At 39.7% G+C, this 288,358-nt stretch overlaps 6 protein-coding genes across 6 annotated transcripts; 2 read left to right on the forward strand and 4 right to left on the reverse strand.

Moving 5' to 3' along the window:
* Positions 1-27,552: 27,552 nt before the first annotated feature.
* PIGU (phosphatidylinositol glycan anchor biosynthesis class U) lies at positions 27,553-50,499 on the forward strand. Its single transcript, XM_063297213.1, has 12 exons — positions 27,553-27,738; positions 29,403-29,467; positions 30,590-30,649; positions 31,979-32,041; positions 33,419-33,528; positions 35,323-35,423; positions 36,850-36,947; positions 38,295-38,449; positions 39,990-40,133; positions 44,545-44,669; positions 45,628-45,770; positions 48,365-50,499. The coding sequence occupies exons 1-12, from the start codon at positions 27,609-27,611 to the stop codon at positions 48,476-48,478; spliced, it is 1,308 nt and encodes a 435-aa protein (XP_063153283.1). The 5' UTR covers positions 27,553-27,608; the 3' UTR covers positions 48,479-50,499.
* An 11,032-nt stretch (positions 50,500-61,531) lies between these two features.
* On the reverse strand, positions 61,532-88,488 carry MAP1LC3A (microtubule associated protein 1 light chain 3 alpha). The gene is made up of 4 exons (XM_063297215.1): positions 88,137-88,488; positions 74,088-74,143; positions 63,968-64,074; positions 61,532-62,687 (listed from the first exon to the last, which is right to left on the reverse strand). Exons 1-4 carry the CDS (start codon positions 88,174-88,176, stop codon positions 62,525-62,527), a joined length of 366 nt encoding a protein of 121 aa, XP_063153285.1. The 5' UTR covers positions 88,177-88,488; the 3' UTR covers positions 61,532-62,524.
* Positions 88,489-91,371: 2,883 nt separating this feature from the next.
* Positions 91,372-102,638, reverse strand: DYNLRB1 (dynein light chain roadblock-type 1). The gene is made up of 4 exons (XM_063297214.1): positions 102,549-102,638; positions 97,264-97,339; positions 92,462-92,629; positions 91,372-91,816 (listed from the first exon to the last, which is right to left on the reverse strand). The coding sequence occupies exons 1-4, from the start codon at positions 102,549-102,551 to the stop codon at positions 91,773-91,775; spliced, it is 291 nt and encodes a 96-aa protein (XP_063153284.1). The 5' UTR covers positions 102,552-102,638; the 3' UTR covers positions 91,372-91,772.
* A 6,720-nt stretch (positions 102,639-109,358) lies between these two features.
* Positions 109,359-160,229, reverse strand: ITCH (itchy E3 ubiquitin protein ligase). The gene is made up of 23 exons (XM_063297216.1): positions 160,139-160,229; positions 152,021-152,162; positions 150,004-150,128; positions 147,753-147,890; positions 142,915-142,957; positions 139,660-139,823; positions 138,813-139,038; positions 137,172-137,267; positions 135,929-136,103; positions 134,617-134,677; positions 133,692-133,776; positions 132,763-132,891; positions 131,371-131,443; positions 129,821-129,892; positions 129,557-129,645; positions 125,912-126,071; positions 124,604-124,737; positions 123,473-123,613; positions 122,243-122,363; positions 121,135-121,239; positions 120,149-120,245; positions 113,397-113,469; positions 109,359-111,945 (listed from the first exon to the last, which is right to left on the reverse strand). Exons 1-23 carry the CDS (start codon positions 160,206-160,208, stop codon positions 111,846-111,848), a joined length of 2,619 nt encoding a protein of 872 aa, XP_063153286.1. The 5' UTR covers positions 160,209-160,229; the 3' UTR covers positions 109,359-111,845.
* Positions 160,230-206,620: 46,391 nt separating this feature from the next.
* AHCY (adenosylhomocysteinase) lies at positions 206,621-251,173 on the forward strand. The gene is made up of 10 exons (XM_063297217.1): positions 206,621-206,760; positions 212,814-213,004; positions 214,246-214,321; positions 216,453-216,605; positions 224,628-224,740; positions 226,246-226,453; positions 231,714-231,801; positions 233,796-233,913; positions 245,473-245,667; positions 248,929-251,173. Exons 1-10 carry the CDS (start codon positions 206,733-206,735, stop codon positions 249,058-249,060), a joined length of 1,302 nt encoding a protein of 433 aa, XP_063153287.1. The 5' UTR covers positions 206,621-206,732; the 3' UTR covers positions 249,061-251,173.
* Positions 251,174-271,127: 19,954 nt separating this feature from the next.
* On the reverse strand, positions 271,128-277,838 carry ASIP (agouti signaling protein). The gene is made up of 3 exons (XM_063300060.1): positions 277,673-277,838; positions 271,843-271,904; positions 271,128-271,304 (listed from the first exon to the last, which is right to left on the reverse strand). Exons 1-3 carry the CDS (start codon positions 277,830-277,832, stop codon positions 271,128-271,130), a joined length of 399 nt encoding a protein of 132 aa, XP_063156130.1. The 5' UTR covers positions 277,833-277,838.
* Positions 277,839-288,358: the final 10,520 nt, after the last annotated feature.

The raw sequence follows: 288,358 nt of genomic DNA on the forward strand, positions 1-288,358 counted from the left end.
TGTCTGCTGGAAGTGTAAAAAAGAAACAGGAACATTTTATCATATGTGGTGGACTTGTAAGAAGGCGAAAAAATTTTGGACATCTATACACAATATAATTTGTAAAATGTTGACTCAAGAAATTAATAGAACACCGGAACTCTATTTATTGGGCATCATAGACAAGGATTTGGAACATGAACATGGAAAACTTTTACGATATTTGATCACTGCAGCTAGAATTACGTATGCATCAAAGTGGAAGGAAGAACTGACCCCCTCAATGGAAGAATAGACATTTAAATCCCTGGATCTGGCGCAGATGGCAAAACTTATGGACCAGCTAAATGATAAAAATGTGGAAGATTTTCAAAATGGCTGGACCCCCTTCTTTAACTATGTAGAATCAACCCCAAAATTAATGTAAATGTGTTAAAACATATGAATATAATACAAGATGTAAATATTATGTATTTGACTTATATAATCTCAATAGAACTGTAGAATTATTGTAACCAAATTAGTGAATTGTGAAAAGAAATTATTTAGTTAAGGTTTAAAATTGTATTACTTAGGGAGTTGGAAATCCATTTCCTTTCTTTTAAACCTCTTCTTCTCTTTCTTCTTTCTCCTTTCTTTTTTTTCTTTCTCTTGTTTTTGCATTTTATGTTTATTGTTGATTTGTCATTTTATGTTTGTATTATTTGTGTAAATAATTTATTAAAGACTATTTTAAATAATAATAATAATAAAAAAAACATGCTAAGACATAATCCATGCTTTACAAATCATAATATTCAGTTCATACAGCACATTAAATCAAACACATGATTTCATGTATTAAATGAACTGGGCCAGTGACACAGTTGCAAAGAGATTTGAGCCTGAGACTCCCTCTCCAATTTTGATGTGAACTTCACTCTGTGCCACATAGACATATTATGCCTTGGCATTATTCATTATGACTGTCCATTAATTGATTTTAAAGTATGTTATATAAACTCTATAGAATGAGACTGTGGTTATGGGGGTGGTCTTCAGGATGGGGCTGCACTCTTAAGAATCACAGTTGCAGTCCGGATGACCTGCTGGATTCAGTGTAAATGCTGGACAGCCTTGTAACATTAGTGGCAAGGAAAGCCTTTTATCAGTTTTGACTGGTAAACCAACTGCTGAAAGAGGACTGGCCTGTGGGGATTCATATGCAGATAATTGTAATGTGCTCTTTGTGGGCTTTTGTGGATAGCCGGCTCAGGTCAACTCAGCCTTCCACCCTTCCAAGGTCAGTAAAATGAGTACCCAGCTTGTTAGGGAAGGTGACGACTCAGAAAGGCAATGGCAAACCACCCCACTATACTCTGACAAGAAAACATTGCGAAAGCGGCATCCCTCCAGAGGGTCACACAAGACTCGGTGCTTGCACAGGGGACCTTTCACCTTTCACTTTGTGGGCAGCCTTTGAAGATGTTCTAGAAATTGCTGCTGGCTCAGAATGCAGCAGCAGGGAGGTGAGCAGACCCTCTGGAATGTCTTACTTAACCCACTACGTTGATCCAGCTTCACTAATCACTGGTTGCCTATATTGTAGGACAGTAGTAACATCTCATCTGCCATGTGAGGACTCTTCAGGAATTTAGGTGGGGATTTTTTGTATGTAAAGAATGGGCTCTATACTAAGCCATGAGCTTTCTTCTCTGAGCACAACCTTGCAGGGGGGTCCAGAGGATATGGTCAAAAAAGTCAAGATGGTAGCCATGATGGTGAGATTGAAGTTCCAACAGGCAGAGGTTTGATCATACCATTGTGGCCATCCTCTTGACTTTTTTTTAACCATATTCTGTGGATACCCCTGCAGTCTTGTGCTGGTGGTGCTTACACTTGACTATTCTGATGCTACCTAAGCACACTGCAAGTGTTGAAAGCTGAAAACTATTGAAACCAATCAGCACATTCCATAGATGCAAAAATAAAAATCTGTTGATTTACAACACATGCCCATTCTCTTGAGATTAACAGCAAGCCTATTTTTCAGCTGTTTTTAGCTGTTTCTGGGACATGGTTTTCATTCTTACTATTATTTTAAATAAACACCTTGAGTAAAACATATGTGAATAACTTAAATGTGTTTGCTGATCTGGAAATATTATAAACTGCTATTTGTTGTGACAAATTAACTGGATTTGTATGAGGCTGTGAGACTTTTGTATAATTGGAAGAAGCGGTAAAGGGAAAAAAGCTTTTCATGTTTTTATTGTTAAACAACAGCTTTTCTGCTGTTGTGTGGACAGCAACATTGCCCCCTTGGAAGCACCTTTGCAGTGACAATAATATGTCCCAAGGCTACTCAAAGGCATGCAAGTACTGTGTTCCATGAAGCACAACACTTCCAGATTTTTATCTTGGTGTCATGCTCCCAGATCAAATGTTCCCAGAACATTTGATTGGACTTGCATGCATGGTTTAGTTAACACGTGTATTACTCTTGGAAGTCGAAGGCACGGGAGGGGGAACATCATTGGAGTGTGAAATCATCTTGTTTGGACTATCTTACAATGCCAAGGTCGTTTGCGAGGAGCCGTTGAAGACAGCTGCAGATTCTTACACTAACTGGCATGAGAGGGAGGGGTGCGTACCTGAGATGGGTAGTGGGTGGGAATTTGAATTCACTGAAGATGTTTAATGGGGGAAAAGCGCGGGCTTTTTCATTCGCAACTTTTTCTTTTTACTGAATGCTACACACCATTAAAGAGAATTCTAAATAAATACTTATGAGTCGGAATTAATGGGAAGTTGAGTATTCCAGTCATTACACTTGGTTTGGTCACAAGCGAGCACAATATTTGTTCTAGATTAAAGTTCAGTTCACATATCGTGCTAAGCTATAAAGTGTTTTGTTTGGTGTTAATTTACCATGTTGTAAACTTGGCCATAGCAGCTTGCAAACTCTGGTTTATAGTTTAGATTGTCATACAAAGCCAACCAAATGAGTTTATTCAATAAACCATTTTAAATCAATCATATTTTAACACACTATCTACTAGGTCTAAATTACACTTGGGGTAGACATATTAAAACAGTGAGTTTTGTTTTATTGATTTAATTGGGCTTTAAAACTTGATTAACCAGTGAGTCCAGCTGTATTTCTCTTATCTCATGAAGTAGAACTGAGTAAAAAGATCCATACTATTTGGAGTCATGCTTTAGTGTGACTGAACTCCCTGGGTTTGTATAACTAGAGGGCTAATGCTGACATCTGGTTATTCTACAACACCAATAATGCTTGCGTATTTCATTATCACGGAACCACAGAGTTGGGAGCAACTTCAGAGGTCATCTAGCTGAAGTTCCTGTTCAGTGCAGGATCTGCTAAAGCATTTTAGACAGATGGCTATCTAGCCTCTATTTAAAAAATTCCAGTGAATGAATGATTCCTTTTTATTTATGTTATCTACTTATTAGATTTATATTCTGCCTTTCTGTTTATACAAGTCAAGGTGGTTTCTACTTCCTCCTCAATCGCAATGTTTAAACAGCCGTGTCCCTCAGAACCAGACTTTTAATACAAATCCATAGAACATGGGGTCAAAGATGGCATTTGATCTTTGCTCTGTGAAGGCTGGGCCTTTTCTCCATTGTGTAACAGAATCTAAACGTAACACTGGCATGGGAAGCAAACCAGATTCCTTTACTTAGCCAGACAGCAAAAGAAACCAACACTTCTGCAATTTCCCAGTTCTAAAGCCCAAATCATCAGCATGCCCATTGTTGGCTGGGCTAAACCTGAGGGAAGAAAGAATATGTGTAGCAGGAGTGCGGAGAGGTGGGTGATCTGACTTGCAATCAGCCTTCACAAAAAGAGGAATTTAGCTCTTCTTTCCAAGGGAAAATTCCAACTGTAGAGAATACTATTCACTCTGGAAGAAAAGCTGGCTTGGAAACGTCTCCCTATTCTATAGGAAGTCAATTCCAAACAGACTTTCATAATGTTCTTAAACAACTGAGGATTGATTTATTTCAATGTTTCTCAACCTTGGTGTAATGAATGCCTATTCTAAAACACTGTCAGACTCATGAGCAGGAATGCAAAGATATCAGATTTATTAAAGAATAGTATGCAGGATCACAAAGAAAGCTGAGAATGATAAAAGCGTGTCAAATGCAAACTAAAAACCCTCGGTACAAATGAGATCCCTCCCCCCGTAGAATCTTCCCAAGCTCACAATCCCAGGTGCTCCCAAGGGCTTCTGATGGTGCGGTGGAAAAGTCCTTGAGCAGAGCACATAACCCAAACACATTCCATTGAAATGAACATAGATACAGAGCTTGGCACAAGGTTTCACAGCAGCTCCCTCTCAAACAAACGCACGTCAGCGCCATGGCATGTGAAACGTTACGATGTACAGTGCACATTCAAACAGTGAACATGACATACTGCCTCCCCAAAAGAAAGAAAACACTAAGCAGCAGGCTTTAAAGGGTACGCCAAGTGGAAATGGCGAATTAAATCAGGGGCATTAACGTGGCGAGCAGATACCCGTTCAGGATGAGGAAAGAGTTTCCAGCAGATCAGATACTGGAGGGTGCCGTGAAGCTTGTGAGAATCAACGACCTCCTTGACCTCAAAGTGCTGTTGGCCGTCAATCATGATCGGAGCAGGAGGATGAGGTTGGGGATGCCAGCGGGAAGAGTGGTGGACAGGCTTGAGCAAGCTGCAATGGAAAACAGGGTGCAAGCGTTTCAAATTGTGAGGCAGATCCAACTTAACAGTAACTGGATTGATAAGACCAACAATAGGGAAAGGACCAATGAACTTGGGAGCAAGTTTTTTAGAGGGTTGTGGGGACTTGATGAATTTGGTAGATAGATACACTTGATCCCCAATCTTGAAATCGTGTTGCAAAGAACGATACTTGTCGGCTTGAAACTTGTAAGCAGCCTGGGCAACAGCCAAAGCCTGTTGAATCACTGGCCAGGAATCAGCAAGCTTAACAGCCCAGTCAGAGGCAGAACATGTTTGGGGAGGGGGTTGTGGCAGTTCAGGGATGGGAACAAAGTTGTGACCAGGAACCACATGAAAAGGGGTTTGCTTGGTACTCTGATGGACAGCATTGTAAGCCACTTCAGCAAAAGGCAGCAAGTCCACCCAATTGTCCTGATGGTAGTTAATGTATGCTCTAAGAAATTGTTCAAGGTGGAGTTCAAAATCTCAGTAGATCCGTCAGTCTCAGGATGGGACGAGGTGGACAGTGCCTGTTTGGTGCCAATCAATTTTAAGAATGATTTCCAAAACTGGGAAGTAAACGGTGTCCCGCGGTCGCTGACCAAACGGGAGGGGCTACCATGGAGACGGTAGATGTGGATGAGAAATAGGCACGCCAATTGCCGGGCCAACGGGATGGACGCACATGGAATAAAATGGGCTTGTTTGGAAAAAAAATATTTTACAATCCAAATGACAGTTTTCTTCTGACTGGGAGGAAGATCCACAATAAAATCCATAGAAATCTCATCCCAGGGACAGGACAGGCTGGCCACAGGCTGCAGAAGCCCCTGCGGTTTCCCCCCTTTTCGCTTTGACATTGCACAAACAGGACAGGAAGCTACATAGTCTTTTACATCACGTCTCCAGGTGGGCCACCAGAATTGACGATGAACGAATGCAATGTTTTAACAAAACCAAAATGCCCAGCAAGTTTATCATCATGGGAACGCTGTAAAACATCAGGTCATAAAGTTTCAGGTACATAAAGGTGGTGTTGCACCCATACCAGACCATTTTCAAAAGAAACAGTGTCTTTATTAGCTAGCAACCAAGTGTCAGATTTCAGCACCTGGAGAAAGTCTTTCTGTAATTGGCAAGGAACTTGCACTTTCTGCTTCCCAGACTGGGCTTGGGGCGGGGATGCCTGTGCACGGGTCTGGCTCTGGGTGACAGCAACTAAGACCAGTTGTAGTTCAGTGAGAACAGTCCCAACCACATCTGCCACGTGGTCAAGGTCCTGAGGTAAACGTGACAAAGCATCGGCCAGGAAGTTTTTCTTTCCTGGAATAAATTTTAACTGGAAGTTAAAGCGACTGAAAAATTGAGCCCAGCGAATTTGTTTAGGACTGAGACGCCGGGGAGTGAGGAGGACTTCCAAATTCCTGTGATCGGTCCAAACTTCAAAAGGGCATTTAGCGCCTTCCAGGAGGTGACGCCAGGCTTCCAAAGTGGCTTTTACAGCAAAAGCCTCCTTTTCCCAAACATGCCACCGGCGTTTGGTTTCAGAAAATTTTCTGGACAAATAAGCGCAGGGTTTTAAGTGATTTTCAGAATCTCTCTGTAACAATATAGCCCCAACTGAGGAGTCAGAAGCATCAACTTGGACCACAAAGGGGCGTTCAGGATTGGGGTGCTGTAGAATAGGCTCAGCAGTGAAGAGGGTTTTTAACTTCTCAAATGCTGCCTGGCATTCAGGCGTCCAATTCAGCACTGCCCCAGGGTTTTTTACTTTGCGTGTCTCCCCCAAGCCCTTGGTATGGAGTAAATCAGTGAGGGGCAAAGCAATCTCAGCGAACCTCTGGATAAATTGGCAATAGTAATTACTGAACCCGACGAAACTTTGCAATTGCCTCCGGGTGCGGGGACGTTCCCAACTTAAAATCGCCTGAATTCTTGCAGGGGCCATTTCAATGCCCTTGTCAGACACCCTATAGTCCAGATAGTCAAGTTCGGTCTTGTGAAACTCACATTTGGAACTTGGCATAAAGCTTGGCATCTCTAAGCTTGCTTAACACCTGTTTGAGGAGGCGTTCGTGTTCCTCCTTGGTTTCAGTGTAAATGAGAACATCGTCTAAATAAACCAGGACCCCTTTAAACAAATGATCATGTAATACTTCATTAATCAAATGCATGAAGACTCCAGGCACCCCTGCCAACCCAAAAGGGAGGACTTTGTACTGAAATGAACGCAGTGGACAATTAAAAGCGGTTTTCTGCTCATCTCCAGCTCGTATGCGGATGCGGAAATAGGCTTCACGAAGATCAAGCTTGGAGAAAATCTTGCCCTTAGACAAGTGAGCTAACATGTCCTTCATGAGCGGCAGAGGGTAGTTGATGCAAATTGAAATGGAATTTAACCCCCGATAGTCCGTACAGAGTCGAAGCGTGCCATCTTTCTTTTCCTGGAATAGCACAGGGGCCCCAACTGGGGAATTTGCAGGTTCAATAAACCCCCTTGACAGATTTTTGTCAATAAAGTCCTGTAATGCCTCAAGCTCCTTCTGAGTCTTGGATAAATTTTTGGCTTGGGCAATTGAGCATTGGGAACCAACTCTATTGCACAGTCAGTTTTCCGATGGGCGGGTAGCTGATCTGCTTCCATTTCCCCAAAGATGTCTGCAAAGTGTTGGTATCGATCAGGCAAGCCTTCTAAATGTGCCAAACTAGGGCGCGGCGTGGCAATTGCAGCCCTTCCAACCCCCGCACATGAAGCTCTCTCTGCTGTAGGAGCTTGGTAAAACCCACCCTTAAAAGTCAGAGTTCTGTGTTCCCAGTTTATATATGGGCTTCGATAGGTCAACCAGGGGATCCCCAGAATTACCAAGGGATTGCCAACAGGTGCCACTACAAATTTTAAAGTCTCACGGTGGCTGCCCATTTGCATTGCGACAGTTCCAGTGAAATGGGTTACCGCCCCCCCCCCACCTTTGAACCATCCAACTGTGTAAAGATCAAAGACTGCTGGAGGGGGAAGCTAGGCAGGTCCAAAGCAGCAACCAGATCAGGGTGAATTAGACACCTGGAACACCCAGAGTCAACTAAAGCCCAGACCTCTGTAGTCTTTGTGTGGGAGCCCAATTTCACTTTTACTGCTAAAGTGGGACAGTCAGCACTCACCATAGCATCCTTGCGCCCATCCTCCTCCACCTGCCCGCAGGTGCTCTTCATGGCAGGTGGCTGGCGTTTCCCGCCGGCTCCTTAGAGTCATCTTCAGCCTCTCCTGAGAAGTAGAATACTTCCTCAGCATCGGCTGCCCCCTTGGCTGCTGTCATCCACCACGACGGGGGTGCGATTTGGCCAGCAGCTTGCCCGCTCGATCTCCAGCCTTGGCTTTTGGGCAATCAACTGCTCGATGCCCTTCCTTTCCGCATCGGAGACACTGACATCTCACATAGTGCCGATCTCTCTCCTCTTCCCAGGCTCACCCTTACTCCTGTTGGAGCGGAACTGGCGGCTGCTTGAGTGTTTGGGCCCCAGGTTACGGTAGTTGTTGCTCTGCGGGGTGGAGATTCATCCCGGAGCTGTCTCCGGCCCCGCTCCACCGGCGGTCCGGGTGGGAGGATGGGGGATGGTTGCGTGAAGCTGGGACCTCCGTTGTGCCTCCCCTATCCACCCCAATGATAGAGATAGGTTTCTTAACATGTACTCCATCGATTCTATTTTGGCCTCCACCACTCTTAGCCTTTCAGGGGTTTGAGATTCCTCCCTCCTTCACGTGTTAGGCTGTCTCTCCGTTGATACCATGGTAGATTCTACGTCTGGGGTCAGTGGGAACCGATGCTTCCAGGATGCCTGGGATGTCCCTGGCTGGGGTTCTCCCATTGCATCCCAGGTGCTCAACTCTGCGGGCGATTCGCTGGGTGCCGGTTGCTCTGGTTCTCCCCCATCATTAGATTCCTCCACCTCAGGGCTGGAGCTCGAATCCTGCTGGAAATCTGAAGGTTCTGGGGTGAGGCTCAGTTCTCCGCTCTTGACCGTTGACTCAGGCATCAAGCTAGCCAGCTCCTCAAGTCCCCCGGTCGTGAGCTTGGACTCGGCCATCGTTAACTATCTTCCCTCACAAGAAACTGATCTTAGTAGGAGCTAATGGTACAACTTTGGTGATTCTCAGCTTTATGTAATGAATGCCTATTCTAAAACACTCTCAGACTCATGAGCAGGAATTCAAAGATATCTGATTTATTAAAGAATAGTATGCAGGATCACAAAGAAAGCTGAGAATGATAAAAGCACGCCGAATGCAAACTAAAAACCCTTGGTGCAAATGAAATCCCTCCCCCCGTAGAATCTTCCCAAGCTCACAATCCCAGGTGCTCCTAATGGCTTCTGATGGTCTGCGGGAAAAGTCCTTGAATAGAGCACATAACCCAAACACATTCCATTGAAATGAACATAGATACAGAGCTTGGTACAAGGTTTCACAGCAGCAACCTCCCAAAGAGAAACGCACGTCAGCGCCATGGCATGTGAAACGTTATGATGTACAGTGCACATTGAAACAGTGAACATGACACTTCGCAACTTTAAGATGGCCTTCAACTCCCAGAACTCCCCAGCCAGCATTCCCTGGTTGTCAAGGTTGAGAAACGCTGATTTATTCCATTGGGTTTTACAGTGTAAGCCATTTTTTGTCCTGTAATTTTTCACTATTTCATTTCTCTCTCTTTTTTTTTTGTCTTGTAGATTTTTATTTTGCATTCTTCCTGTTCACTTATTTATTTTTCCAATTTATATGTTGCCTTCCATCCATAGGCAGAATCAAAGTATTCCAAATTGCTACTTCAGGAGTTTTATTGGACTGATTTTCAACACCAGCAAAACAGTAAAGCAAAAAATAATAAATGGTTTAATCATACTGTAACATCCTGGAGGGTGACTCAGATCATTTTGTTCTTTCCCTTGCACCCCACCAAATGAATACCTGCTGAGAGAAACAGCCAGTCAAGTGTTTAAATGCCCTCCCCCAGAGAACCTTACCTGCATCGTCTTTGTCATATTTTCAGTGCCAAGGAAAGAGTTTCAGTTGCCAGTTTTTGAACCTGCTGAATCTTTTGTACACTTCTGAGAAACTAGATATTTTTTGAAATATTTCTATTACATTTCTGCTGGAATTTCTTTCCTGTCTTTATTCTGTGGCCCTTAAGGAAAGATTTCCTCAAGGCTTATTCCTTGGCAATAACAGCAATGCAGTTTGCTGAATTACTATTATTAAGACAAAAAACAAGACCCTTCATGTCTTCTAAAACTCATGTGCCTTCATAATATAAGAATTAAAATACAGTTAAAACAGCAAAGTCTCAATTATGGTTAGGCAGAGAAAATCTGTGCTGACCTAGACAGCATTGTAAAAAAAAAAAAAAAGGATTCATTGAACACATACTGTACTTCTTCATTGTCCCTTTTATATGACCTGGTGTGAAGATTTAATAACACCCCTATTAATCAATGAGAGGAAAATTATTATTTAGTTGTTTTAGCTAACAAGTCAATTGCAATTTCCAGAAGGAGCACAACATTCTCTTTAATCACTATTGTCATCTATCATATACCATTATACTTCTTACTGTTCAGAATACTATGTGTTAACTTTATTCAGATAAAGGGGCATACTGTTAACACATGGAATATAATGCCATTAAAAAGAAATATGACCTGTCTGTTTTCACTATTGTGGTCTCTTTTATTTCCAAAAGAAATGAAATCTCTCTGGCTAGTATTATGTTTCTCTCTGCCCCAAAAGAAAAAGCTTCCTATTAAGTTAACTGACAAAATTTGCTACAATCAGTAGACGATCTTCATTTAATCATCTTCCTATAAACATGTAAAACTCATTCTGGTTATGAAACAAATTTTTCCCAAAAGGCAGGCAGTCTATGCTGGCTTTCTGACAATGCTGATGGAGATTGTGCCAGACTGAATAAACAGGCTATGCAGAAAGGGATGCTAATGTCTGTGGAAGGAAAGTGTTGACTAGCAATAGTCAGGGGTGAAAACAATCTTCACACAGATTTGCTTCAGCCTGTAAAACAGAGATTGATCCGAGAATCAGATCAGAGAAGAGAACCTGATTTTTTAAAATTTATTGACTCTCAATTTTAAAAATGGTTTAGAAGGAAAACTGATTTTTATTGTGTTGGAAGGAAATCTTACCAGGTCCATTCCGAGCTGGGAATGAAAGTTCTTAGGCAATTGCTTTTGTTGAAATGCCAGATAATGACCATATTGTCAAGCTGAAGAAATTAAAGGGACAGATCAAATCGCAAACCATAAGTGAAATCATTTTTCTGATGGAATATTATAGGAAGGAAGGGGTCATTATCTATGGGAGGTTTTCTGCTGAGAAGTCAGAGTTTTTAAGGGGGCAGTTGGGCTGCTTGATTTCTTTATGAAAAATGTTTTGTGTGTATTGTGGAGATATGTGAATGCTTTGGTCTATTTTGAAGTAGGATAAGGGTTTAAGAAGATTCATCTGGATTGCTTTTAGGGCTTGTTTGACTTCACTCTTTTTAATTATTTGGATTAAGATTAATAAGGTATAATAATAAATGCTTGGTTTTAGGTTTAATATGATGAAGTTTGTTATAATTGTAGTATTATTAATTATAAGAACAGACAATTTATATGTGTTTTAGTTTGATCTTTATTATAGTGCACAGAAATGTACAGAATAGTAGTAGGAAGGGAATAATTAAATAAATGCTGTCTTTGCAGGGGGGCGTTGATTAGGAGGTTTATATATTTCCTTTTCTTTTAATAAAAGGGGAGGGAGCAATTGTATTTAATGATTTTTCTAATGTGCTAATGGAATGATTTATAGAAATAATGTGATTTTGGTTTGACATAGAGTAAGGGATTGATTATGGAAATTGCTGTATATTCTTGCTGTTAAAAGTCAGAAGTCATCTCTTTATGTAAGTCTTAAAAAAATTTCTTCTTGTGTTTTCACACTTTTTAGTTTTTTTTCTTTTTGTACTTTTTTCTTTTTTGTACTTTTTATCTTTCCTTTAAATCTAATAAAATTCTTATAAAAGAAAAAGAAAAGTTCCCTGGCCAAATATTACCAAATATTTTTTAAAGCCATCAATTAGAAAGCCCAATTTGCTAATTTCAAAGTCTCAGTTCAGAGTCCTAGGAAGCCTTTCAAGCTTCACTGGTCAGCCTCTGGACCCTTCACGAGTTTGATCTGTGGTAGCCAGGGGGCGGGGGCAGCAACTTGACACTGTGGTCCACCACTGCAGACTTCATCTGGTTCAAAGGGATGCTGGGCTTCCTCCAGGGGAAAAATCTGGGTCAGGGTATTCTGTTGGAGGAGGCGGCGCCTGTGTAGGGAAGAGGGAAAGGAAAACAAAACGGTGTCCCCCCTCTTCTGAGTTCGGTGAGTGCAGGTCTGGTTTTTCCTCTTGGCACAAGGTCACGTTGCACTAGAAGCACAAGTCCAGATACTGAAGTGGTCAAGCATGATGAGCAGTTTGTTGAAGCAGGTCTGGAGCTAAAAGGTCTCTCTTTTGGGGGAGAGGCTTAGAAGAGTTGGTCCTTAACTTGCATTTTCCAGTCCACACTTTGGCTAAAAAGGGCGATTAAAAGATTAAGTCCATGCCTCAAAGTCCCACTGAAGTGATGCTTCAGATGATTCCAGCAACCAGCATGATCTCCCATAGATGTCAAAGGGTTCACTCCATGGCTTCTTGAAGCTTTGGGGTCTTGTAGGTGCAGAACGGATCTTTTCTTTGTCGCTCAGGTGTAAAGGTACAGCGTTCTGTCCTGGTTACTGCACAAACACCACCTTAGGCTACAATATCTGGTCTAGAACTAACCTATTCTAAAACACTGGACACAAAGTTATGATGGTAATATTGCAGGCTGAGCTCCTCATATAAAATTCCATGCCATTTTATGGGAGGCAATTTGACTTAGAGCCATGGCCCAGCAGTTAGATGCATTTATGTAGTCTGCAGGAGGATGTTACCACAAGCCTGCACTAAAGCGCCAGTTGGGGCAAAAGGAGAACCCACACCCTTCCTTTCCTCCCAGCTTCCAGTGCGTTCCCTCTTAGGCTTGTGTGCCAACCCAGTGAATGAGCAGCAAGCATTTGCCCAGTCTAACACCCTGGCTGGGAAAAAGGGAATGTCTCCATAACGTTTAAAGACTCCTTTCTTGGTGTTGCAATTGTTTGACTAAGGCAACTTGAACACTTGAGACACTGATTACAACAAAAAAGTGGGGGGGGGGGAGCTCTTGCCTTCAATGGGAAAGGAAAAAGGAAACCAAATGTGGCAGAGAGAGAGACAGACAGAGACAAAAAAGCCTAATCTCACTTATAATTCAGCCTCTAATGCTTCCTTCTTTGAGTCTTACCAATGTTTGGGTGGGAGTGTGCAGAAGGGGACATCAGCTTTCCCCATGCACCCAAAGCCTTTGGGTAATATTTGCAGAGCTCTTTCCCACTTTGACTGAAGGATGTTCTTCTATTTGAAGACTTGATGTAGATCTGGTCTTAGACTTGAGATAGCTGCAAGGCTGGTCTGGGGTCAAGTAGCCAGTTCATGGAGATGCCATGGGGTGGGAATGCAGGAATTTTAATCTGCCCATCAGGAGTTTGTGGTGGAATCTTGGTCTGCTCATCCTGGGATGAAATATAAGCTTCCATCCCCCCTGTTTGCTCCTTATAGCCAGGTTTGTGAAGAAAGGGGCAAACTGTAGAACACAAAGATGGGGAAAGAGGGAAAGAAATAAAGCTGCTATCTAGGAGGCCTCTGCTAAAGAGGTATTCTTAGCAGATGACCCGGAAGAGATGAGAAAAGTCGAAGTCCATAAACTTGCAAGAGAAGAGAAAATTAAGGGAAAAGCATGGATGTCCCATAAAAAGCAATGAGTGACTCAGAAATGAGAAGATAAAGAAACCTTTTGAGTAGCTTAAAGTGCTAGCAGACATTGGTATTTAGGAAAGAAAGGACAGTTCACTTAACAAAGGGTTCAGAGGTGGAAAGGTGATATAAAAGCTGAGATGCTGTTATTTTCAGCAACATTATTGTGTTTAAACACATCCTCATTTGTAAGTTTAAATATAATAACCATGATCCAGCAGCTGCAGTACAAGATAGTTGTTTTGGGAAACATTGGTTAAAGATCATTCAGATTTGTTGTCTGTTGCTATACTTGGTGGTGCCTTTTCCTTTTCGCTAGCTTAGTTCAATTTATTGTTCCAGCATGCGTACCTACTGCTTTGGCTGGCATCCTTTTATAAGTTTTACATGGAAGGAGAAAAAACAAAGTCTAAGTCATTCAGAAGGGACGCGGTGGCGCTGCGGGTTAAACCGCTGAGCTGTCGATCGGAAGGTCAGCGGTTCGAAACCGTGCGGCGGGGTGAGCTCCCGTTGTTAATCCCAGCTCCTGCTCACCTAGCAGTTCGAAAACATGCAAATGTGAGTAGATCAATAGGTACCGCTTCGGCGGGAAGGTAACGGTGTTCCGAGTCGTCATGCTGGCCACATGACCCGGAAGTGCCTATGACAACGCCGGCTCCAAGGCTTAGAAACGGAGATGAGCACCGCCCCCTAGAGTCGGATTCGACTGGACTTTACGTCAAGGGAAACCTTTACCTTTACTAAGTCATTCAGAACAGCTCAACTGTGTGTCACATTTAAGCACTGTGAGATTGAAGTTGTTAGTAGCTGGTAAAGCAAAGCACTCTTGGGGCAGGAAGAGTGAAAAATGGGTATTGCTTGAGGGCTTTTGTTTTCAGGGGACTAAAGCCTCAAAACAATAAGAAGAATAGGAAACTTTTGATGACACCTTTTTCTCTGAAAAACATTGGGCTGAGGGTTTCTCCCCTGACCTTTCTTATGCTTTTGACTCCAAATGCCTGGATGAGTCCCTGTAGGCAATGATTTCAGAAGTGGCTTGCCAGTGCCTCCTTCCTAGGGCTGAGAGAAAATGACTGGCCCAAGATCACCCAGCGGGCTGCTTTGCAACAAAGGTAGGACTAGGACTCAATTTTCCCAGTTTCTACCCTGGTGCCTACAGCAAACTGGCTCTCTTCAAAAAATTGATTGCCTTCCCTTCCTCAGCTTCAAGAAAAAGGAAGAAAAATTGGTACACACATTTAGCAATGACTTGTCACCTCCTTTGCAGTGGCAAGGAGTTCCAAAGGCACATGATTCATTAGATTTTAAACTTCATTAAACAAAAGCATGTTAAACTTCATACCTTTTTCTTTTCCTTCTTTTTTTTTTCTTTGCTCGAATGCCTTCACATGCATTACCAAAGATAAATTCAGACCCAAGTGCAACAATCAGATCCAGACACACACAACACATGCTGATTTCAAGCTCGCTTTCACATTTCTTAAATGGTCAGAGGACCATTAAGGTCGACAGCTCGGCAGTTCGAAACCCGAGAGCATGAGCCGTGTGGTGGAGTGAGCTCCCGTCAACTTGTCCCAGCTCCTGCTAACCTGGCAGTTCGAAAGCATGCAAATGCAAATAGATAAATAGGTACCACTTTGGTGGGAAAATAACAGGGACATGAAATGAGCCCCCTCGGGTGTCCCCTCGGGCATCCCCCCAGCAACGGTGACATCACTGGCAAATCCTTTCAATACAGAAGCTCCTTGGTAGGTGCTTCTGACACAAAAAGAAGAATTACTGACCATATAAAGCACAAACTTCCCTCTTGTTTCCTTCCTAACCAGACCATCTTTCTGATCCCTTCTAGAGCTTGGCACTTTCTCAAACCTCCCATCTACATACAGTTACCAATCATCAACTTTCTTACAAACAAGGCATACACAGGTATAGCAATCAGGCATAGTTGCAAGCATGGCATCTGTCCTTACATGTGCTCCACTCACCTCCTGCAATAGTTTTTTTCTTTCCTACAAATAAAGGGTTCTAACAGTAACCTTAATATTTCTTAATGCTTCTCAAGCTGCTGTCCTTGGCTGTTTCTCCAACAGAGGAGCAAACTGTGGAAGCAGGGCCTTAGGGGCCAAGGGGTAGCCCAGAGAGAACTTCCTGAGAGAACCCAACCAAGGGTTCAGACACACAAGCAGAAGAAAACACATGTGCATGCACAGACACACTTAGAAAACAAAACAGAGCAAAACTACTGGTAATTCTTGGTTTTCACAAGCCTGGGGTGCAAAATGTTCCAGCTGGAGGAAGAGATGACACAAACTGCAGAGGCTCCAAGAAGCATGCACAGAGTGCCATGGGGCCTTTTTAAATGACCTTCTCTTCCCCACCAATAGTCTTAGCTGAAACGTTCCTTCCTCAGGGGGCTGATGAACACTTGGACTGCCTGTTTCTCCATAGTCCCACTTCCTGGGGGAGAGAAAGAGAGCTGCCCCATGCCCTGCCTGGGAGGGCTTTTTTTTTTTTCATTTCAGTAAAGGCACCATTAATTTCTGCCCAACAATACCAATAAAGCAGGTGAGAAGGCTTTAGGTTTTTTTCCCTTAAGATCCTAATATAGCACAGTTGTAAGTACCCATTTCAGACCAAATCAAGCTACCAGCTGCATCTGTGAGCTTAGTCTATGCCAGACAACCACCATGCACGTCTTTCCCCTCATCCTTGCCCGGACGGGCAGTAACCCCTTCTTCCAGGCAATGAGTAATCTTTCCAACGGGAAGCCAGGGAGACTTTCCACTTGTTGTTCCCCATTCTGCCCATAGGTTTTAAGGTGTTCCTACACCCCGGAGACTTCCTAGCAAAGTAATGGCCCTCCTCTATCCTAAACCCTGGTCCCAGACTAACTTAGGAGCAGAAGGCAGACTGGTATTCACCCAGATAAATTCACACATTCAGCTTTTTGCTACCTGCTAGGGCACGTGTGTCTAATTGATCTCACTGGCTATCCAAGCTTCCTGGTTTTTATCCAACAAGGGCTCACAGGAACCTAGGGACATCTTAGACCGATTTTGACTCACAGCCCTGGTCAGCAGTCGGCGTAAAACACAAAGGAAATCTCACACTCAAACACTCACTGGGCACAAGACACAAAATTTGCAGGGTACTTACCGACCATGAAGCCTCAAGTTCAAGCAATCATTCTGGCCCAAAACCAAAAAACTCCCTTTACTACCAATGTTGATGCAGGCAGAGTCTGGGGCAGCACCCTTCAGACAAATGGACTGGTACCGGCTGGGTGAAGTTGCCCAGGCCCTGTCCATCAACCTGGTTAGTCTTGGAGTCCTTTTGCGGTCCCCAAATTGCTGGAAGGAAATCTTACTGGGTCCGTTCCAACAATAGCAAGCATGAAGAGCTTGTTTAAAAACACACAGTGTTCCTGTTATACTAATCTGTGTTACTTTTGCTGTCTAATTACGGAGTGGAAGTGGATAGCTTATAAATTATGATTTTTTTTCTGAAATGAAGCCACTCCTAAGCTGTAATGTGCCACATCCATGTTACTTAAAAGAAGAAACCACTCCTTGTTTCTTAATTTGACTTGTATAGAGACCAGTAAAGCTGTTTGGTGGTGAAGGAGACATATGGTATACAAATTCAAATATACTTTATTTTATTATACAATAAGATTATGTGGTGCTTGAAATTAGGGAGTAGAAAGGACCTTTGGAAAGCATTAGGCACCAGAAGAGCACCAGCCAGCAACTTCTTAAAACAGCCTCACCATTTCCTGATATTGCATACGTATAGTTCAGAATTGCAGACAAGCACAACATTCACACACCCTCTTATTTACTCTAAAGCAGCCTTTCCCAACTTTTTCACCCTCTCCATAAACATTATTATATCTACAGCTCATGGTATGTTAGAATGATCAGTAAGTTGTAGATATAATAATCGAATGATAATCGTCAATGCTCTTTTGAAGAGATAATGATACTTTTCTGTGGATCCTTTTATTTTGGCCAGCTTATTAGCCTACTCTTTTTGTTTGGTTCCTCCTCCTCCATAAAGCATCTTACAAAAACAGCAAAGCAGCAGGCTGGCAGTTGAGTTGTGGTGCATAAGAATTTCCACCACCGTGAGTGCTAGCATTGCATGGTGCATAAAGTTCAAAGAACGATGTCTATTTTTTTTCAGTCATGACTGAGAAGGCTGCTCTAAAGCATCTTTTTGCCTTCAGCCATGAAACGGTACACAGCCCTGTTGTCATAAGGGATTCTCCTCAGGTGACAATTCCTGGCCAACCATACATCACTACTGGTGCCAAAAAACCTACATAGAGATGCCCACTGAGACTTCACTGTTTTGTCATAAGAGCAAGGCTGCAGATATGAGAAAGTGCTTTTAAAAGATCTCCTTCTTAAAGTGCCTTGAAGCACATTTATGTAGGGGTCCATTGGGTTTAAAGGGGGTTCATCCCTAATAAATCTGTCTAGTCTTATAAACGATCACGCAACAATGCTACCTGCAAGAGATCATTCCCTCCTCTTCCTCCTCCCTTGCCTTCCAAGTGAAAGTAAGGTAATAGCATTGTCAAGGATGCACTTTACTTTTTATTTTATAGAAATAAATCAGAATATGGACAACAATTATACGTTCACTTTGGTTGGTAATCCCTCTTTATCTTGATATCAAGCCTAATACAATTTATTAGATTTTACCTGATCAAAAATAGTATTTTTCATTATGTAGGAGGCAGCTATAATAACTAATCCCCAATCAGTTTCATGATATTTAAAAGCTCTGATCCTATGTTTATATATTATACAATACAAATAATGACATCTCATTTCTCATTCAAATTGTTCACCTTGCTGAGAGATCTGCAGTATATGTGTCAAAAACTGCACGGGGAAAATTACAATTCTGCTTTTCTTTGTTTAAAAGATTATAAAAAATGACAGTGGGGAAAAACTGTGAGATCTGAAGGAACTGGGAAATTGAAAGAATGTTTTAATCTAAAGTTATAATTGTATTATTCAAATCCTTTTAAAATCTTGTCAGGGTAAGACCAAGGAAATTGTAACAAGGTGAAAAACATGTGCCCTGCATTTTCTGTTAGTAGTTCTTGGTTTATTTGTTTGATTTGGCAGGATGTTGTTGTTACATATCTGTCATTATGCATTTTCTGAAACCAGAACCATAATGGTGGAAGCAGAAGGGGGAGTCCATGTGAAAAACGAATGCTGTACTGTATGTGAGAGGAGAAAAAGACACATAATTGGCTGAGTGTATTAGTACTGTGTCCCTGGCCAAGCAGTTGCCAGAAGTCCACACTGACTTGAAGGCACCAAAAAAAAAAAAAGAAGGCTTAAATAAGAAACATTGTGTTTTTGTGTATTATCTTAATCCCTTACAGTAATATAAGAAGGTAAATTAGTTTTATTTCAGATACAGGATTTTAAGCTGCAGCTCAAAGGTAATTGCTACCTTTGCCTTGGATATATATTTCTCTCTTTTAGCATCAGGGTTTTTTTTTTCATTTCAATTCTTCTTAAATAAGAAGAACAGTGGTTACCATTGGCCTCATGTGTTAAATGTCTTACATGTAAAAAAGAGAAAGGGAGAAAGAAGAGCATATTGGCATGAATCTGTAACTGAGAAATACTAGATCTATGTATGCATACAGTATATGTTTAGCCAATTAAGACATTATCACTTTTTCTTGTAATCCCTTCCGAAAGTTCAGAAATCCCCATCATGACTGAAAAGCACAATCACTAATTTTATTTGTGGCCAACTCTAGATAAATTATCAAAAGTGGATCTGCTTCAGTTTATTTCTTACTTTAAATTAGCTATACAGATGTAAACGTTGGGTTTAAGTGATGAGCTTTCTAGGATTTTGACCTCTCCTTTAAGCCTAAAGTGGCCAGTACCATACTGGATTGATCAGATCAGAGAGATCACTGAAACATTCTTGGAAGAGCTATGGACACCATGAGAACAGGTTGAGTTGATGGGCATTTGTCCATGAAGTCACTAGGGGTTAGACCTAAGTCAATGGCAGCTAAAGAACTGTTTCTACTATTGACACATACTTTAGGTAATGCAAATTTAATTCACTTCTGATTATATTCACCTGCAGAATGCTAATGCCTCACTGGACTCCACTGATTAAACAATCCGTTACTGAATAAGTTCTGCTCAGCAACCTAATTTGCACCATTTTTACATAAGAATCCCTCATGGATTTTTACAGATGGTAATCACAGTTTAATGTATTTGCTTTACTATTTCTACATTGCCCAAAGTTGCTGAAGTTTCTATAATAGCCATAACAGGAATGTAATGTAATCAAAATAAAATAAGTTGAGTGTTATAAATAGAAAATCTTTTTTTTTAAAAAGTTGTCCAGCTGCTGTTCCAAATCTTTCAAAGGCTTTGGAAACTTTGGTTGGATGTAATGCACTACATAAATATTTGTTTTAGAATTACACTCCAGAGGTGCACTGGGCTTGGAGTCCTGCCTCCTCTGTTTTGCTGCAGATGTTTCAGAATTAAATAAAATTTAGCTTGCAATTGACACTTGCTGGTTGACCTTGATTTCTTACACCAAATCTTATACCAAATCTTATACCAAACCAAAGACATATACCAATATGATGCACTGTATTTTTTATTCTTACATAAATATTCTGCCTTCCCTTTAGAATAAAATGCAGAGAATGTGCAGTTTGGGACAAGATGCATCCCACCAGCATTCCTTCTGCAGCTCTTGAGGGATGGGCTTAAACCCTCAAACCCTTTTTGTACTGGGGGTTCAGGTGTAAAATAGATGCTTTCAGCCTTGCAAATGCTTACAGTATCCATTGCACCCTTTAAAACTCTTGAATTCCCCCTCCCATTGCCTAAGTGAGGCTCTTGGGCCAAAGGAGGTTGTACATCCTTGTTTTAAGGGCTCAGCGTCTTTGTACAGAGAAGCCTCCTGTAATTTATCCTTGCAAAAACAGCTCTGTAAAGTGTGAGTTAAGAGACAATGATGGGTGCAGAGCCACACTATCAATTCTCTGATCAAGTAGGAACTTGAACCTGGATTTTGCTAATTGTGGTCTTAACCAGTATGTCATGTTGGCACTGATTGTATTATGCTCAAAGAAAAACAAAGTCTTAATAAAGACTTCATTGAAATTATGTCTGCTTGGCACTTGCCTCATTAAAAGAACATCTGGGGAAGTCAGTCCATCTTATTGTGAATGCCATTTGTGATTAACGTTTACAAAGATGACACAGCAAAGGCTGTCAAAAACAGCATGCTTCACTCTAGATATCTTTAGCACATAAAAAAGCAGGATACAAAAGAAATCTTATTGCAGATTTCTTTTCAATTCTAGCATATTTTGTGCTAACCCAAAACATGGATATATACTAGCTTCTCTGGAGAGCTCCATTCTCTAAAGCTCAGAGTGTAAGAGTGAATATAATTCAACATGCAGAGTACTTAAAGTCGGAGGACCTGACAATAGCTCAGCAATAACATCTAATGTTCTAGTCTACGTATCCAGAATACTTCCTCTGATGATAAAAATGAAAAGAAATCATGTGTGCAGGCCTAAACACCTATATATATCTTATATTGGCAAGAATGGTTTTTAGGAATAGAAAATTATGGAGAAGTACACTGAATGGTGTTGGTGTAAACTAGTTTTAGCGATATTTCCTTTTCTTTTTATTATCTCATGCCTTAATTCAGTGTTTCTCAACCTTGGCAACTTTAAGACATACAGGCTGGGGAATTCTGGGGAATTCTGGGAGTTGAAGTCCACATGTCTTAAAGTTGCCAAGGTTGAGAAACACTGCCTTACTTTCTGTGATTTACCATTTCTTACCTCTTTACTTTGCATAAACATTGCTACATGCAAAATGGAATTGTGCAACATGTATACAGTTGACAGAAATGCAGGAAAGTATGGAGAGATATAAGCATCTCTACTTCTCCAGGCCAATCAGAAATGGTAAGGAACTGCCAGGTATGCATTCCTATGCATAACTATTTGGAAATAGTGATGTTTTGAGTACATAAGATTCTAAAGCAACTCACTGAAGTTATATCCACATCCAGAAGATAAACTGTAGAAATCAATGTTGATCAGGAAGGAGCTTCACATTACTGAACCATTGAAACTGGTATTTCAGTGCTAATTGGCAGCAGCTTGCCAGAATTTTCAGGGAATAATTTTTCTAATACGATCTGGAGATGCTGGAAAATATTTCTTTATAGAATCACTTTGCTAGATCACTAAATCTTCATCTAGCAAAGAAAGCAGATAAGTAAACTACTGGCATTTTAATTTAATATCAGAGAGATTGTGATTTATGTATTCAATAAATATATATTGAATTTTAGGAAATTTCTGCAAATTGAATTGCATTTTTTAAAAAGCTACAAAAATATGTTTTATATTTTCCAGATGGACTCCACTTCTGTAATTAGATCTGCAGAAAGAGGATATATGATGCCACCTTCAGTGAAAGAAGAACACTACATGAGAGTTCAGTTTATGATTTTCACAGTAATTGAATACATTTTGGTTTGTTTAGGTATACATCCCATCCTTGCTACATGAAACTCAGTGTCAGTTTCAGCCCATACTTCCTTCCCTTGGGCTACTGTGGGCAGGGTGGGAAGTAAGGGTGGCCAAATTCAGCCTCTCAGTAGACTCTAAAATTGCGTTTGAAGTGTCCAACCTAGAACAAAGATGCAATATGAAGCTTCTCAGGCTCCTTTTCTTTAATGATCAATTCTCTAACCTATGAGCTTACTTTGGGGTGCTTATTGCAGTGTATGTTTGTATATATAACACATATATACTCAGACGGATTGTCCCATTACCGTTTTTTAAATCACTGCCTGCATTTTGTTTTTCAAGTCTCTCTGATCACTGTTGATAAACTTCCCCTCCCAGAGGTTTTCAAGTGACTGAAGTGGACTGCAGTCTAAAAGGTTTATACCATAAGACATGTATTATTCTTTAAATTGCCTCCAACACTATTGCATTAAGTGCGAGGGACACTCTTTATAATTATATATGAGCAGGCATTTATTTTTAAGTCATCTTCCATCCTGGCATTGACCAGAGCTGATTAGCTTCAGCGATATGGCTGCTATTTAAATAAAAATATATATAGTGTGTGTGTGTATACAGTACATAGATGTATCTTCATCAGTCTTAAAATAATGCATGCAATGTTTCTTCTAGAATGTCCATGCTCTGCCTTATAGACTGTGAATCTAGCCGGCTCTTAGGACAGATTCTTTGACCTGCAGGATCTGGACTGCAGGTAAGCACTGTTTCCAAGTACCAACTTCAGAGCCACTGAATAGGTAAACTTGAGAAATATTATAGTACATCAGTGCTAAGGTTTCATTTTCTTTTATCTGTAACGCACAAACAGAATTTGCAAATTTTCCTTGTTAAAGGATTCACGTCTTTTGTGATTTGTCCTTTAACAAGTCCCAATTTAAGTAAATTTCTTAAGGGAGTGTGTGTGTGTGTGTCAGTATGTTGGACTTCCGGTGGGGACATGGCCGACCTGAACAGCTGTGTCCACAGGCTCCTCAGACAGAACTAAAAACATCAGTCAGGCTTTTTCCTGAAGCCCAGAAGCATCTTCATGAATAAAGAAAACACTCGGAATCATCCTATCTGTCCTCCAGAATGGCAACTTGCAGCCAGAGAATCACAAAGAGCATCTGCGCCAATTTGGTAAGAGCTGCCGGGAGGCCGGGATGTCACCATTTCCAAGCTGTGCTGTAGCCTTAAAGAGACAATAAGTTGAGCCACCCCATTTCTAAATCACCCAATTTATATATATATATTTAAGTTTATGTATCCTAAGGGAGGCTTTTTACAGCAAGGAGAAGCGTTCTCTCTTGGTGCTTATCGTTATTTTTGGGATTAATTTTTTAAAAATCTTTTAAAGTTTTGGCTTGTTTCCCATTTAAATACTAAGGAGGATTGAGAATAAATAATTACCTCCCTGCTATTATTTTGTATTGAATTTGAAGAATGTTAAACTTTTTCCTACACATTGCATCTGCTGTTTTGAATATTCAGCTTTCTGCTGCCACTTAGCATACTTTCACATGTGTCAACATATTTGGAAATTTTCCATTAACTCATTAACTCCTACTTTCTCCAGTCAAGTATCTAGGGGGTGCCATAATCTACTGCCTGAAACATGAAGGATTTCAAGGAGACTTTCTCAGAGTTCTGTTTTGAGTTTAAACAGTCCTTCAAACAGATCTTTTTTGATTCCTGTCAAGCTATTTTGCAAGATATTCAGGACATTGTAGAAAAAAATCAGCTTTAAAATGTGTCATCTTGCTGGGGAAGTTGTGGAAGAAGTTGAGGAACTCAACAACAATGATAGAAATGTTTCTACTGACAGTGAGATTGAGGCTTTTGCTGATGATGACCAGATTGTGGAACTGAAGGAATTAAATGGACAGATTGAATTGCAAATCATAAATGGAATTGTTTTTCTGATGGAAAATTATGGGGAAAAAGAGGTTTTTTTTTCTATGGGAGGCTTTTTGCTGAGAAATTGGATTTTTTAAGGAGGGGCAGTTGGGCTCTGATCTCTCTGTGAAAAATGCCTTGTGGTTATTGTGGAGATATGTGAATGCTTTGGTCTATTTTGCAGTGGGGTAAGGATTTGAGAATGTTTATCTGAATTGCTTTTAAGGTTTGTTTGACTTCATACTCTTTTTCAATGATTTGGATTAAGATTAATAAGGTATAAACAATAAATGCTGGTTTTAGGTTTAATTGAATTAAGATTGTTATAATTGCAGTTTATTAATTATAAGAGTAGACAATTTCTATGTTTTTTTAGTTTGATTTTTATTATAGTGGACAGAAATGTATAGAATAGTGGTAGGAAGGAAACAATTAAATAAATGTTTTTTGGGGGAAAGTTGATTTGGAGGTTTATATGTTTCTTTTTCTTTTAATATAGGGGGAAGGAGCAATTGTATTTAGTGATTTTTATAATGTGCTAATGGAATGATTTATAGAAATAATGTGACTTTGGTCTGATATAGAGTAAGGGATTGATTATGGAAATTGCTGTATATTCTTGTTAAAAGTCAGAAGTCACCTCTTTATGTAATCTTTAAATTCTTTTTTTTTTCTTGTGTTTTCACACCTTTTTAGTTTTTTCTTTTTGTAGTTTTTTGTTTGCTTTTTGTAGTTTTTATCTTTGCTTTAAATCTAATAAAACTCTTATACAAAGAGAGAGAGTCAGTATGTCTGTGTAACAGTCTAAAATCTGTATCGGGGCAGTATCACTGAGTCAAAGTCACATTTTATGATCTTGAGTTGCCATAATAACAGTATTGCTGTGTTTAGTTTTTCACAGTAAGTAACTTACACATATTTACTCAGCATTAAGTTCCATTGAAGCATGGGTTGGATGGCATGACAATGGAGTAGATACATAACTGGGTCTAAAAGTGTTCTCAGACAATGTGTATCAATGGATCCTTAGCTAGCTGGGGTGAAGTATTGAGTAGAATGCCAAAAGGTTATTCCAGGACTTTGTATTCTTCAATGTTTTTATTAATGACTTCCATGGAGAGGTAGAGGGAATGTCTAAGAAATATGCAGATGATACAAATTTGGGTGGGATAGCTAATATGCTAGAATATAGAATAAACTTCAAAATAGTCTTGATAGGTTAGAGCAGTATTTCTTAAACTTGTTTTCTCTCAGGCCCCTTTCCCAGTTTTAAAAATTATGGAGGATCTCAAAAGAGCTTTTGTTTGTATGGGTTGTATTTATTGATATTTATCATATTAAAATTAAAATGCATTTGCTGCTGCTACTGCTTCTCATGATTGTTTGATGGGATTTTAATATTGTATTATTTTTCAACATAGGGTGACAAATAATTTTGACTTCAAGGACCCCTGAGAGGGTCTTGGGGGACCCTCAGGAGTACTAGGACCACACTTTAAGAAACACTGGGTTAGAGAAATGAGCTGGAAATAACAGAATGAAATTAACAGGAAAAAGTCAAGTTCTTCACTTTGGAAACTGAAATCAAATGTACAGGTACAAAATGGGGAATATCTGAAAAAGCTCTTAATCTAATAGGTGATTATAAACTACTGTTGCCTTTTTCCAGATTGAATTTTGGAATTTTTTTCCCTTAAGCAAGTTGAATTCCTTCCAGTCTGCAGAGCCCTTTTACCCTCACTCCAGCAATGGATTACTACCTTTGGCTTCACCTCTCTCTTTTCCCCTTACTGGCAAGGATGACACTACTGTTGGATATGAAAATCACAAGAACTGGACCAGAGAGTTCTGAAAAGGAACTTACTTTATTGAGCGGTTTGCAAAGCGCGGTGGGCACCTCGACCAGGCTACGCAGAGTCTGATCGAAGGAAGAGATGCCACACCCAAAATTACAAATACACACTTTCTTATACCTTTCCCTGTCCAGCCTCCCCCTCCCCTTTCTGGCCTGTTTACCCATTGGCTGGGCACTCAGACGCACAATCTTCCAACCGCCTCATCCCTCTTACCCTTATTTTCACCAAACCTTATCTCCTTGTTCCCAGTGGAGGCCCCTGCCTGCTATTTCCTCCCTTGCATTCTTTTGGCACATCCTACCCTAATTCATGGAGAGGTCATCCTGATGTTGATTGCATAGTGCTAATGGCATAGGGTCTCACGTCTCTCTCTTTCTGTTAAGCTACTCACAAAGAGGCCCATCTTTTCCCTTTGTTCTCTCTTGAAAGCCTGCCAGTTTTCACCTCATTATCCCAAGGCTTTTACACATTTAAATCTTTACCTGTGTTAACTGTCTCTTTCTGTCTTCGTGTTAGTTTAATTATTTAACATTGTGTTACTAGCTTAAACTTTGCTATTAACTATTATTAGTATTTACACCTTAAAATCTCCTCCAACCAAGATCTATATGATACTGCCTTATATGTTTATATGGATCTTGCTTATTTACAAATTGTATTTTTCTATACCTTACACTACCAAGGAGCTTCCCAGTATTTTTCTCAGTGTCACTGAGGCTCTTGAACTCTCATCAAGTCAAAGTGTTAATCCATAACAATCAGGGCAGCTCAACAATGATACCAATTACCTAGAGGTGTGGTGAATTCCCCTTCCCCATAGTTACTCAAAGGCTAGATGGCTGTTATTTACAATGCAGTGTGAAGAAGGGATTGGATTTAATGACCTAAATGGCTCCTTACAATCCTCTTTGATTCTATGAATTCAATGGAATTTACTCCCAAGTGTAGAGAGAATTGCAGGAGAGCCAGCTGGTCTAGTGGTTAAGACTCCAGGCTAGAAACCAGGAGACTCTAGTCCCACCTTAGGCTTGAAAGCCGGCTGGGTGGCTTTGGGCCAATTGCTGTCTCTCAGCCCAGGTCAGGTTCAGGTGACAAGCCAGTCAGTCATGCAACCAACAGATCAACATTCAGTTGATCTGAAAAAGGTGGATCCTGCACATGCTGGACAAACGCTAGGAAGAAGAAAAAAAAATGTAGACAGAATTGCAATCCTGCTTATTAGGATTCTTGAACACAACTGTCCCAAATTGGTGCACATTTTTAAAAAGTGAATTCAAAATAGCACGTGGTATGTCTTGCTATGCAACAATTATAAAATGTTTTCTGGTTCTAGGGAGATGGTCCGTTCGGAAACCGTCTAATCAATAATCATTCCTATAATAAAGAGTTGTTTGGTAACATTTCAGAAACACGGTAAGAACAACTTCCCAAAACAGCCAGAAGAGGAGCGTATCTCGCTAAGCATATTCATCCTTATTTTGTCCCAACCCCTTCGCCATCGTCATCAGGAAGTAAAAACTGCCGCAATAGATGCTGGGAGTTGTAGTGTTCTTCCTGTAACCTGCCCTGTAGATACCCAGTGCAACAGACTAGTGTGGGAACTACTGTTAACCGTAGGCCTGTGTTTTGCCGCTAAGATGGCGGCTCCCTTAGTGTTGGTGGTTTTGGTGGCCGTGACAGTCCGGGCCGCTTTATTCCGCTCCAGCCTGGCTGGACTCATCTCTGAGAGGGTGGAAGTGGCGTCTCCTTTAAATGCCTGGAAACGAGGTGAGGCCTACGGATGGGGACTGGGGTAGGAGGTCCACTAAGGGCATGTCCAGGAGCCGGACGCCTGGGAAAGCTGAGCCTCGTCGTCCTTCGTGGGGCGTCGCGCTTTTCCCCCGCGAGCCCTGGGGTGATCGTGACCGAGTGGGCTTTTAGCTTAGGAATTATATTTGGTGTCAAGGGCGCTTTGGCTGCGTTGGCACGATGTATTCTAACCTAGAGGGTTGGGTGAGCTCCGCCTGGCTATTGAGTTCATCGTTTTGTGGGGTGAGAATATCAGGTTTTCTCAGGACTACGCGGAAGCCCGTCCTGCGATCGCAGGCAGGAAAGAAGTACAAATTTTAGGACTGCGAGGTGTTCTTTGGAGGGAGCTCTGTTTTTTTAACGGCTTTGCAGCTTGCCCAAAAAATAATCTTGCCTTTGGAATTTTTCGTTTGAGATGTAAAAAGGCTCCAGAGTTTTGCCAGATAAATGTAAACCTTAATTCCTAGGTGAATCGCTTGCTATCTGCAGAAAAAGGCCCATGCAGGAAAAGAACTTGCAGGAAGAGGACTCATTGGCAGCAGAATCTGTCCGGCTTCAGTTTTTACTGTACCGTTAACAATTAAGGCGGTTTAAACTGCTTTATACTTTATTTTTGTCCTTCCATCCTAATACCAAATTCCATTTAAACTGTTAAGCTATATTTGTACTTTTGCTATTATTCCTAAAATGACTTTGTTGCAGTAGTTTTATGCTGTAGCAGAATAGATAGATTCTTGAAACCATTTCTCTTAATTTTTAGTATAATATTTGGTACTCGAGATTGAAGGGAAAAAAAATGACATATGCAAATAAAATGGAAGCATACATTTTCCAAGTGTAAATAATGAAAGGTACGGCAGTCAGACTCTCTCCTTAGAGTGTACTAAGCCATGGTTTGCTTAACAAAGGTTTATTGGATGAATTACAGTTAGGTTCACATAACATCAAACCATACATTACAAACCACAAGGGCTGGGTGCTAATCTGCAAGTAAATCACACTGTATTGTGGGCACCTAGACAATATTGTGAATTTGTTGTCTTCTGGATGCTTTTTTTGTAACTTCTACAGATCAAAGTGCATACACACTCTTTCACAGTTGAGACATCCCAGGTCTGTGTGATGCAAAAAGAATATATAAGTGGTGTTTTTTGTGGTAAAACTGAGATCTAGTTATCTAGCATTTTTTTGCAAGACACTTAATGAGCAGAATATACAGAATGCTAGAAAATGGCCAGTGAAGAAGCTTATGTGCTGTTCACCCTTGGTCATACTACTTTGTTCCTGATGATAATGCCCAGAACTTTGTGCAGTTCAGAGTGATGCAGTTTAAGAAGGTTTAAGAAGGATGTAGATAAAAAAAATGTGTTCGAAGGAGGGTGGAGAAGCTGGCCACTTCATTCTGCCACAGTTGTTGGCAGTTCGCTATTTCTTCCCCGGAAGTCATTTATACAGTACTTGTCTATGATTTTTAATGCTTTCTACTGGGATAGGTACAAAGGGAAATTTTAAAAAGGTATTTTATGACAACTAGTGTCTTTAGAAATTTTTGATTTTGGTGCAGTAAGTGGAAGAAAATATAAGATCGATTTAAGTGATTTTTCTGTTTGAAATACTGAGCTTGACAGTTTTCTATTTTTCAGTGGTTGAGGGACTAGCCTTACTTGATTTGGGTGTATCTCCATATTCTGGAGATGTCTTTCATGAAGTAAGTATACAGTTTTTGTTGTGAACTGTTTTGATATCTTTACTCCTCTATAAAATGCCTTTCATATTAAAGACTAGAGTATAATTCTTTGCCATGCAAGAACACAAGGTGGCATGTGAAGGAATCTATAGGGCTCAACAGAATTATAGTGCCTTCTCACTTGAGCTGCTGCATGTACATAAGTGCACTTTCCACAATGGAAAAAACTCAAACTTGGGATCTCAAGTTACTTGTTAAAGTCTATTCTTTCCTACTTTAGTAATGTTTTTACAAAATGAAAAGATATAAAATATTGATTAAATTGAATAAATAGAATTCCACAGTACAGATAGTGAGTCAACTGATACAGGAAGTGATACAGAAAGTACAAATATTCTTGTACATGTTCTTGGCATAAGGAAAAAAGGAATAGGTCTTTTTCCCAGGGACTGGCTTCCCTGTTGTATAATTAATATAGTTTTTAAAAATACAAAATCCTGTCTATGCAGTGTCAACTCAGTAACCAAAAGGTTCATAGATATTTGTCAGAATATTGCAGAAAACCTAAATGGTGGATTATTGGTTATGCATAAAGGAAAACTGAAATTCACATGACATCTAAAGTGGAATGTTATGCTTGGGAAGGAATAGTTGCCCTCTAGTTCAGCTCCATTTATCACAAAAACCTACTAGTAGAGTTTCTTACTATGAGTCATTGTAACTGCAACTTTAATGCTGTAATTTAAACTTTAATAGCTGTAATAGCATAGCTATTAAAATAAGAATATTGTTCAAAATGAGATTTCCTCCTCATGTGACTGAAATTATCAAAACTAAAAATGTAAGCAATCTTTTTTTGCAGGCACAGTTTTTGTGTCACATGGTACAAACTAAACTCACTCCCCTAAATATCAAATTCTGGGTTGTGACTATTGCCTTTTCCTGCTCCAGTACTTTTTCTACTACATCAGTCTTAGACCTGCACAGTGAATTCCCTCTGAATTAATGATTCTAGGTATTCTCTGAAAAAAAGCATATCCAGAAGATACTATCTAGCTATTATTTCTACAAATTAATTAATAAATAAGCTTTCATCTAAAAAGACAGGTTGCTTAAGATAATTTTGTTTCTTTTTCTTCTTAGACACCTCTTATAATATACCTCTTTCATTTCCTGATTGATTATGCTGAACTGGTATTTATGGTATGTGATGCTTTAATTTTCAACTATTGAATAATTGGCTCTCTTTTCAAAGTTTGTTCCTTGATTTCTTGAGTATATAGAACACATTTTTCTAAACAATGTCGCCGCAGGGGTGATTGCGCAATATTTTTTTTTCAGGCTTATAGCAGTGGCTGTGAAGGGTTATAGTGATTATAATGGTCGTCTCTTTTAAACAAAACAGCTGCTGTTTAATCAGCAAATATTGCACATGAGTTGTTTCAGCAACATACTGTGTTCATTTAATATGGAAATTATTCTCCTGTGATTTAAAATATACGGTTTTTTTAAAGACCTGAATCTGGCTGCAAATCTAAGCACACTTAATAAGTAAAAATAATTCACTAAACTATTAGGATCTCATTAAATTCAGTAGGATTCTTGGCTAAACATGTTTAGGATAAAATTGATACTTTATGTGTAATTTTAAAAAAAATATGGAAAAATTGGTTGGCATTACATGTACAGCAGCATTGTTCATCTTCATGCTCTCTGTGAGTACCTTTCCATACTGATGGAAGTTTTTGATAGGGTACCCATATCTGGGTTGCAACAATCTGGGTGACAGCTAGTTGGCAACAAAGAAATGGACAGAATTTTTCTGTGTCTCTTTGCTGCTCTCTAGTGGTTGTCCAGATCTGTAGCTTTATAACTTTGCTCTCATCTACTGGTTGACCAGATGTTTGCAGCCCAGATCTGTTAGCCCTAGTTTCACCCAGGGCAAACAGTCTACTGCTGAATAATTATCCAAGGGATTGGAAATTGTCTAAGAAACTGTGGTATAATTTTTTGGCATTTATGCGGTCCTTCTTCCAAAAGTATTTTGTAATAATACTGAATATCCTAGAGCACATTAGCTAAAGAAATTTCTTTGTTGATTCAAGTATGTAAATAAAGTTCCACAGGTGTTTATATTGGAGCCAGGACATCTCACAGTTTATATACATACTTGCTCATTCATAACTAACTAAAACAGCAACCACTTAGCCATAGGGATATAAACTGGTCAGCTGAAAATAAATCCACCACCAGCAATATATTCTGTGGCAAAGGTGTTTTGATGCCTAATAAAAATGAGACAATTCCTGGCTGCCTTCTTGTGGAACCCCTTACTATGGAGAGATTGGCTGCCCTGCTCTAACCCACATAGCCAGGGGATTGTTTAACCACAGTCTTTGTACGCTGAACTGTTCAGATGGCCCCAATGTTAATTTAGAACATCACATTTTTATCAACAAAAGTACAAGTTTGCATTATCACTAAAAAAAATCACCTGTGTTTTGGTATTACTCTGATTTTTTTTCCCTTCAGCTGATAGATATTTTGACGGCTATAGCCCTTTATTTAGCTGTTCAGGATTACAACAAAATTTTGGTGAGTAGATAAGTGCCAATTTTTATTTATATTACTTTCAGTGCATTTTTTTGCATACTGTTATCTCCTTCCCAGCTCCTATTTCTAAATAATGTTTTCTTTTTCTGATATTTTACATATTGGCTATTTGGGCTGAGAATTCTGAGAATTGTCAGAATACATTTGGAGAGTATCCGGTTGGGGAAGGCTGGTCTAGTCAGACAGCTTAACTTGACTTGGAGGTGCTTTGCAGTGAACAAGATTCCATTCAAAATACTACTTTGAATAATTTCATGTGTCAGTTGTTGGCAGAACTACTTTCAATCCATAATGAACATCTAAGCACTTCCAGTTTTAGATTGAACAGTGACTTTTCAGGGTGTGTGCTTAATTCAAGTACAAGGGATAGACTAGGGTTTTTTGTGGGTTTTTTGCAGAGGAAAGCTAATTTAATGTGTCTTCAAGACTAAGGAATTCCTACCAAAGCCCTTAAAATATAATTGTATATATTCTGCCTATCCCATAAGATCTGGCAGGGTTGGCATGCTCTGGGTCCCATCAGTGCCATCTTGTGGGACCCTGTCTCTTATGTCACTATTCCTGCCCTCTGGAAGAGCATTCCCTCCTTTCATCTTCAGGAAAATGTTAAAATTTGACTTTTTTGGCAGATCCTGTGCCTGGGCAATTTGTGAATCCATCTGAATATCAAGCTTCAATTTTTCTGTTGTTGCTATGTCATTGATCCTATATTATTTTTATGATATTTTTAAATGTTATTGTACACTGCCCTGAGTCATTGCCAATTAGATGGTGTTACAAATTAAATAACATAAATAATAACGAATGAATGAATGATGAACATAACCCTGGATGGTCATGAATATGCTTCTTAATAACAGCTGGCTCCTCCCCTTTCCTTTGCTGTATTGTTTGTCTATCACTTCCATTCTTACCAACTGGAAAACCAGCTAAAATAGCCCACAGCTTGTTTTAGGATAATTTTTTGTGTTTAGCTGCAGACAGAGGGTAGAAGCACATTATGCATGGTCACAAGCAGAGAACACAATAATACAAGCCAGCAGCTACTGGAAATACATGTTAGGCAACATGTTGAAGACAGGCAGCATGATTAAGTTGTCCAGTTGTGGGTTGAATATGGTGCACCTTAGTATAAATCACAACTTGTCTTCATCTATAAACTCATATCTGCAGGGAAACCAGGGTATACGTAATGGTGATAGGTCAAGCTGAAAAAGTTTGGTGTAAATGTTGAATTTCTAAACCTGGATAACAATCCAGGGAGATAAGTATTTCTTGCAGGCACCACCATGAATATGGGCAGAGTTGCTAAACAAATACATTATTTTTTTTACTTACATATTTTTTCTCTCTATTCAGTTTAAAAAGCAAAAACTGCTAATAGAACTGGATAAATATGCACCTGATGCAACCGAGCTTATCCGGACTCCTATGGAAATGTACTACATTCCTCTCAAAGTAGCGCTGTTGTGAGTATTGCTTTTCAGAAGATGCAAAGTTTCTAATACATAGAATGTTAATTATTGCTTTTACCTGGACCCAGACATGTAGAAGTCAACACTGTAGTGCTTGACTGTGTCCTCCTTCCCTAGAAAACAGTTTGAGAAGTAGAACATCATGAAGTTATGGCTTGAAGGCCTTACTGTGCAAATTGAAATGCCTTTGCAAGAAATTGTTTGGCTCCTGCTCATTGCTTCCTGTCATATTCTAGATGCTTTACAATTATAAACGAAACATCCATGCCACATTATAATCTAAAAAGATATGAGAGAGAAGGAAAATGGAAAAGGATACCAGACTCTTCTAAAAACATTTTTATAATGAAGTATCATCAAGTCATTTTCGAGTCCTAGCAACAACATAGATGAGCTATCCTGAACCTGGTCTTTCAGGTCTTCTAGTGTGGCACCCATCATCACTGTAACTGAATCCATCCACCTTTTGTTATTATGTACATATCTTCCCACATGCTATTGCCTTATCGGAATGCAGAGCAGCAAAAAAGAGTAAGAAGTATCTAGAAGATGAAATTAAAGGCAGGAGATAAGAGCAAAAGAAATCTAGTTTACACCAACACAATTTACTATCCCTTTACTTTCCCTTTCTGTCCTTGAAAACTATCCTTGCTTCTACTATGTCTGCACTCTTCTTCATGCATTGCATTTGTTCTCAATGCTTCACCTTTCTCTTGTTGAGGGTCTTCACCTCCATCCAACCACAACTTGCTTGGTCTTCCCTTTCATTTCAAGCCATTCACTCTCCTTTCATATGTGGAGTTTGTGATTGGATGCATCTCTGTATGGCCAATATACTTCTTTTGTACCAATTTACTCTTTTTAGTGCGTTCTAAATAGAAAAGCTTTATTTCAATTTATACCGTACCCTGCACCCTTCTTCCTAGAATGCATATTATCAAATGGTTCCTGCAATAAGGTTTTGCACTATCCTCATTTCCCATTAGAGGTAATGCTGTCTACTAAAGATGCTCAATACTCATATTTTTCCCTTAATGGATGGGATTGACTTTTTTTAGCTTTTTTTTTTTTTCATTTTTTCTGAAAGCCTCAGAGTTTTTGCCATTCAAAATTAATGTCTCCTTCATTTTCAGTGGTTCATTTTGGCTACAACCCTGTTAGGCCTCACTGTTTAAGTTAGAGGAGGTGACAGGTTGGTGGTCTCCCTAGCTCTGAAAAGTTCACAACATAACAGTTTTTGTCTGTTCTACCGTGCTGGAAGTAAGTCCTGTGTCATTCCGAAAGACAGTCTCAGTGTATAGTAGTACAGCCTTAGTCAGGTAAGAGGTGATTAGACAAGATGTCAGAAAAAGAGAAGAACGCTTGTATTATGTCAGCCTAAAAGCTTGTAACACATTAATACGAAAAAGATACCAACCCAGTCCTTCAAAGGCAGAGTCTTCATTTCATATTCATTTCTCCCAATGACTGTGGATTGAGACAGCATGCCTCCACATACCAATTGCAGAGTAATAAAAATGAAAAAGGAATATGTCTCTACCTCCTTATTGTAAACACCTCACGAGGCATCTGCTTGGCCATTTTGAGAAAGAAGATGATGGATTAAGATGGACCTTGGCTTGATCTAGCAAGGTTATTCTTGTTTTTTTCATGTAAAGGAAAAAGAGGGAATTGATACAGTATATATCCGCCCAGAGTCCCTCTTCTGGGGGAGATGGGCGGTGGCAAAATTTGAAAAATAAATAAATAAAATATAGGTGTGAACTTTGGATGTCTTTCCTTTTTCAGTTACCTGTTGAATCCATACACTGTGTTGTCTTGTGTGGCAAAATCTACCTGTGCCATCAACAATGCTATAATTGCATTCTTCATTTTGGCAACAATAAAAGGTAATGCACTTTGCTTTTCATGTAGTAATAGATCCCCTTGTGCTACTGCGCACATTGGGCAGCAAAATCTTTCCAACATTTTTGATTAGCTGCAGTTGTTTCTGCTTGTTCCAATGGGACATCAGCAACTTAAAAGTTTTCGTGCAGTGTTCTGCGCCAAGCTTTATGGGGTCTGCATCTCTTCCGTTTTCTTCTGGGTGGTGTCCAACTGATGGCAGTCTTGGCATGGTGCTGATCTGGAAGATGTAAAACGTGTCCTGTGAAGCACATCCTCCGTTCTATCACAATGTCCAGTGTCCAACATGAGTTACTTCTTTATAGGATTTGAGTATTGGTAACATAATCATGATAGGTAATGCCAAGGATCTTTCATAGGCAGCACTGGTGGAACACATTTAGTCCTTGTGCCACTTGCCATGTCATTTTCCATGTTACACTGGCATGTTGCAGTTGGCAAAACAATACTTTTGTAAAATTGGAGCTTTTTCCAATGTTAATAGTTACATGGGCCAGATTGGGGGCAGCCACTGAAATGACCACCAATGCTTTTTATAAACATATTTAATTGTTTTGAGTGTCTGCCCTAACATTTTTGGTCAAATGGATTATATGGGCTTTTTATTCTAAAACAGGGATCTGCATCTGCTTTCAGGATATTCTTTCACAAATAATGGAATACTGAGAGCCATTTTCATTACAATTGCATGGCAGTTCTGCTACAGCGTAATGAAATGTAGATCTGGGTAAACAAGCAAATAGAAAAATAATGCAAACTCCATAGAATCACCAGGGCTGCATAGACTTCTAAAATAATTTCTTAGTGAGAATATGTGATACACGTTAATATACTTGCTATAGCCCTATGTTTGCATGTGGGACATACAAACTTCTTAGATTTCCTTAGAAGGGACACAACTGTATTAATGTTTGTAAGGTCCATGACAGAATATTAATGATGCTGCTTTTGTTGTTTGCCTGAATGGGAAGAGGAAAGAATGATTATTAATACAGAAATCATCGTTACAAAAATCCTGGTTTCTGTCATATCTTCACTTGTTCCTAATGGCGAAGCCTAATGCCGTTAGTGCTTAGGTCACATCCAGGCACCAGGACCACTTGCTCTCACTTTAGAATTACTGTGCTGCATTGGTGAGGGGAACCAGTGCAGCAGGTGCCTTTAAAAACCAGGTTGCTTTTTGTGATATTACAACATTACAGCCTTATGTTTGAGGCACCAACATGTGTGGACTTTACAGTTCAGTTCAGAATGCTCAATGTCTCTACTCAGAATTGCTGTGCCAGCCCACATGTTATATGGACCTGGCATAAATTTTAAGCACTGTAAATGCTAAGAGGATATGTTTTCACATTGGCCCTGAAGCTTGTTGTTATTAGTTATTTACACTTTTTTCCATGTATTTTGCAGGTAGTACCTTTCTGAGTGCTATATTTCTGGCATTAGCAACATATCAATCTCTGTACCCTCTTACCTTGTTTGCACCAGCCCTTCTCTATTTATTACAGGTATCTATTCTATAGGATCAAATGCTTCTTTTTAATATTTTCAGTAAATAAAAGGATTAGCCACCATGAATTGCTAATATTGCAGAGACACAGCTGTTACGATTTGCAAGATTGCTAGTAGGCTAGTGGCTAGAATGAGAAGGCAAACTGCAAATTGCTTGCAGGTCATCTTCATTGGATCAGAGATCTTACATCTTGTGACTAAAATTATTGTGGAAATGGTGAAATATGTAAGGCATTATCTGTGCTGATCCTGCTGATGCAAAGGAACTTCTGTTGACAGCTATTTCTCTGGAATCAATTAATTCCAAAAGAACACTCAGTTCTCACTGCAATTGGCAGTGATTCTATTTCACTATTCTGTTTCACTTACCTCTTTCCCATTCCTCTGAATAGGCCTTGCAGAGGATCTGCTGTTAACACTGTTCTCTCAACTCCCAATCCAGTCCAGAACAGCCTTTCTCAACCTTTTGACCCTGGAGGAACCCTTGAAATATTTTTCAGGCCTGGGGGATATATATTCAGGCTCAGATATAGGCCAGAAGTTATAAAATTACTATATTTGTTTCATGTGTAGGCCTGTGTATATGCATTAACAGTGTTCTTAAACTAAAAATAAAGAATGAATCTTACCTCGTTAATCTGAAGTTGCCTGAATTTGAAATAATTTTTTAAATAAATTATGATCTCCCAAGGAACCCCTAGTGACCTCTTGCAGAACCCTAGGGTTTCATGGAACCCTGGTTGAGAAACCCTGATCCAGAAGGTTGATAGTTTCAAAAGTCCTTGAGAGATCAAGGAAATCCAGAGGGTTGATCTATCCTTTTCTATTCCCATGAAGCTCAGTCATTAAGGTGACCAAGGCTGATTGGGTCCTTCATCAGGCCTGAACCCAGATTGGAATGGGGCACATAATTTGCATCTCTAGATGTACAGGCAACGATTTCTTGAGCATTTTTCCTAGAATGAGGACACTACTGTGGGTAGAAAATAGTTAAAAACCAAAGAATCTAGAGTGGATCCACTATCAACTCCTTCAAGGTATCCTGCACCAGCCCTTCCTGCAAAGATGGATTTTCATTTTCTAGACCTATCCAGACAGTTTCCTCACCTAGGTTGAACTGGCAGTGAAGGAAAGGATATGGAATCATATGCACAATAGTTTCCTGATTTTTATATGTGCTTGAAAGTGAATCCTCCCGTAGCATTTTTTCTTCTAATTTCTTCACTTAGTACCAGTAGTAGAAGTGTTAAATAATTTAAAGCTTTCTCATGCTTTTTTGCTTGCAAGAAATTACATATAGCCATTTCAAAAATGTACTTTGTGGTAATTTTTTCCCTTCCTAGCGTCAGTTCATACCAATGAAAATGAAAAGCAAAGAATTCTGGGTACACACCATACAATATGCGGGACTATATTTGGGAAGTCTGATAGTGATAATTTGCCTCTCATTCTTCCTCCTCAACTCATGGGATTTCATTCCATCTGTTTATGGTTTCATGTAAGTAGATATTGTTTGTCTGCATTGTAACTACCTACATATAGGACAAAGGTCTCTTTCTCAAATTGGGAGTTTGTAGTATAAAGCCAAAAAAGAAATGATTGGACCAAACCTTCTATTTTTAAAATATTTGATTTTGTTCAATGCCTTATTTATTAGAAGATTTCTTGCTTCAGCATTCTGGAAAAATAGTACAACTTTGTTTGTCTGAATGGTTTGGGAAGTGTTTAATGCAGTTAGATAAGCAGAAGTGTGATTAAGCTACAGTATACTGGCATTTAAGTGTGAGTTGCATGATTTAAAAATTCAAGGCTTGAATTCTGTGGAATGAGAAAAGCTATGTTCACTAATATAGCAGTGCAGGTAATAAACTGTATATGAAAGATGAATCATCTTTAGTGGCTTTTGAAAAGCAGGTTAGATTAGCACTTGTCAGGAATATTTTATAGGAAAGTCTGTGTAGTTCTGTGCTTTCGACTACATCGTCCATTTAGCGTCTTTGAATTTTCAGGATGTTTCTAAGCACTGACTTCCCCTAAAATGACTGTGTAAAAATGGGTAGTAAAAAAAAAAGTATTATGATTTTCAAATTGCTGTCACTAGCTTTGGATAATAGTTGCTGACATTTGTCTTGCAACCTGTTTAGTCCATGGGGAAAAGATCAGCATGCTCTTAGATTATATATGAGCTACACATGACAAGCATATTAAATGACAAAAAGGAAGTTCTAATATCTTATGTATATAATTGTCTTCTGAGGTGGAAATACTGGATGTGGATGTTTATTTTCTGCTCTTTTATTATTGAGGGTTTTAATTTTTTTTTTTTTTACTAATAAATACCCCCCCACACAAAAGCCAAAATAAAATTGTTAGAGGAAATGTTTCTTGTATAAACATCAAAGACATTCTCAGATGAATGCTAGTGCCTGCCTTCTGCTGGATATGATAGGATTGACAAAATATATTTTGCAGTTGAGAGGAGCAATAGCTGACTGGGCTGCCTGTGCTGGTGCAGTCAGGCCTCATTTACTTCGTCTCTCCTGCAGTGAACTAGTTCAGAATTCAGTCAGTCCTCTTTTCAGATCCTTGGAGTCACTGTGAGCTGTCATGCTTAGACTGAGTATGTTTCTGAACAATTTACATTCTGTATCAGAGTTAAAAAGAAAAGTGCATGATCCTTCCAGCTTTAGGGATGTTTCTTCAGTAAATCACTCTTCCTCAAGCTAACTTACCTCATAAAGATGATCTGGGGGAAGATGGCAGGAGGGAACCCTATGCCCACTACCTTTCGCTCCTGAAGAAAAGACTGAATATAAATCTAACAAACAAAAGTATCTTAAAGGTTCCTTTAAAATCCCTGTGTTTGTTTTCATATGTAAGTCTTTGTAGTGAACAGAAACATTTTTCCTGTTCACAGTGTGTTTTCTGCAACATACTGACACAGTCATCTTTTGGAAGTTAACTGTGAACCTGGCTGTAATTTCATAGATACAGCCATAGATATTTCAGTAATGATGATATTATTTTGTCAATTTCAGCCTTTCGGTTCCAGACCTGACACCCAATGTTGGCCTTTTCTGGTACTTCTTTGCAGAAATGTTTGAACACTTCAGTCTCTTTTTTGTGTGTGTTTTTCAAATCAACGTCTTCTTCTACACTATTCCCTTGGCAATAAAATTAAAGTAAGCAGCTTCTTGACATTTATTTATTTGCATAATTGTAACATGTTAGTTTAGTTCAGATTAATTGTTGGTAATATTTGATAGTCACCATACAATATAGAGGAAATAGACATCACATAACAAGTACTATATAATTAGAATCATTTAAATCCAGGCAATCAAACCATTATAATTATTTAAATTATTATCAGTATCAGTCCTGAATAAAGTACTCTATTATTCCAGTTTCCAGTTTAAATTATATATAATGATTAGTCTTACTTTAACTAAAAATTAAACTTTCAAGAATTGATTCAAAATTTTAAGCAGTCTAGTTTTTCTTACTAAGAATTTGCACTTTTATAGGCTAATGGACTTATATAGGGATAGCTATCTTTTCTACTATCTTTGTCTTCATTCTTTCCCCAATTTCTTTAAGAAGAGCTGTAAAGAGCCAGGGTTAATAGCTGCCTGAGTAATGACTGCAGTCCTGAAACTCTGTTTTGAAGATGCCAGAAATATTAGTAACACTGTATTGTTGTAGCATCAGTCGAGGTCATTTTCAGGCCATATTTTTCAGACCATAGCGTCTCAGCAGCTATGATTAATTTTTGCCAAACTAATCCATGAATTTGTGTTCACCTCTCACCTAATCAGTTATGTCCATCACAGTAATAATTGGCCCAGTCTCTTCTGAATCTGTGTTGAAAGCGGATATGGCACTTTGAGTTCTTAGGCAAATAATGCATTGTTAGAAGAAAAGGCATACAGATTGAGGGTTTGACCTGCTCCAAGTATGAGCTAATACCAAACAGTTTGTTTTAATTGACTTTCACTGAAATAATCCAAAACTACTTTCCAGCTTTGTACTGCTCCTAGATTTCCGTTCCCTCTCAGACTAAAATGCCTGCATACATCACCCATACATGAAATAGATCTTTGACTTTAAACTGCAGACCGTCTGGGTGAAAGAACTGGCCTTACTATTTTATTTTGCTTTTTGCTTTTTCTAGCCCTGCCTTCCCCCACCTAGCATGGTCCAGATATGTTGTGTATGCAACTTCCAGAATTAAATGCGATCCCTGGGGAAGGTAATGGCAACCCACCCCAGTATTCTTGCTGTGAAAACTAAATGGATCAGTACAACCAGAGATATCTCGGTGTACCATTGGAAGATGAGACCCCCAGGTCGGAAGATGGTCAAAATGCTACTGGGGAGGAACAGGGGATGAGCTCAACTAGCCCCAGACGTGATGACGCAGCTAGCTCAAAGCCGAAAGGACGGCTAGCGGCCGACGGTGCTGGTGGTGAATGGCGAATCCGATGTTCTAAGGATCAACGCACCATTGGAACCTGGAATGTAAGATCTATGAGCCAGGGCAAATTGGATGTGGTTATTGGTGAGCTGTCAAGATTAAAGATAGACATTCTGGGCGTCAGTGAACTGAAATGGACTGGAATGGGCAACTTCACATCAAATGACCACCAGATCTACTACTGTGGACAAGAGGACCACAGAAGAAATGGAGTAGCCTTTATAATTAATAGTAAAGTGGCTAAAGCAGTGCTTGGATACAACCCAAAAAACGACAGAATGATCTCAATTCGAATTCAGGGCAAGCCATCTAACATCACAGTGATCCAAATATACGCCCCAACCACAAATGCTGAAGAAGCTGAAGTAGAGCAGTTCTATGAGGATCTGCAGCACCTACTGGACAACACGCCTAAAAGAGATGTTATTTTTATCACGGGAGACTGGAATGCTAAGGTGGGCAGTCAAATGACACCTGGAATTACAGGTAAGCATGACCTGGGAGAACAAAATGAAGCAGGACATAGGCTGATAGAATTTTGCCAAGACAATTCACTCTGCATAACAAACACTCTCTTCCAACAACCTAAGAGACGGCTTTATACATGGACTTCACCAGATGGACAACACCGAAATCAGATTGATTACATCCTTTGCAGCCAAAGGTGGCGGACATCTGTACAGTCGGTAAAAACAAGGCCTGGAGCTGACTGTAGTTCAGATCACGAACTTCTTCTTGCACAATTTAGGATCAGACTAAAGAGATTAGGGAAGACCCACAGATCAGCTAGATATGAGCTCACTAATATTCCTAAGGAATATGCAGTGGAGGTGAAGAATCGATTTAAGGGACTGGACTTAGTAGATAGGGTCCCGGAAGAACTCTGGACAGAAGTTGGCAGCATTGTTCAGGAAGCGGCAACAAAATACATCCCAAAGAAAGAGAAAACCAAGAAGGCAAAATGGCTGTCTGCTGAGACACTAGAAGTAGCTCAAGAAAGAAGGAAAGCAAAAGGCAACAGTGATAGGGGGAGATATGCCCAATTAAATGCAAAATTCCAGAGGTTAGCCAGAAGAGATAAGGAAGTATTTGTAAACAAGCAATGCGCGGAAGTGGAAGAAGACAATAGAATAGGAAGGACAAGAGACCTCTTCCAGAAAATTAGAAACATTGGAGGTAAATTCCAGGCAAAAATGGGTATGATCAAAAACAAAGATGGCAAGGACCTAACAGAAGAAGAAGAGATCAAGAAAAGGTGGCAAGAATATACAGAAGACCTGTATAGGAAGGATAACAATATCGGGGATAGCTTTGACGGTGTGGTCAGTGAGCTAGAGCCAGACATCCTGAAGAGTGAGGTTGAGTGGGCCTTAAGAAGCATTGCTAATAACAAGGCAGCAGGAGATGACAGCATCCCAGCTGAACTGTTCAAAATCTTGCAAGATGATGCTGTCAAGGTAATGCATGCTATATGCCAGCAAATTTGGAAAACACAAGAATGGCCATCAGATTGGAAAAAATCAACTTATATCCCCATACCAAAAAAGGGGAACACTAAAGAATGTTCAAACTATCGAACAGTGGCACTCATTTCACATGCCAATAAGGTAATGCTCAAGATCCTGCAAGGTAGACTTCAGCAGTTCATGGAGCGAGAATTGCCAGATGTACAAGCTGGGTTTAGAAAAGGCAGAGGAACTAGAGACCAAATTGCCAATATCCGCTGGATAATGGAAAAAGCCAGGGAGTTTCAGAAAAATATCTATTTCTGTTTTATTGACTATTCTAAAGCCTTTGACTGTGTGGACCATAACAAATTGTGGCAAGTTCTTAGTGGTATGGGGATACCAAGTCATCTTGTATGCCTCCTGAAGAATCTGTATAACGACCAAGTAGCAACAGTAAGAACAGACCACGGAACAACGGACTGGTTTAAGATTGGGAAAGGAGTACGGCAGGGCTGTATACTCTCACCCTACCTATTCAACTTGTATGCAGAACACATCATGCAACAAGCTGGCCTTGAGGAATCCAAGGCTGGAGTTAAAATCTCTGGAAGAAACATTAACAATCTCAGATATGCAGATGATACTACTTTGATGGCTGAAAGCGAAGAGGAACTGAGGAGCCTTATGATGAAGGTGAAAGAAGAAAGTGCAAAAGCTGGCTTGCAGCTAAACCTCAAAAAAACCAAGATTATGGCAACCAGCTTGATTGATAACTGGCAAATAGAGGGAGAAAATGTAGAAGCAGTGAAAGACTTTGTATTCCTAGGTGCAAAGATTACTGCAGATGCTGACTGCAGTCAGGAAATCAGAAGACGCTTAATCCTTGGGAGAAGAGCAATGACAAATCTCGATGAAATAGTTAAGAGCAGAGACATCACACTGACAACAAAGGCTCGCATAGTTAAAGCAATGGTGTTCCCCGTAGTAACATATGGCTGCGAGAGCTGGACCATAAGGAAGGCTGAGAGAAGGAAGATCGATGCTTTTGAACTGTGGTGTTGGAGGAAAATTCTGAGAGTGCCTTGGACTGCAAGAAGATCCAACCAGTCCATCCTCCAGGAAATAAAGCCAGACTGCTCACTTGAGGGAATGATATTAAAGGCAAAACTGAAATACTTTGGCCACATAATGAGAAGACAGGACACCCTGGAGAAGATGCTGATGCTAGGGAGAGTGGAAGGCAAAAGGAAGAGGGGCCGACCAAGGGCAAGATGGATGGATGATATTCTAGAGGTGATGGACTCATCCCTGGGGGAGCTGGGGGTGTTGACGACCGACAGGAAGCTCTGGCGTGGGCTGGTCCATGAAGTCACGAAGAGTCGGAAGCGACTAAACGAATAAACAACAACAAAGACCACCTGGGATTAAGATTTTATAGCTCAAATTTGCAATAGAGATAAACAGAGGTTAGATATATTAGAGTTGTTTAGTAGAGAGTTTCAGGTCTAGAGTACCTTTTATTTCCTTTTTCTGAATGTTGTGCATTAAAGCTAATTGATGGTATTAACAAAGAAGTTAAGTATTTCTTGTGCTGATAAAATATACAGACTGAAAGAACAGCAGCCACTCTGTCACCCAGTTACTTAAAATCTTTTGTTTCTTTTTTAGGGAACATCCCATCTTTTTCATGTTTGTTCAACTGGCCATCATTTCCATCTTTAAGTCATACCCAACAGTAGGTGATATTGCTCTTTACATGGCCTTCCTTCCTCTCTGGAGCCACCTATATCAGTGTAAGTTCTTTATTATTATTAATGTGGGAGTTGTGCACACTGGCTCTTATCTTGACAATGAGCCAGGAAAAAATATGGAATATCTAGTATGATATTATGATTTTTCATAACTGGGACCTATGGTCTAAAAGCATTTGGACCTCAGCCATTTTCTCCATACTAGAGAGCTATAAAATCTGCTTTCAGTAGCTGGTTTCTCCAATTTCTTGATATATTTCTGAATAAAGCAAATATAGCAGCCAGCGGTTAATTTCGTGAAACAGTGAATCTCATTTTCAACTAATTGGGCAAATTAAAAATGTGAATAGTTTGTTCATGAAAACTGAACAATGTTCTCTACTCATTTTTTCTTCTGATGTATTTATCTGAAATTCCTCCATCACATAAGATTTCTCAGGGAATAGTGTGTGTGGTTTTATGGGTTCAGTATATTGATGAATCACCTTGGGAGTCTTTTTGTTGTTGCTATAAAATATAAAACTGAAAATAAATCAGTAAATTGAAGTACTTTATCAAATATACAGTTTATACTTTATATATATTTAATTATCAGGTAGTGTGCCTTAAAAGGGTGGTGGGAAACAGTATTCTATAAAATATTAGATTGTATTTTAGAACAGAAGGAATTCAGTCCAAAATTAGCTTTCCACCCAGCACCCACCCTTACTGTACTCTGATATCCTTATATTTTGTAGTTTGCACCTGCTTCAGTCCAGGAAGTGGAAGCAGGGTCTGTGTAGTTGGGAAATCAGCACAAATAAACCTGTCAAAAGTTTTCCTCCCCCACAGGAATTGTGGTTAATTACTGATTCTAAGAAAGGGATGTCTGTAGCAGCTGTCTCTGGATCCACCCTCTAAATTAGTATCTGCCACCCATTGTAACTAAGATGGGACAAGCCAACAATGCCTTAGTGTATCAATTAACCAGCTTTAATGATGTCTCTGTTTTTTGTTGCAGTTTTAAGGAATGTCTTCATCCTTTCCTGTGTACTCATTGTCTGCTCCCTGCTGTTCCCAGTTTTATGGCATCTCTGGATTTACGCAGGAAGTGCAAACTCCAATTTTTATTATGCAATCACATTGACATTCAATGTAGGACAGGTTAGTGAAACAAAATTTATTTATTTATTTGTTTGTTTGTCAAATGTATCAATTTGAAATGTTGGGTTTGGGTTAAATAGTCCTCACAAACTCCTTAAGTCTTAACCATTGTTTTATATTTATATTTTATATGTAAAATATATTACATATTTTATATTACGTACATCCTTGGAATCTTGCGTTCTTTTCTATCCACAAGAAGAAATTCTGTAAATCTTTGCAGAGTTAGAAGAGGAGATAAATAGGGTTTCAGTTGGTAAGGGTTCCATGTAGATCCTTGCATTTCCCGATGATTAGACCAAATTTAATAAGTTTGTATGTGTGTATATATTACAGTTTTTCTAGGGCAAGGTTTTTAATACAATCTGTTTAGTTAATATCCAGCTTTCAACTGTGATATCACAATATTTGTCAGTGTTGTTGGATTGGACTTTTTGTTTCTGCTTTGTTTCCAAATTATGGGCATCATCAGAGATGACCAAGGAGTGTGCATCCAAGTGATGAAGTATATGATAATATGATCACACAAAGGCCATGACTTAACATAGTCTTATCAGTTGTCCTGACTTAAATACATAATCACAGCATTTGCATGATTATGTCATCATATACATGGTGTAATTTTGGCAACATACAGTTTGCTGCAAATCTTGCTGCCTCAAATCCCTATAACAAATACATTTTATTAGAATTGTAGAAAAAATGGAAAAGCAAAACACAGCATTTTCTTATATGAATATTGGTTTTCAGTTTGGCAGGTTGGAATGACAGCTGCTTTCTCTGTTGTAGCTGGAATTTCCTGACTGCCTTGCCAATTCCGTAGACCCATCTGCTCTTATGTTGCTTAGTAATCATCAGTGTGTAGCTAGTCCTCTTCTGATTTGATCATCAGAAGAGGGAGGTGGCACTGCTGCAGGTTTTGTGGTTAACACTAAAGCTTATTGTGATGAAGTGTGTTGCTACATAAAATTCACATTTTCCACTACAACAGTTTTGCCAAGGATCATTTGCAGTGATAGATATGGAACTGAAAATTACAGATGTGGCTGTAGTGGATCTGACCTAAGTTGTGCGATTTTGCAGCACATAACACTGTTGACTCTGAGAGAGTTATCCATCCTGTTTTGTGCCTCTTATGCTGAATATTTTGAGGCATTAATCTACAGTTTTAGTGGAAATGTTGGCTTGTAGATTAGATCATCTGTTCATAACTACTTCATCTGTTCACTTTAAGGATCTATTTTGTTACTCTAAATTTCCCTTCATGCCTTATTTTGATCTTATAAACTCAGCAGTTGAACCTGTATTTTTTGTTAATATCCTACTAGTTTTAATTTTTTTTTTTTACAATATTGACTCTGGTTTTTCTGTCCCCTAAAACCAGTTGGCACATTTCAACATGTAGCATAAAGGGAGTATTGTGCTGGGGCTCAGGTTGTCATTGGCAATGAACTTTCTTGGTTTTGCAAAGGGGAAAAAACCCTGATATCTTACAGAAATAGTATCTAATTTTCCCTTCAAATGAACTGATAATCCTGGAGGTTCACGTATATGCCATACACAAATATGTAGGTTTGGATCATTTTCCTCAGTAAATAACAGAAGAAGTATAAAGTTTTTGACATTTGTTTAATTGGGATCTCTTTATCTAGTTTTAGGACTTGTGTGGAGAATAGATTACATTTTAGGTCATATTTATGCAGAAATACTGCAAATTCAAAAGGCTTCACAAACTTTAAAGCACTGCTGTAAATTGATATTACTTTTGGTGGCCTTCATGTAGAGTGATCTGTGTGTGCCAGATTTTGGACTGTTAATTGTAAGAGGAAGAATTAGATAAAGCACAGAGCCCTATGGCGTGATTGTATTGGGACAACTAAAACAGTTGCTGCTCTTTTTGAGAAATACAGTGTTGCTCTACACTGTGTAATATAGGACATATGGGATCCAAGAAACTGGTATCTGTTTTCCGTTATATCCTTTGGCAGTGGCAGGTAACTGTGAATTGGCTGCATTTTCCTGTAATCACTACTTGTCTCTGGAAGGAGAAAACTGCTGATATCAGAAGGATTCCAACAGGGAGAGTTTTAATGAGAACAAATTTGGTGCCAGTCCTGCCAATAATATAGATCATCATTTCTCAACCTTGGCAGCTTTAAGACATGTGGAAGTCAACTCCCAGAATTCCCCAGCTGGCTGGGGAATTCTAGGAGTTGAGGCCCACTCATCTTAAAGTTACCAAGGTTGAGAAATGCTGATACAGATTGTGCTACAGGTTTGGGGAGAGGGCAGGAGGAGACTTTGTGAGTTAATGGCAGAGGTGTGATACAGGTATGATTTCCACCTGGGAACTTGGGATTTCCTGACTGGTAATATTATGATCCATAATCCAGTCAGCTGGCTTTCGACAAAGTAGGCAGTTACTTGGGGAAGTAAATCCACATCTCCATAAATTGGTCTGATACTGTTTATACTGCTATCTGTGCACCTAGGGGTAAGCTTTATTGTCTACAATGTCTCTTGAGTGTAACCATTTTGTTTTGAAGGAAGTGGTGTCACCTTTTTATTTCTCTCTCTCTCTCTCTCTCTTGCAGATTTTTCTCATCTCAGATTATTTTTATGCCTTCCTGCAAAGGGAATACTACCTCACTCATGGAATCCACTTAATTAAAAAAGATAGGACAGACTCTATGTTGGTTCTCAAATAATCCTGGCATTTGACATGACTTGAGGAATAGACATTTATGAGAAACAGATGATACTTAGGTGGGTGGAGACCTGATTTTTGGGAAGATACTATTTTGCATATGGAGAACGGGCTGCAGTTTGGGAATACTCTAATCCTGATACAGAGTTGGTACTAAGAGCTTGTGAACAAGGTGGAAGAGACTGTATTTGTATCCTGTATCCCTACTTAAAGCTGTTTCCAACAGCCATAGTGTTGCTGTGAACCCCAGTCAACAGTCCCGGGGATTCATCAGGTAAAATGCATTGGGACTAACAACCAAGGTGAGCTTTTGTGCCTACAAGCAAGGCGGTAGGTGATGTTGATGCTTATAATTTCTGGGAACAGTGTTGGGAATTTACTTTTTTCAGGAAACAAATAATATGCTCTTATTTGGTTCTTGCTGCTTTGTTTCCTTTAAGTGTTTGTGTACCTGCCTAAATTTACAGAGCTCTTTGGAGAATGGGCAGCTACACGGATCTTCTTGTGCTAATACTAGAAGCTAGGAGGCCTGATACAACATGGTGCTGTGGACAAATGGTTGATTTCAATCAGTCTGTCAGACACAGAGAGTTAAATTCTGAATTTTAAAAGACGGTGGTCATGAGGGTCAGGATTAGGGTTAGGGTCATGAGGTGGATAGAATTTGCTCCCCTTTCTTTAAGGGAAAATAGTGCCTCCCCCTGTGGAGATACCACTGTGTTGTTTGAATATGGTTTTAAGGAAGAGAGATTAACATAATGTGATATAGTGATATAGGAAACCTTCCCCCCTGCCCCCCCCTGGAATGCACATGGGCCTACATAGTCATGGGTGGGCTAGGTAGTCCATTTTTTAAGAGGTGCATGAAATAATTCCTCTGTTTTTCCTACCATCATTCAATTTTGGGAGCATAATATGTATTTTCACTTTTCTGAGTTTGTGGCAAAAATCAGAAAGCACAAACATTTTAACTTCTCTCCAAATCAGAGCAGTGTATTTCCATATGATGCTAAGTCTTTGCAGTACTCATACCATTATAAACTCCACCCAAAGTGTTACTCTTTGAAAGGAGAAGCAATTGAATGTGATGGTGTTAGAAAAGAGGTTGTGCAAAAAGTCTGGTCCCTTCCATCTATCTTCAGTGTTGTCTGGGCAGATTTCTTCTCTCAAGACACACACACACACACACACACACACACACACACACGTATATATGGTACTTGCTGCTATTTTAAACTTTTCTAACTTAACGTAGCTGTACCTGATTGCTTCCTCTGTTATTTTACCAACAATATGTTTTTCTCATAGGAAAGCTGAGCAGGATGTAACCAAGCTCTCAGTTCCCAGAAAAGGCCTACACACTCCACTTTTTTACCTGTGAGCAGAAAAGATAAGATTGGGAGGCACTGAATTTAGCATTATATAGGCCATCTTTTATTTTTTTGCAAAACCACTCAGCAGGCCATCTTTTTTTTTACAATGTATTTCTTACCAAGTGCTCTTTCAAAAGGAATTAAAAATAAAGAAAAATCTTGCCTTATTGAACTACAGAGTGTATTATATGTAGAAGGCTGCACCGTATCTAGAAGGTTAGGCTGCCTTTACATCGCAGGGCCTCTAGCAGCATAATAAATTGTATGAAGACATTCGTTATTGAAACTGAATCTGGAGACTTGTAAGAGGTAGAGTTGCTTTCATCAGAAGGTATTGCAGAGTGTATTTCTAGCACTATTCTGATGTATGACATGCATAAAAGGCAGAGCAGGATCACAGCTGGAAGTCGAATACCCAGCTTGCAAGCATTTGTTGTATTATCAGTTATGTCCAGTTTCATTTCATTTTATTTTATATATTACTGTATTACCAAAAAAATTCTGTATTGCCCAATCCCAAGATCGTGAGCATTGTAAATGTATATAGAACAAAGACACACCCCAGCTGCCTCAATTAATTGATACAATCAATTAATATGATTAAAACCCAGTAATAATAATAAATTCATTGTATGTTCATATAAATTCATATGCTGGAACAGCTTCTATCTGAGCATTATAAAGCCTGAAGTTCAGTTCATCATCATCAAATCAGAATTGTTTCTCATTTCATCCAAACTGATACCTTGATGAGAGAGAGAGTCTGATGAAAGTGCCAACAAATCCTGATATGATAACAACTTAGTAATAAGAAATGAAATGGATACATTGCTGGAGAGCTTGCTGTTGCTTTGTCTCCCATTAAGGTGTCTTCTTTCAGCAACTTATATCAAATTCAAGGTTATTGCAAGGGGTGACTTGTGTTGTTAAGGGGGAAAGCTTTTTAGCATGTGACCTTACGTAGGTACGAGAAAGGCAGGAGCTGCTGTGTTTCCAACTGATACAGTCTCTATCTTGGCTAACTTACTCTAGAACTCTGCCCTTTTAATACTTTCTCCAGTCTTTAAGAACCAAGAACAGTTGGGTTTCCTACTTCGGAGCCAATACGGAAATAGTATCAGTGGACTATATTATATACATAAAATTCATATTGGTATCTTTGTTAGGCCAAAATAGTATGGAAGCTTTTGAATTTTTATTAAGCAAGATAATTAAAATGGCCAGGGGGCAAATTAGCATTGCACACTTATGTTTTAAATCTGTGCTGGCCTAATAAACAATTGCCTGAATATGGATTTTTGTTGGTTGGTTGGTTGGTTTTTCTCATGACCAGCGCAACTGCTTTTCATGTTAGTAGGTACCCAGTCCACTTTTTAAATCAGTGGCCATTAACAATAAGATATTACTGGTATATATGCAGCATCTGACCTAGACATTTTGGCACCCTAAGCAAAGTCGTATTCTGGCAGCCCCTATGGTTTGACTCATCTTTCGATTTTATTAGGAATTTCAAAAAGGTGCCTTCTTGTTTCTTTTTTTCTTTGAGTTTTTGACCTTTACATTTAGGATTTTCAGCCCCAGACAATTTTTTTTACTTTTCTGGGACATTTTCACCCTCTTACACTGCAAAGGGACGCGGTGGCGCTGCGGGTTAAACCGCTGAGCTGCCGATCGGAAGATCGGCGGTTCGAAACCGCGCGGTGGGGTGAGCTCCCGTTGCTAGTCCCAGCGTAGATCAATGGGTACCGCTTCGGCGGGAAGGTAACGGCGTTCCGTGTCATGCTGGCCACATGACCCGGAAGTGTCTACGGACAGCGCCGGCTCTAAGGCTTAGAAACGGAGATGAGCACCACCCCCTAGAGTCGGACATGACTGGACTTTACGTCAAGGGAAACCTTTACCTTTACCTTTACACTGCAAAACTATATTTAACCTTTGAGTGGGTGCACTGGGTCATGGAGTACGCCATTACTGCTTTGCACTTTTTTATTGTATTTTTTGGAAACCTTTCAATTTGGGCGCCCCCTAAAATTCGGCACCCCCAGGCCTGTGCCTACTCAGCCTCAGCCTAGAACCAGCCCTGTACATGTGTTGCTTTCAAAAATTTAAAAGTGCCAGGCATATGCTAACTATTACATAGTTACAGTGTCTGCTTATTTAAATTTATTCATGCACCTCATGAATGTGAAATACCTGAAAGTTAAATCTCACAAAGCAAAGGGGACAGATAGACGCCAACCAAACACTGTGGGGCTTTTCCTAGCAAAAGGTGTGGTATTGGGGGAGATTTCAGGCTGATGATGACTTGAAGGAGGAAAAAAACAAAAGGCTTGGGACTGAGAGAACATTGTGAAAGGATTATAGATGGAAAGAAACCTAAGATTTTCAAAGCAAGGATTGCCCAAGCTTTGATGCATGGAATGTGGAGTGGAAGATAAAGAGTAACCTGAGAACAGAATTGGAAAAAAGGAAGTGTCTGGCCTGAGAAGCCAAGCAGGGTCAGGCCTCATTATGCTTTGGTGGGAGATGTCTAGGAATACCGGATCTTACATTAGACTGGAAAATAGGAAAAATATTCTGAAAGAAGGCAATACAAACTACTTCCCTGTGGTTGCCGAGAAAACTGCATGAATGCATCTGAAGCCACCAGGAGTTGTGCTTGATCTGAAGGACTTTTCCTTTTTAGGTTAAGCAAGGATCATAGGAAAATGACTAGGGATAAAGGAAGCAATCAAGACAGGTTTATAGTTGTGGAAATGAAAAACAAACTAAATTGGCCTGTGGGTTAAACAGAAGAAATAGATGCTAAAGCAAAGAAATGTCAGCCTTTGGTTGAGTGGTGAACATGATCTTTTCTTGGATGAAAGAACCTTCCACATTTCTAGAACTTGTGAATATTCAACTAAAACAAAACCAAGGTTTCACTTCGGCATGGAAAATGATTTTTAAAGTGGCATACAGGAGGACATTTCCTTCTTTTGTATTGAGGGATAGGGGAGGAAGGAGATAATTCTTTTGCGCCACATGGGTATGCATTAGATAGAAGTATCTGAGATGCCCAGGTATCAGTAGGATCAAATTTGAAAATGTTTCTCCACATGCTGGGAACAAAAGTGCTCAGACACTTGGGGTGTGCCTCCTTCAAAGAACATCACAATTTTCTGTTTTCTTTACATACTTTCACTGAGCTAAAGAAAGATTAGTAGAAGTAGGATAGGAGAACACTGTGACAAGACTGGGATGAATTGGCAACCAGTGGAAGTAGGGTCTAAAGAGTATGGTGATAAAGTAACCCTATGGTTTCCTGGTGCCATGATCACATTTTTCATGACTCTGACACCAGGGGAGGGGATCATTTGGACCCCCATATATTTTTGGTCTACAATTCAGCAGTACCAGTCAGCATAGTTAATAATGAAGATGGGAAAATGTGATTTAGTAACATCTGGAGGGCCACATGTTTTTCATCCTGGAACTACACAGTGGCCATTAAATTAGATGAAGTTAAAGGGAAATTGAGAGCCAGTTTGGTATAGTGGTTAAGGCACCAGGTGACAAACCAGGAGACAGAGTTCTAGTCCTGCCTTAGGCACAAAGCCAGCTGAGTAACCGTGTGCCAGTCACTTTCTCTCAGCCCTAGGAAGGAGGCAATGACAAACCACTTCTGAAGAACTTTGCAAAGAAAACTGCAGGGACTTGTCCAGGCAGTCTCCAAGAATCGGACACAATTGAACAGATTTTTTTAAAAGGGGGGGGGGGATTACACAGATTCATGGGAATATGAGTCAGTAACAATTTACCATGACAGTTTCAGAGAATCTGTATAACCATGGGCAGTAGCCTTCCTAATGTGTTACAGAAGTTAATCAGTGCATTGTGACCCTTCCGCTGAGACCAGATTTTCTTGATTGAAAATCATTATTTTCATTACTTTCTTGAACAGTAGGATTGAGGTCTGAGGTTTTTTCTATGCATGAACGTTTTCTGTAGATGTAGAATCCTTCTTTTCCTGGTTTCTTCCTGGTGCAGAGACCCTCTGGGCTGGGCTGTGCAGAGCTTAATGTGCCCATTCTCAGTCTCCATGGCTCCATAGGGTCTATACATTTTGTAACAGCTGCAATGGGTTAGTATATTATTGTTCGACTGCAGGAAGTTGTATCCAGAGAATGTGTCTTCTTTTATGAAATTTCTGGAGGCAACTTCTCGACCCTTGTAAGAAATGGGAAGTTAGACTTAATGAATATTTGTAATGAACCAACAAATCTAGGGATTTTTTTTTTTTGCAGTTTAAGAGCAGAGACAAGTCCAACCTCTTGTTGCCACAATGTATACCAATGGCATTTATAAGAGTACACTGTGGCTGGGTACAGACTATAGAGTTAATAATTAAAAACATAGAAACTGCATACCTACAACATGCCTACAGCCAAGTTAATTTTGGTTTTAATTATGAGCTCCCTCCCTACCATGGCTGTGTGTTATATAACCCCAACTATCTGTATCATGAGCTCTAGCTATGTGAACACAGTCAACATGAAAAGATAATGGTGTGTTCTGGAGCAGGTTGTGAGAGGTGATCAGGAGAAGAGACAGAGCCATTGTATCTGGTTCTGCCCAGATGTAAATTTGAGCTATCCCTTTTCATAAAGGGAATATCCAGGACATTGCAGTCCAGCCAAACATAATGGATGTCTTCCATAGCTCTAAGGCATCTGTTTTTTATGGAAATAATTATCTTCCACAGTAGGTATGAACTAAATATAAAAGAAAGCTTTAGTACCATCAAATGCATTTTGCTTGATAAAATAGATGCCTTGGCTGAAGTCTAAGTGTCATGTTCACTGTTTCAATGCGCACTGTACATCGTAACGTTTCACATGCCATGGCGCTGACACGCGTTTCTGTTTAGGAGCGAGCTGCTTTGAAATCTTGTGCCAAGCTCTCTATGTTCATTTCAGTGGAATGTGTTTGGGTTATGTGCTCTGTTCAAGGACGTTTCCCGCAGACCATCAGAAGCCGTTAGGAGCACCTGGGATTGTGAGCTTGGGAAGATTCTACGGGGGGAGGGATCTCATTTGTACCAAGGGTTTTTAGTTTGCATTTGGCGCGCTTTTATCATTCTCAACTTTCTTTGTGATCCTGCATACTATTCTTTAATAAATCAGATATCTTTGCATTCCTGTTCATGAGTCAGAGAGTGTTTTAGAATAGGCATTCATTACATAAAGCTGAGAATCACCAAAGTTGTACCATTAGCTCCTACCAAGATCAGTTTCTTGTGAGGGAAAATAGTTAACGATGGCCGAGTCCAAGCTCACAACCAGGGGACTTGAGCTGGCTAGCCTGATGCCCGAGTCAACGGTCAAGAGCGGAGAACTGAGCCTCACCCCAGAACCTTCAGATTTCCGGCAGGATTCGAGCTCCAGCCCTGAGGTGGAGGAATCGAACGATGGGGGAGAACCAGAGCAACCAGCACCCAGCGAATCGCCTGCAGAGTTGATCACCTGGGATGCAATGGGAGAACCCCAGCCAGGGACATCCCAGGCGTCCTGGAAGCATCGGTTCCCGTTGACCCAGACGTAGAATCTACCATGGTATCAACGGAGAGACAGCCTAACACGCGAGGGATGGAGGAATCTCAAACCCCTGAAAGGCTAAGAGTGGTGGAGGCCAAAATAGAATCGATGGAGTACATGTTAAGAAACCTGTCTCTATCGTTGGGGGGGCAGGGGAGGCATGATGGAGGTCCCAGCTTCACGCAACCATCCCCCATCCTCCCACCCGGACCGCCGGCGGAGCGGGGCTGGAGACAGCTCCGGGATGAATCTCTACCCTGCAGAGTGACAACTACCATAACCTGGCACCCAAACACTCAAGCAGCCGCCAGTTCCGCTCCAACAGGAGTTGGGGTGAAAGACTTTTCTGTCAAGTTTGATGGGGATCCAATCAAGTTATCTTTCTTTCAAACCAATGCTAAAAGTTACATGAGGCAGTTTGGAGGATACTTCCCTTCCGAAGAGGCTAAGATAACTGCCATTGCCACCAAGTTGAAGGGTCGAGCGGCTGACTGGTATGTTCAATTAAGTGAGGCTGACTCCCCTGAACTTGAGTATTTTGAGGACTTTATGGGGGCGTTAAAGCTGCATTTTGAGGATCCTCTGGCCAAGGCAAGAGCTAAGAAGGCGTTGAAGGATCTTACCCAGGGCCAGCTGTCTGTAGCTGATTATGCCCTGGAGTTTAAGGCTTTAGCTGGGAAAATCCCCAACTGGTCTCAGTCAACCTTAATAGAATGGTTTAAAGAGGGACTCAACAGGGATGTCCTACGATGGGCATTGTGTAGAGACGACCCAGAGTCATTGTACGAATGGATCTGTCTGGCTGGCAAGGCTGAGCACGCCCAGCATACCTTCATGCAAACCAGACCTGAAAAACCACCAGCCACCATGAGGGGGCCCCGAAGTGGCGCAACTGCTGCCCAGCCAGGCTATAGAGCCTGGGAAGAGGAGAGAGATTGGCGCTATGCGTGGGGTCAGTGTCTCCGATGCAGAAAGGAAGGGCATTGAGCAGCTGATTGCCCAAAAGCCAAGGCTGGAGATCGAGCGGGCAAGCTGCCGGCCAAATTGCCCCCCCCCCCCACGGCGGATGACAGCAGCCAAGGGGGCAGCCGACGCTGAGGAAGTATTCTACTTCTCGGGAGAGGCTGAAGATGACTCTAAGGAGCCGGCGGGAAACGCCAGCCACCTGCCATGAAGAGCGCCTGCGGGCAGGTGGGGGAGGATGGGCGCGAGGATGCTATGGTGAGTGCTGACTGTCCCACTTTAGCAGTAAAAGTGAAATTGGGCTCCCGCACAAAGACTACAGAGGTCTCGGCTTTAGTTGACTCTGGGTGTTCCAGGTGTCTAATTCACCCTGATCTGGTTGCTGCTTTGGACCTGCCTAGCTTCCCCCTCCAGCAGCCTTTGATCTTTACACAGTTGGATGGTTCAACGGCGGGGGGGAGGCAGCAACCCATTTCACTGGAACTGTCGCAATGCAAATGGGCAGCCACCGTGAGACTTTAAAATTTGTAGTCCTTTGGTAATTCTGGGGATCCCCTGGTTGACCTATCGAAGCCCATATATAAACTGGGAACACAGAACTCTGACTTTTAAGGGTGGGTTTTACCAAGCTCCTACAGCAGAGAAAGCTTCATGTGCGGGGGTTGGAAGGGCTGCAATTGCCACACCGTGCCCTAGTTTGGCACATTTAGAAGGCTTGCCCGATCGATACCAACACTTTGCAGACGTCTTTGGGGAAATGGAAGCAGATCAGCTACCCCCCCCCCATCGGAAAACTGACTGTGCAATAGAGTTGGTTCCCAACACTCAATTGCCCAAGCCAAAAATTTATTCAATGACTCAGAAGGAGCTTGAGGCATTACGGGACTTTATTGACAAAAATCTGTCAAGGGGGTTTATTGAACCTGCAAATTCCCCAGTTGGGGCCCCTGTGCTATTCCCGGAAAAGAAAGATGGCATGCTTTGACTCTGTACGGACTATCGGGGGTTAAATTCTATCTCAATTTGCAACAAGTACCCTCTGTTGCTCATGAAGGACATGTTAGCTCACTTGTCTAAGGGCAAGATTTTCTCCAAGCTTGATCTTCGTGAAGCCTATTTCCGCATCCGCATACGAGCTGGAGATGAGCAGAAAACCACTTTTAATTGTCCACTGGGTTCATTTCAGTACAAAGTCCTCCCTTTTGGGTTGGCAGGGGTGCCCGGAGTCTTCATGCATTTGATTAATGAAGTATTACATGATCATTTGTTTAAAGGGGTCCTGGTTTATTTAGACGATGTTCTCATTTACACTGAAACCAAGGAGGAACACGAACGCCTCCTCAAACAGGTGTTAAGCAAGCTTAGAGATGCCAAATTTTATGCCAAGATTTCCAAATGTGAGTTTCACAAGACTGAACTTGACTATCTGGACTATAGGGTGTCTGACAAGGGCATTGAAATGGACCCTGCAAAAATTCAGGCGATTTTAAGTTGGGAACGTCCCCGCACCCGGAGGCAATTGCAAAGTTTCCTCGGGTTCAGTAATTACTATTGCCAATTTATCCAGGGGTTCGCTGAGATTGCTTTGCCCCTCACTGATTTACTCCATACCAAGGGCTTGGGGGAGACACGCAAAGTAAAAAACCCTGGGGCAGTGCTGAATTGGACGCCTGAATGCCAGGCAGCATTTGAGAAGTTAAAAACCCTCTTCACTGCTGAGCCTATTCTACAGCACCCCGATCCTGAACGCCCCTTTGTGGTCCAAGTTGATGCTTCTGACTCCTCAGTTGGGGCTATATTGTTACAGAGAGATTCTGAAAATCACTTAAAACCCTGCGCTTATTTGTCCAGAAAATTTTCTGAAACCAAACGCCGGTGGCATGTTTGGGAAAAGGAGGCTTTTGCTGTAAAAGCCGCTTTGGAAGCCTGGCGTCACCTCCTGGAAGGCGCTAATTGCCCTTTTGAGGTTTGGACCGATCACAGGAATTTGGAAGTCCTCCGCACCCCCCGGCGTCTCAGTCCTAAACAAATTCGCTGGGCTCAATTTTTCAGTTGCTTTAACTTCCAGTTAAAATTTATTCCGGGATAGAAAAACTTTCTGGCCGATGCTTTGTCACATTTACCTCAGGACCTTGACCACGTGGCAGATGTGGTTGGGACTGTTCTCACTGAACCACAACTGGGCTTAGTTGCTGTCACCCGGAGCCAGACCTGTGCGCAGGCATCCCCGCCCCCAGCCAGGTCTGGGAAGCGGAAAGTGCAAGTTCCTTGCCAATTACAGAAAGACTTTCTCCAGGCGCTGAAATCTGACACTTGGTTGCTAGCTAATAAAGACACTGTTCCTTTTGAAAATGGTCTGGCATGGGTGCAACACCGCCTTCATGTACCCGAAACTTTACGACCTGACATTTTACAGCGTTCCCATGATGATAAACTTGCTGGGCATTTTGGTTTTGTTAAAACATTGCATTTGATTCGTCGTCAATACTGGTGGCCCACCTTGAGATGCGATGTAAAAGACTACGTGGCTTCCTGTCCTGTTTGTGCAATATCAAAGCGAAAAGGGGGGAAACCACAGGGGCTTCTGCAGCCTGTAGCCAGCCTGTCCCATCCCTGGGATGAGATTTTTATGGATTTTATTGTGAATCTTCCAGTCAGAAGAAAACTGTCATTTGGGTTGTAAAATATTTTTTTCCAAACAAGCCCATTTCATTCCATATGCGTCCATCCCGTCGGCCCCGCAATTGGCGGGCCTATTTCTCATCCACATCTACCGTCTCCACGATAGCCCCTCCCCTTTGGTCAGCGACCGCGGGACACAGTTTACTTCCCAGTTTTGGAAATCATTCTTAAAATTGATTGGCACCAAACAGGCACTGTCCACCTCGTCCCATCCTGAGACTGACGGATCTACTGAGATTTTGAACTCCACCTTGAACAATTTCTTAGAGCATACATTAACTACCATCAGGACAATTGGGTGGACTTGCTGCCTTTTGTTGAAGTGGCTTACAACAATACTGTCCATCAGAGTACCAGGCAAACCCCTTTTCGTGTGGTTTCTGGTCACGACTTTGTTCCCATCCCTGAACTGCCACAACCCCCTCCCCAAACATGTTCTGCCTCTGACTGGGCTGTTAAGCTTGCTGATTCCTGGCCGGTGATTCAACAGGCTTTGGCTGATGCCCAGGCTGCTTACAAGTTTCAAGCCAATAAGCATCATTCTTTGCAACACGATTTCAAGATTGGGGATCAAGTGTATCTATCTACGAAATTCATCAAGTCCCCACAACCCTCTAAAAAACTTGCTCCCAAGTTCATTGGTCCTTTCCCTATTGTTGGTCTTATCAATCCAGTTACTGTTAAGTTGGATCTGCCTCACAATTTGAAACGCTTGCACCCTGTTTTCCATTGCAGCTTGCTCAAGCCTGTCCACCACTCTTCCCGCTGGCATCCCCAACCTCCTCCTCCTGCTCCGATCATGATTGATGACCAACAGCACTTTGAGGTCAAGGAGGTCATTAATTTTCGCAAGCTTCGCGGCACCCTCCAGTATCTGGTCTGATGGAAACACTTTCCTCATCCTGAATGGGTGTCTGCTCGCCACATTAATGCCCCTGATTTAATTCGCCGTTTCCACTTGGCATACCCTTTAAAGCCTGCTGCTTAGTGTTTTCTTTCTTTTGGGAGGGCAGTATGTCATGTTCACTGTTTGAATGTGCACTGTACATCGTAACGTTTCACATGCCATGGCACTGACGTGCGTTTCTGTTTGGGAGGGAGCTGCTGTGAAACCTTGTGCCAAGCTCTGTATCTGTGTTCATTTCAATGGAATGTGTTTGGGTTATGTGCTCTGTTCAAGGACGTTTCCCGCAGACCATCAGAAGCCGTTAGGAGCACCTGGGATTGTGAGCTTGGGAAGATTCTACAGGTGGAGGGATCTCATTTGTACCGAGGGTTTTTAGTTTGCATTTGGTGCACTTTTATCATTCTCAGCTTTCTTTGTGATCCTGCATACTATTCTTTAATAAATCAGATATCTTTGCATTCCTGTTCATGAGTCTGAGAGTGTTTTAGAATAGGCATTCATTACACCAAGCTTTTGGTGGCATAGAAAGTAATATGCTGGCAGGATTCACTTGGGCTACAAAACACAACTCATTTGCCCCTTGGTGGGATGGCTTTTCCATTAAACAGCATTTTCTCTGCTGTGTGTTCTCTTTGTGAACTGGAAAAGAAATGCTGATTTTATATGCTGTGAGCAACACCAAACCAATTCCATCTTGAGTTAGTCATTGCCTTAGATGAATTAGATTATGAAAGAGATGAATTGAGTGAGAAGGGGGAAAATATGCACAGAGGGCTGCATATTTTGGTACATTTATTGAACAAAGGACACACAGTATGTTGTGTGCATATGTAGTGGTTAGTTGCATATTCCTAGATCATTTTTACTGAAGATTTATAAAATCTGTTCAGCTAAATGTAATAATTTTTTATCTAAATGCATTCTAACTGTAATATTTCCCCACCCCCACCATTGTAAATCCTTATCTGGGCTGCCATGCAGAATCCCTGTAACTTCAGTATTCTGACACTGTGTAGTTGTTATGGCATCGATTTGATTTTTCACGCAACTGAAAAACATCCAAAGGTTCCATTTGCAGACTGCCTTGCATGCAAGATGATCACTGGCCAGGCAAGACTGGGAAATTGAAAATAGAAGGGCACCACTTCACTCACAAGTAAGGAAAGGAATTATTGAGCAGCATTCTTTCTTGACTGTAGAGTGCACAGCACTGACTCAAAGGCTGGCCAAACAATGAACAGTCTACTGTTTAGTCACCAATTGGGTGACCTTCATCTCAGTAACCAAGTCATCGCCACCCAACTTTCTGAAGCAGTTGTTTGTTGTTGTTGTTGTTGTTCCTGGAAGTACAGCAGGTTGAACCAAGCCGTGTACTCAAGTGCATGAAAACACATCAGTAGACTATGGAGAGTCTATCTTTATCATAGCAGTAAAATCAAAGAGATAAGAAAATGGATATAGGGACCACATTTTTTTTCAAGGCCAGTGCCTTAACTTTAGAGATACGCTAAGGTGATGAGTTCAAGGCAGGGAAACTAGTTTACATCAGAAGAGAATTTTAATTTATCTTTATTTATATAGATAATTATATAGATTTGACTGGGCAGAACTTTTTCTTCTGTCATACACACTTTTTGGTATCAGGTTTCTTTTTTTATATAAAATAACCAGGTGAAGTAGCAATATAAATCAGTACATTCCTTGAGCCAAATGGCCTGTTTGCAACAATGGGATTAAAAATAGAAAAAAATATCCATGCGTGCGTAAGAGCAAAAAAGGAAGAGACTGGCTTTTAAAAAAAACTTGTAAAAGGCAAATAGAAACATTGACAGAAACAGCACAGAATACGACAAATTTGTGAAAATTAAGCTAATTTCATCCTTACTTTTACATTTTAAAGTGCAAAGAAGCGTAAGATTTTTTAAAGGCTACATCATACAAGCAAATTATATTCCCCCTCGTGCTTAAAAAATAATAAGCCTAGACGATATATTTTATGGACAGTACTGGAAAAGATGCCTACATCTATTGTGTAGCACCAAGAATTGATATGCACAACCAAAAACCCCAATAAAACCCTAATAAAAGTCATATTTATTTTTGCTTGTTTGTTTTTGTCTTAAGATTTTCTGCCCTATAACAGCAGACAAGCTCATCCCTTGCCTTGGTAAGTGAGGAAACTGTGTATTTTATTCAGCTGACTGCCATAGGCTCCATCAATTTGGCATTGGAGTAAGAAAGAAGACATAATATTAAAGAGAATGCATACATCTGCAAACACACACGCGTGAACAAGATGGGAGACAATGAGTAGCAATCATAAAGGACAGAGGCAATGCAAACCTAGAGATTTATGGGTCTCTCACACACCTACACACTGAATTATCTTGGTCTGATGCGCTACGAAATTGGAGGAACATAGTTGCTTCTGGGCTGTTCCTGGACCAAAAGCTTCTCTGCACAGGGTTTGCCAAGGTAGGGAGCACTGGGGAGGCAGAGATGCTGCCGCAACAGTTTGGAATTAGTCCTCTGGTGGTGACAGACACTCAGTACCCAAAGGTTTCCTGTGAAGCATAGACCATGTAGAGGAAGCCATCTTCATCCTTCTCTTGCTCATAGATCTCAGAGATTGGGGTGGACACGCTCACCATGCTGTGCTGGTTCACCAATAGGAAGAAAGCCTGGGTTGGATTCAGCTGTAGCCGGCGCCTGAGGAAGTGCAGAAGGCAATTATTGAGCCTGAGTTAAAATAGGAGCATAATAGAGCATGCACAGCAAGAGATTGGGCACCAATATCACAAATGACTAAAAACTAATACAGATTTCGGCGCTATGTTATTACCTGTTCTATCCTCAGTTTAATAAATGTGCACTGCACAGCCACACCAGTTTTCTTACCTTCCTTTTCTGTTTTTTTTTTAATCCCCATAATGCAGGCTATGCAGCAGGACAGCAGTAGTAATGAAAGCATCTTAACAAGATATTTCAATGGGAATTTTAGTCCCAACACATCCTGAAGACAGTATGTTCATTTGCAACAGACCTCCCAATCATGCTGCCTTCAGAATGTGTCAGGGCTTTTTTTTTTCCAGAGAGGGTGGAAAAAAAACTGCGTTGGTGAGGGTCAGGTTGGGCAAGACTGCTTTACACTTTTCATCCAGGGGTTTACTCCTAGTTTGGATACTGACAATTTTAAGCACTCATATTTCTACCATATTCAATTATACACATTGCAAAATATCTGCTGCCTTGCTTTACCCATACTTGTCTCTCTTCTGCATGCATTAATCATTTTGGAAGGCCTTCAAAGTGTCCTTCTGCGTGATTTGCAGTTGGCGGCAAGAGCTAATCCAAATAAGGAGTATGGGCTATGAAGCTGTTTAATTCTCAAGAATGTGCAGTTTCAGAGAAGAGGCAGAAATTTATTATACTTCTGATGACCCTGATAACTGCATCTTGATAACTGCAGGTGGTGAATTAGTCCAAAATGCAGGTAAGAGCTGGTGCAAATCTGCAACCTCAGTGCAGAGTTATCTAATCCCCAAGTCTACCCATCTTCCTGGAAAGGCAGAATTGTCATTACTGTCCTTGTATTACTTCAGCTTTGGGAACCAATTGGAGCTGGCTTGAGAGGGTGATACCTTCCAAACAACTGCCTATATACCTGTTCAGTAGGAGGCAATGGATTATGGAGGCGTCCCATCGGTAAGTAAGGTGGTAAGCCATCCTGTTGCATTTGGGAACACACTCATTCTAATGCTTGGCACTCTAAACTTCTACCCCAAATCTTTCCCTGATTTAAGCCAGCTTCCTTTCTTCCAGGTCCATGAGGAGATGGTTAAAAGGCAAGGCGCTCTACAAGGAAAGAGAAGTTGCTTTCATGCCATAGGCAACCAAATTCTGAGCACTATTCTACTCAACAGGAAGGATGCTCCATGCTCCTTTGATACCCGCAGCAAATCACAGCTGCTTTGAAATATTTCACTTACCGGATTATTTTTACCAATTCACTCATATTGACATGATCAGGAACTAGAAATTTGGTCTTATCCAGAACAGGTAGCTGCTTCTCCCCTTTGTATCTCTCAATAATGACCTAATGAGGAAGAAATTGGGCACTGTCAGGTCCTTTCTTGCCCAGCAAAATCAAGAAAACAATCCTTATTAAGGTGGTGAACATTATTTGCGAGCATGTAACACTTTTTGGGATCCAGAGAACTAAGAGGATTGGGTCCTTTTTTACTGATTTGTTCCAGATTATTTTCTAATTTTAAGTTTGTAACCTGTGGTCTGAAATGCAGGAAACAAAGGAAAAAGATGTTTTTAAAATGGTTCGAATTTTGCAAGATCACCAAATCTTGTGGGATTTTGGAATTCCCACTCAAAATCTCATTAAATTTCAAGCAAGAACACAAAAATATGCAAGATCCTGTGGTCTCATGAGATTTGAACCATTTTAATACTTTACATTTTTTAAAAAAATATTTTTTATCTAATTTAAGGGCCCCAAGAAAGCCCTTGGAGAAGGAGGTGCAGGTACTGTATTGCTGAGCTGATTTATGTAGAAAGTCTGTAAAAGCTTTCTTTAATAATGTGGTGTGAAAAGTGAAAGGTCCCCTGTGCAAGCACTGAGTCACGTCTGACCCTTTGGGGGGACGCCACTTTCGTGACGTTTTCTTGGCAGATTATAGCGGGGTGGTTTGCCATTGCCTTCCCCATTTGTCACCTTCCCCAGCAAGCTGGGTACTCATTTAACCAACCTCGGAAGGATGGAAGGCTGAGTCGACCTGAGCCGGCTACCCGAGGATGCAGCTTCCGCTGGGATCAAACTCTGGGCAAGGTGAGAGTTTTGGTTGCAATGCTGCCGCCTACCACTCTGTGCCTACCATGAGGCTTAATAATGTAAGGCCCGTAAAAAGGAAAGATAGGGAACCACTGTTCTACATCAACAGAAAATGAACAATTAAAATGGTGTTAAATCATACACTAGACAAAGAAGGTACTACTATGAAAAATGATTATCCAAAAAGAATAATGAACTCAAAACCATATCATTATACTTTTGCTTTATTATTATTACTATTACTACTGCTTCCTTACTGAGTGGTCACAGAAAGAAAAACTTCCATGATGGCCTAAATAAAACTAAACCCCAGAAATCTGTATCTAGCAAAAGATATTTAGGACCAAATTAAATATGTAATAAGCAACTGCATCTGTTAAGTACAAGTTCTAGATACACACTGGTGATATATGATCATCAAACAAACTCTACCTTTGAACACAGGTGGCTGAAGAATCCCTACATGTAAGCAGATGCTCACCCAGAGGAGTTCTATATGGTCATAATGGCTATTCAGAGGTCCTAGTTAAATGTCAACAGCTTGCCTGTAGGGGTTCCTCTTCAAACATCTGCACTCTAGTTGTGGATGTCAATCTGCTACGTGTTATTGGGGGGCAGCAACTGTATTCCATGACAGTAACACATGGAAGATGACACAGAAATATCAAGGACTTTCTCACTTTAGAATGGCAGACACAACAAGTTCAGTAACACTCATGGTGGAGAATTAACTTTGCGTGGAAAGCCAGCATATCAGACAAGCTTAAAGGTCACTTTCCCACTGACACCCTAGTTCTTCATATTTCAGTTCACTATGGAAAAACAATCACATACACAAGTATTGCCTCTTTTTGTTTTGCTATGTCTGTTTATATTCCCATGCTACAACTAAGTTATTTTCTAATCTTGTTCTTTTCACAACTCTTTCTGTATATGGTTACAATCCATAAACATTAACTTACTTACAGTAACTACCTATAAAAGGAGCTGGCTATTAGCTCTTGTTGAATGAGAGTATTTACGTGCCAATTCCTAATCAGGTCACATTCTCACCAAGGGTATACAATGCTTGCAGCTGCAGCCTTTATTTCAAAAGAAAAAGGAAACTAAGTATGAAATATACAAACAGTTGCTTAGTTCTGTGCAATAATAAAAAGGACTATCATTTGTTTTGACATTCCCCATAATCATGCAGAGGAGACAGTTGAGCTGATCACTCATCTGTATTGGGGCTGCACAGGGTGTTTTGGGTGTACAGATTACTCTTAATTGCTTCTCTGAGTTTTTGCAAGCTTCTGTTTGAGCTGTCAGTGATAGCATCCAACCACCTGCCCTCTGTCAGCTCCTTTTTCAGCTGGCCCTCATTTTTCCAAGCATCAGTGTCTTCTCCAGTGACGCTTGCCTTCACATTGTGTATCCAACATAACTAGGCTTTAGCTTCATTATTAATGCTTCCACTGAGCAATATGGTTTTACTTCATCTAATATTGAATTATTTATTCTTTATGTGATCCAGAGTATTCTCAACAGTTTGCTCAATATCACACATCAGAGGCATCCATTTTTCTTTCTTTTCTGATCATCCAGTTTGCACAGCTATATATCAAAACTGGGAAAACCATGGCCTTGACAACATGTGCTGTTGTTAGTGTGATATCTCTGCATCTTAATGTTTTGTCTAGAAGTCTCACTGTCCTTCTAAGAAGCAGGCCTCTCTTTGGTCCATTGGCTACCGTACAATAACCATCCCTGTGAATTTTTGAGCCTGGGAAAATGGGGACTGCTACTACTTCAACTTCATCTGTCTGCACTGAGCTGGCAGCGTATTGACATAATCTTAGGGTTTTTTTTTTAATATTGGCAAGCAGACTGGCTTCTGCACATTCCTCTTTCAACTTCAAAAAGAGATTCCTTAAATCTTCCTAATTTCTAGTTCTCAGCAGAGGTCATCAACATATTTTACGTTGCTGATGTTTCTTCTAGCAACCTTAGTTCTAGAAGAAATTTCTATTTCTTCTAAAACAATATTTCTCATAATATATTCTGCATGTAAGTTAAAAGAATAGGGAAACAATATACAACCTTAACACACTCCCTGATGAAGCCTGAATTTCAAAACTTGCATTATTTCATTAGCATGTGAAATAAAAACAATTGTTTTGTAGTTTGAACATTCTTTAGCACTGCCCATTTTTCGTATTTGAATATAAATTGATCTTTTCCACTCCCTTGGCCAATTTGGTGTAGTGGTTTAAGCATCAGGCTAGAAACCGGGGGTGTCCTGACTCCCAGGAAACACTCTGAGACAGGGAACTGTTCTCTAATGTTTTATTGCTAATACATAACAGTAATCCTAACAAACTGAACAAGCGTGGGAAAAACCCAGCCATATAAACCCCGCAGGTTAAGGCGGTCCCAATCTGTGCCTCTTGGAATGGCTCACCAATTCCTCAGTGCTACGCATGCGCTTAACAGTCTGGAAAGGAGCCCCCTGCTTGCCATCCTTACTCATGACAGGGGGACTGTAGTTCCGCCTTAAGTGACCTTGGGCCAGTCACTCTTTCTCAGCCCTAGGAAGGAGGCAATGGCAAACCACTTCCAAAATCTTGCCAATAAAACTGCAGGGACTAGTCCAGGCAGTTGCCAGGAGTCAACACTGATCTGAAGGCATGCACATGTGCACGCACACACACACAAAGTGTCTTGCTTAATACTGGCTTAGCATAGTGATGTGTGAATCCAACCACTGTGTTTTAAAATCCATGAATAATGGCATAGCATGTCTAAACACCATGTTAGGCAACTGTGGTCTATTCAACAAATCATGGTTGTCAAAATTGTTGCTTAGCCATACAGTTTATGCAACGTGCAGGTTAATATCTACAATCTCCATCCCCTTAAATACAAATCTTTGTCATTTTATTTTTGTTTACTCTGTGTAACGCTACAGGCAATCAGCCTTCTTTGGCAAGTAGGAATGTCACATTTTCAGATAGGACTAAAAAGATTATCAAAATGCTGCCTTCCTTTCCTAGGGTAGCTGTGTTACACTTTGAGCCAAATCAAACCTAACACTAAATAAGTAGCATGCTGCTGCATGCTGCTGCTCCTTACTCAAAAGGAACCATGGGATGCCCACTCTGAACTGGAAATGAAGCTTGAGAATGTGAGGCACAATCCTTTGCCCCCCATGGTCAAAATCCAGAGGGGACTATACAGCAGCAATTCATATGGCCAAAAGAGGACCCACTGTGTTTTATGCACAAGTGGCTTGTAGCCAGAGAAGGCTATGCTAGAAGCAGCTTGTAGCTTTTAAACCAACTTGTTAGTTTCTATCTATGTCAACATAATTAAACTTCAGTTCTTTATGCTTGTATTCTGGTGCTTGTCAATTGCCTGCCACAGAAATGTGCAAAACTGAAGAACAGTTATTTTTATTCTTTTTAATGCTTAAAATGAACTTATTTCCTTCAAGCAACTATTTACAAAACTGAAAAAAAATTGTGGATGACTTTAAACAAGTTGAAAGTTAAGGATACAAAAAAACAAAACAAAACCCCTCCTATGTCTGCCCCCTCCTCAAGGCTGGGAACAGCTAGCAGTCACATGGGGTAATTAGGAGCTTTCAGTCAATCATTCACTGAGGTTTGCAGGGTGCTTTAGAAGAGGGGTCATGTGTCACAGCATCTGGCCAACCCTGACCTCAAAAAACTAAGCATGGCCAGGCCTAGTTCATATTTGGATGGAAGGCCATGAGGAAATCCTAGAGCTATAGGATAGACTGTGAGGTTGAAAAACTCAAAGGGAGGCAATAGCAAACCATTTCCTTACTGTCTCCAAACAAACTACATGAATCTGTGCATTGACTTGAATGTCTCTTCACCTTTAGAAGAATAACAAACTGATTTCTGAATACAGCTAGTTACTTCTAAAATTGCTGGTGGTTAATTACTACAGTGAGGGAAACACCACCATTTCTTTATAGCTGGGTTCAGAGATGAAGCCAATTTTGTTTTATGCACAAAAAACACATTATCGTTTATGGCAGAAATTAGCAGGATTTTCAGACAGTGGATGCCAGCATCACAGGGGCAAAATTACCCTCTTATTTTAAATTCTTCTTAAGATCTCATGTGAGAAAGCAGATGTGGTTATCTCACAAGAGTTGGGTCATTCTCCCAACTCTTCTGTCCTGTCCTCCTGGGCCTTGGGCTAGGGTAGATGGAGCCCTTTGCTGGATGTTTCCATATGTTTTGCACTGAGTGGCCAGCTCCCGTCTTGTTTATCTATTTTGCACTGTGTTTTTATCTTTGGGGGTTTTTTTCTGGCTATATTATGAGCTGCCCAGAGTCAGTTTGGAGTTGGGTAGCACCTGAATTTAAATGAATGAATGAATGAATACATAAATATATATTTTTACATTCTGGGGATCAGTGCTTGCTTACAGTAATATGTGAATCTTCTTTCCTACCCTCCACCTGCCTCACTGGAGAGAGAATTACTTGATTGGACAGTATAACTCTGGGGTTCCCAGCATCCACTCGGGGATACCAATATGCCCACAGACTCCTCCCCTGGCACCTCCTCACCTGACTCTGTCCTTTTAAGAAACAAGAGGTGAGCATGCTGCAGTATTACCTTTGCTTTCATGAATGCCTATAGGTTCCAAATGGCTCTGCAATCTTTTTTTTTTAAAGAAACAGTACATGGTGGCAAACCATTTCTTTGTTTGGAATATCTCCACCAGCCCACAAAAAGGAAAGATAAGTGGCTTGTAAGGATGGTGGGGGTGCGGGGTGGGGGAAGAGCTCCTGCTCTGGCAAATTGGTGCCTTGTAGCTGGTTAGTGTCCCCACAACAGCTGTTTTGTGAATGAGCAAGTCTATCCCAGCAGCTGTTTAAGAACTTTTTCTCAAAACTCCAAATGCGCTCATCAAGATTGGAGATCCAGGTATAGGCAACACTAACTTTTGCCTCACCAAAACAAAACAGCATGCTTCTTCGCTGGCCAAGGTGAATGGCTACATTGCATGACAAGGGGAATCTGGATTCTGAATGGCTTGGCAGCAAAGTCTCCATCCCAGGCTGAAAACATCGGTCAGTTTTTATAGACTTACTAGCAGACACATTTAACTTAATACCGAAGCTACAAGGCCCCTGTGAGTAGGACAGATTCATTCGCCTGTCATTTATCATCTTCACACTATTTTTGATGTGTGTATTTAAAGCATTTTAAATGCACCTCTGAAAATACAATGCTCAAGTTGAACCATTAAAACCTTTTTTCATAGAAGAAGAACATGTAACACTTTTATACTTAAAAAGCTACAGGGCTGCTGAGAGAGGCTATAAAAAGAAGTTTAAATGCCATTTCCATTCCTTGCCATACATTCACTTGGCAAATTACAAATATTTTCATATATTACATTTTGGCTACCTACTGTCCAATATTCAGGAAAGCTGGCCAACTGATCCAGGAGATTAAGGGGTTTTTTTTAATCAGTATTCCACAAAAAGGGTACTCTACTGTTACTTCTAATTTGCTGCAGCATTTTTTAAAATGTTTTTTAATGTATATAAATAATAATAATACAACCATCTATTTCTTATTTTCCTTTCTAGCAAATGTGGTCAATGCAGCCTTATAAATAAGACCACAGAGTTTGCGAAACATTTTACCAGCCTGCTGGGGACTGGAAGAATGGATGAGACTCCTAAGGCAGTCCATAAACTACCCCGATACAGATAGAATTCCCTGTTGCCAAATTACCCCATGGGTGCACCAACCTTTATGTTAGCTCTACATGACTAGCAAAAGGAGAATTATCTAAAATTATCAAATGTAATCTAATTTTCCTTTATTTGCACAGATAACAATTTTTAAGCTAAAAGTATATACAGCCTGGCTGTTAATCGAAACATTAATCTTCTAAAGCCTTGCAGAATGTTGCAGTGGTGACAAAGCTGTCTCAAAAACACGAAGCCAGATTGAGATGTTTTAAAAATCTCCTTCTCCCCTATGGTCTCCTTGGCTCATTTTAGGTAGCAGAAGCTGTCCGTGATTCACCTAAAAACAACCAGCTACCAATATACTTAGGGCAAGGTTATATGGTCATGAGATCTAGCAGGGACACAGGAATTGGCAGGTGGGGAAAAGAAAGTTAATATAGAGAAGGAGAAGATAGCTTTGGAGAGAAAAATGATAGTGCTGAATCATTTCAGGCATTAAATAAGATTATTTTGAAGTATAGCAGAAGCTTTGATATCACCTCCTTTGGGGCTGTGTATTTGAGACCAAGTTTAGCATCCAAAAAATCTTAAAAATGAATTCCTAGTCTTTAGTCTATCTGTTCCCTTATCATCTGCTAGATGCTAGTAAGAAAGCTGGACTAGAACTATACAAAACAGAATTCACCTCCTTTCCCTTCTCCAGGATGGAAGTTGGCTTAAATGTTGAAGCTGGGTTTCATTCCTTCATTTCTATTACTTCTACTGTTACTAATAAAAATGGCACAATTTGAACAATATTTTAAACAGAAGTAGGAAAAACTTTCTCCTATTTTCTCCACAAGTCATTCACATCTTATTCAGATGTAAATTGGCAGGTTTCTTGGACTCAGTATCAGATGTATGACATCTGACACTTGGAGCAGAACTTAAGACAGCAAACTTGTGATAGAACAGCTGCTGAAAAGAGTCTCATCCTGAATTCTCCCATAAAGTTTTAAGGTCAGTGTATCTGCTCTTGAACCATTCCCTAGAATCCTGTGAACAGTACTAGAGACCCCAACATAATTTGTTATCCAGCAACTTTCACTGCTTCCTTGTATGGAAGTCAGGTTCTTAGTATCAGATGACCAGAAAAGAAAACAAGGCTAGAGCTGAAGTATTCAATTTAGATAAAATTCTGCAGCACATATACTCACAGACATCAAAATAACGAAATGTTCATTGTGACTTCACAACACAAGCTTTGTCCTTTTGTATTTGTGTTGCAGTGCCACACACAAGAATGGAAGGGGAGGAGTTTGCATCACAAAGTCATCATGCAAGTTTGTCATTTCCCCCTACTTGCTGTCTTGTTTATCTCTCCCCACCCGTGCCTATGCTTATAACTTACTCTTTATCTAAATTGGAACAAAAGGAATTGGATGAAGCTAGCTCTGTCAGCTGACTGTAAGTTGGTGAAGTAGATGCTCCAAGGATGCATTAAAAGAGAGCAATTCAAATTTTAACAAAGGCACACATTTAGCTTTTCCTGTTCACCTTGTACTGGAGAGGTTAATGGGAATGCTATGGGTTACAGTGAGAGAGACTTATTTTAAAATCTCATGGTTCCTTAATGTGTTTTACATTACTTAAAGAGGTAAAGCATTAAAACCATTGTGAAACAGTTAAACTACATGCCAAATGTCATCAGTAAACTTGAAAGGGATAATGTGTGGACTGTGATCTGTCAACCCAGCCCTAACATAAACCATGTTGTTTGGGGATTTGACTTATTTTATTTTTCCTAATATGTATTCTACTGTTCTGTCCACGCAACACTCAAGGCAGCTTACCATAAAAATACAAACTATAAAACATACTGTATAAACAATAGAATGAAAATTAGAGCAAAAAGAAAACCAGTATACTTGTGTAATAATTTCTGAACCAGTCACTTATACAGAAATATTTTGGAAGAGGGCCTTCAGAATGCACAGCACCACTTTGCAAATTGTTAAAGCAGGTGCATCTTTTCCTAAGCTGGCACAGCTGTTTCAGAAACTGCTCCCAGCTATCTCTACATGTATGAGCAAGTACAGCCCTTTAGCTCTGCACTTCAAACAAAGACAGCCAAGAACAGCTTCTGAAGCAGTGTGAGAGCTGGGGGAAAAAAAGATAGTTTCAACAATTTGAGAGAGGTGCTACTGTGTATCCCCAAGCATTTTTTTTTGAAGGACTCATACTACTAACAAAGGTCCATCTATCTAATATATTGGCTGGAGCACAACTGCTGCATTCAATATGTAATTGACCAAGAGAGTTTCATCATAAAATTTATTTATTTCATCATCAATTTTAATTGATACATAGCATTCAAAGCATCCAAATATCCAAATGGCAATCTCTTTAAATTAGTTTCTTGTTTCCTTTTTTGCCTGGAAATGGGTTTTGGATGCTTATTTTGGTTGTCACATTCTACACGATTTCTCTGTGCAATATTCATATAACCCAGTTGCTGATTAATATTCATGTAACTGAGTTGTTGATTAATAAAAGTTTGCAGAACCTGCCTATGCAAATTTTCTGCCTTTGGGCAAAAACGTTTTGGTATGAAATTTTATCCCTAGTGGCAGGAAAAAAGAAACAAGCACTTAAATTATTTTATCACCTAAGAACAATAAAGGGAAGAAAATAAGAAAAAAAAGTTTAGAGAATTATTGGTGGCAAGCCTCTGCTATGCAATATGATTTTTGTAGTAAAACAAACTACCAGACTCCATTTTGCTCTAGAACAATAGAAATGACATAAAAAAGAATGTTTATATATTAACATCACCATGTAATAAACAAGACACTATACTTCCACTCACATAATCAGTTATTACTATGGCAATGGAATATTCACGGATACACATGGATAATATAGCAATGAAAATTCCAGTTCCAAAGAAATCGTTTGGAAGGAAAAACTCAAAGAAAAATTAAATATGATGCAAGAGAACATGGGGTACAAGCCTTATAGGAGCCAAACATTTCTGTACACTCCATGTAATAGACAGACAGCTCTTTCTCTTGTGATGATTTACTGCAGGAGTTAGTAAAGTTGACCCCAACTTCTTACCCCCGTTAGGAGACTGGCCAAAAGCAACATCTTCCTTTCCGTTCTTAACTTGGCATGAGGTATGCCTTAGTAAGAGGAGACATGTCATAACTTGACCAGTTCTCAATCACCATCCCAATCACCACTCTTCAGGGAAAGGGTCCCTCCTCTCTTGCAAGTAATTTCTGGGATTTCTAGGAGTAACACTCCCCCGTCTCCAAACCCTGAATTCAATTGTGCTATGACTCTGGTTGAACAGGTTTGCAGAAAGTCTCAGTTAAAAAGGAAATAAAGTTTATAGAACTAGTCCCTAAAATTAGCAACATATACAAAGAAACTTTCTGTGTGGAAAAAAAAGGAAATACTTTATGATCCTGGTATATTACCTACAGGACACCTATCATGGCCCAGGGATTTATATAAATTGATCTAAAAGCATAGATAATCTTCTGTACTTACTGGAATTTTGTTTGGATGCTGTTCTCGGATCTGCTGTACCTCTTTGCAACGATCCACTGTGAAAGTGAAGCATAAATGATTTAGGAATTTGAAATAATTTCCTACTCTGTCTATATATTCTATACTTCTACAAGCCTAAGAAAAATTATGGAAGAGGGAATAATGGTGGATCTGAGGTTTTTCACTAAAAATAATTCCATTGAATCATACCAATCAAAATATAGGGGCATGCTGTCAACAGTAATATTTATAAAGAAGAATATTTAGTATACCCATAGCAGCATTGCCCAAATGTTCAAGTCATTTGAGTACAAGCCCTCTTGAGATGTTCACTAAGGATATGAGCTTTACTACTCCCTCCCCATTTGCACCTCACATACAATGTACATACTTCCCTTTAATCTACCAAGAGAGATGGAGACAAAATTCTAGAATAATACCCACGTGTTCTTGAAGCATCTGACACCGTGCAATGTAAAATGAATTAGTGCCTGCCTTCTGCCCAGATATTTTTACCTTTCTGAATCAAGCAAACAATAAAAATCCATCATTTTCAGCCCTGTCCCCTCTGGAGGGTTTTTGGACCACAGTGCCCACAGGCAGTAAGGATTCCCTTGTCCTTGATTTTCCCAGCTTTCAGTCTTCTACCTCAGAGGTAAGCAGAAGGTAAGATGAGATCTACTATCTCAGATCTATTGAATTATTTGTAGCAGATCTCCAAGGATTTCTAACTCTTGAACATTTCTACTGTAAGGTAAAAAAAAATCTTCTGCATGGCTGATTTTATGTTAACTTGCTTATTTCAGAGCCTTCATCTGCAAAATAAAAATGCTAATTGGTTGATTTTGACCAAAGCCTTTTTCAGCTCTTCAAGCCTAGAATCCCTAAATCCCATATACATTTGTACATATTTCATCCTGAACCAGGAAGATGAATGTCACTGTCAAAGAAATAAATAGTAAAAATGACTTCTATTTTCTATTCTGCCGCAAAACATGATTCTGGTTAAACTAGTATTTAGTGGTAATAAAGTAGATCCTACTACTAGCATAACACCTGACTGGCAAGGTCTAGAAAGACAATACTGTAGACTAGACAGAGGCCTGGGAGGTAGAGAGGTCAATGCAAACAAAACAAAAACAATCACCTGCAATAACGGGTCTCTAGTTACCTCTTTCCCTGGGAGAGCTGATAGGAAACAGAGAGCTCAAAGCTATGTTTACATGAGATTTCATTATTAACAGCAGCATAAATAACTTATTAACTTTGGTCGGTGTCAGATATTGTTCCAGTTGTTCACAAGCAAGAACAGCGAGTTTCCAGGAAGCAAGACACAATACCATCACCTTAACTCATGATCAACAAGCCAGTGTTAAAGACAGGAACTTGCAGGTGGTTTGTTTACTTCCAAAGGATCACATGAATTGAATATTTTTGTAAGAACTGTCTTAAAGAAAAAGGGCTGGGTGGGATGAAATTAGCATTAGCCAGCACAATATTTGTGGCTAAAGTACTGAAGATTAAAATACATTTGAAATCTTAAATGCAGTCAAGCACTTAACTGAAGGCTAGCCAAATTATTCTGTTAGTGCAAGTACTACATCCTGGATCTTCCTTCTTCACAATTTTAGTGATCCAAATTATTGAAGAACGAAGTCAGAACTGGCTTCTGAGTTTCTTGTGAGCCTTATATTTTGATACTGGCAGAGAATGCTGATCTACAGAAAGATGTCAACACAGGGAAGGAGTAACTAGCACATATGTGCTAATTAAATCTTAGAAAAACAGAACTAGGAATTCCTAGAAACACACATTTCTAGTATCTAACATAGTATGACTTAAAAGTTGATATCCTGTCTGTAAGTATTAATAATAAATTAGCCATTTACCACCTTAACACAAAACTGATTGCCTTAGACACTAACTTCTGAGAGTTGTTCTGAGCCATTGTTTGGAAGCTGTCTAGAAATTAGAGATGCACCAAATCTGATTCTGGGAGTGTTTTTCACCTAGAACAGCCCATTCTATCTATACATTCTAGGAATGGCTTCTCCCATTACTCACCTATATCATCAAGAACAGGAAGTGGTTGGTCAAGTTCCAGAGTCAAATCCCTCAATTTTTAACATCTCTACTAGAAATCTTTAGCTGTGATCATCATTTAGGTTCTCCAATGCTTTATTATAAAACATAAGAAAAACGGCAGCTATGTTGGCCATGGGAAAACCAATATATATACAGGTAATCTTCGACTTACGACCACAATTAGGACTAAAACTTCTGTTGCTAAGCGAGGTGGTTGTTAAGTGAGTCATGCTTGATTTTACAACCTTTTTTGCTATGGTCGTTAAGGGAAGCACCACAATTGTTAAGTAAATCACATGGTTGTTAAGCAAATCCGGCTTCCCCCATTGGCTTTGCTTGTCGGAAGCTGGCTGGGAAGGTTGCAATTGGCGATCATGTGACCTTGGAATGCTGCAACCATCATAAGTGCAAGCCGGTTGCCAAGCTCCTGAATTTTGATCATGTGACCGCAGGGACACTGCAACAGTCGTAAGTGCGAGGACCGGTCACAAGTCACTTTTTTCAGTGCCATTGTAACTTCGAACAGTTGCTAAACTAATGGTCGTAAGTCAAGGACTACATGTAGAGGCAATACTTTTATTAGTGAACTGAAGCTGTACGAAATAATTGCAGATTTGAGTTCCAGAAACTTTTCCTTAGGTAAGTGGGGGTTTTTTTAATTAAAAAAAATTGGAAATCAGGAGAAAAGAGCTGATTGTGGAGGTCTCTTTGTACAAACTTATGTTGTTATATAGTATGATGGGGAGCTTTCAAAATGAGTTATTTATAAAAATAATAAAGGCGGGATAAAAATAAAAAAAATTAAAAATGCCCACTTGAATCTCCCGCTAACATCTCTTCCCCTTTGCTGACACTGTACACAGATCATCCTGCAATCAAGCCAACATTTCACAAAGGGTTGAGATTTTTTCAAGCTGATTACATAGCCTCAAGATTGGAGTTTATTGCTGGCTAACAGGGAGAGCTTTATTTCTGTTAAGGTTTCCAAAAGGAATTAAATCCAAATCTGAGAAAAGCTTATTTTATTCCCAGGCTTACTCAGCTGCTTTTAAGTAGCTTTTGGTCACTACCATGTAGAGTTATACAAAAATATAGTTGAGAACAATGAGATCTAGCTGATGTTCTTTTTGTCATAACATTTGTGCTTTCCAAGAAGCACCCTAAACAAAGGCATTTGGAAAGCTCGGGTTTCATGATCTCTTATCATGAGACAAGCAACTTCAGCCTCCAATTTGCTCACATGTTCAAGGGGAGAACAGAAATTGAAATGTCAACAACTACTGGCAAGCTCAGAGCTGTCTTAGTCTTCTCTTCAGCCCACAACCAAACATCAGGAAAATAGCAAGAGTAGAGTATTTTATCTGATGTTCACAGCTTCATAAAGAACACGGTGACCTGTAAATAACCCAAGATAACACTGGATTGGGGCTAGGACATCTTGGAAACTTGTGCTCTTTCTCTCAGCCTCTGCAAACTGATTGCATAAAACCAAGAGGAGTGGAAAAGGGAGAGAATTGGTGTGTAGATCTAAACATAATGCATAAGGAAATCCTGTGCAGATATCCAGCTATGCCCACAACTGAACATCTGGAAAGGGGATCAGGATACAGCCGTTGTTCTGTCTACATGTTCGATATTGCATATGTACATATAACCAAGCAGTTGCTTGTTTGGGCAAATGCTTACCCTTGTGCACCAGCAGCGCATGAACGAGGACCTATCAGTCAGGTGAAAGCAGCCATTTTGGATCCTCCCAGCTGCCACAAAGGAAGCTGAATGGGCTTTACTTCCTAGCTCAGTCCAGTAAATAAATTATAATAAAATTGGCATATTCTTGAAAGTCAGGTGTATTAGCTAGGAGAGTGCTTACAAATGCTAAACTTTTTAAAAGCAAGTCAAAGGGAGGAAAAGGATATGGGAATTTAGTACTTCCTGGAAGTATCAGGCTGAATTGTATTAGGATGCTAACATACGTTAAGGTTGACTGCACTTGTGAAGGAATAATTTAACAAAAAAATCAGAATGTCTGATGTCTACCCAAGTATTTTATAAATGGATAGTACTACGATGCCCAGAAACATACTATTTAGTGACAGTACTCACTTCACAAACTAAACCTGAATTAACAAAATATGATTACTGTGATCATATAACAAGCCAAGGCAACATCTGGGTCCCCACAACATGCTGGATTATTGATTTTAGCTCAGTTAAGTGTGCTGTGCTAATCCAGCTACAAAGACCGCTAGCCCTTGAGTTTTGAAAGTACTTCAGGCTTGCCACATTTTTCCTATAAACAATATTTACTTGATCTATAATCCTGGATAGAGCAATGCACATACAGGTTCCATTGCATACAGACTTCTGTAAATCATTATGCGACTGACCACAACCTTGTATTTGGAAGCCAGAAAAAAGAAAACGAGAATACTGAGAAGGCACTGAGGGCATTATTTAATTATGGCCTTTTAAAATGATCTGTTAAATCCATTCTCATCCTCCATCAAAAATCTCAACTGAAGAGTAAGGAATAATAGTGACTCTACCACAGTACTCATGCAGAGAAATGAGGATTTCTGGTTCATGGTTTAAATTTCATGCCAATTATGAATTTGCCAGGTGGCCTCAGGCAAGCCATTATCTACTGGTCTTTTCTGAAAGGAAGAGGGTAAGAAAAACTCTGCTCAGTAAGACCAAAGAACTATCTACCCCAGCATTCTGTGCAGAACTGCAGCCAACCAGATTCTTCCAGGGAGCTCACAATAGGGCTTCCTCTTCTTAACCCCCAAGTGTCCTTGATTTAGCTTCAGTGGATGATCCAGTATTAGAGTAATAATGATTGTGATGTTACTGGACAAAGCTATAGGGCTATTACTGTATAAAGTTTATTGCAATAACTGAAATGAAGTGCTTTGAGCACAAAGGAGACTGTCATGTCAGTAACAAAAACATGAATCGCTCCTTAACCTCCACTTATATTTGATGATCGCATTACATAATTTAGATATGAATCGTCATCAGGAATATATGCATGGCCCCATATAGAATGAGATTTGGCAGAATACTCAGCAAGGAAAACTATTACAAAATGGACATTTTAACAAGCCATTTTTGGCCTGAAATGCATCAATTATATTTCAATTATTAACTTATACCTTCCACAACTATTATTTAAATAGTATATACAGTAGCCTACTTCATTATTAATTGGCTATATAACACCATGTATTTATAGACCAAAGCAGCTTTGAAGGCCCTGACCCAAGGACTTACAGACACAAGAAAAAATGAGAGTGAAATAGACGTGAGGTATATCAGACAGAACATAAGATTATTGTTCTGCATCACGTATTCTCCCAACCACCCTCTTGGGACATAAAACTGCCTTCCAATAGACACTTTTTGACCTTTCGGTCTCATATAATCAACTTTCAGGCCTGTACGAAGCCTCAACAAAGGCTCTGTTCAATGTAGCTCTTCAGAATGACATGCCAACAGCTTCTGAATGCCACCTGATGGGCACTGTGCCATTCTGCAGACCTTCTATGAGCTTATGAACATGTGCCAAAACACACAACAGCCTTCCTCCACACTTCCAAACTGATGTAAGACAAAACATTTCTTTTTCAGCATCTAGGCACTACCTCAAGAAGATTGGCCATCAGAGTTCAGGTGGCTCCAAGGAAGCCAAGCGTCTTTACACAAGCCTGTTTTTTAAATTTTCTATTACCATAGTAAGAGTAAAACTGCTTAAGAGTTTGGGGTTGAAACCAGGAGCCCTGGTTCAAGGCCTCATTATGTGACTTTAGAACAGTAACTTTCTCTTGGCCCAACCTCTCTTATGCACTGTTATTTTGACAATAAAAAGGAAGCATCTTATTTATGCCACCTTGTGCTCCTTAGAGGAAGGGTGAGATACACAGGAATATAAGAATGTAAGAGAGCAGATGTAGGGTAGAGGTTAAGGTCCTGGACTAAGAGTGGGGAGACCCACATTCTAGTCAATGCACAGTTACAGAAGCTCATTGAGTGATTTGAGGCCAATCACTCTCTCTTGGCCCAACCCACCGCACAGAGCTGTTGTTGTGGGGAAAAACAAGAGAAGCGAGAGCTGGATATGCTGCCTGGAGCTCCCAAATGAAAGATGGGATATAAATCTAATAAATAGTCACTGTGGCTTAGTAAAGGTAAAGGTTTCCCTTGACATTAAGTCCAGTCGTGTCTGACTCTAGGGGGCGGTGCTCATCTCTGTTTCAAAGCCGAAGAGCCGGCGTTTGTCTGTAGACACTTCTGTGGTCATGTGGCCAGCATGACTACACGGAATGCCGTTACCTTCCCGCCGAAGCGGTACCTATTAATCTACTCACATTTGCATGTTTTCGAACTGCTAGGTTGGCAGGAGCTGGGACTAGCAACGGGAGCTCACCCCGTCACGCAGATTCAAACCGCCGACCTTCCGATTGGCAAGCTCAGCAGCTCAGCGGTTTAACCCGCAGCGCCACCGCGTCCCTTTTGTGGCTTACTGTGGCTTACTTCACACATTATTTATCTATCTATCTATCTATCTATCTATCTATCTATCTATTTATTTTTCATATTTCTTTGCCGCCCAATTCATAACAACTCTGGATGGTTTACAAACAATTAAAAATAGAATAAAGTGTCATTAAAACAATAGACTATCAATATAAATATACAGTATATAAATATAAAAGTGTAAAATATATAATATAAATGAAAAATCTTAAATGACAATGGCTAGATTCACACATCATACTAAACCTAGCCAAGCAAACATCATGGCTTAGCAAATCATCTGAAGCAACTCACTGCAGGCATTAAATTGCAGATTAAAACTTTCTTGAGGTTGAGGATGTGGATTTAATTTGAGGGAACAAACACTTAGAGGGATTCTGATAAATATTTAATAATGGAAAAGAGAAACCACTGGTAAAAGAAACTGTGGGATAAGCGCACCTCCATTTGCCCTGATTATGAAAATGTATGTGCTTTTGGCAGTTTCTCTCACATTATTTTCCTTTTTATTGTTGGCCCAGGTGTACATGGTCGAGTTTCCATCAAGGAAGTGCTTTCGTGTTTTCTACTTCTGTGGCTAAAGCATTTCACAGACTTGCACAATGCAGCAACAGTGGCTGCCATGTGACATTACTAGAAGGAAAGATGCCACTCTGGGGACCCTCTTTCTAGGAGCCAAAAGCAAATGTCAGCAATATTTCTGAAGTACAAGAACAATGAAAATCTGACCAATGCCCCACCCTCAAACAGAGCCAGACTACATTTAAAATCTTGGTATAATGCACAAAAAAGATTTTAAAAATGCATCTGGTCATTTCCCAGCTTAATTTAGAGTTTAAAAAATAAATTGTGAAAGCAATGATACAAAATATTAAAAGGAACTTTTAAAAAGTCATAATTCTCTCTAGAAACCCACCGTCAACAAATTTTAAGTGCAGTGCATCTAAGGGCAGATAAGAGTGCTTTACAAGTGTTTTGTAAACATTCCATCTGTCTCGAACTGCCTGGTTTGTAACTGTTCAGGCTACCCCACTGCTATAAACTTTGCAGCCTGAAAAGTGCTGAAGCCCAGAGGGTACTTAACCCAGAGGCATTTTCTTTAATGCTTCTCACTCTGCTTCTTAAAGACCCTCCCCTTTTTTCCCTTTCCCAGAGTTGTGATCCTTTGCAGCTAGCTGGCTGACCCTGTTCCCCTCTGCCTTTCTTCCCAGAAAATAGAGAAAGCCAGAGAGCTGAGGAAGCAAAAAAGGATATATGGAAAATAAGCTGAAAGGCACTCAACAGTTGCAGCTGCCTGAGTTCACCATCCCACCCCCCTGCTGCTCTTGAGCTATTTTCATCCTGTTTGCTTTTGAGCTGGGACAGTTGGGGAGGGTAACTGGAGGAAGTCCAAGCACCACCTGCCTCCTCCACCCAATGGCATCCGAAACAGTTGTTGCTGGCAAACGCGGCAGGGAGAAAGCCACCCTCAGCTTCAGCCTGTTGTTTTTCTGAAGGCGGTCCACTGCTTCCATGGATGGCAGTAGAGACTGAAATGGCGAGAAGGTCAGCACAGGGCATGGCACGTGCTTTCCCTGGGTCTGTTATTCACTCTTGATTCAGAGTGTTTGTCAGTGGTTGGGGTGAGTCAGGGTGTAACAACAAGTTGCTTGAGCTACACTCACAGTTGTGGCATGTGGAAGGGTCAGAGTTATGAAAAAGACAGCCTGCAACATGAGGGCAGAACAGATTTCCTTGAGTGTATCTTTTCTGTACAGCAAAGCTGTCTTCCCCAACACAGGCACCCCCAGATGTGAGAATGTCAATAATCAACACTTCCCACTGACATTGCTGGGAATGCTGCAGGTTGAAGTCCACACATCTGGATTCTGGAGGATGTCAAGATAGCAGAAGGCTGAGGCAGTTTTGAAGCTTCTTAAAAACCAACACATTTAATGCTGTATAAACTTATGCAATAATAGATGTGTAACTCTTTAAAAAGCCACAGACTCTTTACTGATTTTGCTGAAACACTAATAAAGATAACTATTTTCTATACAGGTTTTTAAGCATTTTTATAATAATGCTTGTTTTTCCCCACAAAAATCTTTAGAACAGTTTTAACTCTGATACATTTCCTTTATCTTTAATAAATTCAAATGAACTAGAAATTTAAGTGAGGAAGCTTTGCTCAACAGAGTAATATTGCATTGTGGAAAGCTATACCAGCACCTTTCCCACAGATGTTTGAAACTACAGAAACATCCTGGGTGGGTGGGTGTGAAAAAAAAAAGGCATCACCAATCCAAGTTCCAGAACTCCAATAATTTAAGGCAGTTTCTATCAACCTGATGCCCTCCAGATGGGTTGGAACTACAACCCCGCCTCTTCTCCAGATGTTGGCCATGCTGGTTAGGTATTCTGGGATTGTAATTCCAATCTATCTGGTAGTACTAGAGTGGGGGAGGCAGGCTTGAATCCTCTTGAATCCACTTCTGTGAAAATTTTCATCCACGCCATGTACAGTTTAAAAACAACTGCATTAGTATTATGCACAAATGCAGTCATTGACTGGGCCCTATTGCTTAAGAGTTTGGGATTGGGACTAGGACCCCAAATTTCATTCCCCACTGTGTGACCTTGGACCGGTAATCTTCTTTTGACCCAATCTACCTACAAGCATTGTTTCGACAATAAAATATGGGCTGAGTGGGAAAGACCCTGTTTGTGCCACTTTGTTTCTTACGAGGCAAGGTGAGAAACTAATGTAAGAATGTAAGAGAAAATGTAGTGTCATGGTTAAAATGTGGAACTGGGAGTAGCGAGACACAGGTCTTAGTCCACCCATAGCTACAGCAGCTCACTGGATGGCTTTGGGCAAGCCACTCTCAGAGCCCAACCTACTGCACAGGTTGTGATTGTGGGGAAAAAGAAGAGGAGAAAGCGCTATGTAGGCTGCCTTCAGCTTCTGAATGAAAGGCAGAATATAAATCCAGTAAATAAGCACACAGCATATAGCAGACTGCAAAGTAATGGTATTATCAAAGGCCAAAACAGTTACTATATAGAGTGTTTAAAACTTCATCAAGAATGAGATTATATAATTACTTATGAGGAATAATGCAACATGGGAGAACTGATCAAATTTTCCACTGGCCAAAGTAAGTACAAAGTAACTATACTTTGTAGTGTCGTGCCTAATGCAGCCTAAGCACCTTTCCCACTACGAATTTTCCAGCTGTGGCCTACCTTTAGCTATGCAGAACCTAAATTCCAGGGGTAGCTGTTCTGCACAAAATTGAAGCACTACATCAAGTTGCTTTCAAGTTCAACACCACCCTCACCCAATCATGGCATCTGGTCACAGATTGGCAGCATCACATCTGCTCCTGACCTCAGATAACAAAACACAAGAGACATCTTTTCCGCTAAGAAGATTCTAGCTGCATTTCATGATGTGATTAGGAAATCAGTTCCATTCCATTCATCCCTCCCTGCCCCAAATTCTCCATTTACAAAATGGGAATGACAATAATGTCTTCTACATGATTGATTTGAGGCTGAAAATGCTTAATGTCTTATCTGCCTATTTACAATTGATAAAAGTTACCCCAGGGCAACTTGGAAAAAAAGCTTCTGAATATCAGGAAAAAAGAAAGTTTTTTCTTACAGGCTAGTGGCTGTCTTGAGTACTTGCCAGGGTAGAAATAAATGAAACTCTTTCCCCACAGATTATAATTCATTTAAGAATACTTTGAGTACTAGAGATTCAGGACCCCAAAATACAAAGAATAATTAACAGGGCCTTCAATGACAAAAGATGAAACAATACAATCATGGAAGATATTCAGTGGCACAGAATTATAATTCAGCCATGAGAGCATTCTGGTACCCTCTAGAGACATTTCAACTTCTACCCCCAGGACATGGAGGAAGGAATTACAAAGACTAATCTCAACACACAATAGCTGAACTAGAATTCACTGTAAAATTTTAAACCATTTTGCATTGAATTAAAGTATGACCAAAGTATTTATCATAATGCAGATGACAAAGTGCCCATATCTTGTCCAATAACTGGATTGTGAATAGCCACTATCTAAAGGTAATTTTCAGTCTATGCGTTTCACTTCCCTTTGACCTCTTCTTTTATTATTCCTTCCTCTCTTCCAACAATAGAGAGAGAGATGAAGTACTCTTCAACAATGATCCACAAAAACTAGTGGGATTATAAATTGGTTAAGACTTTGCCATGGAACTCTTTATTATTTTAAATATAATTCCATGAGGAATGTTAGGAGCCACAGTTCAGAACATTTAGAAGGCACAATATTCTCTATTGTTACAGAACATTAAACCTCCTTGGTTTTTGAAAGTGTACCTTTGATATCATACAATACTTCTAAAATTGGTATCTGAAATAAGGTAACTCTTAAAACAAAGCTGTATGTTATCATTTAAACTCTTTTTCAAGCTTCAGGTAGTTTTCCACTGCAATCCTAAACCCTACTTAGATGAACAACAAGTTGATTTTAATCAAACAGATTTTCAAAAGAGAAGGGTTTGGTGGCGTGGAAAAGAAGAAAACTAGACAATAGACCTGTGCCTATCAACCAACTGAAAACTCTTGTTGAGCTGGGTTGGAAGTCTCACAAAGGAGAGTTAGCGCAAGAACCAGAAACAATAACACAGTATAAAAGTAGAGGACACAGATGGCTGCTTTGACCTACACAAACATAATGGTAACCTAGCATTCAAAATACAAGAAAACGCTTTATTATTACTCATTGGCATTTTTTGATGAAATGCAAACCTGACCAGTAACTATTCTTGCAACCTCTCACAAAACTATTCATCTCCCAGAGATGAAACATACGATCAGCAATCTCTTGCACTATTCCAGTTTATCTCAGTAAGGCCCTTAAGGGGTAGCTTCTAAAAAAACCCCTCCCTTCTACATAAATCCTATGCTCAGGAAAAAAAATCAAGTGTGCATTCTTGTTTCATATACTTTATGTTTTCCTTTTGGTCAGCTTTCTTATCACCTGGGTGGTCAAAATAGAATGTTTTGACAAAAATCAAGAGAATTGAAAATACAGTCAAAATCATGCAACCTGGACAGAGGAGGATCCAACTACAACAGTGTTGATAATGTGTGTTGTATGCACATCCAGACAATTAAAAGGCCTACTCTTGAACCCATCACCTTAATTACTCAAACTGACTTTATCTTACAATGTTCATAAGGACTAGAAACAGTCTTTCTTTACAAATCAGAAATTATAGACAACTATCACCAAGAGAATGAGAGCCAGTTTGGTATAGTGCCAGCTGGGTGACTTTAGGCCAGTCACTTCCTCTTAACTCTAGGATGTAGGCAGTGGCAGACCACTTCAGAAATCTTGCCAAGAAAACTGCAAGGACTAGTCCAGGAAGTTGCCAAGAGTCAATACTGCTCAAAGGCATGAGAAAGAAAGAAAGAAAGAAAGAAAGAAAGAAAGAAAGAAAGAAAGAAAGAAAGAAAGAAAGAAAGAAAGAAAGAAAGAAAGAAAGAAAGAAAATGACCAAGAGGAGATTGTCAGCATCACATTTAAAGTACTTCTGCTTTGAAAGTCAGTGGCAGCACACAAAAACTAAACAAAAACTAAACAATTTAGTGAATACTTAGCAAAGCATAAACATGAAATACATACAAGTCTAAGTTAAATTACTAATTAAAAATGACCAATACTCAGCTGGCATAACAAGAGTGGTGTAAAATGTGTTTTCAATGCCTTTAAACTCTCCCATATAAAATTGAACCCATCCCATACGGTAATTTCCTCTGCTTATTCTAATCCTTGGAGGGAAGGAAGTCAAGGACTTATCCCTCCCTTTGGTTTCTGCATTATTTTAAAACCATAATTTTTGTTTACAGTGGGAACACCAAAATAGAGAGGATTGCCTCATTACACAAGGCCATACATCAGTTTATACTTGGCTCACAAGACGTGGTAGAAACGCTGAAAGCATAAACGTAACTAGCCTTTCAGTAAAGCAGGAGAGACCACGCCTACCGTCTTGGACCCAAGGAAGATTTCCACCAGAAGGGGAGCAAAGTGTCTCTTCTCCAGCATAAGTTTCTTCCTAAAGGCCTCCCCCTCCCCCTCGACAGCTTGGCTTCTTCCAAGCCGGGGCCCGTTTTCCAGCTCTGCTCTCCAAGCCTATCACCGCAGCGGCCGAGACGCAGGAATCCCATTTGCAGGCATTACATCACCAGCAGGGTACGGCGGCGGCTGCGCTAGCGCTGCTAAGTATCTTTGCCTTCTTTCCTGCCTCCGACTTGCCAGGCCCAGTAGGAAACTTGAGGCTGAGGCTAAACAAAGAGTCAGCGGGCTGTCGGCCGCTTGAGAGTCTCCCAAGTTAATCGATCTTGGGGCCTGGGAAACCACCATCCAAAAGCAACGTTTTGGGTTCTCCCCTCCCAATCTCAAAGGGCTTGAACCTGCAAGCAGCTTGGATATAGAGCCTCTGTTTGCACGACCTAGCCCGAAGTAGCCTGGCACATTTTATTCTACCGTGTTGTGTGAATCCAGAGACTTGGGTTGAGGAAATCAGGGTTTAATTAACCAGGAATAGTCGTGGGAACACAGCCGGAGAGTTTCAAGATACTATTAGGGTCTGGCAGGCACAATGCTGGGCGGGCATCAGAGGGTACTCAGTTTTCCCACCGCCACCCCGAGGAGGCAGTGTCTTCCTTTCCCCCCGGGTACGCTCGAGAGATAAGCAGCGCTGTGAATTCTTGTAACTAAGACAAAGGGCCGATCCGAGGAGACGATTATTATTAAAGGAACGGCCGAATCTGTTTAGAACTGACAAAAAAAGGAAGCATTTCTTGGCTAGTAGCGAAATCTAAAGGGACAAACAAATGGCGGCAGATTCTTCTTCCACCTGTCTTCTCCAAGGAGGTGCCCTCTGAATGTGTAGAACTACAAGGCCCCTCATCCCCACCTGACACGGCCCGCTGGTCGAGGTTTCCCATTTAGATGAAAGGCTGAAGGTCTATATGGGGAGGGGGCATCTTGAAGGCCAACACGCCCCCCCGTTTCAAACGCCACCGCGTCGCCCTCCAACCAGGCTCGCCAAGCCCGCCAGGGCGTGGGGTGGGGGAATGGAGCATCTCCACAGAAAATGGAGAGGCAGACAAGAGCTCGCTGTGCCCACCGACTGGGTTGGAAGCCAGCGGCGGCACCGCCGGGCACCTGCCCAGAAACTACCCCAGCTCCCCAGGACTCGGTCCCGCCGGTTGCTCTTTGCAAGGGGGCCGCGCCGGGATGGGTGGGACGACGACCCTGGACGCGCGCCAACTCCCCAATTTCGCCTCTTTCCCAGCCGCCGCGCCTTCTCCCGGGCGCTCCGAACCTCCCCCGCCCCCGCCACTTCCCCGCGCAAAATCCAGTAAAGACTTACAAAAGCTCCGCCGCTGCTTGAAAGGCCGGTCCGAAGGCATCTCGGCCGGGAACAGGGGACAGCGAGACCACCGCGCCTCAGCACTGACAAGAAGGTCCTCGCCAGACGGCAAAAAGCGCTGCCGCCGACGCCGTCGGGACGGGAGCGGAGTTCTCCGGAGCCACTGGGGCTTGGGAAATGGGGTCGTGAAAGCAACTGTCGCTAAGCCGCAACGCTCTCCTCCTCGGCTCGCCACCGCCGTCTGCTCCCGATCAGATAGATGAGCCACACCGATCCCCGAAGGTGGCAGCGCGGCGGTGACTTCATCCCACAGCCTCCTTAAAGGGGAGGCGCGCGATCCGCCCCTTCTGCAGTGCGGCCTCGTTGCCAGGGGCGCACCGGCCTCAGCCCCAGGCTGCCCTTGGCGGTCTTGCTAGCGCTGCGGGGCAGGGGATTCGCTTCCCCCGGAGGAAGAATTAAGGCACGTCCCAGAGGATGGTATGGGACACGCATGGAGGGCAGATGTCCGCAGATAATGGGTAGCACACACACCTATAAAAAGCATTGCCAGGAGTTCATCTAGAAGTGATCCCAGAAAGGACATTATTTGTTAAATCAAATAAATCAAAGAGAATGATTAATTATAATAAATTACTATTAATTAAATGTATTATAATTATTCTCTTTGAACAAATCCCAAAACAGCTTTCAGTATGGTGTTACTCAATTGCAGCAAAACTGGAAAAGCTGGTCAATGGCAGCAAAAGCATCATCTTAAAAATTAACATACTTACTACACTATAAGCTTTGGTGGATCACATGCATTTGATGATTAGACTGTTATGATTAACTGAAAATGCTGCGGATTTGCTGAGTTAAATCCAAAATGACCTTCCGAGTCATGCTTGGAAGAACCCAAAAGCCTTCATCTTGTTTCTGCACTGATAGGTAAATATCTATCCATGTAGTCCGCCCCCCGCCCCCGGGCTTCCAGGAAATGTCATGTAGCATGGGCAGAATATTCTAGTCACAGAATACTGAGGAATAATTCTTTGTATTTGCAATTAGAAGACAAAGTGGAACCCCAGGCTCAGGCTTCTGGATGAGAAGGAATTGCAGAGAAGCTTCTCACATGTACTTTGTGTGTTTATAGCCCCTAGCTACTGGGAATGCTACTCAGAACAATCTGAGGTAGGTTAGGCTAACTATGCCAAGAACACTTTATAGCTTAGAAATTAAACATTAATCTTTAGCAAAGAAGATTCCTATAAACATCTACCAACACCATCTACCATTGTAACAACTTGAAACGTGTAGGCCTTTCAACTGCCTTATATAATTAGTTTTCTGCTTGCTTATAAAAGCTAAGATTCCTTCTGCCTTTTCAATAGTCAATCCAACAGCACATATATCTCTGCAGCAGCTCCCGCCCTTTGGAACACTCTTCCCACGGAAGTGAGGCTAGCCTCCTCTCTTTTGGACTTCAGGAAACGATTGAAGACCTGGCTTTGTCACCATGCCTGGATTGGGGAGAGGAAGAGGCACTCTTGGGGTTGGTTGGCTCCCTAGTCCTGCTGAGGTCGATCTTGCTCCCCTCTGGGTGGTATTAGATCTCCCATTACTTGGATCTCATTACATTTTATATTTATGTATTGATATAGATATTTGTAGATTAATATTATTTTATTAATTTTAAACTGTTATATTGTGAACCGCCCAGAGTCCCCCATATGAGGGAGATGAAAGGTGATAAAAATATGATTAATAAAAAATATATTCCAGGAAGATAATCAGGCTTCTTGGAAAAAGCAGTTGTTGATTTGGCAAAGTTATGAGCAGCTCAAGTTATCAAGGCTGTCTTTTCCTAGTAAGCAGGTCAGAACCTAAGCAAGGCTGGTCTGGTGATTATTTCTATGGGAGTTCTCTAGGAAACACCCAGACTGTAGACTAGACTGGACATTTGAAAAACATTGTAAAAGGCATCAGTGACAAATCATTTAAGAACTTTTGCCAAGAAAATTAAGTCCATGAAGTCACCAGGAGTTAAGCTTGACTTGAAGGAGACTTGACTTTCCCTACTGCTAGCAACTGCTGGCAAAATTAGAGGATGAGCTTTGCTAGTCTGTCTGAAATTAGGAAGCTGGCCGGCCTCTTGTTTGAGGAGGGAGCCACCTAGCTATTGCACAGCATCATCACTGATTGCAGGATAAATCTGGAAAGACAAGTACCTGCTTTCAGGCTAAGAGCCACACTGCTTTTTGGTAGATTGCTAAGGCTGCACTTAATTAAATGTAATTTCACTTCCATTTCGATTTAGTTCAAATATCATTAATATGGCTAGTCTTGAATCATGGATTTCAGAGTTTTGCCTTGTGGCATTAAAAATTACAACTTTTAGAGAACATAGGCAGCTCTGGACCTTCAGTTTGCATTAAAATATCAGCTGTGGGTTTATCAAACATGAGTGAAAATGAAACCACCTTAAGTCTAAACCTGCCCCCTTTTATTATTAAATATTGGTTTGGTCTGATTGGATTGTAGGCACAATATTCATGCCTAATCGACAGTCATAAAATATATAGTTGAAGCTATTTTGTATTACAAATGCATGCATCATGCATCTCTTGTGGAAAAAGCTTCCTTTGAACTTCGTATTTTTAACAACAGTAATTAGACTGAATAAGCTTGCTATGGCCATGTTTTAAAAAGTCAAGAGTTTGCAAATTTTAATAGGGGACATATTAAGTAGATTCCTCCTATGATCTCGAGGCTTGAGGCTGCCCTCTGGCACAGACCGGGGAGTGTAGAATAGAAAATAAAGCAAGACGACTGCTCACATATCTTGAATGTAGCTCATATTTTGATTTTTGGCTGGGCTATTCATCTTTGGATGAATAGCCCAGCCAAAATGTCCAACTGTAGTAAACCAAACTTCCTAAATATATAACTTAGAGGGGTTTCCCTCCCTGCCCCCAATCTGGGGACTAACAGATTAGAGTTCCCTTTCCTACTAGAATGCACTATTATAGTTTCATGGCACTTATATTTTGTGTTTGTGTTTGCATGTACATCTTGCACAGAGAGGATTTCTTCACTTTATAGTAGACGACTTAATGACCAACAAATTGTCTTCCATATCCACTGACAACAGGAAGCAATAATGGAAGGGTGTGATTGAAAGGCTGCACCAAGTACTATAAATAGATTGCTTTTCAGAGGAATACTGCAATAGCATTAAATTCAAGGAGAAAAATACTTCCAAAAGCATGAGAAATCTTTATTGAAATCAACACACAGAGGTTTCCTTGATTATTTTAATTTGTTTCAAAAGAAACAAGTGCAAAATAAAATGAAAACAAAAGGGAAGACTGACTTATAGTTATTACAAGTACTTTGGACAAAGTTATTTAGTTATATACCTGCTACAGAAACCTATCCATCTTTGACTCTTTAATCTTTTTGATTTAATGTTTTGTCTTCTCCATGGAATAACACTTGAGTCATTTGAATAGACTCCTTGAATCTTTAATATTTTAAGAAAGGAATATTTCTCTCAGACATTATCATGGAAAAAAATTAATTACCATCAGCTTTTGAAAGATATTAAATAAAAATAAACACTTAAGTAGAAGGAATGTAGGCCAGTTGGGGAAGTTTTCATTCTGTTGGATTCTGAATGACAATCAGGAAATAGTCCTTATCTGCAAAAATATAAAGCAGTTATTTTTCAATTTTTGGTTGTTAACGTTAACTCATAAATATCTCTTCTGTGTCATGGCATGGAACATTATATCACATGCTTTATAGGCAGAAAATATTAGCTGCCTTCCTGGCATTATCAGTTAAAATGAAACTTGGTTAGTGGCACATGCAGAAAAGGCCTTCTTCATAAGGTTTTGCAAATATACTAGTTGGAAAAAAATATTGGACAAAACAGTTTGTATATACATAGATATTCCTCATGCTGTTTCCTTTTTGGAAGCACAGATATACCAAGTGCAGAAAGGGAGCAAGATATAGTAAGCCAAAGAAATAAAGACACAAGAAAAGACTGAACAGAAAGAAACATGTAAAGTCAATAAATTGCATAGGACATTCACTCAAATATTACAAACATTAGAATTGTCAAAATAGATCAGGCCAAAAGCCATCTACTGCATCACTGTTTTCTGAAATGAAGCATAGTTAGGCTTGGCCTATATCTGGAAAGATAATTTAGAACCCATTCTTATCTGTATCTTTTGAATAAAAAACTGTGGTACAGAGATAGATTGCCTATTGCTGTTATATTTAGAGACAACTCTATCAGATGCTCAGAAAGAGCTTCATTTCCCTTTTAGTTTTACCTGGTGCAACCATGATCTCATTTTTCTTGGAGCGAATCCGCAGGAACGTGAGATCATTCTGGGGATCAATGTCTCGCACAGTGCCCCTTGCCTTCGTTATTAAATTGTGCATTGAGCCTGCATACTGTACTGTGGAGGAGTTGTCCATGGTGCTTTTGATGGGAATACCTGCAGAGTGCAAAAGGATTCTCTGGATTAATTAGATAAGACATGGTGGGGTGATTTTCATTGGATGAGCATTCCTGAAACAAGAAACAATGGTGTTGCATTTTCCCCATTTCCACACTATCTGCCTGACTGTGGCAACAGTTTTATAGCTCCTTCCAGCCTAATGAGCTCAACATTTTCTCTGAGGATCACAAAGATCTCTTTTAATTGAGGCATGATTCGCTTCCATCATCCTGTGTCATGAAGAGCAGACAGCAAAGGTGGCCACCCAGATGTGTTTTTTTAATTTGTTTGATTAGATTTGGAGGCTGCCCGACTCCCAGATGACTCTGGGCAGCTTACATCCAAGGATGTAAGACATGACACACTGCACTGTTTTTAGTGCTATTTGTTTAACCAGAATCTCTTCATATATTAGTAAGATTTAGATCACTCTGATCACTTTGTAAGTCATAGTACTGCAGAATTACAGATAACTCTAAAGGATTCACAAACTTTCTCTCACCACTATGTACATAGTACACATGCTCTCTCTCTACATACACGCATACAGTATATGCTGGGATTTATTATTTGCATATCTTTGTAAAAATGCATTTCTATTTATTACAATATTTTAGTGGAATTATCATAAACATTAAAATATTTTCATAAAGTTTGAGCAAAGAGATATTTACTAGCTCTATAAATTAAAGTTTTCCCCAAAACATAAAAAAAATCAGGCCTTCTCACAGGCCAGTTTAAATAGGATAATGTGTTAAATTTTTTTAAAAGGACGTGGATTGATGCTGGTATAATAAAGCCTAATGTGTTATGTATGTCAGGACCAGGCCTGCCTCTGGCTCGGAATTAGTTTCACTTTCCAAGCAAGAGGAGGAATTAGAAACTTATGTGCTGGAGTTGGAGAAACGAAGCTCCAGCACGACTCAGCAGAGCGGGAAGAATCCACGATGCTGACTGGCTGGGATCCAGAGGGGGATTTGAATATGCCAATCAGCACACGCCAGAAACGCGCTGAAAAGCACGCGAAGGAAAAGGCCCCCCGATTGGCTGCAGGAGACTCTAGGCATGCCAAGGAACGGGATAAAAGACAGCAGCGCAGACAGCGTGCTGCCGGAGACAACCGCTCCTCAGGACCTGCAGCTCCAGAAGAAGATTCCCTACCGACATCAGAAGCGGTGTCTGCGGCTGAAGAAGCAGCAGTGTCAGACTTGAATTCTGAGGAAGGGATCTTCACGCCTGCTGCACTTGAGGAACCAGCATCGCCTGAGCCCAGCAGCCAGCACCTTGCCTCCAGCTTCGAGAGCTTGCGTTGCTCTCAGCAGCTCAACTGAGCCAAGGGTTTTTCGCGCTGCCGCCTGTCAGCAGTTTACTACAACTGCTCTTCGCAGACCCCTGCGAATTTCAGGGGTTGTTGCTCGCCTTGCTCAGGATCTGAGTCTGTGGCACACACGGTGCTTCCAGCCAAACCCAGCCTAGTTCCAAGTTCCAAGCCTTGCTCCAAGTCTCCTGCCCAGCAAATCCAGCCTAGTCCGGGGTTTCCAGCCAAGTCGAGTCAAATCCCGAGTTCCAAGCCTTCCTTCGAGTCTCTTGCCCAGAGAATCCAGCCCAGTCCAGGGCTCCCAGCCAAGTTTAGCCCAGTGGTAAATTCCAAGTCTCGCTCCAACTCATCTTCAGAGATCCAGTCCAGTCCGGTGGTTCCAGCCGAGTCCAGCCTTGCTCTGAGTTTGAGTCCTGTGCCTGAGATTCCGCGTATTTCAGTTTGCTGATCGTAGCCTTGCATTCAGATCCATTGAGCCAGCCATCCCATGTCGTGTTGTTCCAGGTTTATTCCGGTTTGAGATCTGCTGTCTCTAGTCCTTGTGTTCCAATTGGATCTAGTCTCACTCCCAGAGAATACCTAGTGCTGCCTTGCTACATTGTCTAGCCTTGATTACTCCAGTCTCCTTATTCCAAGGACTTACTGATTGTAAATAGTTCTTAATAAAGAGTTTTATTGAGAACTGGTTTCGTGCATGGTCTGAACAGGACAATGTAATTTAGAAATGTTTATCAGATATCATTCAAGGGGATAAAATTTTAAGAGTGTTCTATTTCTTATATAAGTATAGAGCCCTTTGTATGTATACTTACTTGGGAAAAGAATATCAGTGGACTTAATGGAGTTTCACTATATGCAAATAAACACTGAACTGGGCTATACGTGCAAATAGTTTTTCTTGAATATTGCTAACGGCATCTTCCTATGCATAAATAGTCCATATAATAAGTAAATGTAGAAGGATTTGCTTTGCTTTTCTATGTTAATTCATTAAATCATTAGGGGAATACAAATGAGCCAACAGATAACTTGAAACAGAACCAAATATTTGGAGTGACACTGTAAATGCATGGTGTGTGTACAATAAAATATAGAGGGGTTGACTATTGACTACACATACGTTTCAGAAAACTTTCTGATGACTACTTAATCTAACACAGAAATTCCTGTTTTATAGTTCAGTGTACAAGAGAGTTTACAAACCATGCCCCACCCAGTTTCATCCTATAGCATGAAAAATAATTCCACCAACCTCTGAGGAAAGCCCACAAGCAAAGTAGGAGACTTGGCCAGTCATTTCTCAAGAAATGTTACAGTGATGATGTTGCTCATACTTGACCTTACAGATTTTTTAAGTGCATGGATCATCTGATATATAAAGTGTACTAGGAGAAGGGATGCAACATTTGAATTCTATGCTGAACAATGCCATATAGCATCATGCTTTTATTTTTTGTCCAAAAGAAGCTAATATTTTTATTTTTTGCCTCTCCAGAGCCTTGAGATAGAGGATTCTTGTGGTTAAAAGCTGTACGCCATTAATTGTTCCAGAGATACAATCAATGTCTATTACTTTCCAAGTAAGGCTATACCATGTTTAAGATCACAGCAACATGATCTGGCCTAAAACTTGTATTATAAACACAGAATAAATGAGCTGCAGCACTTGACTATACAATTAGCTGAATATAAGTAACAGAGACTGGAGGCGGTGTGTGTGTCAGAAAATGTTATAGAATCAATGGGATGGTTGTGATGGTCTTTACTTTGGCTGTTGATTTGTATTTATTGTGATATTATTTTATGTTCTTAACTGCTGTTCACCATCCAGAGTCCCAAGGTTGAGATCAATGGCCATAAAAATTGAAATAAACAAACATATACTCCAGTTTCACAAACATGATAGCATTCTAAAACTAGCGGACAATGGTCCTTTTGCAACACATTGGCTAACATGCTCAGCTTAGACTAAATGAGTGCCTGGAGATGTTTTCTCTCTCAGCTTCAACCTTCCAGCCATAAAATAAACCTATCCTTAAAAAAATGAAAAAAAATTATACAGTATGTTATACAAGTTGTATCTGAAAAAGTCAGAAGTAATACCTTAAATCACCTGTGGCTATTACTGTTATAAAAGAACTGGTGTATAGCAAGCATATATGCAGATCTTTCATTTCAGATTCAGTATGCATCTCTTCACTAAAGTTGGATAGACACATCTGCCTCATTAAATTAACAATGAAGGCCAAACAGTACATTGCAATCCATTGTAGACTTATTGCAGAGGGAGAAAGGATGTTTAACTCTCTTCCTAAACTGGAAATGCTTCTGCAAGCTCCATGAGGACAGCATACAGCCATATATAAGTTTATAGCTGGGGCGGGTAGGGATGGAGCACAAGATCATACAATGAAGGAAATCCATTGTTGTATACCCTGTGGTAGGCACCCTATCTTTGTATTTTTTTTGTTCCTTGGAATTGAAGTTACAGTAATTTAGGGAGCTATTTAAGGGATCTACTGGTTTTACTGCCAGTCATCACATTGCACCCTGTAAATCCAAGATTGCAAAATCCTAGTAGAACCTTATAGGCCATAGAATAGAAAGTTTTCAGGGAAAGGGCTATAGAATTAAGAATTAAGAATCGACCTTGCGAATGTTCTACAAAGGGCGTACTTATTACTTATTGGCTATTTTAAACAGATCTTGAAGAACCAGATGTTCCAGATTGCTTGCTTAATAAATATTAATAAATTGCTTAATTAATAAACCTAAATAAATGTTATTTATTAAGCAAATCTATTTGGCTGTCTATCTTAACCAAATAACAATTTATTTGGCTTATATGCTTTTGAACTAACAGATGCCCACCTTATTTTACAGTTTACTGTAGTTGTTATTTTAAGTTGTGCTGCTTTTATAACTTGGATTTGTATACCTCACTGGTTTTAAAATGCTACTTTGTACACTGTATTGAGGCGGCTTTGTTTCAAAAGGCTACAATAAAAGAATTTTAATAAATTAAAATCAGAAAGTTTATCACAAGTTCTAGAAGAAGATACTAATTTAATGCACACTGTTCCATTAATAATCAGAGATAGCACAATCTCAGAATATTGCCAAGGCTTTCGATTCAATGGGACTTGCTTCTTCCTTAATAGCCATGCAATGTCATAATACATATGAGTGCCCAAGTGTTTCCTAACCTAAACAACATTGCTTAAGTGATACCAAAGGACAGATTTCATTCATTTGGCTATAGAAATTGAATAAATAAATAAATTTGTTCACGTCAACTTTACTGGCACGCTACCTTCTGAATTCACAATGATGATTCCTTGGACTCCCTTTTGACTCTGGATTCGCTTCAGTGTTTCCTCTACCTCAGCCTGGGGGAAAAAAATCAACACATTTACTTATTTATTGTTCAAATATTGTTACCGCCCATCTCCCCCCAAAGAGGGACTCTGGACGGAAATACGCAATTTTACATATTTCACATCTTGAAATATGCAATTTTGTTTCTGGATAACATTCTGCACTAAGGCATTTAGACCCAGAAGGCGGCTAAAAGGATTCAGACAGACACTTCTACACACTAAGCAAAAACCACAGCTATTTTGGGCACTGCCATATCACTGTCTGCTTTTCTTAAACCCATAATTTTCCACCCATCTTTGGAAATAAGCCCTTGGAAGTCAGACATTTGTTTCCCATATAGTTTCCAGTAGCTTTTCTTATTTCAAAGCTTCACACTGCATAGTGTATGTATAGTGGTAAAATTCTGCTTGCCCACAATTTCCCTTTCTCTCATATTATAAGGGTTTTTTCACACACAATCTTCTATATGGGGATAGTTTCTATCTGAGAAAGTATTTGCAGGAAGCAACTTTGGAAATGCAGTGCAAATATTTAAATGCTGATTTGAACACACAATTGCAAGTCAGCGTGGGGAGCATCAGGGTTTTAGTGACAATGACATGCTGACACAGATGAAGTCTAGCAAACTTTATTGGGATGAAACTATGCTTAGAAGACAAAGGTTCTTGATGTTCTCTGAGCTTGGTTGTTTTCCTGCAGATGTTTCATTACTAGGCTAGGAAATATCATCAGTGCATGAGATTCCCAAGCATTGATGATGCTAGCCTGGTAATGAAACATCTGCAGAAAAACAACCAGGTTCAGAGAATACCAAGAACCCAGCTTAGGAGACAAAACAGAAGTAGCAAGAGCATTGGGGGAAGTAAAATGTAATGCTTTTAATTCTTTATATTTAGAGAAGTTAAAGCTAAATATAATCAAACACATACACTGAACTTCAAGAAAGCAGACTTAATAAACTCAGAGCAATGATAAGAATGATTCCACAATAAGATAATGGGAAAAGGTAAACGAGAATTTCTTTAAAAAAGAAAAAAGGAAAAAAAGGAAATATTAACAACATGACTGCCAATAATTCCAATGAAGAAAAAATGGAGAACAGCAAAAGAAGCTAATGTGACTACAAAAAATCTAAGGAAGATTTGAAAAGCAAAAGGGATATATACAGTATAGGAAGCAGAAAGAAGGACAGGTCACTAAGGAAAGGCAACCCCAAACTGTAATGAGTAACAGGAAAGTGAAAACTCAGAATGAGCTGAGGTTGGGGATGGATGCTAAGAACATTTAAAAAAAAAAAGCATCTGCAGAATGAAGAATGACATACCAGCTGCTTAGTAAAAATGACCAAAGGGTAATACTGTAGGTAACAAAGAAAAGGCAAAACTATTCCACCCCTATATTGGCTCAGAGGGTATATATTCCACTGGGCACTTGCAAAGAGCTGGTTGAAGAAGCAGGATTGCAGCTCAAGGCTTGGTAGAAACATAGCCAGGGAAACCTACTGATTTTGAAGAAGTCCAGATTTCCAGGGCCAGAAGGATTATATTCTAGATTCGAAGGGAAACTATTGACAGCTTGGCTGAACTCTAACCCTGAGAAATCCTGTCCTGGGCCTAGTACTCATCAACTTTTTTGTTAATGGCCTTGATGAAGAGATGGAGGAAATGCTTGTCAAATTCTAAAGCTAACACTTTAGAAAAATAAAAATTACATTCAAAATTATCTCACGTTAGTGTAGTAAGCTGAAAATAAAGAATAAAATTTAACTAAGACAAAGTTCTTCATTTAAAAAAAGACATCCAGGTACAGGTAAAGGATCAGGATACCTGGCTTGGTAATAGTACATGTGAAGAAAGTCGTGGAATTGTAGTTGATCACAAGCTTGATGAGAGTCAGTATAACGATGTGACTGCTAAAAAGGCACTTGCATTTTTAAGCTAGATCAATAGCAGTTTTTAAAATCACAGAAAGTAATAATTCCATTATATTCTGCGTTGGTCAGAATTGGTCAGAACCCATTTTGAGTTCTGTATCTGGTTTTGGGCAACTTATTTTTAGAAATATTCTGAGATACAGAACAGATACAAGAAGAGGGCAACACTACTGGTCTGTGGACTGGAAACTGAAACTTACCAAAGGAGAGCATGTTTAGCCTCAAGAAAAATATGAATTATAGCATTCTTCAAGTACATGAAGGGCAAAAGACTAGTTGGCCGTTGTTCCAGAGTGCAGGACAGGAAATAATACATTTAATTTAGAGAAAGGCCAGTTCAGAATGAATGTATTAGAAAAACTTCCCAACAACCAAAGGGAGACGTTCGATTGGGGAACCAACTACCTAGCAGGGAGATGCTTTCCACTCTACTGGATGTATTCAGTCAGCGGATGAACAGCCATATCTAGGGGATACTTTAATTTGGACTCCTTCACTGAGCAGGGGATTGCCTAAATTACTCTATTTAGTAGACAATTTTGTTTTGATAAAAACACCTCTATTAAGCAGTCTGCATAACTGTAGGAGCCTCTTAGTCACTTATTAGATATACAAATAAGGGGGAGCCACCACAACTAATCGCAAGGACCAGGCAGATCCTGGGAAAATTAAGTAAATCCATTATAAATGAAGAGAGAGTTCTGTAGACAATCTGAGCATATAGAGAAACATCCAAAGCCTCCTTTCCCCTGTAAAGTGATAATGGCTGGCTCCCTCTGAGGAATACTTCTTTTGCAAATTATGTGCTACAGTACAGTTCAAGAGCTCAAGCAATTGTATTTACTGATAGAAATATAGAAATCACATCACACTTCATTCTAGCTTCAAATTACAATTTCTGTTCTCTCATTAAAAAGAAAAGTACAGTGCAACTATAATATGCAGAATTAGCGAGACAAATTTCTCTAGTTAATAACCAACGGTGGAAAACAAGGTTCAACTGAATGAAATATTATGCTTATTTATTCTGCTACTTTAAAGAAGTCAGAATGGTAAACAAACTCTTTTCCATAACTACACCCATGTTTGGGAACTTCTTGTGGAGGGAGACCAAGTTAGTTCACTTGTGCTTCCACCAATAAGTGAAGAAGTTTGTATTTGGGCAAGCGTTTGACTTCTGAGGCTGTTATATGGGCTGGCCTGCTTGCCTGCCTTCTTCTGAGGTGCTTTAAATGCCAGTGCTACCACATCTGGTGGGATATCCACATAGTCACAAGATGGCAGCATATGGGAAACACCAGCTTTGCCGCCTGCTAGTGGTCATGAGGATTTTTGAAGCCTGCACACAACAGCTTTATTAAACACATTTTAACTGGTTTATTTTCTTACAATTTTTACAATGCTTTTATTGATGCCACCTAAAAACATGAAATAAATTCACGTGAAAAAGCGGGATATACATTTAGCAAATAAGCTCTTTTAAAATAAGGATTCACCCAGCTAAAGACATTGTTTGTTAATGCACTGTAAGATTACTGCTTCTATTCTCTACTTCAGGCTATAGTATAGCGGTGAATCGAGGGCAAAACTCAGTTCATCTTGCACCAGGACACAGAGATGAAGGGAAGAAAATTTGCTAGACTGGGATTCTGCATGCACAGAGGCTTAGATCACTTTGAGCATGTAAAAGGACAACTGAAATTTGTGGCAAAACGACACAGGGAACATATCCTTCTTCTAAAAAGAGTGCTTCAGTTCAACCAGACAAGCAAAACATTTATTACCTGAAGTTGTTTTTTGAATTGTGTCATTACCCTAATTCATGGAATTTTACAGCCTATAGCAGACACTGTTTTCCATTAGAACCTGTGTTTTCCAACAACTATTTTTTTTTCCTTTCCAAAAATAAATGATCAAGGAAAGGAAGCCAGAATAGTGCCACGATGTCTTTCTGATTAGTAGTAGTGTGAGGACTTGTTTCTCTGGAAACACCCATTTCATAGACATTGAGCACAATTTATTCTCACTGAAAGTTCTTTGAGTTTTGATTCTCTCGAATAAATATTTGAAAAGAGCCAGTTTTGCAAACCTTATGGTATCCTCAAGCATGCCAGCGACTCCCTATTTTTTCTGTTTTGGGTTCAGTATTAGAAGTATTGATATATGATAACAAGGGTCAACATTGTACTGGATCTAAGACCACCTGACAGTAGGAGTACTCTTGGAAAACGATATATAGATCAGGTTGCTTTTCAGTAAACTGGTTCTGTAGTCCGGAAAAGTTGCTAGAAAAGGTCACCCAACTGACCAAAGGGTCGGTTTGATGAGCAGGTGACACAAATTAGGTTTATATAAATTACTAAGCTAGTAAATACCATGCTTTATAAACTACATTACAGCCTAGCACTAATGCCTAGACCCTCTGTTAGCAAGCACATTTCTTTGCAATGTTATGACAACTAGACTGCCAGTTTGAAACCCCCCCCCCAAAAGGAAAGATACCAAATGGCTGAGTTCACAGTATATCTTTAACCTAAAATGGGGGTGACAAATTACAGTTGCTGACTTAACAGAGCATGTAAGGCCCAAGCAAACAATCCGTATTATGATTCAGCATAATGGCCTGGTTCACACAACACAACAGCTGGACTTGTCCAACTTGCAAAACCACAAAGCACCCCCAACCACATTTTATATTAGGGCAATCACGTGATTTAGCTATCAAGCAAAGGTGACCACTGAGCATGAAACAGGGTACCAGTTCCTACAGGACAGGTAGACATCTACCTCGCACCTATCCCGGCTGCTCCTTCAGGACACTGTGCATCACGAACTAGCCAGCCACATTTCAATCTCCTCGTGCGCTGCGCAAAACCAGCCCTAGTGCTTAATTTACAGCGTAAACCGGAAAACTGGGCTGAGAAAACCATTGTTAACTTAACCATAGTTAAACGTGTTGTGCAGGCAAGCCAGAAGTGAAGAGGCCAGCTAAAAGGCGTCCTATTTCAAAAGACGTGGAAGAGACCACACCCTGTTTTAAAAAAAGATGCAGTGACAAGACGCGCCTCGCCGCATCCCTAGAAGCCAAAGGCTCGGCGAGGCACAAAGTGTCAGCTGCGCCCTACCCGGAGGGGCCCTCCTTCAGCCTTCCTTAGTCACCCCACCGCACTCCGGAAGGCTCCGCTTCCCGACTCCTCCCGGGTCTCAAACCGACAACCACCCCGTCACTCCGTCCCCTCTCAGAATTTTAAAAGGAAAAGCAAAGGCGGCGCGCTCCTCCTCACCATGTTGTAGGAAAGAAAGCAACTCAACGCTGTTCCTTAAGCCAAGTACCGCCAGCTGATTCCGCAGCCGCGTTCCTCCAACACTGCGCGCCTGCGCGCCATTCTCAGACTCTTTTCGGGGCGAGACCTAATTCAACCAATCGTCGCAGGCAGAAGGCGGGCTCTCAAGGGTAGGGATCAAGAATAATTTCCTAGCCCACGCCTTGTATCGAAAGGTTCAAACGAGGCGGGGGGGGGGGTTAGGACCGTCGTTTGAAACGGTCGGCACAAAGACAGAACTGAGGGTTAGCGAGGAACGCTGGATGTTAAATAGGAAAAGGCTGCTATAAAAGGAGGAGAAAGCAGAACGATAAACGCAGAATATGTAGATGTAGCAATGGTGTTTGGTATAGCTAGCAGAGCCAAGAAGACGCAGGTTCAAAGTCTCGGGCTGAAGCTGAATGGCTTTGGGGCAGCTGCTTTCTCTTAGTAACGTTGAGAAAATAAAATGGGGACACCTCTCTGTCAGTCAAGGGAAAGATATACTTTCTTAAGGTATTGTATAGATTTTATATTTCTATAAATTGCATAAAAGACAAATTAGAAACAAAGGGAAAAAACCATATAAAAAACAAATTAACAGTAAGCTCAACAAGCAATGAAAGAACATCTTAAAATCGCTGCTTCAAGCTGTTGAAACATGCTTAAAATGGTGACGTATGGAGGCTTCACAGATTTTCCCAGATTCCTTAACACTTGTGTTATTGCAGAGAAGACTGTCACTCACAGAAGTGGTGTGGTTTCAAGAGGGACATAACAGCATTTGAGACTAGTCTTAAAACCCACGTGGTGAAGCTGCTTAACATGGTCAGCAGTGATTATCTAAAGAGAATGAGATTTATTATATACATGATCAGGAATACAATTTCCTGGTTTTGGAGGTTTTGCTTATGCTGCTGTTTTTAAGTATTCCCAGTCTTGAAATGGTGGGAAACATTGCTTATCCCTTTTCTAATGAAACACATTTGGCAATGCACTATAAATATGTTGTCAGATTTGAATGTTTTGTTTCTCTTTCCTCCTACCCTTTAGCAATGTTTTTCAACCTTGGCAACTTGTAAGATGTGTGGACTTCAACTCCCAGAATTCCCTAGCCGGCAAAATTGCCATGATTGAAAAACACTGTGAAAAGTTCAGTAGACATGCATTACTGATGGTTGTCCTATGAAAGTGTCCTTCTGCCCGCTATGGAGCCAAGCAGAGACAAATGCTCCCATTTTCATGGCAGATGCTTTATAATGATTGGAGTCCCAGTGAGTTTTCCAAAAACTCTTCAAAGTCCAAATCTTCATACTATGACAGCAACAGAAGAACAGCCATGTTGGATCAAAGCAGAGTTCTGTGAACTTCAGTATTCTGTTCCTCCAGTGATCAACTAGTGCCTATGAGAAGCACGTAAGTAGCATCAAAGCACCACCTGCTTCTGCTCCCCAGCAGCTGGGATTCAAGTTAACACTGGAGGTAATATGTAGACATGATGGCTGGTAGATGCTAATCATCTTTCTTCCACAAGTTTGTTCAATCATCTTTTAAACATGTAGAAACTAGCAGCCATCATGTCCAGTAGCCCCTTAGTTCAACTATGGACTCTGTGAAGTACTTCTCTTTATCTGTCCAGAACTTCCCATCTATAGAATTATAGAGTTCGAAGAGATCTTAGAAGGGATCTAGACCATGATGGAGTTTTTAAAGGTTAATAAAAGAACTCCAAGCACTAACAACAATCTTGCAAAGTAGAAGCATGAACCAAAGAGAAACTTGCACATTAAGCTTAATTACGTTCAGAAAAGAATTCAGTCTTCACACAGTAGTTAGATGAAGAGAAAAAAAAAAGGTGGCTTACATTTATTCAGTAGATCTGGATACAAGTAGATTCATAGTAGAAAGCACTTATTCATCACTGGTTCTTTGTAGACACATTTCTATTGTGGAATAGAAGTGTCTGTGTGCAAGCGAGATAAAAGGAGAGCTGTATTCTGCAGCACCTCCTGCTTGCAGGTGTGCCCAAGAGGTAAAAATGGAGATTGTTAATCCCCAAACCCAAGGAGGAGGAGGAAGTGGAAATCAGGTGACCCATGTGACATCCCACAAGCACAATAGAGATGTGTTTACTAGAAAGAGTCCCTTATGCTTCTGAGACAATGCTGAGTTGACCCCTGATAATTCCAACAGACCAAGCCCCTGCTAAATGCAGAATCCACTAGAGCATCTGACACAGGACCATCCAGCTTCTGTTTGAGGATCTCTGGTGAAGGAAACTCTCTACTTCATATCTCCCTTCACTCATCTTTTAGGTAGACTAAACATGCACAGATCCTTTAACCACTTCTCTTAGGGCTTGATTTCCAGATCCATCACCATATCTGTAGCCCTCCTCTGAATGTCACTTTTTGAACAGTGGTGCCCAGAACTACTTGGACACAGTATTCCAAATAGAGTGACCAGGGCAAAATGGAGTTGAACAACTACTTTCTGTGATCTGGACTCTATGCTCCTGCTAATGCACCCCAAGAGGGCATTTGCCTTTTTAGAGCTCCATCACACCACTGGCTCATGTTTAATTTGTGGCAAGCAGACAACCAGTTCCCTTTCACCTGTACTATTGCCAAGCTGTCTCCCCATTTTATACTTGTGCCTTACATTTTTCCTACCCAAACGCAGAACTTCATGTTTCTCCCAGTTAAATTCCATCCTATTCATTTCAGCACGCTGCTGAAGCTTGTTTAGTCATTTTGAATACTCTCTCTCCTAAGAAATAGCCACTCCTCCCAGCTTTCTGTCATCTGCAAATTTTGTAAATGTCCCCTCAGCTCCGTCATCAAAATTACCAAAAGAAATGTTGAGGAGCGCAGGACCTCAGATAACCCTGTGGCACTCCATTTGATATTTCCCTCCAAGCTGAAGTTAATTAGCACTTTTGGGGTGAGGTTGTTGGTGAGCATCTGTGACTCCATGTAACAATGGTGTCATCTGGCCTGTATTTTATGATTTTATGAAGAGGACTATCATGAAGCAGTCTGTAAAAGGCTTTTGCTGAGGTCCAGGTATACTGTATCTATGGCATTCCATCATCAACATGAAGTGACAGGTAGAAGTCACCCAGAGTTTGGAGGGTAAATTTCATCACAGTATCATGATTTCTGCCTGTCAGTATATTCTAAAGAAGCCATGAAAGTTATGTGGCTTAAAAAACTGATGCTTCATTTAGAAAAGATCATTAGTTAAGAGATTTATTTTTCCAGTTGTGATTACTCTTATCATTAATACAGAAAGGGAAAAAGGGAAAAAAAAGCTAAAAAATATTTTAAAAAATTAGTATGTCATCAGCCTAGTTTTTAAACATAGCATTAAACCATTGTCCACATGTAGTGACATTGATCAGTCTTTCCATTACACTGCTAAGAGCCAATTCAGGAACAAAATATGAACACATTTCAATCCAAGTTTGCAGACTTGGGGTCACACTGTCTTTTCAACATTAGGTAAGTTTGCTGCCTTGAGTTATTTATAAAAAATAATAAAGGCAGTATAGAAAATAAATTTTTAAAAAATCAAAGAGTAATTTTTTTCCTGCACCCCAAATTAGGTAAATCCATAGTTCTTCATCAAAAGCCAGTGTGGTGTAGTGGCTAAGGCACTAGGCTGAAAACCAGGAGACTGTGAGTTCTAGTCCTGCCATAGGCAGGAAGGCAGCTGAATAACCTTGGGCCAGTCATCCTTTCTCAGCCCTAGGAAGGAGGCAAAGGCAAACCACTTCTGAAATCTTGCCAAGAAAACTGCAGGGACTAGTCCAGGCAGTTGCCAGGAGGCAATACTGACTCAAAGGAATCAACACACACACACACACAAATAAATCTTCATATAGTGATAAATTCCAGTGTTTGGTATATGGTTAAAACTGTATTGATTTTTATAACTCCATATTAACTGTATGGATATTTTTCCTGGAATTTTCAAGCTGAGTAATTCTCAATCCATATGAATCAAATACCAGTTTTCAGCTCTGCTATTTTGCTTAAAGCATCATATATCTGTTTTAAATCCTGAAAGTTATATTATGTACTAAAGACTTTATCTTTAAATAAATTTAATCATTCTAAATGTTTGTAAATCAAGGGAAACCATGTTTAAAGTTACTAGAAGCTCAGGTTGACTATTTCTGGGGGCTTGGGAGGAAAGTGTTTTCTCTGCCTTGATTTCAGACTCAAGCAATAAAGCAGTTAATGCATAAGATTACCATTTAACATGGGAGAGGGCAAAACTCTTTCTTCTCCAGGAATGATGTAACTGATTTGTTAACTGAACATCCAGCCATTTTCTGGATCTAGTTGTGCTCTTGTGGTCAGGGACTTTTTTCAGTTTAAGTTGGCAAATCAGTTAACAGACCTTCCTGGAGAAGGCATATCTAACCTATGATTCATTTACATTATTGCTGTGTAGTTCAGGGGCCACCCTTGAAGAGTGCTTGGAAATTACAGCTAGTGTGAAATACTGTGCTCTGATGCATGCTTTGACAACTATGTTAGGGCAATCTTGTACACTGTCAGGGTGAAGCAATCCAGAAGCAATGGTTAATGGCATCTGGATGTCACCCCTAACATGGGTTAAGTAGTATGAGGGAAGTAGATCTTAGACACGTGTATAGATTAACGCTTGTAGCTTTGAGCACTGGGGGAACAAAGGAGGGGGAATGCATTCCACCCTCTGCCGTTAGAAATTGTTTAGCGAAAAGGCTTTATCTCAAGGTTGTGCCTGATACTGTGTAGCACGAAGAGATTCCTGAAAACCAAAGTAAAATATACCAGGCAGTTAATTACAGAACAAAGGAGGGGGGAAGTAGGAGAGTGACTGGAATGTTTTTAAAGAAAGCTTTGGGCGCCAAAGGTATTCGTGGCAATATGTGAGGATCTTGGTCCTACAGTCCCAACAGCATCAACTCTCAATACATGCCATAAGGATATATGAATAGTTTTATTATTAGGATGTGATTCCAAGCTCTTTCATTGCCACGAATAACTTTTGGCGCCCAAAGCTTTCTTTAAAAACATTCCAGTCACTCTCCTACTTCCCCCCTCCTTTGTTCGGTAATTAACTGCCTGGTATATTTTACTTTGGTTTTCAGGCATCTCTTCATTCTACACAGTATCAGGCACAACCTTGAGATAAAGCCTTTTCTCTACACAATTTCTAACGGCAGAGGGTGGAATGCATTCCCCCTCCTTTGTTCCCCCAGTGCTCAAAGCTACAAGCGTTAATCTATACACGTGTCTAAGATCTACTTCCCTCATACTACTTAACCCATGTTAGGGGTGACAACCAGATGCCATTAACCATTGCTTCTGGATTGCTTCACCCTGACATACACTGGTTGGAAGTTTCTTTCCAAATACAAATCAATGTGCCAATTCTTACCAAAAAGACCTGAACAGTTTTGGGCTAGAAAGACTACCTTTTTTTCTCTGAAGCTACCTATAAAGATTTGCTTTAAAGGCTGTCTTTCTATTTCTCTTAAACTTGTGAGAAGCTAGCAAACTGATTATACAAAGAGGTTAATATTAGCTCCTCTTTGAAATACGTTCTTCTGTTTGGCTTCCAAACTACATTTAATGCATTGTCCATCTGTGTTTAAAACTGAAGTCAGAAGAAAATATTTTACTATTTATTATTTTCACTTTTTAAAGTGAGTTTGGAAGCCTTTTCTGATCAAAAGGTGACTCAGAGACACTGCTAAAAGCACCGATTCATCTTGGCCTGTTCTATCGTTCCCATATAAAATTTGTCCACTGTTCCTGCTTGCCATCTTTGCTAAGTTATATTTTATATCTGGAGAACTGTGCTGTACAATTACCATGCTTTGGAATGACTATCCAGGCCTCACACATTGGCTGGGTTTGTGCAACATGCCTTCTGGTTACTTAACTAACCCATTTTTGGGTTCATACAATACACTGACTTGATTTATACAATGCTTCAGCCAGAGAAAAAGCATTGTTAAATTTAACAAAAATTAGTGCTGGCTGGGGAATTCTGGGAGTTGAAGTCCATACATCTTAAAGTTGCCAAGTTTGAAAAACACTGCTTTAGTAAATGTACATACTTTCAGTTGGGTTTTAATGAGGGTGCCTATTCTGCTATTTAAAGCTTTTTGGAGAGGTCACACCAGGCAAGGAATGAGACTATCAGCTTTTCAATACTTTTATACAAGTTTGATTCTGTGAGAGATTTTTATTGTTACAATTACCTGAGAATCTGAATTTATACTTTGAGGACAATTTAACAATGGGCTTGCAGTACAGCATTTTGCAATCCAGTACTTCTGATTTCACCTGTGATTCTGGGAAAGAAATGTGCAAGTTTCTCACAATAAGAGCTGAAGATACCAAATGCATTCAATCTAATGCAGCTTCAGTTTGAATTCTGTTGGGAGTATTTGTGAATGTGATCTGATGAACATCACAATGAAAATAATTGATAATTAAATCTCACCCAGTAAAAATCAGAAATATACACTTCATGTATCTTGTCATGAGCTTTCCAGAAATATAAAGCCTAGAAAATATTCAGATTAAATTAATTTTAACAACTAATGTCTCTGGGCATATTGCTATGTTCTGATATTCATGTGAAAGAACTGTTTGCTGCTGTCCACATCCTTCTGAATTAGTTTATAGTACACAAATCCTACGCTTTGCAGAAAAATTCCACCATTCCACCCAGCAACAGTATGATGCTTCCACAAGCCTTCCGGTTCCCACAATGAAGAGAGATGCAAACTGCTCAAATGACTTTTATTATTGCAACAAAATAAGGCATAAGAACAGAATTTAGAAATTACAATGCAAAGGGACCTTAAAAGTGACTTTTCATTCTGATTTTAGAAATATTGCTAGCACAATGCTTACAATAAGTGTTTTAACAAATACCTCATGGTCAAGACTCCATTTGTTAAATATTTTCAGTTTGACTGCTTAAAATACTTCCTTGTGCTTGGGATATCTAGCCCCCACTTCCCCTGTAATACAGCAGTAAAGACAGACAAAAAAAAAGCTATTTAAATTAAAAGATATTGAATAAGCTAGACTTCCCCAGACTGCAAAAATATATACAGGCATTTACTTTTTCTTGAACTAAACATCTGAGCCATAAAAATATTAAACAGCCATGCCCTATAGAACTAGGGCTTTAGCTATTTGAATTAGAGCTATCCTTTATTTTAAAAATATAGGGCAGAAAGCCTTTTGTATATTTATACATTAACAATATTCCTAGATCACTAGATGAATAATGAAACATTGTGTAGAGCATCAACTATATTCCATACTTATTTGTTACAATTTCATCTCTGTATTGTAAATGTTCAATAATTAAATCTTATTAAAACAAACAAAGAATTCTAAGGCTTTTTCTCCTCCAATATCTAGATTTTTAATATATACTTCAGGTATTCTGGTAAGTGTCATAGATAGATATAACTCCAGAATATGACTTTCACATGTCATATGACTTTCTCCATCCAAGAAGAAGTAGGTCATTTGTGTAAGAAAAAATTCGGTGTATATTCCTTTGAATGTACATTGAAGGGGAGGAAAACGAAATTGTTTTCATAATTCTTAGAAACAAAAATTGAAGAAAAAGTGGCTATTTATATTGTTTTAATGGAGAGTTTGAAAAAAACAAGTCAGTTATAAAAATGGTTAAGCCTATAAGCATTCAATAGCCCTGAATTAATTCTTTCTTAGAGTCTGGATAGGTAGATATGTAATACTTGTCTTACTGGCCAATTCATTTGATCTTTGACTTTGCTAGCTTGTTCTCAAAGGATTCTGCTCTTCTCACACAGTAGGACAATACAAGTATATAATTATCAACATGCATTACTGATTTTTGAAAATGTCACCACCTCTTCTACTGAGTTCCAGAGCAGCATGCATATCACAGAATTTTAGCAACCTGGAGGAGAAGATGCAAGGTAGCAAAGCTGGGCAAAAGAACCAAGTCCTTTTGTTAAAAAACCGGGAGTGTAGTTTAACTACTATTATCAGCTTCTATGGACATTACAAAAATGATAATTGAAGTTCAAATTAGATTTAAAACCAAGTACTGCCTAAGTTGTTAATAAGAGCTGCTCAACAGTCCAAAATCATAACAATGCACAATTTCCATCCTCTAAAAAGAGTTAATGAATTATTTAATATGGTATCTGGAAATACGCAGGAATGTAACTTTTATGCCTCAGTTCTTTACAGCAGAATCCTATGTTTGTTTATTCAGAAGTAAGTCTCTCTGTGTTCAATGAGGTTTACTCACAAATACACATGCACAGGACTGCCTGTCCAGATATATTCATGAGGCAGTTTTGTAGCAATGGTTAGATCACTACTGGGAAATAGTAAGCCATATATCCTCATCTAGAGGAGGAGAAGAGTTGACAGTTAATGGCCATTTGTATAGTTTTAAACTCAACCTACAAATAGGACTGAAAATCCAGTTGTTTCCACCTGAAAGAATTATCTTTCAAATTTACTATTAAAGTACCATCATCAAAACTAAACTTAGTATGCACTAGTTGAAAATGGGTAAAAAATCCTGCAAATTTGAAGAGGCACCTTCAGATGGAGGAATAACCTGAGGAATGTGGTCATAGTGGCAAAAATAAATCAAAGTGCTACACTATGGATGCACGCATTAAGCTCTAATATCTCTCTACTCTGTCTGAACAGAGATGACTTTGGGATAAGCTTTGGGACAGTGGAAACAGTCACGCCTCATTGGGTAAGGAATACATAATGCAAGCAATGGAAATGCTTTTAGCACCCCCAGAGTCTGAATGTAAGCAAGTGCTCTTAGAAAAAGACTGCTGCAATGCTGCAGCTACCAGTGGACTTCCCAGTTCCTCAGCAGCAAGACTTTGCTACTAAAACAGGAAGAGAAAGGAGTCGTTTTAGAAAAAGAAAAAGAAAAAGGAAAGGACACATTCCAGTTAATGAACATGATACAATACACAGCTCCAGAATAAGCCTCTGGTCAAGGAAGATTTCATGTATAGTTTACCATTTTAGATTCCTGAAAAGGACTCAGAAGAAATTTAAAAAATAGGAATAAAATGACAGAGCAACATCCATTTACTTACATACTAACATTTGTTTAAATAAATCAAGATCAAGTCCTGTTCATAGTAAGAAGTGCAACTAGTAGAGGCAGTGAAGAACTCACACCCTATATGAATTTATGTTCTTCTGGTGCAAATCCCATAAAAAGTTACTCTTGTCCAAATCCTTCAGTTTCTTCAATTGCAAACAATAACTTTTCCTTCAGCTGTTCATAACTCTTGTACGGTGGCAAATCCAAGCGATTGAAACTGAAAATAAGCAGCAAACTTAGTTAACACTGAATCTTTGAACAAAAATGATGCAGAAAAAAAAAAAAAAGCATCTAGCTCAACAAGGTATTTTTCTCTGGCTTTTTGATGCCTTGATGTTGAATCACAGCAACTTGCTCAGAAGAGTACTATGTACATTCAGATGTCTACCTTGTGCATTAAGCCACTTCAGTCTATTTCCTGAGCTTAACTATGTACCATATAAACTACCTATATATTATATAATCGACTCTTTTACATAAGCCAGCATGATTTTCCCTCTCCCTCCTCCAAAACCTAGGTATATATCATTTAAATAACATTTCATTCTGGAGGGAGAAAGCAAGAATATTTCAATTTAAAATGAAAAAAGTCCTGTTAAGGGTTGCAATATCAATATTACAAAGCACATAATGTTCTGAATAATAATTTAACTAAGAACTTTTAAGCAAAGCCTTAAAACATATTTTTATACTTTATCTTTTCCTCTATACTAGCCATGTTTTAATTGCTGCTAGATTTTCACTGCTGACACCCTCATATTTGTTTTAGTTTTTTATTGCTGAAATGTATTTCAAATTATTTATTATGATTCTGTTATCTTTTTCTATGCTTTTATTACTATCTAATGTTATTTCATATATAATCATTTTATCTGTAATAATTACTAATTTATTGGCTTTTAACTGTTACAGGCTGGTCATGTAAACTGGGAGCATGTGGTATACAAATGTGCTCCATAAATAGACTTTAAAGTCTACAATATTTTCAGAACTATATTATATGAAGGAACTTCGTCTTCTTTAGGAAATATAGGTCCTATATTTATTTTAAGAGTAAAATAAATTACTCTTCCTGCTCAACAATGTAATATAAAACAATACTGCATATTTGTGATTTTCATGAAACCAAGATATGCTGAGTAAGACTAATTTATTTTCTTTCAGTCGGTTTTAATCAACTTAATATGGCAAGGTTAATATATTATTAACACTGCCAACATAGGATCTGCTTCTAAGTAGACAAGGAGGAAATAGGAACAGTTTTATTCTCATCATCCAACAACTTTTAAATGAAAACGTTTACTCTGATGGCCAGTTCACATTATAAGAATCAAGTTGAGTTTGCCATCAAGCGTACACTTAGTGGGAAGCTGCAGTTCATTCTATGCCCTTGATCAATGTACCAATATATATGATATAAACTCATTTTATCCCAACAACCACCTTATGAAGTTGGGCTGAGGATGAGTGACTAACCCAAGTCACCTAGTAGGTTTACGTACCTAAAGGTGCCTCATCACCGTAGTCCAACACCATAACTATTATGCAACTTTATGTGTGATTTAAAACATTTTAGGTGTTTATTTACAAAAATATAAAAGTAGCCCTAAATTGTTACAGAATGGACAGAGTAATAGCCTAAATCACAATGGTAATCTAATTACTCACCATGTATGGCTTCTAGGCAACCAGTTTTCTTTACCAACTTTTTCAATACAGAATTTTTGGGGTCCATTACTCCCTAAAACAATTTTTTAAAAAAGAATTTAAGATATGAGAAGATATGAGAAAAATTAAGTTGCATTAAGTAAACACAGTGAAAATCAAAGCTGCTGAGGATCAGATATTTTTATTAAGAAGTGGGTAGTAAGATCTTTTGGGTTTGTGTCACTATTAAGTAGTAGTTATAACATTAATTCTGATAAACAGCAATGCCATCATGGTCAATCTATTAAAACAATGTCATGTATAGTTCTTCCATTTGTACTGACTTACGTAGCACCTGACATTCATTTCCAGTTCCGCAAAACCAGGGAGCCCTGGTGATGGTGACCCACAGCCACCTCAACATGCAGTTCAACTACCGTAAAACACATCATACAGGGCTACCTCTAAAGATGACTCAGAAGGTACAACTAGTACAGAATGCACCAGCCAGACTGTTGGTAGTCAAGCCTGCTACTGAAGTATAACACTTATTCTTTGGCCACTGTACTGATTGCTGGTAATCTTCTGGGCACAATTAAAAGTTCTGTTTGTCACTTATAAAGCCTCTTAAAGTGCAGCTCCAAGTTATATTAGGGACTGCCTTCTCTAAAATGTTTCTGCCCATCTTTGTCAGATCATTGAGAGAAAGCCTGCTCAAGGTCTTGCTCCCTCAGGAGATGAAAAGACTGTGGATCAGAGACAGGGCTTCTCTGTGATAGTGCCAATCTTTTGGAACATCTGGCTCCAAAGGTGCACATGGCCACCTTGTTAGTGACATTTTACAATGCTGTGAAATTAATTTTATTCAGGTGGGAGTTTGAAGCTTAACATCAGTCCTCTGAAGTAGTCCAGACCAGGAAACCAAAATTATGAATGCTAATACAGGTCATCCTCATTTAGCAACTGCCCTGGACAGCGACTGCAGTTATGACAGTGATGAAAAAGTAATTTTGTGACCAATGCCTGCATTTACGACCTTTGCAGTCTCTCTCTCTCCGTCACGTGTTCACCATTGGTCAGTTAGTACATATTGTCCCGTGACTGACCCATTTTTTTTCTGTTCCCCCTCTCGCAGAGCGGAGAGATTGCCTAAACAAGCTATATCTTCCTGAACTACTTTTCTCCTCAGCTCAGTGCATCCCTAAAAAGTGCTAACTGTAAGTTAAGAAGCTCAGCTCTGTGACCTTAATTACTTTATTAGAAGACTGAGCTGCTAGCAGCTGCTGCCTGAAATTGACAAGACCCTAATCAGTTTCACACTAAAGGCTTTGGTTTGCCTCTTAAGCTGCTGGTGGCTTGCAGCTGTAGGCACACTAGGCAAACAGATGGTGCTAGCGCATTCCTTTTAATGTGTCTCCCCCACTGTGTGCCTGCTTGCTCTCTTGTAATCCCTTTCTCTCCAATGAATGTGAATACAAACATCAATTTTCTTCTTCCTAATTATCCCAGCACTGGGGTAAACATTCCAAAGGGTGGAGGAGTGGGGAATAAGGGCTGTAAGATTTGCCCTTTTACCCGGTTTCCTCACGAGTCGAGTTCCGGAAACCTTCCCCACCATTTGGGCTCATCTGGCTGTTTGGGGTTGTATCCTTCTGATGCTATAAAGCAAAGGAAAGCTGAAGTAAAATCGAAAGCACAGTCGCAGTCAGTGATTTTTCACTCAGTGACTGCTTTGCTTAATGACCAAGTTGCTGGTCCCAATTGCAGTTGCTAAACAACCTGTACTACTTTTATTGTAAGGTTACAGTGACAGAATCTTGCAAATCTGAATGCACCTCTCCCCTCCCTGCCTTTATGTTCAAGAGAACTAGGGAAGGTCAAGTCTGAGATGCTTTTTGAAATTACATCCCTGCTTTGGACCAGGATTTCTCTTATCTGACCACTGCCTTGGTTGCGGTTCTTCCTGTTCCTTAAGGTTATTCTCACAGCCCATTACACTTAATGACCGGTCTGCTGTTGTTTTTTTTTAATATTGGGGAATACTGTACTTGGTGTCAGGGGTGGGTTTTATGAGGTCTTACTGCATGAGTGATATGGGCAATTTAAAAATACTATTAATAAATATTAACTCTATTAGGCCATAAGGTTTTATATCAGGAATGCAATGAGAGGCACAACTACTAAACTTACTGCACTTGTTGGGTTCTGGGCCAACACAAAGTCCTGATAATGACCTACAAAGCCTTATGTGGCACAGCAGTGGGTTACATCAGGCACTGCCTTGCCAAGGTAGAATTTGCTTGTCTGGTCGGAACATTGCAAGAAGGCCTGATTAAGAATCCCTGCTCCATGTAAGGTGAGGGGAACATGGTGTCAGCCCTTTGAAGAAAGAGACATTGCAGGGATTCCAGGAGTACTACTTTATTGTTGTACTGTTTAATAAGAGAATCTTGAAAGCTTTTTAAAGTTCCTCCCTCTCCTCTCTTATAACTAACAAAATTAGAGTGGGTTATTCCAACTTTCTTTCTCATGCTTGCCTCAGTCTTTGGACTATGTAATAGCTTCTTAAAGTCCGTCTTGGTTCTTTCCTACCAAGGTCATCTCCTTTACATATGGACTGTACTTTACCGTAGTTATGCATACTGTTGCCTCTGCATGAGAGTACAAGATCCTTCATAAAAAGATTTTACAGCAGTTTGCTTGTGAAGGTCAAAGGCAGGACATGCCTAGCTTGAAAATTTAACAGAGGTAAAAAGGTACATCATCATGGCTAGAACCATATACTATCTCAAAAGTTGCATAACGAAACACAGAGTTTACCACTAGTTATGATAAAAGCCTCCAACAACCTAAGAGATGGCTTTATACATGGACTTCACCAGATGGACAACACCGAAATCAGATTGACTACATCCTTTGCAGCCAAAGGGGGTGGACATCTATACAGTCGGTAAAAACAAGACCTGGAGCTGACTGTAGTTCAGGTCACGAACTTCTTATTGCACGATTTAGGATCAGACTAAAGAGATTAGGGAAGAGCCACAGATCAGCTAGATATGAGCTCACTAATATTCCTAAGGAATATGCAGTGGAGGTGAAGAATCGATTTAAGGGACTGGACTTAGTAGATAGGGTCCCGGAAGAACTCTGGACAGAAGTTTGCAACATTGTTCAGGAGGCGGCAACAAAACACATCCCAAAGAAAGAGAAAACCAAGAAGGCAAAATGGCTGTCTGCTGAGACACTAGAAGTAGCCCAAGAAAGAAGGAAAGCAAAAGGCAACAGTGATAGGGGGAGATATGCCTAATTAAATGAAAAATTCCAGAGGTTAGCCAGAAGAGATAAGGAATTATTTTTAAACAAGCAATGTGCAGAAGTGGAAGAAGACAATAGAATAGGAAGGACAAGAGACTTCTTCCAGAAAATTAGAAACATTGGAGGTAAATTCCAGGCAAAAATGGGTATGATCAAAAACAAAGATGGCAAGGACCAAACAGAAGAAGAGGAGATCAAGAAAAGGTGGCAAGAATATACAGAAGACCTGTATAGGAAGGATAACAATATCGGGGATAGCTTTGATGGTGTGGTCAGTGAGCTAGAGCCAGACATCCTGAAGAGTGAGGTTGAGTGGGCCTTAAGAAGCATTGCTAATAACAAGGCAGCAGGAGATGACGGCATCCCAGCTGAACTGTTCAAAATCTTGCGAGATGATGCTGTCAAAGTAATGCATTCTATGTGCCAGCAAATTTGGAAAACACAAGAATGGCCATCAGATTGGAAAAAATCAACTTATATCCCCATACCAAAAAAGGGAAACACTAAAGAATGTTCAAACTATCGAACAGTGGCACTCATTTCACATGCCAGTAAGGTAATGCTCAAGATCCTGCATGGTAGACTTCATCAATTCATGGAGCGAGAATTGCCAGATGTACAAGCTGGGTTTAGAAAAGGCAGAGGAACTAGGGACCAAATTGCCAATATCTGCTGGATAATAGAAAAAGCCAGGGAGTTTCAGAAAAACATCTATTTCTGTTTTATTGACTATTCTAAAGCCTTTGACTGTGTGGACCATAACAAATTGTGGCAAGTTCTTAGTGGTATGGGGATACCAAGTCATCTTGTATGCCTCCTGAAGAATCTGTATAATGACCAAGTAGCAACAGTAAGAACAGACCACAGAACAACGGACTGGTTTAAGATTGGGAAAGGAGTGCGGCAGGGCTGTATACTCTCACCATACCTATTCAACTTGTACGCAGAACACATCATGCGACATGCTGGGCTTGAGGAATCCAAGGCTGGAGTTAAAATTGCTGGAAGAAACATTAACAATCTCAGATATGGAGATGATACCACTTTGAGGGCTGAAAGTGAAGAGGAACTGAGGAGCCTTATGATGAAGGTGAAAGAAGAAAGTGCAAAAGCTGGCTTGCAGCTAAACCTCAAAAAAACCAAGATTATGGCAACTAGCTTGATTGATAACTGGCAAATAGAGGGAGAAAATGTAGAAGCAATGAAAGACTTTGTATTCCTAGGTGCAAAGATTACTGCAGATGCTGACTGCAGTCAGGAAATCAGAAGACGCTTAATCCTTGGGAGAAGAGCAATGACAAATCTCGATAAAATAGTTAAGAGCAGAGACATCACACTGACAACAAAGGTCCGCATAGTTAAAGCCATGGTGTTCCCCGTAGTAACATATGGCTGCGAGAGCTGGACCATAAGGAAGGCTGAGCGAAGGAAGATCGATGCTTTTGAACTGTGGTGTTGGAGGAAAATTCTGAGAGTGCCTTGGACTGCAAGAAGATCAAACCAGTCCATCCTCCAGGAAATAAAGCCAGACTGCTCACTTGAGGGAATGATATTAAAGGCAAAACTGAAATACTTTGGCCACATAATGAGAAGACAGGACACCCTGGAGAAGATGCTGATGCTAGGGAGAGTGGAGGGCAAAAGGAAGAGGGGCCGACCAAGGGCAAGGTGGATGGATGATATTCTAGGGTGACGGACTCGTCCCTGGGGGAGCTGACGACCGACAGAAGCTCTGGTGTGGGCTGGTCCATGAAGTCACGAAGAGTCGGAAGCGACTAAGCGAATAAACAACAACATGACAAAAGCCAGTTTAATGACAAACAAATATGGACCATAAAACTGCAATGCTTTGGATTCAATTCAGAAGCAGTTCTTTCGAAGGTGTGGAAATAGGAATGAAGCACCTCATTAACACAGCTATGTCTTTTTCTGCAATCACGTGGCAGATGCAGATACTTTAATGAAGCACAGACAGGTGCTGCATTTATGTTTCTGGATGTTTTGAAGCACTGCACAGCCATAATGGATCAGTACAGCATTCTAATATGTATAAAGTTATTCTGCATCATAAATGCAGCTAATGAATACACCTCCAATAGTACAGAGGTATGTACTTGAATGAAATATGTTCCTTCAAGATGTTAAAGCAATGGGACTTTATTCAGAGTTATTCTACTGCCAACAGAGTGTGAAATGATGGAAGAATGCAGAATAAAATAGGATAATATATTTACTTTTTCCTATTCTTACTTCCCCTGCAGTATTCAGCACTGTTTTCTGGAGAGTCCCCAACCTTTCTTTTGGAGTAACCAAAGAAAAGAGGCAGAAATTATCTCTGCTGTGTTGCCTTCTGTCCAAAGAATTATCGAGGCCTAGAATTAACCATCCCTAGAATCAATCCTTAAGAAACTCAAGTAACATAAAAATACTTTCCCCATTATAGCAAGGTATGGCATTGTTCAACAATATTGTGAAATTGTTAGAGATATGCAAAATATTCTTTGCACAAGCCATTCCCTGCATAGAATGACATACATTTCAATGTTTTGCCCTGGACAGAATCCAGAATGTGGCTTCTCTCTCTATATATAAAAAATACTTTGAGTGTTCTATTTTAGCTGGATGTTGCTTCTTGCAAATGGAGTGTCCAACTTCTGTCTGGACCAGTTTGGTGGTGTTTGTCAAGATTCATTGGGGAAGCTGGACTTCATGTGTATGAATTAGTGTGTGTGGCCTCCTTAATGTGTTGTGGGATTGAATAAGTTGATCAACTGACAGATTGCAGACATAGAAGTGCTCCAACTTGTGATCAGTCAGGCTATTTCTCAATAGAGGTCTAGCACTCTTCTGAAACAGTGCTAAATTTGTGTCCATAAATAGCCTGGCTGATAATACAAGCAGCTGTTTCTTTTGCAGGCAGCTGTCCAGTCTCTTCTGCAGCCCAAGCCAAAATGACGATGGAGGGCAGTTCCCAGGGTCAGTAAATACAGAAAACCTGTTCCACCCATTTAATGGTCATCTGGAAAGCTGCAAAGAGGATTGTTCTGAGACTGAATTCCACTGTTTTGTATAGTCAGAATATCCACAACTGTTTCAGGGTTTGGTTTGTCTGGATCCAGAACAGGTAAATCATTCTAGATTTTATTTTGTCCTGGACGTGGCCAACTTGAAACAGAATTTCCAAGATGCAATGATTGAATTTGAAACAAAACTTATTTTTCATTTCATGCACACCTCTATTATCCATTAACCACATGCAATGTGTCTCACTTTTAAAATGCTTACATTTGGGGGCTCATTTCTTGCCAAAGATAATTAATTAAGCCATTATCTGTGAAAAGCAAGAACTGGTAAACAAATGTTAATGTTTCCAACTCATATATGAATGCCCAATGACTTGAGCTCATGCCCCAAATTCTGCCAAACAATGCTAATCCAGCTCACATAATTTTGCTTACCCATGAGGTCAGAAAATCCTCCAACTGGCAATCGGCATGTTCCAGTAACAAACTGTAGTAATCTCATTCTCTTCTCATTATCTATTTCCTTCACAAACTGAAATAAAATAGATCATTTAAAGCAATTTAACACTTCCAGTATCTACTGCCAATTCACCAAGTGTTCACAGCCATAGATGAATATATGAAAATAACTCTTAAACCAAGAATTATTTTAATACATTTGCAGCCTTCTACAAGCCGAAGGCTATACATTGAAATACTAAATATTTATTTATCTAATTTATTGGACTACATCCAAAACTTGAGAGCCAGTTTGGAGAAGCACTTAAAGGCACTGGGCTAAAAACTAGGAGACCATGAGTTCTAGTTCTGCCCTAGGAATGAAGCCATCTGGGTGACTCTGGCCTAGTCACTCTCTTAGCTCTAAGAAGGCAATGGCAAACCACTTCCGAAAAACACTGCACGGACTTGTCCGTGTAGTTGTCAGGAATCAAGACTGACACACAAATGTATAAAAATCCAAAAATTAGAAAAAGGAAATGCTATATTTTTACTTAAATGAAAATGCTGCATCTGTCCAACTATTAACAATTGATGCAAGTAGTTCTACATTCAAAAAGAGGTAAAATGTACATAGTCCATTTTTCTCTCAGTATTTTAGCTTGTTTGTAATGGAGCAGTGGGAAAAGAAACTGATAAATTTCTCTGAAATGGTTGCCTGAATATATTACCTGATGCTCAGACAACATAATCTTAAATTTATGGCATAATACAAGAATATAAAAAAAATATTCTTGCTTCAAGAGACAAACTTAGCTTCACCTCTGGAAATGGTGAAGAAAATATAATTTAGTTCAAGAGGGATATTATTTAAACACTTGTTTCAAAAATTGAGTGGGTTTTAGTTTCTCAGAATAGCTATCAGTAAAATGTTTGCATTACCAAAACTTATAAATTATGACGTGTACTCAAGCAATACCAACCTGCCAAAACCACACAATCTGCTTGCTTGTCCTGGTATAATGCCGGTAGATTGTATGTCTTTGCCAATCAGTCAAGTCAATCTCTTGCATTCCACATAAAAGCACCTGGTGGGGGGAGAAAGGGGGGAGAAGCACAACACAAGCAAAGGCCTGATTTATGTATTTACTTGCTATGATTTGCAGTATAAGAAACCCTCTCTTAAGATTTTTGGGGAGCATTTGAGATTTTTTGTTTGTTTTGCTAAAGTTTGGTAGACCGGAGATTAAAATACATAGTCTCTAAAAGGTAGCATTCTTGCTGTAATTGTACGTCTTTGCTCGCATCTAAATGAACTTGGATGCATAAAGTTGGATTCCAATGGGACTTCCATGGGATTAACTATCAAGGCCATGGCAAAGTACTGAATACATAAGGCTTTGCCACACATAGGAAGAGGCTACAGAACAAAGGGTCTTGTGCTGCTCATGAATCAAATCTCATACAGCCAAGTCAATTTATTTCCAGCTCTGCTGCAGTTCATTCCCAATCACATTTAATGCAAATTCTACCTTAAGGTGCAGAAGCCCTGGAGAGCATGGAAGCCAGGCAATTTCACACTGATGAGGATTTTTGCATTGCTCTGCCTCAAGTTAACTCAGCCTTTTCCTTCTCCCTCTAGGTTTTCAGCTACCAAAGGTCTACTCAACTTGCTATTACAGTACTTCAAATGCAAAAATGAGCTACTATCTTAATGCCACTCTGTTTATTTAAGAAATTACCAGGCAGCCACACAATATGAAATAAAACCATGGATGTGAGAGGAAATAAGAAATTTTTTGAAAGCTGTTTTTACATTCTATAGCTGGTCAACTGGGGAGAAATCACTATGTTCTTTTCAAGGATGCTGGGTTGGCCTCCAACTGCTTTTGAGAGATGGGGGAGTGAAAGTGGTGACAGTGTGGAAGTGTCCTAAAATTAATGTACACCTTGCCTGGATAAGTTGATAGGTTACTAATTGCAATGGTTGTCCTATACTCTCCGCATTTCAGCAGTAAAGTAGGAAACTGTCACTGAATTTATCAGTTCCTGTGAACAGTTCTCGGCTAAATTTTAGGTTTAAAGATCTACCTCAAGCTCTTTGGCATCGAAGTACTGTAAGTACTGCTGTGATAGAATCTCATTGAATCCTTCAAAGAAAGCTTGTGTCTGCTCTTCAACACCCCGGGAAAGCCTCCATTCTGCTACCAGCCTTGAAAAGAAAATATACACTCATATAAAAACAGCCCATTCACCTTGATTCAGCTGAATTATCATATTAATTAAAGCAACGGAAAATTGTAAGAATTCAAAATACTGTAGTCATTCACTATTTGAAAAGTAACACATAAGAACCAAAGAGCATAGAATCTCGCAGAATTGTCAGCTGAAATGTCACCACCATGGCAAAAGGACATGATTAACTTCTAGCCTTGGATGCTCCAAGGGACGCGGTGGCGCTGCGGGTTAAACCGCTGAGCTGTCGATCGGAAGGTCGGCGGTTCGAAACCGCGCGGCGGGGTGAGCTCCCGTTGCTCGTCCCAGCTTCTGCACACCAAGCAGTTCGAAAACATGCAAATGTGAGTAGATTAATTGGTACCGCTTCGGCGGGAAGGTAACGGCGTTCCGTGAGTCATACTGGCCACATGACCCGGAAGTGTCCTATGGACAACGCCGGCTCCAAGGCTTTGAAACGGAGATGAGCACCGCCCCCTAGAGTCGGACACGACTGGACTTTACGTCAAGGGAAACCTTTACCCCTTTTGGATGCTTCAATCAGGACACGCTGTCTGTTATATTCAATTATACAGTTCTAGTGGACTGCAATTTGGACAAGGGACTTTTTCCAGGATTATGGAGAAGATTAAGGCACACGTGAGCAAGCTGCATCACACATGCAGCCTTTGGACACCTCACACATACTGAACTGTAGTCCAAGAGTGCAGGGAGCTTGGCTCACTTTCTCACATGTATTAGCTCATCAGGCCTCTGAAAGAAGAACGGGAAACTTGTGGTGCTCTAGAAGTTGCCAAACTACAGTTCTACAATCCCAGATAGCATGGCCAATGGAGAGGGATGCTGGAAGCTGTAGTTCAGTTGGATGGACAGAAGTTTCCTACAGCTACTCTGCAGAGTTAGAGGACCGTCTTGAATAGCATGCAGGAGAAAGATGAAATTGATGAAAAAAATCTCCTCCCTACCCCCCAGCTGTAGTTCTACTGTGTCCAAGTTGTGTGCATGAATGCAAAGAGACCTTCTGATCAGGGAACAGCACCTCTGGATCCAATAAAAATTATGCTTAAAAAATAATTCTGAACTTACTTAATATACTCTTCTTTGTTTTCTTCGGTAACAAGGATGTTGCTGCCATTAGGTTTCAAGTCATGGCTCTTTATTTCACCTAGAATTTCTTTATCAACTGAGAAATACATTTCTAGGCCACATTCTTCAATATTGTTTTCCCTATAAAACCAATACCACATTATGATTAATTACAGAATATATATATTTATGGACAGTCTGACACTAAATTTATTTGGAAATTAGTCTTGTTAATATCATGCTGAAGACTGTAGTTAACAGCTTTTAAAATCAGCAATCTTTTTCTGCAGCTGTGAGCCATGCTTCCTTTTTATATTATTCTCTGAGGATTATCAGTGGAGGGCACTGGAACAATTCCATTACAACAACTGATGGAACCAACATTTTGGTGAGGTTAATTTAAAAAAAAAAAAGCAAATAGGTTTAATGAGCCCAATGGAGTGTTAATGCATCTAACCCCAAATTTATTCAAAATATGAAACAACATGCCAATGAAAAATCAATTGTATAGTATCAAATTTTGATGAAATAATCTTGGGGTAGAGCCCCCACAAAAGAGTGTTGAGGCTTTATTTGGCACAGAGGGGCCCATCATGTTTTACAACTTATCACATAATTAAAAAATCTAAAGTCTATTAAAATTAGAAATATCAACCTGTCTAAATACTTCAATTTCATGAAATATTATTGGCCTTTCGGAGGATCTCAAAGGCATGGTTCTCTCATCAGGCCTGGGGATCCCGTGGAGGCATGGAGCCAGTGAGATAGCTATATTGTTCATAAGCTATTGGTTGGTAGTCTCCCGCATTTTACATTTTATGGTCAGTGGTGGTTTTTAATTGTTTTAATTTTTTTACTGATTTTTGTTACTATTGTATTTTGCTATTTATTTATATTTGCTTTGCCTTTTGTTTTTAACTCTGTGAGCTGCTCAGAGTCACACATGTGAGATGGGTGGCTATATAAATTGAATAAACAAATTAATAAATATTTCTATTAAAATATAAATTCAAATGTAAATAGTGAAATTGATTTTTTCAGTAAGATATAAATATTTACTAATATGGGCAAATAAATTAGACATTTACTTGGATAATGTTAATAATCAAGAAGTGAAAATGAGAAACTCACTTAACCCAGATGAGGGAATTATAGAACTCAGGATCTACAGATTCCAAGTCTTTTAGTCCAACTGGCTTGTTGAGGATACGTTTGTAGAATGGTAGAGAGAAACCTGTGTCTATAAATTTTCCATGGAACAAGGCCTGAAAAGCATAGAAAGTATTACTTATCTTAAATTAGCTGCACTGTGCATATCTGATTTGAAACTTACTCCACCCTTACCACCTACACATGAAAGAAAATTTCATGAAAGGGACCTTACAATAGAATATATGCTATAATTATACTCCCAGTTTGCTTTCTTTTGTTTTTTGGTCTTTGGCAGTTTTTTTTTCACATTCATCTTAAAAACTTATTTGATTTCATTCCACAGTTCCTCTGCTTTCCAGTCAATGAGCTCAAGACATCAAAGTGATTCTGGATGTTCTCCTTGAAAATGGTGGGTATATGCTCAACATCATTGTGGAAACTAGCTGACTTTCTTCTTCTGCTGTAACTTGACTTGGAACTTGCACATGAGCAGTTTGTGATCTGTTCTAAAGTCAGCTCCTAGCCACATCTTTGTATCAATAATACAGCCAATTTGATTTCTATATACTCCATCGGGAGACGTCTGTGTATATAGGCATCAATTCAGTTGTCTGGGGACTGTGTTAGCAATGATTATTCATGTTAGTAGGCTATAATAGTTCATGATGAAGATTAAAAATACAGTGGCAAAGTATCTAACCCAGTGAACAATGCTGAATAGTTTAACTTTTATTTGTGGTTTATTAGAACATGCAGTCAATATAATTTAGATATATTTAACTTAAAAAGTACTGAAAACATCTCTGCAATTTCATGTAAATTCCATAAATTCCATACAACAAAAAATCTGTAACTTACTTCACCAAAGCTTGTGGCAGCTTATAATAATTTCACATTATTTTAGAGCATTTCAGAGTAATTTCAGAAAAAAAATATTATTCTAATCACACGCTTATCCAAGATATATGATACTTTTTTCTCAAGTCAATGTTTTTCTTCTTACCAAGTATTAAGAGGAATAACAAGATTAAAAGCTTGGCAGGCTTTTAAGTATTGCTAGCATACAAATATAAGACACTGGACAGAACACAGGAAAGATCACTGCTGCCAAGGATACCAACTTGGTTTTCCTGGCTCCAAAGATATAGTTAAAGAATGTTTGCTTCCTATTTTGAAAGTCAGAAAATGGACTGAGATTCTCATCTCCTAGAATTAACAGCTTTCAGTTTCTCTATGCTATTTTTTATAATAAACTTTTATTTGTATTATTCCATGCATTGAACTCACCATGGCAATAAATCTACCAATAAAGCGGAAGTATTTCAGATGGTCTGGATTGATGTAAGAAGCTGGGTTTATCTGTAGGCAGTAGTTATCCTTCCCTGCATATTCAAACAGGCAATACATTGGATTCAGCACTTCATGCGACAATAGAAAGAACCATTCCCTGAAACCACATAAAGAACTCACAGTCAACACCACAAAAAAAAAACCCACACACACACAACAAACATAAAATTTAGACATTGTGTATAGATTTCCTTGGTGTTAATGTCTAAAAAAACTAACAATTAATTTGAATATGTATTTGTTTTAGCATCTGTACAATTAGTTGCAATGAATTTCCCATCTGCTAGACAGCATTGTACAAGTTCATAACTGAGAAATTTTAGAGTTATTCAGTGATGTCTACCACACTTCAGGCATCAATAACTAGTGATTTACAATGCTCAACTTTCAGATGAAATTCTTTTTTTAGGTTTATTATATTTATTTCTATGACAACATAGAGTTTTATTTTCAATAGCCAATTACTATTCTAGAAATCTCTATGTATTACTCTTAAGCACTGCAATACTAATATTCAGCAAAATTAATTATATCCAAATAGTTATAAAATACCTAACATACTTTAGTTTACAACATTCCAGATGTTGATTTTCCAGTTGTTTAGTTCCAAGGCTGAAGATCATTCAGACAGATCATATATGCATTTGGCTTTACAAGAAATCTTTCATGACCAAAAGAACAGGCAAGGGTATTTTGAATGTGCTATATACCCAGAACTAAGGATTAATACTGCACTGAAAGAAGTATTATTCTTCATGCTAGCAATTGCTTAAATTATATTTATATAAATATTTATATAATTTATTTTTATCTCATCTTTATCATTTTTATAAATTAGCAACAATTCTAACTTTTCAAATATCTAAAAAATCTAGTATTGATTTGGAACCAAATTTCATCATATTTTCAGTATAGGATTGATTTTAGCGAGTCTATGGAAAATATAACTAAATCTGAACCTCACAGTGTTAACCTATCCTCGTATAGATGAGGCATGAAATATAATTTGTTGTTGTTTATTCGTTTAGTCGCTTCCGACTCTTCGTGACTTCATGGACCAGCCCACGCCAGAGCTTCCTGTCGGTCGTCAACACCCCCAGCTTCCTCAGGGATGAGTCCGTCACCTCTAGAATATCATCCATCCACCTTGCCCTTGGTCGGCCCCTCTTCCTTTTGCCCTCCACTCTCCCTAGCATCAGCATCTTCTCCAGGCTGTCCTGTCTTCTCATTATGTGGCCAAAGTATTTCAGTTTGGCCTTTAATATCATTCCCTCAAGTGAGCAGTCTGGCTTTATTTCCTGGAGGATAGACTGGTTTGATCTTCTGGCAGTCCAAGGCACTCTCAGAATTTTCCTCCAACACCACAGTTCAAAAGCATCGATCTTCCTTCGCTCAGCCTTCCTTATGGTCCAGCTCTCGCAACCATATGTTACTACGGGGAACACCATTGCTTTAACTATGCGGACCTTTGTTGTCAGTGTGATGTCTCTGCTCTTAACTATTTTATCGAGATTTGTCATTGCTCTTCTTCCAAGGATTAAGCGTCTTCTGATTTCCTGACTGCAGTCAGCATCTGCAGTAATCTTTGCACCTAGGAATACAAAGTCTTTCACTGCTTCTACATTTTCTCCCTCTATTTGCCAGTTATCAATCAAGCTGGTTGCCATAATCTTGGTTTTTTTGAGGTTTAGCTGCAAACCAGCTTTTGCACTTTCTTCTTTCACCTTCATCATAAGGCTCCTCAGTTCCTCTTCGCTTTCAGCCATCAAAGTGGTATCATCTGCATATCTGAGATTGTTAATGTTTCTTCCAGAGATTTTAACTCCAGCCTTGGATTCCTCAAGGCCAGCTTGTCGCATGATGTGTTCTGCGTACAAGTTGAATAGGTAGGGTGAGAGGATACAGCCCTGCCGTACTCCTTTCCCAATCTTAAACCAGTCTGTTGTTCCGTGGTCTGTTCTTACTGTTGCTACTTGGTCGTTATACAGATTCTTCAGGAGGCATACAAGATGACTTGGTATCCCCATACCACTAAGAACTTGCCACAATTTGTTATGGTCCACACAGTCAAAGGCTTTAGAATAGTCAATAAAACAGAAATAGATGTTTTTCTGAAACTCCCTGGCTTTTTCCATTATCCAGCGGATATTGGCAATTTGGTCCCTAGTTCCTCTGCCTTTTCTAAACCCAGCTTGTACATCTGGCAATTCTCGCTCCATGAACTGCTGAAGTCTACCTTGCAGGATCTTGAGCATTACCTTACTGGCATGTGAAATATAATTTACATTTTCATTTATTCATTATGATATTGCAGTCCACATTTGTTGTATGGATTTAAGAGAACATAAAAAAAAACTGTGAATATAAAGCATAAGGACAATTCCCTTGAGTTGAGCTCCTGGTGACTTCATGGACATGTCCATGTGGTTTTCTGGGCAACTATAAGGAAGTGGTTTGCTATTGCTTTCTTTCAGGACTTTTTTATGTTCCAATTTAGCCCACAGTCCTAGCACTTCCTGATGGTCTCCCATTTAAGCACAGGTAATCCTCAAGTACTGACTGCAACTGCGAATGGCAACTCTGTTGCTAAGCGATGCAGTCATAAACTGAAACATCATGTGACTGCGCCCGACTTATACAGTCAGTGCCAGCTGCAGTTGTTAAGTGACGCACCCATGGTCATTAAGTGCGATGTCACGTCACTGTGACTTGCAACTTCCTGCTAGCTTCCACATTGACTTTGCTTGTTGGAAGCCAGCTGTGAAGGTCGCAAATGGTGATCACATGACCATGGGACACTGTGACTTTTGTAAATGTGCGCTGGTTCCCAACCCAAGCACCCAAATTGCAATCTCGTGACCACAGGGGCACTGAGGTGGCTGCAAGTTTGAAGACTGGTTGTAAATCTCCTTTTTCAGTGCTGTTGTAACTTTGAATGGTTGCTGATTGAGCAGTTGGTAAGTGAGGACTACCTGTACTAATCAAATCCAATCTACTTAGCTTTTCTTGAGAGCATCCCAGTCATTTAGGTGCTATCATCTACTGTGATTAGGGAAGTGGTGGCGCTGCGGGTTAAACCGCTGAGCTGCTGAGCTTGCCGATCGGAAGGTCAGCGGTTTGAATCCGCGTGACAGGGTGAGCTCCCGTTGCTAGTCCCAGCTCCTGCCAACCTAGCAGTTCGAAAACATGCCAATGTGAGTAGATTAATAGGTACCGCTTCAGCAGGCAGGTAATGACGTTCCGTTTAGTCATGCCGGCCACATGACCACGGAAGTGTCTGCGGACAAACGCCGGCTCTTCGGCTTTGAAACGGAGATGAGCACCGCCCCCTAGAGTCGGACACGACTGGACTTAATGTCAAGGGAAACCTTTACCTTTACCTTACATCTACTGTGAAAAATTATTGACACTTTTACCTTTCTAATTATTTGTTATTCAAAAACAAATTTTATAGAAGGCATTTAAAAAGCCTTTGAATATAATGGGGCAATAATGAAAAAAATGAAACCTCGTATTACTTAAGCAACTTTCTATAGCATAATTTTACAGCTTTATGGGTTAAAACAAATAAGTCATGCCTACCGTGCAACGCCTCCATAATCTAAGCCTTCTTCTCCTGGGAAAATGACCCACAAGCGTCTTCGTAGGTCCACAGCACTGAGGCTCATTATCTTCATAGGAAAAAAATTGAATGTTACTTCGAATGTTAATTACCTAATAGATATTCACATAGCTATTCACATTAAAGAGATGTAGAGATGCAAGTTGAAACTAGAAAAAATACTGATCAAATGAGTTTTAGGAAAAAAAATGTACTGCTTAGTTTTAAAATTTCTGCTCATTTACCTGCTGAAATGAATCTTCAAACAACGTTTTCCTGCTCACTGTTATTTTTATATGCTGGGGCATAGCCAGTTGCTGAAATGCAAGAAATACATTTGAAAAACAAACATACTACATAATCTATATTACATTCACTCTCAGCAGGAACTGTGGACAAATGAATTACTTATCCTAAATAGGAGGCACTTTAAGTTCATGCCCAGCAATTAGTGTTACAAAATAAGAAAGCTTCTCACATTTATTTTGTGTTCCTGTAGTGAATTTGATAAAACATAGATACAGGCAATGTCTGATGTATTATATGAAAAGTGAAGAAGTTAGCAATCTAGAAATTCTTAATTGTAAACAAAATTATAATTCATATGTGCAGGGAAAGGTGTGACAAGTTGCTCTACAGAGTCACAGAAGAAATCTGTGAAAGTAAAGGTTACCCTCCAACAAGGCTATAGATTGGAATGGGCAAATCCATAATGCAAAGGACAAATGGTGTGCTCGCTATATAGGGACAATGCAACTTGAGCTATTCTCATGGTCATACAATCTGAATACAAAACATTGCTGGGTAATCTTTTGGAAGAGGGTGATCAATACCAATTCTATAATTTCCCCATTAAAAAATACTTTTATAATTAAATATAGATGTTAATCACATTGGTGTTTATAGTATTAATTTAATTCAATAATTCAGTAATAATTAGCACTGTGCAATTCCAAAAATATGGAAGCCTCTTCATAGCAGCTGTACAATCCCAGAAAAAGACAAGGCTGCTTTAATGAGTCACCAACAGGTGCTGTGTTTGCACTTGCTTGGAAAACATATACCTACCTTCATACATACATATACATACATGTGTGTGGTGGGGAGAGGGGTTGGTTTGTTTGGCACCTGCACAGCACTATGGACCAAGGCAATTAAAAAAAAACAACTGCTGCAGAGCTGAGAAGGAAATAATTGTCCTTTTTTTCCTCTTCAACCTTAATGTTTCTGGAGCTATTCCAGTATACATCAGTCAGAAAATCCAAGGCACAGAAACCTAGTTGCAGTGCCAGTTCTATAATGTCAGAACGCATTATATAAATATTTCTTATTCTGAACATACAGAGAAAATGATAAGCTCTGATTTGCTTAACCATGATTTGTTGAATAAATCACAATGCCTTATAAACAACAATAAGCCAATGCTAACCTAAAAAAAAATCACAATATGGCCTAACACATGTATGATTTCAGCCATGGTTAAATGTTTTGGAGATGATAGTAAGAGCTTCACAATTACATTTCCAAAGTGAAGTATCTGTCCTGACTTAAGCAAAAGACCATGCTGAGACGAGGAGATTGTCTCTAGTGTTTATTAACTGCTATAGTAGACAGAAAATCCTACCAAACTGAAGGAGCATGGGAAACCCAGACATATAAACCCCAAAACTCAAGGTGGGTCTGCTCTGAGTTTCTTTGAAGGACAGTTCAAAGCCTCTAAACTACACATGCGTTTCCCGCCCTGGATAGGGCCCCACTCCTGCTCACCATCCGTACTCATAACATCATCTCTCACCTGACACCAAAATCGGAAGTACTGGACCTTTGCTTTGAAATCACGAACATAGGCTATTTGAGGTCCGTTGTCTCTGGAAGCAGAAAGCAAGGTTACACTGATTGAACACAAATGTATAATTGACATTCAATTAAGGATTTTGTCTAAATAACGGAATAAACTGTTACAGAAAACATGTCATCAGAATGCATAGCTCCTGACAATAAAGCATTTCTCCATTAAAAAAAATTAGTACTTAAAAAAGCATTTTTTTCCTATCTTGTGTTAAATATAAACTTTGTTTTTAGAAGTGGCAGGATTTTTTAAAATCCAAACTAGAGTGGCTTAGAAATATATAAAGCTATTTCACAAATAGCTGAAAGTAACTTAGCTTGTTTTCTCAGCCAGTATGACTTCAGAATTTTACTTCCTGCCTCCCTAGTCTTCTAAGCAATCTTCCTGCCAGGTCTGATTCTTAACTCCCTTCCCTCTCTATCAGACTTTCCAGGTAGCATAGGGAGCAACAGCCACAGTGCTGCAGCTGTGAAAGAAGTAAAGGGGCATCTGGTTTCCTCCCTGGTACTCTGCTAGCATATTAAAAGAAAAAAGGCCCTGATGATCCTTGGGAACTGCAGTTTATCTCAGAACAGATGGGCTTTCCTCCTGGCATCAGAACCACAACAAAAGGGAAGGAGAGGGATATTCTTACTTCATCTATTCCTTTTCTCTTATTACAACTGATTGTTGCTATTTCAGGTGTTCCCAGCATACAACCCAGTCAGTGTAACTTAAAGAGAAAGATGGAAGAAAGTGGAAGGGAAGGAGTTGATGAAGAAAAATAAATTGGAAGTTTTCTTTTCATTCTGATTTTACTGAAAGCAGGGAGAACAATTCTGAAATTGAAAAGTTCATATTGAAACAAGCTTGACATGTTCTTGAGACACACACAGAAGTACAGAAAAATATATTTGCCAATATCTCTAATGTTCACTGTTATCCCACTTTTATTTTAAAATGTATTTAGCAGTAGTAGCATTTATATTTTACTTTACAGAAAATAAACAGAAAAGACTGAAAAATAATCCCCTTTAAGCATGATCTTGTTTTGTTTTAGAAATCACCCCAAAAGCAGAAAAAAATTGACCTGCCTTGAGAATAAAGGGTATATAGAAGAGTAAAAGCTCTACTTTCAGACTGGTATATTAATCAGTGCTATCAAGTAATAATTTGTCAGATAGTAACAATGCAATTTGGTTGGTATGGCAGATTACCCAGATACTTTTATGTTAACCTGGTATCAAAATCATCACAACAAATGTCTGTTCACCTTCATGAGATGAACATTATGGAATTCTGTGCAGTATACAGGAGACCTAAATATTATTGTTACTTTAGGAGGAAAAAAAAACATACAAGGCAGACTTTCCAGTACGAGGATCAATATATGTTGTTGTCCTTCTGTTGTGATCCACAAAATATGGAATTCCATCCACAGTGAATCTCATCTCCCAACCCTCTGGTAAAGGTTTTTCATTTAATTGACTATAAAAACAGATACAAAAGACATGAACTGCATGTTACATAATTGGTGGACTATGCAAGCTGGTAAAAATCAACACCTTAAATCCAAACTTGGAATTATTTGAGCAGAACTTTAATTGTCCACTACCATTTACCCGCCACCCAAATGAATTGCATAATCAGGGGGGGGGGAAGACACATTAGTAAGAGAACATTAAAAAAATGCTGCTGTTCCTGCTCAGTGATCCAGGGTCAATGTTTCCTTATTATCTACTGGATTATCAAAGAGCACAAATAACACAGGCTGGTATGTTTTGTCATTCTCCTCTTTTTTGAAAAGGTCTTTTAAACTCAAACTATGCCTTGCCATCTGAACATTTTATGAGATAGTAGAAATTTTGTTAAAACTTAAATCTCAAGTTGTTTTTCATTTCTACCATTTAAATATCCAACAATGTGGACAGGAGAAATAACAATGAGCTTATATTTCAAATACTGATGCTGCAAGTATTCTGTATGTCACATGTAATTACTCTGAATCTTAACAAAATGCTAATATTTAAATTAAGACTTCGTAAGATTTTCACTGAGGTCCAAAGAGGCAAATGTAATGCCATAAGGCTCTACCCAGTGTACATGGACAAGTTTTGGTTTATTGTTATAGCTGTTTGTTTTAGCAAGAAATAATCCAAGTTAGGAGATTCCCCATACCTTTATGAATTAAGAATCTTTTAGTACTCAACAATACTATGTTTCCTCCTTCACTGCTTGGGGAAAAAAAGAATAACCTTTTGAACATGGTTGAATAATGCTGATCTTACCCTTGACTCCTGGGATCTTCCCATTGTGTGATGCGTGTATTATGATTGACAAAATATACTCTGCCATTGCTGTCTGTTCTCTTTTCTGAGAGAAAATACAGTAATACATTATGTTAGTTTTGATGTCAGTAAGTCTAAGTAATATTTATGCAGGCATGTTTGTTCAAGGAAAATATCCCATCCCAATTCTGCACTACAATAATCTGGATGCCCCTCCCCTCAAAACCTTTCAACCAGTGTTAATGGGATGTAAGGAAAAGCTTAGGATGTGAAATAGGAGAGGACCATTGGGAGAAAACAAACAAATCAATTTGCTTAAATGGAATCTTTTGGAGCACATAAGGAATTGCAAGTGGGGAGAATTCTCACTGGGAAAGCATTTTGACACCATCCAACTATATTTTGGTAGCTCTGAAATCACTTTGCATTGGCTTTAATGCTGAATGCTCTATCTGGAAATCTGGTGTTTTGTAATAATTCTGTAGATGTAGCATTCAAATTGATCTATAAGCTTAATTCCTCTTTATAAAGTGTCAGTAGAAGACCAAGAAAGAGTAAAATTACTCTCAGGAAAAAAAAATCAGATATTTCTATGCCTCACTTTCCTATGAGGAATACCCACTTCACCAGATTATCCTGCTGACTGTTTAATTCTTAAGAAACAAAGGTCAAATCCTGATTCTAGATTTTAAAAAATTATATAGTTCTGCCAGTAAAGTAATAAAAATAAATTGATCTCATGCATTAACTCCATAAATGAAAAAAAAAAAATTTATATGGCACATGCATCTCAGTACTACTGCGTGTAGGCTTTTGGGTCTTGAGCGTCTGATAAGAAATAATAATCCAGAAGATTATTAAATCGAACCAGCAGGAATAACTTCAGATAAGTGACACTGGGAACTAGAACTTGAAAAGATCTTACCCCATCCATGTGGCAAGGGACCAAGAGGATCAAATTCTTTATTCTGTGTGAAGTCTTGATTCTACAATCACAAGAAGACACATCTTAATAGCCACTGATTAAACTGTCTCAGCACTCATCTAAAATCTGTGCTATAGTTATATCATTTTAAAGCAAGATTTCCCATTCAAGACAATAAGTTTTAGATTATGGGTTTATTAAGAGTTAAAAGACGCCAACACTGGCTATGGTTATCTAGCAGAAGGTAAGAAACTCATCATGGCAATCTTTAGGTGTCTTTATAAACAAAATTAATGCAATACAAGAAGTACTAGGGTTCAAGACTTAAGGAGTAGTTTACAAAATAAGAGTGAGCTGAACATCACTGAGCTCTGGTGAAATTCTGTAAAATCCAATTAAATATTGCCAATGTGAGTCTGTTTCTTGAAGAAATTATGCTTATAATCTCTGTACTGGGCTAAATATTATTTGTATTGTTCCAAGAAAGGCATAAACCACAGACTGAGATATTTGGGTCATACTTCTCTGAAATAAAGAATTATTCAAAATATATTGTAAGCAGAAGTAATCTTCCAATAAAAGAAAGATTCAGTGGTGGCTTCCATCAGTGGGACTGGGAGGGAGATATTTTCCCCTCTTTCCTGTACTATTCTGTAAAAGGTTAAAAGTGAACCAGGTAGTAGGGTTTGTAGTAGGGAGAAGTAATCAGAAACAAAACTGATTACCTTCCCTGTCCTAACAACCAGGAAACACACTGAGACATGGAACTGGTCTCTAATATTTATTGCTAGTACTTAACAGGAATCCTAACAAACTGAAGCAGCGTGGGGAAAACCCAGACATATAACCCCCAAGGGTTAAGGCGGTCCCGATCTGTGTCTCTTTGAATGGCTGAACAATTCCTCAGTGCTACGCATGCGCTTGACAGTCTGGATGGGAGCCCCCTGCTCACCATCCTTACTCATGACATTCCCAATCCACTGACCAGACTTCTAGCAACAGAGGGTGTTACTGGATGTAGCTTAAAATTACATGATGAACATACAGATTTTTTAAAAACATAATACATTTGAGTTGTATGCTAAAAATATTTTTAACTGAAAAGTTTGGGGAAAAAATAGTAATTTCTATGTATATCGAGCAAATTACCACATTTGAATTTTACTGTAACTTCTTTGTTTTTGGAGACTTAATGGATTCTCATTAGGAATTTAATGTAATAGTGTTCTCTCAATTCTTTATTTTCATTAGATGGTGTTTTGCCAATGTATCTGTTAGATTTGATTTGCAACCCACTCTTCAGTGTTCTCACCCCATATATGAACCTCTGGTTAAATTGCTGCATAGCTCCTTGAAGCTGGCTGCGCTGAAGCTGCCATTGCTCATAATTACGGACAGATTCCAAAGTTGGCCGTTGCCAAGTGGTTGTTCTAGTGAAATGATCAACGTAATAAATACGTCCCATGTTGTCTACTCGGCGCTCCCACCTAAAGAACACAGATGAGATATTTAAATGAATGCGCAGACCTCAAAGTACATAGCAGTCAGATAAAAAAGGGAAAAAAACAGAAGAGTGTATGCAGCATAAACGATACAAAAAAAGAAATAGGGAGCATTATGTATGCCACCTGGAGGTCCTGAACAAAACACTGAATATAAATCTACACACAAATAAATAAATAAAATGGATTAAGCACAATAATTCCTCAGTTTTACTTGTACATTGAGGAAAGAGTAATTTATCTTTAATTATATCACTTTACCATTCTACTTCTCAAGTCCAGTATTTTGATTAAAGCATCTGTACTTTATTTATGTCGGGCTACTTTATCTGTAATAGCAACAATAATATGGCTTTTCTTTTTAAAATTTTCAAGTGTAACATATTTTTTAATAAATGTATTAGAATTACGAAACACGGGATTTAATTGCTTACTTGTCCACTGAAACGGAAAGAGGGTAGTGGCAGTATAGCAAACCAAACAATGCTGAATTCATACCTAGAGGTTCTTCTGCAACTGCTTGGGAATGTCTCAAATTTCTGTTACTTGCACTAGACCTACAATTATTTTAGATTCATCACCCTCAGAATAGAGCCTGCATCAGATACTACAGAATTGTTTATTATGCTTTTTATTGCCGCACAGAGTCACTTGCTGAGATGAGCAGCTATAGAAATCAAATAAATAAATAAACTGTCAATGTTTCATTGACCAATGTTCACATACTCCCTCCCTCCCCTCACACAACCACATTTTGAGACCATACTTTAGCATGATATCTGAACTGATGCTAAATGATATCTAAAGATGGTGGTGGAGGGGTGGGACTGGCATCTTTAAAATGATGGCAACTTTTTTTTTAATGTATTAGATCAATGTATATAGCCACCCAAATGACATGAGACTTAGGGCAATATACACATATAAAATCACCCATAACAGCAGCAGCAGCAGCAGCAGCAGCAGCAGCATTGAATAAATCATATAACCCCCAAAAGCAATATCAACGAATCAAAAAACAACCCAGAAATTAATATATTGAGAACTGCTCACCCTGGAGGAAGAGGCTCTGGCCTATCCCATGTCGTTCTTTTTTCTACGTGATCTACGTAATACACTCGGCCGTGCTGATCCACTCTTTGTTCCCAGCTGGAAAAAAATACAAACTGTTCACATGTAAATCTGTTCAAACATATTCACCTTGCGGCTTATTTCTAGGTGGGTCCTTGCTCTCTCCACAACTGCAATATATAATAAAAAGATATTTTCAAGTGCATTTTCTTCATACACAGACATTACACAAACCAAAACCTTACTCTTCATTTCGCATTTGTAATTCTGCTGTTACTACAGTGCAATCCTTGAGAAAAAATTCCTCAACTATTTGCTATTTCACAAATTTCCTGGACTAAAAATATCTGTCATGTTTGCATTGTCTATTTTTTAACTCTAAAATATTCAGGGTGGCAAACATGGAATTTCTCATTTTAACTTCATAATAATTCTGCAAACTATTGTAGGCTAAGAATTCTGGACCAACTCCCATCCTACTCTGGCAGTTAGGATCTGAACCACTGTCTCTGTGATCTAGGGCTCTGACAGTAGCCATTACCCATTACATTTTAAGTATTGCAGAAAGCAGAACAAACCCTGCTTGTCATTCCAATGGGCTGCCACTACATTCTGTTTGTACTTCTGCTGTATATATTCAATTCAGTATTGGACTACAATCCTCCTAAAAAGAAGTAGACCATGGAGATCTAGACAATTTTTCTTTTACTATATCACACTGACTTTAGAACATGAATTTATGGTGACTTGGAGGTGCCACAACAATTGGGAAACAACCACACTACTGTAGTTCTCATTAACCTATAATTTAAATTATTTTTAATAATATTTTAATAATATACAATTATTATTTTATTTTATTTTATTTAATATTAAATATTTAATAATATTTAATAATAATGATGATGATGATGATAATAATATAATTAAAAGCCGGCTGGGTGACTTTGGGCCAGTCACCCTCTCACAGCTCAACTCACAGGGTTGGGGTTGTGGGGAAAATAGGAGGAGGAAGGAGTATTAGATACGTTTGCTGCCTTGAGTTATTTACAAAAATAATAAAGGCAGGATAAAAAAATCTAAAAAAAATCTAATCATTCTAATCATACCTTGGAAACAGTATCATTTAATTATAAACCATATTTTCCTACCATATTGGAGGTGGCCATCTAACTGTACTTGCTTAGCTGGACTTATACCAGCTATCAATAGAAGAGAATATATGTAGCCCAGGATTGAACTGTGGAGTCCTTGGTGCTCTCTGAGCTTGGTTGTTTGCATGCTGATGATTTACCTAGTCGGGTAATGAAATATCTGCAATCAAACAACCAAGCTCAGTGAGCACCAAGGACTCCACAATTCAACCAGCTATCTTGCTTTGGTGCTGCATTCAACAAGTTCATTGCTATAGGCATTTTGACATTTGGGTCATCATATCTAATTTCATAAAGAACTTTTATAAACTGGTTTATAGATGGCAGAGTTAATTTTATTCCTGAGTAAAGCAACCATATTTTAAGTGATTTCAGACATGAAAGAGGAGATGAATGAAAGTGCTGTCTTTCAGAGGAAGAGATGCTGAGCTACAAAAATACTATGTAATACAGAGTATTGAACACTTGCCCAGGTGGAAGAGGACCTTGGCTAACTGTATGATGTGGCTGTGAAATGGGAGTCGCTGGCTGAACCTGTCTGCATATTGGTGGTGTAGCTAAGGGTGCTGCTGCAGGAACAGCTGTCCCTGCAATTACTCCATCAGAGCTCGGTTCTGTTGCTGACGTGCTTGGGGTTGGCACAGCTTCTTTATTAGCCCCTTCTGATTCTGTGGAAGGAGGGCCATTGACACATGCTGCAGAGAATACAAATTGGAAAGAAGGCAATTTTTATTTTTATTCTAATACATTAGAGAAAGCCTATAGCCTTTCTACATGGCATATGATAATAATAGCATTATTAGACTTTTGTTTAAGAATGGTCAGTAAAAAAGCTCTTTATAAAATACTTAAATATCAAAATTCATTTCTAATACTACATTAAAAATTAGTGCTCTATTGTTGAATTTGTTTCTCAAAGGTAGCTCCCAGTTAAATTTAACCACTTCCATTTCAAGGAAACTATACCGTGAGTTTCAGAAAATTGGGACAAACAATTCAGGATTAAAATTTTCATTCTCTTGACCACAAAAATCTGGAAGTCTTTAAAGAGAACATTCCCAGATTGCAGCTTCATTGGGCAATATATAAAGTGATTTCAGTATGAAAAATCTATTATTTAAATATGGAGGAATTTCCAAAACTATAATCATACATGCATTATAAACTTCTCTTTCCATAGTTTGAGAATGTTTTTCTGAAGGTCAGAAAGTTACACTTCCAATAAAATAGTGCAGTGGGCAGGTTATATTCATAAGTAAAATAAACTCTGAAGTCAAGAGATTTTGAAAACTTCTTTCACATTGATAGTCGCATACCAGCTGGAGCCGAAGGCCTACGTGGGGTGGGTGGAGGTGGTCGAGAGGGTCTGGGAGGTCTAGAAGGCTTGAAACCACCATTTGCAATTAATGGAGAGTCACTGATATTAGCCTCCTTGTTTTCACTGGATCCAGCAGTCTCACAACTTTCAAGACCGTTACTCCTTAACAGAAAGGCAAAATACAAATTATCCTGGAAACTGACTTCAGCAACACACACACACAAACACACCAAGTAAAAAGAGTAAGTTAAATTTCCAAATCAAATATTCTGCGCTATAATTTACAGTAAGTTCTGTTCTGGGTATCACACATTAAGAAGGATTCAGATAAATTGAAATAGGTTTGCAGAAGGGCAACAGATGATCAGGGGACTGGAAATTAAATAATATGAAAACAAACGGAAAGAACAGAATGTTTAGCTTTGACAAGAAGCTGAGACAGGGAAGACAGAATAACTCTCTTCAAGTACCAAAAATGATGTCACATGGATGAAGGCCATGAAATAACACATTTAAGTTACAGGAAGGTAGATTCTGGTTGAATGTTAGGGGAAAAAAAACTCTTTTACTGTTATGATTGGGTCAATAGTAGCATTAATTTCCTACAGAAGTAGATCAAGCACAAGGTGTACAGCCACCTTCTGAAGATGTTGTTAATTTTGATTGCTGCACTAAGGGTTGTACTGAATAATATAAATGATCTCTTCCAGCTCAATAATATTATAATGGTATGCTTATTCAAACTTTTTTTGTGCTACTTGCATATTACTTAAATAACTGCATTATACCATCTGGAGAAACATACTAATTCACTTAGAAGTTTTTGAAAAAAATTATCCTCTTGCATACAAAACACTGAGCTGTTAAGAATATATATACTGTGCTACCACCGAACACACTTCCCAGCAGATGCTGTGGTTTTCTGACCTCATAAATATATCATGATGTTCCCCCTCGCCTGGAACAGCTTATCCCTGGGTATAATGACCACCTCCTCCTCACTACATTTTCAGAAAGTCATAAAAACATGGCTGCTCAGAAAGGCATTTGGAAGTGTGAAAGATCATGAATGATGGTACATCAGATTGACTGATTATAACTGTATTAATTGATTTTGTTTTTAATCTTCTCATATTAATACTGTAAGCCATTCAGAGTTAGAATAGCTTACAGTATGAATGAATTAATTCTGGAAATGAAATAGTATATAAATTATAGAAATAAAAAGGCCCAGAGACATGGATCATCAAAGTTATTGCAGAGTTAAGTGCTGGCCTCCATTGTTCCCTTCTCAGAATGCCTGTGATCCCCACAGAGAAGATGATAAGTGCTCCATCATTTTGCTTTCCAGTGCACTCCAACTGTCCATGAGGAATATAAATAAAAGGAAAAATGTGGCACTGCAGTCACTGGTGCTCCACAGAAAGCAAAAGTGGCAAGAAGCTACTGTATTATAATGTTGTTCTGAACAGCTTTTTCCAATATGCTTCCTTCTCTTCTTGTATAATTCCTATCAATACTCAGACAAATATATTGTGATTCACAAGTGCAAACTTCTGCAAAACAGGAATGAAATAATCACAACTGAAAATGGGAAAGAAATGAAGCAAGATAATATAGTACAATGCAGGGACAATATGATGGCTTTAATGGGATTCAAGGGAAGTAGGAACTCTAATCTGTATGATGAGTCCTGTGATGATTCAGTTTTAGCCTACGAATTGTCTCTTTCCTTCTGTCTGTTCACTCCTCTAATCCCTCCTTCTTAATGTTCAGTGAAGATGGTTCCAGATATAAAGGATTAGATTTTGGAGATGTGTGATCTAGCAGTTTTTAAGAAAAATACATATTCTGTCAATTAGAAAATGTCACATTATCTCTCCATTTGGAAAAAAAAATCATTGGACAGGCTTGGTGAACATTGAATGCTTAGTTTCCCCTTTCAAAGACTTACAAAATCAGGTGAACTTGGAATATATTTGCAATTACAGATTTTTTGGTTTTTTATATTTTTATTTATTATGTCATGATTTTTTCCTTTTTCCTGTGTGTGTTCATTTTAATTTTATGTATGTTTGCTTGAAAAAGAACTTTATTGAGCACAAAGAAAACAAAATCAATTATTTTATGCTAGTGTTTAGGTACTACCATTTCTAACTCCTTACAAATAAGTATCTATATCAAGGGATCAATATTTTAAAATAGGAGTAGATAACCTTTTCCACTTTGGGCCACTTTCCTTCTTTTAAATATTTGATGGCATCAAAGAGTTTCAGGGAACATGGAAACAAACACATTGAAGGGCCCAAGTTGAAAATTCCAGCCTTTTGGTTGGTGAATGGAAGAAGTTTGTATTCAAAATGGATGGCCTTAGAGGCATAGAACATCTAGTTTGGGAGTTATTTTATTGGGGGGGGGGGAAATCACACGATCAAAAATGGGACTTTGCTGCTAAATCTCAGAAATGCTATCTTGTGGGACGCTGGGAATCAAAAAAGAGAGTTGATAGCCCTTCTGATCTAAAATATAAAGAATACATTCAAATTTAGCTCCTGTTGTCTGCATCCACAACAGTATTATAGAAGTGTTTTGCTACTGCCATTTTCTGGGATATTCTTTCAGCTTCCCAGCTGAAACAGAAACAGGGAAAAAGGGGAAGGAGAGCAAAACAGCAAAACATGCAGGTATATTCTAAAAACTTCATGAAAAAGGTGACATTTCAAAAAGGGAAGGTTATTACATGGTGTTCTTCTGCAAAGTAATTCTTGGCATAAGAGATATCAAGGGGAAAAGATACAAAATAGTGTCTGGAAAACCTCAGATGCCTGAGATACTAGAGTGAATGTTATAAGAAATAATGTGCTGGGATCAAAAACACTTGGGTGGGGCAATACCATGGAGAAGCTTGAAAGTTTGGATGAGCAGTTTGCCTAGGATCCTAGAACAGGCAGGAAGTCAGTGTAGGTTTTTATGGCAGGGCTTGATATAGCCAGGGTGACACAAATAATTCTGACAGCAGAGTGCTGGAAGATCAGAAAGGATTTTATGACATTAGAACACAGATACAATTCACCAGATAGTAAAGCATGTTATTGAATCAATTTATGCTTATCTTCCTTCTGCTTAGTCTTTCCACATTACTGTACTTACGTTAAGTGCAAATTTAAATAGAAATGTTCTATTTTAAATGTATGTATTTTTAAAGCTGAGTCAATTTTAGCTAGGCCAACAATCACCTAGAACTCATGCTTACCTTGTTTCATTTCTTGCTTTGGAGCCATCATTCTGCAGAGGACCTTAAGCACAAGGCAATAAAAACGTATAAATGTTATCATACTAAAAAGATATAAACATTACATAATAGGGCAATTTTATGCACTTAAATATATGATGAATTAGAACCATAGTTGTCCCACCAAAGTAGAACAGCCCAGAACCAGGATCCAGGAGACAGTTCCTAGCTGAGAACACAGCAGAGTGGCAAATTTCAGCAATACCTCCTTCCACTTCAGCCCCCATTATCCCGTCAATGTTGTTCTAGAGAGTCCCCAACAATCCAGCTAAGCTTTTCAGGGAGCTGAGAAGAGGGAAAGAGGATTCTGCAATTTTATTTATAATTCAAAATCAGTAAAAACAGGAAGTTTGTGGGCACCATTACCTGTCTCTGGTTAAAATATACATTGATGGTACCTGAAATTAAACAGCTGACATTTGCAGGAAGAATAAATGCTATGGAAGATGATAACAGACTATAGAAAGTTATTTCTCAAGTGGAAAAAATGGAACAATGGTGACCCAGGTTAGTGTCTTTTCTACCGAAGCAACATTTTTGAAATCAACTCCCCAGGGAGGTCATCTGTTTATATTCTCTCTCTGGGTCAGAAGACAACTCTTCTTTGCCTAGATTTTTTTAGCTATTTTGGGCTCTGTACATAAAAATAAACACATGCGAGATAAATATTAATGGATTGATACTGAGAAATGATAATGTGATGTTTCTAAGATAGAACCAAAGAAGAACTTCTGAGAAAGAAGAACTCAATGAATGGCAAACTGCTACATAAGGTCTAATACAGTTTATTCCAACTGGTTGCCTTCCTGATGTCATGGACTAAGATCTTTTAATTCCTAGTTCATGTGACTGCAGTCCATGCAAATTGAAAAATATAGGTGATACAGCTCAACACTTTTAGCAGGCAACAAGAGGAAAAACAGTCTCACAGAGAAAGTAAAAATGGACATGGAATCTGGGAGACCAGGTTTTTTTAATTAGAAACATTACCAGAGGCATAAGGAAGAAAAATAAAATTTCAAAGGAAAATAAACTGGTTTAGGCAAGAAAACTTGGATGAGATAAAATCCACTAAGAGCTGACAACAATGAAGACTGATTCTTATTAACTCAGTGCAGAACGTGCAGAGCTTTACCAATGACAAAATATGATGGGTATATGTAGTATGCAGCAGTTTGAGAAAAATATCTAGAAGTATTAACTGACAAATTGAATTACTGTCACTAATCTGCTATTAAAAAAAGCAACCATGGAAGCTTGTATTAACATATATAGGAAGTATCTGGCCCATTCTTTTCATGCTTCAGTGGCCACAAATCAAAGGTCGGGGGGGGGGGGGATGTTGCTGATCCTTTGTGACACCATGGCTCCCTGCCCTACAGATGGTTGAATACAAAGATCTATGCTTAAGACTGGAGTCTAGATGTCAGCCATTTGAGGTTGGCCACATCAGGAAACAGATACTGAATGAACTACTGGAACTCTACTTTATTGCTTATAAGGTACAACAACAGAATCATGAAAGCCTGACAGAGTTTTTCTCTCCCCCTGCTCCCTCTTATACCAAAGAGTGAAAGCAGGACAATCGTTAGTTTCTTCCTCACTCCCTCTTATCTTTCTGGGCTAAGGTCATGTTTTCCTAACAGCTGCCGCATACTTTTTCAAGGCTATCTCAGTATTACTTCTACACCAAGGATGGTGGTGGTCCTGCTCCTTCCTAAGTGAGCAGCTCCAACTAATATTAATGAGGGAAGAGTGATCAAGTCCATGGCCACTCCAGTTTGGGGTGTGACTAGGCTCAGCACCCTCCCCCATCCTATGTAATATTTTTTATGAACCTGTTGGGAGACATCATCTATCAATTTTGACTGGCTTCATCAATATGAACTTCCTCCCCAGTTAAGCCTTGGGCATTCTAACCTGGTGTCTGGAGGCTGTAAGGATCTGAAATGGAATCCTATGAAGCCAAAGTGGTTGTTTGTCCAGAAACTGGCTGGTTCTGGTGACTCCTACACCAACAGTGGATCTTATTTTTTACATTTGTATGCCTCCAAATCTGTCAGGGACTTACAAAAGTCAACCATTAAAACATCTGCAGTATTGACAGCAATTATACAATGAAAACATACATGGTAAAAATTAGGTAATTTAAAATGATAAAACCTAACTTTTATAATCTTGACATCATGATCCAATCTGGAAAAAGAAACCAAAATAACAGCAATAATAAATAACTGATGGCAAACAACTGTCAAATGCCCTCTGGAACAGCTTTTGCTTTACTATTTCCTGGAATGCTGTTAAAGGAAGAGGCAAGTCTGAGATTTTTGAGGGAAGACTATTCCAAAGGACTGGGACCATAACAAAAACACTCTACCCTCCTGGCCTCAGCACCCCCCGCCACCCCCCATCATGGAACTAGGAAACAGTATCAGTTTCTCCAAGGATGGACTGATTCTGATTGGAGGAGGCTCCCACTAGAATAAAGCCACTGGTCATAGACAAGGCGTTGCAGATTATAAAACAAATTGCAGATTATAAATCCTGCTTAAAGCATGCAGAAGAACATAGACATAAGAGTTTACTTTCTCAAACCAAAACAATCAGGAAAAAAAAATCACAGTTCCCAGAAAGTTCTAAGAGTAGTCAGTTTCCATTCCACAGTTCAGCTAGGTAATCCAAACAGTGCACGGACCGAGTTTCATGAAGTGAGGTGGAACACTATTTGCCATATCCCTTTCTTTATAGCCCTAATTATCAGCTCAACTAATTTGCTGAGTCATGCTTCCTTCTGTCAAGGAGAAAGCTTGACTTCCACTGCTCCTCGTAATTTGTGATTGGTGCAGGATTCAGGACCTTTCCTAACTCAGGCTCAGGCCCTGCTGACCCAGCCTGCACCTGGCTCTCCTCAAAGCCTCTTCTACTGGTGTATCCTTGTCTGTTAATTCGTATGGAGCACTGAGACTCTGTTGTCAGGTTCTTCAGCTTCTGAATCTGAAGAATTGTTCTGATTTCTAGTAAGTGTCTTGATAGATGAACAGCACTTTCCTGGCCCTGACTCTAAGGTTATGGTAGGCTCTGCAAGCTGGGAGGGCAGATCTTGAATAGGGAAGCATCAGCGCCGTTACCCAGCCAGGTTTCAGTAATACATATATGCCAGGCCTACCTGCTTATGCCCCACTATCTTATGGATCAACAAGGTATTTTTATAGATGGACCTAGCATTTACTAATAACTTGAGGCCAAGGTCACTAGCAAATCAGCCACCAGGTGTTAGGAATGGGTATCCAGGGCAGAAGGGAAGATCAATCCCTCTTTCCCTTGAATGGAAAACCTAGTGTCCTCCAATATATCTCTCTTGACCCATCATCACAAGATCTGCCCAATCTTCCCAGCCTCATGGGTATACCAATCCCCCTTCAAACATAAACATCCCCAGCCACCACAGGACTTGAAGCAAACAATCTGCCTCTCTCTCCTTCATTCATCAACACACACATTTAAATTATGTCATGCTATATTAATACCTATGAAAAACTGCAAGGGTTAAATATCAGGTATGCTCCTATAAGGAGCATAACATAAGCCCCCTCCTGCCCCAGCCCATACTCTCATTCTAGGCCAGCCCATGCTCAAGTCCCCACTTCTCCCTTAGAAAGCTGCTCAGCCCTGATACCAATTGCAATTCCCAAGCCTGCTCCTCCAGGCTGCAGGGTGATTAAAACAGTTTTGGCATTAACATCGCCGAGGCCAACAAGGCATGTCCCTTGAATAGCAGATCTCTGCTGCTCGCACAATCTGCCAGCAGGTCTCCAGCTTCACTGTTAGATCCCCCCTCCCCCCGACACACCTAGTATCCCAAGTAGCTCTTAGCAGGCCTAAGATTTCCCAGTGGCTAAGATTTTAAATCACCATGTCAGTTGCAATAAAAGATATAGGAGCATTTAAAATAGTATTCTTCTGGCAAGAGGTCGAGAGCATAAGAGCAGAGTATTCATGGTTTCAACAGACTTTTCTCACAGGAAATACTTCACAGCAGGCTGAACAAAGATTGGGGGCTCTGTTCATATTGAAACCGAGAAGAAGAAACTGAAATGGTCGTTTGAAGGCATTTCCACTGTTGTGTCTATACTAGTAATTAAATACTGGAGGGAATGGATCATTATTCTTAGGCTACGTTATTCAAAGTGACCTAATGTTCTAGAACATGGAATGTTAACCCTTGCAGTTTTTCATGGATATTAATATAGGATGACATAATTTAATCTGAGGGCCTAAGATTTCATGTAGCACCTCAAAGCCTTACGGTTGAGCCCCACCAAAAATTATTGTTGAGTTGTAATCTTTTGATATGAAAGAATATGATAATTATTGAATATATAGGGAATAATGATATTAATTATTTAATTTTAAATTATTTGTTTTGTCCACAGCACTGGATTGGCCTAACTCCACCCATTCTTAGCATGAGGCCTTTAGCATGCCACTTAAAAATCAGTATAGTCCACACACTGAAATGCTGCACCTTATCTAATACGGAAGATTATAACCTCTAATTTTAAAAAACATACTGTAGTTATTCACTCAAAAGAAATACATAGTAGGTTTGTTGCCATTGGCTATGTATATGCCTGCTTTTGGCTAAGGAACACAAATTAGGCGAAATACAAGAGCTCAGTTTTAAAACATTTTCCTTACAGAACTAGGGTTAGTTTCAATATGTCTCAGTGACAGAGGAGCTCAGCACTTCTATAATGTAGTCACAGAGTATAGATACTCTATAGGAAAATATTACTCACTTCTTACACTTGAGGCATCACCATTAGTCAGAAGCTCAGGATCCACCTGCATACCATCTAGACAGATAGACAACTCTCCAATTCCATCAGGTGGTTCTTTGTCACCAATAAGATCCATGTTCACAATCACTTCCTCAACTATTGAAAACAGAGAAATAGTCTGTTAAAGTGTTTTAATTGCTTTAAACTAAGCAAATGGATTAGAATTGTTAACAACATATTAAAAAAACCCACCTCTATACAGTAGTATACATTTTAAAGGGTAGCTTGCTATATTATTAACTGTATTTCAATGCTCTTTAATAACACTGATTTGAAAAACTAAGTATCAAATAATGATTTTCTTTTAAAAATACACAACTCTGACATTCTCAGTTTATACTGAATATTATATTCAGTGGCTTGATTGAAGGTCAATCATCAAACATTTAGTGGGTAAAGTCAGGACACATGCACACATTCAATTCTTATATCAAGACAAAGAGAATTTAACTTTGTTTCCTAACTTGAACAGAAAAACAAAGGAGATAAATATTCTCTGTTCAGGTGATGCTGCAGATTGTACTAGTTCTTCTTCTTTAGGAAAACTGTGTCCTTGATAATGCACCAAACAGAATTATGTATTAAAATTTGGAACTGTCACTAGATTAATCTTTTATAGTAACATTAGTTCTACAGAAGTCTTTCCATTTTAGTATACCCTAAATATATCTGTTTAGGAAGAGAAACTGAGGAGCCTTATGATGAAGGTGAAAGAAGGAAGTGCAAAAGCTGGCTTGCAGCTAAACCTCAAAAAAACCAAGATTATGGCAACCAGCTTGATTGATAACTGGCAAATAGAGGGAGAAAATGTAGAAGCAGTGAAAGACTTTGTATTTCTAGGTGCGAAGATTACTGCAGATGCTGACTGCAGTCAGGAAATCAGAAGACGCTTAATCCTTGGGAGAAGAGCAATGACAAATCTCGATAAAATAGTTAAGAGCAGAGACATCACACTGACAACAAAGGCCCGCATAGTTAAAGCAATGGTGTTCCCCGTAGTAACATATGGCTGCGAGAGCTGGACCATAAGGAAGGCTGAGCGAAGGAAGATCGATGCTTTTGAACTGTGGTGTTGGAGGAAAATTCTGAGAGTGCCTTGGACTGCAAGAAGATCAAACCAGTCCATCCTCCAGGAAATAAAGCCAGACTGCTCACTTGAGGGAATGATATTAAAGGCAAAACTGAAATACTTTGGCCACATAATGAGAAGACAGGACACCCTGGAGAAGGTGCTGATGCTAGGGAGAGTGGAGGGCAAAAGGAAGAGGGGCCGACCAAGGGCAAGGTGGATGGATGATATTCTAGAGGTGACGGACTCGTCCCTGGGGGAGCTGGGGGTGTTGACGACCGACAGGAAGCTCTGGCGTGGGCTGGTCCATGAAGTCACGAAGAGTCGGAAGCGACTAAACGAATAAACAACAACAAATATATCTGTAACTCACAACATCCCTGAACAGTCAAGTTATTGAGGCTGAGGAATGCCATTCAAATAATCCAAAATATCTAGAGGCACTAGTTTGCAGAAAGCCCAGAATATTTCCCAATTTTCCACATAATCTAGATATTACCTCTTGTATTTTGTTCTGTTTTTGAATCCATACATAATGTTAAACATCATAATATCAAATACTAGTAAAGGATAAAATCAACTCTTCTGCCCAGATCCTATTGGGCTCTATATTTTAAAAAAGATTCACTTAAAAACACATGATGTATTTAATGTCATATGTATTATTGTCCTATGTCTACATAGAAGCTCTTTTACATTAGAAGCAATGTTAATTCTCCCAAAGAAAAGTTATAATCAAAAAGGTTTTGAGGAGTAGTAAGGGGGAAAGAGCTTACCACTTTTATCAAGCTTTTGTTATGAAATGCAACACAGATAGAACAATCAATTCCAGAGTTCAAAACAAGCAGTTATGACCACTTTGGAAATGTTTTGAGCTTGAAATGGCCCTGCTTTAAATCTAGTTTAGAGCTCAAAACATAATTGGTTCAAGTTCAAAAACACTTCCAGAATGTACAGATAATCCATCCTGAACTTGAAACAACTGTTTTCAACTCAAAACAGATTATTTTGAATCCATCTGTTTTAACTTGGAAATTATCTGCATGCCTGTATCAGACACAGTTATGCTGCTGATTCAATATTTTTTTAAAAGAGGACTCCATATATGTAAAAGCATATCACTTTCAGAAACTTACTTACATTTCATATTATTTGCTTTTAGTGTCTCCTGAATATCTAGAGTGGCACTTCCAAGTAAGATATCTGACTTCAATGTCTGGTGACTCCACACACGAAAATGTAGTTTGCTAACAGGGGAGACAATTCTAAAGAAGCAGAAGTAATATCATACAGACATTTAAATTATGTATTTTATGTATCAAAATACCACAGACAGCAGATTTATTTGAAAAAAGTTGCTAATACTTTAAAATTCTGAAGGCTGGAATTTTTAGGTGAAATATGATTTCTAATCTCAGTAATTGTCACTTTACTGTGTTAACTTTTTTTTAATGCTTAGGTTTACTAACGCACATCTTAGTCAGATTTATACTGTCATTCCCAGCTGCTGATCAAGCTGCTTCTTAAAATACCAAACAACCATAGGAGCATTCAGTGTGGGATATTACATAACACACGAATTTGAGTCTTTTTTAGTTATTTCAAAAGTACATAATGAGTAATTTTGAGCTTTTTCTTCCTACAACTGTTTACCCCACTCCAGAAACCATTTCAGCGGACTCACTGGTTTTATGTCTGGCAAAGTATAAGCAGCTACAGCTAGAACAAAACATTTAGCTATCCTTTAGTTTACATCAAGGGTCCTCAAACTGTGTGTCGCAATCTCCAGGAGGATCACAAGCAACCCAGGAAGAGGGGCAAAAAAGTTTTAAAAACATTTTATCTTATCCATGGTGGTTAAGCTCAGATTTTTGAGTATTACTAAGCCTACCATTTGGTTTTCCACCTGCTTCTTTTTCTTAGTAGTCAATAATGTTGTAGTCCTGTTAAAGTCCATTGTTATGTCAATAATGCTGCTAAAGTTTTGCAATTTGCTTTGCTTAAACTTTGTACTTTGGCAATTTGGGCCTTTAATCCAACTGACAAAGATTAAATTTGTGTAAACCATAATATATGTTCTGATACCTACAAATCATACAACAAACTATTACAGTATTGTAGATTCCTGGATCTGGCTTTTCTTGGAAATATTTTGGTGTTTTTTCTGGCATGACATGCAGTAGAATATCCAGAGTCTTAGAAGTATCTCTGGAAGTGTTTGTTTTATTGAAATTCAGTATTTTTATCCATTATTTTAATGGATGCTAAACGGATAACTGATACACTTGCTGCTACTGAGACGCAATTCACTGATGTTTCTTCTGACACTTCCTTGAAAATAAACTCTCTGGCAGTGTCTCTCCCTGAATTTTGGATTAGTGTGCAAAATGAGTACCAAGAATTAAGAAAGAAAGCTATGAATATACTGATTCCATTTACAACAGTTAGTCAGGTTTTTCTACAGTTGTGGTTATAAAGAATAAATACTAATCAAAAGTAAATGTGAAATGAGAATTGAAAGTAGCTGTCTTGAAAGTTAAACCTGGATTTCAGGAATTATAGAAAAGTCAGCAAGCTTCCCATTAAAAATATCTAATTTAATTTCCAATGAAATGGTATTCTTTTATGAAGTTGTAAGGGTTGTCATTGTTTTATTTGACAAATACATTAACATTTAATAATTAATACTGATATATTTACTTCTTTCCCACTGTAATCCCAATTAAATCATTTGTTTTATTCTTTGGGGTAGGGGGTTTGAACAAATTCATTTATTATTTTAGGGAGTCATGTTATCACATAGCCTGAGAACTCCAGGCATTTATTGGGTTTAGAAGGCTGCCCAAATGGAGACTTTTTCTCCATTTATTTGGGGACTAATAAAGATTCTAAGCAAAAAGTACAGACTTATATTCTTCCTCTCAGACTAATGAAAATAGCAACTTTTAAGATATTTTGATTGGTTATGCAAACTGGCTAAAATGTGTTAAAAATGGAGCCAGCCAATTTAAGAAACAAAGCAGAATTCTGTAAGTCCATGAACATTCATATTCCTCCCTTGTAAGCACTAGATTTTCCTATTATCAGTATTCATCCCATAATATTAGCTGATTGCATTTCTATTTTTATTAGAATGAAATGATATGTCCAAACTTACACTGTAAGATGCTGTTTCCATTTTGGACTGTTGGTATTATTGCATTTTTCTGTCTTCTTTGACTGTCCATTAACTGAAACTTCTACATATGGGCTGGGTCCAAACCACTTGTTTTTGTTTTCTTTCAACTTTGCAGAAATAACTTGAAAAATAAGAGAGTGCAACATGTCAAAAAATGACCTGTGGACAGTGCAAAGTATCAAGGAAAAAGTTGTTTTATTCAGACACCACATTAACGTTTCATATTTTGTATTTGTATTTGTAATTTGTATTTGTATTTTTATATATTTACGGTTTTAACTGTTAATTTTATTGTAAACCTCTCAGGGTCCCTCTTTGCGGGAGAGATGGGTGGTGATAAAATTTGAAAAATAAATAAAATAAAAAATATTATTCAGTTAATTTAAATCAAAGAATGAAGCATTTACTAAAGCAGCAGTATATTAAACCATTTAAGTATCTGAAAGAGATTTGAAAAAGTATACTTTATTTAGAATGGAGGATGGAGATTATTTTACAGCTTCTGAAGCCTCCATGTTACTTGAATAAGCTAAATGTGAGAATAAATATGAATACACAACACATACCACATATATATAGTTTTTCACATTTATAGATTCTTAGTAGCCAAAATCATATCGTGAACAGAACAATTTTGATTCTGTATGTAGCTCTTATGGAATTCCTGAAGGATACCTATTTTCATTTAAAAATTGTTCTATGCGTATTTTTAGATGTTTAGAAACTTAAATTTAAGGGTAAAACAAATTCAAAAACCTGTTTTATACGTATAGAAGCACACGTGTCCTTTGGTTGTAAGGTACCACCCACATCTATCCTTTTCATAGTTATATCAATAACCATACAATCATGTGAAAAAGTAAGTACACCCCACTGACATTTTGGACTTTTTCAACATATAGATATTTGATCTTGATTTCAACAACGCTGATTAAGGGATATAATACTACGGACACCATGCACCATGTACATTTTGTAGTCCATTGTGTAATTTAAATAAACATAAATGCAAATTTTGCATGTGGAAAAAGTAAGTACATTGCTATATTTATCACTATCTTAAATACAGATCAGGTGCACGTGGAGATTTCACACAACTGCCAATCTGCCCAGGCCAGGCCGTCCAAGCAAGTTCAGCCAAAGAGCAGAACGCAAGATGCTGAAAGAATCCCCATAATTTCATCATGTGACCTACATGTAGCTCTTACCACTACTGATGTCAAAAAAGTGCATGAGTCTACCATTAGAAAGTAGCTGAACAAATGTGATCTGGACACATGAGCCAAAGATAGAGTTATTTGGCCACGGCTACAAAAGATATGTTTGACGGAAACCAAAGGCAGCATTTCACTAGAAGAACTTGATACCAACTGTAAAGCATGGTGGTGCAAATGTTATCGTTTGGGGCTGTTTTGCTACATCAGGGCCTGGGCAGCTCACTACTATGAGCTCACCAGAGAATCCACTATGAATTCTTCATTGTACCAGAGAGTGCTTGAGGATAATGTGAGACCATCTGTCAACTGAAAGTGGACCTTACTACAGTACAGGGTAATGATCCTAAACATTCCAGTAAATCCACCAAGGAATGGCTGGGAAAAGGAAGGAAGGAAGGAAGGAAGGAAGGAAGGAAGGAAGGAAGGAAGGAAGGAAGGAAGGAAGGAAGGAAGGAAGGAAGGAGGCAGGCAGGCAGGCAGGCAGGCAGGCAGGCAGGCAGGCAGGCAGGCAGGCAGGCAGGTTGGTTCTGGTATGACCAAGTCAGACTGGATCTAAATCCCATTGAGATGCTGTGGGGTGATTTGACACAGGTTGTATATGCAAGAAAACACTCAATCTTTGCACACTGAAAAAATTCCTCCCAGTTGATGTAGGAGACTGATCGATAGTTATAAGAAATGCTTACTTGAGGTTGTTTCTACCAAAGGAGGCAATGCCAGTATTAGAACCAAGGGTGTACTTACTTTTTCACATGACTGTACATAACATATCAAAAATGATAGTGACAGAATCAGACTAACAGCTAACATTCCCTGTAACCATTTTATTTTGATATTAGCATCACTATATGAGCTCAATTTGATGAAAAAACAAGTGTCAAGTCTCTCACTTCAATTACAAAAATGCAAGAGAACATTAGTTTTTGTCATCCCTTCCTCATTTAGAAGACTGCTGCTAAGTAGTGATTTAGGCCAAGCAGGAGGAAAATGGGCTGATGACATGAGATTAAGACTCAGTGGAGCATAACTTTCTTTTTAGAAATGATACGTTTATTTATTTATTTATTTGCTTAAATTTATATAGCCACCTAATCTCAGATTTGTGACTCTGGGCAACTCGAACAATTAAAACAAAATAAACAGTAAACAAAATAAAAATAAAACCGCAAAAATATGCATAACATTAAAAACCAAAGTATTAGGTACGTTTGCCACCTTGAGTTATTTATAAAAATAATAAAGGTGGGATAGAAAATAAAATAAATAAACAAACCATAAGAAACATACTTGGGGGAGAGTACAATTCATGCATCAATACAGGTAGTCCTCATTTAGTGACCACAATTGGGACCAGCAACTTGGTCGTTAAATGAAATGGTTATGAAATTAAACATCATGATTTTACACTCTTACTTTAGCTTTCCTTTGCTTTACAGACCTGTGAAAGTCATAAATGCGAGGACTGGTCACAAAGTTACTTTTTCATCACCACTGTCACTGTGAACAGTCACTAAATGAGGCGGTCACTAAATGAAGACTACCTATACAGCCATCTAGTGGGCTCCACGCCACAGTCAGATCCCCAAGCATGATGGCAAAGCTATGTCTTCAGAGCCTTCTGAAAGGCTAGTAGGGACATAGTAAAATGACCTCTTACTTTCTGCCCATATGTACCCAGCATCACGTTACCAAATGAATTCATATTCTTTATCAGCAGGCCTCTTTAAGAGGGTTACAATGTATGAACTGCACTGGGCCCTAGTGCAGAGTAGGCACCTAGAGGGGCTATGAGTGAACAAGGGCACAAAAGCAAGGAGGTTATAGCTGTCTGCCTCCATCACTCTAACCTCAAGAGGATGCCTTGCATTCACTCAGGCTGACAAGGTTTTCCAGAAGGCTGGTTCACCCACAGGCTAGCACAGCTCAATGCTGCCCAATGGACAGGCTCATAGTGTTGACTGGCCTAGACTACCCATTAGCTAATGCAGCTCTGTAGGTCTTCACATAGATCAGGCCAACAAAGTCATATTCCTAAGCAGGACTTTAATGCAAGATGACTTCTGAATCCAGTATGTTTCTCCTAGATACTGTTACCTTTTTTAAATTTTGGAATTCTAGTCTGAGTACAGTACATAGTTTAATCACCTCAGGAATCCATCTGCTATGCTAAGATAGGGGAGCACTCCAAACAGAGTGTTGCACTGCCCCTCCAAATTCCTTTAAAAAGCCTTTGTATGAGCTTCTTTCACTTAATTCAAACGTCTCTCTGGTTTTGCCCCTTTATTCCAGTTTTAGATGATAATACATCTCTTCATTTAACATTTACTTACTTATTTACCATATTTATACCCAATGCAATCACAAAACGCTCATCTAATTGAAGGTTTCCTGCTTCCTGAAACAACTCTACTTTTTTTCTCTTGCTGTCCCTGATATGCCTAGACATGGTTTCCAGAATGTCATGTGAACACTTCCCTTGCTTTCTGGAACCCTTATTTTCCATGTTTTTGAACAACTACCAAATGCCAGTGACTCCTGAAGATTATCATTGGTGCATAATCCTTCCATTTATTTCTGCCTCTCCATCATTCCCCTTTCCCAGTTGCTTCCCTGTTTATTTTAAATAATATATTGTAAACCCCAGGATATAGAATGCTATCAAATTAGTTAACAGTAATATTGCAGCTATGTGTTTGGGTAATTATAGAAAAGATTAAGAGATAAAAGGTGTTATTCAACTACATGGTATGCTGCTTGTCCTGGACAGCTGTTAAGTGGAAAAAAATAAGCCAACTGTTAGCTGAAATTAATTTGATATTTATCCATATTAAGCTATATCACCTGTACGCACATTGTCCCTGGAACAGTTTATATTCCTGTTTCTGATAGCACATGGTATCTCAAATCTTCTTTCACAGAGTTAGGTAAAGGTAAAGGTTTCCCTTGACATTAAGTCCAGTCGTGTCCGACTCTAGGGGGCGGTGCTCATCTCCTGGCCAAAATCTATCCTTACCTGATCAAGTCATACCAAGGCTAACAGCTAATATAAATGACAGTAGTTCCCATGGAATAGATTTGAAAAAGAAAAACTGCTAAATAAATGCAATGACTTCATGTCTTCTGTTGTTGTTTATTCGTTTAGTCGCTTCCGACTCTTCGTGACTTCATGGACCAGCCCACGCCAGAGCTTCCTGTCGGTCGTCAACACCCCCAGCTCCCCCAGGGACGAGTCCGTCACCTCTAGAATATCATCCATCCATCTTGCCCTTGGTCGGCCCCTCTTCCTTTTGCCTTCCACTCTCCCTAGCATCAGCATCTTCTCCAGGGTGTCCTGTCTTCTCATGATGTGGCCAAAGTATTTCAGTTTTGCCTTTAATATCATTCCCTCAAGTGAGCAGTCTGGCTTTATTTCCTGGAGGATGGACTGGTTTGATCTTCTTGCAGTCCAAGGCACTCTCAGAATTTTCCTCCAACACCACAGTTCAAAAGCATCGATCTTCCTTCGCTCAGCCTTCCTTATGGTCCAGCTCTCGCAGCCATATGTTACTATAGGGAACACCATTGCTTTAACTATGCGGGCCTTTGTTGTCAGTGTGATGTCTCTGCTCTTAACTATTTTATCGAGATTTGTCATTGCTCTTCTTCCAAGGATTAAGCGTCTTCTGATTTCCTGACTGCAGTCAGCATCTGCAGTAATCTTTGCACCTAGGAATACAAAGTCTTTCACTGCTTCTACATTTTCTCCCTCTATTTGCCAGTTATCAATCAAGCTGGTTGCCATAATCTTGGTTTTTTTGAGGTTTAGCTGCAAACCAGCTTTTGCACTTTCTTCTTTCACCTTCATCATAAGGCTCCTCAGTTCCTCTTCACTTTCAGCCATCAAAGTGGTATCATCTGCATATCTGAGATTGTTAATGTTTCTTCCAGAGATTTTAACTCCAGCCTTGGATTCCTCAAGGCCAGCTTGTCGCATGATGTGTTCTGCATACAAGTTGAATAGGTAGGGTGAGAGTATACAGCCCTGCCGTACTCCTTTCCCAATCTTAAACCAGTCTGTTGTTCCGTGGTCTGTTCTTACTGTTGCTACTTGGTCGTTATACAGATTCTTCAGGAGGCAGACAAGATGACTTGGTATCCCCATACCGCTAAGAACTTGCCACAATTTGTTATGGTCCACACAGTCAAAGGCTTTAGAATAGTCATGTCTTCTAGTTTGTAAAATAAAATTATCTCCAACTGATAATCTAAATTTTTGCCTTTGGTATCATAGAATAAAGGAAAAGTTTCATTTAGAGGGTGTGTGTGTGTGTGTGTGTGTGTGATGAGTACCCAAAAAGGCAGGCAGTGTATTTCCATTTCTAAAGCACTGTTAGAGCAGACAACTTTAAAAAGAGAATATATATTCACAATAATACTCATATTATACATCTCTGTTTAAACCATGTTAAAACTAAATGATGGATTTTTATTTTGAATTCCATGAGCTGCATATGAAGATTAAAGCAACAAAAATGTATTCAAATCCAAATAAGCCACTTTTATGACATGCTTGACAGACTGTTCAAATGCCAAATGAAGTGGGTTTTCTTATTGCTAATGAAGAAAAGTAGTATAGGGAGAAATAACAAACCAGTAAAACTATTTAGCATCGTCAGTTATTGTTTTTGTGACCTTCAAAATCTTTCCTAGCAATATACAGGTCAAAAACTGATGATGGCCCAATGCTGAATTCAAATGGAAAACATAAATGATATTATCATCAACAAACAATAAAATTATTTAACAGAAAACTGAAAAATAAAGATGTACAAAGAGATGCAATCCTGGATAAAGAGTGCAGAACTGCAGTACGTTTTATAACTATCATTTTAAATTCTATTTTCAAAACATCTTGAGTTTCAGTTTACAGAATACAAGTGCAAATGTTACTGATTAACAATATAAACAGAGGCATACAGTCATAGAAAAAAGTCCACAAAACTAATATTAAGGCTAGGCAGAGCATTGGACTCAAAGGCAAAAAGGTTAGCTGAAACAAACAGAATGACAAACTCAAAATTGTTTAATACCAGCTAACACAAAATTTGTCAACAATTCTGAATCCATAAATGAACTAATTGATGCATAAATTCCCCTATCCCAGCAGTTATAGGGAAATAAGCCACGATTCTTGATAGAGAACCAAGCTTTGCTTTCAAAAATCCCTTAGTACAGTACAAATTCCTAACAATTCTAGCCAAAAGAAAAGTTGCTTAACGGGAATGGGCATGATGTTTCTACCAATTTGGAAGGCTGTATAGTATCTGTTACAATTACTTGTACAATTAATGTCATGGCACTGCTGATGTGTTAAGAGTTTTAACCTTGCATTTTTATCGATACCATCGACCATGGTATCCTTTTGGGTCAGCTCAGGGAGTTCGGGGTGGGCGGCGTGGTTTTGCGCTGGTTCACCTCCATCCTCCAGGGCCAGTCCCAATCGGTGGTGATAGGGGATGAGAGATCCGAACCGCGACACCTCCATTGTGGGGTGCTGCAGGGTTCGGTTCTCTCTCATCTCCTATTCAACATCTACATGTTGGGGTGAGGTATCATCAATATGCTGATGATACTCAGTTGTACATCTCCATCCCAGGTAAGGTAAGTGATGCCGTGACTGCCCTCTCTCGGTGCCTGGGAGCTGTGGGGGTCTGGATGGGGAACAACAGGCTTCAGTTGAACCCTGGTAAGACCAAGTGGCTGTGGATTGATGGCTCTTCCATATCCGGGACTTTGTCATTTTTGGTTCTGGATGGGGTTGCACTGCCCCAGACAGACCCGGTGCAGAACTTGGGGGTCCTCCTGGACTCACGGCTCCTGCTCGAAGAGCAGGTGGCAGCCGTGGCCAGAAGAGCCTTTGTGTTGTCCGCCAGTTACGCCCTTTCCTGGATCGGGAGGCCCTTCGAATGGTCACTCATACCCTTGTTAATCTCCCACACTGACTATTGCAACGCGCTCTACATGGGACTACCCTTGAAGAGTATCCAGAATCTTCAGTTGATCCAGAATGTAGCTGTGTGGTTTATTTTTGGCGCCCCTAGAAGGGTGCATATAGCACCTTTGCTGCACAAGCTGCATTGGGTACCAGTCTGCTTCTGGGTCCAATTCAAGGTGTTGGTTATCAGCTTTAAAGCCCTACATGGCATGGGGCCAGGCTACCTGAGGGGCTGCCTCCTCCCCATTACATCAACCCATCCCACCTGGTCATGCAGAGAGGGCATGCTGTGGACCCTGTTGGTAACAGAATTCCATCTGACAGGGTCCAGGAGGTGGGCCTTCTCTGCAGTAGTGCCCGCCCTCTGGAACATCTTGCCCCTGGAAGTGAGGTTAGCCCTATTGCTCCTGGCCTTTTGGAGGAACTTGAAGACCTGGCTGTGCCACCTGGCCTGGGGTGGGGAGGAGAATAGTCATGCTTGGGGTTGGCTAGTGCCTTGAAGGACCCCTTCCACGTAAAGACTGAATGAGATCACAGTCATCTGGATTTTACTTTTATTTATATTTATTAGTGATGTGTAATTTTATAGTGCATTTTTATATATTTATTTTCTTTGTAATTATTTTGTTGTAACCGCCCAGAGTCCCTCTGGTGGGAGGAGATGGGCAGTGACAAATTTGATAAATAAATAAATTTGTTTATTTCATTGAAAATATCTATATGGTTGCTAAGAGTTGACACTGACTTTATGGCACATAATCAATTTTATTAGCTGGCTAGGGTTGTTTTATATAATAAAACATATACCATTTTCAAATACAATAAAGAGAGAAACAGAACATATTCAGTGATGCTCTCAGAGAAAAAGTATTTGAATCAAACCACAGGACTGATATGCAGACTTACCAGTTACCTGAAGCTGTGATTTCATAGTTGGTCCACTGATACACTCTGATCTTGATCCATTCCCAGCCATATCACAGGAAGGTACATGAACCTAAGTAAGGAATTCAATAAAAATACTATTTTAAGAACAATTGCTCCACTCCTTAATAAAGCATGACAACACTGTAGGCCAGGTGTATATATAAAATTGCTCCACTCCTTAATAAAGCATGACAACACTGTAGGCCAGGTGTATATATAAAATGGTTAGATCGAGGGAGTACCACAGACACAGACAGTCAGTAAAGAATATGTGTTGACAAACCAAAGAAATAATTAAGTAGTAATAGTAATGGATAGTAATTAAGACTATTAACACAACCATTTTGATTTCAACAGGCTCTGAGTATTTGATAGGGTAAATAATAAAAATGGGCTCCTTTTCTCCTGTCCCAAACAGATCCTCATTAGCAAAACAATTAGTAGCAAGGAGAGGAGGAAGAGAAATAAATATGCATTAACATGGGACAAAGTAAAGCTATGCACATTATAAAGCAGAATAGTAATTACTATGTAGCCAAGAAGGAAAGTTCAAGAATAGCAATCACTAGACTATTTGCACTGCTTCCACTCCACCTAATTCAACATGCTGTATTTTACAATAGTCTTATACTTGACCTAGGTACTACATCTCTTAAAAGATGTTAGGATTGTGAGGCCCATGCTTAGATGAAAGACTATTATGAAGCTCAGTATAAATTATTTTTTGGTTGCTTCAAAGTTAAAGTAGGTGGCATTTCTTCCCATTTTCAAATGCATTATCACCTTTTTACAATGGATAAACATAGGATTTGAAAGATATCCCACAGAAATCAATAATGAGCAACCCTTTCACAACAGCCAAAGAATTAATTATTCAAATATTTGCCTGGGGGATGTCAGCTGTGGTTCGCTGCCCGCAGGAATTCTTTACCTATGAGAAATATTTTTGATAACAAAGAACTTTCTATGTGATATATTAATAACATGTACTTCAGCAACTTACTCCAGGCAGTATTTGCCTAAACTGTGAAACTGACTGACTGGTTGTTTTTGTTTTGCATTGTTTTCTACAAGGCAAAATATTAATCTTCATAGTTCCTACAGCTATGTGGAGGAAACTCAAAATTGTCTTCTTTTTTTCTTGTGAAAAGCTCTATGCCTTTTACACTTGCATGGCTAGCAGAAAACAAGTTAGCAGAACCCAAAGGAGCTGAGAGAGGACTCTCCCACTGCAACCCTAAAGTTCCACTTCCAAATCCTTATGTTCGTGAATGAGGGGGGTTTTTTAGGGCTGTTTCCCATCTTTATGTCATCCACCCCTTCAATTTTCTGGAAATGCACAAAGACAGAAAGGAGATATTCTTCTTACTACTATGGCTTTCTACTAGGGAGACTGACTACTCTGGCAAAGTGACCCATTAACATTTGCTTTGTTTTAGGCAAAAAGGACCCATAAATAATTCATGCAAAGTGAACACAATTGTAGGGGATAGAAAGGAGCCCAAACCCTTGTGTATCCATTCTCCCTGCAACCAATTCTCAATTCCTACTTCCCCAAGGCAAACGTTTTTGGTGGTGAAAGAGTACGTAAAGCCTTCTTTAATTCAGTAATTCTGCAGAGAACAGGTCTGCTTTTTGCTTGTAACAGATCTATGGCAAGACAAACGGAACAAGAACAAGTATATACCCTTCACCAAGAAAACAAAACTGACTCAGGCTGGGGCTTTTGGTTCTTTCTTTTCACAGGAGAAAAAAAAAACATTACAGGCACTCCAGCTGCAAAATGGAGGTAATAGTGACCATCCTTATGGTGTTGATATATGGATTAAAGACAAATAATGTCTTTAAGGTTCTCTGAATATTTTAAATAATAATAATAATAATGATGATGATGTATTAAATTTACATGCCACCCAACTCCAAATTATACAAACACTGATTATTAATAACTAATATTCTGCTCAGGAATCCTCCTCCTCTTTGCCTCAACTAACTTTAAACATAATTCAGTTTCAACATAACACTGGATTTATCACCACAAACCTGTTTGCATAACCAGCAATACACACCTCTAATCTGCCTACCTTCTGAAAGCTTCACGTTGTAAAAGAAAAAAAAATCTTAACATGATTTCCCTTCACAATAATTTCATTCACATCAATGCCTTTTGTAAAGGCACAATACATGTTCAATCAGCACTACAAAGACAGGAATAAGTAAACTTGCAAGAAACCAAAATTAACAGTCATCTAATTTTCTAACCAGTTAAGTGAAATTGTTTAATTTAATAAGGGTTCTTTTCTTTTCTTTTTTTGTTGGAAGCCCGTTGCAGAGAGTCTGGGGATTCTGCTCTCCTATCCTATATTGCCGCCTCCTGTACGACTGCAAGGACATTTGAGGTATTTGATTCTATTCTGATTACCATTTGTCCAACATATTGCTCAGAGTTCCTGCCTTCATTAAAGAAAAAGGCAGCTACCTTTGCTTTTTGTGTTACTTAAAAACAATATAGTGTTTTGCATGGATAACAGAATCTTTTTTTTTAAAAAAAAGATGAATCTTTATGATAATGTAAATGTGTTTATTACGTAAGCTGTACATTACTAGAAAATCCATGTTTACAGGTACAACTGCGTATTTCTCAGATCTCACAACTAGACATATGTCATCTTACTTTAGAAATTTACTTCATATCTGAGGCACAGTCTCAGTTTTTGCTACTCAAGAATACTGGGAGATAAGGTCCCATTATTTAAAACTTGAAACTAAAATAAAAAACAGTATAGTAACTTATAATGTTGGAGTACATGTAAACTTAACACTCATATATACAAAAATGCAGAGCAAATTCCTAGTTGGCCCCAAACTAGGAATTTGAACACAGTCCCACAGAAACACAGGTCTTCTCATTGCAAGGGATCTTTTTGGAGTCCAAGAAACAGTTAAAATTGATTATGGCATAATAAACAATTTAACTTTCCTTTCCTTTAACAGCTTATACATACTATTATTACACGTATTATAACAATGAAGGTTCTTTTGTTCACTGAAGATTTGTATGTCACCTTGAGCTCCTATACAAAAGGCAGAATAGAAATCTAGTAATACATTTTTAAAAATTAGAAATAGACAGATGTTTTCCTCTGATGTTTTCAAGTTTTCCTGTCAGTTGTGATTGCTTTCACTCCTATTTAGATTCCTTAATGTTTTGCCTCTGAAATTCTCAAACAGTATGCCTAATCCTGCTAATCTGAGAAAAAGAAATAAACGTTTAGAGCCTTAAGTAACCACCCTGAAGAAAAGAAATAAAACACTCTATGAGTAAATCACTCAGTCACTTCTAATGCAGAAATGGAGTGCAATTCCAGAGGAATTGGTATGTTACAACTTTCCATGCTTTTCTTCTATAGCAAAGCTTCCATCATTAAAAATATAAATATTTGCATTTATTAATGATCTAGTATCTTACCTAGACTTAAAGCTAACTATAACAATTAGTAAAAGAAAACAACAATTGGTGATAGGGAGCGAGAAGTCCGACCCTTGGACCCTCCTTTGTGGGGTGCCGCAGGGTTCGGTTCTCTCTCCGCTCCTCTTCAACACCTACATGAAACTGCTGGGTGAGATCATCTGTCACCACAGGATGAGGTATCATCAATATGCTGATGATACTCAATTATACATATCCATCCCGGGTGAGGTAAGTGATGCCATGACTGCCCTCTCTCGGTGCCTGGGGGCTGTAGGGGTCTGGATGGGGAACAACAGGCTTCAGCTGAACCCTGGTAAGATGGAGTGGCTGTGGGTTAAGGGCTCTTCTGTACCCAGGACTTTGTCATCTTTGGTCCTGGATGGGGTTGCACTGCCCCAGACAGACCCGGTGTGTGATCTGGGGGTCCTCCTGGAATCACGGCTCCTGCTCAAAGAGCAGGTGGCAGCTGTGGCCAGGAGGGCCTTTGCACAGCTTTGTGTTGTGTGCCAGTTACGCCCTTTCCTGGATCGGGAAGCCCTTCGAATGGTCACTCATGCCCTTGTTATCTTCCACATACACTATTGCAATGCACTCTACATGGGGCTACCCTTGAAGAGTATCTGGAAGCAACAGCTGGCCCAGAACGCAGCTGCATGGGTTATTTTTGGTGCCCCTAGATCGGCACATATACCACCTCTACTATGCGAGCTGCACTGGGTACAGTCTGCTTCTGGGTCCAATTCAAGGTGTTGGTTATCACCTTTAAAGCCCTATATGTCATGGGGCCAGGTAACCTGAGGTACCGCCTCTTCCCCATTACATCAACCCGTCCCACCCAATCATGCAGAGAGGGCATGTGGCAGACGTCGTCTACAAGAGAATTTTGTTTGGCGGGGTCCAGGGAGGGGGCCTTCTCTGCAGTAGCTCCCGCCCTGTGGAACACGCTGCCCCCAGAGATGAGGTTAGCCCCATCGCTCCTGGCCTTCCAGAGGAACCTGAAGACTTGGCTCCGCCATCTTGCTTGGGGTGGAGAAGGGAGTAGCTCCACGTGGGGATGGCTGGTCCCTTAGAGCGCTGCTCACACACATGGACTGAATTAGATCTTGTCACTTGGATTTTACTCTTATTCCTAGTTTTATATCTATTTATTAATGGTATTTATATTTTTATATATTGTATTTGTATTCTATATTTACTATTTTAATTGACTGCCTTTGTTGTAAACCGCCCAGAGTTCCTCTGGTGGGAGGAGATAGGTGGTGACAAATTTGATAATTAAATTAAATAAATAAATAAAATAAAAATCCGAAGTTAAATAATACAAAACAGAAATACATACAAATACAAAATCAGCACATACAGATCCATTTTAATCCATATAATTATGATTATCTCAGAAGATAAAAATAATTAACTGCTATTAGAGAACACCTGGTTAAAGAATAGGTAGGGATTCTCCATAGACAGAAAACGTTATGCATTCTAAGAAAAACTTTTTAAATAAAGCTTATATAAACCTTTACATAAACCTTTACTAGAAATGTTTGTGTTTAATATAAATACAAACAGTTATACTTCGGAGGACTTTTAATTACAGCATTTTGCGTCCTGTGGGTTCACAATAACTATGACATATGTCAACTTGGCAATGATTTGATTCTCACTAGGTACTTGTTCAGAGCAAAATGTGTAACTCCTGCAATTTTCAGAATCTAAGCCAAATACGTTACTTAACAAGGTAATCTAATATCTGTAAAGGAGAAAACCAAATTATACTTCACAGGATTTTAGTGAAAGGTAAATCCCACTTTTCTTACTAACCCTGCCAGAACCCTAGGCTGCAAGGATTTGGAGGGAGGGTAAGAAAAAGGGGGGGAGGAGGGGGAGCACTCACTGCTTCTCCTATTCCACAAAGATGCTCCATGGGATCACAGAACTGTGGGGGAAGGAAAGTGAGGAGCAGTAACTCTTCAGCTACCACACCTCTGGATAAAGGATAGAATTCTCTCTAGTTAACCACTGCTCCCTTTACGACCAACTCTCTCCCATACAGATTCTCCTACACAGAATACTCATCCATTCCCTGAACTTCAGGCCGAGAGAAAAAAGGAGACAAGCAGCTTCTACTGCTCCCACATTGCCCACAGAATACAGGCTTAGTTCTCTATTATACACAGTGATGCACACAAGACTTATTGTCTGCCTTCCATGGGGTTTTCCCTGAGGATCTAGTGGGCAGTTCAGCTGAGGCCTTGGTCACAAGCCAGAACAGGCATGTGACAAAGGTCTTGGATCACATTGCTCCTATGGAGCCTCTCTTTGGGCAACAGTCTAGGGGTGCCTCTGGGTTTCTGAGGAGCTCTAGAAGATGGAACTCAAGAAGAGATGCCTGGAGTGCTGTTGGAGGAAAATGAAGTGTACTGTAAGTCCAATCAAACACAAGTTAAGAGCTAATATTAGGCATTACACTATGGCGATAAGGGTGGTGAACCACTATTATTTCTCTGCCCCTATCACGTCTGCCGATAGTTGCCTGGCAGCATTGTTTAGGGTGACCTGTTCCTTGTTGGGGAGGGATGGGCCACAGGGACATCTCTAGGGTTGCTGTGAGGAATTTTCTTGCTATTTGGTAGATAAAGACACTCAGATTTGTTCAGAGTTGGATTCCAAACGGGCAGGTCCAACTGAGGTCCCTGGAGGATGGTCTCATGAAGTCATCAGGACTGAGTTGAGCCTGTGACTCCCAAGGAAGTAGACAAGGTCCTTCAATTTTTGAGTTCAACCACCTGTTTATTAGATCCAGGGCCTTCCTGGGTTATTAAAGCTGCCTGGATAAGTGACCAATAGTTGGGTCCATGTGATGGTGTCAGCTTCATTGAAAGAGGGGGTGGTCACATTACACCCATGTGTCATTCCTGCTTTGTGAACTGCATTGGTTACTATTTTGCTTCCAGGTAAAATTCAAGGTGCTGATTTACCACCTAAAGCTTTACATGGCATAGTGCCTGGTTATGACTCTGATAGTTTCTGCCTGCCCAGGGAGATCAAGCATAGTGGGCATGCTCAAGGACCTGTCAATCAAATAACATCATCTATCAGAATCTAGGTAGTGCACCTTCTCTGTTATGGTGCCACAGAGATTCATATGGCTCCCACCTTACAGCTGTTCTGGAAGTTGTTAAAAACATAGCTCTGCTCCCAAGCCTGGGGTTAAGGTGGATGCCGAGCCTTTGTTAGTTTGTTGATTTGGGGTATGTTTGGTTGTTTTACTCTTCCACATATACATGAATTTTTATTGTCTGGTTTTCCTCTGTGTGCATTACAAACGGCCCAGAGCCTTTTAGGAGTCAGGTGGTCTCCAAATTTAATAAACAGAACACAGCAAAGAAATAAAAATTACAAAATTCTTCATGTAAGTTGAAATCTTTTTAAGTAGGTAGAACTTCTATCTATTTTATGCACACACACACTAAGAGAGGGGAAGGAACACAATTTTGCTAGTCTCCTTTCCAAGACTACGAGTACTTCAAGGCAGGAGTAGACAACATAGTACCTGTGGCCTCAATGGGCCCATGGACTTCTTTCAATGCTCCTGCATCACTTGACTTTTATCACATTTTAAAAAATTATAATTATAAGGGAAGCTGGCATGTATTTTTATTCACAAGAATGCCTCTGAGTTCCATAATTATTCTTAAAACATAAAAATGCTGGATGGTTGTAACTACTGTCATGACTGGACGCATGCCAACTTTTGGGTGGGGACTGGATGTAAGAGGGAACATTCTGGGGAAGCTAGGGGGTTGATAATTTAAGTATTTATCGCAAGTTTTATATCCCATTCCATCCAATTGATTCAATCTCCCTCATGGTAAATCAGCATTTGTGACTGACAATGCTTACACTGGTAGGCATTTTTGAACAGACAACAACAAAACCCTGCCGCCTATTCATAAAATGACTACCAGGTGGACATTTTGAGAGAACATCCACAATATGCCTCCATATATGTATAGTGGTACCAGAAGCTGCAGGATGTTGACTGCCTCTGCTTCAAACTATAACATAGCTAATTACTCAATTAATTCAGCAATTCTATCCCTAGTCTTTCAAAGATGGCATACACATTTACAATTATACTGCAGATTATTCATATTTTAATACTTTGAGGTTTATTTAATTTATTTAAAGATCAAAGGTTGTGAGAATTTGAACTCCCATAAACAGGCATAAAATTTTTTCAGGTCTAAACTCTTGTCTGGAACTACACATTTTATATGGAAGAAAGTCCAGACTTACACCATTAAGCAACTAGTTAATCAACAGCTATGACATAGCAAGTTCATGTTTCACACCCACACGCTTAGGAATATAGAACCTGGACTCAGATAAAATTTGTCCTTTGCTACACTTAGCCCAAGTCAAGTAATGACCAAATAAAACATCCTCAAGGGTAAGAGGCAGAGATGAGAGAGCTCCAGATCTCTTTGTTAATAAACCAATTTGCTCTAGAAGGAGAAAAGGAGGAAGACTTGGATCCACCAAAGCACAGATGTTTGTGGAATTTTGCAAATGGCCTCCTATTCTCCTGAACATTCTTCTCAGTGAGGCTGCTCATTCCTGCCTTGACCACGTATCTCAGACTGAGGGTGGGAGGACTGGGGAGAAGCAAAGAAAACACCTCTTTTTTCTTCCATTACTAATTGTTAATATTCTACTAGACAACCTGTGACCCATTGGGTCATCGTTTCAGAAATAGTTCTTTACCTAAACAGAGAAACAGATGACCACGGGTGGATTGCTATTTGTTTGATTTGAAAATTAAAGAAGAAAACAACAGTTTATTAATTCCCAAACTAATTGCTGTTAGTTTCTTGTTGTTCGTCATTTGGAACTGATGATGCTAGCCATTGTCTCCAAGTGGAAAGAAAAGTATGTATTGAAAGCTATCATAGGAGCGATGAGGCTCTGAAATTATTTGCAAACCACCTCCTCATTCTTTCAACATAATGTGCCATCATCTTGCTTCAGGTTCAGTGTTGTTTGGTATAATGTCAATGGCTTCATTGACAATTTGTGCATTAAATCTTCTCTCATGTTCAAATGCCAATCTCCGGTCAGGATCAATGACAGTGGATGCTTCTGGCATGTCCGTGAAATAAATTTGAAGGAATTTGGCTTACTGGTTGGGGCCTGGCATTAAATATATGATGTAATGATGGCATTGCCTTTGAATAATCACAGAATTCCATTCGTTCCTCATCGGAAGGACTTCTTTGGCACCAAATGATGTCATTTGGAAGAGGCAGTTGTATTGTCTGTTGTTCTTCCTGAACTCGTTTGCAATAGGTTCATCATTTCTGTATAAATTGAATTCATTAGGTAGAGGTTGCAAATTGCCTAACCTGACCTTTCCTTTCCTACAGCAGAAATTGGCAGTTTCTCCAAGGAATAGGAAGGCACAACAGTGAAGGCCTTCGGACCAACATCAGCAGAAATATTATGCCATGCGAGTCATGCATTTTCCCTTGTTCTTTCTTCACTGAGATCTTGTCATTGAAGGCGGGTGTTGTCATTTTGAGGAACTCTCGCACTAATTACTGTTTGCCACATATTCTCAAGTTGATCTTCCCTTTCTTCGTCCATCTCTTCTTGTGTCCTCATTCTGGAGAAGTGCAGCCCTTTCATCCTCTGTTTGTTCATATCTTTTGCTATTTGTTCTAGTCTCTGATCCTGGAGATGTGCATTTTTCTGCTCCTTTGTCTCTTCCTCTCTTCTCCTTCTGTGCCACTTGTTGTCAGTCTGAAGACATGCATGCCTCTCCTCCTCTGTCTCTCCTTCTCTCATGTTATTTGTCCTGACTGTTTGATCCTAGAGTTGTGTGGCCCTCAACCAATTCTTGTTCTCTCCTCCTCCTTGCCACTTCCTGATGTTTGGTGTCATCTGTTGACCATAATATCCCTGCTCTCTTTCCATGCGGCATAATTGTGCTGATGATTCTTAAATTTAATTTAATTGTATTTACCACAATGCTGTATGGTGCTGTCACCACCTCGAAAGAGTTCAGACTTCCTGCTGGCTTACTTTGCCGAATTTCAGTTCCTGAGGTATCAGTAACATCATCACCTCAGAAGAGTTCACACTTCCTGCCAGCTTCCTCACTGATTTGAGAGAGTGTTGGAAATGACAATCACGAGCCCGTGGCTGACTGCAGCAGCACTGAAGTGGCCACAACTTTTCCAAATTTCAATCCCACAGGAGTTATGGGTCCCAGAGTTTGGACACAATCTTTAAGTTAGCCCATTTGATGTATGCTGATTCAAAAACTGTTGCCCTATGATGCACCATTTTGCCCAACTGAAGATTACAAACAAACAGGAGAGTTTTAGTAGTACTGTATATAGATATATAAAAATATTGTGACAATATAGATCAGTATTTCTAAAATTGTAACTCAAACTTTTGAACATACCAAATTGGGAAAAATAAGTGACTCAAAAGATTTGAATCATAATTCTATTAATCATTTCACATATTATCTGGATGTTTATCACACTGGATAACAGCACAGCATGTTCAACCATAATGCACAGATACCCAATATTTTAATGAGCTCTCACAAATAAAAGGAAGGAATTATTATATTAAAAAGTAGACTCTACTTACCAAATGTGCATGACTTAAATTTGTGAAAACTGTATTATGAATTTTACCTAGCTTCAACTTACAAGGTGCATAAGCACAAAGCTCACAAAACTCAGGGAAGTAGTTAGGCAGTAATCCCCAAACCAATCTGTGAATCCTAACGTTCACCAAAAAGCATTGAAGAATTCCATTTGATATTTATCAGTTTCTTCACAGAATCTGATACCAACTTCAGACTTCGAATACAAGGGACAAAATTTTCATCAGGACATTACTTCAAAGCAACAGATTAAATGCACTGAATCTGTCATGAGTAAGGATGGCGAGCAGGGGGCTCCCATCCAGACTGTCAAGCGCATGCGTAGCACTGAGGAATTGTTCAGCCATTCAAAGAGACACAGATCGGGACCGCCTTAACCCTTGGGGGTTATATGTCTGGGTTTTTCCCACGCTTCTTCAGTTTGTTAGGATTCCTGTTAAGTACTAGCAATAAATATTAGAGACCAGTTCATTGTCTCAGTGTGTTTCCTGGTTGTTAGGACAGAATCCAAATTACTCCAGACAATACACATAAATTTATGTCATTCATGTTGTTTGCAGAATTACATAATGGTTTATGCTTATTTGTATTAATTTATATCATTTGTGTGACAATATAATTATGCAAATAACATAAAAGTCAAGAAACTACTTTTAGGTAATGGACATTCAGATTAACAGCATTTCTTCCTACAAAATGGTTGGTTAAACTGAAGTTTTACTGTACTTACAGTTTAATCCTTAAAAGAGATACAAGAGTCTCCTAATGTCACCCATTCAAGGCAGACCAGGTCAGGAAACAAGCACCACAAGGATTACATGAGTATTACTTTATTGTTGTAGGGTAAAATAGAATCTTCAAAGCCCACCAGAGTTTCCCTCCATTCCCTCTTACACCAAGCTGAATTAAGATGGTGTTACTCTGAGTCTCTTTCTTATCTTCCTGTGATGGAATGTGTCCCTGAGGAGGGGGGTGATGTGATGGAGATCGGAGCAGGGGGAGAGGAGAGCACATTCCAGGCTGATAAGCATTCTCACAGTTTGCACTCCTTGGAGAGTATGGAGGGGTCAAAGAAGAAAGTTAGACTAGCCCTGCCCTAGATTTCCCAAGAGTATTTTTCTCTTTAGCTCAGTTAAGGAATCTTTAGTCTGGCAAGATTCTGTATACGGTAGAGAATAATAAAGGAATTAGAGTTTGCATTTGACTCAGTGTGGTTTTCTTCACTGATTACCCTGCCAGTTCCCTTCTTTTCCACTTTACCTGGATTGAGTTGTCATTTATTTTTTCAACTCTTGCATATACAATATACAACATATACAATAGCCCATGTAATACAATATACAATAGCCCATGTAATACATATACAATAGCCCATGTTGTCAAGGCAACATATACAATAGCCCATGTAATCAGCAAACCAGGTTTCAGACAATTCTCTTTTAACTGAGAGTTCTTGAACTAGAACTTGAATACATGGCAACAAATACATTCTATCAATTTACAGCCCTCTTCATATGTAAAGTGAATTCCAATGCTTAAAGAGTTTAATGCAAATGTTAGACAGTTGCAAGAGATTTTAGTAACAATAAACTGCATCCAATACTATTTTACCAGACTTCTACTTGTGTCAGGTAATGACCCTTCATTTTTCTTCTCCCAACTCATTATGTATGCCAAATCTGTTCTGGAAGGTCCTGAGCATATCTGGGAGTACAAAAAGGGCTAAGTAAGAATCTATTCTGTTAGCAGAATAAAATCTACTATTGGAATAACACTACAGAATATGACTCCCGTAAGAATTGAGACCTCCCTTATAAAATGTCATTGTTCACAATTTCAACTTGTAAAATCAGCATATTATGAAACTAATATATTTTTGGAACAACAGAAGTTTCACTAACCATATTACTGGTTGCCTCTTGTCTTAAGACAGATTAAAAAAAACCTCTTTAGTGTAAGATGCACAATTGGCTTACAGAGTTTGCTACCACAAAGTGAAATAATGACCAATGTTGATGATTTTAAAATGAGTTTAGATAAATTAATGGAAGATTTACTTATCAGAAGCTATTAAATGTATTATCCAAAAAAAAAAAAACCCTCCAGTTTTAATAAGCCTCAAACCAGTTGCTAAAAACACTACAATTCTCATTATATTGAGGGCTTCCAAGGATCTTCTGAATGACAGTGGACCTTTGGATTACAGGGTTCTTTTTGTAGCATACCAATTAGCCTGGTCTTGATATAACACTGCTCAAGTCATGGGAACTTCTACATAATACAATTTGCCATCTTGTATTTATATTTTATATTTATATTTATATTTGTATTTATATATATATATATATATATATATATATATATATATATGTGTATATAAATAATATTTAAATATATTTATATTTATTGCATTGTATTTTTAGTGATATTTTTATTGTTGTAAACTGCCCAGAGGCATTGTATATGAGTTGGGCAGTCAAGAAGTTAAATAGATAGATAGATAGATAGATAGATAGATAGATAGATAGATAGATAGATAAATTGCTGAAAGAAAGGTACATGATGAACATCCTAAATTGATCTGCATATGTGAGCCTGATTAGGGTAAACTGTAGGGGTGATTCAGAAATATTATTTCCATTTTTATTCCTTTTCTTATCTAATTTGTTTTTATTCTATTTTTATATATGATTTTATTAATGTTCTATGCTTTATATTCTGTATTTTGATATGGCCTAATGTCTAATCAGTAATAAACTATACTAACTCCTAACTAACAATACATAGAGTATTTCAATCTTAACCAAAAAATTATGCCAAAGCTATGCCAAACATATTGCCCAATCTAGAATCTTTAAAGAAACTGAAGTTTACTTGAATTTTCTTTTAAATACTGAGAAAAAAGTGTGACTGTGGTTATTTTCAGAGAAGATAATGGGTCAATCTCTGGCAGGGCTTCTAAGCACTATGAATTTATTCAGCTGCTATAGAAAGTGAGTGTAAGACTTGGATAGGCAATATTTACAGCTAGGTTTTTTTTTATCACTACCAATGACACCTGGCTATTTTCTCTATTAAGCGCTGTTCTAAATTTTCTCCATTACATAAAATGTGTTTTTCTTTATTTGAATTTCAGTTCTTTGCAATGCAATATGTTTTTAGTTAACGATTTCAACAACTCCTTTATAAAACATCTGTTTTGGGGCTTCAGTTTCAGTGAGTCATTGGCATTGATCCATTAAAATATTTGCCCGTTCACTGCCAAATAAATCTGGACAATGAAACATTAAGTTTTCCACAGACCCAAAAAATCATAGTTGTTTGGTCAATTAAGGTTTGCTGATTTGATACAAACATCAACTGATTACTGCTGTACTAAGAAAAAGCAGAAGCACTAAAACCTGAAAATAAATTCTATGACTTGAACACTATAATAGGAAACTATGATAATTGCAATTCATTTTAAAGAACATTAAAAAAAATCACAGGGTTTTGCCAAATGTGATAACTGTATTTAAATTAATAACACCTAGCAACATCACTTTAGGTTTGCTTGTATCAGTGAGACTTCCAAAAGAAGCACATTTAAAATGTTATTAGATCATATCTGAAACACTTAAAAATAGCTATTCAACACGAAGGTGCACATATTTTGAGAAGTCACAATCTATATATGGAAGAAACTCAATCAGCTTGGAAGACATTTATATACCTAGAATAGGTAGCAAAATAAAAGCTTTAATTTATTAAGCACTAACTTGTTAAGCAACAATCTGCTATACCTTTTAAGAAGTTTATCATGTTGAACCATGCATATAAACTGAAGTCCAACAATTTAGCAAGCAGAGCACTGCTTAATCTTGATAATCATAACCTTCACTCCTTTTAGGGAATGGAAGAGATTCCAATCTTGTGATCTTCTACCAAACACCTGCAAACTTGCTGTATACCTTATGGTTGTGAGATGAGAGGCAAAAGGAGGCATTTTGTGAGGATCTATAATTTTCCCATTCCCACTTCAGGATCTATAATTTTCCCATTCCTCCTAAACTCTCTCAGAACTGGGAGACAGTGAATGCTAATTCTATGATTATCTAAGTGAGGGGGAATTTGTAAAAATAAAATAAAAAACCTCAAAAGGCAAAACACTCTATAACTCTCCTCATTTCCCTTTCAAACCTCTCACCTGCAAGTACGGCCAGTCAGTTTCCACTGTATCATTTGTGTTCCAACCGATTCACATTTTCAAATATATAAATAAAACTTAAAATCCCTTTAGAACAGGTGTCTCAACCAGGGTTCCATGGAACCCCAGGGTTCCACAAGAGGTCACTAGGGGTTTCCTGGGAGATCACAATTTATTTATAAAAATATTTCAAATGCAGGCAACTGCACATTAAAGAGGTAAGTTTCATTCTTTATTTTTAGTTTAAGAACACTGTTAATGCATATATACAGGCTTACACATGAAACAAATATAATAATTTTGTAACTTCTGGCCTATATTTGAGCCTGAATGTGCAGGGGTTCCCCGAGGCCTGAAAAATATTTCAAGGGTTCCTCCAGGGTTAAAAGATTGAGAAAGACTGCTTTTAGAATGTAAACATCCCTTTAAAAACTAAAATATTTATCATTAATTATAAACTGCCCAAGAACTGGAGTTCTTTGATACTATCTGTTACCACAAGCTTATTGTGCTACAAAATAGGACAGAATGACTTATTTCTGCTTACCTGACAAAATGAGTCTCAACACAGATACAAAGAAAACTGCAATTGACAATGCCTTTTCATAAATTGCTTTAATGTGACTAATGGTATGATCAGCTTCTGCCCTTGGAATGTTGTTCAACTCCCATTTATTCCAGATAGTATAACAATTATAAGGAATAATCGGAGCTGCAGATTTGGGATCACATGATATCCCTCCTTGATCAAAACACAATGCTAGTGACACTATTGTTAACAACCTTAACCCTGCCTAGTTGCTTGAAATTTAACAATTCCAATGTTTTAAAATATTCTTAAATTAGTGAGTCTAAATACTGTTACTTATCTTTCAAACACTTAGCACATTTTATTCAACTGGTTATAAGACAAATTATCCTAATCTTCAATAGATTCAGTCCAACATTCAGCCCATGGCATCCATACAGCAAGAAACTCCTTAAATCACAGTTAGACCTTCACTGAGGAAAGGAATAACACAACAAATTCAACAAATTTTACTGAATTAGGTTTTCATTACCCCATTCCTATGGAGATATATTCAGATCTTAGTCCCTTCCAAGTAAGGATGTACAATATTGCAACCTTTGAAGTTCATTACTTGCAAAAGTGGTTTAATTATATGATTTCAGTGCTTTGGAGAAAATAACAGCAGATACGCAGTTGTGTGGATAAAAGTCTCAACAAAGTCCTTGAATCAATGGACTTAAACATACTTAAAATATAGCTTTATGATTTTTTTCTGGTATTCCTCATATTACAGTATGTGGAAAAATGTATATTACCTCATATACAAAAGAAGTTTGTTTCAATGACAATATTGATAATATAAAGCTTTCCAAATCTATCCTATTAATATTTTAAGACATTTACAAAACTCTTTGTGTGCAGTTCAATGTTTTAGACTACCTGAACTGAATCTAAACTAAAAGAATCTCCCATTTTCAGTTATAATACCATCCTCAAAACATAACAGTTGCAAAGAAGCTTTACTTTCAAAATGACTTCATTGCTAATTATTCACTGAATTTTGTATTTATCCCATAACTCTTCTCTTAAGAGCTCAGAGAAGCATTTTAGCCTTCCAACAAGAAGATTCATCCTTTAGGCTGCAGGTATATTTGGAATGGTTAACATCTTAAGTCGATGTGTCAAGGCAAATTAAACATAAGAGACATGTGCCAAGGGAATTACAATTGAGCATGGCTCCACTAAACCTTCTAAAATACGTTAACACTTTAATGATAGAAAATAAATTGAATCAAAGTTCACTGCACTGCCCAACCTGATAATCAAACCATCTGCTGCCTTCCAATGGGGTGGAGAGGGCAGGAAATGGATTTCTGGTACTGCACTTAATAGTAGTTCTATTTTGATGTGTTCATCAATTATTTATTTATTTGTTTGTTTCTTTATTTATAAATTAAATTTGTATCCATTACAAAGACTTACACTGACAGAGGTTAGTGGGAGGGTTTGCCCATACAGTAACCCATGGATACTGAGTTAACCCAATTGCCTAGTTTCACACAATACAATCCATCACCAACTAGCCAGCCAAATTTTGGGTTAATGTGCACTACAAATCTAATCAGAGAGTCAAAAGAGCACAGGGAAAATATTCAACTAAAAACAATTAGAAGCCAACTGGAAATAGATGACAAGGTCAAGAGAAAGGCTCAAGGTATCTGCAGACAATACCTAAGTGAACTCAAGAGGCCGGGAACCTTACCAGCCCCTCTCCTGTCCCTGCATCCAGCAACCATCCCAATTACCTAGTAAACGTAACCAGAGCCACTAACACGGACTAGCAACATAATAGCAGCGCTTGTCAGCCTGATGGTGGGCACCCTCGGGTCCTAAAAGTGCGCCAAGCGGTCAACTAATCGACTCTGAAGTTATTTTAGATATTCCTCCGGACAGCCCCAGGCCCTCCGGCGCTGAAAAAATGCACCAAGTCCGAATGCCGCGGATGTGGCAGAGGAGAGGCGAGGGTTGAGAAAGCAAATCCGCCACCCCACTCGGGAGTAGAGGCACAAGTTCACGGACTCGCCGGCAAAACGGGGAAAAGCCACGCTCGGAGGCCCTGGGGGATAAGGAAGGAGCCTGATCCCACTGAGGTGAGAAGAGACCCCCCTCACGTCCGCTGCCTTCCCTGGAAGAACCACCTGCTACCAGTCTTTCCGTCTTCCGCATCCACCCCCTCGAGCCAGGGCCTACTTCAGGCTTCCCCCAACCTCTCTCCTGAGGAGTCCAGGGGAACCTTCACCCACGCCGGAAAAGCAGCAGCCCCCACAACCCAGCCCTTCGCCAGCCCACCCGAGCAGCACACCGGACTCCTTACCAGCCCTAAGGGCGACGGTTCCTCGACTAAGATGGCAGCCAGTCCAACTCCAAGCTGAGAGAGCGACTCCCAAAGCCGGGCACCAAGGACGCATGCTCCGAGAGAAAGAGAATGGTATTGTATGCGTCTGTGTATGTGGAGGGAAGCTTACACAGACGAGGCCGAGCAGGACTACAATTCCCAAGAAGCTGCTGGAGAACGCCGACGTGCTGTAATTGGCTCCTCGGGTAGCAACCTCTTTGACGAAAGGAGGTGATTTCGCTTCACTTGCGAACGTCTGATTTTTTTCCCCTAGTTTTTTATTGTTTTCGTATTTGTGTTCGCTTGTTGTCGGAAAATAACGGGGAGAGTCATGGCCTTGACAATATGTTCCTTTAGTGGTATTCCTCACTAACGTTTTGTCTAGATCTGCAGACTTCTTGCTATTTCATGGCTATACAGTCACGGAAATTTTTGAGCCTAGGAAGATATTGTTAGTACTGTACTTTAACTTTCTCTATGCTTATTTGCATATATTGCTGTCTATCAATATAATCTTAGTTTCTTTAATATTCAGCAGCAAATCAGCTTTTGTACTGTATTACTTCATGTTCAATCAGAGATTCTGAAAGTCATCCTTGCTTCCATCCATCCATCAAAGTGGTGTTTGTTGTTTATTCGTTTAGTCGCTTCCGACTCTTCCTGACTTCATGGACCAGCCCACGCCAGAGCTTCCTGTCGGTCGTCAACACCCCCAGCACCCCCAGGGACGGTCGTCAGCACCCCCAGCACCCCCAGCACCTCTAGAATATCATCTATCCACCTTGCCCTTGGTCGGCCCCTCTTCCTTTTGCCCTCCACTCTCCCTAGCATCAGCATCTTCTCCAGGGTGTCCTGTCTTCTCATTATGTGGCCAAAGTATTTCAGTTTTGCCTTTAATATCATTCCCTCAAGTGAGCAGTCTGGCTTTATTTCCTGGAGGATGGACTGGTTTGATCTTCTTGCAGTCGAAGGCACTCTCAAAATTTTCCTCCAACATCACAGTTCAAAAGCATCGATCTTCCTGCTCTCAGCCTTCCTTATGGTCCAGCTCTCGCAGCCATATGTTATTACAGGGAACACCATTGCTTTAACTATGCGGACCTTTGTTGTCAGTGTGATGTCTCTGCTCTTAACTATTTTATCGAGATTTGTCATTGCTCTTCTCCCAAGGATTAAGTGTCTTCTGATTTCCTGACTGCAGTCAGCATCTGCAGTAATCTTTGCACCTAGAAATACAAAGTCTTTCACTGCTTCTACATTTTCTCCCTCTATTTGCCAGTTATCAATCAGGCTGGTTGCCATAATCTTGGTTTTTTTGAGGTTTAGCTGCAAGCCAGCTTTTGCACTTTCTTCTTTCACCTTCATCATAAGGCTCCTCATTTCCATTTCGCTTTCAGCCCTCAAAGTGGTATCATCTGCATATCTGAGATTGTTAATGTTTCTTCCAGCGATTTTAACTCCAGCCTTGGATTCCTCAAGCCCAGCACATTGCATGATGTGTTCTGCATACAAGTTGAATAGGTAGGGTGAGAGTATACAGCCCTGCCGTACTCCTTTCTCAATCTTAAACCAGTCTGTTGTTCTGTGGTCTGTTCTTACTGTTGCTACTTGGTCGTTATACAGATTCTTCAGGAGGCAGACAAGATGACTTGGTATCCCCATACCACTAAGAACTTGCCACAATTTGTTATGGTCCACACAGTCAAAGGCTTTAGAATAGTCAATAACACAGAAATAAATGTTTTTCTGAAACTCCCTGGCTTTTTCCATTATCCAGCGGATATTGGCAATTTGGTCCCGAGTTCCTCTGCCTTTTCTAAACCCAGCTTGTACATCTGGCAATTCTCGCTCCATGAATTGATGAAGTCTACCATGCAGGATCTTGAGCATTACCTTACTGGCATGTGAAATGGGTGCCACTGTTCGATAGTTTGAACATTCTTTAGTGTTCCCCTTTTTTGGTATGGGGATATAAGTTGATTTTTTCCAATCTGATGGCCATTCTTGTGTTTTCCAAATTTGCTGGCATATAGCATGCATTACCTTGACAGCATCATCTTGCAAGATTTTGAACAGTTCAGCTAGGATGCCGTTGTCTCCTGCTGCCTTATTAGCAATGCTTCTTAAGGCCCATTCAACCTCACTCTTCAGGATGTCTGGCTCTAGCTCCCTGACCACACCATCAAAGCTATCCCCGATACTGTTATCCTTCCTATACAGGTCTTCCGTATATTCTTGCCACCTTTTCTTGATCTCTTCTTCTTCTGTTAGGTCCTTGCCATCTTTGTTTTTGATCATACCCATTTTGGCCTGGAATTTACCTCTGATGTTTCTAATTTTCTGGAAGAGGTCTCTTGTCCTTCCTATTCTATTGTCTTCTTCCACTTCCACTTCCATGCATTGCTTGTTTAAAAATAATTCCTTATCTCTTCTGGCTAGCCTCTGGAATTTTGCATTTAATTGGGCATATCTCCCCCTATCACTGTTGCCTTTTGCTTTCCTTCTTTCTTGGGCTACTTCTAGTGTCTCAGCAGACAGCCATTTTGCCTTCTTGGTTTTCTCTTTCTTTGGGATGTATTTTGTTGCCGCCTCCTGGACAATATTGCAAACTTCTGTCCAGAGTTCTTCCAGGACCCTATCTACTAAGTCCAGTCCCTTAAATCGATTCTTCACCTCCACTGCATATTCCTTAGGAATATTAGTGAGCTCATATCTAGCTGATCTGTGGGTCTTCCCTAATCTCTTTAGTCTGATCCTAAATTGTGCAATAAGAAGTTCGTGAAATGATACCATATCAAAGTGGTATCATTATATAAATTCCTGGTCATCATACAAATTCTTCAATAGGCAAATGAGACAGCCTGGTCCATTTACGTTTTTTAAGAGCTATTACAATTTGTTGTCTTTTCGGTCAATAACCTTTATATAATTAATAAAAAAATGTTTCGTTTTGTTTTGTTTGGAGCTCCCTAGCCTTTTTCATTACCAAACAGAAATTAGCGGTGTGAACTCAGGCACTCTTGCCTTTTCTGAACGCACCTTGTAAATCTGGCAGTTCTTGTTCTATCCATTGCTGAAGCTGGATTACAACATCTTGAGTGCTGGCTTACTAGCGCATGAAACAAATGCAGTTGTTTGGTAGTTTGAGCATTCTTTGGCATTGCCCTTTTTGGCCCTGGAATGTAAATTGATCTTTTTCAGACTTTTGGCCACTGCTCAAAACCCCCATGTAGCATTCTGAACGCATAATCTTGGAAGGTTTTAAACAGTTCTGCTGATATTTAACTAACCCCTGCAACTTTGTTGGTAGCACTGTGTTCCAGGTCCTGTGTAACTTCACTTTCCAGAATGCCTGTCTGTAGTTCACTGATTAAACTGCTGTACATCACATTGATTTTGTAATCTTTTTAGTACAGCTCTTCTATATTCATTCATGATATCTCTTCTTTATATCTTCCTCCTTCAGTAGATTTTTCTCATCTTTGTTTTTATCATGCACATCTTTGCATAAAGGTTGCATAATTTTATTAAATAAACCTCTTATCCTTAATTTCTTTGCATTGTTTATTTAGGTATGACTAATCCAGGGGACCACTATTTTTGGTTAGCACTAGTTGGAATGTAAACCCAAAAATAAAACTGCGAAACGAGTCATGGTTTTAAATTCTAGAGTGGAGTAGCATGATGTGCAAACCTTCTCTTAAGGTCTTCCCCATTTATGCTAATCACAGCACAAACCTGTCCTGGCAATATTTTTTTCTACCATGTCCCTGTAACATTGCCCATCTCATCCTCAGTTCATATGTGAGACATCTTTATGTTGTCCTTAGCTGTACCAGTGCTGAAGTAGCATTTTCTCCATATTATGTTACATTCAAGGACACCCACAAGGTGTATAAAATCTGTTAAGGTTTGTCAAGCATTAACTTAGAGGCCAGGCCACTGGCAGTGACAAGGAACAGAGGCAATAGAGGCAGGATAGAGATTTGCAGTAGGCAGCAAACTTCATGCCAATATAATTTTTTTGCCAACTCAAGGAAGGGTAGAAACTACTTTAACCCAACAGTGAAGAAAAACTCTTAATCTGGCTCAAACACCAAATTGGTTGAGCAGAATGTAGTCAAAGGTTAAGCACTCTTCTCATGCACAAATATTTTTTACACTTTATTTTTACATGTTAATATTTTCAATAAAACAGAAAATAAAAGGTGACTGTTCTGAAGGATGGTGCTGTAATAATTTCAAAAGAAACTACAGCTATCAATTATTTATCAGTTATGGGATGAGTTTGCAAATCATCTACATAGACTCAGTAATTGTATTTCAGGTTTGCTCTGGAATTAAATGCTATAGTTCCAATTGAATTTGCAGCTCCACCTGAAATTCCCAGAATCCAATAGGATTTTTAGGAAACTTTAGGAATCATGGAATTGAGGAACCAGGAATTTAAACATGACCAAGTAGTCAGAACACTGGCTTCCAGTCCATGAAGTTTGGGATTACTCATTTCATTCAGCCATTTGTACTGTACAAATTGTAAAGGACAATTTGTTTTTCAGAATTTCAACTGACTGAAAAGTTATTTAAATCATAAACACAATATCCAAAGTCCTGTTTTGTTTATTAAACTTAGAAAAAATTATGCCATGTCTGACCAAATCAGTCCAATTTTGCCCTGCCTTACCTCACTCGTGTCTTCTCAAGGGTAGGGAATCCCTGCCCCTCCAACTGTTCTTCACAGAAATTAGTTTCTAATTTCCATATTCACCTTCTGTATACCTATTCCAATTCATCTGAATTTGTCTTAAACTGTGGTTCCTATCTGATCAATTCATAATTAAACTATTACTTCTCATGATTTGATAAGTATACTTCTGTCAATGCAATGTAAAACCACATTTGCCTTTTTTGCAGCCAAAACACATTGCTGAATCACATTCAGTTTGCAGTCAACTATTCTAAGATCTAGTTTACAAGTACCATTACCGAGCCAGGTATCCCCCAATCTATACCAATTCGTTTGCTCTTTTTTTCCTAAGTAAAATGCTTTGCACTTGTCTCAGTTAAATTTCATTCTGCTACTTTCAGTCCATTTCTCTAGCCTGTTGAGATAATTTTGAATTTTATTTCTGTTTTCCAGGGCATTAGCTATCCCCCTACACAATTTTATGTCATCTGCAAATTTGGCAAGCATTCTCAATTTCTCTTCACCTCTCCATCTAACTCAGTAATAGAAATGTTGAAGAGTACAGGATCCAAGAGTCAACACTGATACACCCCAGTTGTCTTCCTTTTGGTCTGTGCTCAGTCCCCTCTCTTTCTATTCAACCAGACTTTTTCAGATTGAATAAGTATATAGTGATTTTAGCTATTTTTCTCCTATCTTAATATTGGTTTAAAATGTGTTGTTGGCTGCTTTGACTGTTCTTTGGGCTGAAAGGCAGAATATATTGCGTGTGTTTTATATAAATGTGGATTGTTTGGTTTGGCTTAGTATGTTGGGTATACTCAGTCACTGAACTGTTATAGAAATAAATGAAGTTATGACTACAAAATGTAAGATAGTTGTTTAACAGAGTATACGGTTGCAATGAGACTTGCCTGTGTTTTTTTTCCCCCTTAGCTGAAACATGCTTGGTTCATTCCTATGAGAATATGATGTCATTCAGAAGAGTTGGCAGATGCTAATTAATAAACATATTTTAAATTCCATTTTAACTACTCCTGCTCACTATCAGGTGAGTCAAAAGAAAAAAATAATAGACCTTCTATCTCTAATAAAAAACTAAGTCTTCTGTTCAGGATGGAGGTAATGATCACTTCCTGAAGAACATGTACAATGAAGAAAAGCATAGCTAATTAATTTAATCTGGCAATTGCAAGTATGTCAGCAATGCCTGACTCTCAAATCTACTACTGCTGGTGAGTGAGATAATTTCCAGGTGCCTTGAAAAGGAAATGACACCATCTAGAAAGTATACATATTATATATAGGCTGCTATAAATTCAGTTCCTGGGTGTAAAGATTGCCTATTCTAAAACACCATCAGACTCATGAGCAGGATCACAAAGATATCTGATTTATTAAAGAATAGTATGCAGGATCACAAAGAAAGCTGAGAATGAAAAAAGTGCGCCAAATGTAAACTAAAAACCCTCGGTACGAATGAGATCCCTCCCCCTGTAGAATCTTCCCAAACTCACAATCCCAGGTGCTCCTAACGGCTTCTGATGGTCCGCGGGAAAAGTCCTTGAGCAGAGCACATAACCCAAACACATTCCATTGAAATGAACATAGATACAGAGCTTGGCACAAGGTTTCACAGCAGCTCCCTACCAAACAGAAACGCGCGTCAGCACCATGGCATGTGAAACGTTACGATGTACAGTGCACATTGAAACAGTGAACATGACATACTGCCCCCCAAAAGAAAGAAAACACTAAGCAGCAGGCTTTAAAGGGTAAGCTAAGTGGAAACAGTTAACTAAATCAGGAGCATTAACATGGTGAGCAGGCACGCATTCAGGATGAGGAAAATGTTTCCAGCGGATCAGATACTGGAGGGTGCCTCGAAGCTTGTGAGAATCAACGACCTCCTTGATCTCAAAGTGTTGTTGGCCGTCAATCATGATCGGAGCAGGAGGAGGAAGTTGGGGATGCCAGCGGGAAGAGTGGTGGACAGGCTTGAGCAGGCTGCAATGGAAAACGGTGAAAGCATTTCAAATTGTGAGGCAGATCCAACTTAACAGTAACTGGATTGATAAGACCAACAATAGGGAAAGGACCAATGAACTTGGGAGCAAGTTTTTTAGAGGGTTGTGGGGACTTGATGAATTTGGTAGATAAATATACTTGATCCCCAATTTTGAAATTGTGTTGGAAAGAACGACGTTTATTGGCTTGAAACTTGTAAGCAGCCAAAGCCTGTTGAATCACCGGCCAGGAATCAGCCAGCTTAACAGCCCAGTCAGAGGCAGAACAGGATTGGGGAGGGGGTTGTGGCAGCTCAGGGATGGGAACAAAGTCGTGACCAGAAACCACACGAAAAGGGGTTTGCCCGGTACTCTGATGGATAGCATTGTTGTAAGCCACTTCAGCAAAAGGCAGCAAGTCCACCCAATTGTCCTGATGGTAGTTAATGTATGCTCTAAGGAATTGTTCAAGGGCAGAGTTCAAAATCTCAGTAGATCTGTAAGTCTCAGGATGGGACGAGGTGGACAGTGCCTGTTTGGTGCCAATCAATTTTAAGAATGATTTCCAAAACTGGGAAGTGAACTGTGTCTCGCGGTCGCTGACCAAATGGGAGGGGCTACCATGGAGACAGTAGATGTGGATGAGAAATAGGCGGGCCAATTGCGGGGCCAATGGGATGGATGCACATGGGATGAAATGGGCTTGTTTGGAAAAAAATATTTTACAACCCAAATGACAGTTTTCTTCTGACTGGGAGGTAGGTCCACAATAAAATCCATAGAAATCTCATCCCAGGGACGGGATGGGCTGGCCACTGGCTGTAGAAGCCCCTGTGGTTTTCCTCCTTTTCACTTCGACATGGCACAAACAGGACAGGAAGCAACATAGTCTTTCACGTCATGCCTTAAGGTCGGCCACCAAAATTGACGGCGAACTAAATGCAAGGTTTTGACAAAACCAAAGTGTCCAGCAAGTTTGTCATCATGGGAACGCTGCAAGACATCAGCCCTCAAAGTTTCAGGGACATAAAGGTGGTGTTCCACCCATGCCAGACCGTCTTCGAAAGAAACATTGTCTCTATTAGCTAGCAACCAAGTGTCAGATTTCAGTGTCTGGAGAAAGTCCTTTTGTAACTGACAAGGAACCTGCATTTTCTGCTTCCCAGACGGGACTGGGGGCGGAGTTGCCTGCGCACGGGTTTTCCTCTGGGTGACGGCAACTAAGCCCAGTTGTGCTTCAGTGAGAACAGTCCCAACCACATCTGCTACTTGGTCAAGGTCCTGAGGTAAACGTGACAAAGCATTGGCCAGAAAGTTTTTCTTTCCCGGAATAAATTTTAACTGGAAGTTAAAGTGACTGAAAAATTGAGCCCAACGAATTTGTTTAGGACTGAGACGCCGGGGGGTGCGGAGGACTTCCAAATTCCTGTGATCGGTCCAAACCTCAAAAGGGCATTTAGCGCCTTCCAGGAGGTGACGCCAGGCTTCCAAAGCAGCTTTTACAGCAAAAGCCTCCTTTTCCCAAACATGCCACCGGCGTTCGGTTTCAGAAAATTTTCTGGACAAATAAGCACAGGGTTTTAAGTGATTTTCAGAATCTCTTTGTAACAATATAGCCCCAACTGAGGAGTCAGAAGTATCAACTTGGACCACAAAGGGGTGTTCAGGATCGGGGTGCTGTAGAATAGGCTCAGCAGTGAAGAGGGTTTTTAACTTCTCAGATGCTGCCTGGCATTCAGGCGTCCAATTCAGCACTGCCCCAGGGTTTTTTACTTTGCGTGTCTACCCCAAGCCCTTGGTACAGAGTAAATCAGTGAGGGGCAAAGCAATCTCAGCGAACCCCTGGATAAATTGGCGATAGTAATTACTGAACCCAAGGAAACTTTACAATTGCCTCCAGGTGCGGGGATGTTCCCAACTTAAAATCGCCTGAATTTTTGCAGGGTCCATTTCAATGCCCTTGTCAGACACCCTATAGCCTAGATAGTCAAGTTGGGTCTTGTGAAACTCACATTTGGAAAGCTTGGCATAAAGCTTGGCATCTCTAAGCTTGCTTAACACCTGTTTGAGGAGGCGTTCATGTTCCTCCTCGGTTTCAGTGTAAATGAGAACATTATCTAAATAAACCAGGACTCCTTTAAACAAATGATCATGTAATACTTCATTAATCAATTGCATGAAGACTCCGGGCGCCCCTGCCAACCCAAAAGGGAGGACTTTGTACTGAAATGAACCCAGTGGGCAATTAAAAGCAGTTTTCCACTCATCTCCAGCTCGTATGCAGATGTGGAAATAGGCTTCACGAAGATCGAGCTTGGAGAAAATCTTGCCCTTAGACAAGTGAGCTAACATGTCCTTCATGAGCGGCAGAGGGTAGTTGATGCAAATTGTAATGGAATTTAACCCCCGATAGTCCGTACAGAGTTGAAGTGTGCCATCTTTCTTTTCCCGGAATAGCATAGGGGCCCCAACTGCGGAATTTGCAGGTTCAATAAACCTCCTTGACAGATTTTTGTCAATGAAGTCCCGTAATGCCTCAAGCTCCTTCTGAGTCATTGGATAAATTTTCGGCTTGGGCAATTGAGCGTTGGGAACCAACTCTATTGCACAGTCAGTTTTCCGATGGCGGGGTAGCTGATATGCTTCCATTTCCCCAAAGACGTCTGCAAAGCCTTGGTATTGATCAGGCAAGCCTTCTAAACATGCCAAACTAGGGCGCGGTGTGGCAATTGCAGCCCTTCCCACCCCTGCGCTTGAAGCTCTCTCTGCGGTAGGGGCTTGGTAAAACCCATCCTTAAAAGTCAGAGTTCTGTGTTCCCAATTTATATGTGGGCTTTGATAGGTCTACCAGGGAATCCCCAGAATTACCAAGGGGTTGCCAACAGGTGCCACTACAAATTTTAAAGTCTCATGGTGGCTGCCCATTTGCATTGCGACAGTTTCAGTGAAATGGGTTGCTGCCCCCCCCCCCGCCATTGAACCATCCAACTGTGTAAAGATCAAAGGCTGCTGGAGGGGGAAGCTAGGCAGGTCCAAAGCAGCAACCAGATCAGGGTGAATCAGACACCTGGAACACCCAGAGTCAACTAAAGCCCAGACCTCTGTAGTCTTTGTGCGGGAGCCCAATTTCACTTTTACTGCTAAAGTGGGACAGTCAGCACTCACCATAGCATCCTCGCGCCCAACCTCCCCCACCTGCCTGCAGGCGCTGTTCATGGCAGGTGGCTGGCGTTTCCCGCCGGCTCCTTAGAGTCATCTTCAGCCTCTCCCGAGAAGTAGAACACTTCCTCAGCGTCGGCTGTCCACTTGGCTGCTGTCATCCGCCATGAGGGGGGCGCGATTTGGCCGGCAGCTTGCCCGCTCGATCTCCAGCCTTGGCTTTTGGGCAATCAGCTGCTCGATGCCCTTCCTTTCCGCATCAGAGACACTGACCCCTCGCATAGCGCCTATCTCTCTCCTCTTCCCAGGCTCTATAGCCTGGCAGGGGAACAGTTGCGCCACTTCGGGATCCCCTCATGGTGGCTGGTTGTTTTTCAAGTCGTTTGGTTTGCATGAAGGTATGCTGGGCATGCTCAGCCTTGCCGGCCAGACAGATCCATTCGTACAATGTCTCTGGGTCATCTCTACACAACACCCACCGCAGGACGTCCCGGTTGAGTCCCTCTTTAAACTGTTCTATTAAGGTTGACTGAGACCAGTCGGGGATTTTCCCAGCTAAAGCCTTAAACTCCAGGGCGTAATCAGCTACAGACAGTTGGCCCTGGGTAAGATCCTTCAGTGCCTTTTTAGCTCTTGCCTTGGCTAGAAGATCCTCAAAATGCAGCTTTAACACCCACATGAAGTCCTCAAAATACTCAAGCTCAGGGGAGTCAGCCTCACTTAATTGAACATACCAGTCAGCCGCTCGTCCCTTCAACTTGGTGGCAATGGCAGTTATTTTAGCCTCTTTGGAAGGGAAGTATGGTCCAAACTGCCTCATGTAACTCTTAGCATTAGTGAGAAAGAAAGATAACTTGGTTGGATCCCCATCAAACTTGACAGGAAGTCTTTCACCCCCACTCCTGTTGGAGCTGAATCAGTGGCTGCTTGAGTGGTTGGGCCCCAGGTTACAGTAGTTCTCCCTCCTCGGGGTGGGGACGCTGGTGGTCGAACTCTGTGGGGTGGAGATTGATCCCGGCGCCGTCTCTGGCCCCGCTGCGCTGGCGGTTCGGGTGAGGGGATGGAGGATGATTGCATTGAGCTGGAATCTCCTTCGTGCCTCGGCTGCGCCCCCCCCCCCCATGATAGAGACAGGTTTCTTAACATGTACTCCATCGATTCTATTTTGGCCTCCACCACTCTTAGCCTTTCAGGGGTTTGAGATTCCTCCCTCCCTCGCATGTTAGGCTGTCTCCCTGTTGATACCGCGGTAGATTCTACATTTGGGGTCAGCGGGAACCGATACTTCCAGGATGCCTGGGACGTCCCTGGCTGGGGTTCTCCCAGGTGTTCAACTCTGCGGGCGATTCGCTGGGTGCCGGTTGCTCTGGTTCTCCCCCATTGTTAGATTCTTCCACCTCAGGGCTGGAGCTCAAATCCTGCTGGAAACCTGAAGGTTCTGGGGTGAGGCTCAGTTCTCCACTCTTGACCGTCAACTCGGGCATCAAACCAGTCAGTTCCTCAAGTCCCCCAATCATGAGCTTGGACTCGGCCATCATTAACTCTTTTCCCTCACAAGAAACTAAGCTTGGTAGGAGCTAACGGTACAACTTTGGGGATTCTCAGCTTTATGTAAAGATTGCCTATTCTAAAACACCATCAGACTCATGAGCAGGATCACAACGATATCTGATTTATTAAAGAATAGTATGCAGGATCACAAAGAAAGCTGAGAATGAAAAAAGCGCACCAAATGCAAACTAAAAACTCTCGATACGAATGAGATCCCTCCCCCCGTAGAATCTTCCCAGGCTCACAATCCCAGGTGCTCCTAATGGCTTCTGATGGTCCGCAGGAAAAGTCCTTGAGCAGAGCACATAACCCAAACACATTCCATTGAAATGAACATAGATACAGAGCTTGGTACAAGGTTTCACAGCAGCTCCCTCCCAAACAGAAACGCATGTCAGCACCATGGCATGTGAAACGTTACGATGTACAGTGCACATTGAAACAGTGAACATGACACTGGGGTAGTCTACCATGGTGTAAGGGCTGAAGCTGGTAAAGCAGGAACCAGTACTCAAGCTAGACAAAGTATTATATGAAAATTCAGCAGTGGTCTTCCAGTCCCAATAGTCAAGTCTCTGTTGACAACAGAGAAAACAACAGCAACACATCCTTCCAAAGTGAGAGAATGTTCTACGTGAACTTATATGTTTATTTTCATCCTATGAAAGCACATATTTTTCATCTTCTTGGTCCATGTAGAAAACTTTAAGGAGAGAAATAGTCAACAAGAATGAGATATCATAGGAAAAAGAAAATGGGTTGACCTCTGATTTAATGAAACTCTGTGGACCATGCTGTCAATTTCCCATACAGTATTAAAGAGTCATCATTATTCCCCAGCCTAGGAAGGACTCGGCTTAGACTAACAATGATCCATATTCTGCCTGATGCATTACTGAGTCTTGAAAATAATCAGGCTGCCATCCAGCCTTTTCTTGTCTAATGTTGTTTATTGATCTGTATTAATGGTTAAAATCTGTATATGGAATCTCCCTGACAGAAGATCTCACAGTAACTATGAGATTCCTAAACAGGGCTTGCACTGCTGCAACCTTCAGTAGCACTAAGAGGAATGCATTCTCTTGGGTGTGATTATAAGGAAGAAATAACTCTACAGTATACTTAAAGTTAAGGAGCAGAATAATGGTAGTTCTTCTAACATCATTGCGGGGAGATGGGTGGTGGCAAAATTTGACAAAAATAAATAAATAAATCATAAGTTCATCTCGGGAGACAGTAGTGATATTAAGTCAAGTGCTTGGAGTAATACAACATGTTAAATCTTAAATCTAGTTTTTAAAAATGCAATTCTTGTGTTCACATAACATATTATGCCCACCAACTATTTATATAATGGCTACAAACATTGATCTGGTTCATACAACATACTAAAATAATGGCTATGTTTTTCTAACACATTGAATCACAAACTACTCAACATCATACTAGCCTATGCTAGTATGCTGTCTGAATTCAACCACTTAATATAATTACTCATATCACTCAGAATTACTACCTAAGCTTATATAAATGATTCACCAGTTTAAATTCTTATTGGACCTTCTACTTGGGAAAAGGGTTTTTAATTCAATGATTGTATTCAAACTTCACATTAAGGCATGTAATCATGATTTGTTCAGTAAATCACAACTGGTTGAGTTAATAGAACTAAGCTATAAGTTATGATTGACAAATGACAATAGCTGGGTTCACATAACAAAATAAGAAAAAGCTAAACAGGCCACATCATGGTTTAGCATAATGTGTCAATCTAGGAAATGTGCTTTGATTTTTCACTTTAGGAAGTAAAACTAAAACAGGGCATACATCTATGTGATGTAGTGATATCCATTTACTTTCTGTCTCCTTTAAAATCCTGCAAAGATAAGTTTCTACTAAGCTCTTTCATCTCAACAGTCTGTTTGTTTTTAACTTGACTTGAAACCATAGACTTCTCCATCTACAATCTCCTATAGCAGTTGAAACCTATTTTAAGATGCTGATGCTTACCCCTTCAGCCAGAAACAGTTTTGGACCTAAAAATATCTGCAGTCATAATCTCTGATATCAGCCTGCCTATGTTTTAAGATTATCAGGAAGCTTTTCCCTACAAGTATTTAGTATGTTATATAACATCAAAGGAGAAAGCCTTAAGTGTACTAGCAACCTGATTGTGAAATACCCTCACCACAAATATGTGATTGGTGTTGACATAGTTCTTTCATTTGATGATCAAACCTTTTGTTGTTGTTCAGGCATATAATATGTTTAAACTCCTTTATTAAATCAGATATTTCACATAATATTTCCTTATATTGTTGCATGTTAATATTATTAGATTTGTGTTCTTTATATCTTTTAATTTCCCCTGATTTCAAAAGATGGAGAGTGGTATAAAAATATTTGAAAAATTAAAATTAATTTAAATTAAAAAATATAGCTATTCTGATCAGCAATCATAGTCTGTTTGAAGTACTTTCATTTTAGGTAAGTAGAAAAATAGAAGCAAGGCTTCTAAGATATTAAATGTGCCAAAATCTGTCCTCCAAATCTCACAAAGTAACAAATCACATGTTTTAGGTGTGGTACAACAGTGCCCTATAAATTATCTGATAAATTGACTGCATGCTGAGAAGCCTAAGTAGATGGAATTCAGCTTCCCACCACCCCTACCTGAAGCCTCTCACAATTGTATAATGGCACAACTAGTGAAAACAATAAGTCCATCAAGGGTTGTTAGGGAGATGGGTTCAGTCTCAAGGTTACTACTAATTTAATGGGTAGATCCAGGGTACTGGTGATGCAGTATTATCCTGATTGGACAAAGCTACAGTCTCCCCAAAGATGCTGTTTTTACTCATCCCTTGCATTCTGTAAAACTGGAGAAAAGTGTTCAAGTGGAAGACAGAAAGCAGGAAGAGAAGAAACATCAACAAACATTGTACGGTGTAGTCCAGATGATCTCTCTCCAGCTAAAAGTTCTGAAAAGACTGTTGAACAAGTGCTGAAACTTAAGAGCTTATTCAAGGAAGCAAATACTAACCACTTAAGCTAGGCTGATTTTGCTGATTTACATTGGAATTTATTTATTTATTTATTTATTTATTTGATTTCTATAGCTGCTGTCATCAGTAAGGATGGCGAGCAGGGGGCTCCCTTCCAGACTGTTAAGTGCATGCGTAGCACTGAGGAATTGGTGAGCCATTCCAAGAGGCACAGATTGGGACCGCCTTAACCTGCGGGGTTTATATGGCTGGGTTTTCCCACGTTTGTTCAGTTTGTTAGGATTCCTGTTATGTATTAGCAATAAAACATTAGAGACCAGTTCCCTGTCTCAGAGTGTTTCCTGGGAGTCAGGACATCAATCCTAACAAACTCCTACTCCCATCGAAAGAGGGAGGAACAAGAAATTAAGGAGAGATTTTTAGAAATGTCTGCAGAAAACCAAGAAATGCGGCTCGCCATCCAGCAATTGGCAGCAGCCCTACAACAGCACCAACAAGTAGATCTCCAGATCAACACATTACAAGCTGCCATGCTACAGCAGTTACAACAACCAGCTCCGATTAACCCACAACCGGCACCAGCAGCAGCAGCAGCAGCAGCTCCACCAGTAATGTTGAGATCCCAGGGCAGTCTACCAGAGAAATTTGGAGGAGAAGCAGGACAGCTGAGAATCTTCCTCACACAGTGTACTATGTTCTTCGACAGCAGACCCGCAGAGTTTCCCACAGACAGAACCAGAGTCACTTTCATCCTAGGCCTGCTAAAGGGACCAGCTGCCAAATGGGCTATTCCCATGGTGGAGAACAACGACCCGATTCTTAACGACTATCAGAACTTTTTGGCAGGGTTCCGAGCACACTTTGACGACCCCATCAGAGAGGCCACGGCCAGCCGGGAAATTTGGAAGCTCAAGCAAGGTAACAAGAGGGTGGGAATCTACATTGCGGATTTCAAGTTGTTAGCAGGAGATCTGGACTGGAATGAGAGTGCATTAAAAGACCAATTCAAACAGGGGCTGGATGAAGAGATTAAGAATGAATTAGTGCACCAGGGAACACCAGCTACGCTAGAAGCCCTATATCAGCTATCGGTGGTCATAGATGCCAGACTAGAGGAGCTTAGGCAGATGCAACCGGGGAGAAACAGAACCCTCAGAGTGTTTTCAGGATTTCCAACTCTCCCTGTAGCAGCCGCTCACTCAGCACAAGAGGAGCCAATGCAGATTGGGGCAAGCAGGAGACTGATTTCCGAAGCTGAGAGGCAGAGAAGGAGAGAGAGAGCCCTTTGTTTCTACTGCAGAGCCCAGGGGCACATGGTGAGAGCTTGCCCAGCGAGAGGCCAAGCAGCCTTAGTAAGACCCCCAGGGCAGGCAGCTGAAACAAGACCCATCCCCGCCTCTGTTTCCAACCAGGGAAACTCCGTCGGTCTCCCTCCACAGAGCTCAGCAGGGAGACCATAAATCAATTAAGAAGGGCTCATTCCGAGGATTCCAGACAAGCCTTTTACTACTTACCAGTAATAATCCATGTCAACCCAGAGCACCAGATCAAGCTAGAGGCCCTCGTGGATTCCGGAGCTTCAACTAATTTTATTGATGCGCAGACCGTACAAGACTGCAACATCCCGACCAGAGAATTGCCATGCCCCATAGAAGTGGAGACCATTGACGGCCAGCCCCTCAAGGCAGGGCCGATTAGAAGGCTCACAGAACCAGTGCAACTGACAACGGGAGACCACACTGAGTGGATCCAGCTTTATGTTACTGCATCGCTTAATGCGCCGGTAATTCTAGGCACACCTTGGCTGAGGATACATAACCCCTTGCTGAACTGGACTACAGGAGCAATCTCCTTCCCAGCTGAGGAATGCCAGCACCACAAGATTCAAGCCGCCCCACGCTCTCCAGCAACCAACACAGTCACTGAAGCAGGGGGGGGTCCAGTTGCCAGCCAAGTATGCGGATTTTGCAGACGTTTTCAGCGAACAGGAGGCCACAGCACTACCCCCCCATAGGGACTGTGACTGTGCCATTGAGTTACTACCAGGAGCCAAAGTTCCAGCAAAGAAACAATATCCCATGTCTCCCAGGGAACTCGCCACCTTAAAGGATTACTTAGACTCCAATCTCCAAAAGGGATTTATCCGACCATCTACTTCCCCAGCGTCTGCTCCGACCTTCTTCGTACCAAAGGAGCCTGACCCGTTGGCACCTGCACCCCAGGAGACACCCATGAGAGTGGTCCACGATTTCAGCCCCCTCAGTAAGGTAACAAAAAGAGAATCCTATCCTCTGCCATTAATCTCGGATCTGCTAGATCGCTTACAGAGGGCACGCATTTTTACCAAGTTGGATCTCAGGAGTGCGTACAATCTCATCCGGGTGAAAGAGGGGCACAAATACCTGACTGCCTTCGACACCAGGTTTGGCAAATTTGAGTACCTTGTTATGCCCTTTGGCTTGTCTAATGCAGGAGCCATATTTTCCAGATTTATGAATCACGTTTTTGCTGATTTACTAGACAAGTACATGGTCGTTTATCTAGATGACATATTAATTTTCTCTGAGGATGCCACAACTCACGTAACCCATGTACGTAATGTTTTGCAAAGACTGAGAGAGAACAGGCTGTTCGCCAAGCTAGAGAAGTGTGCCTTTGATTTAACTGAAGTACATTTCCTGGGCTATATAGTATCAACAGAAGGCATATCCATGGATCCTGCTAAGGTCCAGGCAATTCTCTCTTGGCCACCTCCCCAAAATGTTAAAGAGGTACAAAGGCTGTTAGGATTCTGTAATTTCTATCACCGTTTCATAAAACATTTCAGTGACCGTACTAGACCCCTCACACAGCTTTTGAAGAAAGGCTCAAAATTCATCTGGGGGGAGAGACAGCAAGCAGCCTTCCAGGAATTTAAGCAGCTCTTTGCATCCCAGCCGCTCTTAAGGCACCCTGATCCCACGAAGCAATTCATAATGTATTCAGATGCTTCAGATATTGCCATTGAGGCAGTGTTATTGCAATATACAAACAAAGCCGAGAATACATTGCTGCCTTGTGCCTTTTTTTCACGCCTGCTCTCACCAGCAGAGAGAAACTATGATGTTTTCAACAAGGAGTTGCTGGCAATTAAAGCAGCATTCCAAGAGTGGAGGCACTGGCTAGAAGGGGCGACCTTTCCTGTGAAAGTTTGTACTGATCACAAGAATTTACAGTTTCTACAAAACACCAGATCCCTCACCCCACGCCAAATCAGATGGAGCCAGTTTTTCTCCCGTTTCAATTTTGTTATTTCTTATGTGCCCGGGTCGCAAAACTGCTTGGCAGATGCCCTGTCTTGAGCCTTTCAGGCAAGCCCCACCACTCACCAGGAGGTACAGGCTACTATATTACAACCTCACAACTTTGATCAGTCTATGAGGGGGAGCCAGACAGAGATTTTAGCAGCAGGCAGACAAGCAGAGGACCTATTTACAAGAGCCAGAGCTCAGCAGCAACAGGACCCATACGCCAGGGCCCGGATGGATGACCTCCAGAGGGCCCCGCAAGACAATGCCTCACCATTTAATGTGGAGGCAGGAATACTCTGGCATAGTGGGCGGCTGTATATTCCCCCTTCATTAAGGGAAGAAGTACTGAGACTTTGCCATGACCACCAAACAGCCGGCCATGGAGGCGTTTTCAAGACTCTCCATAGAGCTCTGAGAGACTACTGGTGGCCCAAGATGGTTGCAGACATAAAGGGTTATGTTGCCTCTTGTCACACTTGCAGACGAGCCAAACCTCTCCCAGGGAGGCCCACAGGCCTTTTGCAACCCCTACCCACCCCCAGTCAGCCTTGGGATACTGTCTCCATGGATTTCATCACTGATTTACCACCGGTCCAAGGGCTGACTTCCATACTGGTGGTAGTGGACCTTTTCACAAAGATGGCACATTTTATTCCTTGCAAGGGCCTCCCGTCTGCACCAGCCACAGCACAGTTGTTTATGAACCATGTCTTCAGGTATAGAGGCATGGTTAATCATGTGGTGAGCGACCGAGGCCCACAGTTCTCTTCCAGGTTCTGGAGGGCCCTTTTCCAGTCATTAGGGGTCCAGATCCACCTGTCATCAGCGCATCATCCTGCCAGTAATGGGCAAGCAGAGAAAATTAACCAATGGTTACAGCAGTATCTCAGGTGTGGCTCTCTACCAAATTTTTGAAATCTACCAGACCATCCAAGAAATTGGACTCTAAGTTTGTGGGGCCTTTCACTGTAGTACAGCAGATAAATCCAGTGGCTTATCGTTTACAGCTGCCAGCATCCATGAAAGTCCATCCAGTCTTTCACAGATCATTGCTAGCCAAGGACCCTCCCCCAAGTGCCTTACGATCGCAACTGCCCCCCCCCCCCACCGCCAGTAATTGTGCAGGGGGAGGAAGAATACGAGGTTGAGGACATTCTGGACTCTAGGAGGAGGGGAAGGGGCATCCAATATTTCATACACTGGAAAGGGTACCCCGAGGAAGAGCACACGTGGGAGAATGCCAGGGATGTACATGTTCCAGCACTGGTTCATCGTTTTCATCAGCTTTTCCCTCACAAACCCAAGCCTCGCATTTTACCCGAGATTCCTTTTTCGCCTGAGCAGGCCGAAGAAGCCCAAGCTGAGGAGTTTGTGAGTGTGTATTTCCCCCCCCCCCCCGCCTGAAGCCTTGACTCCAGTTACAGAGGAGGTGGGGGAACCACAGCCCTCCACCTCGGGCTTACAGTTCCCAGGGGGGAGTGGGGCTGACCTTTCTAACTCTCTAGATGTTTTCCAGCAGCAGCCACCTGGCCCAGAGGCGTTATCTGACTTGGAGAGCAGTACTGCTTCGTCCTTGGAGGAGTTTTCCTTTGAAGACTTTCCATCGTTGCCCAGTTCCCATGGGACTTTAGAAGCAGACGGCGAATCTTATCAAGACTCTGGAGGGGAGGGGGCTGAAATGGAATGTGAATCTGGAGGGGAGGGTGATGTCATGAGTAAGGATGGCAAGCAGGGGGCTCCCTTCCAGACTGTTAAGCGCATGCGTAGCACTGAGGAATTGGTGAGCCATTCCAAGAGGCACAGATTGGGACCGCCTTAACCTGCGGGGTTTATATGGCTGGGTTTTCCCACGTTTGTTCAGTTTGTTAGGATTACTGTTATGTATTAGCAATAAAACATTAGAGACCAGTTCCCTGTCTCAGAGTGTTTCCTGGGAGTCAGGACAGCTGCCCATCTCAACAAGTGACTCTGTATGTAATCGTTACCTTCCCTTGATCTTTCCCTTATCTTTCTCTTTTTCCAATAAATTCATTTTTATATCTAAAGATCTGATTTAATTAGTTTAATAAGGGAATTTCTCATTAAAAACATTGACACTTGCAGGACTGCACAATTATGCACCTAGCCTTTGGGTTGTGGAATTGGCACAAAGTTTTTTGTTCTATTCAGCCAGCATCTTCCATTATATTTTTCAAAAGCTGGGCTGAATTGGGAAGTCCTTGGTAGGAGGGCTCCCTTGGTGGGAGGAGATGGGCAGTGACAAATTTGATAATAAACAAACAAACAAACTCCCCAGCTGGACAGATTAGGGGATATGTTAGGAGGTTAAGCCTAACTTCTGGCAGCATAACACTAATACTAGAGAATCTTTGGAAGAAGGGATTTATTTCTTATTTATATATTAGATTTGTTATGACTGTCTAACTTTACAAAGATCCTGGAGAGCTTACAAAATATCAAACATATAATTAAAACATAGTTAAAACATAACAAAACATAATGGCCCAGATAAGACACCAACAATACCATTTTAACAAAAATCCAAAAACACAGGTTTGACAGGCAGATTTTAATTAACCCTGGCTCCCCCAGTTTGTAATAGTACTTTAGAATATATTTTCACTATCTTTTTAAGATGACTTTATTGTTGAAAGGTGATGGAAGATGCTGCTGTTGTTTTCTGTTCTCTGTCACTCTGTGGAGTCCTTGGTTGCCCATTCTTCTGATCTAGAAAAGTCTCATGGGAAAATTCCTTGATCTTGTGTTCCTTCAGATGTAACTTAAACATGTGAAGCCAAAGTGACTACAGAGATAATTGTACAATGAATCAAGACATTCATACATGGTCCCTTAGCACCTCCTAACGAAAACAAATAAATGCAAGAACCATAGCCCATTCATAGTAATTTCACAGAACGTTCTCTTTAAAACAACAACTGAAGGCAATCTGTGTTCCAACAAATTGAACAAGAACAGTAAAACAAATGCAGAATAATTTTTCGGAGACCATTCTTGCACTGTTTGCATCCAGACAGTAATTCAGCTCTGACCTTCATGGCTTGTCTTTGTGAGCACAACCATTTTGATCTTTCGATTGCATTATGTACCATCCTTTACTTCTCTTACTTGCATTACAAGCTAGAGAGGTCATCTCTAAGTTCTTCTTAACCTAGCAAATATCACCAAACCCAGTAGAATCTGATATTATTGGCATTGTTTGGAATTCACAGCTCATAATTTTGTATTTTGCATTCCTAAGATTGCCCAAAGTTCATTGTGGCTCACCTCTCAAAATTATAATTCAGTGTTTCACAGAATCCCCCTCCAAAACTACAATAAATAAATATTATTTAAAGAAAGAATACTCTCATAAAAGTAAGAGAAGTGTAGGTGAATTTATGACAATAATAAAAACAAACAAACAAACCAAGCCCCCCAAAATAATAAGATGAATTAATTGGCAAAACATATAAACGTATCAGGAAGCAGGGAGAATCAATATACTGCCTTGGCACTTCTTCAACCAGATTCTGAGTCAATCTGAAAACAACTCCAACTTTCTATTTTCTCAAGTTACCAGTAGTATTGGAAAGGTGAGTCAATTTATTTCCTGTTCAGCTGCAGGTAGGTTTTGATTTGCATTCACTCACTTGCAAAACAAGACACACAACTCTTGACTTCTGAAGTTTGCAGTTCCCTTCCAGGAGTCCAAGCAGAGATTAAATTGACACACATTTTGTGAATTTTCCCCTTTTCTTCAGTGGAGCATGAACCTGCTTGCAGAGTGCAATCTATTCTTACTTTTCCTTTTTGAATGTATAGATGAATGAATTGTTGTCATTTCAGGATATGCAGCAGTTTAGGGTGGATCAAAATTGTTCTCTCATTTCAAACTGGATAAAGTGCAGATTACCTTCAAATTCATACTGAGTGTTTAAGCAGAGGGTAAGTGCTCATAATTAAAAAAAATGAGGAAATTTCTAAAATCTGAATTATCTAGAAGAATGAAAAATTAAGTCCACAGCAGCAGGGACCTGAATTACAACTTAAAGAACAAAACACCAACAAATACAACAAGCACACAAATGGAGGTCCCAAAATTTCATGTACTCTTGAAAGCCTTTCCAAAAACTGCCACTGATCTGTAGTTTTTTAATGTGATAATTAGTCATCATAGTTTTAAATTAAATCAAATTAATTTTTTGTCTTGATTCAAGCCAACTATTTGTCCATGCCCTGTTTACTTCTTGGAGTAAGACAGGTCCTAGACATAAAAAAAGTTGCACACCTCTGGAATACAGCAACCAATAGGACAGAGTGATATTCCCTGATCTCTATAAGCAGTCTAGGGCCAGGTTTGGTTCTCTGAGCCAGGAAGAGGAATGGTGTGTGCATGTCTGCATGTGTGACCATGTGATCAACTAAATCTGAAATTTATATTTCCTAGGTTAGGGCAATACTACTGATAGAATTTTATTTCTTACCAAGTTCGTTTCTGAGCCGGGATCAAGGAGACAACAGGCAGCAGGCAGTTGCATGAAATTAAGTTCTTTATTCTTCACCCAAGAGTAAGAATGACAACAGCAAGCTGTTAGGTGGGCGGCCACGCAGAACCCGCCTCTAACAGCACAATATATACAGTCCATGCAGCCCTCCTATAGAATATTTCCCCTCACCAAGTCACTCAGGCCCCACCTTAGTGTCATTTCATGTACTGTAAGGGATTTCCTTCTTCTTCCCTGCTAGGGTCCCTGGCTATAAACTAAAGCACCTTTTTCTAAGAAGAATATACATCTTAATCTCATTCCTATGGGTGCAACTACTTACCTATTAAAGCCATCAAAGGGACCTCCAAGCCTGCAAGAAAAGAATAAGGCAGGATTCTAAATATTTCAATACTAATTATGTCTGTGTGTGTGTGTGTGTGTGTGTGTACACACACTGTATATAGTGTGTGTGTGTTTATGTATATATGTGAATATGAAATAGAATATATATAAAAGCTTCTATCACTACTATTAACTGATGTATTCATATATAAAAAAAGAAACATAACCTTCCTTGTAAAGCTCTCCAGAACAAATATGCAAAATTATTTTTGAAGGGAATCTGGAATCTTAGAATTTGGAGCTTCTATAACTAAATAGGATTGGGCATGCATGGGTGGTCCTTGGATGAAAAACCATTAGGGAATTTCAGGGCTATAGGCTAAATGGGTAGTTGAAAATGCAAGCTGGAAGAACAGAATGGCAAAGCATTTCTGTACCGTTGTTAAGGAGCTGGCTTTAATTCATGAAAGCCGGCTGGGTGACCTTGGGCCAGTCATTCTCTCTCAGCCCAACTCACCTCACATGGTTATTGTTGTGGGGAAAATAGGAGGAGGAAGTAGTATTAGGTATGTTTGCCGCCTTGAGTTATTTATAAAAATAATAAAGGTGGGATAGAAAATAAATAAATAAATATCTTTACAAATTAAAAATGAACTAAAAAATGCTATGTATCAACTATCAACTTTATACTTGAAATAACAGTTGTCTTTTGATTAAATCGAAGATACAGAGAGAAATAAAATACAGCCTCCACAGTTGATTATCTATGATAGCAGTACTGTATCTCCTTTTTTTCAGCATTTAATCAGAAGTCAGTTACTCTAATTTCAAATGGAAGACAGTTCTTTTTCTCAAGTTAAAGAAAAAGTAAATCATATCTGCCCTCTGCTGGGGAGTTAATCTGTAAGAATTAATTGAACACAGACTATTTGTCTTTATCAACCATGTCAGACTGTGCTTTTTAAATTGGAGGTATCCTCTCCTCTCCTTTTTTCCTCATAACCAGAGTGTACAGCCAGAATTAACTTAACTTTTCCCTTTCCTAGTATATATCCAATAATAATTACTCCAATACTCTAAGCCTCAATGTCACTGCCTGCAAAAATGCTTTTTTTTTTAATGGAGAGGTTTCATGGGCACTTCCTCCCAGATTATTTAAAGTTGCTATAATTGATCTTCAGCAAAGAATCGTTACTTTGTCGTGAGCTTGAGCACCTCAATGATGCCATGAGCTAAACCATGAAGGGCCACCCAAGACGGGAAGGTCATGACAGAGAGGTCAGACTAAATGCGATCCCTGGGGAAGGTAATGGCAACCCACCCCAGTATTCTTGCCGTGAAAACTAAATGGATCAGTATAACCAGAGATATGTCGGTATACCATCGGAAGATGAGACCCCCAGGTCAGAAGATAGTCAAAATGCTACTGGGGAGGAACAGAGGATGAGTTCAACTAGCCCCAGACGTGATGACGCAGCTAGCTCAAAGCCGAAAGGACGGCTAGCAGCCGACGGTGCTGGTGGTGAACGGCGAATCCGATGTTCTAAGGATCAACACACCATTGGAACCTGGAATGTAAGATCTATGAGCCAGGGCAAATTGGATGTGGTTATTGGTGAGATGTCAAGATTAAAGATAGACATTTTGGGCGTCAGTGAACTGAAATGGACTGGAATGGGCCACTTCACATCAAATGACCACCAGATCTACTACTGTGGACAAGAGGACCACAGAAGAAATGGAGTAGCCTTCATAATTAATAGTAAAGTGGCTAAAGCAGTGCTTGGATACAATCCAAAAAACGATAGAATGATCTCAATTCGAATTCAGGGCAAGCCATCTAACATCACAGTGATCCAAATATACGCCCCAACCACAGATGCTGAAGAAGCTGAAGTAGAGCAGTTCTATGAGGATCTGCAGCACCTACTGGACAACACGCCTAAAAGAGATGTTATTTTCATCACGGGAGACTGGAATGCTAAGGTGGGCAGTCAAATGACACCTGGAATTACAGGTAAGCATGGCCTGGGAGAACAAAATGAAGCAGGACATAAGCTGATAGAATTTTGCCAAGACAACTCACCCTGCATAACAAACACTCTCTTCCAACAACCTAAGAGACGGCTTTATACATGGACTTCACCAGATGGACAACACCGAAATCAGATGACTACATCCTTTGCAGCCAAAGGGGGTGGACATCTATACAGTTGGTAAAAACAAGACCTGGAGCTGACTGTAGTTCAGATCACGAACTTCTTCTTGCACAATTTAGGATCAGACTAAAGAGATTAGGGAAGATCCACAGATCAGCTAGATATGAGCTCACTAATATTCCTAAGGAATATGCAGTGGAGGTGAAGAATCGATTTAAGGGACTGGACTTAGTAGATAGGGTCCCGGAAGAACTCTGGACAGAAGTTCGCAATATTGTCCAGGAGGCGGCAACAAAATACATCCCAAAGAAAGAGAAAACCAAGAAGGCAAAATGGCTGTCTGCTGAGACACTAGAAGTAGCCCAAGAAAGAAGGAAAGCAAAAGGCAACAGTGATAGGGGGAGATATGCCCAATTAGATGCAAAATTCCAGAGGTTAGCCAGAAGAGATAAGGAATTATTTTTAAACAAGCAATGTGTGGAAGTGGAAGAAGACAATAGAATAGGAAGGACAAGAGACCTCTTCCAGAAAATTAGAAACATCGGAGGTAAATTCCAGGCCAAAATGGGTATGATCAAAAACAAAGATGGCAAGGACCTAACAGAAGAAGAAGAGATCAAGAAAAGGTGGCAAGAATATACAGAAGACCTGTATAGGAAGGATAACAATATCGGGGATAGCTTTGACGGTGTGGTCAGAGAGCTAGAGCCAGACATCCTGAAGAGTGAGGCTGAGTGGGCCTTAAGAAGCATTGCTAATAACAAGGCAGCAGGAGACGACGGCATCCCAGCTGAACTGTTCAAAATCTTGCAAGATGGTGCTGTCAAGGTAATGCATGCTATATGCCAGCAAATTTGGAAAACACAAGAATGGCCATCAGATTGGAAAAAATCAACTTATATCCCCATACCAAAAAAGGGGAACACTAAAGAATGTTCAAACTATCGAACAGTGGCACTCATTTCACATGCCAGTAAGGTAATGCTTAAGATCCTGCATGGTAGACTTCAGCAATTCATGGAGCGAGAATTGCCAGATGTACAAGCTGGGTTTAGAAAAGGCAGAGGAACTCGGGACCAAATTGCCAATATCCGCTGGATAATGGAAAAAGCCAGGGAGTTTCAGAAAAACATCTATTTCTGTTTTATTGACTATTCTAAAGCCTTTGACTGTGTGGACCATAACAAATTGTGGCAAGTTCTTAGCGGTATGGGGATACCAAGTCATCTTGTCTGCCTCCTGAAGAATCTGTATAACGACCAAGTAGCAACAGTAAGAACAGACCACGGAACAACAGACTGGTTTAAGATTGGGAAAGGAGTACGGCAGGGCTGTATACTCTCACCCTACCTATTCAACTTGTATGCAGAACACATCATGCGACATGCTGGGCTTGAGGAATCCAAGGCTGGAGTTAAAATCGCTGGAAGAAACATTAACAATCTCAGATATGCAGATGATACCACTTTGAGGGCTGAAAGCGAAGAGGAAATGAGGAGCCTTATGATGAAGGTGAAAGAAGAAAGTGCAAAAGCTGGCTTGCAGCTAAACCTCAAAAAAACCAAGATTATGGCAACCAGCTTGATTGATAACTGGCAAATAGAGGGAGAAAATGTAGAAGCAGTGAAAGACTTTGTATTTCGAGGTGCGAAGATTACTGCAGATGCTGACTGCAGTCAGGAAATCAGAAGACACTTAATCCTTGGGAGAAGAGCAATGACAAATCTCGATAAAATAGTTAAGAGCAGAGACATCACACTGACAACAAAGGTCCACATAGTTAAAGCAATGGTGTTCCCCGTAGTAACATATGGCTGCGAGAGCTGGACCATAAGGAAGGCTGAGAGAAGGAAGATAGTTGCTTTGGAACTGTGGTGCTGGAGGAAAATTCTGAGAGTGCCTTCGACTGCAAGAAGATCCAACCAGTCCATCCTCCAGGAAATAAAGCCAGACTGCTCACTTGAGGGAATGATATTAAAGGCAAAACTGAACTACTTGGCCACATAATGAGAAGACAGGACACCCTGGAGAAGATGCTGATGCTAGGGAGAGTGGAAGGCAAAAGGAAGAGGGGCCGACCAAGGGCAAGGTGGATGGATGATATTCTAGAGGTGACGGACTCGTCCCTGGGGAAGCTGGGGGTGTTGACGACCGACAGGAAGCTCTGGCGTGGGCTGGTCCATGAAGTCACGAAGAGTCGGAAGCGACTAAACGAATAAACAACAATAATTGATACTTTAAAAATCCATTTGGACTGAACCAAGCCTAAAGAACCAAATTTTAAGAGATTCCTTGGATGGGAGTTAAAAGAAAGTCCTTTGGAAACATAGCACTCGATTGCTCATACTTAATATGGCAGAAGGCAAGGGCAGACTAAAAGTGCAAAAGCTTGAGCTAAATTGATTTATTTAACATTTAACATTAATGCTAATTTATACTGTCCTGCATTTACATGCATAAAATCAAGCCACGACCAAACAAAATGATGTCATCTGAGATGACAGCCTGTACATATCTGCTGCTAGAAAACAGCCAATGTAATAGCACAACCATAGAATCAACGTTAGAGAATACATTTCAAAAGCCATGCCTGCTGGGAATAGCTGTCCAAGTGACCTGAGGAAATTGCTCACCTGGGAGTAGCTTCTGAAGATGCTGGGAGAGCCTGAAAGAGGGATACCTGGGACCTCATCTCAGAGGAGGACTTCATTATTGCAGGATTCATACCTCCAGTTTAGAGATGTCTGCCTGGGTCAGAAAGTCAATATGCTGACCATGACCATGTGATCAAAGCCCTGCCCCCTTTTTATATGCAACTAGCATTAAGAGACAGGGCTTTGATTTCACAGTCACTGCTGCCATTTTGACACACACACCCTGCCTCCTTCCTTATTTGTATGGTTTAAGGCAGTGTTTCTCAACCTCAGCAACTTTAAGATGTGTGGACTTCAGCTCCCAGAATTCCCCAGCCAGCAAGTTAAAGTTGCTGAGGTTGAGAAACACTGATTTCAGGTGATAGATAGGTAGATGAAAAATATTCCATCCTTATCCCAGTGAGGTGATTTGGGCTGATAAGAGCATGACTGCCCCAAAGTCACCAAGACTGCTTCCACACCTACAGGAGGACTAGAACTCATAGGCTTCTAGTTTCTATTCCAGCACTTTAGCCTCTATACCGAACTGGGTCTCTGGTTAACACATATTAATACCATTGTAGAAAAGTAACAACGTCAATGAGAGGTAGTAATTATTTTGAATCAGAGCGGTTTCTCTTCACAGCACTAACCCTAACCACAACCAAGCAAACCATGGTTGGTTTAGTATGTTATATGAACCCAGATTGCAGGTCTGTAGGCAATTTACTATTAATCTCAGTTGTGAACTTTAGCACAAATAAAGACTGGGAACTATTACTCATTCATCATCATTCTCAACTTCATTGTTTTCTACTCTTTTAATAATTTTATGGCTGGCTACCTTGATAATTTCTTGCAGTCTGGAGAGCTCCAAGCTGCTGCAACCTAAATCATTTACATTCAGGGGAATGTGGGTATGCAAAGAATCTGATCAGCTCAGATTCTGCCACTACTGCAATAAAAAGAACAAGTGAAGCCAGATCCTTGAAATTCTTCTCCTTTACCAGAAAGATAAAACAACCCTATCAAAATTGCAAAAACCTGGACCTTGGTAATTCAAGCATAACGTTAGGCTTGGTTTGTTAAGGCTAAAAAAAAAAAGTTATCAATGTTGTATTTAGCAGGAAACCCTTGATCCAGCAGGGAGGCGGTACTGATATATAGGGATTAGAAAATGAAACAATGTTAATAATTAAGGCTTTATTTATTTAGAGCTACCAGATGTGGGAGGCCAAGATCCGGACCGTCATTTACGATGATGATGAGGCTATCCGTTCAATCGTGTCCGATTCTTGGCGACTTTATGGACCAGCTTTCTCCACGTTTTCCGATCTTCTACAGCTTCTTTTCGTTCTTTCATGCTCTGGCAGGTGTCAGCTTTGATGGTGTCTGGCCACCGTGTTTTCTGCTGACAATTTCAAGCATAATTGTCTTTTCCAGCGAGTTAGATCGCATGACACGGCCGAAACAAGTAAGGCAGAGTTTTGTGATTCTTTGTATACCCACATTCACCTGAAAGAAAATGACTTAGGATGCAGCGGCTTGGAGGTTTCCAGACTGCACGAAATTATCAAGGTGGCCATCATTAGTTGGCAGCAAATAGATACGGAAAAGTAACTTTTTGCCACCTAATGGTCGTCCGGATTATTGCACTGTATTGTAGCGGCCTCAACATAGCACCAACACAAGAACAGACACAAAGAACGTAATGGCTCCGTGACGTTTGCAAAAAGGAGGTGTTTCTCCCCAACCCCCCCCCACACACATATACGCCACGATCCGCGGCCCTCCTCCCCACCGCCCGGGCAGCAACTTCCTCCCTTCTAGCATTCCGTGGCCACGCCCACATCGTGCCGCAAACGGGGATTGGTGGACGTGCCTCGAGGATTTGCAAAAGTAGGCGAGTCTATTTAAAGCCTGCTTTTGGCGCCGGTGGCTTTTCTTTGCCCATCTAGACGTTTGCTTTCTTTCCCCTTCTCTTTTGCACTGCGAAAGTGTCAGCATGTCCGACAAGCTGCCGTACAAAGTTGGTAAGTAGTTAATTCTCCTATTCTTTCTTCTTCGTGCCGTAAGCGGTCCCCATGCGAGGCCTGCAGAGGCAGTTCTGTTTCCTTTCTGCGGCTTATTGCAAAAAGAGCAATGGCCAAGGTCTCGCGTTCTGGGAAACATTTAGGAAAGAAGCATCCGATGCTTTTGTTTTACTGTGCCTTTGGCTCTTTTTGAAACTAAAAGAGGAGGTGTTTTATACATCGAAAAGGATCTTGAAAGATTGATACATCATTCTTCCTCTCCAAGGAGGATTTAGACGCAACCGATTGTCATTAATTGAAAATTGATCTGAAAATTAAAGGGGTGATTCTCGCTAGTGCTGCTTGTATAATGTGGGAAGGCGTACGTTTTTCTTCTGTAGTCAACATGGATTTCAGATTGACTATTAGATCGTTCCCATGTAATATCTGAGCAAACGCCATGTGGCTCTGGAGGGAAAAGTGGCTTTCGGGAAGTGTAGTTCTTCTGACTGCTCAGTAACAGGACGATGTTCGAGTCTTGCAACTGAAAGACTACATTTCCCGTCATGCTCCTGAGGACATGCTGTCAAGCAACCGCTGCCCTCTGGCTGCTAAGCGAATTCATGATTTATAATTACTTCTACAAAAGGAAAGGGCTGTTACTTGACATTCAATCCGGAACGAGAGATAACCTTTTTTAAAAGGCAAATTGTTTCTCCAAATGCATAAAATCAAATGCTATACAGAATCAAGACTTGTTAACTTTTCACACTCTAAAAGAACAGTGTGCACTCATGGCCATCTTGGCTCCTCCCCCCCCCCACTCTAAAAGAGCAGTGATCATAATGGAAGCATTTGTGGACAAGCATGAAATAGAGCTTCCATTTACAAATTTTAGAATTAGAGCTTTTTAGATTATTGCAATATTCTTAATTTTGCTGAATTTGGACCATCTTTGGTGGACCTTGAACATTCCACAGACAGTGTAGCAATACCTCAATGAACTAGTGTGACGTTGGAGGTATGCCATCCATTTAAGCGGTCAGAATTGGAAAGTGCAATTATGTATAAGCTGGGCAATGTGGGGAAATCTTTAGGCCAGCTTTACCACTGAACTGTAGCTCCCATAATTCTCAACCTTTGGCCATTTACAACCTTTGAACATCCACAGAACACCATGTTCGATAAGGCTACTCTGACCTTCTGTGTTTGAGAGCATACAAGTAATAGTTACTAATTCGAAAAGGTTATTTTGTATCAGGAGATCCTGATGTTTCCTATGGCAATTTAGATATCTTAACAAAATACTCTAAACAGTGTTCATTGAGTAAAACTTGTTTCTCTCCTGCTATTTTCCTTTCAACAGGTAACATCTCTGAAGTCAGGCATGTATGTACATGCACAAATCACCTAGGTTTTGTTCTAGGGTAAAGTTGACTAAAGTCAATTATTAGGTGCTTTGCATCAGCATTTTTTCGCTTCTCTATCATTTCAACATTTTTATATGCTTTGCCTGGTGCAATACCTGCTGCCTCTCTTGGGTTTATTTCCAGTTAAGCATCCATGATTCCACTGAATGAGGTCTCCAATCTTAGGGTATTCACTTTCTGTTTGGTGTATGAGTCCTCAAAATGGCCACCATTAGAAGTTTATTTATTTATATTTCAAATTTGTGTCACCACCCATCCCCCACAAAGGGGGACTCTGGGCAGTTTACAACAAAATAAATTAAAACCATAAAACATAAATTATAATACAGACCATCATTATAAATAGATAAATATAAGATCCCTGTGGCAAAAAGCTCTCATTCAATGGGGTGGACACTATGGTACCAGCCACCTCCAGGAAGAGCTATTGCCCTTCCCATCCCAAGCAAGGTGGCAGAACCAGGTTTTCAAATTCTTCTGGAAGGCTGGAAGCAAAGGTGCCTGCCTCACCTCCGGGGCAGAATGTTCCAAAGGGCGGGCACCACTGCAGAGAAGGCTTGCCTCCTGGACCCTGCTAGATGGAATTCCCTCGCCAATGGGGTCCGTAGCATGCCCTCTCTACATGACCAGGTGGGACGGGATGATGTAATGGGGATGAGATGGTCCCTCAGGTACCCTGGCCCCATGCCATGTAGGCCTTTAAAGGTGATAACCAACACCTTGAATTGGACCCGGAAGCAAACCGGCACCCAGTGCAGCTCACGCAGGAGTGGTGTCACATGTGCTGATCTTGGGGCACCAATAACTACCCACGCAGCCGCATTCTGGACCAGTTGAAGCTTCCAGATTCTCTTCAAGGGTAGCCCCATGTAGAGCACATTGCAATAGTCTATATGGGAGATGACCAGGGCATGAGTGACTGTTCGGAGGGCATCTCACTCCAGGAAAGGGCGTAGCTGGCGCACAACACGAAGTTGCGCAAAGGCCCTTCTGGCCACAACTGCCACCTGCTCTTTGAGCAGGAGTCGCGAGTCCAGGAGGACCCCCACCCAGGTTCCACACCGGGTCTGAATGGGGCAGTGCAACCCCATCCAGAACTAAAGATGATAACTTCCTGGATGTAGAGAAGTCATCAACCCACAGCCACTCCGTCTTACCAGGGTCCAGCTGAAGCCTGTTGTTCCCCATCCAGGCCCCCACAGCCCCCAGCACTGAGACAAGGCAGACACTGCATCGCTTACCTCACCCGGGATGGAGATAATTGAGTATCATCAGCATACTGATGATACCTCATTGCATAGTGATGGATGATTTCACCCAGTGGCTTCATGTAGACATTAAATAGAAGAGGAGAGAGAACTGAACCCTGCGGAACCCACACAAGAGGGGTTGAGGGTTGGATCTCTCATCCCCTATCACCACTGATTGGGACTGGCCCTGGAGGAAGGAGGTGAACCAGCACAAAACCACGCCGCCCACCCCCAACTCCCTGAGCCATCCCAAAAGGATACCATGGTCGATGGTATCGAAAGCCGCTGAGAGGTCAAGAAGAGCCAGGATGGATACACTCCCCCCATCCCACTCCCGCCAGAGATCATCCATAAGCGCAACCAATGCAGTCTCTGGCCTGTATCCTGGCCTGAAACCTGACTGGAAGGGGTCTAGATAATCTGTTTCTGCCATGACCACTGATGGTGAGCAGGAGGGGGGCCCTATCCAGGGGGGAAAACGCATGCGTAGTACTGAGGAGTTAAGCAGCCATTCAAAGAGACACAGAACAGACCCGCCTTGACTTTTGGGGTTTATCTGCCTGGGTTTTTCCCACGCTTCTTCAGTTTGTTAGGATTTTCTGTCTTATGTAGCAGTAATAAACACTAGAGACCTATTCCTTGTCTCAGCGTGGTTTCCTGACTGTTAGGACAGTTCCATCCAGAATCCTCTGGAGGTGTAATGCCACCACTTTCTCATCCACCTTCCCCAAAAAGGGAAGGTGGGAGACAGGACGAAAATTGTCTAGCACAGTAGGGTCCAGTGATGGTTTCTTGAGGAGGGGGTGTACCAGCGCTTCCTTGAAAGCACCCAGAAATACCCCCTCTCTCAAGGATGTATTACTCATCACCTGGACCCAACCACATGTCACCTCCTGGGCTGCTTTTACCAGCCAGGAAGGGCATGGGTCTAGATGACGTGGTGGCGTTCAGAGTCCGGAGGATCCTGTCCCCTTCCTCGGGCCTAACAGGATCAAACCAATCCCAGATAACATGGTAAGTACACTCCCTCGGCATCTCCTCAGACTGTGCCTCATGCTTAGAGTCCAACTTGGAGCAGATCTGAGCGATTTTATCCTGCAGATGCTCAGAAAACTCCTCTGCACGGCCCTGTAGGTGGGTAACTGAATCTACCTTACCCAAAAGGGAACGAGTGATCTTAAACAGGGCCGCCAGGAGGCATTCTGTGGACGCAATAAGACCGGAGAAATATTGACATTTCGCCACTCTTATAGCCACAAGGTAGGCCTTAATAATGGCTCTAGCTTGTGTTCAGTCAGATTGAATCTTTGTCTTCCTCCAGCGGCGCTCTAGACATCTCTTAACCCTCTTCAGGACCCTCAACTCCTCCATGAACCATGGGGAGTCTTGGGCTGAATGGGGCAAGAGAGGCCGCACAGGTGTGATCCTGTCCAAGGCCCCAGCTGCCTCCCTATTCCAGGCTGCGGCTAGGACCTCTGATGGACTGTGCAGTAGATCCTCAGGTATAACCCCCAGCTCCCTCTGAAACCCTACCAGATCCATCAGTCGCCGGAGGCGGACCAATCAAATGGGTCCTGCCTCCCTGCGGAGTGGGGCGGCACAAGAGAATCTCAAGGCCACCAGGGTGTGGTCTGACCATGACAACGGGGACAGATCTAGCTCTCCCCTCAGATCACATTCCCACTACTCTGACAAGAGAACCAAGTCAGGGGTGAGGCCATTGTCTTGAGTTGGGTCCTGAATAATCTGGGACAGGCCCATGGCTGCCATGGTAGCCATGAACTCCCGAGCCGCCTCTGAGGCATGCCCCAGGGATGGCAGGTTGAATTTCCCCAGAACCATAAGCCTGGGGAACTCCACAGCCTCCAGCAGCCCAGGCAGGAAGGTTGCCACACAGCAGGGAGGCTGGTACAGCAGCAACACTCCCAACTGTTCTTGGGAATCCAACTTTAATAATGGTCTCACAGCCAGTCACTTGTGGAGCAGCGCCCCTGAAGGCCAGTAGAGACTTTTGGATGACAACCGCCACCCCACCTCCCCTGCCCCGGTGTCTCGGCTGGTGCCACACCTGAAACCTGGCCGGGCACATTTCTGAGAGGGGTACCCCCCCCCCCCCGGGCCCAGCCAGGCATGTGAATGCCACCACATGTCATCTACACCCATGTCCTTCCTGGCTGGTAAAAGCAGCCCGGGAGGTGACATGTGGAGTTACTGCTGTAGAAAGAAGTTTCCTATATTTCTAACAAAACTAGTTGTTGTAACTATGACACACAGCAGATGCTGTTGACCATGCAATATTATTTAGGTTAATTAATTATATAATTAATTATATAAATAACCATTATTTAGGTTAATGGTATTAGTGAAACTTGAGAGTGGATCACAAAGGAATTTAACAGTACTAAATGCTGTTATAGGCTTTTTTAAAAAGAAAATTGTAAGTGAGATAAAATAATGTGAGTAGAAAAGGATTCATTCTGGGATTACAGTACTGTATGGCAGCTGTTCTTTCCCATTCTCCTTCCAAGACCTGTAACATTGTATTTCCTTGGTGTTTGAATATTGTTGCTGCTGTTTTTGTTTTCTTTTTTACAATAATCTTTATGATTTTTTTTTGTTTATGGTTGCTAAATCTAAGTAAACTGATGGTTCCTCATGAATTTTCTTTTCATCAAGATATAAAAATGGCTTGTGCTCTCTTAACAATCCCCACATAAAACAGGATGGCAGAAGCAACTTTGCACATTCCCCTTTTTCTTGTTATAATTTTGCTATCTGTTTAGGCGTTAGAAGTTTAGAACTTGATGACATCAACTTGAGCAGTGGTACTTCAAGAAAAAAAATTACATTGAGATGCATATCCCTGTAAGAATTGCTTTACTGGGTCTCAGCAAAGAGCACTATTGGTTGGTTATCCTCTTTTTAAGATGGAGTTATTGCTGTAGAAAGAAATTTCCTATATTTCTAACAAAACTAGTTGTTGTAACATAGACCCAATTGCTATCAAGTCATAACATTTGATAAATGACAATTGTATGGAGCTTGTATGATGGTTCGGGTGGTGGTGGATTTCCCTCTAGTTCTTGAAAGGCTGACAGGTGCCCATTGTGTTTTTTTTTTAAACTTTTAACTTCAGAACTCAGCTATTCCATGAAACACTTACACATCGACCATTATTCTAGGAGCACTTAGCTTCAAAGACTTTAAATTCATGCAAGTTGTAATTTCTTCTTGTCAATAGTACATGTTATAAATATTAAACTAACAAATATTTCTAGTGTAGCATTTGGGACTTATACTTCATTTTTTAAAATTTTATTCTGGAAATTTGGAGAAGGCTGGATCATAGTTTTGAATGCAGTATTTCAATTTCTGTTATTTCCTTAACCTGCAGCTGACATCAGCCTTGCTGAATGGGGACGCAAGGCTCTGGACATTGCTGAGAATGAGATGCCAGGGCTGATGAAGATGCGTGAGATGTACTCCCCAACAAAGCCATTGAAAGGAGCTCGGATTGCTGGTTGCCTACACATGACTGTGCAGACTGCAGTTCTGATTGAAACTCTGATAGCTCTGGGGGCAGAGGTAAAGCTGCATTTGGGTTAAGTTGCATTCATGACGGAAATGGTTGTGATGTATTAGGATGACACTGGATGGCCCCTACAGAGTTTACAGTTGATAGAAGCAGTTAAAAAGAAAACCAAATAAATAATGTATTATTGGGAAAGTTTAATTGTTTACTTAAATTTCTCTCAAAGCTGTGGGGGCTATTTCTCCATGCCACATTAAACATTTTGTAGTTGTAGTTGTAGTTTACATTGAATCTTTCCATACATAATCATGTAAGAATGTTACAGTTTAGTGTGATATGTGAACTTAGTCATTGTGGCTTGTAAATCATTGGTTTTGGCACACCATGTGCAAACTCAGTTAAGCTGGTTTATTCAATAAAGCATGGTTGATAAAATTACGGCTTAGTGCTTCAGAGTATTTCTAGCTGGTAGGCATGATGTGCTCTAGTGGTGGCTGTAGAGACTGAGAACTACCATCACAGTTCTGGCACAGAGAGAACTCTGCTTCCCATCTGTATTCTGGCACTGATAAAAAGGATAGGGTCACATGCTGTAATGATTTGTTTGTATCTATGAACCCAGCAATTATGGCTTAACATAGTGCATGAACACAGAGCATGTACTATTTGCTCATCTGAAATTATTGTTTGCAGGCGAAAAGCCTGTGATTGGAACATTGACCCCCTGCAAATTAGTTTGCCAAGAGAGTTCCTTAATCTTGGGTTGATTGTGCTCAGTTTTCCTAAGCTGTAGTTCGTTGAATAAGTGCAATGGGCTGTTTTTGTGCCAAACTATAACACTGCAGTTAATGGGTTTGTGCAACAGAACCGAAGAAACTATGGCATTGCATAGAGCAGTGTCTGAACCCAGCTGCAGACTAACCACCTGTAAGATTTCCTTACAATGTCATGATTAACTGGATATGAAAAAGAAAGCTATTGGAAAATTTTGACTAAAGCTAGAAAAAGAAACCTAAGTGAGCAGTTATCTTCAAAGTCCAATTACATTCTGATTTTCGGTTACTGAGTTTTGGAAAGCTTTAGTTTAACCGGGTACAATGTTTTGAACTCTGACTCAGCTTTCATTGGGAAATAATTGAGCTCCTGATTTTTCAAACTATTTGTCTTTGAAGCACTCCTCCTCCCCCCAGTCAAATTCTGTCAAATAGTAAGCTTTGGGGATTGCTTCATTAACTGTATATAGCTATAAAATATAGTGCTGATGTATGCATTTTGAATTATCATTATTTTCAAGGTCCAGTGGTCCAGTTGCAATATTTTTTCCACACAAGATCATGCTGCTGCAGCTATTGCCAAAACTGGGATTCCTGGTAATGTTTTGGATTGTTAACAGTTACATTCCTGACCTCATTTATTTAGTCTTGTGAGTGTCAAATAAAATTGGAGAGAACAGAAAAAAAAGTGTTGGGGTTCCTAATAACAATGGTTTCTCAGTCTGAATGTTGTGCTATCAGGGCAACTTCCTGTTGTGGCCTCATCCTAGTGAAAAAAAAACCCTAGGCTGCTGCTTTATCATTAATAAACAAAAATAAATGAAAAAAAATCTGGAACTGCAGGAGAAAAATAATATAGGTACTATAGAAGACTTGAATCAAAAAGCTATTGATCTTAAAACTAGCAGATATATGACCTTGAAGATTCTGTATTACCTATATTATACTGGACCCAACATTTTGAAAAAGGGTACATTCAACAGAAATGTACCCTTTTTCAAAATGTTGGATCCAATATAATGAGTGTACTCACTTCTAAGTGATCTCAATACAAGGAGCCCACTGACAGCTTATATTTTTCTTGTTTGCTCTGGAGTGCTTAGGTGATATGGCCTGCTTTTACATACTAGTGATGCAGTATGTTGAAGAATGATTTCACAGTATTTAAGACCATCTTGGGCTTTGGGAGATTTAGATTTCTCATTTGTCACAATAAAATTTCTTTGTGGCCAATAAACTCTGAAGCCTGATGTAGGCTTTAGAGTAGTATTTGTAAGAAATGAAGTGTGATAGCTTCTAATCAGTGGTATAGCTGCTTTCCTTGTAATGCTTCTCTGTAGCGCACATACCAAAATTGTGCCAGGGAGGCAGAATAGCCATGCCTCAATTATTCAAGCCAGAGAGATGTATCTGTAATCTGCATGGTCCTAGGGTGTGGCTTAGTTTTGCAGTATCGTGGTATGATGGACATGATGATTAAACTGTTTGAATTTAACATCGGTGACTATTTTTGCATCTGTCATGAGAAACAAAAAATGCTCATAATGTTATTGGGTTAATCCTGACTAAAAAGTTTATGCTTCATTTCCATGAAAATAAATAGAACTAAAGCCCTGCTTGCTGGTTTGGATCCAGCTTATTAAGGATATATTGCAAAGGCTATGGAAGAGTAGCCCATGGTCTGCATAGGGAATAATGTATTGGAATTAAAGTTAAAAAAAGGAAAAAGAGTTAGAAGCAACAAAAGAACCAAACATGAATGGGTGAACAATGTATTTTTATTTCTACTGTAATCTATAAAATAATATGCTCAGCCGTGGCAACCTGAAGATGTGTGGACTTCAACTCTGCTGGCTGGGGAATTCTGGGAGTTGAAGTCCACACATCTTCAAGTTGCCAAGGTCGAGAAACACTGCTCAAAATACTTAGAAGGAAATTACCTTTGTTTCAGGAGCCTTAACATGGCTAACTCCTCTAGAGGATACACTGACATGTATTTTAAAAGATGAATACATTGACTAACAGTTTGATTGGACGAAGGGAGTTGAAAATTGAGGGATTTCAGTAGCCCTTTATTTCTCAGTAATTCCTTGCTTTCTTTCATTAGAAAAGTTGTTAAGTATGTTGACTTGAGAGTGAGGAAATGTGTCTAATCTGCCTCTCTCTCTCTCTTCATATCTGCTGGCAAATTCATTTTTCCAGCATCTGTTGATATTTCCAGCCTTCTTCAACTAAGTTGACTTTAAGTGGTATAGACTTCAACTCCCAGAATTCCCCAGCCAGCAGGGCCATTGCTGAGAATTTTTGGGAGTTTCAACATCTGAAGAGTAACCAGTTCGAAGAAGGCTGATCTAGCCATTAATCTTTACCTTGAGTTAAATAAAGCTAATTTACTTAACAAAAGTGCTCTTGCCTTTCCACTAATACTTTTGTAGTTTTTACATTTAGACTGCATTTTTTTTACTGCCTTTCTCTACTGAAAGGCTTATTGCATTAGTGTCTTGGATTAAGGAGAAGCTGATGAGGTCTGGTCAAAGTTTTAATAGGCATGAGTCAGAGGGAAAATAAGTTTTGTATGCAGAGAATATTTTTTGTTGCCTCAAGGGAAAATTTGAATATTAGGATAGCATTTCCTGTAATTAAGAACTCAAACTTCACTCAATTGGTTATAACTGAGCACTGCTGGAGAAATTATAAGATGTATGTTTTATGTTTGATTTGGGCCTAGTGTATGCCTGGAAAGGGGAAACAGATGAAGAATATATATGGTGTATCGAACAGACCCTTTATTTCAAGGATGGACAACCTCTGAACATGATTCTTGATGATGGTGGAGACCTCACCAGCTTGGTTCATACCAAATATCCTCAGCTCTTGAAAGGTAACCGTCTAGTCTTTCAAAACACTTAGAATTCTCCAATGGCAAAGGAGAATTCATTTGGGAATTCAGAATCCTTCAGAACCTTCAAACATTGGGGAGATAATTGTTTCATTTTTAAATGGATGGCAATAAATGAAAGGCAGGATGGGTAAAACTCCTAGTCACCCAAAACAAGGGACACTACCTGTGAGGCAGGAAATACCCACAAAGTATATTGTAAGCCCTGATTGACTTAGCATACAGTAAAGGAGGATTTATTCGCATTAAACTTTCCCCCAATGTTTAGGAAAAACTCCAGAATGTTCTAAGTCCTTTCAGTTCCTCTCTCTAGTGTTGCCAAACCCACTGCAACCTTCACCTTCAGTAATGCAGAATGCCCACCTTAGATGTGAAGATTGATTTGGACTCCTTTCCCAAGTGGCCCCCTTATTCTCATGTAGCGTACAAACCATATGGAGGGCATCAGGTTGCTCATCACACACCTTACATAATAAGTCCCAGAAATGTTATCATGGATATAGGTGTCCTTGGCTTACCCAGCCACAATTACCCCTCAATAGGGTGGAAATGTTGCCCAGTTTGGGGTATTATGGATATGGGCTTCTGTGTGGCATGTCCCTGTATTTTTACTTTATATTAACAAAGAACTATAAATATTTTTATAAAATAAAAATCCCTCCTTTGGTAAATATCTGAACTTGCCTTGAGAAGCTAGATAAACCTATTTAAGTATTCTTTATCTTTTGTAAGTGAGATGTACATTCTATATTTTGATGTCTTTTAAAGTTGTTAAAATTGTTCCAAGTTTTTAAAAAAATCTGACCTAAGTGGTAGCATATAGTCAGTGTGCATCTGAAATTCCATGACAGTTTGAAGTTAAACTCATTTTATAGCTATGAGTCATTTTCTTCTCCCCTCCCTTTGCAAATTTCTGAGTATTTAGAGTGCTACGCTCAGACTTTTTGCAGCTGCAACAACAATGAGGCTTCACTAGATATATATATATATATATCTGAATTCAATATTGAACTTTTTTTGTAACAATGCCAAATGAATCAAGAAGTGATGTCATTTATGTATTCCTTATAGACTGAATGTCTTTCATAGATGCAGCAAATACATGACAAACTTTTTGGAACACAACCAAACCAAAAGATCAGTACTATCTTTTTGATTTTATTTATTTATTTATCTACAATATTTATTCACCACCCATCTCGTATAACAACGACTCTGATTTTGAGGAAATGTTTTCTCTTGAGGATCCCCTTGAAAGTTTTTCCCCATTTTTTAATCCTCTAAATCCTAATCTGTTCAGGAATGTTCTAGGTAGTATTGTTATGAATTACATGGTGACGTGGAAGATTTAAAGAGAACGAAAATGTTCAAGTTGCTGCTCTGCTGAGTTACTATGACATTTCTTTTGACCTTATGTACTAGGCTAGGAATTTAAATAGAACATATAAAACAGCAATAAAACCTTGGGACTTGAGGAGGAGCATTTTTTTTATCATAAAACTTTATTAATTTTTCAGAATATAATTAAAACACCAAATACAGAATATAGAACAGATAGAATGCAAGTCTAAAAAAGAAACAAGAAAAACTAAAACAGTGCAAGAATAGACAGAAAAACATAAAAGACAGGTGACTTCCGACCTTCTTCAACACAGATATAAAAGCACTTAAAAGTTAATCTCTTGCTATTAATTAAACATTTAGTAACAGTATTTCTCTAAAATGAAACCATTTAATCATCAAAACCCAAAATCAGAACTTCATTTTTTTCCGTTAACAAGCAAATAGTCCAAAAGCAGCTTCCAAATAGAAATAAATCCAGTTACAGTATTTTCTCTTATCAATGCTGTCAGTTTATCCATTTGTGCCAGTTCCATTAACTTAATCATCCAATCCTACATTGAGGGAATTTGTGCATCCTTCCATCTTTGAGTGTATAAGAGTCTTGCTGCTGTTATCACATATAAGAACAAAATTCCATGTTGCTTCTCAAATTGTTGGCCCATCAAACCCAAGAGAAACAGCTCCAGTTTCAATTGTAAGTCCACTTTGAGGATCTTTTGAATAATAATACATATCTGATTCTAGAATTTCTTAGCTTTTCCACAAGTCCACTATAAATGATGGAAAGTTCCTTCACCCTGTAAACATCTCCAACAAACATTTGATACTCCATTTTACATTTTGGACAGCTTATCAGGAGTTAAATACCAATGGTACCTCATTTTATAAAATTTCTCTTTCAAATTATAATTCAGAGTAAATTTCATACTTTGTTCCACATATTCTCCCATTGTTCAAGCATAATATTATACCCAATATTTTTAGTCCGTTTAATCATACAATCTTCAACATACTCATCTTCTAAATTCAGTCGCAACAACATTTTATACATTTTCTTAATAAGATGCTCATCGTTTGTACAAAGTTCCATTTCAAATTGTGTTTTTTCATTAACAAAATTATATACCTTCTTATTCAAATTAAACCATTCTGACAGTTGTGTGAAATTAAACCAGTGACAAATAGGACCTTCCAATTCTAATTGTTCCCTTGTTTTAGAGGAGGAGCATTTTGAACTGCTGCCAAAATAATGTTTTTTATGAATTGCTCAGAAGGATACGCACTTCCGTGATAGCACAGTGTTGTTCTTCTTCATCATGTTTTGCTGTTTAAAAAACACTGATTTAGTAGTTAGTGTAGTGCTTCTGACTACCAGAAAGTCTGGTCTGCTGTTCATATCTTCTCTATTTATTTGCTGGGTTTGCATTCTGTTTTTCTAATAAACAAATGGCATTCAAGACGGTTAATAAAAATCAGCAAACTAATTAATGCTACAATTGAAAATCTTGTAAAATGGATTAGTAAGTGCCCAGACTCATCTCGCTAACTAAAACTTGCTCACGCATCAAAAGCTCACCTAAATAAAAATAATTTCCCCTTCCAGTGAGAAAGATAAAATGGTCAGTGCTTTCATTTTTTACATAATTTACCACAGAATATAAAACATCCAAGTTTAAATGTAAAAAAAACCTAAATTCAGAAAATTCAGATCAACTATTAGGGGTAGATTGTTTTGGGGTTTTTTTTTTGAAGAAAAAGGACTTGTAGGGAGGGAGCATCCTTTTAGCATTCCTAGATGTCATGGTAGGTTTAAGTACTATCAAGAATGGCATCTGTGTGTATTGCATGGCAGAATCAGGCCATGATATCTTAGCATTTGGCTTTAGTAAAAAGTCTAATGCTATAGTGGTATATCTATCATATATACTGTATATATACATATACATATGCATATGTATACATATACATATACATATGCATATATATATATATATATATATATACACTCACACACAGTATATAGTGATACAATGTGTCATGCTGTTCCCTGATTGGTGCCACATAGAATGTACTAATTTCTATTATCTGAACTTTGAAGACATGTAGAAATAGCTTAGTACTGTAATGCTTTTATTCTCTCAATAAATAGGTGTTCATTTAGAACTTTGGAACTATGCCTGACAAGAGCAGGATTGCCTCTCAGGATCAGAACTCAAGGCTTTATCATCAACATCTAGTCCCAGTACAGTGCAAATCCAAACTGTCTTAAATGGCAGTCCGCGTAATCAGCAAACTGCATATATCAATGTATTCAGTAAATGAGGTAAATGGAAAAGTTCCTAAAGATTAAAAAACCCAAATATTGGAAGAACATGAAACTTGGAGAAACTCAATTGAAGTTAAGAACCAAGATTAATCAACAAATCTGAGGAAAGCTCTTTGCTGATAGTGAAATTGAAACCTGAAAGTTAAGCCCCTAATATCCTATTTAGTTATTTTTAACAGCAGACAAGGATGAGGAGACAGACCAAGATCTTCCAACATTGGTCCCTTTAGTGGCAATAATGCTGCTTGTTTATCAGGTCCATCAATGTTACCCAGGCATTGTTCTAATACTTTGATGTCCACCTGAATATCATATGGGATAAAAAAGGTGAACATTCTCTCAAACTGAGCTCTTGTAAAATAAATGTTGTGTCTCTTAGAATGTGCTACATTATACAATTTGTTTCTAGGCTTGTGTACTTTTGGACATTTTGTAATTGCTTAAGCTCAAGTGAGAGCAATTGTTCAAGGTCAGGGCTGCACTTGACTTTTTAGTGACATGCTAGGCGCTATAGGCAGGGTCAAGACTCAATGTACTTTAAATTACAGTTAATTAAACATAAATCAACAAAGTGCAGTTAGTGTGGTTGCTTTCCATCTTACCATTTTTTCTGTCTGTTGCATTAAAACTTGCAGTACAGTGGCAACATTAGGTGCTACATGTAACCATGATGCCTTATATTCTGCAACTTTATTTTAAACTATATTGGCTTGAGCATAACTGCTCTAGAACACACCTTTTGTCTTTTTTATCAAGGAGCAGGACCATTTGGTCACATAAAGAGGATCACATATAGATAAGGTATTGCAGGGTTACATGATTTATGTGGCTGCTTTTATGAATCTCTACTTCTGTTAAATTATGCTCCTCTGGCATATATAGTTATGTAGAAACCAAAATTGCACAAGGATCGAAGCTTTCATGGGCATGGGAATGGGCAGAGTTACTAGTAGATAGCTTCTGTAAGGATTTCTTAAGCCATAATGGTAGCTTAAGGTAAAGGTAAAGGTTTCCCTTGACGTAAAGTCCAGTCGAATCCGACTCTAGGGGGCGGTGCTCATCTCCGTTTCTAAGCCTTGGAGCTGGCGTTGTCATAGACACTTCCGGGTCATGTGGCCAGCATGACGACTCGGAACGCCGTTACCTTCCCGCCGAAGCGGTACCTATTGATCTACTCACATTTGCATGTTTTCGAACTGCTAGGTGAGCAGGAGCTGGGACTAGCAACGGGAGCTCACCCCGCTGCGCGGTTTCGAACCGCCGACCTTCCGATCGACAGCTCAGCGGTTTAACCCGCAGCGCCACCGCGTCCCTTGAAATGGTAGCTTATAAATTCTAAAAAAAAAAATTGCAGATGCAACAAGTGATCATAAAACCACGTGCTAAAAATGAAAGGGATGTGTGTGGAAATTGGGATATAAAGTTATGCAAACAGGGTTTTGTAAAAGGACCACTAGAGGGAGGCCTTGCACTTTCTACTCTATCAGAAACTATTGTCCTCATCATTTTTTCTTGACATTAACAAAAAATATTTTGCAAAGGCTACAGTATGTGTCAGTTATATTTCAGGAGATATGTAGGACAGAATTGTCCATTGCATATCCAGAAGTGATTAGGATGTGTTCAACTTTTTTTCTCTTTTCATTTTTCTAATGCTAAGAGGTGCAAATGGGGATATATTTGGTTATTTCTTACCTCATTCTTCTAAAGATTTACAATTTGCATCCAATGTGAGGTATTTATGATCTTTTTCTCTGTTGTTTCCAGTGATTCAAGCATTTGTGTCAATTACATTAATCTTGCCAGATGTATTTAATGGTTTGGAGTGATATCAAGATCTTTAATTATCAACATTATTTTCATACAGAATTTGTGTTTCCTTGAATGTGCAGTCTGCTAAACTGCATCAACAAGGCCATTGGCTATCAGTTAATATATTGCTGCAGAGCATGTCATTATGCAAGTCTGTTGTTCACTTCTGTGAAGCTCTCTTTTCTGTTTGATTTGAGAGCTAAATTTTATATTCTTATAATATTTCTTTGTTCAGTGAAAATTGTGCCTTAAGTTTCACTTACTACAATGCACTCTTCCATAAGAAACCCAATATCCGTGGAGTGTGAAACTACACGGACGAGCTAATGCTGTTCCCACCTTCTCAAAAATATACTTCCTCTCCTAATATTTCTTTTTTTACCTTGAAACAGGGAAACATTTAAAATGAAAGATAGTTGCTTTATGGATATTCCAAAATCCATAATAAAACAATGTATTAAGCGAATTCAAGATCACAGAATGACATTTAAGGTTTCAAGTTCTCAAGAACTTTTTAACAAAGTTGATAGTCAAATCTACATTGGCTATTGTGTGGAAATGGGAGTGAACCACAGATATGCAAACTGGGACCTATCAAATTACATGTACTTGGTCAGCTAGGTAAGGTGATTAGGCTGATGAAACAAGAACATTAATGTAATTTATAAAATGTACAATCCAGCTTGAACGTTCTTGTTGCTTTATTCCATCAGTCTGTGGAAGAGTCTGATGGAGTCTAGAATCCAGTTGGAACCTCTGCATTCTGTTCCCAGATTCCACCTAAGGCTAACCACATACAGTTGTGCTTAGTCAGCTGTTGTGAACTTTAGTTGGCCTAATGAAGGATATTACTGTAAAAGAGATGAAAAGCCAATGTAACATCAGTGTTTTGTAAGCAGTCCAATGTTGATACTGTAGTCACAAACTTATTCTGGTACTGTATATTCCTGAATATGAACAGGCATAAAGAATGATGTCTGATCTTACTCCAATAATAAAACATATAGAGGACACATTTAATGTTATGTACTGTATATATTTAATGTTTTTAATATATATATGTGTGTATACACACACATGAGGGACGTGGTGGCGCTGCGGGTTAAACCGTTGAGCTGTCGATCGGAAGGTCGGCGGTTCGAAACCACGCGGCGGGGTGAGCTCCCGTTGCTAGTCCCAGCTCCTGCTCACCTAGCAGTTCGAAAACATGCAAATGTGAGTAGATCAATAGGTACCGCTTTGGTGGGAAGGTAACGGCATTCCGAGTCGTCATGCTGGCCACATGACCCGGAAGTGTCTATGACAACGCCGGCTCCAAGGCTTAAAAACGGAGATGAGCACCGCCCCCTAGAGTCGGATTCGACTGGACTTTACGTCAAGGGAAACCTTTACCTTTACTATACACACACACACACACGCTGTATATATATATATTGTATAATATATAAATTATTTAGAGGACACTTTGTGTATATGTGTGTGTGTGTGTATACACACACACACACACACACAGAAGAAAATAAAACAATAAATGCTATATGCCCCCTTATTTAGTTAGGCCTATTAGTGTTCTCAATTCTTGTATTGTAATATATCCACTGCAGATGAAGTTATAATAAAATATGTATAGTTACCATGGTAGAACATATTCATATTTCTACAACCGAAAGAAAAATGGAAACCATGTTTCAATGGAAGACATATTTATTGCATGCCTAGTGACTATTTGCAAAGCAGTTCCATCCATAACTAGTGGAAATCATTCTTGTTAAATGGGCCTTATAAATATTCTTTCCCCCCCCGCCCATAACCATGGAATTGTCAGAATTTGCTGTCTCTACATCTGCCCATGTAACTCTCGTATCCTGTATTAAAATTTGTAGATGTATTTATTTCTTTGAGGATACAAACCATGTCATAGTCAATTATGCAAGTTTCAGGTGATTTTGGACTTAATATCCTCTTAAATGTAGTCTCAATGTGAAAAGTGATGCTGCTTCAGCAGTGCATCCATGAATCATGACTGAGTCCCTCTATGAATCATGACTAAGTCCCATCATTAACTTAACAACTTGAAGTAAGCATAGGAATATTTTATATCGGCTATTTGAAATCCAGGTATTGTTCCTTACAGCTTCACAATTTCTGAGGATGTTATGTTGTTAACCATCACTGAGGGAAGATCCCTCTTCCTGTATTAACTGTGAAGCCCTTCTTGACCATACATATCTTTTTCTTCTGTCCATGCAATGAACATTCTGAAACATTTAAACACTGTTTAAAAAGTTTATACTGAAAGGAAATAAATAGATTTTATTTATTTATTTATCATATTTTTATCACCGCCCATCTCCCCCACAAGGAGGGACCCTGGGAGGTTAGATGGATTTAGAGTTAGATCCTCTTGTATGTGAAAAAGGTAGCTATATCTTCTCATTACTAAGAAACTTCTGCCAGAATGAAATCTAAGATACCTCTTATGAGAAGTGGTCCAGTAAATTCTGTTGGATTTTTCCTTGCAGGAATCAAAGGAATATCTGAGGAGACAACCACTGGTGTCCATAATCTCTACAAAATGCATGCCAATGGAACCCTGAAGTTGCCAGCTATTAATGTTAATGATTCTGTCACCAAGGTAACATAATCAGAATTCTTGTGTTCTGTCTTCTTTTTCCTTCCCTAGCTGGTAACTTACTGTCTCTTCATGTTTTCCATAAAGGACTTGTTTCTACATCCCCCTTTATGTGTACATGACTACTTCCTGCTGAAGCTATAGAATTCTACATTGAAGCAGGGAATTAGGTGATGTCTACTTGGCATCAAAATTAAAAATAAAATGTTATGGGTCTTTCTTGCATTTGGAAATGCTTAAAGGTTTGTGTGGGTTTGGGTTTTTTTTTAATTTCTGTTTAGATTTTTTTTTTCTTTTGGTCATCCTTGCCATCTTCTATTCTTTATTTTTGTCTATTACTGTATTTTTTAATGTTTTTACTTGTGAAGTGCCCAGAGTCATTGGGAGTCAGGCAGCATATAAATGTAATAAATAAAGTTTTTTTCATCAAGTTTGGAAGATCCTAAACTTCAATTAATTTAAAATAGTCTTGTGGATACTTTGAAAAAGGTAGTGTGGGTAACCCATCAGTAATTTTTGGTTACTTTATGCATGTGTAAAATGGCAGATGGACTTTTATGTATGTGTAAAGTACTTCCTTGATTACATCATTTGTGCTAATTGCCTGCATTTGCTGCTTCTCCTGCGAGTGATCTGTAGATAGTATTGGCACCCAGCAAAATAATCGAGAAATTGCCATGAGCAGTGGATGCTAATGCTTGTAAACTGCTCACAGTGATCTCTCCATTGCACCATTGGATACTACTGCTGCTTGCCCATTGCCAGCAGCTTATTCCAGTTGCTGCAAACAGTCTGCAAGCCTCAATAGCATCCAGCGTCATGATTGAAAGTCCTCCCTTACTAAGATGGTGAAAGGTCTGAGTGCAGTGGAGAAGCCAGCATGAGCCACAAAGCAGAAAATGGAGCAACTTTCTCCACCAGCAGCCACTATCAGATCTCTCCAAAGAAGATACTTCTGCTGCAAGAAAGCAACTTGGAGTCTGACAGCTATACTAACCCAGTGAGATCCTTCACAGCTGTGTGAGAAAAAGAAGGAGCAAATACAGGTCGTGCAATTGTGTAGACAATTGCTATGGGAAGAAGTGCTTGTGGGCGGAAGAGGATGACCATAGGCTCCAGAACCTAACCCACAATTCCCATAGAGTCATAGGCTTGTGGAGTTCTTGGTGATCTCTGAGCTTGGTCGATATTGAGCAGTGATGAAGTTACCTAGTCAGGTAACAAAATGTCTGCAAGCAAACAGCCAAGCTCAGAGAGCACCAAGGACACCGCAGTTCAACCGTGAGCTACACATACTGTATTGTCTTCTACTGGAGTGATGGGCTTGTTTTGTTATCCATAGAACAGAGTCTCCATGAGCAACAAAACTCACCCATGAGGTGTTCAATAATCTCTGTGTTCTTTTCAGTAGAATTTAGTTCCGTACAATAACACAGCTATTTTTTGTTTGCTTTTACATGTAATTATAAAGAACATTTGGTTTCCTTCAATGCTGTTTTCTTTCCTAGAGTAAATTTGACAACCTCTACGGCTGCCGAGAATCCCTCATTGATGGAATTAAGCGTGCCACTGATGTCATGATTGCAGGAAAAGTGGCTGTTGTAGCAGGCTATGGTGATGTTGGCAAAGGCTGTGCTCAAGCCCTGAGAAGCTTTGGTGCCAGAGTCATCATCACAGAAATTGATCCCATCAATGCACTGCAAGCTGCTATGGAAGGTGAGAAGCAGTGGAACATTTACCCAACTTGGTTATGTATTTTATTGATTGATTTATTTATCAAATTTTTATCACCGCCCATCTCCCCTGCAAAGGAGGGACTGTATTACTTTGGTGTCTGTAATCTGATAATGCAGTGGTTTTCTAGCATCCCATATTTGGCTAGAAAACTGATCCAGGCCAATATAGTGTCAGAAAAACAAAATATACAATATACAGGTAGTCCTCACTTACCGACCATTTGTTCAGCAACTGTTCGAAGTTACGATAGTGCTGAAAAAATAACTATACAACCAATTTATGACCGTTTACAACATTCGCAGCCTCCCTCAGTCACATGATCGCCATTACAGTCAGTATGTGTTGTCCTGGGTCCGACCTGTTATTTTTCTTTTTTCCCCACCTTGCAGAGTGGAGAGATTGGAGAAGAAGAGATTAGAAGAGAGTAAGCAGGCACACAATGGGGAATATACATTGAAAGCAATGAGCTGGTGCCAGCAGCCGCCAGCAAGCGCAGCAAGCAGCCAGTATATTTCCCATTGTGTGCCTGCTTACTCTCTTCTAATCCTGGGCTTCCTTGGGGCGCAGCACCCCATTGGGGGAGTGACTGATGGCCATCCACCAAAGCCAGATGGCACTGGGCAGAGTGAGAGGCAGCTTGCGGCCATTCACCAAGTCTGGCCCCTTCACAGTCCCTTTCTTTCAGTCAAACTTTTCCTCACAGGGAAGCAGCAACCACCACGAGGGCTCCATATTTTTGCCAAGGCTGGCTAACTTTCCCCTGCAGCTCCTGCCTCATTAAAATGGAAAAAGCCAGCTGGGGTCCCAAACCCGCACAACCTAAGCCAGCTGGCCAACCACCTGCAGGCACCTTCTCTTTGCAAGCGTGTGAGGGCAGAGACTCCAGACGTGTGCAACTTGGAACTTCAGACGGGGCTGGGAAGGCATCCCTTTGGGTTTCTTCAGATCGACCTGGGAGGAGATGCTGAGGAGCTGATGGGCATCTTTCTGAGGTAGACTGGAAGCCCCCCTTCTCCCCTCACCAATCCCCTCCTGTCCAAGTGCACCACCTCTGCTTAAGTCTGCAAAGCAAGAGAGAGAAAACGCCCATGCGCCTCTCTCTTCCCTGCCCTGCTGATGCCCAAGTCAACCTCTGGCACTACCCTGCCCTCCTCTTCTCTCCATGTGTCAACCACAGCCTCTATTCTCCCCTCGCCCCCCCAGAAAAGAAGGGTTCCACCAAGCAACTTCTGTAGGCAATCTTTCCTCTGCCCCCCTTCACAGAGCAGAGAGACTGGAGATGAAGAGATTAGAAGAGGGTACAGTAGCAGACACACAATGGGGAATACGCTGGCAGTTTGCCAAGTGGCTGCTGGCACCAGCACATTGCTTTTGATGCGATTACTCTCTTCTAATCCCTTTTTCTCCAATGAATGTAATACAAACATTAATTGCTTTCTTGTTAATTATCCCAGCATTGGGGTAAGCATTCTAAGGGTGGAGGAGTGGTTAGGAGGCAAACAAAAGCCTAATTACACTTGTCAGTTTTGAGCCAGAAAGCACAGTTGTAGTCACATAATTTCCCATTTGGTGACTGTTTTGCTTAGCGACCAAGTTACCAGTCCCAATTGTGGTTGCTAAATGAGGACTACCTAGAATTTGTGCCACAATAGCACCAGAAAAATAGCATTTTTTCCCAAATCCAGATTCATTCTCATCACCTGATTAAATGCATCTATTTTAATTGCAGATATGTTTTAATTGATTAAAATAAAAGGTGTACAGTATATGAGGAAGAAATAATGCTGAGGAAAAGGCGTCCATTTGTATTTTGCACATGATGCAAACATTTCTCAATAGACATTGTGAAATGATTGCCTATCCTAACAGAGTCAGACTCACAAGCAGGAACTTAATGATATCTGATTTATTGTAAGAATAGTATGCAAATACAGAGAAAGCTGAGAATGAATAAAAGCGCGCCAAATACAAACTAAAAACCCTCGGCTCAAAATGTAATCCCTCCCCTCACCCGGCCGTAGCAAACACCCCCCTCCCAGGTGCTGGTAACCATTTTCTACTGATCCTGGGAAAGTAACCTTGAACACATGAGATAACCCAAACACATTCCAAACCAGCAGCCAACAGATAACGACTCCCCGAGGTGGAATCCTCCTCCCTCCCGAGATCAAACACGTATCAGGTAAATGACATGCGAAGCGTTACGATGTACCAGGAACATTGAAACGGTGAACATGACATACCGCCCCCCCCAAAAATACTAAGGAGCAGGTTTCATAGCATAAGCAGCATGGAAACGGCGAACTAAAACAGGAGAGTTAACATCGTGGGCAGCCACCCACTCAGGGTGGGGGAAATGCTTCCACCGCACGAGGTACTGCAAGGTGTTACGAAGCCTGCGAGAATCAAGGACCTCCTTCACCTCAAAATGCTGTTGTCCGTCAATCATAATTGGCGCAGGAGGTGTAGGTTGGAGATGCCAGCGATCGGAGTGGTTGACAGGCTTGAGCAAGCAAAATGTGGTCGCACCCTTCCTCTACCACCTGCCCAGCGGCGCCCTTTAAAGCAGGTGGCTGGCGTTTCCCGCCGGCTGGAGCAGATCGGGCTCTCCCTCGTCCCCGAAATAAGGGACTTCCTCAGCCTCGGTCTCAGCCAAAGCCGCCTTCATCTTCCTGGGTAAAGAGGGAGATTTCCCTGACGACTTTCCTGGATGTTCCTCGGTCTTTCCTCTCGGGCATGCCGCCGCTTGGTGACATTCCTTCCCACATCGGAGGCATTGTCCCTTTGCGTAGCGGCGCTCTCTCTCCCCTCCCCACGCACGATGGCTGGACTTTCCAGTGGGTGCAGCGGTGCAGGAACCCTTGCTGAGCTTAGCATATTTCATCGCCCTTCAGTGAACAAAAGTTTCCTGGGCATGCTCAGCCTTCCCTGCCAGCTGTATCCACTCATATAAGGAGTCCAGATCATCTCGCCCCAGTGACCACTGTAGGACCTCTGTATTCAGACCGTCCTTAAACGGTTCTATTAAGGTGGACTGGGACCAATCCTCAACTTTCCCAGCCAAAGCCTTAAATTCCAGAGCATAGTCTGCCACCGATCGTGGGCCCTGGCACAGCTCCTTCAATGCCCATTTTGCTCTTTCCTTAGCTAACGGGTCTTCAAAGTGTAGTTTTAATGCCCACAGGAATTCCTCAAACTCCTCTAACTCAGGGGCCTCCAATTGACACAACTGTACGTACCAATCGGCCGCCCGCCCCTTTAGCTTAGTGGCAGTGGCATTAATTTTGGCCCTTTCTGAACGGAAGCACTGTTCCCAGTCATCCAAATAACTTCTTGCATTAGTAAAGAAGAACGACAGCTTGGTTGGATCTCCATCAAACTTAACGGTAAAGTCCTTTATCCCCGCTCCGGGCGGCCCCTTCATCACAGCTGGAGATCGGGCTTCCTTGTAGCCCCCAAGGATCTCCGCTCTCGAGGAGGGGACCTTGAAATTCTCACCCTCGGCGCTCTTACTTCCTCTTGGTGTCGGGTCCTACTCCTTTCCTCTGGGGAAGGTGGGGGCGAAGAGGGAGTCAAGTACCTATGACTGGACTCCTCTCTCCTTCTCTCTTGCAGACCCCAGTCCATAGACATTTTCTGGAACATAAATTCTAAGGACTCCAATTTAGCCTCCAGCAGTTTTATACGATCAGGGGTTTGGGATCCCTCCTGCCTCTCTTGCCTCACCACGGTTGGGGACAACAGGTACCGCTGCTTCCAAGACGTCCTTGACGTCCCGGGTAGGGGTCCCTGTGTTTCATCCCAGGTGATCAACTCGCCTGGAGATGCGCCGGTCGTTTCAGGGGCTCTCTTGGCTCCAGCCTCCTCATCCCCTAGGCTGAAGCTCGACCCCTCCCGAACTTCCGAAGTCTCTCTAGGGGGGACTCTCTCCGTTCTTACCACTGTAGAATCGGGTTCCCCCTCGCTCGACTCTTCGCTTTCCACAGCTTGTGGATTTGGTTTGCTCATCGCTAGCGCTTCCCCTCACAAAATAAATCTGGAAAGGGGCTAACAGAAAAAATTTTTAGATTCTCAGCTTTATGTAATGATTGCCTATCCTAACAGAGTCAGACTCACAAGCAGGAACTTAATGATATCTGATTTATTAAAGAATAGTATGCAAATACAGAGAAAGCTGAGAATGAATAAAAGCGTGCCAAATACAAACTAAAAACCCTCGGCTCCAAACGTAATCCCTCCCCTCACCCGGCCATAGCAACCACCCCCTCCCAGGTGCTGGTAACCGTTTTCCACACATCCTGGGAAAGCAACCTTGAACACATGAGATAACCCAAACACATTCCAACCCAGCAGCCAACAGATAACAACTCCCCAAAGAGGAATCCTCCTCCCTCCCGAGATCAAACACGCATCAGGCAAATGACATGCGAAGCGTTACGATGTACCAGGAACATTGAAACGGTGAACATGACACATTGTCTCTTAGAAGTAGTATCTTTTCTCAGGAGCAAATACTCACTTTGTTTCTGAGAGCCAGACTTGCATCAACAGGTGGGAATTGCAGGGAAGCAAATTTCGGCTAAATGTTAGGGAAGCTTTGAATGCTGCAGGCTGTTCTGCAAACATCCAGGTAGCTTTGGGAGGTAGCAGTGGGTCTCTCTGTTCTGAAAATCCTTAAACAAAGGCTGGGAGATCATCTGTTAGAGATGCTTGTGGTTACATCCTGCACTGCATAGCTTGCTCCAAGTAGTAGCTGCCTTCCTAATTTATGATTCTAGCTTTTGATATGCAGCTTTAATTGATTTTTTTTAATTATAAAAATCTGCTTCTGATTAATTGCTGCATAATTAGTTTTGCTACTAAATGCATACATTGACATACCCTGCAAATGTGTTTCTGTTTCAAGGAATTGTTTCTCACCCAGTTTCAGCTACTTTGCCAAGTTAGGATAAAATATTATATCTGTATATGTTTCATCTTAAGCTCTTTGGAGGAATGGGAAGAACTATATGAATTAATAGAAAGAGCTATTAAAACTGTAGTTACAAGCCTTGCTTGTATGGTGATTGTCCATCATAATCCAGCAGTGAGGTATAACAAAGTACATTTTAAAACCATGATTTCACACATCTATATTAGTTCTTTTGATGCTTTATATTTTTAGAGGTGTGTCTGAACTTCTTAAGTGGATGCCTTTGGCTATAATGCAACACACATTTTTCTTTTTCCATATTTTCAGGTTATGAAGTTACAACAATGGAAGAAGCCTGCAAAGAAGGCAACATCTTTGTTACTACAACTGGATGTTCAGATATTGTGCAGGGGAGGTATTTATCTCTTTAGTTAAGGCTGGTATGGCTCCATGTGATATTAAGCGGAGATACGGAAAATTGTGGAAGCTGAATTACTGGCATACTATTTTCTGCCAGTACAAAACTTTAGATCTTAGTTGATGAATCCTGAGAGTCAGACTTCCAAAACAGATTTCAATCATTCTGCGTACAGGTAGTCCTTGTTTAGTGACTGCCTAATTTAGTGACCATTTGCAGTTACGACAGTGATGAAAAAATAACTTAATGGCCAATCCTTGCATTTACCACCTTCACAGCCCTGAAGACCTGGTTTTGCCGTCTCGCCTGGGGTGGGAAAGTGAATAGCCATTCTTGGGGATGGCTCGCACCCTAGAGTCCCTCCCACCAGCCTGGATTTTACATTTCTCTTGGATTTTATTTATTTATTGTGTTTTGTTATAATTGTTTTATGTGATTTTAATGTTTATGTTTTATGTGGGATTTTATTGTAAACCACCCAGAGTCCCTCTTCTGGGGGAGATGGGTGATGGCTAAATATGAGCAATAAATAAATAAATAAAGGAAAGGAAAGGAAAGCTAAAGTAAGATCATAAGCACAGTCATGGTTTTACTTAATGACTGCCTTGCTTAACAACCAAGTTGCTGCTCCCAATTGTGGTTGCTAAACAAGGACTACCTGTGTATTAAAAAGATGGAACTGTTTATAAGCTTACTTTTCTCTATCTGTAGTGTTCAACTTACACATCATCTTTTCTTTTCCTCCCTATTTATTTATTTAATAAATTTATATGACTACCATCTCATCTGCATGACTCTAGGCAGCTAACAGTTAAAAACAGAAAAAACAACCAAAATTAAAAATGAAAGAAATCACATAAAATAACATAGAATAACCTAGCAGCTGAGAACACAGTATTGAATATTGTGGTTGGTGAAACCCAATGAGGTCTGCTTATTTTTTTTTTTACAGATTATATCTCTTGATTTCAAATTTCTTTAAAGATTACATTCCCTTGAGCAGTCGTGCAATAATTCTTTCATCTAATATTAATTACCAGTATGTGATCACTCAATCTTTCAGTTTAATTCACTTCTATTAATTGACTCTGAACAAAATTAAACTGAGAATTTTAGTAGCTCAAAATATATAATAAGGCCAAACTGGTAATATAGTAGATGGATCATCCTTATGGATTAAAGCATTCTTAGCAGCCTGTTACGTGTGATAGTGACATTAATCCAGGATTTCAGTTCTATTTTAATATTCTGGACTCAGGTAGATTTTCTAGAAAGTAATGGGACTATATGTTAGCATGTCCTTGCTTAACTGTGACTTAAGCAGGTTCTTCTCACTGCTGCCCACTAGATGTCTTTGGATTACAGCTCCCTAGCAAATGTGACTGACAGGTGGGAATTTTGGAAGTTTCCATCTCAGCATATCTGGAAGGCCCAGATTGGTGAAGGTTGATTATGTGGAATGTCTAGGCTTTGTTTTGATATGTCTGTGTGGCTTTTGTTTATTAGTGATTTTTTAATAATTATATCCTGTTCTTCAGGATAACAGTCCTGCCAAACAGCTTATTTGCAATAAATACAGTTGTAAAAAAAAAGCCCACAATCTTAAAAAACAAGCTTCTAGGATGCTTCTGTGATTGAGATAAGATTGTTGGGCATATATTGCCCGCAATACCATGCTATTTAATTTTTTAAAATAGAATCATGGGATTAGCCTGCACAAACCTGGTCTGTCTAGATATATTGAGATTACAACTCCCAGAGTTGGAATTCAAATGAAAATCTGGGAGTTGTAATCCTGACACATCTGCAGGGCTTAAAGTTGAAGTACTCTGGCACAGATGTTTGCAGCAAGTCTCCACTCTAATAGTGGAGACATTCACCATGCTAATTTTGGTGAAGTCTCTTATTGCCACACATCTGGAAGTCTTCAAACAGTGTCCAGTTTCTGCCTAGTTACTGTCCATGAAAAAGATCTCCCTGTTTCATTTCAGGCATTTTGAGCAAATGAAAGATGATTCCATCGTGTGCAATATTGGGCACTTTGATGTGGAAATTGACGTTAAATGGCTGAATCAGAATGCTATGGGGACTGTAAATATCAAACCCCAGGTAAGTACATCTGATTCGACTTCCTGTCTTTAAGGAATTCATTTTTAAGGTACACATAAAAGAACACTTGTTAATTGCTGTGACAGATTGTGGAGAGGCTAGGGAAAGAATGAATGAGAACAGAGGCATAAGCAATCGAGATAGCAGTGGGTGAGTCAGTTGACAGCTTATGTCATAAATGGCAACTTAACCCAGGTGGAAAGAAATCTGGGAAGAGGCATTTCAAAGCATTCAAAGAGACTCCATCTTAATTAACACACTGTAAATAAACCTAGGAAATTCCTGTTGCAGTTTCTAGGATTCTATATTAACCCAAGGCTAGCATTAAAATTAACTTACTGAAATCTGGGTTATTCTTGCTTCCCTGAGCTTGCCCAGCTATGATGGGGTTTGACACTAGTGGAAGTGATGAAAAGGCATATATTTTTTGACAGTGTACTTTTGTGGGAACTTCAACAGTGTGCCCTGCACCAACTTCTCCTGTGGCAAAGTGTTGCTTGGGGGATGAGGTGCAAATCTAGTTTGTCTACTTGATGGCGTCTGTCATGGGTCTGAATCTAACATGGGCCACTGGAGGGTTTTATTTGTTGGGCATTTTCCCAGAATGTGGTGAGGTATAACTTTATATCTCGGTAGAGTCAGACTCTTAAAGGTACAGACTTCTTTAGGAGGTGGTGGAGTACCCATTAAGCAGAAATTGAATAGCTATCAGTTAGGGATGTTTTAATTTGGATTCCTGCATTAAGCAGAGGATCAGATGTCTTAAATGACCCCTTCCAGCTGTGTGATTCTCCAGATCAGAAGGCATTGGCAATTGACAGGAACATAAGCAAGTGATAGTTATAGATGTGGAAGGGAGTTAGGGTAATTAATTTGTTTCTAAGGAAGAAAGCAGTGTTAATTAACCAGCTCTTTAAGAATGCTGCATTCATAGATCACTGGTTAGCTTATGCACTAACCATGAAATTCAGCATTACTGTTCCTTCTGTGGTTGCAAAACTGCATCTGTGGGGAAATAAGTCCTTAGCCATTGAAGCTGCAGCATATGCTGCACATATGTATTAATCGTATGGCATAGCATTTCGGTGTTCATGCTGTTTTTCTTGCTGGGAAATCCTTGTGAGGTCCAGCAGCCAGATGTGTAGACTATTTAGCTGTGACAAATCAGGTTGCCCGGGGTGTACCACGAGGAGGCTAGTCTGCATTGCATCGAGTTGGTCTGAGAGAGAGTGACTGGCCCAAGGTCACAGAGCTGGCTTTCATGCCTAAGGTGGGACTCGAACTCTCAGTCTCCTGGTTTCTAGCCCAGAACCTTAACCACTAGGCCAAACTGGCTGTGTTGCAGATAATCTTGAACTACAGAATCAAAAGCGTGGTGAATGCTCTGTGCAACTGTAACGAAGTCATCTTTGCTGTTCTCACTGCTTAATTGAATGTTGCAGGTTAACGCTGTACTTTCCTTAGCAGATAGTATTTTTTCTTTCTTTTTGGGACAACAAAGAAACTACAAATAGAATTCCAAGTCTGATGTTCAGTTGGCCCGTTGGGATGCTGCTACTATTTGCATTGTTGCATTCATGAGGCTGAAAGGGAAAAATCCATTGTTGTTGTTTATTCGTTTAGTCGCTTCCGACTCTTCGTGACTTCATGGACCAGCCCACGCCAGAGCTTCCTGTCGGTCGTCAACACCCCCAGCTCCCCCAGGGACGAGTCCGTCACCTCTAGAATATCATCCATCCACCTTGCCCTTGGTCGGCCCCTCTTCCTTTTGCCTTCCACTCTCCCTAGCATCAGCATCTTCTCCAGGGTGTCCTGTCTTCTCATGATGTGGCCAAAGTATTTCAGTTTTGCCTTTAATATCATTCCCTCAAGTGAGCAGTCTGGCTTTATTTCCTGGAGGATGGACTGGTTGGATCTTCTTGCAGTCCAAGGTACTCTCAGAATTTTCCTCCAACACCACAGTTCAAAAGCATCGATCTTCCTTCTCTCAGCCTTCCTTATGGTCCAGCTCTCGCAGCCATATGTTACTACAGGGAACACCATTGCTTTAACTATGCGGGCCTTTGTTGTCAGTGTGATGTCTCTGCTCTTAACTATTTTATCGAGATTTGTCATTGCTCTTCTTCCAAGGATTAAGCGTCTTCTGATTTCCTGACTGCAGTCAGCATCTGCAGTAATCTTTGCACCTAGGAATACAAAGTCTTTCACTGCTTCTACATTTTCTCCCTCTATTTGCCAGTTATCAATCAAGCTGGTTGCCATAATCTTGGTTTTTTTGAGGTTTAGCTGCAAGCCAGCTTTTGCACTTTCTTCTTTCACCTTCATCATAAGGCTCCTCAGTTCCTCTTCGCTTTCAGCCATCAAAGTGGTATCATCTGCATATCTGAGATTGTTAATGTTTCTTCCAGAGATTTTAACTCCAGCCTTGGATTCCTCAAGGCCAGCTTGTCGCATGATGTGTTCTGCATACAAGTTGAATAGGTAGGGTGAGAGTATACAGCCCTGCCGTACTCCTTTCCCAATCTTAAACCAGTCTGTTGTTCCGTGGTCTGTTCTTACTGTTGCTACTTGGTCGTTATACAGATTCTTCAGGAGGCAGACAAGATGACTTGGTATCCCCATACCACTAAGAACTTGCCACAATTTGTTATGGTCCACACAGTCAAAGGCTTTAGAATAGTCAATAAAACAGAAATAGATGTTTTTCTGAAACTCCCTGGCTTTTTCCATTATCCAGCGGATATTGGCAATTTGGTCTCTAGTTCCTCTACCTTTTCTAAACCCAGCTTGTACGTCTGGCAATTCTCGCTCCATGAACTGCTGAAGTCTACCTTGCAGGATCTTGAGCATTACCTTACTGGCATGTGAAATGAGTGCCACTGTTCGATAGTTTGAACATTCTTTAGTGTTTCCCTTTTTTGGTATGGGGATATAAGTTGATTTTTTCCAGTCTGATGGCCATTCTTGTGTTTTCCAAATTTACTGGCATATAGCATGCATTACCTTGACAGCATCATCTTGCAAGATTTTGAACAGTTCAGCTGGGATGCCGTCGTCTCCTGCTGCCTTGTTATTAGCAATGCTCCTTAAGGCCCACTCAACCTCACTCTTCAGGATGTCTGGCTCTAGCTCACTGACCACACTGTCAAAGCTATCCCCGATATTGTTATCCTTCCTATACAGGTTTTCTGTATATTCTTGCCACCTTTTCTTGATCTCTTCTTCTTCTGTTAGGTCCTTGCCATCTTTGTTTTTGATCATACCCATTTTTGCCTGGAATTTACCTCCGATGTTTCTAATTTTCTGGAAGAGGTCTCTTGTCCTTCCTATTCTATTAAAATCCATTAAAGCCCCTTTATTGTACTTTCTGCTAAAGCTTGGAATGTGCCTGAACTAGTTTAGGCGAACACATGGAGCCTTGGAACATGTTGCACACCCTCTCCATTGTCAGGGTCTTGGTTTTTTTTTTCCTTCAAAAGTGTAATCACTGTAATCTAGAGAGGTCTTTAAAGGATCTGCCGGTTTTGCTGCCACTGCCAAATATTTTTCCTGATTTGGAAATTCTTTTGTTTTTCTCTTCTATTTGATATATATCTGAAGTACCATGATTAGGTAGAATATAGGAGAGATTCAGAACAGCAAGATCACTTAGATATTGTTTAAACACAGCATCAAATTAAGTTTTATGAGATAGCTTTAAATAAATTGTAATATTATAATGTATCTATAGGGTGTTGATCCTTTCCTTCCCTGGTACTTAATGTATATTCAGAAACTTGTCTGACAGATGGAGGTTTTTCTAGGGCTAAGGTTTTGAGCAGTTCTTTGATGTGTTGTTTCATCCACACCTCCCAAATTCCTGTCATTAGCTCCCTCTGCCTCTGAAATATAAAGTGGGAGGAAGTGCGCTGGTGATAGACAGTGATAGACAGTTCTAATGCCCAAGCATCACAGAACAATTCATCAAATCACTTCATCCATGTTCTTTCAGCAAAGTGATCTAACCTGAGATAAAGAGGATAATTTTACTTAGACTTGCATCATAGACAGTTGAAGATGCATCCTTGGCTAGCTTAATATCTGTTTTAAACCAGTTTGGCACAAGTTCACTTTGTTGCTGTCACTGCTTTGTGTTGTCTCTTGTTCATCTAGTGAAGCTTCACAGCCAGAGTTGCTGTCTCCTGCCATAGTGAATGCCTCCGTGTATTGTATAGCAAATTCATATTTTCACTTGCCCTTCCTTATTAGATTGAGCTACTGGTTTTCATTTATTCATGGGTGACTGGAAGCCTGAAGCTTCATACTTCAGTATTACTATTTTTTAAAATGAAGACATTTTCCAATGCAGTTTTGAAACATTCCAGGTGCTAAGATAAATAATTCAATAGGAGCACTTCAAAAGCATTTCTTATCCCTTCATGTAGTCTACTTTTAAAACTCTTCCCATCTCTCCTAAAATTCCCCAACATCTTTCGCAAGCAAGATGTGCCATAAGAATTCTTCAGTTAAAGGAAAGCACGTGTCTGATAAGAACCAGCATATTGGAATTCCTAAGGAAAACATTATTCTGCTGAGATTGGTTCTTTGATCTTTATTCCAGGATGCTTTCTCTTCAGAGATAACCTTTCAACATGTTTTTTCCACTTCGGTGTTTTGAAGCAAACACATTTAACCCTTCGATTTTTTACTTGGAATCAAACACATCTCCCTGGGTATTTGATACTAAGCAGATATCCAAGATAAAGTCTGGCAGTTCTCTCCTGTATCTTAGCAGTTATGAGTGACTTGGTGAGTTCTTAACCACAAGAATGAGCATAGTGTGTTTCATTATAAGGCTACAAACATAATTTTATAGTGAATATATAATTTTTTTGATAATATTTAGTTATATAATTTTCAGCACACTTTGCATTATTAATAACAATCCCAAAGTGAGGTACAATCCAATTAAAATTTAAGAGTAACTTAAAAGCATCAGTACAGTAAAATTCTAAACAATATTAAAAATCTTAACTTTAAAATCTGTGTTTCTTACATTGTATTGCAGGTTAGGTGAATATTAACTGCTTTGAAAACTCTGGTCCTGTCAGAGGAATTTTGCTATAACTGTATCATGTCCCGATGACATGGCAGCATTCATTTCTGAAATCCATGATACTGTACCCCAGCCTTCCCCAGTGTAGCACCTTCCAGATGGATGGAATAATTCCAAGTTCCTCTCCTATATGTTGGCAGGCCTGCAACTAGGGTCTATGTCACCTGGGGCAAACATGGATTCTGTGCCCATTTTGGCGCCCCCGTGCTCATTTGGCACCCTCCCAGTGTGGCGCCCAGGGCACATGCCCCGCTTGCCCCACCCCCCAGTTGCAGCCCTGTATGTTGGGTAGGAATTGTGGGAGTTGCATGGTAGGCAACGCATTGGGGAAGGTGTTGCTTAGTTGCTTACACAGAACAGGATAGTATTAAACATAAACTTAGCAATGCTTATGATTGGAGAAAATTAGTCCTTATTATGGATGGTAGTACTGTTCACTGTGCATTCTTGCACATCTACAACATTAGATTGAAACAAGATTTGAGAGGAGGCACATTAACTGCAGGTTTGTCTCACTGAAGTTGTAATCACACTTTGCTTTCAACGTATTAATATGGCTTTCCAAGGTGGTGCTTCCTATAGAGTCAAATTATGGTCGAATTTGGAAGTTTGGGCAAAAGAGTCAAATTGAATGAACGTAAATTTCATTTTGATATTCCCATTCGTGCCTCCGTGTGGGAGGATTTTTATTCTAATCTCTTTTTTAAATCTAATCAAGATTTTATGTATAAAAAAACTTTGGAAATTCTTCCCACTGGCCTCCTGTTTCTGTTTCACAAATTAAATCTATTATTCGTTCATTAAAATCTAATAAGGCACCTGGTGAAGATTTTCTGCCCCTGGAACTATTCAAGACTTACATGGATTGTTGGGCGCCCTTGTTAGCAGGGCTATTTACTTATATAAATAATGCTGGTTGCATACCTGCAGGTTGGGAAGTTGTCATTATTGTCCCCTTACATATAAAAGGGGACAGATCAATCAATTACAGACCTATAAACCTTACTGGAATTGTTGCTAAAATGTATGCAAAGCATTTGTTGAATAAAATTGAAGTTTGGGTCATGGAGAATAACCTCTTGGTGGGGGAACAAGCAGGATTCAGGCCAGAGCATTCCACCATAGATAATTGCTTTACCTTATACCATCTTGTATCAAAGCATTTAAAAATGGGTAAGAAACTGTTTACTGCATTTATAGACCTAAGTGCAGCTTTTGACTCGATAAATAGAAATATCTTATAGAAGAAACTGGCAGATCTAAATATGGATCCCAGACTCCTTTTTTTGGTTAAAGCTCTTTATTCTAATACGCAGGTGAAAATTCGCACTGGAGTAGATGGATCCCTGACTAAGAGTATACCTACTAATGTTGGTGTTAGACAGGGTTGTGTCTTAGCATCTATGCTTTTCAATCTTTATGTTAATGATTTACCAGTTTTTTTGCATGTGGCAAATACACATATGCCCAAAATCTTTAATAGATTTATTAATATTCTACTATATGCAGATGACATGGTCTTATTAGCCCATTTTCAAACTGGCCTGAGAAGATTGCTGCAAAAGCTAAATTCCAATTGCACTCTCAACTCTCTAATTATTAATAAAAGTAAATCTAAAGTGCTGGTATTCAGTAAAAAAAAAAAGTGAAATACTATTGGCAAATAAATGGAGAATCCATTGAACAAGTGAATTCTTGTACTGATTTAGGGGTGACTTTCACTAATACTGGTTTGTGGATGAATCATTTTAGAAGAGGTGTGGCAAGGGCCGAAGCAAGCACCAAAAGGCTATACAAATTATTCTATCATAACGAACCAAGCACTTTAACACCTATCTTGAAAGTCTTTAGGGCCAAAATAATTCCGATGATGACTTATGGAGCTGAATTATGGGGTTTAAATAAAGCTACCCCATTTGAACAAATTCAAATGTGCTTCCTGAGGCACATTTTAGGAACTGATAGGAACACGTCTGCCTCAGCAGTCAGAGCGGAATTAGGCTTTTATCCTCTAAACAGTTATCTAATGATTAAAGTTTTTACATATTGGCTGAAGATTCAAACAATGGACCTCAATAGACTTTCTAGAATTTGCCTAATTGAACAGCTAAGTATGATGCAGCCTAATATGTGGGCTTGTCAACTCTATGATGTTATTTCATGTTCCGGGCTCTCTATTCAGCACTTATTATCCAAGGTCCCCCAAGCAAGGAAAATATTTATGCAGAGAGTTATGGACATAAGTGCCCAAACTGACTTGGAGCTTTTAGCCAAAAATAGATATTTAAAGTGGTTGGCTATTAACAAAACAAATTTCCAACCTCAGAAATACCTCTCTATAAGTCTGCCCCAGTCTTGAGAAGGGCTTTTGTCATGAGTAAGGATGGCGAGCAGGGGGCTCCCATCCAGACTGTCAAGCGCATGCGTAGCACTGAGGAATTGGTCAGCCATTCAAAGAGACACAGATCGGGACCGCCTTAACCTTTGGGGTTTATATGTCTGGGTTTTCCCACGCTTCTTCAGTTTGTTAGGATTCCTGTTAAGTACTAGCAATAAATATTAGAGACCAGTTCCTTGTCTCAGCGTGTTTCCTGGCTGTTAGGACAGCTTTTTCCAGAACAAGATTTGAGTTGCTGGATTCAATGGCCAAATATGGACGCTTTCATAACATCCCATACTATGAGAGAACTTGTATATGCAATTTGCCCAATATTGAAAATATTTCTCATATCCGGTTTAACTGTCAACTATATGCATCCATCAGGCTTAAATATTTATCACCACTACTGGAAAGACAGCATACTGGGACCCGAATTTCGAATTGTCTTATTTTCTCCAGGGTACTAATATACATACATATACATATACATATACATATACATATACATATATTGTACGAAGAATTGCTTTGTTCATACTGAAGGCTGGGGCTTTAAGTTCCCAATATATTGAACTAATTGGGATATCCTGTAAAGATGATTCTCTCATCTGATTATTGTCTCTTTGTACTGTGATCACATTTACATTTACATGTATATGTATCTTATTTTACTATTGTATTCCTATCACCTGATTATGTTTTGTTTATCTTTTAATTCTATCTCGTATTGATAAGGTCAGTCGACTAATAATTAAATAAATATTGCACTGCACTGAAGTTGTAAAACTCATAGAAAATCTGTCACATCTTTACATGAACAAACAGTTGATTTATGTAGATTTTTTCAGCCCTTGGCTGTGAAAGTCTGATTACACTAATTTTTTTATGCTATATTTTTAACGTACATTAAGCCCACTTAGTAAGAACATACGTTGTTTCATCTAATTCTGTACAATGCATAATATAGCTACTTTAAAAACAATTGTGTAATTTTTTATTTAGTTACTATCTCAGTTTCTTTCTAAGTCTTATTTAATAGGGTTAGGATAAATTATAAGTCAGAAATTAGCAATATATTTTATCATGTGTTCAATTTGGTCAAATACTTTTCCACAGAATACCTGTATGTATTTACAATGCTACATCATGTGAAAATAATTTCCCTGTACTTTACAACTCATGCAACATTTATTTTTTTGCACATACAGTACATTTAATTCATTTCAGTCTGTCATGCCATCTGCTCATAATTTTGCAAGAAATTTTTCTTAAAAATGCATTTAAATAGAAGCGTTGGCCTTCAGAATACATCACGGTTCTATAGTATTTTTTTCATCTGGTCCTCTTCCCAAATCTACATTCCTGCATTTCATCTTTTAGCAAACACAGAACTGTGAAATATACATTTCATGTTAAACACCCGTTATTTTCATATTGGTCCAATAATTAGAAATGAGTAGGATTTCAAGGAATATCTTAAATCAGTCTGGGACATGTATTCAAATTCTATTAGAGAGTTAAACTTGCTTTCCAAAAGACCTACGTCTCAGTGTGGGGTTGTGCCAACAAATGGAAGTTCTTGTAGAAGAGAAAACTAAAAGCAATGATCTGGTGGAACTAGTTTCTAAAAGTTTAATCCCTTTATATCAAACATAGTACTGCCCAGAGAAGTCTTGTAGTGGATATAAGATAATATGTAAAAGAATAAGAGAGAGGCAGTTTGGTGTAGTGGTTAAGGCACCAGGCTAGAAACTGGGAGATCATGAGTTCTAGTACCGCCTTAGGCACAAAGCCAGCTTGGTGACCTCGGGCCAGTCCCTCTCTCAGCCCTGAGAAGGAGGCAATGGCAAACCACTTCTGAAAAACCTTGCCAAGAAAACTCTAGAGACTTGTCCAGGCAATCTCTGAGAACCAGATATGATTGAAACAGATTTTTTTTTAAAAAGAATAAATAAATGTCAAAATAAATACTAATTACTACTGTAATGCATTTTCTAGGAAAGCTGAGCTACTGCAATGATTTAGGCTCTATTAAAATATAAAACTGAGTAAAGTGAACATATAAGTGAAGCAGCAGTGTAATTGATCTTTTGATGTTGGATGTGAGTGAGTAACACAGATCCTCTTGCAATTTTCACGTAAAGCACAATTGTAGGGAAGCTGCTTTTGCATGTGCAGCCAAAGGTGTGAAGGTTTCCCTTTAGCAGGAACCTTGATAATGTACTATTGGAGGCTCTTTACAGATGTTCACACAATGTCCAACATCATGGATGTTCTATGGTGTCATAAACTGCCCAGCTTGCCCAGTTACTTTATTTAGTTTAATGCTTGGGTGGAATTCACTCTCCAAGATGAAGCAGGAAAATGCATTACTCCCAGAACTCTGCTCCTTCAGAGTTACCTTGTGATTGTCTGGAGACCTGTTAATCCAGTTTCCCTTATTTTTTAGCTGAGGCACATAATAGAAGATAATGCTGTTCCCAGCCTAGTGCTTTCCAGGTGTGTTAGCTATGGCTCTCCAAATTCCCAGACAACATGGGGCAAAGATGCTTCCTCCAGGCTCTTACCAGCCCTAGCTTACCTTTGTTTCTGGTAGATGGGGAAACTTGTAAACAAAGCACTTATGTGTCCCAGAAGCATTCTTGTGTATCAGGATAGGGCGAGAGACTGCTGCTATGCTTTAAAGTATGTCTATTTCCTTTTTCTTAAATTAGAAGAAACAGTTGAAAGCAAAGTTGGGTGAAGCAGGAAGTTTTGGAACTCAAAGGAAACTGTCACTGGAGACTCTTGAGGACCTAATTTCTAATATTACAGGAGACACTTGTTGGATTGGTCAGGGCAGCAGAATACAAAGTACTCTAGACCTTTGGCTTACTGGTGGTTGCACATCTGGCTAAAAGTTTTCCTTTTCCCTAATTGAAACCAAAATGAAATGTTTCAAACTAGCCATAATCTCTTGCCCTTTCCATGCTTTATGCTTTATGTCCTTCCCCATCGTTAGAAGCAGGAGAATAGTTTTAATCTGCCCAAAGGTTCTAAAACAGTGGCAAACATCATTTGAAGCAGATTTCCTCTACTTCTGAGACCAGTTATGTGGTAGGACAATTTTCCCAACTTGCTGCCTTGAGATGCGTTGGGCTACAGTTCCCCTTACCCTCCAGCCATGGTGAATTCTTTGATTCTTTCAATGTAATATTCAAATTTCATAAATAGGTAAAATTCAAATTTTTCCACATCTAACCCAAATATTTATGTAGCTTATAGCTGCCAAGAAAAATATACTAATACAAATCCTATTCATTTGCAAAGGAACATTTTCTAATTCAAAATTTTTGTATAGGAACATTTTCTGATTCAGACTTTTCTGGAAAGCCCAAAGCTTTAGCATAATCTTGTGAAAAATGGACTTTGGGGGAATAATCCCCACTGTAGCATATATGTACATAAAAAAAGCTTTAGTTTCTTCTACTCAGACGCTGCATTCTGCAATAAATTTACATAAATTGGTGGATTCTGTGAGTAGAACTGAGAAATTGTTTGTCCAAGAACTTAGCTGCCTTGATGTGCTTAAGAGATTGTATATTTTATCTCATTGCTTTTAATATACTATTTCTACAGGAAATGCAGTGAAAAAGATTATCAGGTGACTGAATGATCAATTGCCTTTTCCTTGTTCTGCAAAATTCTTTATAAGTATTCAGTCTATTGATTTTACAGTTTGTCACAAATATTATTTATTTATTTAATATCCTGCCTTTATTATTTTTATAAATAACTCAAGGTGGGGAACATACCAAATACCCCTTCCTCCTCCTCTTTTCCCCACCACAACAACGCTGTGAGGTGAGTTGGGCTGAGAGAGAGCAACTGGCCCAAGGTCACCCAGACGGCTTTCATGCCTAAGGCGGGACTAGAACTCACAGACTCCTGGTTTCTAGCCCATTGCCTAAACCACTAGACCAAACTGGCTCTCTTATGGTTGTGGTGTTGCATCACCTGGGAGTCTAGCAATGTCCTCCTCCCCTTTCTCCATTCCAAAAAAAGAAAAAAAATCTGACAGGGTTTGTTTTTTGTTTTCATTCAGGTAGACCGCTACACACTGAAAAATGGACGTCATATTATACTTCTGGCAGAGGGCAGGCTGGTGAATTTGGGTTGTGCCATGGGACATCCTAGTTTTGTTATGAGCAATTCCTTTACCAACCAGGTGTTGGCACAAATAGAGCTTTGGACAAATCCTGGCAAATATACTGTAGGAGTCCATTTTCTGCCAAAGAAGGTAAGTGTGCAAATTAGAAAAGGAACAACATGTTTTGATTGAAATGTACATTTTGGTATTCAAAATAATTGTGAGGAAGATAAGCTGACCTTATCTTCAGAACTGATTATGTTCCATCAAGTCAGTGTCAGTTGTTGGTGACCACATAAATAGACCTTCTCCAGGATGATCGGTCCCTAGTCTGTTGCTTCAGGGCTTCCAAGAGTGCACCATCACTGAAATTGAGTCCATCCATCTTGCTGATAGTCATCCCCTTCCCTTCCCTTCCCTTCCTTTCCCTTCCCTTCCCTCTTCTCCAGCATTATACTGTAGACTCCTTCAGGAAATCATCCAAATAGTGTATTTTATTTATACTTTAAATATCTGTGGCAATGTTAGCATAACTTGCTAAGTCATAACCTGTAGCTCTTCACTGTATATACTTTTATTTGCAACCATAGGTTTTAGCAAAATAGCTGTAACTCATAGTCATAGACTATAGCAGCTAAGCTAAACCAAATAGACCACATTATGTCTTAGCATGTCGTTTGAATCTAATCAATATGTTAAGCCATTATGGGGTCTGTTTATTTTGGATTACCACGTTATGTGAATACAGCCATTGTGCTTTATTAACTATGATTTATAGATTTGTAGTATTGTAGAAATTGTTCTCTATGGGCTTCCCAACATCTGGATCAAATAGGAAGATTAAAAGTTTATCTGTCTTGTTATTTTTTCAATCTGGTTGCATATTTAGTTTGTGTGCTTGATATTGTGCCTTTCTGCAGCCATGGAACTTAAAATACTGTATATGCATTCTTATAACTTTTCTGAAGTTTCATGCCCTGAAGCATAATTCATATATGAATGATATTGCTCGAGGTTTCTTTCGGGGATACTCCAGGTATCTAATTGTTCACTTGTCTGGTCATAATGGAAAGATGGCTTATGCCACTCCTTGAGCTTCTGAGCAAAGGCATTTGCAATATGTTTCTGGCAAGTCCTTAGAATAATTCTTCAAAATCTTTAACCTTGAACTATGTTGTGCCATTTTACTTCTGTTAGGTTTCTCGTTAATTATAAAAATTATGAGTGAATTCTTTTTTCTAGAATGAGATGGAATTTAAGAGATTTCATAAACCCTTTTTTAAAAAGTCATATGGATTAAACCTCCCCCCCAAAGAGTACAAATTCTAAAAGATTGTAACTGTTGGGCCCTTGGTGTAGACTAGTGTTTCTCAACCTTGGTAACTATAAGATATGTGGACTTCAAGGGGGCCACAAAAATTAGGCTGCAGGATTGCTGCAGGACTGTGCTGTCCCCCCTTAATAGCACTCCAATTCTCCTTAAAAAAAGGAAAGCAAAAAATGGGGAAAAGCTCCTGCTCCCTCCAGTGACAATATTTAATTACTGGCCATGGACACTACAGTGTTCAGAGGATGAAATTTTAAAAAGGATGCCCAGACATGAATACAGAGATAGACTGAGATAATGTTTTTTCTATGTGGTAAAATCAGCAGAGCAATCTACTGGCATCAGCAGATTTTCCAAATAACGAAGTGTTTTCTCCCAGGCCAGATGTGCATATCCCCCCGGGGTGGTTTGCAAGAAGCTTTACTTAGGATTTAGCAAACTCAAGGAGTAGCAGGCAGGGCTTGTGTGCAAATGCATGCACAAAGCAATTAAGTCCCAAATCCCTGGACAGCTTGCCTGCAACAAGTTCCAAATGGCCAGAGATCAAAACAGAGAGCGAAGCATAGTCAGGTCATGGTCCAAGAGTCCAAATGTGGGTCATCAACTGGTCCAGGTTCCAAGGAGCAGTTTTCTCAGGCACAGAGTTCCAGTAGACACTGATGGTTCTTTATTGGAGCCTGCACCAAGTGCAGGCAATCAGGAATGGGGTGCCCTTCCCTTGTGAGAAGCTATACAGATCTCCTCTGTTCTGCTGTGCACTCAGTTCTACATGCTCTAGCACTGGGAAGAGGTCCTGGATCTGGGCCCCTGTTTCTGCTGCCTCTACCTGACTTGAATGTTCCTTAGCTATGCCAGACTTGGGTGCCTGATTGCTAGGGTTCCCTTGAGGTTGGCATTCGTCTGGGGCATCTTGAGCATCTTCCTCCATGTCAGACTCTTCTGAGTCTGAGCTGGCCATCATAGCCAGTGTGCAAAGCCTGATGAATTAATACCACCAATTTGAACTGGCACCTTTCATGATTATCCAGACAACATAGGAACTGGTGATAGGGGGAAGGTAGGAGTAGTTTGGGGAGATCCAGAATAGTGCAGTCTACACTGTTGTGGGTCCAGATCAAGGTATATACAGAGGTATTGGGTAATCCAGCCAACAGACAGTTGCAGTAATCCAGGCATGAGATGATCTGGGCATGAATCAGCTACTCTGCCATGTCTGTGATGAGGAACTGATGAGACCTACAGATATTTATTAAATGAAAATTACAAATTTGGTGGCTTTATACACAGAGGCTTTAAAGAAAGGCCCTCAGTGGTTTAGACTCTTAGGTTCCTCACCACCAGGAGGCTTGCAGCTGTCTCGTTGAAATCAGGGCAGGATACTTCCCCAGGAATGGGAAGGAATCTTCAGTTGCACAAGTGCCAGCTTGACTTTTTGACACACCCCTCACGGGTACCCCTTGGCACATGCAAGAAACATTTCCAGCAAATTGAAGCACCTCCTTGAAACAGATCATGTCAGAGAGTGGCTCTGCTGTGCATATGTTACTGGCACTTTTGTCTTCCAGATAAAAACCCTTTCAAATGTGGCTCACATAGACCTCAGTGTAGCCTTGCCCAAGCAGGTTTCCTCCAGATGATAGACTATAATGCCTATAATGGTTAGAAAGGAATGCTGAGAGCTGCCCTAGAAGATGAGTTCTTGGCTTGTGTAGTGCTGCTCAGTATCCACAGCCCTGGTTACAGGAACCTTCCTAGGGTCTATGATCACTAATTTGCTTCTTGGATATATTCCAGATAGGGCTGGAAAAGAGCCCAGCCTGAGTCTCTAGCATGTTCCTGTCCACCTGTGTGGAAGCATTACTGAGATAGATGAAATGATGATTTGCACACATTTCTAGCATTCACCTTTTGCTGAACATCATCTCCCTAACATCTTTCATCATTGGCCATACTGCCTGGAGCTGTTGGGGCTGTTCATCAGCATACAGAGGGCTACATACTTTCAGCCTATATCAAGATGTAGCTTCCTCTGTTTGTAACTTCCACTGTTAATATAACTGCTCTTTTCCACTTTTTTCTTCCAGCTGGATGAAGCGGTAGCTGCTGCTCATTTGGATAAACTCGGTGTGAAGCTGACCAAGCTGAGTGATAAGCAGGCCAAGTACTTAGGATTATCCAAAGATGGTCCCTTCAAACCAGATCATTACAGATACTGAGCAGCTAGCAAGGCCCAACAGGCTCAAGATTCAAGGGGAGAAACCTTCCAGAGTCCTTCGGTACTAGGATGTGGTGAACTGCCCCACCCCCTGTCTTCTTTATACTTTCCCAATATGCCTCTTGGCTTCTCCCACCTCCAGCGCATCTGCTCTTCCAAAGGAACTTCCAAGAGTCTTTCAAGCATGCTTCAGCTGAGGAGTGACGGTGCTGGAGAATCAAAATGTGCTTTGCAAATTCACTTCTCTTCACGGCCTTATCCTTTTGAATTTTTGAATACGCTGACTGCAAACAAATTTGGGGGGGCAGTTGGTGGGGAGGAGAAGAATATACCTCTAAGCTGCTTACCATCCCATTAGGGCTTGAACTTTTGTCAGTCAGGGATGGAAATGATATGTTTTAATTTAATGTTTGCTTGCATTCATTCTCAGGCGCTGGCTTGATCTGGCTGTCAGTGTAACGGAATACAATTTGCATACATGCAGGCCTTGGAAGTATCTTGGAAGGAAATGTCTGAAAGCAATTTATTTCCTATGTACTAAAACTGGTTCTGAAAGCCTGACTGTGGGGATGGGGGAGCATTCAGTTCTCCAAAGAGGCCAGCAGGAATTGTCTGGTCTGTCCTTCTGTCATAAAACAATGTTATTAAACAACTGGAAAGTAGCCTTGTTTTCATTTTAATTATGTGAGTTAGGAAGAAGATTGCTGTTATGGTATTTTATCTAATAATCCCTAATGTGCAGCAATTTAAGGGCACATTTTGCAAATATTATGACTCTGGCAATATTGTGGAGTCATCCATGAATGTAACAGTTTATTTCTTAAAATAGTTACTTCATTGCCCAGTGGCAGTGAGTTCCAAAAATGATATTTTGAATGGGAACCTAGATATATTTTGGCACTGATTTAGAGGAAGCACCATTGTCCTATTGTCTCTCCCTTGACTATTCTGTATCTGATTATTATTCTTTATATTTGATGATTGGCATCTAAAAATATGGATCGATTCTGTTAGGATGCAGTTCTTTTGATTTGTTTTTAAATGCAAAAACTTAATATACATTTAAGATAACTGAAAGAATATGAGCCACTGAACTCACACAATTTTCAAAAAGTAGAATAAAATAAGGAAACGTATTTAAGTACTGAAGTTGGTTGAAAAGACGAGCTAATCTATTTGAGATTAAATGCATTCATTTCTTGCTTGGAAGAAATGTGTAAGAATTCTAGTCCACAGGATAAAATTTGTACATAACCGTTATATCCCCTTATCTTAGTTATCTTAGTTAATATGCATTCGTACTGGCTTATAGAGCCCATATACATAGGCAACACCCTATATCAGGGTTCTCTAATTTGATCATGAACAGGCATGGGTAAAATGTCCTTAAAAATGTAAAATTTTCCAGTGTTCATAAAAGGGTGATCTCACTTTATACTGTAAAGTGTTGCATTAACTGAGTTTAGCAAGAGCTACAGCTGGTTGAAATATTTACCAGAGTGATGTCGATTTTAATATAATAGAGAAATGAATATTTCCCAATTTTGCTCTATCAGACCAGATAATGTCTGAGCAATATGCCTGCTCGTGTGAATGTATAATGCAGTTTCTTCTTTTCCTGCTGCTTCCTCTTTTCGATGTAATAATTATTGTGTACCGATAGAGGTCATGTACATACAATATCTGGTTGGAGAGGTATGGAGGAACTTAGAGGAAAAATAACCTGGCTTAGTAAATGCCCGTGGAAACTAATGATAATGCTGTGCATTTATTTCATCAAGGTTGATCTGACCCTAATAATCAAGAAAAATGCTTTTGAAGTTTCTTTTCTGAATACTTCAAGCCCTTCCCTCTTTTTCTTCCTCTAATACTTTTGTGAAATTGATTATAGTTTCTGTTCTTTAAAGCATTCATCATGTTCCTAAACTGACCAAGCTTAAATTCTTTGTAGGATGCAGTCTAAAACTTAATACCAAGTAAAAAGGATCCAAGTCTGGGAGTGATTTTATAAAACTGATTACATTCAATCTTAATTTGAGGAGTTGTTGGGAAATACCATTTATTTACTTGAGGTTGGTGAAAGTACTTTTCAAGTCATCTTGAGTGCCAGTAATTTTATTTAGTTATTTATTTATTCAAGTTATATAGGCGCCCATCTCAAACCAGTGACTATGGGCAACTATTAATAATCAAAAGAAAATCCCTTCTGGTAGAGAGAAAACACGTTGGCCTTAAAAGATAGCAATGTCAATCTGAGTCAGTTACTGCTGCTGCTGCTGCTGCTAAGTCAATTCTACAAGTTATGAAAGTACTCATTAATACTGAGCTTGGCTTTTGGACCACTCTGCAAATGCATTATCTTTTTTCTAACTGAAATCAACCAAATGGGTGGTTCTGTTCCCCATGAAAATATGGCAGTGTCTGTACTAAAGGCAATAAGTAACCACTTGTCGAGAATAAATAATAGTTAGCAAAAAACACTTCTTCCTGCAGTTGTCCCTTTAATTAGTACCTTTTTATCTCATTTTTTTCAAAAATGTGCTTTAATGTATGCCCTTTAATAAAAATGGGTTCCTTCCATGTGGTCAGGATCCCTAGAATAATTGAATCATACAGTTGAAGAGTTGGAAGGGATCTTAGGAACATCTAGTCCAACTTCTGTCCAGTATAGGAATCCACTGCTACAACATCTCTGAAAGAGATGACTATTCAGCCGATCTTTAAACACCTGCAATAAAGAAAAGCACTACCTCCCAAGGCAGTCTTTGTTAAGCAGCTCTTGGGGTCAGGAAACTCTTCTTGTGTCCAATCAAAATAATCTTCCTTATAATTGAAAGCCATTGTTTCTTGCCCTGACTTCTGGAATGACTCTGAACAATCCTGCCCCATTTTCTACATGACAGCCCTTCAGATACCTGAAAACAGCTACCATGTCTCCCTGTAGTCTTTTCTTTCTTGGCTAAAGATACCCAGGGCTTCCAACTATTCTTGGTAAGTTTTCTTTCTAGACCTCTTATCAGCTTGCTTTCTCTCCTCTTGATGTGCTCCAGTTTGTCAAAATCCTTACTGAAGTGTGGTCTTCAGAACTGGGTGCAGGCAATCTGGACAGAATACAGAGGGACAATTCTATTTGTCATAATTTAAAATGGAGCACTGTAATCATAATCTATAATATCTATGGCTTATTTTGAGTTAACTCATTTTAATTATGGTTCAATCTGTGGCCCATACTTGGATGGGCTAGCTGGCTAAATCTCCCCTTTGCTCTGTTGTTACAGAACTGACTGCAGTTCAAAGTCATTCCTACATATGTACTTCCATAATTCTGGCTTTGTTCCTCACTTCCTTTCTCATTCCACAGATGGTAAATTTAACATACAAAGGGGTGGGGAAAGACTATGACTATTCTATGCACAGTGCTTCTCAGTTCCAAGAGGCTTATTGTGTGGCTGTTTCTGTTTTTCAAAAAACAAATTAGGATGTGCTTTTTGGCCAGAAAGAGGGACTGGAAGATGATGGCTGGTCATAGGTCATATTATCTGATGCATGTTTACTGCCTAATGCTAGCCATGCTTAATGGAAATGTCGCATGACTTGGAGAAGCATGGATCAAATATCCAGGCAATTATGAAGATCAAGTGATCTTGGGCCACTCATCTTAATCTATTAATAATATTGAGAGGTTAGTTAGGAAAATTGCTGTGACTGCAATAATAAAATGCAAAAGTGTGACTGTTTATAAAAGACAAAGTGCCAATTCAGAAAATAGGGGCAGGAGCTCTCAGTGAATTTAAGGATTGGTTAAGTTAAATTGATTCCATGTGGCTGAGTGTTCTCTTCTATAATTACTATAATTAGAACAAGGAAAAGCTTGATATAAACACTATTCAGAAAAATAAGAAATCTCATTCTTTGCTTATGGAAGAGGTTCTTGGCAACTTATCAAAATATTGTTGAGTATTAACTATAATCAAGAGCTGATGGAGTAAGAACACTGGTTTGCCTGATGATTCATTCCTTCCAGAATGAAACAGGCAAGGGGATATTTAATTTCCTCTTTTCTGGAAGTACTATCTCACCTCTAGTATGGCAGTGCATTTTTAACATGAGGTCAGTCATTTGGCAAAATTTTGGGCCCCATTTAAAAAATAAGATGTGGAATAGGATAACATTACTGCCATATATGACTTTCCATGCAGCCAGCTGTATGTATTTAAACCAGCCCTTCCTTGCATGCCAGAGGTCTTTGGTTCTGGCAGCTATTCTGTCTGTGAACATTAAAATATGTAGCAGCTGACAAGATCTGATACAGGTATAAACTTCAAACAATTACACAAGGAAACATGTTTGGCCTACCTACTATCATATTTCCATTAGGCCATGTGGGCAGGTGAAGTGGTCATTTTTATTGTACCCTGATGTGCTGATCACACAGGAGGTGGAGCGGGGAGGGAGTTTGCAAACATTTCCCTATGTTTTGGGTTTGTGTGGTAGTTGAGAGAGACTGCACATTCTTGTACTGCTAGAGTAACATCAGACGTTCCACTTCATGGGAAAAGCTCTCCTGTGGCTCCCTTGTGTAGTAATATGTTCCTAATCTATTGGATGATATATTTCCAAAGCACTATAAATTTTCCCCCCCTTGCATCCAGGCACCCATGAAATCAGCAAATCTGAATTTCTGGTAACATAGAAACACTTTGTTGCTCAGAGATTCCCAAGCTGGCTATGTAAAGGACAGAGCTTCAGGTGCATAATAAGGATGAAGAGAATTTTTTGACTGGGGAATGTGCTTTACTTATTTATTCATTAGATTTATATTCCATCTTATTTTCAGGAGCTTAGGATGTCATACTGCACTCCATATATGTATGTATGTATGTATGTATGTATGAAGAATCTGAACTTCTCACAGCCCATAAGGTGGTGGTTGTGACAAATATGACACACACACACACACACACTGTATATGACATATATACTGTATGTATGTATGTCACATTTGTCACAACAACCACCTTATGGGCTGTGAGAAGTTCAGATTCATCTTCTAAGCATCCATCTTTGAGGATGGGCATGCATTTTAGCCTCCCTGTTCCTAAATACACTGCCATTGTCATAAGATGGACATCATGTTGACAACCTTGGGAGCATGCTTTTTTTTTAATTTTGTAGAACATCTGAAAACTATAGTAACTATCATTTTTTTCTAATCCATTCAATCGTGTCTGGTTCTTGGGAACTGCCTGGACAAGTCCCTGCAGTTTTCCTGGCAAGGTTTTCAGAAGTGGTTTGCCATTGTCTCCTTCTTAGGGCTGAGAGAGAGTGACTGGCCCAAGGTCACCCAGCTGGCTTTGTGCCTAAGGCAGTATTAGAACTCATGGTCTCCCCATTACTAGCCTGGTGCCTTAACCACTACACCAAACTGGTTCTCTCTTATTCTAGCTTCTGAGCAATCTTCGAAAGCAGACGCATATAAAATGAGTTGCAGTTGTCTGTTGTGTGATGATTATGAGTTACTGTCACAAGGACATCCTGGCCTAGGGATGGCTGCAACTAGCACAAGCTGAAGCTGGGCAAAGTCCTCCCACTACAAGGAGGAGCCACAAGGTCTGGGAGGACTCTTAAGTCACAGACTTTGGGTTCAAGTGCAAATTTGTCGAGAACAACTACAAGGGCCAATGATACAACACAAGCATGATGTTTATAAACATATAGCAACTCCACCTTGTTAGGGTTTAGTCTGAATTGTTTCTTCCCTCTAGTCCCTAACAGCCTACAAATTCAGTTAAAGAAGTCTTTACAGGTGTGGTGACTGCAGCCATGAACTAAAGAGACAACTGCTACTTGACAGAAATCTAGACAAATATTAATGTAGAGAGACATCATATCACCAATAAAAGTACATATTGTTAAGGTCATGGTTTTTCCAGATTTAACATATGACTGTGAAAGCCAGATCATCAGAAAGGCTAAACAAAGAAAAATGGATGCCTTTGAATTGCAGTGCTGGAGAAAATTTGTTGAAAATACCTTGGGCTGTAAATAGAAGAAATAACTGAAAACAAGATGAAGTAAAACCAGACTGTTCATTAAAAGCACTAATAATGAAGCTAAATATTATATATATATATAAATTCTATATATAACATAATCTATATTAATTATAATTACATAATAATATATAATTCCAGGATCAGTGGAGAAGACCCCAATGCTTGGAAAGATTAAATGCAATTGAAAAAAGCCAAGAAAAGGCAAGGTGGCTAGATACTATCACTGATGGCATAAGCATGAAGACAAGCAGTTACTGACAGACAATCGTGGTCATGAAGAGATGGAAGTGAATGACTGAACAACAATCATATCTGAGTCTCTCTTTGCTGCCATTTAGTGTCCATCTGGATTTTTGCACCCAGATATATGTAGTAACCCTAATAAAGATCCCACTGGGATGGTAGACAGCATGATGGGGCGGGGTTACTGGCCTCTTCCAAGTATATTTGACTGGCTTTTCCTACCATGGCAGCCATGTTTTTCACATAAGTCTTCTATCACAGCTACCTATTAAATACTGTCAACATCCTAAATGTGTTCTCAGTGCTTGCCTACCCCTAATCCATAGCTATGCCTGCATTTCCTTTTGAAGATTTCTTAAGAATAGTTCAAAATCTAGCAGAGAAGATCTAGCAGAGAAGGCATGCCGTGGGTCCCACCCATCAGAGAATTACACTTGGCAGGTCCCAGGAGGCGGGCCTTCTCTGCTGTGGTGCCCACCTTGTGGAATCTTCTCCCCCCAGAAGTAAGGTTAGCTCCATCCCTCTTAACATTCCACAGGTCCCTCAAAACCTGGCTATGCCTTCAGGTCTGGGGGGACCAGGGAGATCTTTCAGTGGCTCCCTTACTGTGGCTAACGTCATCCTCTCTGGTTGTTGAGCTTTTTTATTGTTTTTAAAAATGAATGTTTTTACATATTTATTGGCTTTTTAAAATTAAGCGTTATACTTTTTTGTGAGACGGGCGGCTGTACAAATTTGATAAATAAATAAAAAAATCATAGATTAAAAAGCTGTGACACCTCTCTACTTGCTATTTTTATTTCTTATTAGAGGTTCCAGCAACTCCTAAAGAAACTAAGACTTGATTGAAAACACATGCTTATGTTGGTATTCTCTTTGTAATGTGTTGTAGAAAGTACAAAAAAGGATTAATTGATCCAGCCATCTAACCTCTAGGTGATGTGAGAGTTGGTGTTCCCTGTAAGTGAAAAATAATGTGATAGTAAATCTGACAGCTGCAAAAACATAGGACAGATGGAAACCAGTCCTCCCACACAAAAGAGGAGACCAGGCAACCCATTAATCAGGGTAGGAATGCAAAGAAGCACAAAAGGTGTTGAATATCGTTTTTATGTGTAAGGGTCAGTCCTGAGATACAGCAGTCACTAGATTTTTTTTTTTAACCTATGGCTTCCTAACTTTTCTTTGATAAAGATTACTTACCAGAAGTAAAGTGGTAAGTGAGCTTGCTAATTGGTTCCAGTCCTGCCTGCTGCATTAAGAGATAGTGTACAAGTGGGTTAGCTGCTTCAAAAATTGTTCATGGCTGTTTGTGCAAGTAGCGCTGCTCTGCTGATGGTTCCAGTGGAGGAGTTCTTTCTGCAACACCCCCCCCCCCAACATAGTCCAGCCCTCAAAATAGCTGCACGAATCTTCCAGAAGATACAGCTGCTTTAACTCTGAGGCGGGTCTGCTTCACTTGTGGTGCTGTTCTTTGCAAAGAGCCATTGCCAACCGTTTTGTACCACCCTACTCTCTAGTTATGTAACTATGCAATTTTCCCTTTAGTTGCATATAACATTGCATTTTGGTAAGAAAATGTGGTGGTCTTTGCTTATGCTCCTTTCAAGGGCATCCATGGAAGGAGAAGGGTGACAAAAGTCATGATGGTGGCCCCAACAGCCCAACTGGCTGCAGAGGATTAAATTTTAGGGAGCAAACACTGAGGTTGGGAGGAATGCATACACAGTACTATAAGCTTTTCTCATGTATGTAGCGATTCCAATGCATCTTGGAGACCATGCATGTTACTCTAGACTATGAAGAAAAAGAAGTGCAACTTGGCCTCATGCTATCCATTTAAAGTATCTTATAGTGGGATCTGTAGTTGCTGCCTGAGAAATAGCTCTGCCAGCCAGTTAGACTGTCATGTTGTTGTGAAAGAGCTCCTTCCATGTTTTATAAACTGTTTCCATATGCAGGATGGCAGAGAGAATTGGCCAGTTTTCTGTCAAGTTCAAAAGGAAATCCAAGATCAAAAGATGATTCTTGCTTGTGAATGCATTTTCAGTTTCTTTAGTGTGGGAGGAAATTTGTGGCCTAGTGGGGCTACCAATGTTGAGGAAGTACATTTCAGTTAGTAAGTGCTTTAAAATGGATCTGAAGCTGTACTGTGCATTGGCCCTGCTATATCTACATATGAATTGCTACAAACACATATATGGAATTTAGAACCAGTAAGAAGCAAGACAAGAGATGAAATATGGATCAAACAAGCTACACGAGGTATTTAAATATTGCAAGCATTTTCTTGTCAAAATAGTATATGCTAAGACCCAGAATAGTAAAACCTATTAATATTGTTCTTTTGGACTAGAAGTAATTATGCTTTTCTTCTGACGTCTTAGCATTTGGTCTATGGTTTAACTGTCTTTATTTATATGTGTTCCTGACAATGGAATAACTGGTGGCACTGGATTCTTGATTGATAGCATTGGCCAATTTAGCTTCTTGACAGGTTTTTACCAGTTTGGTTCTGATGGTTTTGAAGCTTGGTCCCTTGGCAGTGGAATGGAATTTTCAATCTGACTTAATCCCATCAACGTACTTTATCATTTTATAATTCTTTTTCATCTGGAAAACATACTGGTAATTGGAGGAGGGCTTTTCAGAGAGTTCTGTGTCAAATAAATCAATTAGAATTGGGATTCAGCACTTTTTTCTTCAAAAGTTGCTGTCAAAGTATAACATTAATATGATATAGGTATAGTCCAATTAGAAGAATTAATTTAATTGTATTTAAGTGTAAATATGAGCCTCGTGTGGTGCAGAGGGGTAGGTGGCAGTATTGCAACTGAAACTCTCCCCACAAACCGAGTTCGATCCTAGCAGAAGCTGGATTCTCTCTCAGGTAGCCAGCTCAGGTCGACTCAGCCTTCCATCTTTCTGAGGTTGGTAAAATGAGTACCCAGCTGGCTGGGGAAGGGGATGACTGGGGAAGGCAATGGCAAACCACCCCACTATAGTCTGCCAAGAAAACGGTGTGAAAGTGGCATCCCCCCAAAGGGTCAGACATGACTTGGTGCTTGTACAGGGGACCTTTCACTTTCATACCAAGTGTAAATATAAATTAAGTCCAATTTAGTTTTACAACTAGCTCTCCTGTTTCTTTTCTGTGGCCACATCTATATTTGGAATGCAATTCAAAAATCAAATGCAGCTCTTAGCCCACCAAATTTATGCCTTTCTGGCTTATGCCATAATGTCAGAGCTTATTCTAATATATTTATGCATAATACACAAATACATTTTGTGTTGGGAGGGAGTTCTTTAGGCAACTCCTAGAAATGGGGTGGATAAATCTAAAGAGGTATTAGTTAATTGTATATCGGAAATGCCTGGAGTGCCCACTAATTTAGATTCATGGTCATTTTGTTTAGTGTTTGAAACTAGTAGAAGCCAAAATATTACAGGAGTAAATGTATGGAAATAAGCAGCTCTGGAGATAAACAGCAGAGAATTGTATTTTACTGTATTTACCTTAATAAATTGCAGTAGGAAATAATACTGTAGCTTAATGCATGGACGAAACTGGTTCTGAAGAAACTAAGAGACGCAAAGGTGGAGTTTATGTTTGCTCACATTTTGAATAAGAGCAGGTGTGTTTGGTGGATCACATTCACACTTCATTACAGAGGTCTTTAAAGAACTTTGCAAACTGGGCAGAAGGAAAGGACGGGTGGGGGGTACAGGAGAGATGTTTTCCCCCTGATTCTTTCATAGAAGATTTCTCCTAAAAGCTGTTCTGGAAGATTCAGGGATTTACATCACTTAGAATTTCAGAAGAAGTAGCATGGGCGTGTTTTAAACTTAACACACTCATTTCATGATGCCATGCTGTGGCAAATGCCATTTTGAAAAGCAGGTTGTGACATGTGTGAAACTGCTACTCTTATGCAATATAAAGATAAGCAGCTCACTTAGTTTGGGGTCAAAGTGTTAAATTTGACAAATTTTTTAAGGGCCTTCTCTGTGGCCTTCTCTGTGATGGCCCCCGCTCTCTGGAATATCTTGCCCCCGGAGGTGAGGCAGGCCCCTTCTCTCCTGACCTTCCGGAAGGCCCTGAAGACCTGGTTTTGCCGTCTCGCCTGGGGTGGGAAAGGGAATAACCATTCTTGGGGATGGCTCGCACCCTAGAGTCCCTCCCACCAGCCTGGATTTTACATTTCTCTTGGATTTTATTTATTTATTGGGTTTTGTTATAATTGTTTTATGTGATTTAAATGTTTATGTTTTATGGGGAATTTTATTGTAAACCGCCCGGAGTCCCTCTTCTGGGGGAGATGGGCGGTGGCTAAATATGAGTAATAAATAAATAAATAAATAAGTTTTTGCTCTGTCAATACATTTACAGGTAGTCCTCACTTACTGACCACAATAGGGACCGGCAACTCCATCACTAAGCAGTGCGGTCATTAAGTGTGACATCATGTGACTGGGCCAACTTACAACATCAATTCTGTTGGTTCTGGTTGCAGTTGTTAAGTGAATGACCAAAGGTTGTTAAGTACAATGTCATGTGACTGTGATTTGCAACTTCCTGCTGGCTTCCCCATTGACTTTGCTTGTTGGAAACTGGCTGTGAAGGTTGCAAATGGTGATCACATGACCAGAGGATGCTCCAACTGTCATAAATGCATGCTGGTTGCCAAGTGCCCAAATCATGATCATGTGACTGTGGGGATGCTGTGATGGCCGCAACTTCGAGGACTGGTCATAAATCTCTATTTTCAGTGCCATTGTAAGTTTGAATGGTTGCTGAATGAATGGTCGGTAAGTGAGGGCTACCTGTATATTATAGTCAATGAGATGAGTGTTCTGCACTTTGAAAAAATCTAAACTTTACTTTTGGAGAATATTTGTGCAAAGCTGGAAATATCTAAAATGCTTGGATTCTCATTGACTCAATCTGGCTTCTTCATTCTATGAATGAAATCACTTTCTTTCATTTTGGTTATAAGCATTTCAACAGAATCTAGTCTTATAATATGTATGGCAACCCCTGTGATTTTGTCTGTTCAGATGCTCCCCCTGACTTCAACAAAGACTGGACTGGCAGATCTCCTGTTCATTCTGTTAACATGTGGCCTTCCTCTTGAGTGCTGCACTTGGAGTGGAAAAATGCAAAATAAAGGGCAAAGGTATAAAAAACAAATGTTTCCAAGTTGACTTTGCAGAGTGCATCCATATTTTGTGTTTCTTTGTTTTCAAAATTTGAGAACAATTCTGTCAAGAAGCCCAGGTCTATAGAAAATCCAATAATGTGGATCAGCCATGTAAGAAACTCATTACAGAAAAGCAGGCACTGCACAACTAGAAAGCCTGGCCCACCTAAGACATTTGCCACCCAAGGTAAATGTCAACATGATGTTCCTCTCCCATTCTATAGTCAGAAGCTGTCTGGCATACCCAGTAGATGTTACTTTCAAACTCGTGATGGGACAGCATAATCCATTAAAATGTGAGACACATAGAAGATCAGGCTTTGCAGTGACACACAGAAAAAAACCACATTGTAGGCTCAGGCTCAGCCTGTCACTGCTGCCCTTCAAATCTATTGCCTCAGACAATTAATTACTCTAGACAGCACAGCATTCTAATGAAGGAACTTGGATCTTTCATGACAAGGTTTGTGCAAATCTTACTCTTCTCAGATTGGAAATGTTTGGTTGAGTAAAACGGCCATATTAGTTGTTTTGTCATTCACAGCTTTTCCATGCAATTAGCATGATGTGACCATGACATAGCTGCCTCTGGCCTATGTCATTGTCACTTCATTTAGCTCTATTGTCCTTCATATGTTGAACAATAAATGCACTGTAACAAGTAAACAATGGCAGCTGCTGAGTCAGTTGCCTGCTCTCTCTCTCTCTCTCTCTCTCTGTAGCCTGAATATATCTTTTTCACATATGCATCAACCTATGTACATTAAAATTTATTATGTGTTTGACATTGTGAGGGGTTGAGCCTCTCAGAAAAGAACCTTACTTTGTTTTGCTTTGTGAACAAGAGCTATAATGCAAATAAAGGTTACATAGAAAAATGTTAAGGTTGCAAGTTGCTTAGCAACTTCAAATGATAGAAAAAGGCCACAGAGTCCATGTGGAAAAACTCAAGGAGACAGCCTTACAAGTTCTAGAACTGATTTCTGCAAAGTTCAACTTGATCTGGAAAAGATAGTTTCACTTCCAAGAACCTTTTATGGCAGTAGAGTTATAATAAAATTTAAGAATCCAACTATTCTGTTAATGTTATTTAAATGAGAAAAAGTAGAATGATTTCAAATGTACCTATTCTGTCTTTCTGACCCAGATATTAGAGCACTGCTGCTCAATAGAAAGTACTGGCATAATAACACATGAATTAAGCAACAAGTGAAACAATTCTGTTAATTCCAAAGGGCTTGATATGGTGACCTTGGAAGGGAAAAGTGTAATTACTCCTAATGAGCCTTTAATACTGCCACCATTTGAATAATTCCCAGAGGAGTCTCTAGTTAAACATTGTTTCAGTCAACTTTTAAAGAACAAGCCAATGTTCTCCAGAAATGGGAAGATCTAAAACAAGTTTTGATAGCTCCAGTATTCAAGCCCAGAATCCTGAATTACAAAATCAACGGTCATAGTCCTTAAATCTCATGGAAAATGTGGCTCTTTATGGCAATCCTCCTCCTATAATCCTCAATCCTCACCTACTGTCTTATGCCCAGCAAGATTTGGGTAGAAAAATAAGTCTAAACAAATTATTCTGGGGTGTAACAGCAGCAAAACAGATGAAGGCTCCCATAAAGTTAACATATTGTTGAACTTGACTAAGCCACAATCATCAGAAAATGATGATTGTTCAGTTCAGTCCAGTCATCAAGGACATTACTCCAGATCTCTTAGTCTGAATATTAGGGATCAGAAGGAAATTCAGTCTCGGGTACTTTGGAAGTACCCACTGGGGAAAATCTGTTATTTAATTTGGCTAGTTAGTCAGGAAGTTCAGGTCTCAACTAAGGACTACAAAAGGAATAGTAAGATGTTGGAGACCTTAGAGCTATTGTATGAATTTGCATGAGATTTGCATGAGATTTGGCTGGTTGATGGTGCAAGGGCCATTACAGTGGATGCAAGGGACTATATTCTAGACCCCATACTTCCCCCTAAACCTAAAAAGCAATATCTGAACAAACCTTTCAGTGATACTGTAACTCTTCAGGAGTGGTAAATCTAGAGTAGTGTTTCTCAAAGTTGGCAACTTCACTGCTCTAGAGGGCTCCTGATATTGAATATTGACTTTGTATGAAAATAGAAAAATATATAGAAGGTAGATCGTTAAAAGTAAACTGCAAAACATGGATGTCACATCAGCTTCTGTTTATAGTCACAATGAAAGGCAAAAAGAAAAAAAATCTAAATGAAGTGCTTTAACAGTTAAATTCAGGAAGGGCAAAACAATGTTAGGTGGTGGCTTTAAGTTGGCAATGGATTCTAAAGTGGATACCAGTGAAGGGAAATAGAGGTAGGCTGACCATATTTCCTTGAGACAAAAACAGGACATTGGGATGACAAAATGGGACAGGGTTAAACTTATGTAATATTCTGTATTCATAAAAAAGACGATAAAAAATGTTATCAACAGTAAGCTGGGAAGGTGCAGGAGGGGGAGGTGCAGCAATGGTTGGGTCAGGAGAGGCTGGTGCAGGGGTGGCATTGGGCAGAGAGGTTGCAGGAGGGCTGTGAGCTGGGACAGAGGAGAGGAACAAGGCGGCAGGAGGCTGGAGAAGTGCAGGAGGGCTGAGGGTGGCAGTGGGCTGGGACGGGAGGAGAAGAACGAGGCAGCAGGAGGCTGGAGAAGTGCAGGAGGGCTGAGGGCACAGTGGGCTGGGATGGGAGGAGAAGAACGAGGCAGCAGGAGGCTGGAGAAGTGCAGGAGGGCTGAGGGCACAGTGGGCTGGGACGGGAGGAGAAGAACGAGGCAGCAGGAGGCTGGAGAAGTGCAGGAGGGCTGAGGGCACAGTGGGCTGGGATGGGAGGAGAAGAACGAGGCAGCAGGAGGCTGGAGAAGTGCAGGAGGGCTGAGGGCACAGTGGGCTGGGACGGGAGGAGAAGAACGAGACAGCAGGAGGCTGGAGAAGTGCAGGAGGGCTGAGGGCGGCAGTGGGCTGGGACGGGAGGAGAAGAACGAGACAGCAGGAGGCTGGAGAAGTGCAGGAGGGCTGAGGGCGGCAGTGGGCTGGGACGGGAGAAGAAGAACAAAGGAGTCTAGTGAACGGTTCCTCTCTGGCGCGCCCTTTTATTTTATTTTCTTCCTGCCATTTTGGCCTGAGAGCCAATCGGCTTCTTTTCTGCTGGGCACGCTTTCCCGACCGTCTTCCATTGCACTGATTGGCGGCAGCGACTCTTCCTCTTGCTCACCACCAATCAGCTGTACCTGCAGTTCCCATTGAGAACTACTGCCAAGTCAGCCTCCTTTTCAATTTCAATTTCAATTTTTTTCCCGCTTTTCCCAATGGGTTCCAATGTTTTAAAAAAATGGGATAAAATTGACAGTTATATTAAAACGACGGGATGGTCGGGAAAGGTTAAAAAAATGGGACTGTCCTGTTCAAAACAGGACATATGGTCAGCCTAGAAATAGAGGTAATAAAAATCAGAGAGAATCTTACAGAACTACATCTTAAGAAATGTCTGGACACATTTGAACCCTAATGTTAGTGATCAGATCTACTATTTAATGGGACATGGTTCATATACAGTACTAGGATTGATTATATTTTATTGGACTTTCTAACTGAGCATTTTCCGTTCACAAGAATTGGCTCTAGGACCATATCAGATTGCACAGTGAAAATAAATTTAATAGAGAATAAACTATATATCAGAATCTGGAGACTTAATATGACTTAATCAGAAGGACAATTAAAGGAAAAGATTTTTTTAAAAATAAAATATGGTAGCAGTGCCAATGCATATGCTGTAATGCTATTAAAGGAACAGTAATTGCAGAGATGACTGCACTTAAAAAGATCAGTTTAAAGAAGCAAATGAAATTGGAGGAAGAAATAGTACAATTAGAACAACATAAAATTATTAAATCTAAATATAAAAAATTATTAAACAGTACCACATCTATCCTATTATTGTAATTCACAAGAGGATTCTTGTGAATTAGAAGTAATTGTAATTCACAAGAGGATTCAAATCTAAAATAGCAGCCATCCCCAAAGATGGGAAGGATTAGATGAATGTTTCAAATTATAGGCATGTTTCATTATTGAACCAGCATGTTAAAATATTCACATCAATACTGGCTAATAGATTTAATTAAACAACTGGTATTGCAGTAATTTAGATCAATATGGATTCATCAAGACCAAGCAGACTGGAGTTCTGTTCCAATTATAAGACTTCTTAACATTATACTCTGGAATAATAAGAAAAAGAAAATATTTGGCTTATTTGCTGCCGATGCATACTGTAGAAGGACTTTGATATATTGGAATGGCTATTTTTGTTCAAGACACAGGAAAAATATAAATTAGGAGTTACATTTTTAAGCATAGTCTGGAAATTATAGTCTGGAAATTTCTTTTAAATCAAATTACATTGAGAGGAACAAACCAGGGTTGCCCACTCTCCCCATTTTTATAGACTACAGAAGCTCCTTTTACTAAAATTACAGAATAACTCAGACATTGTGGCAGTAGTAGCTCCATAGGTAAACATCTTGTGAATGTCTTTGCAGATTACAATGCTTATATGCTGCCTAAACTAAATAAAATTTTCCCTTTGGTTATAAAGGAAATATTAACATATGGGAAGGCAGCATGATTAAAAATAAATGTTAAAAAGACTGAGGCTTTGTTAAACAACATAGTCCCCAAATTACACAAGGTGTGAAGGGATAATACTAAGATTTGTGTAAACAAAGGAAATAAAATGAAATTTTAATTCCTCCAAATATTTCTAAATTGCGTAAATTATTACACAAAATCAAAGATCAGCTATAGTCATGGCACTAATTAAAGCTATCACAGAAAAAATTGTATCCTTAAAATGATTAATACTCCCTACTTAAATTACTTTTTCAAACATTTCCTCTCTCCTTTACTAAAAGATTCATGGCAAGAAACATTTTAAAAATTTGTATTAAAAAAAGCATAAATAGAACAGTTATATCTTTAAAGCTCCGAAAGGGAATAGAGGTTTTTATAATATAATGTTATATTTTATAGCTTTCCAACTGAAACACTATTGCTGTTATATTGAAAGATAGATAGATAGATAGATAGATAGATAGATAGATAGATATATTAAAATGAAGAGGGAATGAAGAATCCCATTTATATGGACACAATCCTATTTAACAAGAACATAGATTTAAAATGGCATGAAGAGAATCTTTTTGTTTAGTTTTTTTTAGAGTGACATTTAGTGAAAGTAGTGCCAGAAATTAGTACCATACCTACCTCATTAATGCCACCCATAGAACAGCAATCTTTTTCAGGGAATTTAAAGTCATTACACACTAGGAAATGGGAACAGACAAATCTATATGGAAAGGAATGTTTTACAGATGGAGGAACAATATCTAATATGGTTATAAGTTGGTGATTTAATACACTATGTATTAGTATGGTGGATTATTAAATGCAGGCTTTAAAATATTTATGGAAATATGAGGTTGTGAAAAAATATTAGAGATAAAAAATAGAACACTTTATGAAGGCATAAAGCATTAACAATTGCCTCTGAAAGTATTAGGGAACATTCACTGAATTTAATACATTAATGGTATCATAACCCATCTTTAAGCAAACATTTTGAGGACTAAATCAAAGTTTGTTGGAAGAGATGTGACAACATTGAAATATACTGGTATATTGGTGGAATTGCCCAGAGAGCAAAAAGCTTGGGAAAGTAGTTTTATGGAGATAAATAAGGTCTTAAGCCCACCAGAATTATGTCTCTTATCACTGTTTGAAGGTGAATATGTAATACTAAAAACATAATCAATTTTATGCTGGTGGCTGCAAGAATATCTCTGCCCAGGAATCAAAGGAGATTAGTACAGTATATCAATATAAAATTGGTACATCTGGAACGCCCAATTACTGCAAAACCTTTTAATGGAAAAACTTGTAATATACGAAATGCAGGATATTAGGTGTAACACTTCTTTTAATCTAATTTGGAAAGATTTTATTCACTTTGCTAAGAATTCAGCATCAGTTAAGAGACAATTGTCCCCAGGATGTTAGGAAGGAGTTCTTTTGGATATGGCATTATAAGTTACCATCAGCCTTCCTAATGGGGAGATACTTCAAAATCCCCTCATACAAATAAATTTGCACTTTTGCTTCAGAAGAGATTTAAATCATTGCCCATGTACTGCTATACTGTGATTTCTACAAGGACATAAGGAATTTTCTTCTTTCACTTCTTCTTCATCAGAGACATTTGTCCACAATAATGATGTAGATTTTGTGGGGTGATGAACTATCATTTTGAAGGGAAGATTTAAAGAAGGGTGTTATGAATCAGCCATATATGATGATTATTGTATCTTTCTTGTTGGGTTCTTAGTATTCTCTCATTGTAATGAAATGTCTGCAGGAAGACAAGCTTAGAGAACACCAAGAAAGCGATAGTTCAACCTTGAGATACATACATTCTCTACTATTGGATATTCTTTTTAATTCAATTTTTGAAGTCTCTGATTATTTTCACTCTAGTATACTAATTCCCAACTGTGTAGTGTTAATGTTTGCATCTAAAATAAAAGTTAAGTTAAAGATGTGAAAAAGCAAATGAAGAAGGATTGTATCTCACAAGAAAATGCTGAAATCACTGCCATACCTCAAAAAGGCTCAACAAAGAATGACAACTTGCAGATCACTATATTTTATTCATGTAAAAATGTACTAACATTTTTGTACATCAGTTTGCCCAGAAAAATGTATGTATGTACTCTAGCTTTTCTCATATATCACTCCCCCTCCCCATAATTTTCCCTTTCAAAGTAATATTATTCATCATTCCTCAACTGTTCCCCCCAGCAAAAACTCTGATCTGTTGTCTATTCATTCCAGACTTCAGAACAAAATCTAGTCAACTTAAATTATAGGAAGGCAAGCTCTGATTAAGAAAAACTGTGTAAACATATGAGAAGTTCAGTAATGAAATCAGTTACTAAGGAAGTGATGGGTACCCTTCATTGGACATGTTCTGGTAAATGTTGGATAGCTGTCAGATGATGATACTTTTATTTGTATTTCACTGAACAGAGGATTGGGGAATGGCTTAAATGATTCCTTTCAACTTGATGGGCCTTTCCTCACTGCTAAACTGAAGCGCTCTCATCACTGATTTGGCAGTAAATTGTACTAGCATGAAATTCGCTATTCCCATTTCAGATCTGTCTGCTGTATCTACTTCAAGTCACTGTAGTCAGTGGACTTCCTTTAGAGATAATGGGTGACAAAGCTTAATATATTTTATACATCTTGAGGCTGTCTTTGGATTGTAGAGGAAAAATACTACTTTAATATCAGCAGAGCTAAGGATGGTATAAGCTTGTCTCACTCATAGGCAAATTCATGGGGCAGAAGATAAGAAGCTGCCAGAGCATATTTGTATCATGATTAGGTGCAAGTGAGTAAAGGCCCCATGACTCTATGATATAATTCTGTTTGGAGGTCTTATTTAACTTCTCTCCTGATTGCCACAGGGTCACTACGTTGGCTAATAGATACTCTAGAATTATGAGGCTTGCAGCAAAATTTTGCAGCATATCCCTAACTTCTGACATAACTCATTTCTCTAGAAAGCCAGCTAACTCAGCAAAGCAGCACTGTAATACTGTTCAAGAGTCATGCAGTCAGTGCAGAAAAAGGTTTCAAGAGACAAAAAGAAAGGAAAAAAAGCTCCTAAAGTGCTAACACTATAGGTCTGTCCAACAGATAGATTTGTGGGTGTCTATATTTGTAGCCCTATGTAGGCAAAATGAATCAATCAGCGCCGATATGCAGAAGTCATAGAGATCCATATTTAGCCTAAGCGTCAAAGTGGTCATGCTGGTCTGAGTTGATGTGTTGTGAGATAAAATCTACAGAAGCCGAGGTGGATTGAAAAAGCTTTGGCGGCTCCAAAAGTTGAGGTTAAACGAAGTCAGTACTTGTATACTTGCAAAGATTGCTTAAGAACAGTAATGAAAATGTGTCAGTTTTATTCCCCCACCCCTATATATTTAAAATATATATGTACAGGGATAGCTTTTTTGAAAAAGATAGTCTTCTACTTCAGCATACAATAAATTATCTATTTTCCTGTTTCAGCATGCAAGAAATTGGTAGCGTCTTAATCACATCATTATTTTTCTCTTTTTTTCTTAGTTGATCCCATCAATACTATTGGGACTGGAAAAAAAACATGAATTATACCATTATCTGACTGTTGCTGGCGGTCTTTCTTTTTTCTTTTAATTAGCAATGAATGTATTATGTGAAGCCATTTAGTGGCCTGCTAGAATGACTGAAATGGAGCAGTGCTTAACACAGCTGAGAAGCTGTACTCAGAAAAATATTATCTTAGATAGCTTCAATGAGCACATCAGAGAAACACAGGTTATTGATCTTACACACTTAGCCCTCCCAAGCATAAAATCACACGTGTAGACAGAGTAGGTTAAGAAGTAAAAATAAATCTGACTGACTTTATTCTTGGTTCAGTTACATCCATGTTTGGTGAAAAAGATGAAATCTTTGTTCTTCTTTTGTCCCTAAACATAATTCACCCATAGCCCTACAGCTGCTAAGAGCTGTGTGGAAGAAAGGGGGTATTCCAGGCACACCACATGGCTCCCAGAGATGGAGCAGCACATAGCCGTGTGCTCCCAGTGAAGAAGGAGGAAGAGAGAGAGAGGAAATGGGAGTGGCAACAAAAGCTTCCTCAGAGTTGCATCATGGGACAAATTTAATTTGCATGCTAATGCACATGCTAATGAGGCATGCTGGATTTACCAGGACCTCCAACATTATGGAATACCTAAGGAATGCTTTATGATATAGAAACAACTATACAGTTCCTTCTTATCCTACATGTAATGCAGCAATTTTTGAATAGGTCTAGTATGTTTCACGTAAGTTGTTTCAACAATTTTTATGAGGCAAATCAATATTTACAAGTTATTTTAAGGTGGGGATGAGCTGAACTGGCCACAAGAAAATACTGGAAGGAGATTTCAAGATTCTGAACTTAAGCCAATGTCTAGTTTTTATGGCCAGGAAGTTAAGCTCAAGCAGGCAATGCCATATGAAATCTCCAAAGTCAAATGGACAGACTCAGTGGCAGTAATGATCAGAATGATAGGTGGTCTTTAGAACCCTATACAGTGCCTTGTTGCTATCCATAGCTCTCTAAATCATGAAAATATAGGCAAACTTGTTTAATCAACACAGGCTGCAGACCTCAGCTAAGTTTGGCTACAAATAATTTGGCATCATATATACACACAAATATAATTGAAACTGCTGAATTGAAACACAGCCCAGTCTAAAACTGAAGATGGAGAATAGTCTTGCTGAAGTTTTTATCTTGATTTGTTTTATGAAATGGAAGAATATGCTTTAGAATTATCCATATAGTGGGAAACCTCTGATCCATGGAACAATGTAGTTTGCCAATTCTTTCTGTTTGGTTTGCTAGCTAATTACCAAGTTCCACCAACTTTCCTTGATCCTGCTCCCCATGCTTCCACTTTCCCTATTTTGCAATTGTTTCCCATATGGGTAGTCTAGGGTTAAAATCTCCTTTTCTCACCAAATAGCACAAAATCTAAGTATAATGATAATGCACAGAAGCATCATTCTCCTTTTCCGTTACCAAATTGTTTTGCCTCTGTGCTGGATTCCATTGACTTAGCTTCTCTCTCCGGAGGGGAGAATGAAGGCAGCATGGTCTGTATATAGTAACAATAGGAAGAACAGAGGAATGGAGAAGGGGTGATAGAAAGGACAAGCAAAAACAAAAGACAAATCAAAGAAAGCAAAAAAAGCAATGAGAATAACAGATCCTTTTGCCATACCTATCTTGGTTTTGGCTATAACCAACACTAGTGGGTAGTCCTTAAAATATTAGAGAAGTGAATGAATCCCTTGGACTGAAACTGGTTCTCTGCCCTGTTTTTACGGAGATAGGACACCTACAGACCACAAAGATTTGTTAATCTCAGTTCCCATTATCCCCATCAATGGTTGGAGCCAGTAGTTAAGCAATATCTGGAATGCTAAATGTTACCCAACCCTGTTACAGAGAGCTAACAATAAAGCACTGAGCAATAACTTGTCTCCACCTGCCCCATATTGCTAGAAATCAGCATGATTACTGTCTTGGTGAGCTTCTTTTATTGCAGCCCATGTTTCTCATTTACATCCCTAATGTTCAGTAAATGCAGTTCTTCAGAAGGAAAATATAATCTATTTTTGATCTGCAACTTTCGTTCTCTCCCCTTCCCTTTACCTCTCAGGCTGACAGCCTCTATCTCGTTCAACCCTTCCCTACCATAATTACCGTGGCAGGGACTAGCTTGTTTCTGGCAGCATTACCCTATGAGATAGATTGCACAATGAATGTGACACTTGGAAGAAGTCAAGGCTCTTGGCCCCTTTTGCAATATACACAAGGCAACCAGGCTGGGAGATACTGAGGAATCAAGAGACACTGAGGGCGTTCTTGGCTTTGATCTAGCAGTTTGGGTTTCCCATACGGCAGTAGCAGACTGTCTGAAATAGTCGGCAGTGGCAGAAGGCACAGAAATCACAGCAGGGATGAGATGGTGGCTTGCAGCTTGCCCAAGTAGCGACACAGTTCAGAGGGGGAGAGGGTTTGGGTCTGGAAGGTTTTTTCTGTTGCCCCATTCTCTGAGGAGAGAAAACAAAGCAAAACCAAAAGAAACACAGCTTTTAAAAAGTGTCCCAATAGCTTTTGCTGCCCAAGAGTCAGCTCTTGCTTTAACTGACGGAAATGCTTTATCTGTGCTTTTCATTTTGAGCGTATTTTTAAGCTATTTTATTGCATTGGTTTTTTTACATTGTACTTTATGATGCTGCAGATTTCAAGCACAGACAAGTGCTTGGAATGGTGATGTATGTAGAGCAAACTGAGTTGTTATATGCAGAATTAGCCATTGGCCACTGGTCAAACCAGTTGTCTTGTTCATAGTTCACCTAAGAACAAAAATATTGTTCATTATTTAAATTTATCTATCCAGTCTTAAAATCTTAACTTTGTATCTCCAGAAAACCTTGGAAATTGTTTGTGGATTTCCAACCCCAGATTTGTAGCAACCTCAGCAAAGTACAATTCCCAAAACTATTTATGGAAGTCTTGACAGTCCAAAGAAGAATATAAATTGGTAGTTTATTTATATTTATAAATATGCTAAGAACAATCACCCACCTTCATAGATTTCTTTTTCTCAGCCTCTTTCCTGCTTAGCTTCAGGGACGTTTTGGTTAAATCTTTAGGGAAAAAAGGGAAAGAAATCAGAAACGTGCATAATATGCATTTTTTAACTGCAACAGGCAGGACCCTATAGGAGGATTGGACAGGAAGTCCACTGGCTTCTTTCAATTGCAATGACAACCCATGCATTTCATCTACATAAGCATGTTTTGTAGGATTGAACTTGAATGCCTCTCTGCTGATTTTGGAATAGTGCAGTAGAGATAAAATACTTTTGCTTTAACTTGAAAGAAATCACAGTTCCATCTCACTTCCAGTTTATGTAAATGGTCTCACACCTCTTTGCTGGTCTTGGGGGCTTGGGTGGATGATGAAATAGGGGTGGCCATCTGAATGTCCAGCGTGGTACTTGCAAAAATTCTCATGTCTTTTAAACTAATGAATAGGCTGACCATATTTCCTTGAGATAAAAATGGGACATTGGGATGGCAACACGGGATGGGGTTAAACTTATGTAATATTCCATTTTCACGAAAAAGACGATAAAAAAAGTTATTGACAGTAAGCTGGGAAGGTTCAGGAGGAGGAGGTGCGGCAATGGTTGGGTCCGGAGAGGCTGGTGCAGGGGTGGCGTTGGGTGGAGAGGTTGCAAGAGGGCTGAGGGCGGCGGCGAGCTGGGACGGGAGGACAGGAACAGAGGAGTCTAGTGAATGGTTGTCCCCGACAACCTGTTTCTCTCTGGCGCACCCTTTAATTTATGTTCTTCCTGCCATTTTGGTCTGAGAGCCAATCGGCTTCTTTTCTGCTGGGCGCACTTTTCTGACCGTCTTCCACTGCACTGACTGGCGGCAGCAACTCTTCCTCTTGCTCACCGCCAATCAGCTGTTCCTGCGGTTCCCGCTCTAGGTTTCCTGCCGGATTGAGAACTACTGCCCATGGGTAAGTCAGCTTCCTTTTCAATTTCAATTTCAATTTTTTCCCGCTTTTCCTAATAACGGCTCCAACGTTTTTAAAAAACGGGACAAAATTGACATTTATATTAAAACGATGGATGGTTGGGAAATGTTAAAAAAACGGGACTGTCCTGTTCAAAACGGGGCATATGGTCAGCCTACTAATGAATAAAAATGGTGACCATAGAGCAGGCCATGCAGCCATTCCTCCATTTGCTTTTGCAGAATGGGCAATTGGTGACTACTACTGCAGGCCTTGCTATCTGATAGGAGGGAGGAAATGTCAAGAACTGGAAAGCAGGATGAGCAGAAGATTTTATCAATGGCAAAGCACCCTACCATGAATATTTATAGGCCATTCTGATACATTTATATAGCTCCTTTCAGAGAACTCAGAACAAAGACAGATGATACATGTGTTGCCTATTTTCTATCAGATTAGTCTGTGGACATCATAAAAATGTTGCTGAGTCTGTTGATAATGCATCCCCTGGAGTAGGAAGTGAGCTGATAGATAATTGACTCAGCTTTGAATCCTACAAACTCAACAGTGTTGCAGATGTTGGGGGAGAGTAGTATATCCATGTATGGGAGGAACCTGACATCCAACCAGATGCCGAATGCCTGAAAACATTGTCAACCCTTAATTTAACCTTAGTTTCATGAGTACAAATATAACAGAGAGTGCAGTTTATTAAAAAATGGGAATACTCCCCACTGAGTAGACCAAACCTAGAAATCAACTCCACAAGAAGGATCAAACTACTTTCATTAATATTGGCTATAGTAACAGAATCTTGCAAGTTTGTGCTTTACTCCCCTCTTCCCCTTCCCCAACTCATGTGAATTTGGGAGGTGTCTGCCTGATTGTTTGTACATACCTTCTTGTTGTTTTGGACTTAAGCCATGTTTTGGTAATGGATCTGTCAGGGTCATCTTCCTTACTCTCTACAAATAATGATTTATCCTGCTGTGAATGTGTTTCTCTTGCCAGCTGGCAGAAATCAGACAGACATGGTCACATACAGAGTCAAACCATCTCAGCTTCTCCCTCTGCTACCAGTATATTAAAACCGTGATCATTTTAAAACTAGTGCAGGAAAGGCGGAAGTCTGTGTACTGAAGCTGGCAAGAAGTAGGGTTTATCATTTCCCAGCAGCTTCTGATTAAAGTTTGGAATTTCCAAGAAGCTGGGAAATCCAAGGAAACTGAAGCAGAGAAACAGATCTTTCAGACAGTGCTATTTCAGTAGAAATAAAGGCAAGCTAGGAATTTGCATAAAGGTTTTGGTTTCTGTGTGGCGCTAAGTTAAGTCTCATGGTCTCATGTTCATACTTCTCTATGTAAGCTAGTGAATTCTGTGTAATTCCAGCCTTTATCCATTCTTTAGAGTGAGCATGAACATCTTATTTGCATTTATAATCTTTCTGTGACCTGTATTGGGTTTAAATCCTTGCTGCATTTCTTTTCAAGATTCTGCTAAAGAACTTTCTATTTATATCCATCCTGTGGTCTGCTTGGAGCACTGTGTTGTTGTTTTTTTTGTAAATTTCTTTTAAGTTGATAGCTATATCATCATAATCTGAACAGCTGTCTAATTCATCTTTAACCACACTATTTGCATTGTTAATATTTCAAGTTAAAAAAGGAGGTTGCAATTTATCTTCTTTCCAAAATAACATTTTATATTGTTTTATCTCTGGTGATATCAGTCTCCTGCAGATGAAGATGAATTGAGTCATCTAGCTACTCATGGGCAGGAGTCTGTACTACTGAAATGATTTCACTGTTCTTATATTTACCTTTTAATCTCCAGAAACACAGCACAGGTTGTGAGATCCCTCTCTCACATATACAGTGGAGGTACAGAGTGAACACCAGTTGAGACACCCCCTGGAAGATAGGAGTGTGGCAAGAGAAACTACCAAACTGCTATGCCTATACCTTGTGGTGGGAAATAGAATACAGGTATTTATTTACCCTTACATACGTTTTAGATTCTAGTATTGTACCTTACAATTTTATATAACTTGTTCTCAAGGCTTTTGAAGATCTGATGATTCCTAATATCACTAGAATATATTTTGACATAAAATAAGATTTAAGCCATCATGGAAGCCATAGTGATTCAATTAATAATATATGAGCAGATGGCTAATGGCAAAAATGTTCATATTAATCCCAGTACGTCTGTGAAGTGCCTTTGTAAAAATTAGCCTTGATGTTTCAACTGGCTCGTCTCATAACTCTGTGATGCGGTGAATTTCATATGGGTTCAATTTGAATAGCCCAGGAATGTTACTCTGTACTTGTTCCTTTTTAAAGATGAAAAGAGGCATGAGTGGGGATGTGAAGATGAGGGCTGCAAATATAGGTGAGATCTAATTTGCTCAATATCTAATCTGGAACATAGGGTTTTGATTTGGGACATTGAGAATTTGACTTTCTATTTCTATTTCTCCCAAAACAAAGTAAAAAACAATGGAAGGACTTGAGCGAACATCAAGTTAAAGCATCTTTTAGACTTGTCAGTTTAAACTAGCACTTTCTGTTTTGCTTATTTGTTCTAAATGATTATGTAAGATGACTGATCCCTTATCTTGTTCCTTGTTCTCAGCAAGTTTACATATCTTTCTTGCTGAACCATTTAGCTTTCACAAAAATTCAAGAACTTGAAATATTTCAGCAATGTTATTGGGTTAGATTATTTTGTTTATTTATTTTTCATAATTATTCTATTTTTATTCTGTTGGTTTTATTGTATGCTGCCCAGAGTCAGGCTATGCCAAAATGGAATAAATTAAATTAAATTAAAATCTCTAGGGGTCCTAGTCAGCCCCCTGGCTCCCTAGATGTCACTTTAATCATATCTGTCATATTACATTACACAGAGCAGTGCCCATATGTAACTGGTTAAATTTGTTATCTGTTTATATTGTATATAATTTCATTGCAATGTTTGTACTCTGCTTTTTTATCCAAAAGCAAGCACAAAGCATCCAGCCTGGAGTGATATTCTCCCAGAGACCTGTGCTGCTCCCAACCTGATGATGTTCCAGAAGTCTTTGAAAACATGTCTGTTCTCCCAGGCTTTGGGATAGCATGTTTGTGGAGCCCCTGTTGGTGTTGTTTTATGGTATATAGAATGTGGCTTGTCCGGACCCATATGTTCTTATTGTTTTCTATTTTTTTTTAAGTGTAAGCCATCCAGAGTTGTTTCAAAGTTAACAACAACAACAACAACAACAACAAAAACACAGATGTAATATTATCAAGAGAGTCACTTTGGTGTAGTGGTTAAGGCTCCAGGCTTGAAACTGGGTGACTGAAAGTTCTAGTCCCTAGTTTCTCTCTCAGCCCTAGGAAACAGGCAGTGGCAAACCACTTCTGAAATTTTGCCAAGAAAACTGCAATGACTTGTCCAGGCAGTTCCCAGGAGTCAAGAAGGACTTGAAGGTATTGAAATACTATTACTACTACTACTAATAATAATAGGGTTGAAAAAAAGAAAGCCTGGATAATTGATGTGGTAATACCGGGGATAGTAGAATAGAAGACAAAGGATTGGAGAAGAACACAAAGTATCAAGATCTGAAAATTGAAGTTCAAAGATTGGGGCATAAACCGGATATGGTGGTCCCAGTGGTTATCAGCACACTGGGTGCCATACCAAAAAACCTTGGATGGCACTTAGAAAATCTGTGCATTGACAAAATTTCCATCTGTCAATTACAAAAGGTCAAACTGCTTGGATCTGCACATATACCACACCAATACATTATGACATCCTAGGTTCTTGAGAAGAACTCAGTGTGAATGAAGGCCAACACCAGCTAAAAAACTGGCAGCTGTGATTTCATGTTGTGTATATAATAATAATAATAATAATAGTATCAAATATTGCCATATCATTGGCAATATGCTAAATGATTTAATATTAAGAATGCTTCAATAATTTAATAACAATTGTTCTTCTGTTTCAATTTTTTTATCTTAAATTCTGTTTTTGTATGTGTTTTGTTTACCATGGCTGTTTTAACTGATACAAGGTTGTACAAATTTATTTTATTATTATCCACTCAGAGTCCTTCATGATTCCTTCTCACCAAAAGTTGATCCAGAGGCAGTAAAAAAGAAGCACAATTCTCAGTACTGCTGTTATTCATGTGATATCACTATTCATGGGCTGAGGTATTTGTTTGCATGACATTTTTTGTGTGACTACTGGGGAGGCCACGAGTGAGGTTCCATATTCTTTTCTTTATCTAGGCTAAGGTAAACTTTCCTCCTGTTATATTTAAGATGGAAATACACACATTTCTCTTAGAATCATTTACATACAGAAATATTCATGTTAAAGTGCTGGTTGTTATTGGCACCAAATGAATATAGCTGTATAGAAATCACACTTTACCATTAAAACATAATTAGGAAGATTTTGTGCCATCAAGTTGGTGTTAACTCTTAGTATTCACACGCTAGATTTTCTCCAGGACTATTAAGTTAGATTAAATGATTAAATAAAACCATTAACACCTACTGAGAATTTATATCTGGGTTTCTTGAAGCCTTAGTAACTTTGTCACTTAGACAGGCAGGTGTGGCAGCTCTCAAAAAGCTGCAGCTCTTTATCCCTCCTTTTCTTCTTTGTTTACAAATAGGAGGTGAAATAAAAACATGGATGTGCTATCATTCCCGTGGTAAAGTTTCCCTTACCGTTTCATTAGCAACTCTACCTGGTAGAAGAAAAATGCTTCACAGATTTCATCTTACAATACAGTACTGAAATGGAGGTAGAGATAGGAGGAGAGGGATGGAATTTGTGTTCATTTCTGGGCTTAAGATTCAAAGCAGGATCCATTTTTACCAACCTATTATAGAGATGGGTGGGAGATCCGGGATCTTGATTTTGTTATTATTTATTGCATAGTTGTCCAAGTTCTGCTTTTCCTCAAATATCATGTAAGAATAGCCGGCTGTAAACAACATGCAGCAAAGAAGGAAACCCAGAAAAACGTTCTTATATTCCATCCTGGAAGGCAAAAAAGAAAATAGAAGTTTTTGCTAAGGTCTCAGATACCTGAGGAAAAAGAGGCAGGTCATATGTCAAAGCATAGCCATGCTTTTTATTTTCCCCCTAGCATCCATGCTTCTTGTCCTCCCACCCCACTCATCATTCCTTTGCTAGAATGGACAACTACAAAGAATTCCTGGATTCACTCCAGTTTTGAGTAGAACAAAACAGAAAAGTGTAAAAATGCACATTCATCATTGATTAGAATGAGATGAGAGAGAATTGAACATATTTGATCAACTGAGTTAAATAATTATTGCATAGGGAAACAATGTTTTAAATCCTTTTTCATCCTTTCTTGAACGCCCTAATGTGCTGAGTGTGTACATGTCCCTGCAAGAAGCAGTACTTATTGAACATCCAATAAATACCCTTGAGAACATTTCAGCTCAAAAACCACTCACAAGCAGCTTTTACATATTTGATTGTGATTGCCATTATGTAACATCTCTGAGATGTTAGATTATAATCATGAAATGATCTGCAGTAAATTTTCAATTAAATAATTCTGCATGTACACTTGAGGTCAGGAGCAGAGCTGAAATCTCTGTCTTATGCCTTACAGATAATTTCTGCAGAAAGTCATATGTTCATTGATAAAAATGATCAGGTTGGTTTTGTTAAAACATATATGGGTCAAATAATTGATACAGTTGCTCTGATTGAATAAAAGAGAATCAAGCTGCAGTTATATCACTCAATGCTGAAAAATCCTTTGACAAAATTTATACTGGCACCAGTAAAAATATCCACATTCCTCTTTGATTTTTAACATTTCTTTGGGACTTCTATTAGACAAGACTATAATATAAATGATTTATATCACAATTCTTCAGAATATAAATTAGTAATATAGATAGTGATATATTTTATTAGTTAAATCTGCATATCTTGCCTTGATTTCAGCTTTGATACATTTGATAAATATTTTAGAAAATTAGTAAGGAATTCAATCTATCTATCTATCTATCTATCTATCTATCTATCTATCTATCTATCTATCTATCTATCTATCTATCTAATTTATCCCTGCCCATCTCCTCCCATCGGAGGCCTCTGGGCAGTTTACAACAAATGATTAAAACCATCAGAATAATAAAATACAATAAAAATACTATAATAGAAATAAAAATAAAGAATAAAAATCCAAGCGATGGAAGATCTAAAACAGTCCAAGTGTGGGAGGAGTGGTCTATAACAACCATCCCCATGTAACTCTATTCCCCTCTCCACCTCAAGCGAGGCGGCAGAACCAGGTCTTCAGACTCTGAAAGGCCAGGAGCGATGGGGCCAATCCCACCTCCAGGGGCAGCATGTTCCACAGGGCGGGAGCTACTGTGGAGAAGGCCCACTTCCTGGACCCCACCAGATGAAATTCTTTTACAGACGGGGTCCATAGCATGCCCTCTCTGCACGATCGGGTGGGACGGGTTGATGTAATGGGGAAGAGGCGGTCCCTCAGGTAACCTGGTCCCATGCCATGTAGGGTTTTAAAGGTGATAACCAACACCTTGAATTGGACCCGGAAGCAAACTGGTACCCAATGCAGCTCGTGCAGCAGTGGTGTTATATGTGCCCTTCTGGGGGCACCAAAAACAGCTCGCGCAGCTGCATTCTGGACCAGCTGAAGCTTCCGGATACTTTTCAAGGGTAGCCCCATGTAGAGCGCATTGCAATAGTCTATCTGAGAGATAACAAGGGCATGAGTGACTGTTCGAAGGGCCTCCTGGTCCAGGAAGGGGCGTAACTGGTGCATAGCACGTAGCTGCACAAAGGCTCTCCTGGCCACGGCTGCCACCTGCTCTTCGAGCAGGAGCCGTGAGTCCAGGAGGACTCCCAAGTTACGCACTGGGTCTGTCTGAGGCAGTGCAACCCCATCCAGAACCAGAGATGTTAATGTCCTGGATACAAAAGAACCATTAACCCACAGCCACTCGGTCTTACCAGGGTTCAATTAACTGATCCAAGTTGGAACTGATAATCAATAATCCCTTTATTAATTCATTAAGCAATTATCAGTTTCATATTTGCATCACTCAAATAAATTCATCAATTTCAAATGTTCAAGAGAACATGTATTTTCAGACCATTTGAAAGTGAAATCCAACATAAACTATTATCAAGAATAATGGCTTCTGTTGTCCCATTTCTTTATATTTTTCTTCTAATTGGTTTATGTGTGGATTATTTAAGTATTTAACCTAGCAGTTTGATTTCATTTCCATACATGAGGATGATGGCCACTATATCTTTATAGAATATTTAGGATACGGACTGTAATGCAGATGTAAATAATTTGTGGCAGGTTATACTGGCCATTTATGTTTCCATGATAAAACATGGTAGAGGTGCATCAGGCAATATTATGAACAATCTCAAATTCAGAGATCGTAGTAAGCTTGAGTAGTAATGATAATATTTCAGGCTGGCTTCCCACAGTGTAATTTAACACCTGTGCCTGATGGAATGCCTAACAGACCATGGGAATACAGAAAGGACAGCAAGGCAGTTAAGAAACAGAGCAATTACAGGAAAAAAATGCTGAGTCCAGGGAGTTGGAAATTTCATCCCTATCCAACAGACTGTTTCTTTCATAGTGCAGAATAGAGGAGGGTCACCTTGTAGCCTACTTTTCATCTCTATTCTGTTGCCTTTAGGTACATAAAAGGGTTAATGCTGGAAAAATATTTGGGACTGTCCTTGCTGTCCAGAGTTTTATTTCTTGTAGCGCTGGGAAAGTTCTGTGTCTTTAGATGCCTAGATACAGGTAATACAGATTGCGGGGGTTAAACTCTCTGCCCTTTTATCTCTTGCCTGTTGTTCATGTCTCTCTTCCCCTGCTTTTAGCTGCCTTTTGTCCTATTTTGCCAGTTAACTGTTTCTGATGATTGCTGATGTTTAATAGATAGATGGGTGGTTAATGAGATATTTGCTAACTCAACTGAGTCGGGTATGTGCTTGCTCTGATCTGGAAGTAGGGATTGACTGGGAATGTGCTGGGGGCAAGCTAAATTGGAAATTACCCAGGAATGAGCAATAGGAAAATTTATAAATCTGAGATTATCAAAAAATGGAATTTTAATGGAACACATGTCTAAGGTTACCAGATAATCTGAACAGGCAAAGGAGGACACAGACAATTGGAAAGGAGGACAAATGGGGGAAAGGAGGACACACTGTTTAGCTTTCTTGACATTCATGACAAAAATTACTGTGAAAACCTGCAAAAAAAAAAGTACTTAGGCCTACATGTATGTGAATTTGTTTTTTCCTGTATCAGAAAGACTGGTTTTTCAATGGTAGGAATGTATTAGAGCAGGTAGGAGGCAAAGACCTTCAGTGTGTAACTGATTAAAAACTTGTCAATTTCAGGCAGCAGGGCAGCCCAGGGAACTAATCAACTACAGTAATTAAGGTCACAGAGCTGAGCTTCTTAACTTGCAGTTAGCACTTACTAGGAAAGGGCTGTGCCATGGAGAAAAGCTGCTCAGGAGGAGATAGCTTGTAGGGACTCAAAAAGCCAGACAATATTTGGTTTTAAGGCTATGCCTGCCAGATGGAGGACATAAGGGCAAAAAGCAGGACATCTGGTAACACTACGTGAGTCAGAATATCTCTGTGTTCAGAAGACACTAAAACAAAATATTTTGTACCTTAACTTAATCAAGGAACTGTTATTAAGATCATTGCCAGAAAATTATAAGTATATAGTAAAGTTATTCAAACTTCATGATGAAATTTCCCTTGAGAATGTATGTAATTGAGAAATCAGAGCACATGATTTGAATGATGCAACTGAAGAGAATTCTCTAAAAAGGATAAAAGGGAGAAATGTAGCCTGTCATTATTGCAATATAAAAGGACATAGTATTAAAAGGGAACACAGACTTTACAAAGCAAAGGCCCACGCAAAGTTAGAAACAAGATCAAACATCCTAAAAGAAAATTCAAGCTTGCACAGGAATTGCAAAAAGAACAAGGTACAGACAAAGAAACAGCATTCATGCTGCAAATAAAGGCTTACATGACATGATTTTGAAAGAAAAAAATAGATTCTTGCTGAATTAAGTCAATATATCCACAAAACATCTGTGTTTATAAGCCTTAATGAATCTTACCAAGGACAAGTTAATTTAGCAACTTGAATGTTGATATATTCTGGAAAAGGTAGTATTAAGAGAGCTTAAGGGAAGGTGGACTGTATATTCTACTCTGAGCTTCTTGGTGGTCACGCAGGATAAACACAGGGTAAAAACAGATAAATTTCCCCCTTCTGCTGGTGGGTGGATGGTGATGGTGGAGGTAATGTACAAACCTGTACATGGCATTGATATATTTTATTTATTTATTAACTTTGTCCCCACCCATCTCCTCCCATCAGTGGACTCTGGATGGTTTACAATAAAAAATCAGTTAAAACAACAAGCATAGAATATAAAGTACAATATATAAATATATCATTACTCTTAATAAATAGATAAAAAATCAGAGTAAAAATAAAAATCAGAGTAAAATCCAAGTGGCAGAAGAATCCAATACAGTCCTTACATGGGAGGAGTGGTCTAAGATACCAGCCGTCCCCATGTGGAACTACTCCCCTCTCTGCCCCAAGCGAGGTGGCAGAGCCAGGTCTTCAGGCTCCTCCAGAAGGCCAGGAGCGATGGGGCCAATCTCACCTCCGGGGGCAGCATGTTCCACAGGGCAGGCACCACTGCAGAGAAGGCCTGCTTCCTGGACCCTGCCAAATGAAGTTCTCTTACAGACCGGGTCCGTAACATGCCCTCTCTGCATGATCGGGTGGGACGGGCTGATGTAATGGGAAAGAGGCAAGTAACCTCAGGTAACCTGGTCCCATACCATAATGTAGAATCTGTCTCTCTCTCAGATCTTAAGGTAAGGTGGACTGTATGTACTATTCTGAGGGCTTTAGGATTACAGGAAAAGTGTAACCTTGGATTAATCACCTCTGAACAATTTGGGTGAATGGGCAGAAGCAGATCTGGGAGTTCTGTGCTGTTTATCTTTTTAAATAAAGAGAGTTTATTGTGATTACTTAATTGGGATATTTTCTTTTTTGATAGAGAAATGTAGATTTTCTTCGGTCTTGACCTTTTAATATCAATGCCATATTTTTATGTCATTTTAAAATAGTTTTTAATTACGTGATTAAAGTAAAATATAGCATTAGATTAAAAATGGGAAGTGGAAGAAAGGAGAATGGAGGAATCTAGGACTTATTCCAGTTGTTGCCAATAAATTGAGTGTGGACAGTCTCCCAGTGACCAATGGTCAAAGTTAAAAAGGTTGGGAGGATGTGGGCTTTGGATGTGGCCTCATCATATAAGTGGCCAGGGCTGAGTTTTAGGTAGAATTTGGGGCTTTTTTGTTTTTGTTCTAACTGCAGCATATCTGTTTTAGGGCTTATATTTCAGTTGCATGGGTTTCTCACCTCAGACATTGCAGATAATGAAATATTCACAAAAGCACTAAAAAATGATACAGTGATTCTTACAACTGCCAGTCTTCTGTATAGTAAAATGGGAGTATGTTTCATTGAACTAGTTAACCTTTAAATAGAACAAACCTGGGGTTGTGTTACAGTTTCCACTGAAATCAGTAGAAGAAATTAAAATCAACTATGTTAAGTACTGTTGCCTTTATTGAGATTTAGGCGGCAAACATATATACATTTATTTGGGAGTGAACCCCATTAAACTCAATCAGTTTATCTTTTGAGAAGATGATGTTAATATTACATTTTTGTCACTTCTCAGTTGGATTGATGGGGTCAGAAGATCAATTTTTAAGGATCAAATTAAAATGGATAAAATATCAATTTATGTATCGTTAAAAATTAAAACGATCTCTCGATGTTAGAGTATTCTTATTTGTCAACCTAACAGTAATAACATCCAGTAAATTTGTCCATATATATATTCTTTATCCCTACATTTTGGTTCATGTTTATCTTCCTTGACAAACTTTTTAAAATTATATTTGGTTAGTGGTATTTTTTGCTGACATGAAAAGTACAGGGAGAAAATAGTTCATTACTTTTAGATAAGGATTTTTTTTCCCACCAGGTTATAGGTATTACTTAGCCAAACATAAACTTTTTGAAGGTGATTTCAGTGAGAGAGAATCTGAAATATACCAAATTCTTCCTAGACTTAAGGGACTTCCTAGGTTTTAATATTTGCTAGATTTTGCACTATCCAAATCTTATTTAATTAAAATACATACATTTGGATATGACTTTAATTTTAAAGAAATTCACAACTGGGAGTCATTTCATGTATGGGGGAGTGTTAAATTTATTTACATAGGTAATTACTGTACATGGCATTATTAGAACTATTTCAAATTGCACAATTATTTGCTGAATGAAACACATCATCAGAAAAAAAAAATCTATTTAATAGATAATGTTACAGTGCTCATTCCAGTACCTAATAGTGTTCATTTATCTGCCAAAGACCTATCTAGAAAGTAAGCTAATTTTACTTTCAGACATCCATTTCCTATTTTTCCTATTTTCTTTTATTCCTGCTATTTTCCTTTATTTATCTTACACCTTCAAAATACTTCGAACCATCTGGTAAAACTTTTAACACAAACGCACTCACATATAAATAAATAAAATAGGCAAAAATGTGGTTGTTAGTCAACAACTGAAGTAGCATATTGAGCTTCTAGAAGTTGTACAGCATACTTCCTATATAACTGAATCTTTATTTCCTTTTTCCTGCAGAGAACTTCAGGAGAAAAAAAGGGAGGAGGGAATTAAAATTATTTATGATAAAAATAAGCAAAATGTCATCTAAATCTATTAGGACACCAGGCAAATTTGACAATACAGACTACTTCAATTCAATTCAATTGATTTTATTATGGTCACTGACCAGTACAAGATACAACTCTACAAAAATATGCACACTAGCCATCAGCCATAAAACATGAGCCATCTAAATTAAAATAATTTTAAATTTGAGTTTACAAGTTCCAATTAGGTGTCAAAATACATTTGGATCACAATGTAAGTGAGCCCCTTAATCAAGTTTAAAAACAATCTTATTAATTTGCATTATCATGACTAATATTCTATCAGGTATAAGTGTCTATATAGGGGACGCGGTGGCGCTGCGGGTTAAACCGCTGAGCTGCCGATCGGAAGGTCGGCGGTTCGAAACCGCGCGGCGGGGTGAGCTCCCGTTGCTCGTCCCAGCTCCTGCTCACCTAGCAGTTCGAAAACATGCAAATGTGAGAAGATCAATAGGTACCGCTTCGGCGGGAAGGTAACGGCGTTCCGAGTCATGCTGGCCACATGACCCGGAAGTGTCTATGACAACGCCGGCTCTAAGGCTTAGAAACGGAGATGAGCACCGCCCCCTAGAGTCGGACACGACTGGACTTTACGTCAAGGGAAACCTTTACCTTTACCTATAAGTGTCTATAAAAATATATATAAAATATTAAAAGGAGTGATAAAAAGAGTAAAATATCATATATAAAATGTGTTATATAGATCACAAAGTTATTACAAGGGATACATTACTACATTTTTCCAATCATAATCTGACGTATCTTCATAGCAGCTGCGCAGAATCTGGCTACTTGCGCCGTGACAGTTGGATATTCATCTATAAGTAACATTTGCATACAATCTATATCTTTCCATCTAGGGCATTTACTAATCAAAGGTAATATTAGTTTACTCCTGAGCTCTTTATAAAAAGGACAATGGAGAAGCACATGGTCTGTAGTTTCTATCTCTCCATTGTTACAAGGGCACCACCTTGCCGCTATTGGGATTTTTTTGTATCTGCCTTCCAAGACTGCAGAAGGGAGTGCATGGCTTCGAGCTAGGGAGAAAGCTTTCCGCTGGCTAGGAATTTCAAGTTGAGAAAGGTAGTTAGCGGTATTGACAATATATGCTCTGAAGATAGGAAATGAGGGGCCTTCTGTAAGTCCATTTGTCTTCAACACTTGATTGAAAAATATTGTTCCAACAAGATAACATCATTGTATGCTGCTTACATAGACTTAAAGGCAGCTTTTGATTCTACAGACTACTTTAAAATGCTAGTTTCCTCTTCTTTTAGCATCCAAATAACCCATCCCAAATAATATTATCCCTATTGATGCAAACAGTTACTTCGTTTTGGCTATGTAAATGTCCAGACATCAATGTAATAATTCTAGATTCCTTAAATAATAGAAGTTCTAGAATAAAATACTTAACATCCACAGATGTAAAGATGCACAGAACTTCCAGAAAAGCACCACTAAAAGCGAGAAAGGGCTTTTCATCTATAGAACAAAGTTGATTAGCAAGGCTGAAACCAACCCATTAAAAGTGGAATAAGATTTTGAATTTCATTGAAACAGAAACCAAAATATAAATCATGTATGGCACATTTGAAATTCATTATTTTTTTTCCAGGAATGTGCTAATTACAGACCTTTTTTTAAAAACAACAACAATACAATACAGCTTCCTTTTGCTTTTATGATTAAGTAGAAGAACAAAACGAAGCATAGGGGAGGAAAAACAATTACTCTTACCTTGAATTGACATTTCAGAAATACTAAATATATGCAACCACTATCTCAGAAAATAAAACCAACTGGCAAAAAGCAACAAAAGAATTTAAAAAATGCCAAACTCCTAAAGAGATATTAAATATATTCATTTAATCCACATTTACATCACAATAATAAGTCAAAAAAAGGAAAGCCCCAAATGAATGGACATTAAAAATAAAAATAAACATTTTTTTCAATAAAACAACGCACTGCCTACAATATATCCAAAGAGAATTAATTGGCTTTAAATGTGAAAAAAAAAGAATGAAAAGAACCTAATGGATAGGAAGATGATTCTAAATATTGCTTGGGTGGTTCCTAATTAAGTTTAGCAGAGCCACTTAAAAAAGGAAGGATCCCAGGAAATTTTTATGAGTTAAAGGACAGAACAGAAAATTCTGATAGGGAAATTTATCCTACCTAAATGGCAATTGGCTATTATATTTACTACTCGCCAGTAAAAATTTAAGCAGCTTTTCGTTATGGTCATCTTCTTCGCCTGGATGCAGAATATGGGCAATGCTCCTAGGTTTTTGCTATATCCCCACCTCCAACCCTTGCTCCTGTAATCCAGAAACATCTGTTTGCAGTGTACCTGGGATGGCTTGCTCTTATTATGGCCCACCATTTAATTTGCTGCATATGGTTAGGGGTTCTTACTGATGATAGTTTATATGTAGGCATACACACGCACATACGCACACACAGTTTTTATTGTTTTAAAGTACTTTGCAGAGCAAATTTGAATTTATTTGATGTAATTTTAATCAAGAGAAACTTCAACTAATTTGAAGGAAAATGTCACCAGATGCATTCAAGATACAAATAATTACAAATAATCAAAAAATGTTCACTAATAGTATTTCCAGCCCTCATTTCTTTTAATAAGGACTAGTCTTGTCTGCTGCCTAAGAAGAAAATTACTGTGAGGTTTGATGGGCAAAATAAAGACCAAAACTTTACACAAAATCAACAGTCTTTTTCTAGCCCTTCTCTTGCATTAATCTGAAAAAGAAAATTTAAGTTGGTAACTGGCTGCAACAGAAAGAGCAGAAAACCTATTTGAAGCATTTATTTTAAAAGCCATTCTTCTAACACTGATGAGCAAGTTGATAAATTTCAGTGTTCTGATATGCTGTAAAACTGTTTTAACAGCACTCTGTTTTAACAATTTCCTGTGTCTAGGAATAAGTTCCATAAATACACTCTTAACAATTTTTGTTTCAGTTAAGAGAAATTGTTTAGCACTGAAGTAAAAAATAATGCTGTACTTCCATGTGGAGACACTAGGAGACATTTGAACATTTCTCAAAATTTCACAGAAATGTTCAGGATTAGTGGGTTTAACAGAACAGCCTAGGTGGTCACATTCTCCTTCTGTGCACTAATTAAAACGTAGCTATGCTACCATCACAATACAATTATTTACCTGCTACCAATAGCTAAATTCTCCATCATTTTCTTCAGAATAATTGGGTTTGTCCATTGTGCTAACCTGTAGTCTAACCATGGCTTATTAAATGTGCCACAGTTGGCTGAGTTTAATCCACATGCTGGATTAAGATATACTGTAAACCGTGGAGTAGAAATTACACTGGCTATATTCACACAACACTTAAAATTAAAATCAAACAAAGCACACTATGTGGTTTATTTCAGAGACAGTACTGGAAAACGAATATATGAGGTTGCCCCTGCCTCCATCTAGATTTGCCACTCACTTGAACCAGCCTGAATTTTCCTCTGTTTTGGATAGCAAGAAATATCTCATAAAACCTCTGATCTTTGGATGCAAAGTGAAGGATTATTAATGAGTGTAATGGACTCTTTAATTTTCCAGAAAATTTGGAAATGTGAGGGAGATGGGCAGTGATAAAAATATGATAAATAAATCTTC

The sequence above is a fragment of the Candoia aspera genome, chromosome 3 (assembly GCF_035149785.1).
Source record: "Candoia aspera isolate rCanAsp1 chromosome 3, rCanAsp1.hap2, whole genome shotgun sequence".
Lineage (NCBI taxonomy): Eukaryota > Metazoa > Chordata > Lepidosauria > Squamata > Boidae > Candoia > Candoia aspera.

Coding starts and splice junctions, on each gene's coding strand:
- PIGU (XM_063297213.1), top strand. CDS start 27,609: ATGGCGGCTCCCTTAGTGTTGGTGGTTTTGGTGGCCGTGACAGTCCGG. Junction 38,450..39,989: donor CCATCTGTTTATGGTTTCAT/GTAAGTAGATAT, acceptor TGTCAATTTCAG/CCTTTCGGTTCCAGACCTGA. Junction 44,670..45,627: donor CTGGAGCCACCTATATCAGT/GTAAGTTCTTTA, acceptor TTTTTGTTGCAG/TTTTAAGGAATGTCTTCATC.
- MAP1LC3A (XM_063297215.1), bottom strand. CDS start 88,176: ATGCCTTCGGACCGGCCTTTCAAGCAGCGGCGGAGCTTTT. Junction 74,144..88,136: donor CAAGCAGCGGCGGAGCTTTT/GTAAGTCTTTAC, acceptor TCACTTTCACAG/TGGATCGTTGCAAAGAGGTA. Junction 64,075..74,087: donor AGCATCCAAACAAAATTCCA/GTAAGTACAGAA, acceptor CTTCCTCATTAG/GTCATTATTGAGAGATACAA.
- DYNLRB1 (XM_063297214.1), bottom strand. Junction 92,630..97,263: donor CATCATTGTGAATTCAGAAG/GTAGCGTGCCAG, acceptor TGCACTCTGCAG/GTATTCCCATCAAAAGCACC. Junction 91,817..92,461: donor TGAGATCATGGTTGCACCAG/GTAAAACTAAAA, acceptor ATATTTTTGCAG/ATAAGGACTATTTCCTGATT.
- ITCH (XM_063297216.1), bottom strand. CDS start 160,208: ATGGCTGGGAATGGATCAAGATCAGAGTGTATCAGTGGACCAACTATG. Junction 139,824..142,914: donor AAAGCAAGAAATGAAACAAG/GTAAGCATGAGT, acceptor CTTTCTGTTAAG/GAGTAACGGTCTTGAAAGTT. Junction 139,039..139,659: donor TAGGCCTTCGGCTCCAGCTG/GTATGCGACTAT, acceptor TATTCTCTGCAG/CATGTGTCAATGGCCCTCCT.
- AHCY (XM_063297217.1), top strand. CDS start 206,733: ATGTCCGACAAGCTGCCGTACAAAGTTG. Junction 233,914..245,472: donor CTGTAAATATCAAACCCCAG/GTAAGTACATCT, acceptor GTTTTCATTCAG/GTAGACCGCTACACACTGAA. Junction 245,668..248,928: donor TCCATTTTCTGCCAAAGAAG/GTAAGTGTGCAA, acceptor TTTTTCTTCCAG/CTGGATGAAGCGGTAGCTGC.
- ASIP (XM_063300060.1), bottom strand. CDS start 277,832: ATGGAATATAAGAACGTTTTTCTGGGTTTCCTTCTTTGCTGCATGTTG. Junction 271,905..277,672: donor CCCACCCATCTCTATAATAG/GTTGGTAAAAAT, acceptor TTTTCCCTAAAG/ATTTAACCAAAACGTCCCTG. Junction 271,305..271,842: donor AGAAAAAGAAATCTATGAAG/GTGGGTGATTGT, acceptor TTCTCTCCTCAG/AGAATGGGGCAACAGAAAAA.